This window comes from Nelumbo lutea, chromosome 3 (assembly GCF_056320005.1).
Source record: "Nelumbo lutea isolate HS-2025 chromosome 3, American lotus-T2T, whole genome shotgun sequence".
Lineage (NCBI taxonomy): Eukaryota > Viridiplantae > Streptophyta > Magnoliopsida > Proteales > Nelumbonaceae > Nelumbo > Nelumbo lutea.
Genome location: NC_142686.1, coordinates 104,754,538 through 105,042,895, shown reverse-complemented (window position 1 = coordinate 105,042,895; position 288,358 = coordinate 104,754,538). Strand labels below are relative to the sequence as shown.

The 288,358-nt window shown below is 38.4% G+C and overlaps 4 protein-coding genes and 1 long non-coding RNA gene across 8 annotated transcripts; 4 read left to right on the top strand and 1 right to left on the bottom strand.

The window, feature by feature from the left end:
- Window positions 1-1,620: 1,620 nt before the first annotated feature.
- Window positions 1,621-13,586, bottom strand: LOC148867346 (kinase family with ARM repeat domain-containing protein). 2 transcript variants are annotated; one of them, XR_016109084.1, is made up of 12 exons: window positions 13,355-13,586; window positions 13,125-13,214; window positions 8,016-8,068; window positions 7,741-7,816; window positions 7,174-7,235; window positions 7,004-7,082; window positions 6,833-6,892; window positions 5,052-6,710; window positions 4,008-4,874; window positions 2,435-3,564; window positions 2,252-2,340; window positions 1,621-2,057 (listed from the first exon to the last, which is right to left on the bottom strand). XR_016109084.1 is itself a non-coding variant. In XM_088974829.1 (11 exons), exons 1-10 carry the CDS (start codon window positions 13,400-13,402, stop codon window positions 2,446-2,448), a joined length of 4,113 nt encoding a protein of 1,370 aa, XP_088830955.1. In that variant the 5' UTR covers window positions 13,403-13,586; the 3' UTR covers window positions 2,133-2,340; window positions 2,435-2,445. The 2 variants fall into 2 exon arrangements, 1 of the variants encoding a protein (XP_088830955.1); XM_088974829.1 differs by lacking the exon at window positions 1,621-2,057 and having other exon boundaries at window positions 2,133-2,340.
- A 31,177-nt stretch (window positions 13,587-44,763) lies between these two features.
- LOC148867345 (uncharacterized) lies at window positions 44,764-45,204 on the top strand. The gene has a single exon (XM_088976478.1). The coding sequence runs from the start codon at window positions 44,764-44,766 to the stop codon at window positions 45,202-45,204; it is 441 nt and encodes a 146-aa protein (XP_088832604.1).
- Window positions 45,205-57,502: 12,298 nt separating this feature from the next.
- Window positions 57,503-66,015, top strand: LOC148867344 (putative indole-3-pyruvate monooxygenase YUCCA10). Its single transcript, XM_088981274.1, has 4 exons — window positions 57,503-58,283; window positions 58,394-58,627; window positions 59,520-59,642; window positions 65,487-66,015. Exons 1-4 carry the CDS (start codon window positions 57,672-57,674, stop codon window positions 65,646-65,648), a joined length of 1,131 nt encoding a protein of 376 aa, XP_088837400.1. The 5' UTR covers window positions 57,503-57,671; the 3' UTR covers window positions 65,649-66,015.
- A 13,874-nt stretch (window positions 66,016-79,889) lies between these two features.
- On the top strand, window positions 79,890-267,231 carry LOC148867342 (coiled-coil domain-containing protein SCD2-like). 3 transcript variants are annotated; one of them, XM_088976730.1, is made up of 17 exons: window positions 79,890-80,803; window positions 81,372-81,973; window positions 82,711-82,786; window positions 93,219-93,260; window positions 93,562-93,624; window positions 127,862-127,911; window positions 127,997-128,024; window positions 181,182-181,256; window positions 181,373-181,483; window positions 181,573-181,633; window positions 197,495-197,608; window positions 197,766-197,887; window positions 199,329-199,404; window positions 206,058-206,099; window positions 264,107-264,147; window positions 266,200-266,326; window positions 266,803-267,231. In XM_088976730.1, exons 1-17 carry the CDS (start codon window positions 80,489-80,491, stop codon window positions 266,922-266,924), a joined length of 2,067 nt encoding a protein of 688 aa, XP_088832856.1. In that variant the 5' UTR covers window positions 79,890-80,488; the 3' UTR covers window positions 266,925-267,231. The 3 variants fall into 3 exon arrangements, with proteins under 3 accessions (XP_088832856.1, XP_088832855.1, XP_088832857.1); XM_088976729.1 differs by having other exon boundaries at window positions 206,052-206,099; XM_088976731.1 differs by lacking the exon at window positions 206,058-206,099.
- Window positions 97,221-98,306, top strand: LOC148867343 (uncharacterized). Its single transcript, XR_016109648.1, has 2 exons — window positions 97,221-97,413; window positions 97,501-98,306. It is a non-coding gene; the product is annotated as an uncharacterized LOC148867343 (long non-coding RNA).
- Window positions 267,232-288,358: the final 21,127 nt, after the last annotated feature.

Genomic DNA, 288,358 nt, shown 5'->3' with positions numbered 1-288,358 from the left:
TACATTTGAATTCTGGCAAGGCTACGTTAATGGAAATGGAATCCGAAGCATGATTTTGCAAAGAGAATTCGAATAACCCCACAGGTGCGACACGTGGCAATCAATTGCTCATTTGGTGATTAACGAGCCCTATCGGGCTGCCCAGAGCACATTTCCACGTCTGGTAGTATGGTACTATGGTACTTCCCTAACCGTTAATAAGGTAAATGCCAGAGAATAGTATACTGCCTTGGGCTTCAGGAGAAGAGAATCCATCTGATGAAAGTCTGGCCCACTAAAGAGGATAACCCGACCGACTGATTAGTGAATCCGGAACCTCGTATAATCAGAGTAACGGAGGACGGAGCTATCCTGTTTCAATCATTTAAGGTGGTACAGAAGCGCAAGATAAGAACTCACTCAAGATCTTGATTAGTGACAGTTGTGGAGCAGTTGGAAGCCAACGGCGGAAAACTATCCTGCGCAAGTCACGGAGGAAGGTATGCTTGCTTCTTCCTTCAATCAAAATACTAACGGAAGCAGCACCGCACTCATCATGGTCAATATAAAATGTCTAATGCTGAGGGTCCACAAAGGATGCGAAGATGGGAAAATCAGATTATTGATTGGTCATAGGTTTGGCCATTAGCAAGCAAATGACAACTCACATGAATGATGTTGGCCATGAACCAACAATTACAGAGAAGTCCGGCCCCGTTCTTCCTGTACCTGGAGCATGTAAACCGCTGTTGGTTGTCCGTCCTGCCAAAATTAACAAATTAGGGATGGATCCGAGACCACGAGTCTAGCAAAGTTAAATAGCTCAGTCCTCAGTCCTCAGTCCTGGAAAAAAAAATAGGCTCGAATTCAGGAGTTCAAATCAGCCCCGATTTCCCACGTCTTATAGCACATCACTGCTGTGTATTGGGAACATCTCTCAATGATAAATATGAGAAATAATGAGGCATCATCGGGAGATATTCTCAATACACGGCAGGGATGTGCTGTGGGACATTGTGGAAAACTATCTTGTGGGGGGCTGATTTCAACTCCGAATTCAGGCTCCAGCTCAAATTTGGCTTGACTCAGGCTCATATGTTTAGGCTCTGCTCGGTTTGGCTTTAGCTTGAGAATAAGTCAAGCCTCAAATAAAAAAAAAAAAAAAAAAAACATACATATTAAAAATTTTATATTTAGACCAAGCTAAATCAAGCCTTTCAAACTAGATTCATATTCACCCTTCTTTCCAATACATATGGTTTTGAAGAAAAGACAGAATCTGCTGGTCATTAACTGTGACTTAACAATTGTTTCTACACCATCAAGCTGCCTTCCTTGTCTTTCTCTTTCACCCCTTTTCTCATATAATTTAAGGTTCAGGAATCAAGATCCATTTGCAGTGTAAATTCAGTCTGAGTCTCCTCACATTTAGAAAAACAAGAAATAGTTTATTTGGTGAGATGTTTCTTAGGTAGGCAGTTCTTGATAAAGGCATAAAGCACAAATAGCAAAGGATAGTCGGGATTAAGGCCAAGTTGAATCGAGCTGATGCTTCTAAAACAGATCCATAAATGGCAATGATGTTTTAATCCTTATTATCTGTATTTAAAATCATGTGTCAATGCAATTTATAGACAAATATTTGTCCTTAGAAGAACTATTATCATCCAAAATAATATCAGGTTGCTTTACTAATGCACATTTTGGCATCTTTTGGGTTGTGTATAAAACAGTATGGCTTCCACTTTGATCTACAGTGCATCAGATAGGGACATCAAGCTACATATGAAGTTAGCTAGCTAACAAGAAAGTTTCTGGAATTGACTGCTGGATGCAGGATTTATGAACTCATTTCTATGGAGCATATGCAGACAAGATCAAAGTCACACCACAGCAGAAAATAGAACCTCTAAACAAATAATAGGTTGATGAGGGCAAGATTATTCAGAAAGTTGATTCGACAATGCATTCAATTAATTTCCCCGATCACCCTTTGCAGACTGTGAGTACATTGCAGTAAGAATAATTCACTGCTCACATAATATGTTCAGGCCTCCATCTGTTTCTTATCCCTGTGACTGTAGTAAGACAACATCAATGGAGACAATGCACAATTATAACAGAGAAATAGAGAATAAACAATACACAAGAAATTCTCAAGAAACAATGCCAAATTGAGCACCTTAATAATGCTATGTTGATACATGGATTATACAAGAGACGGGCCCAGTTAATGCGGCCATGTGTACAACAGATAAGAAGACAAACTCACCTCAATATGAGGATAATATAACCTCAGATGAGATCTTGGAAAACAAGGACTGAACAAGCTTATATGTAGTAAATTGGCGATTTATAATCCTGTGCACAACAGCAAATTTCTGAAATTTCAGTATAACGATGTTTTAAATAAGCACAAGAGTACATGCTTTTTGAGCCTCGGAAAGTAACTAACATTTTATTGTCTCAGAAGCAACGAGGAAGGTGCTGCAACTCCAGAACAACAACTGAAGCAGCATTGGCAACACTGGGCATGGTTGAGTTTTTAATATCGGAAACGATGGCTTTAATCTTTGTAATCTCAGATGTTGCTATTGACAATATCATTGCATGGCCCATGTAGAACCTACATGAGTAACCAAGAGCATGCAATACGCGACGCAAGAGTAAGCCAGATGAAACACGTCTCCAAGACTCCAGGATCCCAATAACCTTGGGAAGGTTTGTCAAAAGACCATTAGTCCCCTCCCTTGGAGCTGCCTTGAGCAATAAAATCACACACTCAGATGCCAAATCTGCAACCTGTGCATTAGGGGATCCAATCAATTCCAGCAGTACACCAACACTATTGCCAAAGTCGGTGATATCATTTATGGAATGCTGCAAATCAACTGCACTGCTCACATCAAGGGAAATATCACCACCTAATAGAGCTGGTTCCTTTGAATATATGAAGTCCTTTTTGCTGCACACAGCTCGTATAAGGAAAGCCCTACATAGACCAAGAGTAGGTTCAAGAAAATCTTCCATTTCCTTTGCATTCACAAACTCCAGGAGGTTGCCAATCCTCCTAACAACTCTTAGTTGAGAGAGTATCTTAGTTTCCATTTCTGGGGCAGACGTGAGAGCCAAACAGAGATTAACATCATTAACATTTGCATTGGACAGATCACCAAGAAGAAATTCAAAGCACTTTGAGACCGCTTTCAGATGTAGGATATCCGGAATTTTTATGTAATCAAACTCAATTTGCATCAGAAGGAGCTTCTGTGCATACATGGGAATTGGATCTTCGTCCTCCATAAAGCTAGTGTACAATGGGATAAAATAGGCAGAAGAAATAGACTTTAAGTCCTCTCTTCTTTGCTTATTTTCTGATGGTTCATTCAAGACAATGACCATCACATCAAAGAATATCTTCAGGCAAAGAAATCTAGCATCTCCATCTTTGTTTCCTTTATACAACACAGCCAGACTAGGAAGAATTTGAGTGGTGAAAATTTTGGGGTCCTCAAGAACAATGGAGGGCTCCTCTGTGATGGACTCAAGAATTCGCAGAAGTGTTATTTGGAAATCATCTCTGCCCTGCAATTTGACAAGATAATAAATGTATCAGTAATCCAGAGGATCCATAAAGAAGATGATTTATGTAACTGACGTCGGGTTAGAGTTTGGGTTCATAGGAAGTAGTTCTAGTCTTCTAGAAGTTACTATAAAAAAATTAAAGATAGAACAAATCAACAAAAGCAAATCTATTAATACAGGCAAGTCTTCACAAGGTTTTTTACCTAAATTTTTTTCATTGAAGTTAATATTTGAGCAAGTCTATTTTTCAGTTACCAGCATTACCTATTCAGGTTACGAGTCAATTTCAAACTCCTAAAAATACTGACAGCATATTAAAACACATTGCCAATTATTCTACAATTAGAAACAAAGGGGCAATTTTATTGGTGAATTATAGGGCCTGCAAGAGAAAAACAAACACAGAGGGAGAGAAATCGTAAATTGAAAGCTCAACTCATAACCTGAAAAGGTGACTCAATAAGCTTGATGAGGTTCGCCAATTGCTCCAGCACCTGGTGGCTGATGATTTTGCTTTTAAAGCATGAGCGTCCAAGCAGGTGGAGCACCACAGGAAACAAATGAACATTGATTTTAGTGGCTCGACTGTTCAGAGCAGCAACCTGCCCATGACGTCTCCCACTCATCATTTGCTGAATATCTCCAGTTATACTCTCCAGTAGACCAGGCACAACAGAGGACACAACATGCACAAAGGCCCCCATGCACTGCTGCAAATAGCTGTCCTTCTCTTTCACCAACCTATCAATTGCAGAGAGAAACTTCACATTGCAGAAGAAATGAGGAAGCCACCTCCGTCCATTCTTACAGAGGAGAGCCACAAAAATAAGTGTCTTCCCACGAAGGACTTCACTTCCCTGCTCAACTAGTGATAAAAGACTCGGCACTAGATTCTTCTCTTCCACTAAGGACAGAAGGTGCCGGCCAATGCTTGTGAACATATGACTTCCAATCATGGCCATGTTTAGAAGGTTCAAGTTGATCTGCTGCTCCCGTTGACCACCTTTGACAAAAGCAGATGCAGCATCCTTAAATGAAAGTTTCTCCATGACTGATTGAATGCTAGGGGGGTTGAAAAGAACCAGCCGAACCAAACAAGATCCTGCAGTTAGCCTTGTATTCTCCTGTTTCCCAGGGGCCTTGAATATATAGCAGAGGTTACCAATCACATCCTGGCTGGTAAACCGAGCTGCCCAATCCCCACCTTGACTGCAAATGTTTTCAATTGTTCTCAAAGCATAAAGCTGAGTTACATCATCCTCTCCTTTCCGTAAAATGGATGACACCAGAGAAATTACTGGACTTGGAACCTACAGAGGGGGAAGAAAACATATGTATGAATAATGGATTTAATTTTGAGAACAAGAAATAGGTAGAAAACAAAGGTTAACAAAATCAAAGATTTTTAGTGGGTAAAATAGAACTTCCAAGATGAAAAATTGGAAATATTAAGAGGGGGGCAGAGAGAGAGAGAGAGAGAAGCAAACCTGCCACCCAGATGCAGATCGGCTATCCTTTGATGGAGATTCTGGAGGATTACTATCCTTGGCTTGATCATTTAGAGTGGATATATAGAACAACAACTCACCCAAAGCAGCCATAGAAAACCTCCTCACTTTTTCCTGTTTGTCTCTAAGTCCATCTGTTAATGCCCCCAAAATACCAGAACTCGCTATATCATCTCCAATGAAGGTTGAATGTCGAATCAACAACCCAATAGCTGAAGCAAGCTGAACACGCAGAGTAGAAGCCTTTGATAGCCGTAGCATTTTGACAAGGACCATCATAATTGGCCCATTGGTTAAGACATTTGCAGCATCAGCATTCCCACTTAACATTTCAAGATATCTAATCGTGTTCTGCTTCTCTCCAACAGGGATGTTGCCATTCAGAATGGATATTATACGAGTGTTGAGTACATCAAGTTGCTCTTTGGACAATTTCACAAAATCAGATGCTATTAGTGCATCAAAGGGAAGTGATAAAGTTGCCTCTGAAGCTTTATCACCTCTTCTGCTGGGCATTACAGGTCTGACTGAGAGATCTGATGGATGCCAAAGCACCTGTGAAAGGTTATTGGATGGTCTTGAGGAATCAGAATCAGTTGCATTCCCTGAAACTGCTTTAACCCTTTGAGCCTTTCTTTGGGGACCACCACCAGGCGGAGTAGCAACTACTTCAATGTGTTCTGAACCAGATTCCTGCTCAAGTGTTTTTGGGTCATCAGAGACAGCCACATTGATCTCTGGAGAGATATCCATGTGGACTGTACTATGATCAGTCTCTTCCACTTTGCCATTGTCCTTATCTATACTTGGAAGTTTCTCAACATGAGTAGGAGTAGAATTTTCACATCCATCTGTTTCGTCCTGTGTTTCATCCTCAGTGTTCTCATTAAAATCAAGCTCCATGTCATTGTTCTCAATTTTAACTTCAGCATCATTTTCAGTACTATTGGGCAAGGGCCTCCGATAGTTTTCTTTCTCATTTTCTTTCTGCAGGTTTGATTTTGCTATCCTTGAGAGCCTTAGAAGATTCACACCCCTTGTGGCACTTGAAGCATCTTTCTGCTTCTCCTCAGTAACTCTGCTAGAAGGCCTAGTTTGAGTTTTTCGGCCCACAAAAACATTCTTAACTGGTGTCTCAAAACCTCTTGCCCCTGAAATAGAATTCTCATCCTGTTTAGGAACTCCCTTTGAATCATTTTCACGATATTTGGGGGGTGTCTTATGTTGGAGGGGCTTATCACCATTGCGCTCTGAAAGACAGTTCCTAGCAGAAAGTTCTATCATGTTTGTGAAAGCAGGCTGAGGAGGTAGAAGCACAGGAGTGAACTTTGTTCTCCAAAAACTATGGCCATAAAGCTCAGGCCACTGTATCCTTTCAGCAGGATCTTTTACCAGAAGACAGTTTATCAGATTGACAAAAGAGTGGCTTGGGTTACCAGGAAGAGGTGGAGCCGGATCAGAGAGGATAGATTTTACTAACTGTGTAAACTCCTTCGCCACGAAGGGAGGCCTCCCTGAGTAACACTCATAAAGCACACAACCAAGGGCCCACAAATCAGAAGCATAAGAATGAACTGCTCCATCTTGAAACAACTCAGGTGCCATATAACAGGGTGTTCCACGTTTTGCCTGTGGCAGCTGAAGAAAGGAAGAAAAAGAGAGGGGTGAGGGAATTACAGTAATTTCAGAACTAGGAATAGCTGTGATAAATAAGTTAGCACAAGGGTCAGGTGAGGTATATAGTAGTTAGAGGAACCAACCAGAGAAGAAGGAGTTTTAGATATATCACTCAATTTTCTTGCCAATCCAAAATCACAGAGCTGCAATAACCAGAATGACCGAGAACTATAAATTTACAGGCAAGCATAACGGAAACTATCAATTTTCAACAATGTAACAAGCTAAAGGATGAAGAAAGAGAAACCAACTACCTTGGTCCGCCCATTCTCGTCCAAAAGGATGTTTGACGGTTTTAGGTCACAGTAAATAATTCCTTTTGAATGCAAAAACCTGAACAGCGGTAGTCATTGCCAAACATCAACTTAAAAGAGGTAAACTCTTAAGTAAATCATGAATATGAATGTCAATAAGCATTTCTTACTGTAAAGCCCTGACAAGATCACAAGCAAGTTCATGTATTGAATCTTCAGGAAGTTGACTATCCTGCAACCAAAACAAATTCCACTTTCCAATTATAAAAGTGTATGGTTTAAACTCTACAGTTACTTTATATAACTGGAACCCATTTTCTGTGGTTTACTCCAATTCAAGCAAAAACTATTTATATAATATAAATAAATAGAAAGGCTAAATAGAAGCTTTGTAAAAACCTGTGTCCCAGCACCCATACACAAGTGACTGGTATCTTTCTCATGTTGAAATAGCAGAGATTTATAAACTGCCTTCATGCTAGATTAAAGGAGAAATTATTAATAAAAAGCAAAAAGTTTCAGGAAAAACCCGCAAAGATATTGCAACGTTCTCCTTATGAGTCATTACCCTGTAAGCTTCACAAATCTAAGTTCTATCCAATTTGTAGCATGTTTCCTATCTTTTGTGTCTAGCTTTATACCAAAATCCCTTGGGAAAATGGAGAACAATAGTGTGCTTATAATATTTAATACCAATGAAAATTTTATCTATAATCTAGATATGTACAGAAAGATACCTGGCGTAACAAAGTCATGAGATCTCCACCAACACAATATTCCAAGACCAACCATAGGTGAGCAGAAGTCTCATACCTAATAGTTACACTTAAAAACTAGTAAGGAACAATTCAATTGAAATTTAATACAAATACAGTTCATGAACAAGTTAACCATATTAAAATGCTCATCTAACTAGGGCATTTTAATTGGTTCAGAGACACTTGGATTGAAAAGGATGGATTATGCATTTTAAGCAATCAAAATTATAGGCCACTGTCAAAAAGTAGCTTACCATGAATAGAACCTTAGTACATTTGGGTGATCTAAAGAATGAAGAATCCGAACCTGCATGAACAGACATATACTGACTTAAGGTGCATAGTAGATACAACTAGAAAAGTAACTAATCATTTCATTAAATCTGATAGATGTGTAGATCCTGATGCAACCAGACTTTTCCAAACAGCAAACTAGCAAGATTAAGAAGAATTCACTAAAAAGCAATAGAAGAATATGCAAAAACAGATAAATGAGATACTCTATAGCAATTGATTATAGAGAGAATAAGAAAGCATGCAATGCTTTATTGCTCAAGAATAGAGAGATGAAATGATGAATGGCTATTTACAAGACCTGCTGACACTCTTATATAGACCAATAAGAATCAAAAAAATGAAAAAAATAATAATAATAACAACAACTTCCTGCTTATATTAGATCTAAGGCCTTGTATTCAGACTTGAAAAATGTAGCAACTTCCTTCTCAAATTGGGCCACATTTATAAGCCCCAAATTCCTCTAAAACAAACTTGGTAGAAAAACCAAAAACTACTAAAAATAGCAAGTCATGATTTTACTATAAAAATCAATTATGGGAATTACTGTAAATAGTTGAATACTAAATAATGTCTAAATTATTAAAAATGGTAATTTCATATTTACTAAGAACACTAAATTTCTAAAGCATAGAAACTTTACTATATGGCTTCAAATAGAATGGATTGGTGAAACAGGATTCATATAGCTGACCCCATATAGTTGGGATAATGATTAATGATGAAGATGAAACTTAACTATATTCCCAGATGGCCATCAAACAAGAAAATAAACTTGAAAATTCAATAATATTAAAATTTAAGTCACCCAGAAATTACGAAACAAAATGAAATTGGTTCAAAAATATGAAATCAATTGACAGTAGTATTTTGAATTTTTTTAATAAAACTACCGTTTCCAATAAAAAAAATGAAATCTCTTGATTTCTTCTTCCTTAGTTTCTTCCCTTGCTTCCATGTTTGCATGGGATCCATTTTCAAAGTGATCTATTGGCATCTGAAGAGATAATAGGACCATATTATGTATGCCATTTTAAAAAAGAGTACTATTTACTCTCCTAGAAGGCATCTAGTTACAAGTCCTATAGGATTTTAACAAATTGAAAAAACTATACCACCAAACTAGGTATTCTAAAGATGGGGTGGTTGAAATAGGAGCATATCTGAATTTTTTCAAGACACTTTTCTTTCTCCTAGAGTGTTTTAAAAGTGAGAGGCGCAAGAAAAGCACAAGGGCCTTCTAACACCCAAGCACAAGGCACAAGACAAGGTGCAAATTAAAAATAAAAAATACAGAAACCTGAATCTCAGAAGGAATTAAATGTTTCTAAAACTTATTAGCTCAAAACAAAATTCATAACATAACATATAAACCAAATTCAAAGTTACATGTTTGCATTACTTCAAGTAGATAGTGTAATGTTGGATATCTTGCATTCCTAATCCTAAGAGGTCACAACCTTTTTTTGATCAGTTAAGAAGTCAGGACCTTTACAAAGGAGGAGTGCTAATATGCCTAGAATTCATTCTATTTTAGGGTTAATCAAAGATCAGGTGTATTTGGCGATTTAAAAGCAGGCAAGGCGCATTTTAGGTTAGCACATGCCTTTAGAAAATTTGCGCATTTTTTTCTGTTTTTTATGCGTAGCGGCTTGTTGCAAACCCAAACAAATCCATATTGAGGCCTTAAATTCTTAATCCCTATAAAAAAATTATAACTTTAAGCGTCTTTTAATTTGCTAATGTTGCTCATTCATTCATCCTAATAAAATATATTTTTAAAAGGCAATTAAAGTTATAAAAATATTTTTTGCCAGATTTCTGCTCACCAAAGCTTTGAAAACCCCATATTTGCTAATGGTGCTCATCATTCATCCTAATTAAAGACGTTTTTAAAAGGCAAACAAAGTTATAAAATCTTTTTATAGGGATTAAGAATTTAAGACCCTGATATGGATTTGCCTCAAGGGGCTTGGTACAAAGGCAGCTCATAAAATCAGCAATGCATAATGTTTAACATCACATTAGCTATTTGAAGTAACTCAATTGGGGAAAAAATAAGGAATTGAGAGTTGTACATGCTTGAATATGTTTTATATGTTATGCTTGATTTTATTTTTAAATTTTCATTTTAAATATATTTTACATGTTATGTTTATGTAGTTTAATTTGGCATAGTAGGTTTTTTTCAAAAACATTTATTTTAAATTTTAATTTTTAATTAATTCATGTTTAACATTTTTAATTTTTTGCATTGTTTTTTGAATTCTTTGGCTTTTTTTTATTTTATTTTTAAATTTTCATTTTAAATATATTTTACATGTTATGTTTATGTATTTTAATTTGGCATAGTAGGTTTTTTTCAAAAACATTTATTTTAAATTTTAATTTTTAATTAATTCATGTTTAACATTTTTAATTTTTTGCATTGTTTTTTGAATTCTTTGGCTTTTTTTTTTATTTTTTTTTCGCCCTTGCTTCAAAAAGGCACACACCTCAGGTGCAAAATGCTCCTGTGCTTTTAAAACTGTTGAGATATTGGGCCAGACAGCTCCCTATTTGTCCAATTATTTCTTTATTTTTTATAATTATGGGCTTTAGTTATAATGGGCCTCAGGCCCCTTTTGTTATGTTTATTTCCTTGGTTTCTCTTATTCTTATTAACAGCCACCTTACTAGCGGCATTTATGTTATCTTCTTTTTAATTATGATAGGTCGAATAAAATATAGAAAGTGGCTCGGAGAAAGCCACAATCTCTTCTTCCAAAACCTTCTTTCTTTCTTCTTCTCTCTTCTCCCTTCTTCTTCTACCTTACTGTTTCGTATCTGTTTTTTACCTTTTTTTTCTTGATTAGACACTGTTTTACATCATTAACTGTCAACTAAAACAATGGGTGTATTGTGTTTGCTTCTCCAGCGGGAATTTTACTATCTAAAATCCTACATGTAACAAATAGGGATTCAACCATTCAAAAGGTCTTTTTTCTTTTTATTTTTTGTTTCTCTAAAATGTTAAAAGACCATCACCAATAAACGTAATTTAGAAGTAAAACACATAATATTTTAAAAAATAAACTTACAAAAAACGTGCACCAAGGCCAAGGCACAGGACAACCCAAACATGCACCTTGATGCACTAGTCATGCATCTTTTCAAAGGAGCTTCATCTAGGTTCAAGTAAGGCACACTCTTTAAACTATCTTGCAGTACATAAAATGTTTGATCATTAGAAAGAGAAAAAAGCCAATGGAGGTATAGAGAACAAAGCAGGAAGTATTTAGAAAGTAAGCACCCACAGAAGTAGGAATTATGGTTGGTCTAGCAACTAAGAGGCACTAGTTGGGCCCAACCCTATTGATCACTCCTTACAGCTGGGAGATTGCATTTGAGTCCAGTTTATGCACCAACAAGGAAGAAAGAGATAAGTCTCACTAGTCATGAGCTGTATGTATGAAAATTGGAAATAAGTTACCTTAAACTACAAGGACTGAACAAAAAAGGCATGCAGTATAATTATAGACTATTTTGGATGAGATTTTTGGAAGAAAAATGATGTATACCCCTTTTGTCATGTCTTGGCAATTTTAAATGGGAGAACCAACCAAGTATTCTAATTTATAAGTTGGTAGCATGTAAGATATATGTCTACTAAACCCTTTCTTTATGGAATAAGTGGTATCTGTCAATCATCTACTTTTTTGCCGAGAGTTGGGAAGTATATATTACTCCATTTAGTAGGCTCTTCATGGATCATTCCTAGAATCATATTTTAACATGATCAAATACAATTAATTAGGACTTTTGATGTTTGGGGACAAGGCACGCATTCCATCAGTTGACCATGCTCGAAGATTGTTCAAATTACATCAAACTCACTGATTTCACTGCTGCTTGGTTTGCAGCATTTTTGGCAAGAGACTCCCAAGACACATATACAGTCCACTTCTTTAGGTGTTAATCATGTTGGTACAGGCTTTTGTATATTGGTAACTTTCCACTTTCCATCTATGCATATATTTTCTCATTACTTGACAAAAAGGAATAAAAATGAACTATAGTTACATAGTTACATCAGTGGATGTGATTCCCCAATCATAGCCTAGAAGGCATACATTTAGAGTTACCCCTCTTTAACAAGGGTTGAAATGTAAAGGAGACAATAACTTGTGATGTTACAGTATTGCAGGTTACTCTGTCACAGTTTATAGATTCATATTTCTAAGAAGACATAGTCCACCGATATATATGTTTTAGTGTACCATGATTAAATGCCTTTGATATTGTGGCTGAAGCCACTCAAATGCTGAGGTGATTTATTTCATTATTAGACTGAGGAAGTATCATAATAAACTAAAAAAGAAAGCAGTAACCACGACTCATGGTAAAGAGGATTTTTCTCTCAACGTATGAATTTTGTCCTTGAGTACAGAGTGAGAATGGTGAATAAATAAGATGTGTACTTTCATTTGTTCCCACTTGGTGCTTCATTGTTCAGAAATCGTAAAGCAAAAGGCTTGCACAATCCAATGAGAGAAGGGCATCAGAATTCATACCCAATGATGAACAATTAACATAATTACCGTAGGAACAAATCAATACATACAATTAGCATATCTTCTGGTCTTTTATTCTTGTTAAACAAGTCACATCCTATCCAAAAATGACAAAAAACACAATCAAGATGACAAAATTATCCAATCTTTTAATAAAAGCTAAGCAGATCGCTGGAGGAGATGAAGATCCAACAGAACTTCCTAGAATATTCATAACCGGAAATTGTAAAGAATCTATAATAGCCCCAAAACCTGCAAAAAAAGGTAGTGGCAGTAATAACCTATGGATGGAAGCCCTTAAATCTATCATTGTATATTGTCCTAAAATTAGCCAGGTTTAACAACAGAACTACAAATTCCAGCATCCATTTTAGTTCCTCGTTAATTGCACCAAAACTCAACACAGCGGGAGAAAATACATAATTGAATGAAGCGAGAAAGTTTGGTTATGCTTGAAACCCATTATTTAGACTTTGAGGGGACCAACCATGTTTGAAAAGGGATGCGACTTACTTCTTGAAGAACCTTGCTCTTTTGTGACTTATCGACGCTTTTGATAGCAAAATACTCGATCGTCTTCTTCTTCCTTCCTTTGTAAACGGTCTACATCAAAAGCACCAATAAGAAAGAAAAACAAGTTACACAGAAAACTGAGAATGAGAAGTCGATTTGTTAACTGGTTCGACTGAATCCATGAAAAACAAAAAAGCAAACCCTAAATGTACTGCATTTTTACTTCTTACCGAGCATTTGCCCCGGCCAATAGCTTCATAGATGTGGTACTGATTCATATTTGCAGTGCCGGATCTCCCTTTAGGGTCTGATTACTGGGCTGTGCAACTGTCTGTGTGTATGAATGTGTATTACTGAGAGCAGATCGGATAGAATGAAAGAATGAATGTAGTGGAGAGAGAGAGAGAGAGAGAGAGAATTGGGGTTTTGGGAAAGGCGGGAAAAATGGAAAAATTGAAACACAAATAACTCGTCTGAAAAAATAATAATAATAGCCGAAAAAAACGTGGATACTTACAAAATACAAAAATATGCTTCATTTCACGGTAGATAACGCAATCACGTGGCCAATCAGGTATTATTTATCAAAAATATGATATCCTAAAAACATTTGATCAATTAATTGGAATTAAAAATGTAGTAGCCAATCAGGTATTATTTATCAAAATTGATGAATGAATTTTAATTAATCAAAACTCTTTTTATATCATATCTTTTCCGTATTATAGATTTTGCGTTTGCTTTGATGCCGGATGCGGGGAAAGGTATGGTACCTGAAAAATTTTAACCAATCAGAAATTCAAAACCCACGTGAATTTGTATGAAATTATGAATACCAGTTACAGTTTATTGGTTACCGCTTACCATATGCATGGTAAGGAAAGGAATAGAAATGTAGGAAAACCTTTACAAGCCTTGTATAGGTTTCCCCAAGTTTCCCTTCCTTTCCCTACTTTTTCCTTCAAACCAAACATAGCCTTAGAGGTAAAGCCACAATTTTAAATTTTCTTTTTTTTTTTCATGAAGTCTGTATTATTATTATTTTTTTTTTGCTACAGAAACCAGTCCCAATAGTAATTGCATGGATAATTTGGACATTTTAATACCGCTTTTTAGATGATTCTAACAGAGGGTCCACTTGCAACTATGTCAAAAGGTACAGGGGAGGTTATTGCAATTACCAAACTTCAGGGAAGATTTTAGCAATGATCTATAACTTCAAGGGAGGTTTTAGCAATTTACACTTTTTATTTTACCATTGGCTAATGTAATAGCACATGTGCAAATAAGTATTAACTAGATATGATATATATGATATTTGGATTTAACTTCTATGAACAAGGCCAGTATCATTTGTATAGCACAAATTTTCAATATCATTGCACAAAATCATTCATGAGTAGAAGTAATAAAAAATCAAGTATCATAGACAACTACAATGCCTAAATAGTAATCACACATGCTCATAAAATGGTATGAGCCACAAAATTACCCATATGATGAATGAAGGGGATCACCACCTTGATCAAAGCCGCCCAAAAAAAATAGATTTATATAACATGCAATAACACGATGAATATGCCAATGAAACAAGGGGATGTTTGGTTCCGTGGGCATTTATTGAAAAAACGTTATCACATCAGCATCACATGGGCGCTTGTGTTTACTAAGCATGAAACCACTTTTTGGTTTCACTATATATCAAATCTATATCTATCTATACTATTATAAAAAATATGAATGAAGGCGTGGAACTTTTCTTAACCAAAAATGCCCACAATTGTTATTTAGTCTATCTCTAATTATGAAGGTTGAAAAATGTAATTTCAATTAATGTTGTTCTCATTTAATCCCCCTCTCATTAATTCTTATATTTAAGGTATTAATTCACATTATTTCTTATTAAATTCTATATTTAAGTTATTTTTTCACTAATAAATGCTACTAATTAGATCTATGTCCAAAGCTTTTAACAATATAAACCCATATATTTTAGAACTTACTCAAAAAATAAAATCATTCTTTGTCAAGTGTTGACTAAGCAATTTAACCATCCAAATCAAATTGGTTAACTCATAAAGTCATAGCTAGATAATAAAACTTTAAAATATAAATAATATAAAAATTTACAAAAATATATAAAAAATATACACATTTATGACATTTTTATTTATCAAATTAAAAAATAAGTGAAATAAATAACAATTATATTTATTGGTGGTGAAAATGAAATACATAATCTAAAATAACCAAAAATAAAATTATTTTCCTGTTTAGCGGAGATCAATAGTTTGATTTTTTGGTCAAATTTGCCAATCTTTAATTTCATAATTAAATAATAAAAATTAATAAAATATAAAAACACATAATTTTTACAAAAAAAAAAACATTTAGGCACATGTATAATATCATATATTTATCATATTAAACAAAAAATAAGTGTACATAACATAACTATTTTTACACACATAGAAATAGAAAAATTATAGAAAAATAAATAAATACATCTACTATAATTCCATATTTGCACTGCTATTATAAATATGAATAAAATTGTTGAACTTTCTTTTGACTAAAATACTCATTTTTTGAATTTAATCCATATTTAATTGTGAGATTTAAAATGTAGTGTGAATTACAATTTTCACTTCATTCAATTCCCTCTCTTTAAAGCTTGCATTTTTTAATAAATGAACAAAAAAATACACTGAAAAGATAAAACATTACAAAAAGAAAAAATCCAACCAACTAGGTAGGTTGTCAATGATACCCAAAAAATTTGCAACTCAATATGAGGTGCTTACATAATCATATTTGGATATTCCAATCTGTATCAGATTAATAATGAAAAACAAAAAATAAAAAATACACAAATTTTATATAAAATTTTGGATACATTATTATTATCGTTATCATCATCTATAACTCCCACGTGCATACTTACTAGTAAACACTAAAAATCATAAATTCTTGGATTTATATGCACGAGACATTTGGGGAACGTTAAATTATTGTTTCTCCCAATGCCTAAGCATTTATTGAAATGGAATGCTTATGTGGTATACTTTTTGGGTGTTAATTTGAGCTGAAAAGTAAAAAACATTTAAATTTATGCTCAACCACACAATAAAAGCAAGAAACATTTAAAGCAAAATTGTTAAAACAAATGTTTAAAGCAATAAACACCCAAGGATAAATGCTTACAAAACCAACATATACTATGGCTACATTCAGCATTCATTGTTTGAAAGACTTGTCTCCTTTTTGTAGTTAAAAGCTTAGTGTTTGTATGGGCATTTTAACTGCTAAAAAGGAGATAACTCATTAAAATAGGGAATGCCAATTGTAGCCTAAATGAAGAGCTATCACTTGTGGTAATGGACGACATCCAATTCCTAGATGAAGAACTATCACTTGTGGTAATCAAATCTGATGAAGAACTACCTTTCCCTACTTTTTATCTTTCAAATCAAATACATTTTTAAACAACCATTATGAGAATGCCCTTGTTCGGGGTGGAATACAATTACTTTATGTGTTTTTTCCACCAAGCACTACTTACTGCTTAAAGGCTATCTAAGTGGATCCAATCTCATAAAGCAAAAAATCATTGTGTAAATGCCTCCCAAATGGGTGCATAGGCTTTATACTTTGAAGTTTGATCTTAAAAGTAAGGATAAATTACAGATAGGTGCCCTATACTTTGGGGTAATGATAGCCAAGTATAATTAACTTTTAATTGCAACACTTGAGTACCTTGAACTCTCAAAATTAGACAATTGGGGTCCATTGGTTAGTATTCCATCAACTAAACATTACATAATACCACAAATACACTTCTCATGTATTTCTATCATTCTCAGGTAACCGAACGTCTCCCCATGATGACATTCTCACATGGATAGCAAATGACATATTCAAATTTTCCAACGACGTCATTCTCTCGTGATGATTTTACTCCATATAATGATCTCAAAAAATATACGAAAAGGGTATTTTTTACATCATGTAATGTTTAATTGATGGAATACTAATGAATGGACCCGAATGTCTAATTTTTTAGAGTTCAAGGTACTCAAGTGTTGCAATTGAAAGTTCAAGGTACCTATCTATCACAACCCCAAAGTATAGGGTACCTATCTGTAATTTACCATAAAAGTAAATTGCCCTTGTATATATTGCTATGTTTTTACATCATTGAACTCTCACCAAGTGATCAAAACAATTTATTTATTTATTTATTTATTTTTTTCTACTAAATTTTGTTACGATCAAAAGTGAGAGCTTTTCCAAATTAAGGTGTCATTTTGTACCATTTAAATCTGATGCTTGAAAACCAAAAAGGCTCTTATCATTTCATTTTGGTAATGTTTAATTTGGTGTTCTGTTTGATTTTCTAAATGCATAGTGCATTGTTCTAATTCTGAATGCTAAATCTTGAAAAGTGAACATTTTACTATCTTCACCTTTATGGTAAAATTTGAATTATTATTATGAGACATTTAATGTTAATTAAAATTAAAATAATAAGATGATAGTAGTAGTAGTAGTAGTAGTATTTTAGTGTTTTATTTAATAATAAAATTTTAATAAAACAGTAAATATTAATACTACTACTACTACTACTACTACTACTAATATATTACTAGTAATTAATATTTCAATAATATTTAAATACTTATTATTTTTTACTATTTTAATATTAATTAATGATATTATTTTTATTAGTGATATGTTATTAATATTTCACTATTAATCCATATTTATTAGTATTTTTTAGTAGTATCTTATTACTATTTTCACATTTTATTTTGATATTTTTCTATTCTTAATATTTGATTATATTAAAACTTTTTTATTAATATTCCATTATCTATCTATCTATCCATCTCTCTCTATATATATAGCAAGACAGTCCACGCCACAATACCTCTCCTTGCTCCAAACCCCCTTCCTAATTTCTTTTTTTTTTTTGAATTTTTTGCTTTTTTAATTTCATATTTACCCATTAAACCAATAAGGAAATAACATAGGCTTAACTATTTATAACAATCATAAAGAAAGAGTTATTTGCTTATCTAATGTTTAGCCAAATGGCACCACTTTCCCACACTTTCTCTTAAATTGTCTCTAATTCCTATTTATCTCCTAAATTATATATAATTCCTATTTATCTCTTAAACTATCTCCAATTTAGTAGAGATTCCCCCACAATCCACCTCTAATCCCTATTTATCCTCCCCCCACTTTTTATCTCCATACATCTAAAGAAAGTTTCAATTAAAAATTTTCAGAATTATGTAAATATTATAACGAAATTATATACTAACTTTTAAAATATTTATTCAAATAATAAAATTTAATTTTAAAAAATTTAATAATATTCATATTATAAATAATTCTATAGTTTACAAAATTCATCATGAGACTATGTAGTAACAATATAAATTATAGTTTTACAAATGATCCAATTTAAATATTTTTCAAATAATAAAAATTTAACATTAAAAGTAAAACATTATTTAAATATTTCAATAACTAAATATCTTAAATAACAAAACATTAAAAATAGATAAATAATTTTATAACAAAATATTTTTATTAGGCAATAACATTAGAACAAATAAAATTCAAATAATGAAAAATTTTAAATATTTTACATATTATTTAATATTTAACATGACTAAATTTTAAATAGTCAAAATAACTAAATTATGTAATAAATTAAAAAACTTAAAAGTTGAAAAATAATTATAATAGATTTCATAATATTAATATTAATAAGAATTTATATTTTACAAAATTAATAATGAGATGTAATAATAGTACTAATTATAATTTTATCGATTATGAAATTCAAAAAATAATTAAAATTTTAAAATTTTAAATAACAATATTATTTAAATAAATAAATAATTTTGTAAATAACTAAGTTCACTTATATCAATTGATAATTGTAGAAAATAACTTTCAAAAAATAATATTTATTAGTAATAATTTTACAACAATAGTTTATATTCATTATATATATAATATTGTAAATAACTAATTTCAGTAATTATTTATTGTATTTTTTGATAAATATGTTTTCAATAATTATTTATAAATCTAAAATTGTTTTTCTATTTAACAGTAAATTGTCAATAATTATTGTAGAACAACTATTATTTAAATTTTGAAATTTAATTTATCGTATTTATTATATTTTTGTTATAAATTTAATTTTAGTTATTATGTATTTTTTATAATTTATTAATTAATATTTATTAGTGATTAAACTATTATTTGAGATTACATTATTTATTGATTAATTTAATATATTTTTAGTATTTATTATATTTTTGTAATTATTATATTTTTACTAGATATCTATTGTATTTTCATTATAAACTTATTTTTAATAATTGTGTATTTTTGCTATAAATTTTCAATAATTTTTGAAGATTAAACTATTGTTATTTATTAGATATTAGTCTATTAATTTAGCTCAAATTAGAAGTGTTCAAGGATTGGTTCAGTTCGGTTGTAGGCTCTTTCGCCAACCTTATTGACCTAGTTAGGTCGGGAGTTTGTCATCTGAAATAATTGGCCATTAGTGAAAATCCTTCAACTCAAGTTGTATCAACATGGCATGGGTCCCTGCTAGTATATATATAGCAAGACGGTCTATGTCACCATGCCTCTCCTTGCTCAATTACCCCCACCATGCATTCTCATTGACTATCTCTCATCTTCCCTTCCCACCACTCATATTAAGCCAACTCAGCACCATCTTCTTTTCCTAATTAGCTAGCTCAATATATTTTACCTAAAAGCTCTCTCACCACAACTCACGTTTCTCACTCTCTCTACCCAATTAACTACTCTCCTCAATTAGCTCAACTCAACTAACTCCCCCCCCCCCTCTCTCTCTCTCTCTCTCTCTCTCCCCCCCCCCCCCCCTCAGAGCATTCCTCTCCTATTAATTTTAACTCTCCCAAAGTCCTAATTCCTAAAAAACCTCTTCTTATTCATAAAATATTGCCCATAACCAACTTTCCTTATACTCTTAACTAATCCTCGCTTCCTTACTTCTAACTAAGACACCTCTCTTTTATATATATATATATATATGATGTGGTTTATTGGGTCAGGTATGGTTTGGTTTTCATTAATTCGACATAGTTACAACCCATTTACTTTGAATGGTATATTACGTATTGTTTATAATTAAAAATTTTATTTTATTTTATTATAACTCATACCAAAATAAATTAATTATTTTTATGATTAATTAAAAAATCCCAAACAATACTACTATTTTTAATAATTAATAATTTTCGTTTTAGTAATATTTTTGGGATTAGGTACTAATATTGTCGACAATTTACTAATAGCTTACCAAAATTAATTAATTATTTTCAGGATTAATTAAAAAATACCAAAATTCACTTAAAATCAATTAATTTCCAAAATTTAATACCAACATGTATTATTGTTTTTAATAAGTAATATTAGTTATATATTAATAATTCATGATTAATTAATTAGTGACATTTTACCAACAAATCAATTAATTACCAATAATAATTAAATGCTTTATTAATATCAAAATTAAAAAATTTAATAATTGTTTCATGAATAATTAAATTGATTATTAAATTACCATTAGTAATAGTACTCTATCTATATTATTAGCAATATTTTTATAAATTAATAATTATAAAATTTATTAATTCATAATTGAAAATTATTAACTAAAATTATAAATTTATTAATATTTTTTAAAATATTAATTGTAAAAATTAAAATTAACTATTTTTATGAGTAATTAAAAATACCACAAAATATTACAATTCTTATTAATTAATATTACTATTCTTAGTAATTAATATTACTATTAGTAACTATAACTTAAAATGAGTGCTATTAATTACTAGGGTGACCTTGCAATGCATAAGTTTTGCTCAAAGAATTTGAGGCAAAAGGAGCTAGGGGTGTACCTTGGGTTGGGTGGGCCTAACTAGAGCTTGACCCAATTCAACCCAAGCTTTTACACAAGTTGGGCTTGAGTTTTTGAACTTCAAGCTAGGTTTTGGGCCAAAAAACTTAAGGCTAACCTAAACTCAAGTTGGGTTTGGGTTGAAGCTTCAGGTAGTTTAAACTAACCCAACCCAATTTTATCAATATGTTCTACCTGGAAATTGTGCTATAAAGCTCAATATGCCCAAGCCCAAGTCTAGCCCAAGATGTTAATCTCGGGTTGGACCTAAGTTGGTAAACTAGGACCTAGGTTAGTAAATTATCAATAATTATTGTCATTCTATTTTTGTTATATATTAGCAAATTGTCATTAATTATTGAAAATTACTAAATAAATAATTAATGTTTTAAAATTTAAATAATGATCTTATTTAAATAACTAAATAATATTTTAAATAACTAATTTCATTTATATGAAATAATAGTTATAGAAAATAACTTTGAAAATTAATATTTATTAATAATAGTTTTAAAATATTAATCTATATTTATTATATATACTTATCTATACTAAAATAGATATTTATATTATTTTAAGTAACATATATTATTTTTTTGTGATAAATATATTGTTAATAATTATTTATAAATTTATTTTTGTTTTGTTATTTAATAAAAAAATTCAATAATTTTTTGTATTTAAACTACTGTTATTTAACCTTTTAAATTTAATTTATTGTACTTATTGCATTTATTGTATATTTGTTAAAATTTATTAGAGATTAAACTATTTATTTACTAATTAAATATATTTTTAGTATTTTATTATATTTTTATTAGTTATTTATTGTATTTTCATTATCAATATATTTTTAATAGTTGTGTATTTTTGCTATAAATTTTCAATAATTATTGGAGATTGAACTATTGTTATTTATTAGAGATTATACTATTGATTTAGTTGAAATTAGGAGTGTTTGGGTTGGTTCGGCTCGATTATAGGCCATTTGAACAACCAAATCGACCTGGTCAAGTTGGGGAGTTGGTCACCCGAAACCAACTATTCGTTAGTGAAAATCAGCTAACTCGGGTTGTATCGGTTTGGGTCAATTTTTGGTTTGGTCGATCTGTTCTAAAGATTGAAACTAAAAAAACTAAATTTAAAATTTTTAAAAATTATAATGGCATTTAAAAAAATTAAATTTATGATATAAAATATTTTAAACTAAGAAATATGGGAATTTTCCCACATTCTTGTATTAAAAAAATCATTAAAAATGTAAATATATATATATATGGTTTGGTCATTTGATTTTGGTCAACTTCTAATTGGCCAAAGCGAAATTGATCAAACATGGTCGGGTTGGGAAATTGTTGAACCAAAGCTGACTAGAAATATTAGAAAAGTGACCAACTTGGGTCGAGTTGGTCGGTTTGGCCGGTTTCATTAGTTTGATGATCAACCCTAGCTGGAATTAATTGTTGTTATTTTTGTATTGTAAAAAAAATTAGTAAGAGTAGTATATATATATATAATATTAATTATTTAAAAAGATAAAAATACAAAACAATTGCATACTCTTATGTATTTCTATTGTTTAGCATTTGTTTAACAAATCCCCTACATTGCACGGGTCCCCACTAGCAAACCATCTAAAAACAAAAACCTAATTAAATTAATTAGAGAAATTAATTTGGGTAGTTTAATTAATTCGTGAAATATTTTGATATTTCCAATAATTACTAGTATCATTAAATAGTATATAGTAAATACCAACACCTAACTATAATTTTTCTTAATTTTGGCAAATTGTAAACTTTAATTACTAAAAGATACTTGATATTATTAGTAATTTTTTAGCAATAATAAGTAGTTATTGATATTTTCAATAATTTTGGTCATTTATTAATATTTAATGATATTGTCATATAATAATTATTTTTTCCAATGGAAAATTAATTTCGATAAATATAAAATTCTTATTTATATTTTTAGTAATTTTGATATTTACTGTAATCTTTTAGCAATTATTGGAACTATGCTTATGGGTTTGGGGGATGACCCCTCGGGTAGGAATGCAATGGCCGGGGTCAGGGTAGGGATCATACTCCCCATCCCAACCTTGGGTTTTAAATTAGTCACTGTCTTGATCCCGATCGTTGTTGGGAAAAAATTAAACTACATCCTTGATCTTTGACGAAGATGGATTCCCCATCGGAGACCTGAATCCTTGATTTTTTTAATTAAAAGTTTGCTTTCATAATGGTATTTATTTAAAATAAATGAAAAAATAAAATGCAAATGACATTTTAAATAAATTTTGATATATATATATATATTTATATAATATATAATTTTATAAATACCATAAATAATACTATATATTTAATAGAATATATATACACATATTTCATATATATAATTAGGGTTGGGTGGGGTATGGACTTCACTCCCTGTCCCCAATCAGGTATTCCTATTATCTCATTGAGCCATCTCCATACTGTCCTCGCCAACATAGTCTTCATCCACATCCCCGCCTGGTTGGGGAGGTCAGGTACTTGATGGGAATGAGAAAAATTGCCATCTTTACTCTTGGATTATGTAGTCCATAGAATAATAAGTTTTAAGCCATTGACCCACTAGTATAAAGATATAACGATAAATTTATCTTGACAATATAAATGACCCATGTCAACAAGATTGGACATAGGAGGGTATCGATGATAATTCTACTGTATTGCCTGGTCTTAAAAGCAAACTACTTTTCATACTTTACACATCTAACCAAACCAAAAGAACAGCAGCTTAAGCCCTAATTATTTAACTGCCAAAATCTGAGTTCATGACATCTGAATCCAAAATAATGGAAGTCTATATATAACATACTGATGACAACCTTATTTGCATTGCGTAAAAACACCAACAAGGCATCATCACGATGTCTTGATATGTTGCCTGGTGGTGGCTATAGAATAATGATGTCTTGATATGTTGCCTGGTGGTGGCTATAGAATAATATATCATAGTTTTCAAAACCAGAGTGGATCGGATGGTATGGTCGGATCAGAAAAATTGGGAATTGGTCATTTGATCGGTTTCGTTTTCCTCAAAACCATTTTTTTTCTTAAAACCATTGATTTTGGTCAATAAATACTGAATCGACCGTTTTTCAAATTTTTATCTTTTAGGACCGTTTTGACTGTTTTTTAAATTTTTATCTTTTTATTTTTTTTGTCAGAATGAATCGACCATTCAAATCAAACGATAAGACCATTTGAACCGGTAACCGGACCCCTAACCGGTTCAATTTTAAAAACCATGGAATATATTGCTTGCTCTTATTTATCCAACTTTTGTAACACTTTTCTCGGTTTTATGCCTCATCTACCAGTCTTTCCGATTCCGACCGAGAAAAATAAGTCGAGCACTGAAACCTTTCCTTTGGAGCTACTCCGGAGGTCCGGAGAGACCCACATCTCTTGGCTCTAGTGAAGTAATATTTTTAATTAAAAATTCGGTTACATCAAAAGGGGACATGCAATGATTATCAGTAGTCTTTAATATTTATTTTTATCGGGGGAAAAAAGAAAAAAAAAGAGAAAATTAATGCTTTAGTTGAGATCAATGATCTGTGAGTTATTTTGCCCTCCAAAGCTACGACAAAAAACTCAATAATTTTATCCTAATCTGTATTTTTTGGCGTGGAACTCCTTGGCCCCCCACATTTACTGTCCATGAGCCACATAAGATGTGATGACAAGTCATGAATTAGCCAGACACGGATATATTAGTTGAGTGCAAGGATTAAAATATTAATATTCATATCGATACGATTGATATTTTCTGAAATTTCAAATTTTTAAATTTTATGAGTATTAATATATGCAAGCATATCTGTATGGACCAATATGGATACGATACATTAGATATCGATATTTTTATCCTTATTCCTGTGTTTAATGTTTTCTTTTGTATACGTGGAAAAAAAGATTCGGATCTGTTATTCATGAACTGTTCTCACATCTTTGCTCATGAGATACTGTGATTATATATTGGAAGTATCTCTCTTGTCATTCATGGGGAGATGCTTTAAGGCCCCGGTAAGTTATTTATCCGGATAAATGTAGTTTATCTGGGTAAATTTTTTTCTAAGAAACACTTATTTAGGTAAGTGCATTTATTCATGTTCTTTTATTTCTCAAGATGATAACCATTTTAGTCATAAAAATTTATTATTAAAAATGACGTTTGTATCCTATTCAAATATTGGCAACTTTCCTCCTATGTGGGAAAGTTATTTATCCACCTAAGAGATGGGTATTCAGAAAATAAGATTTTCCTGGTTTCTACATAAATCTAAAAAAAAAGAACATGAAAATCTTAGCCAATAGGAACCAAAATCCCATTAACCAATTTTTTCCCCTTTCAAAATCCGAAAAAAGAATACATCCTAATGTTATGTGGGAACTATTTGTAGGCAAGAAATGAGAAATGAGAAAAAATGATCCTATCAAGAGTGGACATCTTTTTTATTCTTCTTTTAATGGACATGAAGAAGAGAATTCATTTTACACATCATACTTCGAAACAGTAAATTATAATGAACTCCTTAAATCACAACATAGATCATTGGATCATGTTCACTTATGAGCTGGGAGGGGCCCATCAAATGGTGGGTTCCATTCACTACGTTCTTGGCAGTGTTAGTTCGCGATGGGTGGTAGAAGCTGAGGCTGCATGTTCTCCTTCTGAGCAGTCTTATTGCAAAGTTTTTTGGATTTTTCTTTTTCTGATTTTTTAATGGATTCTGGTCTGAATGGCGCTGTAGAGCATTCAATTTTTTTTTTTTTTTTTTTTTTCAGTGTGCACCATTATAGCATTATAGCAGTAAACGCTAAGATTAGAGTCTGTCGATGGTTTGGGTCAAGCCGACATACCTAAACCAGTGTGACCCAATTAGACTGGGCTGGGGCCTACATCTTGAGGTATGATTATCGGTATCGCTGTGGCTACTTACATATGAGAAAGGTATCTAATGTTTAATATATATTTTTCATGATTAGCCTGTAATAGTTACGTTTCATATATAAAATATGTTTGGTTTGGTTTGGTTGGAAATAAGAGAGAAATAAAAAATTAAGACCCTAAGGAACAGATATAATATATTTTAGAAGATAGAGAAAAATTTGGAACTAAAAGTCTGTCAGTAATAATTGGTTCTGACCCCAGAAACTCGATTCACAAAGGGGCTTGTTGTAGGAGGGGTGCAAATCGGGCGATTTGGGTCGGGTTTATTATCAATCTAGGTCTGACCCTAAAATTTAGGTTTAAGGTTCATATTTAGATCGAACCTGAAGTTAAGTCTGATTTTTTTTTTTAATTTGAACTTAACTTGTATTGTAATTTGATGCATTCTGGTTAGTTAATGAATTCATTCTAAAATTATATATATATATATATATGTATTTATACAAATATATATATATTTATTTGTTACACATATGTATGTATAAATGTATACAGTTGGGCCTGCCTCAGGCTATCTTAAGGCTAGGCCCAAGCTCAGCCCAAAAAATAAAAAAAGCTCAACTTTTAGGATTCGAGACCAGTCTGAGGATCAAAAATCCAAGCCTGGGTCAAAACGGCCCGTATACCTAAAATAATAACTTTTGAGAGAATAATCTCTCTTAAGACTGTCACGTGACAAAAACGAGTCAGATCAACTTGTATACATGAAAATACAAAAATAGTAAAAAATTGCAGAAAATGCAAAAAATACTAAAAAATTGCAGAAATTTTAGAACAATACAAAAAAATCAGAAAATTACGAAAAATGCAAAAAATATTAAAAATTGCAAAAAATTCAGAACTTTTGTAAAAAAATCAGAAAATATAAAAAATAACAAAAAATTGCAAAAATGCATTAAAACACCATAAAATGCAAAAATTATGCGTTAAAGCACCAAAAATTGTAGAAAATACCAGAAAATTTCAGAAAATATAGAAAAATACTAGAAAATTGCAAAAAATGCAGAGAATACAAAAAAATACAGAAAGTAGCAAAGTACTTAGAAGTACTTTTGTAAAAGTGCTTTAGTATAAAAATACTTTTATAAAAGTGCTTTTGTATAAAAATACTTTTGTAAAAGTGGTTTTATGCTTTCATAAAAGTATTTTCATAAAAGTGCTTTTGTGTAAAAGTGATTTCATAAAAGTACTTTTATAAAAGTACTTTTATGCATTCATAAAAGTGTTTTCGTGAAGTACTTTCTTAAAGTGTTTTCGTGTAAAAGTACTTTTATAGTGCTTTCGTAAAAGTCTTTTTCATAAAATTACTTTATAAAATTGTTTAAGTAGAAGTGCTTTTGTATAAAATTGCATGTGAATATGAAAGTTAACAAAATCTATTTTATTTCATTTTTAATCTCAAAATGAAATGTGGCATGGTGGTTTGGAATTCTAATGATATATAGACGTGTTAGGAGGTCTGAGTTTGTGTCACTTCAACTGTTGTTTTCTGAGATTTGGCGAGTATAGATGGAATTGACTTTGACCCAATCCATCTTGACCCATGTGACCCAACCCACCCTGACCCTATTCTACTGACCCTAATGGGTTACTCGACCCATATTGACCCGCCAATAGATTAGATGGGTATGGGTGGATTGGATGAATCAAATGGGTTGGGGTCAAGATTATCATCCCTAATGACACCTATAATACATATTATATATAATATTTAATTTAAAATTAAATAGCAACATGTGTGAGAGATGAGGGGAGAAGGAGGTTTGTAGGAGTTTTGCGGACTCGTCACTTCCCCTCTTTCCTCTTTCTAATATGGATATGGATGTCCATCCACATGCCACAGCAATTTGAATCTTATAAAGGTCTTTCTGCTATAAACCATTTGTCATATTGATGCATGATGCATATGATGGGGTTGAGACCCACCCTACTATTTGATAAGATTCTCACCCTAAAAATTATTGGGCAATGGTCAATTTTATCATATAATCACATATAAGGGATCAATCTTTTTGTAACCTAGGTAGTAGTTATAACTTTATAATTGTTGTAATGGCCATCGGAAAGCAATCGATTGGCTAAGTTTATAAACAATCCTGATCACATTGATATCGATTATTGGTTTAGTGTTTAATAATCAATCTACTTCCTAAAAATGAGAATCTTTTTCCGTGTTTTTTTTTGATGAAGAAAATAATGTTTTTTTAATTTTATAAATATAATACCCATATATTTATAACATTATATATACACATGATTTACACGTTCTCTTCCACTAGTGCATGAAAAAATTAAAACAATTGTTTTCTTCAAAACATGTAAAGATGTCTCCCAACAAGCTAAGTGTTGATGGTCTTTTTATGATTTCATGTGTGTGTTTGTGTTACAGAATCCACTCCACATAGAAGTACTCCCCACGTCATATTCCTCATATTGCTTTCCAATCCTTTCATAATTTTGTGTTTTCTTTGAATTTTAAAATATATAAATTTAAATGTGCTACTATTTAAGTTGGTTCACCTACAACCGAAGGTATAACAGTGGAGACTTGGGATTAAATCTTGCCTGCACCTAGGTTAGAATGGGCTATCCCTTATTGTGTAGCCCCTTCCTTTGGAGCAAAAAAAAAAAAAAAAAAGCAACTTCACCTACAACCAATCCAGTTAAGAAACCAAATGTAACATAGGATCTTTTCAACTCTTCTAGTATATATAATATTAATACATGCAAATATGAAATTAAGTTGTATTGCGTTGGTCAAAGCCTCAATCCTAACCCAATCTAAAGTTAGATCAGATTCATGCTTTACCTAATTCTAACCCAATCAACCTAACCCTGGTTTTCAGGCTCTTTTCAGGTTAACCCAACCCAAGTTGCAGCCTCTCCGTCTCTAGATCACATGAGCACCCCCTGGGCATGCTCTGTGGGGTCCCCACATGTGCATCTCAGCTCTCTCATACTTGTCATTGCAGCTGTTATCAATGCACAATTTGGAGCATGGTGGAAGAGAACAAGGCAAGTAAAAATAAAAATGCAAAAGTATAAAAAAGGACATATATCTTACCCATTTATAAAAACAGAAATGGATGAGCATACATCGTCCAACACCTTGATTTTACATTTCCAATTCTACCCCTTTCTGATTTCATATTTTCAATCCTATCTCATCTTAAAATGCTGATTTTATATTTCCAATTCTACCCCTTTTTCGACTTCATATTTTCAATCCTACCCCTCTTAAAATGCCTGAATTATATATATATATATATATATATATATATATATATATATATATATATAATATCTGTATCTGTACCATTTATAAAAATAAGGATGGTGTCAATGTTCCGTCAAAAAGCCTGATTTTTTACTTTCTATTTTTACTCTTTATTATTTTTTTTGTTTTTCCAATTTTATTTAATTAATAGTTAACACTTGTAATTGGATGATCTCTGTATCTCATCATTTGTAAAAATGAAGATGGTGACAATGTTTTGTCAAAAAGCCTAATTTTCATTTTCCATTTTTACCCTTTATCATGTTTTTTATTTTAATGCTTGATTTTCACTTTCCATTTTTACCCTTTGTTATGTTTTTATGTTTCAATTTTATTTAATTAACGGTTAACACTTGTAATTGGATAAAACAAATAAAATAACAATAAGACTACTGTGGAATTTATTTCTCGCCTTATTTGATCTTCTCCCGAAGCACCTACTTAATTAATGAACCTCTTCATTGATTAGAGCCAATACGTGTCAAGTATCGGATGGGTTGCCCAAACCACGAATTTGAATTGAAGGGAAGAATAGATTTTTTCAACCTCTCTCTTTTCATCAGGGAACAATAAGATGATTAAATGAAGCTTTTTTTTTCTCACTATTTTTTTTCAATTGTCTCTCTTAACGTAATAAGTTGTATTGGATCAGAAAATGCTCTTAGGTTCATTATGCGTCTGTTTGGAACCGTTGTTGTTGCTCTAGAAAGCGGTGCCACATCAGCGCCATGTAGGAAAAATGGTGCTACGGGAAACAGCCATATGTTTGGAACCATTTTTCCATAGAAAATGGTGCTCCAAGCCACGCCATGGAAATTGGGAAGGCATGGCTAGGAGCAATGCCAAATTTGGCATTTCTTAGAGTTGCAGCTTGTTGCAGCCAACAGGGCAGTGCTATGGTAGTGGATAATGGGTAGAAGTGCAGAAAACTTTTTCTAGAGCATTTGTACCAAACAGAAAAAGTTGTTGTTGCTCAAGGAAATGTTCTACCTGGCAGCAACGATTCCAAACAAAAAAAGGCACCGTGCTGCAACTATAGCATCGATGCCAAACATTTACTATATTGATTCATTTTAGGTGTTTTTTCTTGATCATCATTGGACCAATCTGGTAATCTGACACCCTACCAACTTAATATCATAGGGATTGTACTTGGTAGGGCCATAGGGGTTTGGAATGCATTTTGTTGGTAGGAGATCCTGATTCTTCTATATAAATCGAATGGATGTTCGATTTGAATCTGAATATAAATGAATCAGGATTAACCTATATCCTAATGCTAAGAATTAGATATGCAAATAACAGCCCACCATTGATTAGCAGAACGACAGGAGGCAAAAGGTCAAATGTCATCATTCACAGATGAAGCGAAGACATAAATCCAAAAACCCCAAATCTCTCCTTTAAACCCTTCTCTGCATAGTGTATATTTTATCCACTCCTACTTTATAGTAGTAAGGAGGAAGCAGAAATGGAATTTCTCTTATCCTACGCACCTTTTTCCTCAAAATGAAGAAAACAATATAAACTACAGAAGAAATAAAGAAATATGCAAAAAAAAATTACAAAAATATAGAAAATCATAAAAATTTCTATACCATACTAAAAAATGAGAATGTTGTCTGTACCATTTATAAAAGTGAGGATGGTGACAATGTTTCATGAAAAAGCATGATTTTTACTTTCCATTTTTACCCTTTTTAGCTATCTAATTTTATTTAATTAATGGTTAACATTTGTAATTGGATAAAATGAATAAAATAATAATAGTTTTTTATTTTTCCAATTTTATTTAGTTAATAGTTCATGCTTTTAACAAATAACATAATAATAAAACCCCTATGGAACCTACTCCTCTCTCTCCCCTTAGGCATTATTTGATCTTCTCCTCAATAGGGCTACAATCATCGAATTCTGATTGTATGTAGCAAAATCCGCATCCGATCCGAATATTAAGAAACTACATTCAAATTTGATCCAAAATTTGATTGGACTTAGAGACTTGGATTCGAATTTGAATCCTAACAAACTCATATCAGATTCGAATTTAATCTGACTCCACTTTAAATTCTCTAAAATACCAGTAAAATTAAAATTATTTATTTTTCAACTTTTATATATAGTAAATTAATATAAATACAACATACTAAATTTATTGTATATAAATTCATTTATAATATAAAATTTAAAATATATTTTTATAAATTTTAATATAATTATATAGAATTTATATATTAAAATTAATAAATATTATAATATAATCATATTCAAATTTTAATCAAATCATATTGGGTCAAATCAAAATCCAATTTGATTATTAATTGGATGTAGATTGTAACATCCGAATTTGATCCGATTACATAAATACGTGATCTAAATCCAAGATAATCAGATTGGATGTTGAATTGGGCCTCGGATTTTCATGTATCATTGACAGGCTTACTCACGCCAGGCCTACCTGATGAACCTCTTCATTGATTAGAGCCAACATGTGTCAAGTATCTGATGGTTTGCCCAAAACCCACGAATTCAAATTGAATGGAGAAATGGATTTTTTTCTACATCTCTATTTTCATCATTGAACAATCAATTAGATGATTAAATGAAACCATTTTTGGTTTTCTCCCTACTTTTTCAGGTATTTTTTCCCATTTCCCCACTATTTCGATTGTCTACGTTAACATAATAAGTTGTATTGGATCGGGAAATGCTTTCAAGTTCATTTTATTGATTTGTTTTAGGATGTTTTTTTCTCGATGATCTTCAAGCCAGTCCAATAATCTAACACCCTACCAACGTAATACCGTAGGGGTTTTGTACTTGGTAGGGTCGTAGGGGTTTGGAATGTGTTTTGTTGGCAAGAGATCTAGACTCTTCTACAAAAATTGGATGGATGTTCAATTCAAATCCGAATAAAAACAAATCAAGATCAACCTATATCCAAGCACTAGCCGTTAGATATGTAAATAACAGTCTCACCATTGATGAGCAGGATGTCATGAGGCAAAAAGCCAAATATCATCATTCACACATGAAGCGAAGAAATAAATTCTAAAACCCCAGTTCTCTTCTTTAAACCCCTCTCTGTATAGTGTATATGTTATCCATTCCCCTTACTTCACAATAGGAAGGAGGAAATAGAAATGATGTCTCTTTATCCTATGCACCTTTCTCCTCAAAATAAAGAAAACAATATAAATTACAAAAAAAAAAAACAAAGAAATACACAAAAGCATTTACAAAAAAATAGAAAATCATAAAAATTTCTATACCATGCTAAAAAAATGAGAATGTGAAATACACAAACAATTTACAAAAAATATAGAAAATCATAAAAATTTCTATACCATGCTAAAAAAATGAGAATGTGAAATACACAAACAATTTACAAAAAATATAGAAAATCATAAAAATTTCTATACCATGTATATCTTATCTTGTATACTAAAAAATGAGAATGTTGCAATTGGTTTGGTCAAAACACCCTGGTTTTACTTTCTAACTTTACCCTCAACTTTCTATTTTTTCCATTATATATATTGTCACCACAAAATAATTATGAAAAAAATAAAATGAAGAAAACAATATAAATTACAAAAAACAAAGAAATACATAAAAAATTTACAAAAAATATAGAAAATCATAGAAACTATCACACTGAAAAATGAGAATGGTGCAATTGGTTTGGTCAAAACACTCTAATTTTACTTTCCAACTTTACCCTCAAATTTCTATTTTTCCCATTATATATGTTATTACAAAATAATTATGAAAAAACACATAAAATGAAGAAAATAAAATAAATTATAAAAAACAAAGAAATACATAGAAAATTTACAAAAAATAGAAAATCATAAAAATTGAAGAAAATAACATAGATTACAAATCTATACCCAATATATAAAAGCATAGTCAAATATCAACATCAATATCAAATACTCCATGCATCGCACGAGCCATTCCACTAGTATAATAAAAAAAGGCAGATAGATGAAAACACGTTTAGATTTAGAATTTTTTTATAGCATATCTCTAAACACATTAACTTGTAGATTGGATTTAAGATTAAAAGATATGGGCAACCAATGTTTGCAAATGTTGATATTATATGATGATGTTGCACAACCAGGAAGCTCACTTGTATCTGATGACTTGGACTTTGATTTGGATATTTTCTGGTCAGGGCCGAGCTGAAAGGTGGTCGAGCTGAAATATTCTTTAAGAAGGAGAACTAGTGTGCCCGGGTTGTCTTAACTCATGGAGGGCACTCTGATGCTTAAATAAGAGAGTGTTTGAGAGTTCTTTGGGAAATTGAGAGAGCTTGAGAGTGTGTGATCAAGTGTACATTTTCAAGTAGAAACGAGTGCCTCTTATAGGCACTAGTGGTCAAATCCCTCTTGTAACGGGCATGAGCTTCTCGTGGAACCGTTTCCTTTTTATTGGGCGCATTGTTGGTTGACTTGAAGATGATGGATACTCTAGCTACTTTGGTGAAAGAAAGAGGAAGAAGCTCACTAGAAGTTATTTAGTGCTATGCAAACGTGAAAAAGTGAATACCCTCTATATCACATAAACAACGAGCTACAACAGGGAGGTAAATGCTATGGAAGATTCCTCCATTGAGCTATGGCACAAGAGACTTAACCACATGAGTGAGAAGAGTCTTGAGACCCTTGCGATGCATGAAGTTTTTCCTATTGCCAAAGATATGCATCTAAAATCCTTTTTTGACTGTTTGGTGGGAAAACAACATAAATTCTATTTCTAAAGGTTTACCTTGCATCGAAGTCAAAATATTCTTGACCTTGTTCCTGTTGACGTGTGTTCTATAAGGTGTGGGTTTACACCCTAAAATCCAAAGACCAAATGTTGACTATTTTTAAGCTTTTCATGCTATTGCTAAAAGAGAAACTAGCAAGAAATTGAGCTAGAGAAGACCATTTCAAAGACACCCTGGCAGAATAAAGTAGTAGAAAGGATGAATCACACATTGTTGAAAGGATAAGGTGCATGCTTTCTCATTCCAAATTTCCTAGCTCTTGGGGAAGCTATGAAGATTGTAGTGGACTTAATCAGCCTTTCGCCCTTTGTTCCACTAAAAGGTGATGTTCTAGAGCAAGTTTGGAAAGGGAAGGATGTATCATACACACTTCTATGAGTCTTTAGCAGAAGGGTTTTTTTTTTCACATCTCTAAGGATGAAAGGCCCAAGCTTGATAGCAAAGCAAAACAATGCATCTTCATAGATATGGGTATGAAGAGTTTGGTCATAGGTTGCAGGATCCTTTAGATAAGAAAATCATCAGAAGAAAGGATATGGTATTCTTTAAAGGACAAACTATTGAATACCTTGAGAAGAAAAAGAAGCCTAGGTCTGTATAAGAAAATTATGTGAGTCGAACTCCAAGTCCTCTACCAATGGTGTATTTTGAAAAAGGGGGAGAAGCACAACAGAAGTAAGGAATCTCGCAAACAAAACAACTGAAGTGATAATTCAATGCAAGCCGAATCCCCAAGGCAGTAATCATATGAACTTGCTAGTAACCAACAACTGAGGAGATCTATAAGGCCAAGACAACATTCTAGAATGTACCCTCCTAACGAATGCCTACTAGTCATTGATGAAGATGAGCCAGAAAGTTTTGAAGATGCTATGTCTCATAAGAACAATGTGGAATGATTAAATGCAAAGTGAGATGAGAAAAACCATACATATGAATTCATTAAGTTTCCTGAAGACAAGAGGGCACTCAAGAATATGTAGGGGATTAGAGTGAAGGCTGAAGGTAGTGATGCAAAGCCCAAATACAAGGCTCGACTAGTGGTAAAGGGCTTTAGCCAAAAGAAAAGGGTTAACTTCCAAGAGACTTCTTCACTAGTTGTAAAGATGTCTTCCATTCGGGTGGTTCTTACTATGGTTGCAAGCATGAATAAAGAAGTTGAACAACTCGATGTGAAAATAACATTCTTTCTTGGTGATTTGGAAAGGAAATATATATGAAGCAAGTCAAGGGCAAAGAAAATCTGGTATGCATGTTGAAAAAAATATTTATGGAGTAAGCAAGAGCAAGCTCCAAGGCAATGGTACAAGATATTTGAGTCTTTCATGATAGACCATAGATACAAAAAATCTATTTTGATCACTATGTGTTGGAAAGATACTTTTTTTATGGTTATTTCATCATCCTTCTTCTATATGTCGATGATATGTAGATCATTGGCCAAGATGCTAAAAAGATTGAAAAGCTGAAGAAGGTGCTGAGCAAATATTTTGTTATCAAGGATTTGGGATCAACTAAACAAATTCTAGGAATGAGGATTCTCCAGATAGGAAAAATAGAAAGTTCTGGTTGTTTTAGGAAAAGTATATTGAAATGGTACTAAAAAGGTTCTACATGAGCAAAGCTAAGCCAGCTAGCATTCTACTAGCATGTCATTTTAGATTAAGCTCTTTGTAATGTCCTACAACCGATAAAGAAAAAGGAAAAATGAAGTGTATGCCTTATGCATCAACCATGGGAAGTTTGATGTATGCAATGGTATGCACAAGGCTTGGCCTCACTCATGCCATTGAAGTTGTAAGAAGATTTCTCTAAAATCATGGAAAAGGGACTAGGCCACAGTGAGATACCTACAAGATCCATATCGGTGACACAATGAGATACCTCAGAGGCTCAAAGAAACCTTTAAAGCATGTTTGAGTTTTAAAAATGGAAAGTTTGTGTTGGATGGCTACCTTCTTAGGGGGAGTAATTTCATGGCAATTTAAGCTTCAGAAGTGTGTTGCTTTGTCCACCAATGAAGCAAATTTCATAGCTATTATAGAGGCAACCGAAGAGTTGATGTGGATGAAGAGACTCCTACAAGAATTAGGGTTGAAGTAGGGAAATTATATTTTTTACTCAAATAATGAGAGTGCCATTAACATTGACATTAGATATCATAGGATTTGTGATGCCCTATAAATAAAGCAATTGCAACTTAGGCTATGTTTGGTTGCAATGCAAATAAATTTGCACTGATGCAAAACCATGGTAGTGCAAATGATCTAAGTGAAAATTCTGACCTATTTTTGTTTCAAATTTTAGCTTATTTTGTTTGATTGTAGTACAAATGAAGTAAATCAAGACATGAAACAGAATAAAGTAAAATCCCAAACAAAATTAAACAAGAATTTGCATTTTTTTTTTACATTTGCACTCCCATGCATTTGTACTAGTGGAAATAAATTTGCACTGCAACCAAACACAACCTTAACAAAATCCATACCAATTGCCTTAGGTTGATGGAGTATGAAAGGCCTAAAAAATGACTAAGTTTGGGATTGGAAGAATGAGCAAATAATAGGGGATGAATGAATTGATGTCTGGATGAATCCCCCATGTCTTGCTTGCTTGATTATTTATAGAATCCAAGAGGCAAGTTGCATCCATGGCTGCCAAGAGTTGGGATACTCTTAGTCCCAACTGTTGGCGGCGAAGCAGATCCCACATTTCTCTCTCCTAACCACACTTTTCCTAAGGGCCACATGTTTGTTAGAGCACATTCTTGAGGCCCTACTATGGGAAAGTGGCATGTGTTAGTATGGTTACCATGTACAACCGGTCATGGTTTTCTTGGAACAATGGTCACACATTTTTCATTCTCAGAAAAATCCATAAGGCTCCATTTGGAAACAATGCAAATGGAGTGTAAATCCTGGTTTAGGGTAAATTTGCACTCTGGTTCACTTTTGTCAGTGTTTGGCAACATTACATTTATGCATTGACAAATGACAAACCCATGCATATTTACATTAACAATAAGATGTAAAAGTATATCAATAAAAAGAAAGTAAATTTGCATTCAAGTAGACTTTTGATAAAAAAGCATGTGCTTTATTTGAATTCACGTTTGCATCCATTACAACTAAAAGTCTTTGGTAAGAAGGTAAATTTGTCAGTGCAAAACTAGCCCAATTTTGTAATTTATATGAAGCATTTTACAATCTACATATTTGCATTCACACTTATTTGCATCATTTCCAAACACAGCCTAAATGCTGAAATTTTGCAAGATGGAACATGTTGAGGTCTTTGGGTTTCTAACCCTTGCAAAGTCATTGGGTTTTGATTTTGTTTCAGCCTTTCGGTTGCAAGGTCTAATGCTCATGACGTCAATAAGATGGAAGATCCACTTTGCGCTATGTTTGTGAATTCCTACATTGCAAGAGCTTCTTTGTAAATCGCACGTATTAATATCTCCTTACCTTGTGAGGCCATATTTGGTTCGATAAAGTTTGAATTCTTTTAGTCTTGTGAGGTCCTGCTTTGTTGATATTGTTATGAAGCCTTGGACTCGCTTTCCTATGCACCTTCAGTTGTGAACTTACTTCTTAATCCTTGAATGTATATCCATTATCTCACAAATTCAACCATTTCATTTGCTCAATCTAAATGGTTGAACTGTTGACCAAAAAATTAGAAGGTAAAGCAGTTTGGTTTATGGATTAATTTAGGCCGTGTTTGGGAATGATGCAAATAAGTGTGAATGTAAATATGTAGAGTATAAAACGGTTCATATAAATTGTAAAATTGGGTTAGTTTTGCACTGACAAATTTACCTTCTTACCAAACAGAATTTTAGTTGTAATGGATGCAAACATGAATTTCAATAAAGTATATGTTTTTTTATTTTTTTTCTTTTTTTTTTATCAAAAACCCACTTGAATGCAAATTTACTTCTTTTTTATTGATGTACTTTTACATTTTATTATCAATGTAAATATGCATTGATCTGTCATTTGCCAATGCATAAATGTAATGTTGCCAAATTTATCCTGAATCGGGGTTTACACTCCATTTGCATTGTCTCCAAATACAGCGTTAAGAAAAACGGTTTGTGATTTTAAGAATCACTTAAGTTAGGATTTATGAAAATTAGTGTGGTATCAATTAAAAGGGCTTTGTATTGTAAAGAATTTAGTTTTGCACAATAGGTTCTCCTCCAAGCAAAAACTCTACACACTCTGGAAGCATGATCTATTTGTGCACATTCAATGTCGGAGCCAAGTTATAGTTTGGGAGTCTTTGGCCCACCTAACTTTCTTCTTTCTTTTAATATTTTCCCCTCTCTTGCAGGTCCCACCCTTTGTTTCCTTTCTTTTACTTTCTTCTCCCTCCATCCCTTCCTCCCTCCCTCTATTTCCAATTATTTTTCAAAGGCTTTTGTGGAAATAAGTTTCCTAAGCCAGTTGATCATTTATATAATCAGTGTTATTTGAAAATTCCTTCTTTTTATTGGCTCTTTTATTTGATTTTGGATCTCTCTCTCTCACTTGGAAAAAGTTTCAGTTGCATGAAGTTTCTATTTCTTTCTTTGAAAAACATGTTTTCTCTTTATAGGCTTTTCATTGTTAGATTTTGTTTTCTCCTATTCTAGGACTCAAATTATTATGTCCAATCACTGCTTGCAGACCAAGTATTACTCAACTTTCTATTCTAATTTTATTTTCTTTAGAACAACAATAATGTGTCTGTTATTCTCAAAGCAACCCTTAAGTGATGAAGTTTCGTAGGGTCGCACATGTTCAGAAGCTCTTTAGGGTTTGATTTCGTTTCAGCCTTGCGAGGTTGCAAGGTCTAGCACCCTCACGAGGTCAACAAGATGGTAGATCCGCTTTATGCTAGGTTCATGAATTCTTGCCTCGTAAAGCATTCTTTGTGACTAGGGGGTCAATGGACCGGTTTTGGGTTGAAATCCGTTCAAATTAAAATCCATTTGGAAGGACCAATAAGATCTATTGAATTTGGATGAACTGGATGGACCGATATGAAATATTGGATTGGATCTGATCCGTTCATAAGGAATTTATATTGGATTGAACCAATATCTGGTCCATTCGTAGAAGATAAGAATATAGGTGACAATGGATCAGATTTGAGTTGAAACCAATCTAAATTAATAGGAATTTGAACAAATTGGACAGTCTCTGAATCAGTCCAAAATGGTCTAAAATATTCACTGGACTGAATTGGACCAGATCTATTTGTAATGGATTCACATTGGATTGGATCAGGTCTATTTGTAATGAACCAGATTTTAGGCGAGGTTTTATCTCTCCTAGTGCCACGACGTCATCATATTCGGTCAGACGATGCTTGATCTCTTTCAGCCTCATGAGGTCTTGCTCTGTTGATATCGTTGCAAAGACTTGGTCTCGCTTTTATAATTGGTCTTGCTTGTGCGCTTTTAGCTATGAATTTATTTCTTAATCATTGAATGCATACCCACCATCTCACAAACTCAACCATTTTACTTGCTCAACCCGAACAGTTGAATTGCTGACCTGAAAATTGGAAAATTGGAAGAATTCAAATCAGCTCCCACAAGATTGTCCCTCACAAAGTCCCACTATATATTCTCGCCATTCATTAGGAACATGCCCCAATAATGATATCATCATTTCCGATATTATCATCGGGAGATTTTCTTGATACAGAGCGGAGATGTACTATGAGACGTTATAGGAGGCTGTTTTGATCTCAAATTGGAATGTAAAGTGGTCTAATTTAAAAAATATATATATTTATAATTTTAAGAATCATTTAAATTTGGATTTGTGGAACTTGTTGGACCTAACTTCTCGGTTTAGAACTCATTCAAACAATTAATTCTTTGAAGCTGAATTGTATTATTTCAAAAACAATACTTTTTGACTCAAAACTCATTATTCAAATAGTGGTTATTTGCATGATGGGATCTCTTGCATGCAAAAACTTCACACACATACACTTTGATAGCTTGGGCATTTAACTATACACATCCATGGCTACACCCTTTGTTTCCTTTCTTTTATTTCCTTTCCCCTCCCTCCCCCTTTCGATTTTTAGATTTTTTTTCCCTTTAGGCTTTTGTGGAAATAAGTTTCTTAAGTTGGTAGATCATTTATATGATTGGCATAGTTTGAAAATTATTTCTTTTTATGGTTTTTTCATTTGATTTTGGGTCTATCTCTTACTTAGAATAAGTTTCAAGTGCATGAAGTTGCTATTTCTTTTTTGAACAACCTGAGTTCTATTTAAGGGCTTTTCGTTGTTAAATTTTTTTCGGGTCATGGCTGAGCTAGTTCTGAGATACATGTGGCCGCCCAGTCATTGCCCGACCATGTCGGCATAGCTAGGCTAAGATACGCTATTATTGTGGCCCCCCTATGTTATCATTTCAGCTATATCAGCTACACGTCACACGGATGAGCACAACTACAGATAAAGAAGAGTAAGGAAGACGACTTCGCTGGGGAATGAGACTCCATCCCGAATACTTCGATAGCTAACCTCAACCCAACAACCCCGGAAGCCCAACCCGACCAAGACATGGATATTCGACTATAAAAAGGTGGTTCATGCTCAAGGTAAGGGATCCAACTTTTGACAACCGTAATGCTACTTAGATCGGACTAGCATCCTCATAGCTCGGCCTGACCACCTACCACCTCCTACTGACTTGAGCATTGGAGTATTTACCTGGGGATAACTCCTCGGGCCTCTGACATCTCCTCTCTTGATCGTAGGTCTTGAAGCGCGGCCTCATTGTTGTAACTCGGCCCCACCCTGCCAGCAAGGACTATTTGGTTTCTCTCCTCAGTTCATGCACAACCTCAAGTTGAGCAGCATCAAATAGGCGCCATTTGTGAGAAACGCACAAAAGCCATTCCCGAAAATCCTACATTCCTCATCGCGCAATCAAAAAAGCGATCAAGATGACCAAGAACCAGCCCAAATGATCAACAGGCCGATCCCCATCTTGTGAGTCTCAGCATTGCATCCCTCTGCACCAAGAAATTCCATAGCCTCCAACCGTGGTTGATCCGGTGCAGTTCCAAGCAATGCAAAAAAAGGTCGACAAGATCTTTGAAATGATGTAGAACCTAGGACCCGTGCCATCGTCCCCAGCAAGACCGTCCCCCCTCATGCCTTGACGCATACGAAGGATGATCCTCGCCTCAAGGACCCCAAAGTGCATCATTCGAACAAGGGTGTAGCGCAGTTCAACCAAGAAAAGCATGACACAACAAGAAGGTCGGCCCCCTCCACCCCCTCTCATAGTAGGACGGGTGATGAATGCCACCTCATTCGGTCTCCGTTGTCGAGTCCAGCTCCGTGAAAGACCGCACGCGCACCCCAAGAACGAAAGGGTAACGTACACCATCGTCCCGGACCATAGGGATAATGAGATTCGAGAACTTCGACAGTGCTAGGAAGAGCTAGAGTGCAGCCAAGGCCAAAGAAGCATGATGCCGGTTATAGATCAGCTCGCACAACCAGTTGTGTCCATTGCCAAGGAACCACCTTTCACCCAGGAGATTGTGGATGAGGTACCTCCCACCGGATGGCAGGCACCTCAGCTTGACAAGTACGATGGAAACACTGATCCCGCCGACCACATCGAGGCACTAAAGGCTCAGTTAATGTTGCACGGATCTTCTAAGGGCCTGATGTGCAAAGCCCTAGTGGCCACCATTACAGGTCCAACCCTAATCGGGTATTTCTCTCTACCTCCACGCTCATAAGCATCGTGGGAGCAGTTGGAAACTTAGTTCCGTGCATAGTTCATAGCCAGTCAAAACCATTGGAAGACCTCGGCTAGCCTCATGCATGTATGATAGAGGAAAAACGAATCTCTCAGGGACTACCTGGCGAGATTCAACAAAAAGGCACTACAGGTCAGAAACTTGAACTAGTTTATGGCTGTCACCGCTATTCAACACGGCCTCCGCCCATCCCCATTCAACTTCTTCGTCTCCAAGAACCCTTTGCAAACCCTGATTGTGCTGATGAGCCATGCGTAGAAGTACATCAATGCAGAAGAAGCGCAAACACAACTACGAGACGAGAAAGAGAGGCCCGACAATAAGAGGAGAGATACTGAGGAGCGGAAGTCAGAAAGATTAGACCTGGACCATAAGAGGCAAGACTTCTGACCCGATCATAGACACGGACACCCCCGCCGACCTATCGGAACTTCATGCTGCTCAACATGCCGCGGTCTAAAGTCCTGATGCAAATCTGTGATCGTAATTACATTCGTTGGCTTAAGAAGATGAAAACGCAAAGCAACAAAAGGAACCGCAACAAGTATTTTGAGTTCCATAGATATCATGGCCACGACACGGAGAACTACTTCGACCTGCGCAACCACATTGAAGACCTAATCAGGCGCGGATACCTTGGCAGGCTCGTCGACAAAAGGGAGAAGCCGACACAGGAGGAACAACATGCAGAGAATGCTCAACCACCGCCCTGAGCCCCCTGCTGGTGTGATCCATGTCATATCAGGAGGAATCACCGCAAGAGAGGGGAGTAGCTCGGGGTGCAAGAAGTATGCATGACTGTGTGAGATCGACAACCGGGGGCACAAGAAGAAGCGCGACCAATCTATCACATTCATCGACGATGACCTCTAGGGGGTTCAGACCCCACATGACGATGCCTTGGTAATCACAGCCGATGATGCCAACTTCGAGATACGACGGATTTTGGTTGATATAGGCAGCTCTGCCAATGTAATCTTCGAGGAGGCATCTGAGAAGCTCAGCATTGACAAAGAGTGCCTCACCCCTGTCAACACTCCCTTGATGGGATTCTTTGGGGAGTCCCTCCTGCCCACAGGGAGAATAAACCTTCCCCTACTGATCGGAGATGGTGACATTACTACGACGACCAAGGTGGGCTTCATCGTGGTTAGTTGCCCTTCTTCATACAACATCATCCTCGGTAGGCTAACCCTTAATGCTCTGCAGGCTACGACCTCCACATTCCACCTCGCCTTGAAGTTCCCCATTGAATATGGCATAGGGGTAGCACGTGGAGACCAAAGAACTGTGCGGCAGTGCTACTTGCTCTCTTGCAAAGGACCAAGCCCGGCCGCGGAAACATTAATGGCAGAAGCTTATGATCTAAGGGACGAGGTGAGAGCACAACATGGCCAACCTGTCGAAGACCTCATCTAAGTGCCGCTCAACGAAGAAGATCCTGAGAGGACAGTCCAGGTTATCTCTCTCCAAGATGATCGCCTCGGGAAGAGATTGTGTAGCTACTGAGGGACCATGCTGTTGTGTTCGCCTGGTCGGCGGCGGATATGTTGGAGATCGACCCCAAAGTCACCACACATCGCCTGAACGCCGACCCCGCTACTGACCTGTCAAGCAGAAGAAAAGGAGCTTCACAACAGAACGGTGGCAAGTGATCGCAGACGAAGTGCAAAAGTTGATCGACATCGGCATCATTCGGGAAGTCAAATACCCCGATTGGTTGGCCAATGTGGTAATGGTGAAGAAAGCCAATGGGAAGTGGAGGGTATGCATCGACTTCACCGACCTAAACGAAGCCTGCCCCAAAGATAGGTTTCCTCTACCAAGGATCGACCAACTCGTTGATGCAATGACAAGCCATGAACTCCTGAGCTTTATGGATGCCTTTTCGAGGTACAACCAGATCCGATTGCACCCCGATAACCAGAAGAAAACAACTTTTGCCACTGACAACGGCTTATATTGCTACAAGGTGATGCCCTTTGGCCTCAAGAACACCAACGCCACTTACCAACGGATGGTGAATGAAGTGTTCAAGATCAGCTCGACTAAAATGTGGAAGCATACGTCGACAACATGCTAGTGAAGAGCAAAAAGGCCGAGCACCACCTTGCCAACATAAAAGAAGTCTTCAATACCCTTAAGAAGTATAGGATGAAGCTGAATCCAACCAAAATGCTTTTTCAGGGTCGGATCAGGTAAATTCCTAGGGTTCATGGTGACACAGGGGGATTGAGGCAAATCTAGAGAAAATCCAGTCCATCCTCAACATGCAATCACCTCAAATTCACAAAGATGTGCAACGACTCACCGGTAGAGTAGTCACCCTTAGCAGGTTCATGTTCAAATCCGCGGACCGGTGTCTACCCTTCTTTAAAGCCCTTAAGTGACTGAAGGACTTCTAGTGGAAAGAGGAATGCAAACGGTCCTTTCAAGAACTAAAGCATTACCTGAGCTCACCACCTCTCCTCACCAAGCCGAGCCCAAGGGACAAGCTATTGCTCTACCTCTTGGTCGGGGATGATGTCGTCAGCTCGGTGCTGGTTAAGGAGGAAAAGTAGGTATAGAGGCCGATCTACTACACCAGCAAAGTCCTCAGTGGTGCGGAAACCCGATACTCCAACTTGGAAAAAATGACTCAGGCTCAGGTTACCTCAGCCAAAAAGCTCAAGCCATATTTTTAGGCCCATAGTATTCGAGTGCTCACCGATCAACCACTCAAACAAGTCCTCCAAAGGCCAGAAGCATTTGATCGCTTGATCTAATGGAGCATAGAGCTAAGTGAATTCAACATCGAATACATGCCCCAGCCCACGATCAAAACTCAATCCCTTGGTGACTTCATTGCCGAATGCACATTCACCGCCGAGGATCTTGCACTGCCTTCGCAAGTATGGACCCTTTATGTGGATGGTTCATCAAATCAGCAAGGCAAGGGGACTGGCCTCATTCTCCTTAGCCCAGATGACACGATGTTAGAGCATGTTCTCAGTTTTGAGTTTAAAGCATCCAACAACAAGGCTAAGTATGAGGCCTTGATCGCCAGACTACGACTCGCCCTAGACCCAAGAGCTTGGAGAATAGAAGCCTTCAGTGATTCTCAGATGGTAGTCAACCAAATCCAAGGACAATTTGAGACACAAATGCCCACAATGGCAAGTAATCTACAGAAGGTGCAAGAGCTCATCCACCAACTTGTGTACTTCAAAATCCAACAAATCCCTCAAGCCAAGAACATATGAGCTGATGCGCTATCCAAGTTAGCAGGCTCTCCAAAAATCGACCTCGACAAGACAACACGGTTGGACACACTGGCCCAACTGAGCATTGCACCAACAACTCTCTCCATCCTTCCGATACAACACGGTCCATCCTGGATGGACCCCATCGCACAGTATCTCCGAGAAGGTACACTTCCAGAAGATCGAGCAGAAGCGAAGAGACTCCAGCATAGATCAGCTCGGTATTGCCTTATCCAAGGTCAACTCTACCTCCTTTCACACACTCTCCCCTACTTGAAATGCCTCTCCCCATCCAAGGCAGACTACATCCTTAGGAAGATCCATGAAGGTATCTGCGGAGACCATCCGAGCGCACGCACCCTTGCACACAAGGCTCTCCAACAAGGTTATTTCTGGCCGACGATGAAGCTAGATGCATCCCAGTTAGTTTGGAAATGTGACAGTTGTCAACGACACTCCAATCTCCATCATCATCCTGCAGTCCCCCTGAAGCCGATTACCAGCGCATGGTCGTTTGCACAGTGGGGGATGGACATCCTTAACCCCTTCCCCACTGCGGTTGCTCAGAAAAAGTTCCTCCTGGTGGTGGTGGATTATTTCACCAAATGGGTGGAAGTTGAAGCTCTGGCATGCATTACTGTGCATAAGGCCTCGAACTTTTTCTAGCAAAGTATTGTCTACCGATTCGGTATTCCACGCATCCTCATCATAGACAACGGGACATAGTTCACCGATTGAAAGTTCAAGGCCCTCTACTCCGACCTAAAGATCGATCATCGGACCTCCGCCATACACCGACCCTAGAGCAATGGGCAAACCGAGATAACCAACTGAATCTTATTGCACAACCTAAAGACTCGGTTAGACCAGGCCAAGGAGAGGTGGGTCGAAGAACTGCTGAACATAATTTGGGCATATAGGACTACTCTGCGGATAGCCATTGGAGAGATACCCTTCAGCTTGACCAACGGAGTTGAAGCAATGGTACCTGTAGAGATTGGCTCTCCACCCTTCAGCTTGACCTACGGAGAGACACCCTTCTTGGTTCGGGCACCTACAGGCTCGAAGACCTTGATGGCTGACCAATATTGATGAGTTGGATCACAAGAAACCTTTGGATGCACTATGAATGATTTGAGGGTAATGAAGAGCACCTTGTTCAAGCAAAGTGTTGATTGCCCAACACACTACATGCATGCACACCACACACAGCACACACACACCACTACACGACCGAGCTACGCGATCACACTACAAAACCAAGCTACACGATCGCACATCTCATGTGTAGCTCAGTATAACTCACTGACTCGACTGACCTCTGAACGGCCCGAGCCCACAACGGATAGCTCGACAGCGTATTGCCGACCAACTTGACTCGGATGCCCACGGCCTGAGCCTAAAGCGGAGAAGAATGCCCCCGCCCATCAAGGCTTGAGGACGGCCTTTAAACTCCGCACACCTAACAACTAACTGTTGGTCAGAGCTACCCGAGCAACGATTGAGCATCCCAAAGATGAGAGCATGAAATATACTCCCGCTTTGCTAGTCGGAGGCTAAAGATCTTGGCCAAGGCAAGGCCAAGGAACCCCCCCAGAAAAAAGAGAAAAAAAATGATTGCACACAAGTTTAGAACCAAAAGGAGAAAGGAACCTTCAGTAGTTTAATCCATAGAAGGGAGATTAGCGGCCTCATCACCACCATCTTCATCATCATCACCGCCTCTGCCCTCCTCATCAACGAGTTCATCTGAGGTCGGGAGCGTTTCGTCATCGTAGGCCTCCCAAGTCTGCGCAATACCAGTTAGCTTAGGATAGTGGCACAGTGCTCTTCGTCAGAAGATGTTGAACCCAGCCTCGAAGGAAGCTTAAGCATATTGATCCATGTCTTGCCGAAGCTCCACCGATCCCTTGTACCACGACACTGCCTCCTCGGCGGCTCTTGATTCAGTCATTCCCTCTCCGCCTTCAGTTCGGTAATCTCGTGCTCCAGTGCAGCGGATCGCTCCCCGGCCACCTGAAGCTCGTCTAGTTGGGCCTTCACCTACAAGTGCTTGGAATGTTCCTTCTCAAACCATCGCCGCAACTCACGAAGTTGATCAACCATGGCAATGCCTGAGCATGCATTTTGCGGATACAAGGAGCATTGTTAGTACGAGGAAATGTGCTTGAAACAACGAAGGCAGGTACGAACTTACCTGAGCCGCAGCCTAAATAAGTAAGCACTCTAAGGTGCTTCTCCCAGTATTCCCAGCCTCTTCGGTGATGTAGGCCGTCATCATCCCGCGAAGCAGCTGCTCGGGAACCCCGGGGGTCTCTAGCCCGTCCCGGCTATGGACTGTCCAGTGCAGCACATGAATATTAGAGCTTTACTCCCTGCCTCAACTTGCAAAGTGAAGGCATCCTTGCAAGCTTCCCTAGGATCCATGACCACAATGTCCTCATTGTCATTCCCCAACCGCCGAGCTCTTTTTTGGTGACGAGACGCCCTCTCATAAGACCTCGAAGGAGGAACTACCTTGGGATGGACCTGCTGTGGTGTGCTTGCCCGGTTCTACCTCTGGCGATTCTCCTTCATCCGACGTACAATTTCCTCCTCACTTGCCATTTCTACACCTGTACCGCGGAAGCACGACAGTAAGTAGAAGATCAAAGAAGCAAAGAATGTACGAGAAAACAAAGCAATGAAAAGGATGGACCAGCCACCCTACGCATCAGCCTGTCGAGCATTAACATCTCCGGGCATGTATATGCAACTACGTCTATCTCATGAATCATGCTCAGAGCTGACCTCTCCTCCCAAGTAAGAACAGACCATTGAGGTTGGGGCACTCTCGTTCTCGGCTTTTGTAGTGTATCCGGGAAGGGGAGCTCCCCGGAACAGTACACAAAGAAGTAATTTTCATTCCAGTGCTTCACAGAAGAGGGGCCCTGATCAGCGCTCTGATGTTCTTCCTAGTCGAGAAGTAGTAGTAGCCCTGCTAGTGATGTTTGAGTTGAAGAAGGAAGCTCACCATACCCAGGGCTAGCTCGATATCACGAATGGCGCAGTAGGACAGAAGGCCGACCAAAAACCTAAATGAATTCGATATCAGCTGCACCAACAATACTCGGTACCATGCAAGTACGTCGGCAACCTCAGCCCGACCTCCAAACTATTCTCATACATGCAAATCTCGTCGGGCCGAGCATTGGTTTCCATATCACCATGCTGTGGGCACCTCATTCAGAATTCCTTGGGGATGTCGTACATAGGTCGGATCTGAGCCATGTCCTCGAGGGTCAAGACACAGGGTGTGGTCCCAAACTGATGACCAGCCCGCAAGGGAAGCTCGGCTTCCACCCTAGAGGGTCAAGACATAGGAACGCAAATCGATGTCAAATCAATGGTGAGGATCAAGCACCGCCGTAACAAAGCTCAAGAAGACCAATCGATGCGACTATTACTGCATGCACAAAGCCATAGGAACCGAAGCGGTGACCTTGACAAGCAACGGCCAGGGCATTAATTGCCCCAGTCCACCTTGTAGCAACGGTCCAACCATCAACACAGATGCTTGAGGTTTGCCTAGGCCCATTAGGTCAACCAGTTTCTTTGGATTCTTTGGGATGCCCAATAGCAAATACCGACCAAAGGTGGCCTCGCTGTGCCCCAACCGAGCACCCCACCCTTCAACTTCAAAACTGGGGGAGTGATGTTCGGATTCCAAAATTTCAAGTACAACTTCCTAAGCCGAAGAGAAGAGACCCCAACTTCGAAGCTCGGCACACCATGGTCAAGCACCATAATAGCTCGACACCTACGAGGCCCCCAACTTCAAAGCTCAGCATACCATAGCTGAGCATCACAATAGCTCGGCACTTGCGAGGCCCCCAACTCCGAAGCTTGGCATACCATGGCCAAGCATCATAATTGCCTCAGCTCTGTATATCGACACCTTAGAGGTCCTTGACTTTGTAGCTTGGCGCACTGTGGCAGAGCATCACAACGACCTCAACTCCAAAGCTCGGCCTCCCACTGGTAGCAGAAAGTCCATCCTTGGCACCCGGTCGAGCTAAGACCTGATTTCGGAGCTTGGCACATCATGGCCAAGCATTACAATGGCCTCAACACCGGAGCTCAACTTCCACTAGGAACCAGAGAGCCGTTCCTTGGCCCCACCAAGAAGATGGACCTCGAAGCTCAGTTCAACACCTCGGCGCTCTGCTGAGCTATGCAACCATGCAACACTTCGGGCCAAGCATTCCCCCTCCTCGACTCCAGAATTGGGGGAGTGGTGTTCGGATTCCAAAGTCAAAGTTCTTGGAGTTCTGTAGCCGACGATGGAATGATTCGTTAGTCATGTTCCATATTGCTCAGATCCCAAGATTACGGCAGGTGCCGAGGAACACCAAAGGGACCAGACACTCAACCAGACTTCAACTTGGAAGTTCCTTAGCCGAGGAACGAATTAGGACTACTTCATTCATCGGCTTCAGAATTGGGGGAGTGGTATTCGGGTCATGGCTAAGCTAAGCTATTATTATGGCCTCCCATCTTATCCTTTCAGCCACGTCAGCTACATGTCACACGGATGAGCACAACTACAGATAAAGAGGAGTAAGGAAGACGAATTCGTTGGGGATTGGGACTCCATCCCGAATACCTCGGCGGATAACCTCATTCTGACAACCCTGGAAGCCTAATCCGATCAGGACATGGATTTTTGGCTATAAAAAGGTACTGCATGCTCAAGGTAAGGGATCCAACTTTTGACACTCATACTGCTACTTAGCTCAGACCAGCATCCTCATAGATCGGCCCGACTATCTACCACCTCCTACTTACTTGAGCGTCAGAGTACTGACCCTGGGATAACTTCGCGGGCCTCTGGCATCTCCTCTCTTGATCGCAGGTCTTGAAGCATGGCCTCGTCCTTGTAACTCAGCCCCGCCCTGCCAGCAAGGACTATCTGATTACTCTCCTCAGTTCGTTTATCACCTCGGATTGAGCAGGATCAAGTTTTAATTCCTCTTATTCCAGGACTCCAATTATGTTCAATCAATGCTTGTAGATTAAGTATTACTCAATCCATAGGCCTATCCATAGCTTGTGCTGGAATTTAATTAATTATATATTATGGGTGAGGTGAGGACCTAGATCACCACTTTACCAAATAGCGTAAGCTGTTAAGGTGAGGTTCCTGAATATGTTTTTATTCTCTAACATGCCCCCTCATGCAAAAGTCCATTAGGCTTGATGAATGGATAAGCACAGGACAAAATTATAATGGGGGTAATGACTAAAGAGGGGTCAAGCAAGATCTAATACCATATAAGAAACTTCAAACCTAAAAGCTTAATTGTTAGGTGAGGTCCTTGTAGATTTTTATTCTCCAACAAAAATCAGATAAACTTAAAGACAAATTTCCCATGGTACTACATAGACATGCTTGGGTTATAAGGCCAATCACTTAGAGAATTGGTGAGTTGGATCCCTTATTCAATAACTACTTTTTTTCTTCTGTACTATTTCCATTTTGTTTCATACATGGAGAGCTTTGACTCTCTTCCTCTTCTCTCTCTATATCGTGATTGTCTTCCTTTCAAATTAAAAACAGGAATTGAAAATGAGATGTGTTATATAAACAATAAACTCTTGTAATAAAATTGTATGCTAAGATAATTCAACCACTGTGCCAAGATTTCTATTTTCATTACCAAAAAGAAAAAACAGAAAACAAATTCATGTTCCTCATTCATACCCAAGCTATTTTTCCATTTTTTTTTCGATTCAAAAGCTTTTCATTTTTCTCTTTTTCTAAAAAAGAAAAAAGCCTTATTCTCAAGAAGAATAGCAAGGGTGATAAAACCCTTTATTGGGTCTTGATGATCTTCGACCACTTTCAGATTGATATTCACTATTCTTTTTCTTTTTTCTTTTTTTTTTCTACAGTCACCCATTCTTGATTAGAATCATTCTTGTCCGTTGATAGAATCGACTTTCATTTTTCCTTCATTTATTAAATTCCTTGCATTAATTGGCACATTAATGGATGAATTCATTTGACTGTGTTTGGTTGCAGTGCAATTTTATTTGCATTTATACAAATGAATGGGAGAGCAAATTAATGAAAATAATGCAATTTCTTTGGGTTTTACTTTATTTAGTTTTAAAGATTACGTGCTAAGAAATTATTAACAATATGATATTTTGACTTAATGACCTATATGGAATTCATGGTGACTTATATATAGATAAAACCAATCAACATCATGAAAATAATAACAAATAGAGTGGTTATTTAATTTATCATTTGAGGAGGATGTTTGATTAACGAGAGCTCTTTCAATATAATGTCATTTTGGTAGCATAGATTTTTCCTCACAATTATTGAATGTTGAGAAGCAAGGTGCCAAGTTGATAACATAAATTGCGGATTGAAGTCATGAAAATAGTGATAATTTAATTTATCAAATTCATCGGGGGCTGTTTGATTAACACGATCTCTTTCAATATCATGCCTTTGTGGTAGGATAGAATTTTCAACAAAATTGATGCCAATTGATTGATTGCTTGGTAAGGTCTTTAATTAATTGTAGCGGAGAATTTTCAATATCATTCCCACTTTTTATATGTGCATGTATTTGTATATATATACAGGAAGGTTTTTGGGCTATAGCCCCTATTGAGTAGACACGTGGCTTTTTTAAATTTAGATACATGGCATTTTTTTGAGAAATTGTCGTTAAAACTCACAACCCACTACCACCATTAAGACAAGTGGCTTTTTCATTTTCTAGAAAGCTAGACATATGCCAATTTCTGAGAAATTCCTACTAATGCCCACAACCCACTATCACGCTATAACCCCCTACCATTCAAACACATGGCATTCTCATTTTTTTGGAAAGTTAAACACGTGGCATTTTCTAATAAGTTGTTGCTAAAGCCCACAACCCACTGCCACCATTTTCAATTCATTCCTAAAAAATGCAAAAAATGCAATACTGGTTATCCACAACCACTTTCAATCCATATTCTAGTAATTATTGAAAACTATTTTTTGAAATAAATATTTCTTGAAATTTTAATAATTATTTAAAATATTAATAAATATAAATTTAACATTATTGATTCCATAATGTAAATTTAACATCAATGATTCCCCGTACTTAGTACTGGGTCATTCACTAGTATATATTAAAGGAAGGTCTTTAGGCTACAACCCCCCACCATTCAGACAAGTGGCCTTTTCATTTACTGGAAAGCTAAACACATGACAATTTCTAAGAAATTCCTACTAAAGCCCATAACCCACTAACAGGCTACAACCCCCCACCATTTAGATATGTGGCCTTCTCATTTTTCTAGAAAGCTTGTGACATTTTCTGAGAAGCTGCTGCTAAAGCCCACAACCCGCTACAAGTATTTAGACATGTGGCATTTTATTAATTCAAGAAATAGGATTAAAAAAGTGGGTAGTTTCACCCCTAAACATTCTCAATAGACAATTATTTATCAGCTTAACACATGTTTATCCATAGTCTATTAAATACAAATAGTGGGACCAGTTAAAAGATTACCATAAGCACACCTTTGTTTTTTAATATTTTTTTTCAAATTGAAAATACTTTATTAATTACAAATTTGATTTAACTTTTAAAAATAAATACTCAAAATATATCTATTAGATAAATAATAAATACTAAATAAAGTGGGTTATTGTTTACCGATAAGATTTCATTTAATATCTTAAATCAAATTAAAAAAATATATAAATTAATAATAGATTTCAAATAAAATACGTCATAATAGATTATAAATTTCAAAGATGTTAAACTCATATTAATTTTTTAATTTAATTTTTAATAATTAAATAGTAAACTTCAAACTAAATTATACACATGTTTAGTTACCCCTTATTAAAAACGGAGGTCATTCTCTATTAGTGTAGATGAAAAGATGAATATAGAGAAAGCTTCTAAAACGATCAAAACCGTCCACCAAACTGACCTGGCATACCACATATATCTCCAAGTTGACCTTTACATATAAATGGACAATGTTACTGTTATTGCACGACAAGTAACCAGAAATCTCATAACTCGGTCTTGCCCCGTGTAAAAAGAAAAAGAATGAAGGGAAAAACACAAGCTGTCAAATGTGGCTATATCAGCCTACTCATTCTTCTTCTTCTTCCCAATATAATGGCAGCGGTGGTGGTGGAGCTGAGTCCAAGTGATCAAAGTCAGAAATGAAGGAGGTCACAGTGATTATAGCAGGAGTCGGACCATCGGGACTGGCCACCTCCACCTGTCTAAACATCCTCTCGATCCCCAACATTGTGTTGGAGAGGGAAGATTGCTTTGCTTCCTTGTGGATGAAGAAGACTTACGATCGCCTCCACCTCCACCTAGCCAAGCAATACTGTGAGCTTCCACACATGCCATTCCCCACTGTTGGGAAATGGGGTCACTGTAACTTTGGAGGAGAAGATCTGAGGCGCGTCTGAAGACACTGTCTTTAGAACGTTATTTGCCTCCACTCAGTTTCACTGAATTTGTTGTTGGGTTATAGAAAAATCCGTTCTCAAGATACAACAGAGCCTTGGGCGAGAATCTGCAATCAGCAAAGTTGAAGAATCTTCGAAGAAACCTTCTGTGAGACTGTAGCAGACCGGATTGAGAGAGAGAGAGAGAAAGTGGATTTTGAAAATGTGTGTTTTTAAAGTTTGATTCATGCTCCTTAAATAGTTTATGAAGAGGTATGAAGAAAATGTGGGTGTTGGTTCAGAAAAAGCACCTTGAACAATCACAATTTCAAACATTGTGACTGTTTAAAAAGTAGTTAACAATTAATGATTGTTAACTTTGAATTGTGCCTCTTGACCACACCCGATCGAATCATGACCGTTGATCTAATCAACGGTGATCAACGGTCAACATTGCACCAAAACCAAAGCCGCCCTTCGCGAGCCACGTGGGTGCGTGCGAAGTGCAAGTGCCTCATTGCACTGCACACACGCGCACACTCGTGTGCGCGCGTGTTGCGCGGTATCAAACCCCCATACTCTCCTCTACTATTTCTAAGGAGTGTAAATCGACTCTTATTAAAATACTTAAACAAAGCTTATAATTTTCCAATGTGAGACAAGTTCAAAACAGAGTTTTGTAAGAGAAAAGCTAATTTTCAATCTAGTGTGCAGTTGCAATTTCTTATGTAATTGACCAATGAAGCCCATTGGATTTAATCTCTTATGAGATTAAAATCCAACAATCCCCCACATTGATTTAATCTCTTATGAGATTAAAGTCATCTATAAATGTTATGAAGTATCTTTTACCTCATCTAGTTAATACACCATTGAGTTCACAGATGTCAGAATGAATTGGTTCTAGAAGTTGAGAATTTCTCTCTAAACACTAGGAAAATGTTTCTTAACCATTTTAGATTTTACACATACCTCACATTTTTCAGTTGTTTCATTACTATAAGCAATTATACCAAGTTTGCTCATGTTCTTTATGGATTTAAAATCCAAGTGTACTAATCTATCATGCCATAAAGATAAATAATCAACAATATAAGTAGAAACTTTTCCTTCATTAATACTTAATTTGAACATATCATTACAACCATATCCCTTTCCAACAAACATCCCATTCTTTGATAGGATTAGTTTGTCAGATTCAAAGACAACTTTGAATCTCCTCTTACAGACAAGAATTACTGAGACTAAGTTCTTTCTAATGTCAGGGACATAGAGAACATTCAAGAGAGTCAGTGTCTTTGCAGAGGTAAAGTTCAACTCTACGTTGTCTCTTCCATCAACTTTGACACATGTTTGGTTTTCCATCTGTACATCTTGGCCATCAGTCACTACTTCATATGTCTTGAACAAGGACTTGTCTTGCAAACATGGACTGTGGCGCCTGAATCAAACCACCATCCAGAAGACGATTCTACCATGTTGACTTCAGTAATCATGGCCACTAGATTATCTTCTACCATTTTTGTAGACTTGGTTTCGCCTTTCCAATGTTGGCAAACTCAGGCATAATGCCCATTTTTTCCACAAACATAGCAGGATCATTCTTCTTTACTTGTAATGCATGGTTAGTCTTCTTCGATCCGTTTTCCACAAAATTGACCTTAGAGTTCAGCATACCGGCTAGGGTCTTATTCCTACTGTCTCTAATCCGAGAGTCTTCTTCAATACGAAGGTGTTGCTGAATTTTCCAATGTAAGTTCTTCAGCCTTGTGCAGAAGGTTCTTCCTGTAATCCTTCCAAGAAGATGGAAGTTTGGCAATGATTGCTCCCATTTGGAAAGATTCAGGAAGGATGATGTCAAGGGATCGAATTTTGTTGATTATCACCTGTAGTTCATGAACTTGCTCCACTATGGGTTTATGGTCGTTCATGGTGAAAAAGTATTTTGCAATAAGATACTTATTTGTACTTGTTTCTTGCACCTTGTATTTGAATTTCAGGGCCGTCTAGATTTCTTTTGGAAATGTAAGTTCCTTGTAGAAATTGTAGAGCCGGTCTGATAAGGCATTCAATATGTGTCATCGGCACAAAAGTGAGTCATCTTCTCGTTTTGCTCTTTCCTTCTTTAGTTTTTTTGAGTCTTTTTCAGTGGGTTCAGGAAATGATTGCAGATTCGGGTTCAACAGATAGTATAGTTTTAATGTGGTAAAAAAGAAGATCATCTTGTCTTGTCATCGGCTGAAGTTTGCTCCATCGAACTGGTCTAGTCGAACAAGATCTTGGTTCATCATCTTGATCAAAGTCATGCTTGCTTCCGCCTCCATTGCAGAATAACGTTCTAAAATTGTTGGGAAATGGGGTTACTGTAACTTTGGAGGAGAAACTCTGAGGCGCGCCTGAAGACACTGTCTTTATAACGTTATTTACCCCCACTCAGTTTCACTGAGTTTGTTGCTGGGTTACAGGCAAATCCGTTCCTATGATACAACAGAGCCTTGGGCGAGAATTTGCAACTAGCAAAGTTGAAGAACCTCCGAAGAAACCTTCTGTGAGACTGTAGCAGACCGGGGAGAGAGAGAGAGAGAGAGAGAGAGTGAAATTTGAAAATGTGTGTTTTTAAAGTTTGATTCATGCTCCTTAAATAGTTTATGAAGAGGTATGAAGAAAAGGTGGGTGCTGGTTCAAAGAAGGCATCTTGAACAGTCACAATTTCAAACATTGTGACTGTTTAATAAGTAGTTAACAGTTAATAACTGTTAATTTTGAATTGTGCCTCTTGATCACATCCGATCGAATCGTGACCGTTGATCTCATCAATGGTGATCAACGGTCTGCATTGTACCAAAATCAAGTGTGCAGGTGCAATTTTTTATGTAATTGACCAATCAAACCCATTGGATTTAATCTCTTATGATTCCCCGTACTTAGTACTGGGTCATTCGCTAGTATATATTAAAGGAAGGTCTTTAGGCTATATCCCCCCACCATTTAGACAAGTGGCTTTTTCATTTCCTGGAAAGCTAAACATGTGGCAATTTTTGAGAAATTCTTATTAAATCCCATAACCCATTACAAGGCTACAACCCCCCACCATTCAAATATGTGGATTTCTCATTTTTCTAGAAAGCTTGTGGCATTTTCTGAGAAGTTGATGCTAAAGCCCACAACCCACTACAAGCATTTAGACATGTGGCATTCTATTAATTCAAGAAATAGGATTAAACAAGTGGGTAGTTTCACCGCTAAACATTCTCAATAGACAATTATTTATGAGCTTAACACATGTTTATCCATAGTCTATTAAATACAAATAGTGGGACCAGTTAAAAGATTACCATAAGCACACCTTTGTTTTTAAATGATTTTTTTTCAAATAAAAAATACTTTATTAATTACGAAATTGATTTAACTTTTAGGAATAAACCTAATTTAACTTTTAAAAATAAATAAATCAAAATAGATCTATTAGATAAATAGTAAATACTAAATAAAGTGGGTTATTGTTTATCAATAAGATTTCATTTAATATCTTAAATCAAATTAAAAATATATATATTAATAATAGATTTCAAATAAAATACGTCGAAGTAGATTATAAATTTAAAAGATGTTAAACCCATATTAAATTTTTAATTTAATTTTTAATAATTAAATAATAAACTTCAAACTAAATTATACACGTTTAGTTACCCTAAATACGGGGTGATTGTCTAGTAGTGTAGATGAAAAGATGAATTTAGAGAAAGCTTCTGAAAAGATCAAAACCGTCCACCAGACTGACCTGGCATACCACATATATCTCCAAGTTGATCTTTACATATAAATGGACAACGTTACTGTTATTGCACGGCAAGTAACCAGAAATCTCATAACTCGGTCAGGAAAAAACACAAGCTGTCAAATGTGGCTATATCAGCCTAGTCATTCTTATTCTTCTTCCCAATATAACGGCAGCGGTGGTGGTGGAGCTGAGCCCAAGTGATCAGAGTCAGAAATGAAGGACGTCGCAGTGATTGTAGCAGGAGCCGGACCGTCGGGCCTGGCCACCTCCGCCTGTTTGAACGTCCTCTCGATCCCCAACATTGTGTTGGAGAGGGAAGACTGCTTTGCTTCCTTGTGGAAGAAGAAGACTTACGATCGCCTCCACCTCCACCTGGCCAAGCAATACTGTGAGCTTCCACACATGCCATTCCCCACCACCTTGCCCACCTTTCCGTCCAGGAAGGAGTTCATCCAATACTTGGACGACTACGCGTCTCGTTTCAAGGTGAATCCAATTTACCATCGATCCGTCGAGTCGGCCACATTCGACGAATTCACCAAGAAATGGCACGTCAAAGTGAGAAACACGGGCTCTGGCGAGGTGGAGGATTACGTCGCTAGGTTCCTAGTCGTCGCCACCGGCGAGACCAGCGACGCCTATGTGCCGGAGATTGAAGGCCTGGGTACCTTCAGAGGAGAGATTTTGCACTCCACCCAATACAAATCTGGGGCGAAATACAAAGGCAAGAGTGTTTTGGTAGTTGGGTGCGGCAACTCTGGTATGGAAATCGCTTTTGATCTAGCCAGTTCTGGTGCCAACACCTCCATTGTCGTTCGAAACCCGGTAAGTCGTCAGAGATCTAGATAATCACCACCTGATCTACAACCACCCCATGAATGATGGATTCAGAATTCTTCTTTTGATAAAATCCGATTACCATTTGTCTTGACTAGGTTCACATTCTCTCAAGGGGTATGGTGTACCTGGGCTTGATCTTGCTGAAGTATCTCCCCTACTTCGCCGTGGATTCATTGGTCGTCATGCTGAGCAGATTGGTGTACGGTGATTTGAGCAAGTACGGGATCACCAGGCCGGAGGAGGGTCCGTTCTCCCGGAAAGTGAAGTACGGCAAGTATCCAATCATCGACGTCGGAACCGCCAAGAAGATCAAGTCCGGCGAGATTCGGGTAATTCGAGTACTACTGTTCACACTTGGTTCCCTTTTGACGGGATAAACAAGCATCCATCCGTACGTCTTTTTGTTTTATTTGCCTGTCTGTTGCATGGCAAGGCGAAGCAGCCGACCGACATGCTTTAGAGCTCTCGAGTTAGACGGTAGATTTAAGTTAAAGCAATCGAGTCAGGACTTAGACTCAGGAGCGGAATTTCTTTCCTTCCAGATGAAAACTTTAATAATCTGGCCTAGCTCTCTGCCCAGTTCTGTCCTTAGGCTGCAAGGATTGATCGAAACTGGCCACAAAAAGCCAGGCTGAGCCATTCAGTCTGTGAGTCTTAATATTCCTCGAAGCTCACACACTTTTCATCGTCGTTCCCTCTGTCTCTGTATGGCTCTCTCTCTCTCTCCTTTCTTCTTTTTGTGCAAGTCAGAGGGTTTTCAGCTGCAAAAGCAAAATGTGTTTTTTTGTTGAATCACTTCCCGTGTCTTCCGTTATCATTTGGTAGGGCAACTTTTGTGTTTATTAGAGTCAATTCTAAGCTACGTGCTTTTCAACTTTTTCATATAAGCTCACTCAATGGATGGATTTGGAGTTGGGGGCCCAGAAGACCCAAAGCCCAATGGGTCTGCAGAAAAAGGATGGATTTGAAGCCATGACTTTTGGCCATCCTTCGTCTATGCCCATTGACTTGTGAATTGGATTTGACTGCTCCGATGGAGAGACTAACAGTCTAACACTCTAACAGCATGTACTTGTTTGATTTTGGGCCAATTTATTTACGTAGGAGATAGGGCCCACTAGAGGGTGGCCCAAGCCCGGGGAAAGTGAGGCCCAATATGTGTCTTTCGTTTTCCTTTTTCCGACTGATTGAATTCCATCCTCTCATCTCATGATGTAACAGGTTTTGCCTTCAATAGCAAGCATGAAGGGTGACGAGATGGTCTTCATTAATGAAAGGTCATACCAGTTCGACGCCATAGTGTTCGCCACAGGGTTTAAAAGATCTACAAACAAATGGCTCAAGGTACGTAACTGGACCCCATCTCATGCTTACTTATCATGTCGGAATGTCTCAAATTCTCAATGTCCTGAAACTATAGCACCTTCGATGATGTTTCGAAAAACACGTGGTAATCATTATGGTGGCGTTTGGCAACTCTTTTGGGATAAAAATTATTTTTCGAAAAAATACAGACAGGCTTAATACAGATTTCTAAATTTCATTGCAGATCTATAAACATTCAAAATGTCAAATACTCCCACTCTATGTATCAATGTTTATCCGTGAATTAGCATCAATTCCGAGCTGATATCTACTCCAATTATACTTTGGGCCTAAAAGTTCTGACCCTGGGTTGAACCGTCATTCTCCTTAGATTTTTCAACCGTCTAATACATGCATTGATCTTTTGGGGTCTTGTTTTTTAAGACCAAGATTGGGGTCTTATTTTTTAAGACCAAGATTTTTTTCAAGGGTCTTGATCTACTGGCAACTGAAGAGGTTATTTTCAGTGCGAAAAGAAAAGTTTCATTTCAAATTTCCTGAAGGCAGCAGGAAACCCATGCCAAAGGCAGCTATGTGAAGATGGGTTTGGGGTTGAGATACCAATTCCAATTCTAAAGTCAACAGCCTCTTTAGTACGTTTACACTTGAAACGGCCTGGGATCTTTCAGGTTGGGCTCTAAAAACATGGAATTGGAGACAGAATTCTACTAATTTTCGATTTCACTCTGCTAGGAAAGTGGATCTGGAAAGTCCAAATCCACCCTCAATTCCAAATCCTCATAGTCATAGATAGGGGTGTCCACAGTTTGGTTAATCTAACCATGGACACTTTTTGCAAATCAAGTTGGTTCTATCGGTTTTTCAATTTTTCTAAACTGAAACTGAATTGGTACCATCAGTTAATCAATCCATCGGTTTCGGTTTTTGACTGATTCAGTTCTTCGGTTTTTTGGTTTTTTATATTCATAATATGTATTATATATATATATGTATAATATTATATTATAAATAATAAATAATAAATGATATATAATATATTATAAATATTACAAAAGTATATATATGTAAAAATAAATTATTATAAATATAATATATGTATATATCTTATATAATATATATATATAAATATATATATATATTTATATATAATATATAGAAAATATGTGACATATATTTAAAATATATATATAATATACATATAAATATAAATATCGATCAGTTCGATTAACTGTTGTTTTTTTATGAATAACTAAAAACCGAACCAACCTTTCAGTTTTTCAAAAATACTAAACCAAAACTAAATTGATCATTTTAATTAATCTCATTTTTCAATTCAATTTTCTCGGTTCATTTCGATTCAATTTTTCTATTTTTCATGGACACCATTAATCATAATCATAGAGGCTCAGCGGTAAATAACCGATAGGGAGATGTTCCCGATATAAACTGAAATCACTATTGGCATGCTTCTGGAATCTGTGTTGGTAGTTGATTCGAACACAATAGATAACAGGAATTGGAATTTCCTACCAATAAGACACATGCAACACCCTACCAGTTTGATCTGACATCTCACGGCTATCATAACCTGTCATGCATGAGATGAATGGTATCAAATGACGCTGGAACATATTTTATTGACAGGTGATCGAGACTCAGATAACAGTGAAACACATGCCTCTGATTGGCTTGGTACACGTTTTCTGATTGGCTTGCCAATTAGTGAACACACATGGTCCACAGTAGCCATATTCGCCTTGTATGGGCAATGTCATTTATTTCTGGAATTCCGTGGCAGAAATGGAGTGAAATTCTAGATTCCCTGTCCTTCAAGCTCCATTAATAACTGTACCAAAGTCGTCCCATGTGAAGAGCTTCCCCTTCCCATTCTTGGCGCGCCATGTGAAACACTCTAATCTAGTCGAAGAAAATAAATACCCACAAGCCCAATGTAGATTTCTGATTTTTAGTAGAGGTCACAAATTCCCATTTTATATATCAATGCTCATCCGTGAAGTAGCATCAATTTTGAGTTGGCATCTACCTTAACTGTATTTCAAGCCTATAAATTCTGACCCTGGGCTGATCGATCATTCTCCCAAATAATTTTATTTTTTCACAAAATAGAACCCACCTTATCCCATATAATATCATGACCAACTATTAAATAGTTAGAATCTGGATTTCCTCCTCACATCATGGTCTTCACACCCAAGGTTTAAAGTATTGGTACGTATCGGCCTGTATCGGCTGATACGTATCATTCTGGGACCCTTCTAATATACCCCTACAATGGATGTATCGGGGGTCTGACCGGTTCAGGGGATGGAGGAGCTCTAAACCGACCCCCCTGAACCAGTTAAAAAAAAAGTAAAAAAAATGTATTGATTCATCTAATATGCCTCTACCGACGTATTAAACGCATCAATATTTTGAATCTTGTTCACACCCATCTCACAGACTCCCCATTTGCAGCTGTGCATTGAAAAATTCTTAATGAAAGAGAATAGTATGGGAGAGATTCCTTATGTGCGATTGTAAAATGCTGTGGGTGTGAAGAAGAAATCCAAATCCAAAAAGTTATATAATTATATGATGACGGGCATAAGGGTATAAACTATTAAAAACTTAGAAATAAAGTAGGATTAAGGGGGCTCTACAACCTGAATTGTTTTTATTGTTGTCGATTCCAAAACCAAATCAAAATCATCTAGTTTAAAAACGGATTGTTTCTCAAAACAAAAACATGTTTTTAATTGCGTGTTTGTTTTCTATTTTCAAAGTTGAAATCAAATACATGATTATTCAACTTCGTGTTCCATAAATCACAAAATTTCTATACTAAAAATTTTGTTTTTGTTTTAAAAACCAATATTCTATTGATTATTATTTTTTAAAATATTTTTCTTTTAAAAACAAAAACAGAATTCAAGAACATATTTTTATTTTTTTCTTACATAGTAATTTCAAAACCAAATAAAAACAACAACATTCATCTTGTAAAACGCCTACTAAATGGCTAAATTCATTTCATAAGGTGTTGATGTTTGGAGTAAAAACCTAATGTGATGAATGATTTTAGATTGCCGTTCTTAAGTGGGGGCCATAGAATTCCCGGCAATCAAGAACTCTGCACATACCTTCTAATCATTCAGTCCCACATTAAGAATATCTGTTCATAAATTTAATATATAGTTACTCGGTGGTATTATTATATTGTTTTTTACGAAAAACAAAAGAGCAGAAAGTAACCTTCTGCCTTGTTTAGTGTTAACTTCTGCTCTTTCCTCGAAGGATCTTAGGAGTCAGGTTGGTAGAGAATAGGCCCCACAAAGACCAGAATCCATGTTACTACGGTAAGTCATAAGAATATCTGAAACAGAGATGTACTGCATTTGCCATTTATTGCTATTGCTGGAAGGAGGAATTCCCACTTCTTCTGGGAAGGATCCGAGGGTTTTTTTTTTATTATTATTAATTTCTTTGGACTTCGAGTACGTGTAGGCCCATTTAATTAAGAAGAAGTTTGGTGTTGTGTTCCCATTTTGATTCCTGCTAAGTATCACCCAGTAGAAGGACGCGTAGGCCCATGTAATTAAGAAGATGTTTGGTATCATAGAGTGTTGTCTTCCCACTTCTCATTTTCATTCCTGCTAAGTATCATGTAGCAGAATACGTGTACACCCACATATTTGGTACTAGTAGTGTCTTCCCGTTTCGATCAAACCGGATTTTCTGTTCAATATTCTCTACTCACATTCTAGTTGGCGTGAATTGCAGCAACACATACTCATCTTTAGGGCCCTTTAGGTGCATTTTTCTACACAGTTTTTGGACTGTTTATAAGCTGTGAAGACTGATTTTCGGTTTATTTTTATTTGATAAAAAATGAAACGTTGAAAAAAATGCAAAAAACTCATTTTGGACTGACTTCAGGAAGCTTTAAATGAAGTTTTTTGTATTTTTTGCATTTTAATCTCGCACCGAAAGATGTGGAAGGATGCACATCTGCCAAATGTGCTTTGGGCTGCTCAGATCTTCATGTAAAAACTCAATGTGTCTTTTGTATATTAGAGCTATCAAAAGATCTTTCCAAAAAGACATGCCAAACAGTCCCTAAATTATGATATGTATGGCTGTAATTCACTTTAGGTAGAAAAAATGAATAGGAAATCTGGGTTCCATTTTGATTCTTGCTAAGTATGTCTATAGAACACAGGCCCATCTAATTAATAGCGTACTGTTGTATTTCCATCTTTATTCTTGCCAAGGCTGTGTTTGATTGCAATGTAAATAAATTTGCATTGATGCAAAACTGTGGCAGTGCAAATGAATTGAGTGTAGATTCTAACTTATTTTGTTTTCAAATTTTAGTTTATTTTGTTTGATTACAATACAAATGAAGTAAATTAAGACATGAAGCAGAATAAAGAAAAATCCAAATCAAAATTAAACAAGAATTTGCATTCCCATGCATTTGTACTAGTACAAATATATTAACACTGCAACCAAACACAGAAGTATCATATAGTAGAAGGACGCCTACACCCATCTAATCAGGAAGATGTTTGGCACTAGTAGTTAGACAATTTAGACTTGGGAAAAAGTTGACCCAACCTGCAAACCCGACCCAATTCAACCCAAAAAATCAGGGTTAGGGTCTCATATTTAGCTACCCGAATGTAAGAATGACCCGACCTGACCCAATCTGAAAAAAATCGGGTTGGGATGGGTTTGATCATGGATCAACCCACTGACCTGATTATCAAGTCTAATTGGGACTATTTATGCATTATTAGAAGTTTCCACTCTTTAATTTTTTTTATATTTGGTCTTTACTCTTTAAATTATTAAATATTCAAGTTTTTTTTATTTTATATTTGGAATTTTAAGATTAATTCCTTTAATTTTTGGTATTTTTAATGTAGTTTTTTTTTATTTTTTTTAACTTCAGTTATTTTTTGGGATGACCTGAATTGACAAACTGGTCAAACCTAACCCATGCCTTTAGGGTTAGGGTCTAGATTTTGATAACCCGACCGAAATCAACCCGAAGTATCTTGACTCAACTCGAACCCGACCCACCAACCCAATTGCCAGGTCTACCAGTAGTGTTCCCATTTTGATTTTTGCTAAGTATCGCCTAGCAGGACACGTAGGCCCATCTAACTAGGAAGATGTTTGTCAATGTAGTGTTGTGTTTCCATTTTGATTCTTGCTAAGTATCATATGGGTGATTTGATGTTAGCGTCCAAACGTATCTTGCTAGATAGATTTTGCCTCTGACATGTAGATGTATTGGAAGAAACATCAAAACATAATGCTCTTCGGAGATGTTTGGGATTGATACTGATTCCTCTTATGACATTTTTCAAAAATCAATGATTTCTCAGAAATCAGAGAATTTGCTTGTTTGATACCATTGTCATTATGCCAATTGATTTCTTAGAAATCGGTTATGAATTTATTTGATAGTGATTATAGTGAATTTTATGTTTATGAAACCATTTCCCTTATTTATATCAGATGCCACAATATCAAAGAATAATTTGAATCACCTGAAAAGAGGAATCATCATTGTCTCTTTTTAACCTGATTTTAATAATTGATTTTTGACTAATTTGTCAATTTCTCAAAAACCGACCAACAAAACAGCAAAATAATCGGCAATTTTGGAATTGCTAATGTGGTGCCAATTTTTAAAGAATCAGCATCGATCCCAAACACTACCTTAGTCATATGCTTCAATCACCATGGCTAAGGGAATGTTTGTCGATGTGTGTGATTTTATTTTCAAAAACAAAATAATTGCCATATCAGATAAATTATATTGTTTTTAACTCATTATGTTTTACTGTTAAGGACGATTACCTCCTCAACGAAGATGGGCTTCCGAAACCAAGCTTTCCTAACCATTGGAAAGGAAGAAAGGGTCTCTATTGTGCTGGACTAGCAAGGAGAGGATTGTATGGAGCTGCCATAGATGCCCAAAATATAGCTAATGATATAAAATCCCTCTTATAAATACCAACTCTGATGATGCTTAAGTAAAGAAAATAAGACAGTGGTGCTGTTTGTGCTGGGAGAATATATATGAAATGTGTTATTGAATAGGGTTGTCCAGGTATAACCAATTAGTTTGTGCCTGACGAGCCATTTCAAAAGAGCTAACCTTTGGTTTTGAGGCTATTTGATTAAATAAATGCATTGAGTTAGATCGATATATATATCTGAGATACTTAAAAGCTTAAATGTTAAATCCGAATCTCTGATCCAATGTGATGGAACCATTCTTTTAATTGAACAAAATCTTGGTGTATCTATTTTGGAACCGTTATGTAATGTGGTTTTGAGGATGAATATGCAGATTCTTTTATCCTTTTGTGTGGTACATTCTCCCTGAGTGAAAAGTGAGAAGTGAGAAGTGAGAATTGAGAACACGGGGTCTAATATGGACAAACCAGTCTAAGGGTCTCTGTTTGGTTTATGGTTGAAATGGAATTGGAATGATTTATTCTTCTTACTTATTTGGTTTAGACTGAAATTAAAATTGGAATCAGAATTGGTTGTAACGGATTATTATTCTTGGGGAAAGGGAGGAAATGGCCCTTCTTTTTAATGGAAAAATGTAATTCTATCAGGAATGGAAATGAGATTCAGATTTTGTCATTGAGTCCGAATCTGGTAACCACAAAATTCTACGGCCACACATTAAGAATGTTGTAACTTATAGAGAGATATTCCCTCCGATGTGCGGCTGTAGTGTCTTATGGCTAGGATATAGCCAATGTTTTATGGTCAGCAGATCGGACCATGGACACATATATGGGTGGGTTGAACATCGGCCTTGTTAAAATACTGGTTACGTGGACATCACTGGCCCATGCTAGTTTTGGGCTTTCAGGCCTAAAATTTCCAGCCTAGTAGGCCACTGCACCATTGGCCCATGTACAAAGCCTATTCGAGAATTCATGGAGGGAGAGAGAGAGAGAGAGAGAGTAAAATCGCTATTTGGTTCATCTTTTGTGATTTATTTAGCACCAACGACTAAATTATCAGTGTCGAGTATCGTATCGAACAAATTGGATGTAGATATGGATACACTTTGAAAACGTATGGATATGAACGAAAAATATGAAAACTTTTAGATACACTAGCTAGGGAAACACACGTAAATTTTATAAATACATTAATAATACTAAATTTAAGGTCAAATACCCATTAATAATGGATAAATCTATAAGAAATATATATTTAATGGTGTGTATAAAAAAATACATTATAATTAATATAGTTGAATGCATAGATATCATACAATGCATTAATTAAGAGTCTAAGATGGACCTATTATATTTATCCTATTATTATATCAATTATTTTCTATTTTATTACTTTTAATTTTTAACATTAACAAAAAAAGTTAACCAAATATTAAATTCTCAAATATAAATTAATTTATCATTTAATAGTTTCTAAAAATATGTAATTTTAAAATAAAATATATCAAATCTAGTAAAATTCTAAGATATATATCATTTTCAAATTCATGATTTTTAATTATTAAAATAGTTATTTTCTTATTAAATTTTTTATTTCTATATTTTTTGAAATTAAAAATCTTTTTTTCATATAAATGTAAATTAGTGGATTTGATAGATTTAATATTTTTGAATAGTTTTTAAACAATTTTTTTTATTTTTTGTAAATAATAAATATATTGTTATTTAATGTAAATTAAAATATTAATTAATAATTATAAAATGTATAAAATTACAACATATCTATCATGCACAAATTTATAAATAAATACTAAGATAATTATTCTATTATTAATATTTTATCTATATAATTTTTTTGAGATTAAAATTATATTTTGACATAAATATAGAATTGATGGATTATTTATTCGATTTGTTTATAAAATGATGATTTTAGATATTATTTCTTTTAAATTTTAGTTAGAGTTGTTAAATATAAATATTGATTATTTGTTTGGATGGATGCAAAAGTTAATAAAAATCATTTTATTTCATTAAATTTTATAAGACATGAGATGGCTTAGTATTTGAAGGTGTGTAAAGAAATTCAGTGGCATGCCTGTGTTAGGTGATTTGGATTCGAATAGGGGGGAGAATAAAAAATTGTTTTATTACAAAAGAGTAGTGATAGATTTTAATAGAGAAAATATATGTGAGGGCTAAAAGAGTTTCAAGATATTAATAGGGAATAAGGGGTATAATGGGGGAAGGGGAGAAGGGAGATATTATAGGATCTCACAAAAATTGATTTGGATTCGAATCAAATAACGATGTCGGATATCTGAATCTGAACCGATCCAATTTATTTTAAAAAATTAATAAATTATTAAAAAAAGGAAATATAATAGTCTAAATAACAAAAAACAAAAAATAAAAAATATTTTTTTTCAATTATTTTTGTCATATCTATACATGTTTTTCATAAAAAATAAATAATATATAATCGGATCGGATTAGAGAAATTTGAGACATAAGAGGGTTTTTATGAGGAGACATGTTTGTACATTAAGATTTATTAGATTTTAAGATAGGACATTAAGATAGTTAATTTAGAAGTTTTACTTTTATTTGGTGAATTCTTTGTTTTTAATATTTCACACATGCACACATAAAATATAAACATGAAAGAGAGGAGGTGATCGAGGGTTACTCTCACCACATAGATCACATGTACCTTCTCTTCTCTTTTTCACACACTTGCATATTTATTTTTAAATTAAATCATTAAAAATATAACTAGTCAAAATTAAAAAAACCCTCATGAATCTTCATTGTCTCTCATAAAACCTATATTTACAACATTCCCCTCCCTATTAAATATGTCATTTCCACCTCTATTGATCCCTCTTGGCTTTTAATAAAATTGGGGCATAAATTAGAGGGAGAATGACCGTGAATTGATGCCAAATTCATCCTGACCGTGAATTGATGCCAAATTCACAGGCAGGATGTGGTTTATAGGGGGAGAGGGCTAATAGTAGGGGGGGTGCTGGAATTCAGAATTCTGCATCGTGTGTATCCGTACTTGTCTGTAAATTAGATGGATTTGGTTAGGATAACGCCAACTCTAATATAAACCATAGCTTGGATCCAAAGTTCCAAATTAATGTCAAAATTCAAAATTACCCAACACATGGGGTGAAACAATCTTCTTCGTTTTGAAAAGAGTGCAAATGCAGATATGTGTGGTTCACGTAAATGCAAAATTTAAGCGGGTTATATCAGCCATTTACAATACTGTCATTTGGTTGGAAGGGAGCAAACTAATGCTACAAGTTTGTTGGCATTTGGGAGAATTATTACCTTACAAACCTAAGGCAGGTCCCCAATGAGTTCAAATCAGCCCCCCAGAAGACAACTTCCCTGCCGTGTATTGGGAATATCTCCTGATGATGATATCAGCATTCCAGATATTATCATTGGGAGATGTTCCCAATACAAGGCGGGGATGTGGTGTGGGACATTGTGAGAGGCAGTCTTGTGGGTGGCTGATTCGGTATCGTCCCCAATATCAAGTTTTGGACTTTTTTAATTGTTTCTCTCTTTTGTTCTTCCCTCTTCCAGGTTCCACCCTGATTGTGATTTGTGAAATAGATTTTGCTATAATGCCTCGTTCATTTTTTGGTAAGTCACTTACCCAGGTAAATGCATTTATCTAGGTAATTGTTTCCTAGGAAAGACTTATTCGGGCAAGTGCATTTACCCATGATTTTTTATTTTCCATGTAAATAAGACAATGACCATCTTAGTCATAAAATTTCCATTATTAAAAGGGCATTTTTGTCCCATCCAAGTATTGACAACTTTCCCCTAAATGGGAAAGTTAATTTACCCACCTAGGAGATGGGTATTACTTATTTGGCTAAGTGATACCCAGGAAAATAAAATTTTACTAATCCCCACATAAATCTGAAAAATGAACATGTATTTTTTGATAAATGGGAATCAAAATCCCTTTGACCAACTTTCCTCCTTTCAAAATCCAAAAAAATTTACGCCCCCTAAAATTAAAGCCCTTGGTTTTGAGGCTATTTGATTGTGCTTGTGAATTGGTTATAGATGCTGCTCATTCAAATCAAATTTTTAGTCCTCCAAGCTCATCAATGGAAGAGGAAAACTGGAAAAGGCCATTAAATTACTACATATTATGACAAGCTCACACGCAAAAGCGATGATGCTGCTATGTTCAAACAAGGCCTTGAATTCCCCCCACAGTCTTCAAACACCACTACTGCTACTAACGATCTTGTTTCTCCCATCTTCGTCTTCCATTAGCAAGTTCATTAGGGTATCTAATCTCGGAAAAGCTGCAGATCTCTAAAGACAATCACAACTCAAAAACATTCAAAACAAACTAAAGAAGAAGCCAAGCTTTGAAAATCATCCAGGGATTCTGATAATCTAGGCAGAGATGGATGCAAGTATGATGCAGGGCACGTTTCGAGGACCAATAGTTGTCGTTCTTCTGGTGAGGGAAAAACGGTTTGAACCTTCTGATCGACTAAGTTTTATAACATTGTTCCGCATTTCCGTGGGTGTATTTCATAGTCTAGTTTGATTTGGTTGAAGAAGATCTCAGTTACGGTTTGAAAAATTATTAGGTCAACCAAAACCATTTTCATATGGAAATTAAATTAGATCAAATAATTTTAGGGAAAATTCCTGATTAGTATCTTCTACTTTGGGCCTAGTGTTATTTTGGTCCCCGAACTTTAAATGCGACAATTCAGTACCCTAACTTTTAAAATGTGTCAATCTAGTACATGTCGTTTAGACTTGTTCATGGGCCGTGTAGCCCGATAATCCAGCCCATTATTTTTTGGGCTTGGACAAAACCTCAAGCCCACGGATTCCGACTCGGGCTTTCTCAAATAAGCCCAACCTGGGTCTGAGCCCGAGCTCGGCCCGATACTATTACATATAATAAAAAAGCATTTATGTTATATATAATAAATATATATATATATTATTTATTTATTAAATTATTAATAAATATTAATTTGCTATTAGGAAATACAAATTAGTTTATTAATTTATTAAATGATTACTAAATTAATATAATATTAGTTTATAAAAGTACATTGAAAATAAGACATTTTGTGTATAGGTCGGGCGTCAGGCTCGAGCTCAGGCTTTGGGCTTTATATAAGGCCGGGCTCAGGCTCAAGATCTAGGCCCGATGGTTAGGCCGGGCTCGGGCCTACACATTTTCTGTTGATAAAGAGGCAAAACCTGGCCCGAGCCTGGCTCGGCCCGGCCCATGAACAGGTCGTTTTCCATTAACCAATTGCTAACCAGCCTTTAAGTGGTATTTGAAAAAAGGCACAAATGCCCTTCGAGTGTAATCTAATTTTCTTTATCAACCATTAAAACATTGACAAAAAATGAATGGTCTCAAATCTTTGCATCTTCTATTCAAGAAAGTTGGGGTCACCAGATTTGCCAATGAGATATGACCCCAACTTTCTTAAATAGAAGAGACAATGATTTTGTATTGTTCATTTTTTGTCAACATTTACATGGTTGATAAAAAAATTAAAAGACACTCAAAGGGCATTTATGTCTTTTTCAAATGCCACTTAATTGTTGGTTAACAATAGGTACTAGATTGGCACATTATGAAAGTTTGAGAACTGAATTGTTGCATTTTAAAGTTCGGGGACCAAAGTGGCACTAGGCCCTACGTACAGGGTACTAATTGGGAATTTTCTTATAATTTATAATGATTTGGTCCAATTTCTAGTATAGTTTGGGCCATTCTATTTGGCTTAACCCAATTAGAAAGCCCAAATAGCATGCATTGCCTACATAAGTAACAAATATAATTCAAATATCAAATTGAAATATTAGCAAGTACCCACCTACTATTAGTATATAAATTGTATTCACACTTTCTCAAATATAGAGAATTCCTTGGACATCAAATTATGAGTTAAAATTTGAAACAAACAACAATGTATAATGTTAAATGAATACATACATACATATGTATGTATTTTATATATTATATACACTAATAATAAATATATTATTAATAATTTTGTTTACATTTTGTATTTTTATTTATAAAACTAAACCAACCTAGAAAATTATGATTTGAGAAATTCTTAGACCAAGCAAAAATATTTTAAGACTAGATTAAACCAAAGTGACAAATTCGATTTAGTTTGATGTGATTTTAACGGTCTAGACCATATAGTGAATACCTCTACTAATTTGCTTAAGGGCTTTGTAGATCCATTGACATTGACCAAGGTTCAAAGTATTGAAAGTGCAAGGTGTATTAGAAAGACAATTTTAAGAGACGTATCAAGATACGCTTTGGATACACATAGATACTGAGATATGTATAAATATGTTAGGAAATTCAAATATATCCTAAAAAATATATTACTAACAATAATTATAACTTTTAAATGATTGTAAATAAGTTATTTAAATGTAAAAATCCATATTTACAATCATTTAATTATAAATAATTGCAATTAATAACTATTAAAAATGATGGAACAAATAAAATGTGAGAAAACAAAAAAACTAAAATATGAATGTGTATACATCAATTTTCAAATAACCAATATAAATATTATGCGTGTACATCAATTTTATATTAATATTTATTAGTATATAAATTTTAATAATTAATTCTAGCATTTATTAATAAATATCCATTAATAAAAGATAAAATTTACTTAAAAATAATAATGCATATGACCATAATAAACAAATGGGTGTGGCTTAGTGGTGACTTTCGGTTGTTAAAACCTAGTGACTAAGATTTGAACCTTGCCATTGTTTAAAGTCTGTAGTTTTTATTAGTGATGGCAATTTCTACCCTACCTGGTGGGTACCCGCCTCAACCCTCCCTGATGGGATGGTTTTTCTTTTTGCTTGAATGATGGATTTTGGGGCAAGGATGGGTTTTAGGATTTTACAACCCGTACAAGTACGGGTAGGTCCAATATTAAGCTAAATCTGACCCTCTCGGCCTGCTTATTGTTGGAAAGCATGAAAACGTTTTGTTGCAAGTGTTGAATTTAATAATATTCTGCATTTTATGTGAAGGATAATTGATAGTTTATGTATTTTCTACATGTCTTAATTAAATAATTGGAAATTTTGTTGTTTATTTGTGTTATTTTACTTATTTATTTTTTATATATGACAAGAAATAATAGGAAATTAGATATGGGTTCTAAAACCAACCCACCCTTACCCTTGAATGTGGGGAGGTTTTTGCATTTTTCATGTGCGGGTAGGATTTGGATTCTCAAAATCTAACCCGCTACAAGTTTTGGGGCGGGTATGGGTTAGGAGATTTAAGGAGGCGGGTAGGGTCTAGAATTTACAAAACCCTCCCCGAACCCGCCCTGTTTCCATCCCTAGTTTTTGTATTAACAAAACGAAATTAATGAGATAAGATCATTAATTAGCAGAATTAATGATAGAATATCATTAATTAGTGGAATTAATAAGAGAATTTGAATTAGGCGTTAAAATTCAAATTTAAATTTAAAATATGAATAATTGACTAATTAATGAAAGAAAAGTTAGAATTAAATATAGAAGTAATTAAAAATATTAATGAACGAAGGGCACCCGAAAAAAATCAAGTTTATCAGACTGAAACATACAAAAAGAAATGGAACATATGATTTCTACACATTTCGCGTATCAGGCTCTTGTCAGAACAATATATATCAGCCGGTACGGCCCGATATACTGTAAAATTTTGAACCTTGGCTTATACAAATATATAGAAAGGACAAAATGGCCCCATAAATTAAGGAGAGAGTAGTTTAAGGATCTATAATTGTTTAACAAACACATAATTGTCAAATGCGATTTTTTTTTTTAAGTTGATTGACGGAATACTAACCAAAAGGACAAAGCATTGGTAGGGGTGGAACTTGGGTGGGCCCAACCCAAGTCAGATCTGACCCAACACCCGAGATTTTGCTCTAGCTTGATCAAGTTCAACCCAGGCCCATTTGAAAAAATACAATATCATTTCCCATTATATATACATGTATATATGTATAAAATATGTATATATGCATTTATCAAAGAAACTTATCTGCATTTTACTTTTAAGTTGGGATTTAAAATCCAAGTAAGAGATAATTGTATAAAAATACAATTATAAAATCTTTTAAACCCAGCCAACCTGTTCGTGCCCAGCTCAACCTAGCTGGGACTTGAGCCCAACCCAAATTGTGTTAGGTTAAGTTTAGGTTTAGTTTGAGTTGATAAAGTCAGGTTGGGCCAGGCCCAAGTCCGATTTTATATCTTAGGGCTGAATTGACCCTCAATCTGACCCAATTTGCTCAAGTTGCAACCCTTAAGTATTGGAATGCGAAAGTTCAGGGGATATTTATTGTAAATGAAAGTTCATGAAGCTAAGGCTCAGTTTAGACTTTGGTTTGAGTATAAATACAAATATGTACAGTACAAATGCATACAAAATAATATGAAATACGAGGTTTTGCACTTTACATATTTGCATTTATGCTCCCTCCAAAGTGAGCCCAAGTATCATTACCCCAAATTATGGATGGTAACCTGTAATTTACCCTTTTACAAAAAAAAAAAAATCTGTAATTTACCCCTCCAAAAAAGTAAAGGTATAAGAGGCCTCGTCATTGCATGTGACATCCCTTTATTTTCCAGTCCTTTCTCCGCACTCCATTCACTGGTCCCCTTCATCTTTCTTCTTGCATGGGTAACATAATACATATTTGAGGAGAAGTAAGGATACACACGATGCAGAATTCTGAATTCCAGCCCCCCTATTATTAGTCCTCTCCCCTCTTATAAACTACATCCTGCCCGTAAATTTGGCATCAATTCACGGTCAGGATGCATTCCCTCTGTACTTTGAGGCTATAAAATTCTGATATGGGCTGATTGGTCATTTTCCCCATATTTGATTTTTCTTCTGCATGCCAGATTGACACCACTCATGCACATCTCAGCGTGCATCGGAAACATCTCCCGTACTTGTCAAGAGAGAGATGTTTCTCAATACATCGTTGGGATGGGTTGTAGGGCTTTGATGTGAATTCTCATAAATGAGATGGTATTGCAGCCCAAATCTAAGTTATTAGGGAAATTGTCTAAAACTTACCATCAGTTTTTAAGAATTCTCTTAAACTCCCATAACTTTTCAAAACATCCAAAACACCCCATGTCAGTGGGATAACAATAACTTGATTAACGACCTTGCTAATTTACTATTTTACCCTTTCTTATGTTTGACCCATTTTACAATATCCCAAATGATAAAAGTTTTCAAAAAAATCAAACAAAAATTATCCATTGCACCCAACTAATATTGCAAGAAATTTTCAAAAAATATTTCAGAGAATTAGATAAAAGATTACAAAAATATTTTTGCATAAATTTGCAAAGCCTCGCTGGGGATTTACATTCTATATTCAAGTTGCAAAAATTTACAATACATATTTACATAAGCTTCTGATCATAATCTCCGTTCCTTCACAACTTCAAATGAGATACAGGAGTAAGTGAAGCAAGAAGGGTTAAACTATGTTGGGCATTAGCATCTGCTGTGTTGATATCTGCATGCCTGTCCAAAACCTTTCAAAATCATCAACGTAAGAAGTACGCAGTAGTTACGCTCATGGACTGTCAAAGCCTTTTGGAACCACCTCTCTAGTTTTTCGATTCTTCAGTGAATTGGCGGTTGTCATCAGATGGGATTAGAAATGGAAATAGGTTATTTGTCATTTGCTTTTTCTCAAATGAAGAAGATGGTAGACTGGTAGAGTGGTATTGGGCTTCTCCAATTTTCCGCTTTCTTTATGTTCACTGGGTCCGATGGAATCAGCTTAGCTTATTGGTTGTGGCTTGTGATTTTGGATTTCATTTTCGTTTTATCGCGTAAAAATTCTGTTCATTTTAGCGAGAGAAGATATAGGAGCATAAATTGCAACCTCCAGCATATACCCTGGTAGATATTCAATACCTTTTTACAAAGGGCTCAACTCACACGAGCAGATTCAATTTAAGAGCCAAGTGGGAAATGAAGAATTAGAGAATAAGAAGGGATGAAATGTTGTGGTCCCAACCACCGCTGAATGAGTCTACTTACGGCAAGAAATCAATGTGTCTCATCTGGCTTCATCTGCGACTTCACAACCTCAAACGATGTAGAATCGAGTCCTTAAAATTTATATTGGCAAATCTTAATGACTTCAAGGAGTAAGCAAGAATATCCATTCCATGAGCCCACAACGTCTTGTTTGCTTTTCCTTTGGGTACAATCTCCTCAATGGCCACTTTGAACTCCCCTCTCTTTCCCTGTTCCCCTTCAGCAGTCCCTCTTTCACTTCCCTGGCCAAGACCAACAGCTCTCTGAGCAAAGTCACCGTTGAGGTGCGGCCACAGACAGAGATGTGAAGCCAAAGTGCCAGGATCCAGTTGTTCTCGGGTAGAGTGTAGAAGCTCACAAAAAAGATGAAAAAAATGCACCTCTTTAATGTTGCGTATCGTATGGTCGCCAGTGGTGGGTAACTTGAGAGGAGATAGTTGGTGCGGCGTCTACTTTTTGAAGATCAATGTGCGAAGAGAAAGAGAGAGACTTGCGACGACCGGAAGATCTGAGAAAGAGAGATAGATCGACACAGAAAGAGATTTCAGGAGAATCTAATCCTAAAAGACCCTTTTTCCCTAACTCGTTAGGGGTAGTTTGGTATTATCAACGCTGGTGTGGACAGTTATATCGATGAATATTAAGGTAAAAGGTGAGTTTTAGAAAATAAAAACTTATTGACATGAAGAGTTTTGGATGTTTTGAGAAGTTAGTTGATTTTAAGAAAATTATTAAGAAGTCATGTGAGTTTTAGATAATTTTCCAATTTTAAAATAAATGAAATTATGAAAAGGGAAAATTCCCGATAGGTATCTTGTACTTTAGGATGAATACCAATTTAGTACATGGACTTTAAATGCGACAATCTAGCACCTAAACTTTCAAAATGCAACAATCTAGTACCTATCGTTAATGGACCGTCAATTATGTATATCACGTGGCCTCATGTGCGATTTAAGACTTTTAAAAATGTCAAAATTATCCTTAAAAATATTGTTCATCATCTTCTTCCTCAAGAAAACCTTTTTTGCATAAAATGATTGACAGTCCTCTAAACTCCTTTGTCATTTTAGTCTCCTGACATAGCTGATTTCTTAACCTCCTCCCGACATGCCTACCTTGATTGCCAACCCTTCTCTTTGCCAATGCCAATCCATCTCAAGTGTGTTGCCTACCTTGATTCATATCACAGTAAAGTGCCTCCTTGGTTTAGTGGGCCCCAACGACTTCAACTCTAAGTCAAGGACTGAACATGTCACCAGAGCCTATTCCAATCTCCCCTCCATCACCACTATTATCACAGTTCACAGGTGACCCCATTTCCATAGATGAGTGAACAAAACAATAAGTGAATGAACGAGAGGACATGAGATGAAACCAACTTGATAAGTTGATGAAGCAGAACCGACTTGGTTTTTGAACTCCTAAAATACCCACTCTCCCACCATTAACACCACCTGAGATGAAGAAGGTAATCATAGTCAGAGAAGAAATGAACGCTGGTATCGAAATTGCATTCGGAACTCCCCCATTATCTCCACTTCCGCACAACACCAAAGATCAAATGGTTTATTTGATTTTGATCGATTGCTAGCTAATTGTTAATGTTTTAAACTTTAGTTAGGTGCAATGTTCGTTTGTAATTGCATTTAAAAAATTCAGGTTGGGATTGATTCATTGATTTTTTTTTTGTTAGATTGATTGAATCAATGGTTTTGGTTGATTTTTAACATATTCCGGTTTTGGAGTATGTTCAAACCGGTTGATGCCCAGGTCTTGGTTAACATATTCTCTCTCATGTTTCAGCTACTCTGATCCAGCATTGTAAATCTGCCACCGGCAATGATGTTGATGAAGATGGAGAGTGCAACAAGGTCATTGGCGCTTATGCTGGTTTGAACTCCTCCAAGAGTGAAATCAGGAACTTAGCTTCGATTTCTAGTAGCCTATTGCCTGCATTCAAAGTTGAGATGACACGAAGATGGAGGTTGCACATTTTCTCTTCACTTGTTTTTTAAAGCCAAGGTTCATATTCTGGCCAAGTTTCCAAAGTCTCAAATCTTCGTCATGGCTCTCGATATATCTTAGATTCTCAGCTCTCTTTCTTCCGTTCGAACATTTGTTTCCAAGTTTGAATCCCTTACCTTGCCTCTCAATCTGCTCATGTGAGTCATGTCAAGAGTCTCAAGACCCAAGTAAAAGAAAAATAAACTTGTTCTATTTTTTCTCTTATTATTTACTTTATCCAGTTCCTAACAAACTTTAGATGGATGAATTAAAGATCAATCAACGAATGGTTAATAAAGAAAATTAGATGACATTTGAAGGGTATTTGTGTCTTTTCACATAGATTGTTGTATTTTAAAAGTTTGGGTACTGGATTGTCGCATTTCAGGGGACTAAGTTGGCACTCGACATAAAATACAGGGTAACTATCAGTAATTTTCCCTTATAAAAAATAGAGTAAATTACAAATACCCCTGCCCTATACTTTGACCGTGAAACAAAAATCCCAAACCTTCCGTTAAATTCCGCCGTAACAATATTTTTAATCCCCGTATTACCTTTATAATAACTATTCAAATAATTGAAAGAAAAATACTATTCATCTTCCCAACCTCACGATACACGAACAACAACGACAGTAACTATTGCAGCGGCAGCGGATTTCCGTTTAAGTCCTCCACCCACTGCACTTCTTTCCTGTTGTTGAAAACTAGTCAATTCAAATCCATTCCTCTTCTCCACTCCGAGAATATGCCATGTCCCTTCACATCCACCGTCGTATATGGCTGTAACTTCGTTCCATCATAGCTTCTGTATGTCTGATAATCTGCCAAACCCCCAATACCATCTAAATCCTTCGTTGGAAATACTGACACACAACCCATGTTCAGGTCATTCCTCTTGACAACTGGCACTGGTTGCTTCCATACCCTGCAGGATGGTGCTGAATAATCACCGAATGTTGCTGGATATTTTGCCAAAAACATAGCAAAATCTGATTGCGACGAAAACCCAGTCTGTATTCTGCTCCCATCCCAGAAACCATGACTCCTCGCTGGAAAATCTTCCAATCCAGAATAATTGCTATGATCAAGCTTTATTGAAACTGCAGCTCCATCAACCGCATGATTGGAAGTAGACTTCAAGTTGAATGAACTGCTGCCTAGTTTGGACGATGCCCCATTTTCATTGTTCTCTGGAGAACTTGAATTTCGCTTTGAAGCAGGAGTTGGATGGCTCAGTATCTCCGAGAATATTCCATGTCCCACAACAGGGAAGCAGGAACGAACGTTGTGGGTGGATGCTCTCTGGATGAACGTTGTGGGTGGATGTTCACCACAGCAGGGAAGAAGTGCGTGGGGATGAAGTGACTAGTTCAACCTAGAAAACCCAGAAGCAGAAGCAGGAATGGCGGTAGCTATTGCAGCTATTGATCTGTAATTTTGGAGCAGTTAGTACGGGGTTGGCATCGGACCCAACTCAAGCGGCCTCCGGTGTTGATGTTCACCCAGAAATCTTGTTTTGGTGTGCCTAGTCCGATTTCTCTCCATCTGCAAAGAAAACAAACAGAGGAAATTGGAAAGAAGAAATGAGAGGAGAGAAAGAAGAGATATATGGGGAGAGAGAGAGGGAAGGCTTCAATGGAAGTCTATCGTCGCTGCTGTTCGTACATCATGAGATCGGAGAAGATAAACAGTATTTTCTTTCCAGTTGTTAGAATAGTTATTACAAGAATAGTATAGAAATTAAAAAATATTATAATAATGGACTTCAACGGAAAGCTCACAGACCCCTAGTACAGAGGTATTTGTAATTTACCCTAAAAATATAATAGACAATTTGAATACTTTTACCCATAATATAACCCCGCATCTTTAAGGTTTGATTGGCCCGTGCTGAGCACGGCCCCCCTCCGCTAGTCAACCCCTAATTATTATATTTGTATTTTAGTTCGTTTCAATTTCTTCCCTCCCATTTTCATGAGTCATGACCCACTCCCTCGCTCTCTGTTCCTACTGTGCATTAAAAACCGGCAAAACTAGCGGAGGGAATACCAACCCAACCCACAACAACGAGTATTCAGAAGAGGAATCAGCGAGGATTTCTGATCTGTTTCGTAGCTCTTCTCCTCCATTTTTAGCTTCAATGGAATTCAATCGAACTTTGCATCTGATTTTGGACAAAAAATCCGATTTCTCATTCATTGTAGATCAAGAAATGAATATGCATTTGATTATCTCTCTTCGCATTTATGATTATAAATCACAGGCATTGCGAGTCTCATTTCAGTTTGGTCTTCATCGAACCAGATTCTGATGATTCAGCAGAGATCGAGTGCTGTTTGAGCTCAAGCTAGAAGAGCCTTCATTTCAACTTTCTATCGATCTATAATGCAACAGAGCAAGATTAGGTCGCGTATCTCGAGAAATAAATATGTATTCGATTACTTCTCTCCGCATTTATGATTATAAATCACAGGCATTGCGATTTGCGAGCCTCATTTCAGTTTGGTCTTCGTCGAATCAGATTCTGATTCAGCAGAGATCGAGCTCTGTTTAAGCTTAAGCTAGAAGAGCCTTCATTTCAACCTTCTTTCATTAATCTGCAATGCAACAGAGCAAGATTAGGTCGCGTTTCGGCAGAATTCAGTTCATTGCTTTTTAAAGGATCGAGTAGGGATTTTGTTTATTAGCTTTTATTCGGCGATGGATAGGGCGAGATCAAAGAGTCCAGTGTATGATAGGCAGAGGAGTGTCGCAAACGCGTCGGGGGGGCCGGCATCTCCCATGCTGTCCCCCTTGCATCACCATGCTCGGTTGGGAGCGGCCAGCCTGTCGACCTCCAGGAGGACGCAGAACTATGCAGCCAAAGCCGCTGCTCAGAGGCTTGCGCAGGTTATGGCACATCAATCAAAAGACAAGGAGGAGGACGACGACCTCTCTCTTGAATATAATTCTTTGGGTGCCACAGGGGGCATTGGTCTTGCACCCGGACGGCCAATGAGATCTCGTTCTACCGCGGTAATTGGCTTACCAATGATATCACTCACTGTTTCTTTCTTCTTATTAGACTATTTCATTGGACTGCTGTGTTATTCAGGAAGCATGGCTATGGCCGCCTGAAACAGTACAATAACAGAACATAAAATTGAAGCTTAAACAACTAGAATTACATGCTAGACGCATTAACACACTATGGGAGACCAGGCATTGTTGCTTGAGAATTGATGTTGACAACATATATCGACTCACTTCTGAAGGATTTGTAACTGTGAATATGGAATTGTTGAAATGCATTTACAATTGAAACCTCATTTTCTTACAGTGAGAAATGAGAATGGTGGGCATTACTTACATGGTAGCGGTGGCCACATTTCTTACTGTTGGTTGTGGCTTGCGACCCAGGAAACGGAATTAAGAAATCATTAACTGTTTATTGATATTTCTGTTTTGTGGCATTTCAAGATTATAAATTGTTGAAACTGCAGTTGTTCTGTTGTTTGAAGTGGCTAAGAATTTTTTTTACCAAAAAAAAGTTGCTAAGAAATAAGTCTTACTGGAAATTTTGTATTTTTTTTTTTTCTATTAGTTAGGTCGTAACGCTCCCGAACAGCCTCCATTTGATCGTTATACATCAGCTGGTCGATCATCTCTGGCACTCAACTCTGTAGAACAACCTTCATTTGCACGTTCTTCGTCATCAGCTGCTCGGCCATCTTTACCGTTCACTCCCGCAGAACAGCCTCGTTCTACATCAGTTGATCGATCATCTCTGGCACTCAACCATGTAGAACAACCTTCATTTGCACGTTCTTCGTCAGCTGCTCGGCCATCTTTATCCTTCACTCCCGCAGAACAGCCTCCATCTGATCGTTCTACGTCAGCTTGTCGTTCATCTTTAGTGCTCAACTCTGTAGAACAACCTTCATCTGCACTTTCTACGTCAGCTGGCCGGTCGTCTTTACCATTCAATTCTGTAGAACAGTCTCCATCTCCACATTCTACCTCATCTGTCCGGTCACCTTTACCTTTAAGTCCTGTAGAACAGCCTCTATCTGCTCGTTCTTCTCCAACTGGACGACTATCTCTAGCAATCAAGACGGTTGGCAAGATACCTTCTAGTGTTCCAATATCATTAAAGCCACTTTCTTCCATGCCTCCATCAGAGACTCCTAACCGAAGGGATAAAAGGTATCACTTAGTTTCAAGCTTGAACTTCATTCTGATGAATTCTGTATGATTTGTTTTTTGGGCTAGAATCAGCAAGTTTATTTTCAACCACCATTTGGATGTTATATTATATTTGTTCTTTTTTTTTTTGGTTCTCAAGCATATCTGCAAATTTCATTCCGTAATAGTGCGAGCAGAATATTTAAACAAACCAAATCACGTGAAACACCTTTAATAGTCTAATGCTGCGTTTGGCATTCTTATTTTAAGGATTTATCTCCTTTTAGCATTGAAAACTCAGTGTTCATAAGTTCATAAGAGTATTTTAACTGCAAAAAGAATAAGTCAATAAGGAATGTCAAATGCAGCCCAAATCATATTCTTATCGCAACCATTTGGGATCAGTTACAAAAATCCTGCTCAGTTCCACTCTAATCTAGGGCGATAAATTTGCACCGCAGCTTACAATTGCACCATGGTAAGTGGAGGCTTGGTCCATCTGATCACTGGTAACCCATGTATGATTAATATACGGAAAATATTATAAAGTATATGTTAGGTTGCCATTATGAATAGAGTGCATAAATGGTTGCCATAAAGCCAGCAACTCATTGTGTGAGACTTCTTATAAGTACACACTAGGATACTGAGCTAGATATTTTAATTCACAATCAGGTAGAGGTTATCAAATTTCCAAATTGGGTTTTTGAACCTCTTAAAAGGCATTTTTTATCTGATCTTATTTTTGTAATATGCAGATTGTCAGTAGATACAGGGAACATGAGCATACGAGAAACTGGAATTCATCGTTCCACTTCAGCTCTTCAAGATGAGGTATTTATATAAAGACGTAAACTTTATGCTTAGGGGCACAATGTTCTGAAAATTGTAATTGTATCGTAAGTTGTAGAGAAAACTGAATAGAATTGAGTAAATAATCGTATGTAAATGGTAAAATTATTTATATTTTTTTCTCAAAATGATTATTTATGTTTTACAAATTTATTAAGAAATTAAATATAATATACTAAAATAGGGGTGGCCACTAGACCTGCTCATGGGTCGGGTAGCCCGATGGCCCGGCCTGGCCCGACTCGCACCCGGTTGGGCTCGATCATGTTATTAGGTCCGTGGGCCCGACCTTGGGCCTAACACAGTAAGCCCGACTGTGTTTCGGGCCAGGCTCGGGATTTGTTAAAAAAGCCCGACCCGAGCTCGGCCCGACCCGACTTAGCACTATATATTTTATAAAATATATAATATGTATTTTATATATTATATAAAATATATAAATAATATAATATTTATTAAAATATATATTTATAATTTAATATATATATATATTTTATTATTTTCTTTATAATTTCTCTCTCTCTCTCTCTCTCTCTCTCTCTCTATTCAGTCGCTTCAGTAGTAGTAATAATAACAATATGGGCTAAATTTTGGGCTTGGGCCTAGGCCCGGGCTTTGGGCTTTTTATGAGGGCCGGGCTTGGGCCCAAGTTGTCGGCCCGATGGTCGGGCCGGGCTCGGACTCGGGCCTTAGAAAAATCTGTTAATATAGAGTAAAAGCTCGGCCTGAGTTCGGCCCGGCCCGGCCCATGAACAGGTCTAGTGGCCACGAGCCAAGATTTTCACAAGCTATTTGAGCTCGGATTGTGAAAAGCTTGATTTGGCTCAGTCTAAACCGAGCTTTGAGCCAAGCTCGAGCCTAATATATAGGCTTGTTTGCTAATTGAGCCAAGCTCGAGTCCAATAAAGCTCGGGAGACCAATTGAGATTTTACATATATATATATATATATATATATATATGTATGTATGTATGTATATATGTATACATAGATACATACATACATATATAATATTATACATATAAAAATAATAAATATAAAAATATTATATATAATATTTTTGTAGAGAAGTAGAGTAATATCTAATGCTGTTATTTTATTTATTGTGGTCCCCACTATTGCTGTTAGTTAGTTCTTTTTATATTTGTTGTTAGGCTGCTGTTAGCAATGTTGTTAGGCTATTGTTAGCAATGTTAGTTTATTAGTTATTTGCTTATGTAAGCAGTAGGGGCTTTAATGTAATTGCTATCTTATTTTTGATGTTATTATAAATAGATGAGTGGGGCGGCAACTAAGGCCTATCACTCCTTTCTTTCATCTTTCTCTTCTCTCTTCTTTCTTCTTCTTCTTCTTCTTCTTCTTCTTCTTCTTCTTCTTCTTCTTCTCTTCTCTAGTATTTTTTATTCTTAATCTGCATCAAGAATTGGACTAATTACAGTATGGATTTGTGTACTTGGTATTAGAGAAAGATTTAGGGCTTCTCATGAGTGTCTAATCTAGCCAACCACATGAGAATTGCCTAGGGCTGGAAGTTTAGAAAGAACTGTTCATCGACTGATTCTTGGAGGTTACTAGAAGGTTTTAGCACTTGTGCAAAGGCTTGGAAAGTGTTTTTGGTAATTAGGAAGAATTAGAGAAGGTTAAAAGGATCAAGGTTAGGGTTCAGGCCAAGATTGGAGGTGGCGATCAGAGTTTTTCGGGTAGGTTTTTATCTTTTCTTGAGACCGACATCAGTCAAAGATAGGTTGGACTTATCTAGAAGGAGCGACTGAGCTTCCCTTATTTTCTTAGAGTTTTTCTAGGGTTTGTTCTTAACCCTACGACCAGACTTGACTGTGAAACTATTTGGAAGGTGCGACTGAGAATTGTTTTTTGTTCTCACAAAGATTTCTCCAAGTTTTCCTTAACCCTACAATCAGACCTAATCTTTATCACTTTTTGGGTGATCCCTAAATTTGTTTCAGCATTCCAGATTGTTTTCTAAGTGAATTCTAGACTTGTTTCAGCTTCCAAACCTGTTTTTTGGGGAATCCCTTTGCTGAGAACTAGTTTGTCTTGATAAACCTATTACAGAAATGGCAGGAGCTGAGTTTAAGACTCAAGGGGAAGGGGTTTTGGGGGCTGAAAACGTAGGAGAAAATAATTTTTAGATCACTACTATTAAATTTGATGGTCATAACTACTTGGAATGGGCTCAGTCAGCCATGATGGCGATTGGGGGCAGAGGGAGGTTAGGTTATGTGAATGGAGATGTAAAAACACCAGCCAAGGTAGACACTTCATATGCCAAATGGGTTCAAGAGAACTATTTGGTCATGACTTGGTTGTGTAACTCTATGCAACCTCATATTAGCCACAATTATTTGTGGGTAAAAATAACTAAGGAAATTTGGGAAGTGATGAAGGAAACCTACTATCAGTCTCTCAATGTTGCTAGGGCCTAGGAACTGAAATGTGAAGTAAATAATCTCAAACAAGGGGAGAAGCCGGTTTTAGTTTACTTTTCCACTTTGAAATCCTTATGGCATGAATCATCTAGAAACTATTGAATGGGAAAGTCAGGAGGATGCACAAACCTATAAAAAACAAGTTGAGACCAATAGGGTTTTTGAATTCCTAGCTGGTCTGAATTCAGAGTATGATATTGTGAAACATCGCAAGGGAGAGTGTGACCTTATCTCAGGCCTATTCTTTAGTGCATGGTGAGGAAAGTAGGATTAATGTTATGTTGCAGTTTTAGCCTATGGAATCAGCCCTGACAACCGTAAAACCGAAATTTGGGGGTGACAAGGAAAGGGACACAAAGAAGGAGGATAAGAATGACCTAGTTTGTGACCACTGTAAGAAGCCAAAGCACACCAAGGACACTTGTTGGAAATTATATCCTCATTTAATGCCGACAAAGATCAGAAATAAAAGGGGGAATGCCAATGTGGCTATTACTACTAATGGTGCCTCCTTTTCCAACATAAGAGCCACAACCCTAAACAATTTATTTGTTGTCTGGGCTGCTCTGACTCAATCAGAAAGTGAACTTGGTACTTTAGCTCTGTTATCTTAGTCACCAATTACTTCTGCTACTCCTACTTCGGCATTTGCTCATTCAGGTATACGGGCATCAGCATATCATGTTTCAGGCCCAAGTAATAATGGACCTTGTTGGGTCATAGATTCAGGTGCATCTAACCATATAACGGGCTTGCCTTCTTTGTTTACTACTTATTTCTTATCCTCTAGCAGAGAGAGTATCCATTATTGATGGATCTCTTGTTCCCATCTCTAGAAAGGGAAACATGAGATTATCGGATGCCATCTCCTTATCCTTAGTTTTGCATATTCCTAAACTTAGTACTAACCTATTGTTAGTAAGTAGCATCACTAAAAATCAAAATTGTTCAGTGACTTTTTTCTTTGATCGATGTGTTTTTCTGGATCTGGAGACAAGGAAGGTGATTGGGATTGGCCGCGAGACGAATGGAATCTAACTGATTGGAGGGTCTTTACATAGGGAAAATAAAGAAGTTGGATGGTCTTTTGTTTCTTAGTTTGTGAGTCAGATTATGCTTTGGCATAATTGGTTGGGTTATTTGTCTTTTAAGTCTTTAAGGAGTTTGTTTGAGTTAGTCCAGATGTCTAGTTTAAAATGTGAAAGTTATGGACTTGCAAAACATTATAGAACAACCTATTCTTTGAGCAATAAAATAAGTACTATTCCTTTTGAAATTGTGCATATTAATGTTTGGGGACCATATCATGTCACTACTAGGGGGGTACTGATACTTTCTATTGTTTGTTGATGACTACATTCGTTTTTCATGGATTTATCTTGTGCACTCTCGAGATGAGGTCCCTACTCTGACTCGAAACTTCCACCAAATGGTCTTAATCCAGTTCGAAGTCAAAATCAAGGTTTTTAGATCAGATAATGCCCAAGAATATTTTGCAAAACCCTTGATCTCATACTTCCTTAACCATGGGGTTATTCATCAGAGCACTTGTCCCCCCACACCTCAGCAAAATGGAGTTGTTGAGAGAAAGAATAGGCATATATTGGAGGTATCTAGAAGCATTATGCCAAACTCCAATGTTCCTATACGTTTATGGGGGGATGCTATCCATACAGCTGTGTACCTCATCAATAGGGTTCCTTCTCAGGTCTTAGACATGAAAATTCCATTCAGCCTCTTATATCCCGATAAAGACTTGTTCACTATTCCCCTTAAAACCTTTGGATGTACTTGTTTTGTTTAGATTCTTGGACCTCATTGTTCTACATTTGACCTTAAAGCTTCCAAATACATATTTCTTGGGTATGCACAAAATCAAAAGGGCTATTGCTACTATGAACCTAGTTCTGGGAAACAGTTTGTTTCTATGGATGTGACTTTCTTTGAGGACGTTCCCTACTATCATAGAGTTTCTTCTGAGGGGGAGAGTAGTAAGATGGGTTTACCCACATCATAAATTCCTTTACCTTAGTAATCCAGGCCAGCTCTAGCTTCCTCAGCGGCTCCAGATCTAGGTACCAAAGCTCCCTCACATCCCACTACAGATGAGATACCTCTCATCATTGATCCTAATGAGATGCCTCCCATTACTGAGCCTTCACCTCTTTTGGATGATCTTGATCTTCCAATTTCTATCCGAAAAGGGAAACACCGTTGCACTTCATCTACAACATATTGCATTTCTCAGTATCTGACTTATGACCATTTGTCTCCATCCTATAAGTCCTTTTTGGCATCTATGTCTACCACTCCCATTCCTAGAACAGTGCAAGAAGCCTTGTCAATACCATAGTGGAAGGATGCCATGAAGGTAGAAATGGATGCTCTTCTCAAAAATAATACATGAGAATTGGTTGATTAGCTAAAAGGGAAGAAACTGATTGGGTGTAGATGGGTGTTTACAGTAAAACATAATGCTGATGGTTCTATTGAGAGGTATAAGGCCAGATTAGTTGCAAAAGGGTTTACACGGACTTATGGCATAGACTACTTGGAGACTTTTGCAGCGATATCCAAGATGAACACTATCAGAGTGTTATTATCGATTGCAGCAAATTTCTCATGGCCATTGTTACAAATGGATGTTAAAAATGCCTTCCTCAATGATGATCTGCAAGAGGAGGTATACATGGATTTACCTCCCGGATTCTATAGTATAGAAGCAGGGAAGAAGGTTTGCCAATTGAATAAAGCCTTATATGGACTGAAACAGTCACCAAGATAATGGTTTGACAGGTTTAGACTAGCTGTTGGAAAATTCATCTATGCCCAAGCCCAATCAGATCGCACTCTTTTCATTAAGAAGACAGGCTCCTCCTTGACTCTACTTGTTGTGTATGTGGACGATATTGTGGTGACAAGGATTTATACCCATGAGATTGACTCTCTTAAACAACTGCTTCACAAAGAATTTATAGTCAAAGACTTGGGAGAACTACATTATTTATTGGGCATTGAAGTAGCTCAGTCCAAACATGGAATTTTTGTCTCTCAAAGGAAGTATGTTCTTGATCTTCAGGAGGAAACTGGAAAGCTAGGTGTTAAACCAACTTGAAGGTGGGGAGCCCCTTGAAGGCAAGGCTATGTTTTAGAGGTTGGTAGGGAAATTGATTTATCTATGCCTCACCTGACTAAACATTTCTTATGCAGTCAATGTAGTTAGCGAGTACATGATTCTCCCACAACCACTCATCTTATTGTAGTTGAGAGGATCCTTGCTTACCTGAAGAGATGTTTAGGCAGAGCCATACTCTTCAAAAATAATGGTCACATGAAGATAGAAGTCTACACAAATGCTGATTGGGCGGGTGTGTTGATGACAGGAGGTATACTTCTGGGTATTGTGCCTTTGTCGGAGGCAACCTTGTCTCTTGGAGGAGTAAGAAACAAAATGTTGTTGCATGTTATGGTGCTGAAGTAGAATACCGATCTATGGCACATGGTGTGGCTGAAGTATTATGGTTGAGGTCCTTGTTTGAGGAACTGGGAATTGCTTTTGAGAAACCCTTGATGCTATATTGTGATAATCGGGCTGCTATTAACATTGCCCACAATCCAGTACAACATGACAAAACTAAACATATTGAAGTGGATCAATACTTTATTAGAGAGAGAGTTGCCTCTCAAGAAGTGTGTCTTCTATATATTGCCTCCGATATGTAGCTTGCTGATCTCTTCACCAAGGTAGTTACAAAAGTTAAGTTGGAAACAAATTTATGCAAACTGGGAATGATAAATATCTATTCCCATCTTGAGGGGGAGTGTAGAGATGTAGAGCAATAGCTAGTGCTGTTATTTTATTTATTGTGGTCCCTACTACTGCGGTTAGTTAGTTCTTTTTATATTTGTCGTTAGGCTACTGTTAGTAATGTTGTTAGGCTGCTGGTAGCAATGTTAGTTTATTAGTTATTTGCTTATGTAAGCAACATGGGCTTTAATGTAATTGCCATCTTATTTTTTATGTTATTATAAATAGATGAGTGCGGCCACAGCTAAAGGCCTATCACTCCTTTCTCTCATCTTTCTCTTCTCTTCTCTAGTATTTTTTTTTTCTTCTTAATCTACATCAAGAATTGGACTGATTACAGTCTGAATTTGTCTACTATTTTTATTATATATATATAACAATAACTAATTTTTATAAGTCAAATACAAAATACTTTTTTTATATGTATATTTTTTTTATAAAACATTTGGCTCAGTCAAGCTTGAGCCAAGCTCAAACTTACGAGTTTTTGACTCGAGCCAAATTGAAGCTCAAGCCTCTAGCTCGAATCGAGCTCGAGATTGAGCCTGATAGTTTATTGGCGAACCGAGCTCGAATAGCAAATATTTGGCTCGACTCGACTCGAATCCACCCCTAGTCTTAAATAAAATAAATAAATCATTTTTTTAGTAAGGGTTTTGAAACAAGACTCCCATAAAACTAAATATAAGCATAAATGTTAACGAAGTAGAGAACTAATTCTTAATTGAATTTATTATAATCATAGTAGTTGTAAATTTGACTTGTATAAGTCCAAAAATAAAGTAGAAAAAGAAAGAAAGATGGATGAATATGAAGAGAGAAGAAGAAGAAGAAGCCAAGAAAGGAAGAGAAGGGAAGAAAGAAGAGAGTCAACCGAACCTCTCTCCTATCCTCTATAATGATCTTTTATTATTTCTAATTGTAATGTAAATACAATTACATGAATTCCCTTAGTAGGGTGGCCAACACTAAAAACAATAAGAATAAAAGAACGAAGAAGCATGACTAAGGCCCACTAATCACAAATGGGTTGTGAGCTATGCTAATTGCAGCTTGGTTATCACAGGCTTCATAGTACAACATCAAGGGCTTATCATATGAATGCCTTTATAACTGACTTGGGTATAGGCTGAAAGGAATAGAGGCTACGAAGGAATAATATGAGGGTGATGACAAGTTATGAGAAAGGTGTTTGGAGATACGGTGTACTGTACATTTTTTCTTGCCTTTTCTTATGCTATAGGTAAGTCTAGGTTTGGAAGGGAAGGTGTTGAAGCAGGTGGTAAAGGATTTGTCCTCTCTTTAGGAGTTAAGAGTGCTTGAGGCTTAACTATAGATAGGGAACAACTTGTTCATGCCTTATCCTTTGCCTTTGGTACCACTTTCAAACAATAGGATGAGTAGTGAAAATTGGAGGGGGAAGAGGAGGAGGAGGAGGAGGAGAAGAAGCAAGAATGGGATGATTGGGACATGAAGAAGACTGTCAATAGGACAGAAGAAGCTACAGATGTTGGTTGGCCGGAGATGGCAGAGGCAGTGGTGAAGCATACAACTCAATAGAATGCTCTCCCTTAGGGGAATGACCATAAAAAAGAAGTGACGTAGCAAATGTGACATCTATAGAAACAAAATGGGTGCCAGTAGTGAGATCAAAACAACAATAACCATTTTGTGCCATTGTGTGGAGGCAGACCTTAAGAAAATACACTTTCGAGCCTTGGGTTCAAATTATGTCTCTGAGAGCTGGGAATATAGACATAACAAGTGCAACCAAAAATACACAGGAATAGGAAATGCATCACCCTTAGGGAACTGAACAACAAAGTGGGATTTGAACCCCAAGACTTGAGAAGACATGCAATTAATAAGATAAGTAGTTGTCATGACTATGTCACCCCAAAATCTCATTGGAACATGGGGGCAAAAAGGATACTGCTCCATTTTGATGCGGGAGTACGATGCACAACTCCAAATCTCTAATGTTGTTTGATTGGAACAACAACACTAAATCTCTAGAGTTGTTTGGGATTTGAACCCCAAAGACATGCAGTTTTTCTCAGCCACACCATTTTGTACTGGAGTACAGTGCACAACCCCAAATCTCTAAAATATGAATTAAGGTCCTTCTCAAAATATTCTCTAGTGTTGTTTGATTGGAACATTTTGATGCGGGTATTGAACTAAGGAAGCACAAATTCATGGAATTTCTTCGCAAGCTTAGGTACTTCAGCACGAGATAACATAAGGTAAAGTTAGGTATAACAAGAAAAGTCATCAATAAACAAAACAATGTATTTATAACCACCCATGCAAGGTAAATGGTATAGCCCCTGCACATTAGAGTGAACAATATGAAAATGAACCGTAAATCTTTTATTGCTTGTAGGATAAGAATTACTACAATGCTTTGACAACTCACATGACTCATAATGTAGACTTGACAACTTAGTCTCTTTAATCAAAGCTAGAAACAAAAAGACTTAATGAAGAAAAAGAAAAATGACCCAAACAATAATGACATAACATAATACGATTGACTGACTCTGACACATTTGAACCAAAAGCTGATCTCTAAGGTGATACTTGACTTTGTTCAAGCATATCCGTCAGGTATATCTCATTCGCTTCATGGGCACTCTCAATCACCTTCCAAGATTTCATGTCTTGAAAAACACAGTAAGAAGGCAAAAATGTTACACATTTTTGTCAAATTATTAATTGAAAGCAAGTTAGTGTTACGCTTAGGAATATGAAGAACTGAAGATAAGGTGAGAGTATTTGAGGCTTTGATGTTTTCCTTGCCAACGATAGGAGCAAGAGAGATCTTGTCTCGGCTAAATAAAAGCTGCTAAGTAGAAAATAAATGAGACACACTAGTTATATGGTTAAAGGCACCTGAATCAATTATCCAAGGGATCTTACGATTACTTAAGATAGAAGCATGATTCACAGTGGCACAAATACTTGAATGAGCATAAGCAGAAGAGGAACCATTTCATGAGGAAGTAGTAGTAGATTCTAAGTGATTGATGAGTTAACCATACTTCTCATACTTTGCTCTTGAGTTGCAAACTGTTCCCCCACTAATTTCTCATCATTGAACCTTTCCTAACTTCAAAAGAGGTGGCTACATTGGCATTGCCACCTTTCCCACTCCCATTCTTCTTACCATTATTATTGTTCTTGAATCTATGAGGTATAAGCTTTGGATGTAGCTTCCAGTAGGTATCCTTCATGTGCTTAGGTTTTTTGCAATACTCACACACTACATCTTTCTTCTTAGTGGTAGCCCTTGGTTTTATTCCAACATCGACAAAGTGATTAGTTGAGACTTCTACAATCTGTACATGTATCCTACTTTCCTTACTACTAACCATGGCTTAAGCTTGGGATAAGGTCACTTCATCCTTCCTTTGCTAGAATGTTTTGTTTGACAATATCATACTTAGGGTTGAGTCTATTAAGAATCTCAAAAACTCGATTCTTCTCCACTAACTTCCTACGAGTCTCAACATCCTTAGTACATCCCCACACAACAGTCTCCATTAGGTTAATCTCTTGCTAGAGAGATTTCAGCATAGAGAAGTAAACAACTAGAGGCTTCTCTCCTTGTTTTAGATTATTCACATCATTCTTTAGCTTGTAAGCCCTAGCAACATTCAACTTCTGGGAATAAGTCTCTATGACACTATGATATCTCGCACCTCCTTTGTAGTATCCATCCACAAATATAGATAATGTTGGATGATATGAGGTTGCATGGAATTTACTAACCCTCCTACAATTATATAGTTTTCTTGCATCCACCTCCATTTTCTTCTACTACAGACATGGATCTTAATTGATTGAATCATAAGATTTATGAATCAAATCATAAGATTTTTAGAGAAAAGGATTCAAACATAAGATTCAAGTTGAAACCCTTGGGATTTATGATTCAAATCGTGAATTGTACTGTTAAGATTTTGACAATATTGAGGGTGACATAAAAAACGTAAATTTATAATTGTTTCCTATTGTAAAATGGTCAATAGACGATATAAATTGAGATTCTTTGCTATCTTTTGCATCTACTTGTTTTGTGTTAAAAGTATAAATTATAGTTCTAGAAGATAGGTTGTTATTGTTGTGGTATAATTCTTATATGTTCACATTGCAGATTGATATGCTACAGGAAGAAAATGAGAGTATACTTGAAAAGGTACAGCTCCAGCACATATCTTTCTTCATTTGCTAAGTTAAAAATTCCAAACTTTGTTTCACGTGTATCACACTATGTCATTTTAGAAATGATATAATGCTTAAGAGTAGAGCAAACCAGTTTGGTATCCCATCTGTTACCGGTTATAGATCTCAATTAACATAAGGTAGTACCAACAGGTTTAATAGCAAATCATAGCTTTCCAGTTGAGCAACTTATGTTTCTGCTATTTCTTCCAAAAAAAAAAAACATATGTTTCTGTTGTTGCATTACACTTGATTTTAAAATATGCCACTTGCAGCTCCGACTTGCAATGGAAAGGTATGAGGAAGCAGAGGCTAGAGCTAGACTGCTTGAGAAACAGGTAACATTTTTCATTGCTCAATCAACTGAAAGGCTTAGAATCCATAAAATAAAAAAAGACATGAAGTGCTGATGAAGCCATATAGATACATAATGTCTACTTATTATGTGTATTTATTAAATACGAGGACTATGTCCAATTTGTCCATTAGCATTTTGACCTTATTTCTTATTCTACTACAACATATGCTTTTCTCCTCTAGGTCTGCACCCAACTTTAAAGTATCTTTTCGTAACGAGGAACATTTTTTAATAAAAAAAACTAAAGGGGTACAATAGACACACCTTTTAGATGGAGGCAAGGGTACAAAATAGAATCAAAAGAGGTGAATGAATAATATAATAAAAGCACAAAAAAAGGTGGGTAGAAGAATGAAACTCACCACCCAAAGGAGCATATCCCCATCATAACTCATCCTTCCCAATACCATCCTTGGCTAGCAAATTTGCTAAGGAGAATGCTAATCTCAGGATCTCTTTTTGATAATAAAAGAATAAAATGAAAATTTATTCATCATAAAAGAGAAATATTACAAAACATAATCTATAGGTGATGAGATATCACCCAAAAGAGAAATAAAACAACATATAAAAAAAAAACATGCAAAAAACATCATCAGTTCCCCACTATTAGCTTTCCTCATAAAATGATTTGGTGCCCTACTCCCCCAAGAGTCTTTTTTTTTTGTGTGTGTGCGTGTGGGCCTGCTTGGGGAAAATATACACATGTTATTGCATCCAAAGGAGGAATATTGGCAGATTATACATTTCTCATCATGTCTGCATCTTGTGCCTCTAGGATGGAGAGTGAGTTGAGCACCTCATTCTTCATTGCCCAGAAACAAGAAGGATTTGGCATAATTTTCTTATTCTAGTTGGTTTCAGTTGGGTGACCCCTGAGCATATTATTGACTTCATCTAGCAGTGGCATGGAAGACACCTTGACAGGAGAAGGAAAACTTATTGGCATACTGTGGTTCATGTGGGGTGTGTGGAGGAGAGAAATAAACACATATTTGATAATAAGGCTAGATCCTATGAAGATCTGATTACCCATCACTCACATGTGCAATTCTTGGGTTTCAACCTCTACTGATTTTTTACTTGTCCTTGAGAAATCTTTGAAGCAACCTATTTGGGATTTTATCCTCTTCCCCAAAGACCCTAGTCTTCCCTTGGGTTCTCCTAGTGAGAGAAGAGATGGGGATGAGATAAAATTTTGATGGGAGCTCCTTGGGTAACACAGTGAAGCAGGCATAGGTGGTGCAATTTGGGGGAAGGACAAAGTTGAAAGAGTGTGAGAGGAAGAGAGAAAAAGAAGGGAAGGAAGAAGAAGAAAGGTTACGGGGGAAGAGGGTGTGTTATTGCTCACACCTAAAACATTTCATTTTATATTGACAATATTTACATTTATGTTCCTATATGGGCACCCAAAATACAAATAAAATAAAATGACAACAATGCCCCCAAGCCAAATACATATTCTCAACATTCCCCCTCAAGCTAAGCATAGACATTTATCATACCCAACTTGCTTAGATTTCTGTAAAATAAAATCAACAATTTGGTCTTTTGACTTTTCTCTTATGAAGTGTTTGTCAACCTCATTATGCTTTGTGTGATCAATGATCATGTTGAACAGGGTTATGGGCAATGTTTATAACAACTTGATTATCACAATATAGTCCCACTGGGGCTTTAGCTTGGATCTCAATCTCTAATAACAAGCTCTTCAACCATAGCAATTCTGGTACACCCTGAGCTATGGTTCCATATTCAGCTTCAGCACTAGATCGGGCAACAAGGTGGATCTTCTATCATCCACAATGCCTGACCAATCAGCATTGGTATAAGCCTTGACCTTGAGATGTCCTTGGTTGGAGTACAACATTCCTTCTGGACACCCCTTTAGGTTGGCAAGAGTCCTGTTGACAGCCTGCATATGTAAAGTTCTGGGACTGTGCATATACTGACTCACCATGCTTACAACATAGGATATATTAGGTCAAGTTAGGTGTAGGTAAAGAAGCCGATCAACAAGTCTCTGATAAACACCATTGTCTAGAAGAATATTTCCATCATCAACACTTAGCTCATGATTGGAGTCAATAGGAGTTTCAATTGGTTTGCACCCTGGTTTACCAACCTCGTGAAGGAGATCAAGGACATACTTCCTCTATGAAATGAATATCCCTCCTTTTGGCCTTGCCACTTCGATTCTAAGAAAGTACTTGAGATTCCCAAGATATTTGATAGGCTGATTATTCAAGGGGATTCAAAAATAGTTGTGGGTTGGCTGAAAAGGGGGGAAGAAGTAATTAGGAGATATGCAAACCAAATGGCTGATGGTTTAACTAATCAAGGAATTCTGAGACAATCCATGTTCTAGGTTGTTTTGTAGATAGTGGGATAGTTTTTCCTTGGGCTTCTTGTTTTTGCCCACAACTTCTTGTTGTATATGTTCCTTTTAATCTAATGAATCAATTCTTGTGTTGCTGATTAAAAAAAAAAAAGATCTTTGATCTCAAATCAAGAAATGAGTTTAGTTGGTTTATCCCAAAGTGATCATCTCAGTGATAACAATATCATCAATATACATTATCAATAAAGTTACTAGGCCATTAACCCTTCTTGTGAACAAAGTATGGTATGCCTATGATTGTGTGAACCTAATTTTAAGAACAACTTTCTTGGATTTATCAAACCAAGATCTAGGTGATTGTTTAAGCCCATAAAGAGATTTTTTTAGATGGCAAACCTTCCCCTCACTGTTAGAGAAGCTTACCCTGGGGGTAGATCCATATATACACATCCTCTTGAAGTTCTCTATTTAGGAAAACCTTCTACACATCCATATGGTATAGAGATCATTAATAATGAGTAGCAAGAGTTGATAATGTAAAGAAACAGAGAGGGATGGGAGAGAAGATTGGTTCTGAAAGCAGAAAGGGATGTCTCAGATTGGGGTATTATGTTGTGTGGATTAAAGAAAAAAATATTGGTAAGTTCAGGAGTTACAATCTTCCCCTTTGACAGAAGACATGCCATCCTGGTAGTCGAAGGAAAAACAATAGATTTTGATAGCTTCGAGACTGAGTTGGGAGTTATCTGGGTGCGAAGGTTGTCTGTTTCATGCAATGGCAAGAAGCTCCACAACGGGTTCTTTATTATCAGGTTGTTTGGGCTTCCTTTCAATCTTTGGGAGACGACAAGATTGGAGAAGGTTGCGAAGGCGATTGGAGGTGTCTTCATCGCTTGTGACATCTCAAAGCTCTGCTTTGCATCGGTTATGGTTGCTGGAGTGAAGCTGGAGGAAGTTCCTCGAGCACTTGAAGTTTTCTTGAATGGGATTTGGACGAATGTGTGGGTTGCGACGGAACACGAAGTGGCGCTATGGGGGGAAGGTTGAGAAGTGGACCGGAAGATGAAGCTGACGTGGCTGGACAGAGATCACATGGAAGCAAAGAATTGGAAGAAGGTTTGTTGGCAGAAGTTTCCATCTTGGACGAAAAAAGGTCAGGGATGAAAAGGGATTTTAACTGCTTTTTGGAAAAAGCAAATAATTTATTTGGCCTTGGAGGGGTGGAGAGTATGCTCGAGATGTGAAAGGTTATAGAAAATTTGAATCCAATTGTTAGAGTAGATCCAAATGGCTTAGGAGATAAAGGTTGATGAAGAGAGCGGGTTGGGTATCAGGGGCATTGGCTCCGAACTAGGTGGAACTCAGAGGGAGATTAGCAACTCATCGGATTTTCCCAACAAATTTGCTTATAAAGGGGATGCTCGAGAGGTAAGGGTTTTAAAAACATTGAGCTCAACAGCACTCTCTCGACTGTAGTTCAGGGACCATGCCTGAATGATTCCTCTCACTCTTTAGGCAGGTCGGGAGATGATCAAATCTTCAAGGCTACCGTACGCAAGGGCAAGAAGGAAAACCGCTTCAGGAATAGGATTGTTGGTTTGAGACGGTCCTTAGGGCCCATCAAGCCAATGCTGAAAAGAAACAGAGCAACAAAGAGGATTGCGGTGGAGGCTAGAAAAGGAAAGGAAAAAAGGTGGATTTGTTTAATAGATAGGTTTGGCAGAAGTGGAAAAAAAGAGGATTTTACGTGGCCCCAAAAAGTTGCTTGAAAACGATACATCTATTGGGTTTGACAATGATGGTTAGACGTACCATGGTTTGTAGGGAGTCTGATGGGAGTTGTGTTTCCCCAGATTTAAGGGGATTAACCAAGACACTACTTGAGTGTAGCGGTGATTCGGGAAGTCTTGTTTTGCTACAATTGGATAGCATGATTTCCTTTGAATTAGGGAGGATGGAAGGGGGTGGAAAAGACTCCGGAAATAATAGGATGGAAGGGGGTGTTGAGATGGAAACTGAGGGCGAGGTTGTGGGAAAGGAAATCTCTTGCGGTGATGAGTTCATTGGAGGACAGGTAGAAAGGTAAGTCGAAAAAGGTTTGGATGGAGAAGGTTGCATTATGAAGAGGTTGAGGTTGAAAGGATGTGTGTAGATTTGGGTCGAAGGGTTAACCATGAAGAGGAGGAAGAGCAGCATAATGGGATAATCAACAAGAAGCTGTGCAATTCGAGATCTCACGACATTGTTCATGTGACAAAGATCTTTTCAAGGCTAAAAATTGGCCTGGCAGGGACAAGACCTACAAAAAAAATTTAAATGGGTATATAGAATAAAAAGATGGAGAGGCAAAGGAACTTCTGCCATTGACCATAGGGGGTGACTGCGTCAGTTCAGGCACTGGATTATCCGGTCCAGATACCTTTATGTTGGAGAAACATCAAGAAGTCAAGAGGAGTGGTTAGCAGTGAAGCTACAGAATCTTGTCGACAGAGAAGTTACGATCGGGAAAAGCTTGGGACTATTGTTCTTGGGTGGTGAAGGATCTGCTAGGAAAGCATTTGAGGAATTTGAAAGAAGAAAAAAGGAAGAGAAAGATAAAAACAAAGCTCAGTCGCACGTAGAAGGGAATGGGATGAGGATTTCTCAAACTAAGAAGATGAATTCACTGATGAAGATTGATGCAGGCTTTAGGCCCTTTTCTTTGGTTTTGTTATGGGTCTATGTTTGTTGGGTGAATGTGCATCGATTATGGTTGTAAGTTGTGATTGTATTGGCTTTTTGGGGATGACTTTCTTGCTTATGGTATCACCTTCTGCCATACTTCTTTTTTCTTTTTAATGAATTTTCTTTTTAACCTTAAAAAAAATGTATAGTGACGACTCCCTGCCCTAGGTAGTTTTGTGGAGAGCTGTCTTTTGATTTTTACATCATCGCATGTACCTCTTTTTACATAAATACATACAAGTTTTTTCTCCAAAAAAATGCTAATCTCAGGATCCATTATAACTAGATATTCTCCCTTGAAGCCAGAGGCCTTGTCTCCCTAACAATATGGTTAAGTATTCAGAGACCACCTTATATAACTACTTCTTAGTTTCTTAGCATAACTTCACCTTTAGTCTCTTTGAAGCATAAGGAAAATATCAACCCAAATCCCATAGTAAGACAGGGGTCTTGGCTTTAATTGAATATTTTAAGTCAATCAGGTTGGAGTAGACAGTAATAGTACCCTCTCTCTTTTTCAATGAAAATAGGAAATTTTATTAAAGAGGAAAAGCATTCCTGCAAACATCAGTACAAAGCCATAGGTACATAACGAGAAGAGGTTAATCGTACAAATAAATAAATCAACCTGCTAGCTCAACTTAGTTGATATACACCGAAAGAGTCATTTATGCTAGTGGGTTGACAAAACAAAAAAAATTAAACCCCGAAAAGGCCTTATGAGTGCTTGCCCTCATGAATATGGTTCTTTCCATTCTTCCTATTACTGCCTCCATCTGTGAGTTCCTTGCATTCAAAACTATTTCATTCCGCCCTTTCCACAACAACCATTAGATGACAAGTGGCACCAAGTTCTACAAGATAGCCCCTTTCTTACTAACGACCTTGCACCTCCAAGCTAAAATGAGAGATTCCACATCTATGGGCAAAAATCAATGTTCAGAGAATTGGGGTGGGCATAAAACTGGAGAAGGGGGTCAGAGGTTCAACCGAGGTTGAACAATGATGATGTGGCATATACATATATATATTATAGGTCATATAAATACTATATAATATATTTTATAAATTTTAATATACTTAAATATGGTGTACGGATGGCAAGTTCCTTATTTAATACAAATAACCAGGGCTCAAGTCTCTTAATTTCAGATATTCAAATCGTGAATTGGCCGGTCTGATTTGCTAACCACTGGGAAAAATAGTACTTAAACCAAACAACTTTGAAAAGTGCATCCAGGTACAGAAAGAGAAATTGCAATGCATCATCAGATGATGCACTCTTTCCTCAATATTTTTTTATTAGTAAACAGAGTAAATTTCATTAGGTACGAAGAAAGAAATTACAACACAGAATTAAGAACAAATTTAGAAACAAGAAAAACCACTTATTTGTAGGTAAAATTTAACCCAAATCTGCCCAAAAAATTGATCCCTATGCACCCCTTGTTTTGCCAAAGTATCTACCAGTCCATTTGCTGTTCTCTTAACCTAGTTGAAACTTGCCTCAAGGTCCTTTGCTAAACTCTTGATTTCTCTTATTAGGTGTCTGAACTTCCACACACCTGGGCTGCTTTCATCCATCCAAGAAATTACTAATTTGGAGTCACCTTCTATTTCCAGATTCTTAAACCCCTGCTGCTTTGCAAATTTAAGACCTTGATGTAAGGCTGTTACTTCTGCTCTTACAGAATCCCCTACTCTAATAGGGGATTCTTAAACCTGCTCAGAACAAGGTTACCACTTTTCCTGCACCATCCCTGAACACGCCTCCGATTACTGATAGTCTTGGATTTCTGATAGAGCTTCCATCAAATTTACACTTTAATCTGATAGAGCTTCCATCAGCACTGAAGACCAACTAGCATACATCTTTACAAAACGGCTAAACCATTCCAGACACCAAGGTCTCTGTGACAAGTTAGGCATGATTGATATCTATGCCCCAACTTGAGGGGGAGTGTTGATAGGTGTACTATATGTTCTGTACGCAGGTTTAGTGCCCATAGGGGCATTTTTGTAATTTTATAGACCTTTTGTGTTGTACGGCCAGTATAGTATAAATACAAATGCTTCACTCGACTGAAGCAGTTCTTTTGAGGCCTTAATCAGTAGCCTCTTCTTTCTTCTTCTTCTTCTTCTTCCTTCTTTCCTTTCTTCTTCTCCTGCTCAACATGGTATCAGAGCAGGACCGTCCAGGCCTGGAAAATAACCAGCTGAGGTCTCTCTCCATTGCTGCGTAGAATCTATAGTCTTGATGCTCGAAGACAAGGAAGAGGAAGCTTTCTCTAGTGCTGTGATTAGTCTCTACTGCCGAGTAGGGTTCTGCTACAAGAAAGTTGATTCTTCAACTTCCTAGCACAAAAAAAGGTTCTGCTACAAGTTTTTTCTTCTTCATCCTTCAGTCCAAGGTGCTGGTAACTGGAGTTGCTCGGCTAAGAAGCCTGTAGAAAACCATTTATGGTAGAGCAATTCGCCAGATGGATGCTCCTCCCACCACCTCTTTTGCATCCACATCAGGTAATCCTGCCACAACTTTCCATGTTGCTTCTCATGACCTTGACTCTCCATGGATCATTGATTCTGGAGCGTCAAAACACATGATTGGTATGTCCTCTTACTTTCAAACTTCTCACCCTCTTTCTGGGAGAGATAAAGTGAGACTAGTTGATGGATCATACACTTTCATAGCTGGTCAAGGAACTCTCTCTTCCCCTCGGCCTTACTCTTTCTAATGTTCTTCATGTTCCAAAATTCCCTATGAATTTGTTTTCAGTCAGAAGTGTTACAAATTTCTTAAACTGTTCTGTGACTTTTTTCCCTTCCTATTGTGTGATTCGGGATCTGGCCTTGGGGAGGACGATTGGTAGGGAATGTATGGTTGATGGACTCTATATGCTGGAGAATACGCCTGGCCTTCATGTTACATAGTCTATGAGTCAGTTCAAAAAGAGTAAAATGTATTTGTGGCATTGTCGTCTGGGTCATTTGTCTTTTGTGTCATTGAAAGTTGTTTTCCCAGAAATGTGTAAGTTAGTGTCTGTTTCTAATTTTTTTTGTCAAACGTGTCAGTTAAGCAAGCATTGTAGAACTCAATTTCCTCAAATAAATAGTAAATCTGAGTTTCCTTTTCACATTGTGCATTCTGATGTGTGGGGCTCTGTTACTTTACCTTCTGAGAGTGGCTACAAGTACTTCATCACCTTCATTGACGATTATTCTAGATACACTTGGGTATATCCAATGCGAACCCGTGAGGAAGTACAAAAAATTATCCAAGATTTTCAACGGATGGTCTTCATCCAATTTCAGACCGAAATTCAAATATTTCAATCAGACAATGCAAAAGAGTTTTTTCATAGTGACCTCACGGAGTTCTTTGCTTCACATGGCTCACTTCACCGGAGCTCTTATGCCCGCACGTCACAACAAAATGGTGTGGCTGAAAGGAAGAACTGACACCTTATTGAAGTGGCACGGGGTTTACTACTCCACATGAATGTTCCCAAACGATTTTGGCTTGAGGCCGTCCTTTGTTCTACATACCTCATTAACCGAATGCCCTCTCGTTGGTTAGAGTACAAAGCCCCACATCAGCTTCTCTTTCCCAAGGCCCCTCTTCTTTCTATTCCTCCTCGTGTTTTTGGTTGTCGGTGCTTTGTCCAAAACCTATCTCCCACCCGGGGGAAATTGGACTCTCGTGCTATTCCATGCATATTTCTTGGCTACTCATTCTCTCATAAAGGGTATCGTTGCTTTGATCCTGTTTCTCGGAAATTCTATGTCTCCATGGATGTTACCTTCTTTGAAGATTAGCCATTCTTTCCTGTTTCTCCACAGGGGGAGTGTAGGCATGAGGAGAAACCGGTTCAACTTCCTCCTCTTCCTACTCCTTCTCCTTCTCCCCCTTCTCATTCTGATCCTCCTCCTTTCCGTGTTTTTTCTCGTCGTTGTAAAGGCCAACCAGGTTCAAGAGTTGTGGAGAATTCAGAAGACGTACCTCAAGTGCCATCAAATTCCTTGCGGGAAGATCATACTCACTCAGGTAACTTGACTCCCAACCCCCCTGTTGCTAATGATCTTGACATTTCCATTGCCCACAGGAAAGGTGTTAGGTCGTGCACCACTAAACACCCCATTTCCAACTTTGTTTCCTATGAGAACATCTCACCTTCATTTCGTGCTTTTCTTACCTCCATTGATAGTATCTCTATTCCCAAGAATGTGGCAGAAGCTCTCTCAGTACCAGAATGGACAAAGGCCATGAAGGAAGAAATTGATGCCCTTCATAAGAATGGAACGTGGGAACTTGTTGATCTCCCTAAGGGAAAGGATCCAGTTGGATGTAAATGGGTATTCATTGTTAAGCATGGGGTTGATGGAACCGTGGAAAGGTATAAAGCCGGTTTAGTGGCAAAGGGCTTTACTCAAGTATATGGAGTTGATTATGCAGAAACCCTTGCTCTGTTGCCAAAATGAACTCTATTAGAGTCATTTTCTCTCTTGCTGTCAATCTGAATTGGGATCTACATCAGCTCGACATCAAGAATGCCTTCTTGAATGGTGACCTTGAAGAGGAAGTTTATATGGTTTGTTTCTACTGTTGCTACAGTAGTCCGAACCAGTAAGGAGAAGAAGAAAGAGAAGGAGAAGAAGAAGAAGATAAAAGAACTGTCGAACCTGATAGCTAAGTCCTTCTTAATAGTGATTAGGCTCTAATTAAATGTACAAGGACTAAACTGCCCCTACTTAAGTATGGGACAAAGAACCTCTAATAAGACTGTCACATAAGCTCATAACTTAACCAAGGTGAGTTGACTAATCTACCCTTATTCGGCTAACTCTAGCACTCCCCCTCAAGCTGGAGAATATATGTCATATAATCCCAACTTATTACATATATAGTTCACTCTCCCTGAGCTTAAGGTTTTTGTAAACAAATCTGCCCACTGATCACCTAAGCCTACATGTTTTGTGCTTATCTCTCCAATAAGAACCTTCTCCCTCACAAAGTGGCAATTAATCTCTATGTGCTTTGTTCTCTCATGAAAAACATGGTTGGATGAGATATGGAGCGCAGCTTGATTGTCACAGTACAATTTCATAGGTTTATCCATGTGGAACCCAATTTCTTGTAGGAGATTCCTCAACCACACTAATTCACATGTAGTGTGTGCCATGGCTCTGTACTTGGCTTCAACACTACTTCTAGCCACAACCGTCTGCTTTTTACTCTTCCATGTCACAAGATTTTTTCCAAGAAATGTGCAATAACCTGTAGTGGATCTTCTATCAGACACAGAGCCCGCCCAATCTGCATCCGTGTACCCAACTACTTCAAGTTTTCCTCCTGGTTTATACAATAGCTCAGGGCCCGGAGCTCCCTTCAAATATCTTACAATTCTAAGAACTGCATCCCAGTGAGATAGACGAGGGTTCTGCATAAATTGGCTCACCACACTGACTGCAAAGGAGATGTCTGGTCTCGTGATAGTCAAATAGTTCAGCTTCCCCACTAGTCGTCTATACCTTCCAGGATCATCAAATATTTCCCCTGTATCACTACTCAACTTAACATTTGGTTCCATAGGAGTCTCGGTTGGTTTTGCACCTAGCAATCCTGTTTCGTCCAATAGGTTGAGAACATATTTTCTTTGGCATAGGTTTACACCTTGTCTTGATCTAGCAACTTCTATACCTAAGAAATACTTCAATGTCCTAAGGTCTTTTGTTTGAAAATGATTTTGCAAAAAGACCTTTAGTTTGTCGATCCCCAATTTGTCACTGCCAGTTATGACAATATCATCCACATAGACCACTAATAAAATCTTCCCAGCTTCTGAGTCATAGCTGAACACTAAATGATCAACCCGGCATTGTTTCATTCCAAAATTCTTCACCACTTCACTAAACTTCCCCAACCAAGCACGAGGCGATTGTTTCAACCCATAAATTGCCTTTTTCAGTTTGCGCACCTTACCAGCCTCCTCCTGAGCAACAAACCCAGGTGGTTGCTCCATATATACCTCCTCTATAAGGTCACCATGAAGGAAGGCATTTTTTATGTCAAGTTGAAATAGGGGCCAATCATACATAACTGCCATGGAAATTAACACACGAACAGAGCTAATCTTAGCCACTGGAGAGAAGGTCTCCATATAGTCCATTCCATACAACTATGAATAACCTTTAGCAACAAGTCTGGCTTTCAGACGCTCTACACTACCATCTGGCAAGTATTTAACGGTATACACCCATTTACAACTCACAACATGCTTACCAGGAGGAAGAGTAGTGAGCTCCCACGTGTGAGTATGCTGAAGAGCAGAGAGTTCCTCCTCCATTGCCTGCCTCCACCCAGGTGAACTAAGAGCCTCTTGGACATTGTTAGGTATGGAAATAGATGACAATAGTAAAACAAACTGGCGATGTGAGGTGGAAAGGTGAGATATTGAAACAAAATTGGAAATGTGATGGAGAGTAGAACTACGTTTACCTTTCCGTAAGGCAATGGGTAGATCAAGTCCTGAGGGTTCAGCAACAGGAGCAACGACAGGATCCGTAGACAAGGTAGAAGCTGGAGGAGGGACCGGTGTCGTTCGACGTGTATACACTTGCCGAATTGGTGGTCGTTCAGTAGGGATCTGCACTGGATGAAGTGACGAGTCAACTCCAACAGGAACACCCGAAACGGGATCACTGACCGAAAGAGGAATGGGAAGTAAAGGTGGAGACAAAGATGCTTCAGTTCCTGAGAAGAAGGGAACAGACTCAAAAAAGGTGATATCAGGACAGGCATAGCACTTCCGAGTAATGAGATTGTAACACTTGTACCCTTTTTGAGTCCGAGAGTAGCCAAGAAAGACACTTAATGGAGCGTGCATTCAACTTGTCTATTCCAGGACTCAGATTGTGAACAAAGCACACACAACCAAAGATATGAGGTGTTAATGGAAAGGGAGACAAGGTGGGGAACAAGATAGAAAAGGGAGACCGACCATGAAGAATAAAGGAGGGCATCCGGTTAATGAGGAAACACGCAGCAAGTACAGCATCACTCCAAAACCGTTTAGGAACACTCATATGATGAAGAATAGACAGAGCCGTTTCAAGGAGATGACGGTTCTTCCGTTCAGCCACCCTATTTTGTTGAGGAGTGGATGCACATGAAGTTTGATGAATGATGCCATGTTGTTCTAAATACTATTGAAAGGAAGTAAGAAAATATTCACGACCATTATCTGAACGAAGAACTTTGATTGGAACACCAAATTGTGTATGTATTTCAGCATGGAATTTTTGAAAAGTGGAAAATAATTCACTCATTTCTTTCATTAAATAAATCCATGTCATTCTTAAACAATCATCAATAAAAGTGACAAAATACTTGTAACCATTATAAGACTCTATTTTGATCGGGCCCTAAACATCTGAATGAACCAAAGCAAAATGACTCAACATACGACTTTCAGCTCTAGGATTGAAGGAAACACGACGATGTTTCCCTAACTGACACGACTCACATTGTAACACTGACAAATGACTCAAAGACGAAACTAGTATCTTGAGTGCCTTGAGAGAAGGATGTCCCAGTCGACAATGCCACTGTAGAGGAGTGAGTGAAGTTTGAAGTGCAACTAACGATCCACCACCATCAAGATAATACAATCCACCAGCTTCATGCCCCCCACCAATCTTCTTCCCCATCCTGAGATCTTGAAAAACACAAGAGGAAGGGAAAAAAGTAATAGAATAGTTAAGTGTCTTGGTTAATTTACTAACAAACATAAGATTGAATGGAAACTTAGGGACAGATAGAACAGATGATAAAGAAAGAGAAGCCATGTCAACATTGCCAACACCACAGATGGGAGGGGAGGAACCATTGGCAGGGGTAACAGTTTGAGATGTGAAAGTTTCAGAGAGATAAGAGAACACACCTAGAGTCCCAGTCATGTGATCAGAGGCTCCTGAGTTAATAATCCAATGAGAGGTTTTAGATGACAGGCAAGCTATACCTGAGTGGGCAAGAGTAGCAGTAGTGTGCTGTGAAGTGGACTGAAGGAACCGCTCATACTCATCACGCGGTACACTCACCATCTCCTATCCAGAAACAGATGTAGATGTGGAAGGAATTAGGTTTGCCTATTGATTATCACTGACATCAACCCCACCAGCAACAACATGATTGGCCCATTTAGAGGGAGGGCGGCCATGGAGATCATAACAGAAATTTACCAAATGTCCTTCCCTGCCACAGTGGGTATACTTCCTTGTAGAGTTGCCTTTTTCTTTGCCACGGCCTCCTTCTGAGTCACGACCACCACCATGGCCAAATATGGAACCACCACGACTTCCTCGGGAGGCATGTCCTCCCCCTTTCGTACCACGTCCACCTCCTCTAGCTGTCACAAAAGTTGATCTATCAGACTGTGTGAGATTCTCTGTCTGTCCCAAAGAAATCCTACGAAGCCGAGCAAACACTTCCTCAAGTGTAGGAAGGGTAGAGCCTCCCAATATTTGGGCCCTAACTGGTTCATACTCTGATTTCAACCCCACTAAGAACCTTGTGACATCTAGTTGTTCCCTCTGTTGTTGCTGAACCTTAACATCTGGAGTGAGAGGATGATAGACATTGAGTTCATTTCTGAGGTTCTTCGTACTGGCATAGGACTCTTCTAGGGTTTTATTTCCTTGTCGTAGACCAAAGTACTTCTGATAGAACTGATATACCCTTGTAGTATTATCTTGCCCAGAATACAACTTCTTGGCATGTTCCCATATGTCCCTAGCTGTATCTAAGAACATGATACAGCTTCTCCTGCTCAACAATTCTATCACAATCCCATATTCTCTATCCCTTAAACCCCATCTAAAGCTGAAATCCCAATTTAAATTGGAAGTAGAAAAGCTCAAGAAGCAAGCAATGGGTTTAGTTGACAAATCAGGACTGTAATAAGTCCAATTCTTGATGCAAATTCAATGAGAAAAAATACCAAAGAAGAAGAAGAAAGAGAGAAGAGAAGAGAGAAGAGAAAGATGAGAGAAAGAGTGTTGGCTTTAGTACATCAGCACCTTGGAAGCTCAAATTTATCTACAGAGAAATTGACATACTTGAAAGGAGGTTCAACTCTCAGTTTGGTTGGGTCAAAAGGACTGCAAATGGGTTGGTGGATACCCTAGAAAAACAGGGGGCAAATAGATCTACCTTGTACTGGGTAGAACTGTAACTATTTGTATGTATTTGTAGATTGGGTTAATATATTACTGCAACCTATAACTATTGTAATTCAATTTTTCTCTATTATTAATAAATGTCTTTTTTGCTGATAAAATAAGTGTTGGCTTTAGTTGCTACCCCACTCAGATATTTATAATAACATAAAAATATAAGATAGCAATTACATCAATGCCCCTACTGCTTACATAAGCAAACAACTAACAAAAGTAACATTGCTAACAACAGCCTAACAACAAGTATAAAGTAGGAAAAGTTAAGAAGAAAGCGTTTTGTCGAAAACTTAGGTGTGTTACTGTTCACCCTGAAGAATGCCTTTTCTTAACATTTGCAAAAAATTACAAATGGGCCCTTGAATAGGCACCCAAATATAAAAAGCATGAAAGGACATAAATGCCCTTACACTCTCAACACTCCCCCTCAGGTTGAGAATAGATATTTGTCATGCCTAGCTTGTTCAAATTGTTGTCAATCTTTGATTTAGAGACACCTTTAGTAAGATAATCGACCAATTGATCTTTAGACCTCACAAAAGGTAAACAAATCTCCACTGGAAACTCTTTCTCTAATGAAATGTCGATCAACCTCTATATGCTTTGTACGATCATGTTGAACAGGATTGTGGGCTATATTTATGGCTGTTTGATTGTTACAATATAATATCATTGGAGTATCAATTTACACTCCCATTTCTATCAAGAAGTTCTTCAGCCATAACAATTCGGAAACTCCATGAGCCATAGCTCTATACTTTACCTCTGCACTAGATCGAGCCACAATTAATTGTTTCTTACTTCTCCAAGATACAACATTACCACCCATCAAGGTACAATAGCCAAAAAGTAGGCTGCCTATCATCAATAGAACCTGCCCAGCCAACACCAGAATAAGCCTCTACCTTGAAATTCCCATGATTATAATACAACATCCCTTTTCTTGGAAATCCTTTTAAATAGGCAAGTATTCTATTCACTGTTTGCATATGAGATAATCTAGGCTTATGCATTTATTGGCTAACCACACTCACAGTATATGATATATCTGGTCTAGTCAAACACAAGTAGAGAAGGTGACCTACAAGTCTTTGATACACAACTTTGTCAAGAAGGACATCTCCATCGTCAACTCCCAATTTATGATTGGGATCAATTGGAATTTCAGCTGGTTTCCAATCCAATTACCCTACTTCCTGAAGTAGATCAAGGACATATTTCCTCCGAAAAATATAAATGCCCTTCTTTGACCTTGCGACCTCAATCCCTAGGAAATATCAAATATTTTGAAAATCTTTAATTTCAAATTCAGTAGCAAGAAAAGACTTTAGTTCAACAATTCTAGAGATATCATCCCCTGTGATAACAATGTCATCAACATATATTATGAACATAGTCACTTTTCCATTTGCTCTCTTGATAAACAAGGTATGGTCAGCTTGAGATTGAGAAAAACTAATTTTTAAAATAGCTTTTTTGAATCTGTCAAATCAAGCTCTGGGGGACTGTTTAAGGCCATAAAGGGATTTTTTCAAATGACAAATCTTTCCTTCACTCCCAGGGATGTTCACTCCAAGAGGAAGTTCCATGTAAACTTCTTCTTGAAAGTAGCCATTAAGGAAGGCATTCTTAACACATCCATTTGATACAAGGGCCAAGAATAATGGGCAACAAGAGACACGATAATTCAAATTGAATTCATCTTGGCTACTGGAGCAAAGGTTTCCTGATAATCAATGCCATAAGATTGAGTGTACCCTTTTGCCACAAGCTGAGCTTTATACCTTTCAATTGAGCCATCAACTTTATGCTTCACTATGTAAACCCACTTGCATCCAACAAGAACTTTGCCTATTGGAAGAGAAACAATTTCCCATGTTTGATTTTTCTCAAGCGCCTCCATTTCCTAGTTCATAGCATCCTTCCAATGAGGGAACTACACTGCCTTAGTAACACTGTGAGGGATAAAACAAAAGCAATGGAAGAGATATATGCACAATAAGAGGGAGATAAGGTATCATAAGAGACATAATTTGAGATAGGATATTTAGCACATGTTCTTTTTTGCTTTATGAACTGCAATAGGAAGGTTAAGGTCAGAAACCACACTAGGAGGCTCAGTAACAGGTTCACCGCAAGTATAAAAAGCAAGAAGAGGTTCAGAATCCAGATTACTTGAGTCCGAGGAGTCGGATTGTAATGGACATTCAATCTCTGGACTCATCCTCCTTTTCCGTCTAATGAACTATTGGTGCCAAGACCAAGGAATAGGAGGAGGCAGAGGAGTATTACTACCACCATGAGGAAGAAAAGGAGAAGGAGAAGGATCGACAATACCAATTACAACTAGAGCAGGAATCAACATACAAAAAGGAGTCCTTCTCCACCTGAAGAGAAGGACGGGAAGAGGAAAAGAAGGGAGTAGACTCAAAGAATGTGACATCTTTGGACACCTACCTTTTTCCAAAGTGAGGATCATAATGGTACCCCTTTTGGACAGAAGAATATCCCAAGAAGACACACTTAATAGACTTTGGATCAAATTTCAACCTAGAAGGACTTATGTCATGGATGAATTAGACACACCCAAAGACCTTAGGAGGAAGATGGAAGGTATTCTCATCAAGAAAAAGAAGCTAATGAGGAGACTAGAGATGAAGGGTCTACGAAGGAAGTCTGTTAATAAGATATATAGCTGTTTGTGCAACATCCCCCCAAAACCAAGTTGGGACATGCATATGGAATAACAATCCCCTGGCAACTTCAACCACGTGTATGTTTTTCCTCTCTGATACCCCATTTTGTTGGGTGTATGAGAACATGAACTTTGGTGAATTGCTCATTTCTCTTCAAGTGTTTCTCAAAGTATTCCTTGGCATTGCCAGATCTAATAATTTTAATCTTCTTTTCAAATTATCTCCACCATATTAAAAAAGCCTTTTATAATTAAAGGAACTTTATCTCAACTCTTCATCAAATACAGTTAGGTATACCGCAAGTAGTCATCAACAAAGAAAATGAAATATTTATAACCACCCATACGTGGAATAGAATAAGGTCCCCAAACATCAGTATGTATTAATTGGAAAGCGGCATTACTTCTCTTGTTACTTGCAAAATATGTGGTTCTACATTGCTTTGATAGTTGACAGACTTCACATTGTAGACCAGAACTAGACAATGAATCAAATAGATTAGGAAACAAAAACTTAAATGAACCAAAAGACACATGCTAAGACGGTGATGCCACAATTTCAATTGACTTAGTTTTTCATATTATAGGACTCAGATTGACACATTAACCCAAACTTTGGAGACTAATCAAGAAGATAAACTCCATCGGCTTCATGTCCATTGCCAATCGTCTTTCCCGTACTCAGATCCTACAAGACACAATAAGATGGAAAGAAGGTTACAGAACAATTATGAGACTTTGTAAGTGAGCTAACAAATAAGAGATTTCTATGCAGTTGTGGGACATGGAGAACTGATTTCAGATTGGTAAGTTTAACTTCACCCAAACCCGAGATTGGGGTCTGAGATCCATTAGCAACAGTTGTCTTACCTTTCCCTAAAAAAAGTTTTCACATGGTAAAGTAGGAAGGCATACCAGTCATATGATCACTGGCTCCTATGTAACTATCCAAGAGCCAGAGGATGAGGCATGACACGCAAGTGCAGTACTTGATTTTGCAAAGGCACTAGAAGGTGTATGTGAATTAGTAGATGTAGGCAACTCACTCTTTTCAAGATGGAGCAAGATGCCTCTCAATTTTTCCATTACATCAGAGGTGTCATGAGTAGATGCCTAAGCAGAAGAATTTCCCTCAAGCATGTGAGTTTGAGAATCATGACTACCTATAGCAACATGAGCATTTACCTTCTTTCCGGTTTTAAACTTCTCAGGATTTAGGTGGGGATTTAGTTTCCAGCACCTATCCTTGGTGTGCCTTGGCTTCTTGCAATATTCACAAACTATCTCTTCAGGTTTACCAGAACTTTGTTTGGGTTTTGTAGACACAAGAGTTGTGTGTTCACTGACAGGAACTTGCATCATGGCAATCCTCCTACTCTCCCTTCAAGGCTGCATAGAGCATACAATCCATGACATAACCAACAAATTATCTTGCTCCCATTTGGAATAATTTGGATCTTCAGGCTTCGGCTTAGCTTCCTTACCGGTAATAAAACCAAGCTTACCTCTTCCTTTGATTGTAAGCTTAGCTGATTGAGACCATTCAAGAAAATTTGTTCCATCAAGTTTTACAGTAGTAATTTGCCTTCCAGCACTGTCATTACTTCCTGGGAGGACATAGGTAGGTATGCACACATCCTCGTGTGAGTCCATTGATCACCACCCCTCTAAAAACAAATTTCTCACCAACACTACAATCTCCCAACATTAGCTGAACACCCAAACACCTTTCCTTGATGGTTAAACACAGGCTACAACAATAAAACAAGAGAAAAGGTGTTGATGGCAAAATAGGGGAAGAAAAAAATTCCCAAAAAAGTTTTAGGGCTCCAAAAAACTGAGACTGCTTCCTATAATCTCAGAAATTTACCACAGTTAAAACACAAGTGGATTTAATAGCAACCAGCCCACCATGTGAGCATGCAAGCCCTAAACTCTAAATTTGTATTTTTCACCAATTTTCATCTAAAAAATCTAAGAAAAATGTAAAAGAGCTTTAAACCTCCATGATATATATCAAAACTCCTATAAAAACGAGGCACATCAATGAGTGTCAAAACTGCAAATAGACGTTGCCGACCATACGGGCTACTGACATCAACTGACGACGTTCTGATGTCAATAGGATTGTTTGTGAGTCACGACCAGCGACTGATGCTCTCCTTGATCTTCCGATGTTCTGATACCAAGTTAAAGTACAAGAAAGGGTTTTGTCGAAGAGGAGGAAGAAGAAAGAGTTTTGTCGAAGAAGAAGAGGAGGAAGAAGAAGAAAGGGTTTTGTCGAAAACTTAGGTGTGTTATTGTTCACCTTGAAGAATGCCTTTTCTTAACATTTGAAAAAAATTACAAATGGGCACTTGAATAGGTGCCCAAATACAGAAAGCATAAAAGGAGATAAATGCCCTTACACTCTTAACAGAAACTAACTAACAACAGTAGTGGGGACCAGAATAAATAAAATAATAGGAAAATAAAAACACTAATTATTTCTCTACATCTCTACACTCCCCCTCAAGTCGGGAATACGTATTTATCATTCCCAACTTGTGTAAATCTGTTTCTAGCTTGGTCCTTGTAACTGCCTTGGTGAAGAGATCAATAAGTTGCATATTAGATGCAATATATGGAAGACACACTTCTTGAGAGGGAACTCTCTCTGATAAAGTGTCGATCCACCTCAATATGTTTAGTTTTTTCATCTAGTATTGGATTGTAGGCAATGTTAATAGCAGTCTGATTATCACAACTTAGCATTAGGGGTTTCTCATAAGTAATTCCCAATTTCTCAAACAAGGACTTCAACCATAATACTTTAGCCACACCATGTGCCATAGATCTATATTCTACTTCAACACTGGAACGTGCGACAACATTTTGTTTCTTACTCCTCCAAGAGACAAGGTTGCCTCCTACAAAGGCATAATACCTAGGAGTAGACCTCTTGTCATCAATACACCCAGCCCAATCAGAATCTGTGTCGACTTTTATCTTCATGTGACTATTATTTTTGAAGAGTATGCCTTTGCTTGGACATCTCTTTAAGTTGGCAAGGATCCTTTCAACTTTAAGAAGGTGAGAAGTTTTGGGGTAATGCATGTACTAGCTAACTACACTAATCGCTTAAGAAATGTTTGGTCGGGTGAGGCTAAAGCAAAGCAGTTTCCCAGCTAACCTTTGAAACATAACCTTGTCTTCAAGGGGCTCTCCACCTTCGGTTCTTATCTTGTGGTTTTGTTCAATGGGTGTGTCAGTAGGTTTTACTTTGAGAGACAAAAACATGCTTCCTTTGAGAGACAAAAATCCCATGTTTTGACCGGGCTACTTCAAGACCCAAGAAATAATGTAGTTCTCCCAAGTCTTTGACTTCAAATTCTTGGTGAAGCAATTGTTTAGAGAGTCAATCTCATGAGTATCACTCCTTGTGACCACAAGATCATCCACATAAACAACAAGTAGAGCCAAGGAGGAGTTTGTTTTCTTAATTATAAGAGTGTGATCTGATTGGGCTTGGACATAGCCAAATTTTCCAAGAGCTAGTCTAAATCTCTCAAACCACGCCCTTGGTGATTGTTTCAGTCCATATAAGGCTTTATTCAATCAACAGACCTTTTTCCCTGCTTCTATACTATAGAATCTAGGAGGGTAACTCCATGTACACCTCTCCTTGCAAATCACCATTGAGGAAGGCATTTTTGACATCCATTTGGCACAGTGGCCATGAAAAATTTGCTGCAATAGACAATAAAATTCTGATAATGTTCATCTTGGTTATCGGTGCAAAAGTCTCCAAGTAGTCTATGCCATAAGTCTGTGTAAACCCCTTCGCAACTAATCTGGTCTTATACCTCTCAATAGAGCCATCAACATTATGTTTCACACTTTCACTATAAACACTGATTTACACCCAATCAGTTTCTTCCCTTTTGGCTGATCAATTAACTCCTAGTATTGTTTTTGAGAAGGGCATCCATTTCTACTTTCATGGCATCCTTTTACTCAGGTATTGACAAGGCTTCTTGCACTGTCTTAGGAATGGGAATAGCAGAGATAGATGCCAAAAAGGACTTATAGGATGGAGACAAATGATCATAAGTCAAAAATTGAGAAATACAAAGTGTTGTAGATGAAGTACAATGGTGTTTCCCTTTGCAGACAACAATTGGAAGATCAAGATCATCCAAAGGAGGAGAAGGCTCAGTAATGGGAGGCATCTCATTAGGCCCAGTGGTGGGAGGTATCTCATCAATAGTAGGATGTGAGGGAGCTGTGGTACTTGGATCTAGAGCCACAGAGGAAACTGGAGTTTGCTTGGATTGTTGAGGACCGAAATCAACTTGTCTCCACTACCTGTGAAACACCCTCAACTCCCTACACTTATGACAACCCTCCTCATTACACTCCCCTTCAAAGATTGGGATAGGTAAAGGAATTTTTTATGTAGGTGAACCCATCTCACTACTCTCCTCAAAGAAGGTGACATCCATAGAAACAAACCGTTTCCCAAAAGTAGGTTCATAGCAGCAATGTCCATCTTGATTTTGTACATACCCAAGAAGTATGCATTTGGAAGCTTTAGGGTCAAACTTAGAACGATGAGGCCCAAGAATCTGAACAAATCAAGTACATTGGAAGGTTTTAAGGGGAATTGTGAACAAGTCCTTATCGATATATAAGAGGTGAATGGAATTTTATATCTAGGACCCGTGAAGGAACTTAGTTGATGGGATACATGGCTGTATGAATAGCATCCCCCCAGAAATGTATAGGAACATTGGAGTTTAGCATAATGCTTCTAACTACCTCCAATATATGCCTATTACTCCTCTTAGCAACTCCATTTTGCTGAGGTGTATGGGGACAAGTGCTTTGATGAATGACCCCATGGTCAAGGAAATATGAGGCCAAGGGTTTTGCAAAATACTCTTTGGCATTATCTAATTTGAAAACTTTGATTTTGACTTTGAATTGTGTCAAAACCATTTGATGGAAGTTCCAAGTTAGAATAGGGACCTCAACTCGAGAGTGCATAAGATAAACCCATGAAAAATGAGTATAGTCATCAACAAACAACAGAAAGTATTGGTATCCCCCCATAACAGTGATATGATATGGTCCCTAAACATCAATATGCACAACTTTAAAAGGAATAATACTCTTTTTCTTGCTCAAAGAATTGGTTGTTCTGCAATGCTTTACAAGTTCACAACTTTCACATTTTAAACTAGGCATTTGGACTGACTCAAACAAATTGGGAAACAAATTACTTAAAGATCTAAAAGACATATGACCCAATCAATTATGCCAAAGCATAACCTGACTCACAGACTGAGAAACAAGAGACCTTTCAACTTCCTTATCTTCCCTATGCAGACACCCTCCAATCAGGTATACTCTATTTGTTTCACGGCTAATCCCAATCACCTTCCTTGTCTCCATATCTTGAAAAATACATCGATCAGGGAAAAAGGTCATTGAACAATCTCGATTTTTAGTGATGCTACTAACTTACAATAGATTAGTACCAAGTTTAGGAACATGCAAAATTGAGGACAAGGAGATGGCATCCAATAGTCTAATGTTTCCCTTCCCAGAGATGGGAACAAGGGATCCATCAGCAATGGATACTCTATCTCTGCCAGAGGATAAACAATAAGTAGCAAATAGAGAAGAAAAGCTTATCATGTGGTCAAGTGCACTTGAATCTATGACCCAACAAGGTGATTGTTACCTGGGCCTGAAACATGATATGCTGATGCCCGTATACTTGAATGAGCAAATGCCGAAGTTGGTGGAGCAGATGTAACTGGTGGCTGAGATGAAGGGACTGAAGTACCAACTTCACTTCCTAACTGAGTCAGAGCAGCTCGGGCAACAACTAAAGTATCTAGGGATGTGGCTCTTGTGCTGGAAGAGGATACACCACCAGTAGTGATAGCCACATTAGCATTCCCCTTTTTGTTTTTGAGCTTTGCTGGCATTAAATGTGGTTATAACTTCCAACAAGTGTCCTTGGCATGCTTTGACTTTTTACAATGGTCACAAACTAGATCCTTATCCTCCTTCTTTATGTCCCTTTCTTTGTCACCCCCAAATTTTGGTTTCATGGCTGCTAGGGCTGATTCTATAGGCTGAAACTGCAACCTAACCTTTCTCCTAGTTTCCTCAATGTACACTAGATAATAGGCCTGAGATGAGGTCACTCTTTCCCTTGTGAGCAGTTGTTGTCTCACAATATCATACTCTGAATTTAGGCCAGCTAGTAATTCAAAAGCCCTATTGGTCTCAACCTGTTTTCTATAGGTTTTTGCATCCTTTTGACTTTCTCACTCAGTGGTTTCCAGATGATTAATTTCATGCCATAAAGATTTCAGAGTGGAGAAATAAACTAAAACTGGCTTCTCCCCTTGCTTGAGGTTATTTACTTCACATTTCAACTAATAGGCCCTAGCAACATTGAGTGGCTGAGAGTAGGCCTCCTTCATCACTTCCCAAATCTGCTTAGTTGTTTTTGCCCACAAGTAATTGCGGCTAATATGAGGCTGCATAGAGTTACACAGCCAAGTCATGACCAAATAGTTCTCTTGAACCCATTTGGCATATGAAGGGTCTTCCTTGGCTGGTTTTTTTACATCTCCATTCACATAACCTTACTTCCCTCTGCCCCCAATTGCCATCATGGTTGACTAAGCCCATTCTAAGTAATTAGAACCATCAAATTTAACAGTAGTAATCTGAAAATTGTTTTCTGCCATGTTTCCATCCCCCAATACACCTTCTCCTTGAGTCTTAAACTCAGCTCCTGCCATTTCTGTAGTAGGTTTATTAGGAGAAACCAGTTCTCAGCAAAGGGATCCCAAAGAAAACCGTTCTCACGCAGAAAAAAAAAAGGTTTGGAAGCTGAAAACAGTCTAAAAATCACTTAGAAAACAGCGTGGAATGCTGAAACTGATTTAGGAGTCACCCAAAAGGTGTTAACAGTCAGGTCTGATTGTAGGGTTAAGAAAAAACCTAGAGAAAACTTTGAGAGAATAGAAACAATTCTCAGCCGCAGCTTCTAAATAGGTCTAATCTATCTCTGATTGGTGTTGATCTCAAGGAAGATAGAAACTTATCCAGAAAAAACCTGATTGCCACTTCCAATCTCAGTCTGAACCCTAATCTTTATCTTTCTTGTTCTTCTCTGATTCTTCCTGATTACCAAATACTCTCCAAGCCTCTATAATCTATTGGACAACTGATAAACCCTTCTAGTAACCTCCAAGAATCAGCCGATGGACAGATCTTTCTAAGCTTCCAACCCTAGGAAGTTCTCATGTGGTCGGCTGGATTAGACACACATGAGAAACCCTAGATTGGCTCTGATACCAAGTAGGCAAATCAGGGCTGTAATCAGTCCAATTGTTGATGCAAATTCAATGAGAAAAAATACCAGAAAAGAAGAAAGAAAGAAGAGAGGAGAGAAGAGAAGAGAGAGGAAAAAGATGAGAGAAAGAGTGTTGGCTTTAGTTGCTGCCTCCACTCAGCTATTTATAATAACATCAAAATATAAGACGGCAATTACATTAATGCCCCTACTGCTTATATAAGCAAATAACTAACAAAACTAACATTGCGAACAGCAGCCTAACAACAAATATAAAGTAGGAACTGACTAACTGCAGCGGTGGGGACCACAATAAATAAAATAACAGAACTAATTATTGCTCTACATCTCTACAGGTTTATTTTGAAGACTAGGAAGTGAATAGAGCAAAGGGAATTGGGATTTTAAGGGGGTATCACCTAACCAGATATCTTCCCAAAGAAGGTCTTTACTACCATTTCTACATCCAAAATCGTGAAATTTAAGAAAATAGGCAGTACCTCATGAATGGCTTTCTGAGGTGAAGAAGCTGAAGTGTGAGGCAAGACCTTTGCATCCCATCCATTGCCCGAAGCACCATAATGCTTACTATGACTTTGTGCCACCAACTCTCCTTCTCTTGAGGCGATTGCCACAACCATTTCCCAAGTAAAGCAGTGTTCTTAAGTAGCAAGTTTCCTAAGCCTAATCCCCCTTTGGCGCTTTGGTCTACACACCATCTCCCACTTCACCAAATGGTCATTCCTTTCCTTCCCTGGTTTCCAAAGGAAATCTCTCATGATTTTCACATACTTTCTTGCTAATTTGGTTGGAATACGAAAGATGGAGAGAAAATAGGTTGGAAGGTTTGCTAGTATCGATTTAATCAAAGTAATCCTTCCCCCAATGAAATATAATTTCTCTTCCAAACTGCAAGCTTCTTTTCGAATTTCTCCAAGACAGGATTCCAAAAAGAAATACAGATTTTGGATTTCTACCTAGGGCTAATCCTAAATAAACTAAAGGCCAATGATCTAGTTGACATCCCAAGCATTCAGCTAGTGCTTCTAACTCTTCTTGTAAGTTTACCCCAGCCAAAAAAAACTCTTCCTTAAGTTTATTCTCAATTTGGAGCAACACTCAAAACCAGAGATGACCTCTTTTAAATTTCTCCACCAATTCTCAATTCCTTCCTCACAGAAAATGATAAATATTATCCACAAAAATTGTGTCATAGTCACTTCTTGCCTCCCCACTCTCCAACCCCTTAGGAGATTACTTTCATATGCTTTTGAGATCATTCTACTTAGCACATCAGCCACTATATGAAGAGAATAGGAGAGAGGGGGTCCCCTTGCCTTAGATCCCTCTTTACTGCAAAGGAATCTCTTGAAACTCCATTAATCAGAATAGAATAGTGACAAGAATGGATGCATCCTCTATTCCATTTCTGCCACCTAACTCTGAAGCCCATTTTCTCCAAAATCTTCCAAGGTAAATTCTAGTTCACAAAACCATAAGCCTTTTCTAGGTCTAGTTTGCAAATTATACATTTTTCCCCTCTATTCCTCTTATCCTTTACACATTCATTTGCAATCAGAATTTGATCTATTATTTGTCTCCCCTAGACAAAAGCTCCTTGACTTTTTGAAATCACAAGTGGAACACCTTGCTCAGTTTCCTAGAAAGGACCTTTGCTAGGATTTTATAAAGGCTTCCCACCAAGCTTATTGGGCTATAATTCTTTGGGTGTAAAGCTTCTTTCTTCTTTGGAATTACTCCAATAAATGTGGCATTAGCACTTAGATTTACTTCACTTTTAACCCAAAATTCATTGAAGACTTCCAATAAATCTTCTTTGATTATCTCTGAGCATTTTTGGTAGAAAGCCATAGTGAAACCATCTGGTCTTGGAGCTTTTGAATTATCAATTAAGAGCACTACTTCTTTTATGTTGGGTATATGTTGGTCTCCACAACTGCAATAGCACTAAAGGTGCTAAACCAATGCTACAGAGACAGCCGTGGCGAGTTCACGACTCGATGCAAATTTGCGATGAGCTCAAAGCCTACACAGGCTTGCGATGAGCTCAAAGCCTACACAAGCTTGCGATGAGCTTAAAAGCTACCCGGGATCTGCGATAAGCACAAAAGGCCATCCAAGACTTGTAGTGAGTATAAGACACCTCTTAGGACCCACGGTGAACGATAGGCGTCGACTTGCGGTAACATCACAAGTCAGATCTTGTCCTTTAACACGTTGCTACTAGGAAACCCGCAAGGGGACGTAGTCTACACGTGCTACGTGAGAATCCTTAAGAAAAAGAAAACTTTGTCTTTGGAGGATCTCGATAGACATGTGGTGAAACCCCAATGGGAAAGGTCTCCTTTCCTAATAGGAAAGGTCTCCTTTTAGATCCTTCTCCTTACAGTCTTGGGGTGCTATCTATATAAAGGGGAATAACTCTTCCCCACGGTAGGTAGAGATCACATAACCTTAATCTAGGGTTTCTTAGAAAGAGACTCTCCCTTCTCTCCTCTCTTCCCCTCTCTTCCCCACATTCTCTCTCTTTCCTGTCGCCTTCTTTGGACCTTCGGAGAATTGACCAACCACCAAGGTTCCATGGTGATTACACTAACCTAGCTTAGGAAAAGTATTTCTTTGGTCCTTCCGTAGATGCCTTTAAGATGATTTACAAAAACTGTCACAATGTCCTCTTGCCTTGTTAGCATTTCTCCCTCAAACCCTACTCTATGAATGAAGTCTTTCTTTCTTCTTCCATTTTCTAGAGTGAAAAAATATAGTGTTCCTATCACCCTCTAAAAGCCCTCTGCATTGTGATTTTTGTCTCCAAGAAATTTCCTCCTTCCTCAAGATCTTCCATCTCTCTTTTAAAACCCATCTTTCTTTCCTTTCATCTTCTAATAAGATTCTCAAGGATTCTTCATCTAACTCTTCTACCCTCTTAAGAATTCAGCTCTTCTTATCCTCCACCCTCCCAAAGTTTTATTCCACACTTTTATCCTCTCTCTGTCTCTTTAGCTTTTTGACAAATATCACTCCTTTTTCTCTCACAAAGATTCCACTTTCTTCCCACCACTCCTTAACTTTCACCCGAACTGGGGGTCTTCCAACCACATGTTTTCAAATCTAAAAGGGGTTAGTCCTCCTATGAGCCTCTCCTCCCCTAAACTTATAGGACAATGGTCTAAGGTTATTCTAGTTAGGGCTTTTGAAGCTAAACCTTCCCACATCTCTTCCCAATCCAATATGAATAAAAAACTATCCAATTTTGAGCAAACTGGATTATTTTGAAAATTGGACCAAGTGTAGTGTGCATACAGGAGAGGTAATTCCTTCAGCTCCAAAGCCTCCACCAAGTTACTGAACTTCGTCATACTTGTAGTTATTCCATGGCTCGGATTATTTGACTCATTTGAGAATCTAATAACCTTGAAATCCCCCTAGACACCATGGACCTTCCCAAAGGCTCCTAGTATCACTCAACTCTTCCCAAAAAAGGTTCCTTCCCCTAGGCACTGTTTCCTCAGCATTGCCACAAAGTTTACAGTGATTGAATATGTGTGTTGAATGCTGTATTCAAAGTAGAGAAGTGAAGAAGAAAACCACTGGTATGCTGGAAAGTGTCGAACTGTACTGTTCAGTCAACCAGCAATGATTTATATTTGAATGAAGTACAATGGTACAAGAGTTTACTGGAATTCCCCTGATTAGTGATGGGACACCTAGTTAACTTAAAACATTAAACATGCTTAGGCCCATTAACCCAGGCCCAATTACAGGATAATTTAACTTAAGTATGGGCTAATAAGACTCTTATCAGTCGAACACTCATACAAAGAGACTTCATTCTAACATTCTAACACTCCCCCTCAAGCTAAGCATGGATATCAATCATGTTTAGCTTGCCAAGTAGGTCTCTGAACTTTGTTGCTGTCAGTCCTTTAGTCAATACATCTGCAATTTGCATCTCAGATGGTGTATAGGGTACATAGTGTTCTCCTGAAACAATTCTCTCTTTGACAAAGTGTCGGTCAATTTCAATATGTTTTGTCCGGTCATGCTGCACAAGATTGTTGGCTATGTTGATAGCTGCTTTATTATCACAGTACAACCTGAGAGGGCCCTCAGCCTTAATACCAAGCTCGTTAAGAAGAGTTCTGAGCCATAAGAGTTCAGCAACCCCATGTGCCATAGCTCGGTATTCTGCTTCTACACTTGATCTAGCCACCACATTCTGCTTCTTACTGCGCCATGTGACCAGGTTCCCTCCTAAGAATGTACAATAACCTGAGGTTGATTTCTTGTCTCCAATAGAACCAGCCCAATTTGCATCAGTGTATGCTTCAATTTCAAGTTTATTGCTTTTCCTGAATAGGATTCCTTTCCCTGGGCAAGTCTTTAAGTACCTGAGAATGCTTTCCACTACTCTCATATGAGGGGTCTTTGGTGAGTGCATGAATTGACTGACAACATGCATTGCATAAGCAATGTCTGGCCGAGTAAGGGATAAGTATATCAGCTTTCCTACCAATTTTTGGTACCTCTCTTTATCACAATATTCCTCACCCATTGATTCTTGTAGTCCGTGGTTCGGTTCTATTGGGGTGTCTGCTGGCCTGCATCCCATCATGCCTGTTTCCTGTAGGAGATTTGTTAGCGTAGGGGTATTTCTGTCTTTATACCTAGATTAATGTTGCTGATCTGTAATGTTGTGTTGGAACAAGTGCTCTTAACTTAAGCAAGGGCACATAGGTCTTTTTAGTTATGTTTAATAATATAAATACTTCCTGGCCGACTGGGAGATGTTGTTAAGTTGGCTCTTCCAGTTCGAACCAGAATTCTCTCTTCTCTCTCTCTCTCTCTCTCTCTCTCTTTCACCTTTCTTCTTCTACATAACTGATCTCAGACAGGCAGAACTCTAAAGCAAACCCGAATTCTAACATGGTATCAGAGCGACTTGAATCTGCCTAGTTTTCTGCTTGCCTAGGTTTCTATTCTCTGCGCACCCTATCTAGGGTTTTTCTTTTTTTTTTTTCTGTGTTCGATTGGAGCTAAGGGAAAGGGCTGAAAAGGAGTGATCGCCCTCTTCCCTTGGAGGTTTCTATGCCTCCAGTCAGGTTGTATGTGGTCGGTTGTTGTGATTTCTGAGATTGCCCTCTCCTAGTAGAGGAACAATAGAGGGCCAAACTGTGTGTGCAGTGGCTGTCGTGTGTGGCTGTTGTGTGTGCAGTGGCTATCGTGTATGGACTGATTTCCTGCTCATATGGTTGTTACTAAAGTGATAAGGTGAGAGATTTCAGTGCATGATATCTGTTACGGATTAAATTGGAACTGTGTTTCAGACCATATGCTAGGGTTTCGGACAGTAATGTGCTAGGGTTTATGCTGGTTTCTTTGTGCATTTTGAAGGAAGAGATATGATCATATAGTGGTGAGATTTTAGGTAGTTGTAGGAGTAGGGTTTGTGGTGTAAAGAGCACACTTTTCAGCAACAACAAGTGCTGAAATCAGTGTGACAAGTGTGATATAGGGTTTGTGGTGTAAAGAGCACGCATTCTAGCAACAATAAGTGTTGCAATCAGTGTGACAAGTGTGACCTAGTGCAGATCTCAGTGATAATAGAATTCAGCAAGTGTGCAGAATTGGTGATAACATAATGGGAGATAATAATGATTATAAACCTAGTGTGATGGTGCCTACAAACTACCTGAATGTTCAGATGACCTCCATTAAATTAAATGGAGAGAATTATGTGCCTTGGGCTAAATCCGTTGAAGTCTTTCTGAAGGCAAAGAAGAAGGTAAAACACATTAGAGAGGAGAAACCCTCCTCTAACTCTCACGAGTATGAAGACTGGGAGCAAGAGGATGCTCAGATCATCACATGGTTGTGGAACAATATGGAACCTTGGATTAGTGTGAACTTCATGTTTCTTGATACTGCCAAAGATGTGTGGGACCATGCGAAGAAATTGTATTCGGGGCAGATCTTGGCACGCAAGTGGATGCCATCCTGAATTCTTTGCCCTCTTCCTTCAATGCGTTCACAATGAACTACAACATGAATAAGCTGAATGCCAGCGTCCAGGAACTCAACAATATGTTGCAGAGGGCTGGGGATCTACTTAAGAAGGATGAGCCTGTGGTTATGCTTGCTGAAGCTAACAAATCGGGCAAGAAAAAGAGAAAGGCAAAGAAGCCCCAGAAGAAAGCTACCAAACCTAAGAAGTAGAAGAAGAACAAGGCATCTGATGTCTGTCACTTCTGCAAGCAGACCGGCCACTGGAAGAGGAACTGTCCTGCCTATCTGGAATCTAAGAAAGGTAATGTCGAAACTTGTGTCATAGAAACTAATATGTTAGTTACTTCTGTGTCTTGGTGTGTTGACTCCGGAGCTTCAACTCATGCGTGTAACTCACTTCTTCATTCCTCATTCCTCACTTCTTCATTCCTCGGGTAATTGACTGTGTCTGGGAGTCAACTTGCATCTCCTTTCTCCTTACTTCTTCATTCCTCACTAGGTAGTAGACATGGTGAATCTCGGGTAATTCATCTCTCCCTAGAATCTGTGACCTTATACCTTCACATATTGGGTCTAGTCCAGCCAGAAACTTGAAGGCCCTGCTCTCCTCAATATGCTTGTCATGCCTCTCCTTATCCCTGGCATTTTCCCAGTCCAAAATCAAGTGATGGTCAAGCTCTTCCTAGAGGCCTTCCAGTGTTGCAAAGTATGTTGCTATGGACATGTCTCCTTGCCTTAGGGCTGCAATGTCCTGGTTCAGCCTGTAGATTCTAGCATTGTTCTTTTTCTGGCCGTATGTCTTGGATACTTTCCCCCAAATCTTAGCAGCTGTAGGGAAATGATGAACAGTTCTGGCCACCCGAGGAGTCATGGAGGCCAGCAACCAAGACATGACTGTGGCATTTTCCTTGCACCACACGGTGTATTCAGGACTGCCAACATCTGGTTCTTTCTTGTGTCCATCCAAATAGCCAGTGAGTTCACGAGAGGTAATGAACAGCCTTGCTGAGATGGACCACTCTCTGAAGTTATATTCATCCAACAATACGTTAGTGATTTGCAAACTGTGCAGATTAGGGTTTTCCAGGTTGGGTGACCTTGCAGCAGGTCTGATATCCCTGGAGGAAACTTCTCCGGATAGCGAAGACATGCTGACTTCAGTCTTAACTGGTCAAAGAGTTCAGTGCTGGGCAATCTAGAGCTGACAGCCCCCTAGGTAACTTCACTTAAGCTGAAGGAGCTCGGGTACAGCAGTGGTGAGGGGTTTCGGACTGATAACCAACCTGAACTTGGAGCTGTTTACCACTTTGCTGTGCTGGTTTTGCTGGGGCTTCGAAGCTGCTGTTGTAGGGAATCTCTCCCCCTTTCGGCTAGGGCTAGGACTGCAGAAATCAGTCCTCAACTAGGTCTGTCCTATACAGACCTCACTTAGTAGCCAAATAGCTACTATCTTGCTGAAGAAGAAGCTAGTAGGACATCCACTTCTGGGCCTTACCTCCCTTGAGCCCTACAACCAAGGGAAACCCTAGGTTCGAATCTACCTTGTTCTCTTACAACCCTGTTTTTTTCAGCAACCCAGAGAAGAAGAAGAAATGAGAAAAGAGCAGCAAAAGAAGAGATAGTAGAAGCTGGTGTGCCGGCTGAAACCCTAGGTTCAAATCAGCTCTGATACCATGCATGCTGAATGCTGTATTCAAAGTAGAGAAGTGAAGAAGAAAACCACTGGTATGCTGGAAAATGTTGAACTGTACTGTTCAGTCGACCGGCAATGATTTATATTTGAATGAAGTACAATGGTACAAGAGTTTACTGGAATTCCCCTGATTAGTGATGGGACACCCAGTTAACTTAAAACATTAAACAGGCTTAGGCCCATTAACCCAGGCCCAGTTACAGGACAATTTAAGTATGGGCTAATAAGACTCTTATCAGCCGAACACTCACACAAAGAGGCTTCATTCTAACATTCTAACAGGCTACGATCATCCCTCTCTGCTGCAGATTGTTGATTTCAAGAATTTTGTCCAAAATAACAGTCTACAAAAAGAAGATAGCGTTAGATGGAGCTGCAGCTGACCAGATCCAACACAACGCCTTAGGAGTGGCCCCCCAGGCCAATTAGCTTGTTGAAAAATGATTTGACTGAGAATGCACGATTTATGGTTGCTGCCCATCTAATCTGATCTGCAATATGTGGTCTGATTTGGATCTGTGAATGCACCATTGCTGGTTGCTGCTGATAGGAACCTTGGACTGCCTCAGTAAGCCAATAGTTTTCAGCTGAATCATACTTGCATTGAATGATTCTCCTCCAAAGATCGTCCCTCTGAGTATTGTACCTCCAAAGCCATTTTCCCAAGAGGGCTTTATTCATTTCCTGGAGAGGCTTTAGACTTACCCCCCTCTTACTTTTGGTTTGCAAACCTGCTGCCATGCCACAAGATAGAACTTCTTTTCATCATTCATCCAATCCCAAAGAAAGTCCCTTCTTGCCTCCTCAAGAGAGTTAATTACTGAGATTGGAGCTGAAAATAAGGAGAAATAGTATGTTGGCAGATTCAGTAAAACACTTTGGATTAAAGTAACTTTACCCCCTTTTGATAAGTAAAGCCTTTTCCAACCTGCAAGCTTGTGGTTGAACCTTTCAATGATGGATTCCACATCTCCTTTGACTTATAATTAACTCCCAACGGCAGGCCCAGAAATTTTGAAGGTAATGATCTCCACCTGCAACCAAGAACAGCCACCAACTCTTGGATATTAACCACATCACGTACTGGAATTATCTCTGTCTTCAAATTTATTTTCACTCCCAAGGCAACTTCAAAACAGATCATTAGGCATCTCAAAAACAGTTGATCTTCAGTTCTTGCTCTTGAAAAAATAATAGAATCATCTGCAAATTGTAGGAGGGAGATAAAGGGGTTGTCGTCACTCACCTTGAATCCTTCAATGTAACCTCCTCCTTCTGCCTTCTTAACCAGTCCATTTAGAGCTTCCACAATTATTATAAATAGAAACGGAGAAAGAGGATCTCCCTCCCCCAAACCCCTCTTTCCTCTGAAGAAGTCTTTTGGCTGGTCATTTATCGTAATAGGAAACCAGGCAGTTGAGATACATATCCTAATCCAGGACCTCCATTTCGGGCCAAAGCCCATATGTCTCAACAAGTACTCAAGGAAATCCCACTGGACATGATCGTAAGCCTTCTCTTAATCCAGTTTACATTTGATTCCCAGTGTCCTTGGCCAAATTCTGGAGTCCATGCATTTGTTTACTATGAGCACCCCATTCTAAATTTGACATCCATCCACAAATGCCCCTTGGGAGGGGGAAATTAAAGAGCCCAACACTTCCCTCAATCTGTTTGCAAGCACTTTGAATATTATTTCGAATATACTTCCATGTTTCTATGCAAATTACATAACCATCTATGGGCTTAAAACATTAAATGACTATGACTAGTGAGCAAGGAAGTTTGGCACTAAAAGGTGGTTTTGATTCAAACTTTACTTGTACATGCTATTTCTGTTGTGAATCCCTACATTTTAGGGTGATAAGATAGTAAAAGTAAATGATTTCTGTGCTCAACATGTGCATTAGAAAATTAAGAATTGGGTTTATGAGAATTTACATATGTATCTTTGAAGCATGAATTAGCTTCAGCTATCTGGTGTATCTCAGATGATGTCTTGACGACTTCCAGTTACAGATTGCCTTCTGCATTATAAATGAGAACACTTCTCCAATTTTGGCAGTAATGGATTCTTCATGTGTGAAAGTAGTTTTTCTTTACTTTTCATTTGCTTTTCTATCTATAAGAGATTATCTTGATATAGGTTGCTACCATTGGAGAAGGTGTATCATTAGAGGCCCGTCTCTTAAGCAGGCAAGGATTAAAGTTCAGATTCATGTCAGTTCTGTCTTTATATGCTTATACATCTATAACTCTTTTTGGTTTGTTTACTATTCAGGAAGGAGGCAGCACTGCAACAAAGGGAGGTACATACAATTGCTTGTCCCATGCCAATCTCCATGCAGGATAATTAAAAGTGCATCTTAATACACACATACATATAACACATGCGCATACTTGTATAGTTCAGAGTCAATAACATGATCAATTATAATCTTATATCTACTTCCAACTTTTTCTTTTTTGATCAGAACTCAGAACGAAATTTATTAAAATTATGAGAAAACAGAACAACAAGAAGTTGTGGAATAAACAAATATACTCGACAGTGTCAAAATCCCCCACAGAAATACAATTGAGCCCAAAGCGTAGATTTTTTTGAGAAAGTACCCCTTGCTTAGCTACACCATCCGCCAGGCTGTTAGCAAACCTTCTTACCCAATTAACTTGAATGGACTTGTCCTTAGAAAGCCAATAGAACCGTCTGAGATCATTCCTTAGATGCCAAGACACTCCTTCCCCCTTCTTTAGCCAATCCATAACTATTTTGGAGTCACCTTCAATAATTGACCTTTCAGAACCCAATTCTTTGGCTTTCCCAACTCCAAAAACTGCTGCCGAGAATTCTGCTGTGGCTACATCACCTTGCTCAGTTGGACCTGAGAAAAAGGCATGTATGTTTCCTTCCTCATCTCTAATTACCCCTCCAATTCCGGATGGGCCTGGATTGCCCACACAACTCCCATCAAATTTCAGCTTCATCCAGCCAATAGGTGGGGATGACCATTCCACTGTTACCAGTTATCTTCTAGAAGAGGAGTCAGCAATAGCCCCCCAATACCTGAAAAATCAACCTTAAAATCAGAGAAGAGATTCAAGGTCTTGACCCATTATGCCACTCTTAGAGTTATGATCTCTATTAAGGCTTCCTTACACCTCTCCTTATCCTGGAAAGTTCTTGAGATTATTTCCCAGACTGTCCAACCACTGCTGCCCTAGTACATTTCCGCATCAACCTGCCCCTCCTTTTTGTACAATTGCAAACAGAAGGGCTAAACAACCCTTCCAAGCTATCAAGAGGTGAAGCAAACCAATCCCAAATACCTGGAACCAAAATGTGAAGCAAACCAATCCCAAATAAAGCCAACAAAGGGACAAGATATTAAGAGATGAAACATAGTCTCACCATTTAACTTGTATAAGCAGCACCAATTAGGGGACAAGTACCAGTTTGGCCTCTTCCTTTGAAGTAAATCACAAGTGTTAATACATCCATGAAACACTTCCCAGCAGAAAGCACTGACTCTAGGAGGAATGGGAGCACACTAAATTTCCTTAACAGGGAAGGAAAGAGAAGGGGAAAGTGAGGAGGCAATAAGAGAGGTAAACAAAGACTTAGAGGTGAAAAGTCTGGCCAACTATCCAAGCCAACTTCCCCTAGGACCAGAAAATTAAGCAAGGTAAGTAAAGCAGACACAAAGGGAACCTCAGACTCTTTAAGATTTCTGGTGAAGCCCAAATTCCAGTTCAACCCAGAAAGAGAAGAAGGAGAGTAGAGAAACGCAGACATTGGTCTACCTTTGGGATTGAAAAGAGTATAAAGGGACAGAAAAATCTCCATCAAAAGTGACTCACCAATCCAAATATCTTAATGAAACCTTATTTTCTAGCCCGAGACCAAGTCATACTTGATGTAGCTGAGGAAAACAGGAAGGATATCATGAATGGATTTCATTCTGACATTTCTAATTCCCAGCCCCCCTTCTACCTTCAATTTGAAGGGATGAGAGATCCATCGTATGGACGCCCAAAGATTGCGGAATAAGGGGGCGAATTTCAAATTTTTTTTCTCTCCTTCAACTGGGAATCGCATTCCCTATTTAGAAAATCATATTTTCAAGGATCATTCTTGAACCATAAACTGAACCAGATCTGAACCAAAAAGGAGTAGGAGAGGATTATGCCTGATACGGAGAAATAGTATCCCCCAACGAAGGTGTTCACGCCCAAGAAAGGATCCAAAGACTGCTCCCACTAAAGATGGTGCAGTGCAGGATGGAGCGGAATCAGCAGTGTTCTTCTCCAAGAACTCTGTCCTTCGCAAGAATCAGTAGGATGGCACGTGAGCACAGCTTCCTATCAATTCTTTCTCAAAGATCTGATGTCAAGATCGAATCTTGACTTCTCCCACAACTAGAGATCGAATTGGCAAACAGGGCGGCAAGAACAGGGAGGCGGCAAGAAAGAATTCTGCAGGGATGCTTAATTCTTCCTTCTTTTGATTTCAACACTAAAGAAGATCTGAATGAATCATCCTCAAGGCTGTCGCACCCTCCTTCTTTTGTTAACCTTAAAGATCAGCTCCTAATCCAATCAGGAGCTGCTTATCCAAATCATATTTGGATCAGCCTTTTCTTTAGGTGATAAGGATAAACCCTTATCTTATCTGAAGATTAGATCAGCTTTCTCCTAATCTCATTAGGAGGTTTCTAGTTCTGAATCACATTCAGATCTGGACTCTCTGAGTGGATAGGGTTAAGACCCTATCCTATTAGCTAATCCATCTCAGAATTCGCCCCATAATTAACTAATTAAATAGCCCAGTTTGAAATGGGCTTTAGGCCCATTAAGCTTATGTGCTCACTTAACCTTCCTAACTGCTGCCCAGTTGGGCTTCCTTGCATGGCGTGGAACCCAAGCATTGATCTACACATCAGCCACATGGGTTCGGCCCAGCCTTTGTTACAAGGCCTGGTCGAATACACTATTATGGACAGTGCACCCCCTGAAACCCATCAAATAGGCTCTATGGGCCCAACACTTACCCTAAGTGGTCCCTGGGCCAAGCCACCTTGTAACACCCAGGGACTGTGGGCAGATGCAATCAGGTATTATCCTCAATGGTCTTACACTTAACCTCTCAGCCCATAATGATCATACACTGCCCGACAAGAGAGGACCTCTCCCTCGGTTGCAAGGAATAGTGTTGCACTCTCTGCTTATATGGATCCCAGGAATTAAAACCTTCTTGCAAACATTTTAGAAACCATAATATATATACTTTTATATCTCATATAAAATATATTTTGCAAAACAAATCTCAACGATTGAAATTGGCTGCCGGCAGTCTTGGTTTCCATCAGTGAGAGTGCATCCCCGATCATTACCTTTGTCCGACAAAGGGGCTGATCTTGTCACTATGATCATCCACTCAAATGAATTCTCAAACTGTCCCAACATACCCAGGTTTTGACCCCCGCTAAGGATCTCACTGATTGGTATATCAAAGACAGCCCAATCCAACACCTAGTGCAGTATCATAATCGAGTCTAGGGGTCGGGTGTAACTTTCCAGTTTTGTCCATCAATCTCCAAGGTCCAGGGCAATACTGGAAATCTGGTCCAGTTCATAGATTCAATTAATCCTACATTGTATGTGCCTAGGGTCTCACCCTGGCAGCTGAGACAGGCCACCCCAATCGACTTGGTGGCACCACAGTGTCAGCCTTGTCAGGATAGGTCTCCCCAGACCGACCCACTGGCTGTGAACATTCTAAACTAACACGAGTCTCGTTAAGTGTCCAGTTTAAGGGTATTACGTAGAAACATACCAAGGGAACATGAATCAAATATGCACTTTTATTCATTTACAATAAACTCATAAAGCACATCATTCCGATTGAAGCTAAGGGCATACAAAACTGTCTAACACAATTTCACCACCTTCTCCCACCTAATCAAGTGATATTTCTTCCCCTTCACAGGTTCCTACAAAAAGTCTCTCATAATCTTTTCTATCTTTCTCACAGCAACTTGGGGCATCTTGAAGATCGACATATAATATACAGGAAGGATTGCTAAGGTGGATTTGATCAAGGTTATTCTACCTCCCAAAGAAATGTAATTCTTTTTCCACCTAGCTAATCTCTTCCCAAACCTTTCTACCACTGGGACCCAAAAGCTGAGTGATCTAGGATTGTCACCTAGAGGTAATCCTAAGTATTTAAGTGGTCAATCCCTTTTCTTGCAACCCAAAGAGTTTGCCATGTCCTTCAAATCACCTTCCTCAACATTTATGCCATTTGGAAAAATGAAGAGATGGATTGCTCCAAAGAATTAAATTGGTTGCTTCATGGTTACAACAAAATTTAGGAGGAGAAAGGATAGGATGGAATGGGCACTAACAAATGTTTATGGTCCAAATTTGTATAGGGAAAGGGAGGAGCTTTGGCAAGAACTTGCAGCAGCTATGTGGGAGGGTCTGTGGATTTTGGGTGGTGAAGTGATTTTAATGTGATTAGATTTGTCTCTGAAACAAACAAACCCAACCATAGGATCACCTCAAGCATGAGGAAATTCAACCACTTTGTGGACTCCTTTGAGTTAAGAGAGTTGCCAATTCTACAAGCTAATTTCACTTGGTCTAACTTTCAAGAAGAGCCCCTTAGCTGTAACTTGGATAGGTTCCTTTTCTTTTCAGATTGGGAGGAATTTTGGAGAGGGCTGGCTGTAAGAGCTCTACCTAGACCTACGTCAGATCATTGCCCAATTAGACTGTCACAAGAATGATTGGGAGGTCCGTGCCCATTTAGATTTGAAAATATGTGGCATCTCCACCCAGAATTTAAAAGGGAAGTAAAAGATTGGTTGGATGAGGACCAAGTAGCTTTTAGATGGAAAGGTTACAAATTCTATAAGAATCTATAAAAGCTGAAAGCTAGGATTAAAGATTTGAGTAAAGAGGAATTTGGTAGAGTTAAAGAAAAAAAAGGAGACCATTAAAAGGTTTCAATATTTAGACCTAGTAGAAGCTTGTGGAAGTATGAGGGCAGTAGAGAGGGAGGTTAAAAGTTGAACTAAAGGAAATCCTTAGAAGAGATGAAACAAGCTAGAGACAGAAATCAAGATGCAAATGGATGAAAGAAGGGGATGGTAATACAAGATTTTTTCATAACTTGGCAAGTTGAAGGAAAAGAAAGAATATGATAAAAAGTCTAGATTGGAATAGAGAAGTGTTGACTAGTGAAGCGGACATTGCACAATCCCTAGTTGAGCATGTTAAATCCATCTTTGATAGCCCTAGTAGTTTGAGAGAGCCTCTAGTCGATTTTTAATGGCAGATGGGTGACAGAGATTTGACGGAGTCCTTGGAGAGACCTTTTGAGAGTCAGGAGATAAAAGCAGCCCTTTTCTCTATGGATAGGTCAAAAACCTCGGGTCCATATGGCTTTATAATGGCCTTTTATCAAGATTGTTGGGACATTTTTAAGGGTGGACTTGCTGGAGGTATTCTCAAAATTCTTTGAAAAAGGGAAAATTGATTCGGGTGCAATTATGACTTTTTTAGCTTTGATTCCTAAGAAGTTTGGTGCACGCCATCCTAAGGATTTTAGACCCATCAGCTTGATTGGGAGCATGTATAAGTTAATTTCTAAAGTTCTTGCCTTGAGGTTAATAAAGTACTCCCATCTATAATATCACTAAATCAAGGGGCTTTTGTATTAGGGAGACAAATCATCAACCAAATCCTTATTGCTATTGAGTGTGTGGATTACAGGAAAAGAAAAGGTGAAAAGGTCTTGAATTGTAAACTTGATCTAGAAAAGGCCTACGACTTGGCAGATTGGGACTTCTTGCTGGATGTTTTAAAAAGTAGAGGTTTTGGAGAGAGGTGGTGTAAGTGGACTAAAGACTGTATGACTACTTGCCACTATTCCATACTGGTTAATGGTGTAGCTAGAGATTTTTTTCATGCAAAGAGATGTCTCAAACAAGGAGACCCTTTGTCCCCCTTCCTTTTTACTCTTGTAGCGGATTTTTTGAGTGTGTTGATAACTAGGGCTGACTCAAAATTTAATCAAAGGTTGGAGAATTGGGAGGCATCAAGTGATAGTCATACACTTACAATTTGCAGATATCATTCTTTTTTGTGAAGGGGAACCAAAGGAAATTGAGAATTTGAAGCTTTTAGTGACACACTTTGAGAAGGTTTCTACTTTGAAAGTTAATTGGAATAAGAGATATGTAGAAGGATTAAACCAACAAGAAGAAGAGGTGATACCTTGAAAGAATGGTAGGATCCATCTAATGGACGCCATAAAGATTGTGGAATGGGTGGGTAAATTTCAAAAATTTCCAGTTGGGAATCGTATTCCTTATATTTAGAATACAATATTCAAGGATCCTACTTGTACCACAATCGAAACAGATCTGAACCAAAAGGGAAGGGAGGAATTATACCTGATCCAGAGAAGCAGTATCTCTCAACGTTGGTGTTCACGCCCAAAGAGGACACAAAGATCCGCTCCTGCTGAAGATGACACAGCTGTATGTGGAACGGAACCAGCAAGGTGCATCCTACACACTGAATCCTTCGCAAGAATCCACTGGAAACTCTGAGCACCAAATCTTTTCGGTCTTTTCTGCAAAACTGATGTCAAGAACCAATTTCTTGATTTCTTTCTTCTTCAAAGATCGAATCTTGTAAGAAAGAAAGGCGGCGGCTGGAGAACTCCTAAAGTGAAGATGGCTGAATTGCTTCTCTTCTCTCTGGAGTGTGTATGAGATCCAATCTCAATTCGCAGGATGTTTTCTTGCACAAAACCCTAGGTTCGAAATTTGATTATGATCTGTTAGGGTTTCTCCTCTTTTCTTCTTGATTAAGAAACCTCCTGATTAGGAGTTATCCCAATTCAAATCAGTATTTGGATAGGGGATGATCTCAATCCTATCTGCAGATTAAGTTAGTTTACTCCTAATCTTATCAGGAGGTTACTAGATTCAAATCTGATTTGAATTTGGTCTCCCAGAGTGGATAGGGTTAAAGGCCCAATCCTTTTGCTAACTTTAATCCCACATCTGCCCCATACATGGGTGATCATATCAGCCCAACTCGAAATGGGCTTTTGACCCATTAAGTGTTCAGTGCTTAACTAATTTCCAATATGCTGCCCAGTTGGGCCTCTTTGTATGGCTTGGGACCTAAGCATTGATCTACACACCAGCCACATGGGTTCGACCCAGCCTTTATTACAAGGCCCAGCCGAATTCACTGAAAAGCTCAGTGAACCCCTGAGCCCATCGCATTGACCTTATGGACCCAACACTTACATTAAGTGGTCCCTGGGCCAAGCCATCATTATAAAAACCCAGGGACTGTGGGCAGGTGCAAGATTAGCCCCTCAGGTACTATCCTAATTGGCCTTACACTTAGCCTCTTAGCCCTTAATGATCAAGCACTGCCCGACAAGAGATGACCTCTCCTTCAGCTGCAAGGAACAGTGCCGCACTCTCTACTCACATGGATCCTGGGAATTAAAACCATTTGCAAACATTTCAAAACCGTATGTATATATATCATATATAAATTTTGCAAAACAAAGATCCAACGATTGAAATCAACTGTCGACAGTTTGGTTTCCTTCAGAGAGAGTGCATTCCCGATCATTACCTTTGTCCGACAAAGGGGCTGATCCTGTCACTATGACCACCCACTCAGATGAATTTTCAGACTGCCCCAACATGCCCAGGTTTTGACCCCCGCTAAGGATCTCACTGATTGACATATCAAATGTTTGCTGAAATAGGGCTGTCGAATGAGAGAAGAAGAGGAGAAGAAGAAAAAGATATGAGATGGGCGGCAGAATAATCCTCAGCGAGCCCTAATCTACTATATATAAGGACATTACATAATGTTACATGAATAGATAAGAATGCCCCTGATTGGTGATGGGACACCTAGTCAAAATAAACACTAAATAAGATTAGGCCCAGTAACTAAGGCCCAATAACAAATGACTTAAGACCCAACAAAGATAAACATACAAATTAAGACAGTCGAACCAACACTCCCCCTCAAGCTAAGCATGGATGTCAACCATGTTTAGCTTGCCAAGTAAGTCCACAAATTTCACTATAGCTAGCCCTTTAGTCAGAACATCTGCAATCTGCATCTCGGAGGGAGTATAAGGAATGCAAAGTTCTCCTGAGACAATTCTTTCTCTAACAAGGTGATGGTCTATCTCAATATGTTTCGTTCTATCATGTTGCACTGGGTTATTTGCAATGTTGATGGCAGCCTTGTTGTCACAGTACAACCTGAGAGGACACTCAATTTTTATTCCAAGTTCACCAAGCAGGATCTTAAGCCATAAAAGTTCAGCAACACCATGAGCCATGGCTTGGTATTCGGCCTCTGCACTAGATCTAGCAACCACATTCTGTTTTTTACTCCTCCATGTAACTAAATTTCCTCCAACAAAGGTGTAGTACCCAAAAGTAGACTTCCTGTCCCCAACAGAACCAGCCCAATCTGCATCAGTACATCCTTCAACTTCAATTTTACTATTTTTTCTGAACATAATCCCTTTCCCTGGGCAAGACTTCAAATATCTGAGGATCCTTTCCACAGATTTCATGTGAGGAATTTTAGGAGTGTGCATGAACTGACTGACAACATGTACATCATAAGCAATGTCAGGGCAAGTGTGGGACAGGTAAATCAACTTCCCCACCAGCTTTTGGTATCTTTCCTTATCAAGGTAGTCCTCTCCTACTGACTCCTGTAGACCATGATTCTGTTCTATTGGAGTATCTGCTGGCCTACACCCCATCATGCTTGTCTCTTGAAGAAGATCAATGATGTATTTCCGCTGACATATATAGATGCCCTCTTTGGACTTTGCAACTTCAATCCCAAGAAAGTATCTTAGTTGGCCCAGGTCTTTGATCTCAAATTCAGCAACCAAAAACTCCTTTAGTCTTTTAATCTCTTCCTGATCATCCCATGTAATTACCATATCATCCACATAGAAAATAAGTGTCGTAAGTTTGCCATTTCCCTTCCTTATGAATAGGGTATGATCTGCCCCACTTTGAGTGTAACCCCCTTTCTTCATGACCCTACATAGCTTCTCAAACCAAGCTCGAGGGGACTGCTTAAGGCCGTATAGGGCCTTTTTTAGTCTACATACCTTCTTGCCAAAACCATAACCTGGTGGAGGATCCATGAACACCTCTTCATGCAGGTCGCCATTCAAGAAAGCATTCTTCACGTCCAACTGATGTAGCTCCCATGAGAAATTTGCAGCTAATGATAATAGAACTCGGATTGTGTTGAGTTTTGCCATCGGAGCAAAAGTTTCTTTGTAGTCAATCCCTTCTTTTTGAGTAAACCCTTTTGCTACCAGTCTAGCCTTGTACCTCTCAATGGACCCGTACTCCCTATGCTTCACAGTGAACACCCACTTGCATCAAACTGTGCCTTTCCCTTCTGGTAGATCCACTAATTCCCAAGTCCTTGCTTTCATTAAGGCCTTCATTTCTTCATCCATAACCTCTTTCCATTTTGGGTCAGATACTGCCTCAGAATACCTGGTAAGAACATGCACAGAAGAGAGAGCAGACACAAAAGAACAATAGCGAGGACACAAATGTGAGTAAGACACAAAATCAGCAATGGGGTGTCTGATAGTACAAGAACGAGTAGACTTACGAAGGGCAATAGGAAGATCCAAGTCAGAGGAACTGATAGGATTACCTTGAGTTTCTGAGACAGGTTGATCCGAGTCCAATTGATTGCTGCCATGAGTTAGAGGACCCTTCTTCCTTCTGTTGTAGGTGATTCTGATATCTCTTTGCAGCCTGCTGGAGTCTTCAGTAATATTTGCAACATCACTAGTAGTAGCTGATACAATGGGAGCTTCACTAGATTCACCCGGGATACCACAACTAGGTGGATCAGGAGGAGAAGATGGAAGGCCTGAGGTTGAGAGAGATATAAAGAATGGGGAAACAAAAGAATCCTCTTCCATCCCACTATTCTCCCCCTGAAGAGGATTCTGGGAAGAATGAAAATAGGATTGAGACTCAAAGAATACCATATCCTTTGTGACATATTTTTTCTTGGTGATTGGATCGTAACACTTGTATCCCTTCTGAGTAGGAGAGTACCCCAAAAAGATTCCCTTTGTAGCCCTAGGATCCAATTTGGTCTTCTTTGGATCCTTGACATGTATAAAGCATACACAACCAAAGACTCTCGGTGGAAGAGAAAAGTTAGAAAGATGAGGGCAAAGAACAGAGAAAGGAGTTTTCATCCCCAATACCTTGGATGGCATTCGATTTATCAGATATGATGCAGTAAGGATTGCTTGAGACCAATAGGTTTTTAGAACTTTGTGCTGAAATAGTAAGGCTCGAGCAGTCTCCAATAGGTGCCTATTCTTGTGCTCAGCAACCCCATTCTGTTGGGGGGTACTAGCACAGGATGACTGATGAATCATTCCAGCATCCTCCATAAACAGATTCAAGGACCTTTCAAAGTATTCTGCAGCATTATCTGACCTGAATTGTTTGACCTTCGTACCAAATTGTGTTTCAATCATTTTGCAAAATGTCATGGTTACCCGCGACACTTCTTCTCGTGCTTTTAATAAGTAAATCCATGTACATCGAGAATAGTGATCAATAAAACTGATAAAGTATCGAAAGCCATCAACAGAAATAATAGGAGAGGGGCCCCAAACATTAGATTGGACTAAGTCAAAAGAAGCTCGAATTTCATTACTCGAAGTTGAATAAACAGTTTTACATTGCTTTGATAGTTGACAGACTTCACAAACTAACTCTTGACTTGAAACACCTTTGAATAATTCTGGAAACAACACTTCCAAAGATGAAAAAGGTAAATGACCTCGCCTAGCATGCCATAGATGTAACCTAGCTGTTGACTCACATTGGACTGACTACAAGTAGCAGATGTTTGCAAGGCCGAACTGATGTATGCATCAAGGTAGTAGAGACCTCCACACTCATGACCGCTCCCAATCGTTCTCTTCGTCAATCTGTCCTGAAAGACACAATGAGTAGGGAAAAAGGTTATGCTACAATTCAAATTTTTGGTAAGCTTTGAAACAGATAAGAGATTTGAAGAAAGATTGGGAACATGCAAGACAAATTTGAGTGAGAGGTCCTTACTTAGGTCAACCACTCCTTTCCCAGAGATGGTAGAGAGAGAACCATCAGCAGCCTTCATTTTATCTTGACCAGACATTAAATGATAGGAAGAAAATAGAGAAGACATGTGTGTCATGTGGTCAGTTGCACCAGAATGAATAATCCAAGAGGCAGGATCAATAGTACTAGTTGCACTAAAGGCAAAGACAATACCTGATCTGGCAAGGGAGGAGGATGGAAGAGAGTTGGTCCTTAGACGGGCTAGGGCCCGGCTAAGTACCTCTACCTCATCGGCAGTAAAACCCAAGGACCCGGTTTGGGGGGAATTAGTAGTCTGTCCCATGGAAGAGGAAGTAACTGTAGATGAGTGTTTTGAACCATCATCACTTTGACCTGTAGCCAGATTCACACTTGCAGATTGACCCTTCAGATGCTTCTTATCTTTCCTCAATGCAGTTGGCTTAAGATGTGGATGGAAAACCCAACAAGTCTCTTTCAGATGCCTTTCCCCTCCACAGTGGGTGCACTTCAGATGTCTCTTGTCAGAGTGCCTGTTTCCCCTTTGATTTGTAGAGATTAGGGCCGAATGCTCCACAAACTGTTCAGCTAGTTTCATTTGAGTATCAACCTGCATCTCTTTTCTTCTCACCTCTTCATTCCTCACAAGGTAGTAAACATGATGTAAGTCTGGCATTTCATCCCTTCCTAGAATTTGGGACCTTATGCTCTCATATATAGGATCTAAGCCAGCCAGAAACTTAAATGCTCTACCCTCTTCAATTAGTTTGTCATGCTTTTCCTTGTCTCCAATACTCTCCCAATCAATAATAAGGTGGTGATCTAACTCTTCCCATAGTCCTTCTAGTGTAGCAAAATATGTTGCAACACTCATATCTCCCTGCCTCAAGGCAGCAATGTCTTGATTCAGTCTGTAAATTCTGGCATTATTCTTTTTCTGCCCATAGGTTTTAGAAACTTTTTCCCATATCTTGGCAGCCGTGGAGAAATGTTGAACAGTCCTAGCTACTCTTGGAGTCATTGAGGCAAGTAGCCAGGACATAACTGTAGCATTCTCCTTCCGCCAAGCTGCATATTCAGCACTCCCCACTTCTGGTTCCTTCTTCTGCCCGTCCAAGTAACCAGTGAGTTCCCGGGATGTGATGAAAAGCAAGGCCGAGACAGACCATTCCCTGAAGTTGTAGTCATCCAACAACACACTTGTGATCTGTAGACTATGTAGATTTGGATTCTCCATATTAGGAGACCTCCCACAAGCCCTAACATCTCTAGAAGACACTTCCCCGGATATGGAAGACATTTTCGCTTACTCGTAAATGTCAAAATAGTAAACGCAATATATAGTGAACTGTTTCACACTTACGGAACTTGCTGCACTGTAAACTCAGTCCTGAGAACCCGACACAGAGCTGAAACACCGAGTACTACACTGCACACTGTGCCCTAATGACTGCTGTCACAGATTATACTCTGTTGTGCTACCTTCCGCTGTGTTCTAATCACTGCTGCCGCAGCCTGCAACTTGCTGTGTTGGCTTCTACTGTGTGCTAAGCACTGCTATCGCATGTTATAACCTCACCCACGAACAGTTCTAGGACTGCTAAGATTAGTCCTTCCGCCTAGATTTGTTCTATACAGATCTATCTTAGCCAAATGGCTACAGTTTGCTGTACTGCGTCTATTAGGGCATCAGCCTCTGGGTCTACCTCCCCTTGGGCCCTACAACCAAGGGAAACCCTAGATGTAGGTCTAGCTGTGTTCTACGACCAACCCTAGGGTTTCTTTGCAGCAACCAAAAAAAAAGAAAGATGAGAGAGTTAACTGCGAGTAGAGGAAGAGGCAGCTGCTGTAACAAGTCGAAAGATTAATGCTTTGATACCATGTTTGCTGAAATAGGGTTGTCGAATGAGAGAAGAAGATGAGAAGAAGAAAAAGATATGAGATGGGTGGCAGAATAATCCTCAGCCAGCCCTAATCTACTATATATAAGGACATTACATAATGTTACATGAATAGACAAGAATGCCCCTGATTAGTGATGGGACACCTAGTCAAAATAAACACTAAATAAGATTAGGCCCAGTAACTAAGGCCCAATAACAAATGACTTAAGACCCAACAAAGATAAACATACAAATTAAGACAGTCGAACCAACATCAAAGACAGCCCGATCCGACACCTAGTGAAGTGTCATAAGCGAGTCTAGGGGTCAGGTGTAACTTTCCAGTTTTGCCCATCTGTTCCCAAGGTCCAGGGCAATACTGGAAATCTGGTCCGGTTCAAGGATTCGAGTAATCCCATACTGCATGTGCCTTGGGTCTTACCCTAGTGGCCGAGACAGGCCATCCCAACACTTGGTGGCACACCAGTATCAGCCTTGGCAGGATAAATCTCCCCAGACTTATCCAATGGCTATGAACATTTAAAACTAACATGAGTCTCAATAAGTGTCCAGTTTTAGGGTCTTACACAGAATTATACCAAACAACATGAATCAAACATGCACTTTATTTATTTACACTAAATATCGAAAGTATGTCAAATCGGACTGAAGCTAAGGGCATACAAAACTGTCTAACATACCTGTGGCTCTCTAGGTTGTGGGGTAAGTGGCTACCCTATGGTTTATTTGGGCTTGCCTTTAGGGGAAATCTTATATTAGAGAGTTTCTGGCACCCAATTTTGGAAAGATTCACAAAGAAACTAGCAAGATGGAAGAGAAATTACATCTCACTAGGGGTAGAATCACTCTAATCAAGTCTACTTTGGCCAGCCTACCAATTTATTTCTTGTCCACTTTCAAGCTTCTTATGAAGATAGCAAGTCAAATTGAAAAGTTGATGAGGGATTTCCTTTAGGAACCGGGTGACTCAAAAAAGGATCACCTAGTGAAGTGGGACATTGTCACTAAGAGGTGAGAGGACAGGGGCTTAGGCATTGGTAATATTAGATTAAGGAACCTAGCCTTGTTAGGAAAGTGGCTATGGAGATTTCCCTTAGAACATGATAGTTTGTGGCATAAGGTGGTGATAAGCATTCATGGTATGGTAGCAAATGGATGCGATGTTGGTGTCAACCCCAGGGCCTCTCACCACTCCCCTTGGAAAGCAATCGTTGGATTCCCTACCTTCTGTTCAACCTTTTATAAGGTATGATGCTTGCTTAGGTGACAAAATTCTGTTTTGGGAGGACACTTGGGTTGGGAGTGCTCCTCTTAAGGAAAGTTTCCCCGGTTATGTACTCTCTTTCATTAAACAAATTGAAGGTCATTTCCTCTATTCATGTGAATGAGGGTTCTTGGGATTTGGGACTAAGGATAGGGGTGAGGGACTCAGAGGTGGCCTCTGTAGATGAGCTGTTCTCTTTTGGGTGCCGCCTTCCTTGGGCAATCTTGCCCAGATACTAGAATTTGGTCAGAGCCCCCCTCAGGGTTTTTCTCTTGCTTTTCATTTTTCAATGCCTTACTTAGTTCTGATGTTGTGCCTACCCCTTTCCCTACAAAACAATTTTGGGCTACTCCTGTTCCACCAAAGGTTTTAGGGATTTCTGCTGGGAAGTGGTTCTCCAAAAGGTCGATACTTTGGATTTACTTCAAAGAAAATGGAAAGGCTGGTGCCTTTCCCCTCATGTTTGTTGCCTTTGCTAGATGGAGAGACAATGGCTCATCTATTTATTTCTTGTCCTTTTACTTCTTGTATTTGGGATTGGTTCTCCTCTCTCTTCAGTTGCAAGTGGCCTTCTTAATCTGTACATAACCTTTTCGACTCTAGATTCTTCCAATTGCCAAAGAAGAAAGGAAGGGTGATGTGGAAAACAACAAGAATAGCTGTATTATGGTCAGTGTAGGAGTATAGAAATAATAGGACTTTCCAAGGACTGGAAAGAACCAAGGAAACACTTACAGAGGGCATCACTACCAGGACCATACATTGGCTGAAAGCTTTGGAGCTTTTTAAAGACTTCTTTTTCACTGACTTCACTAGAGGATGGAGTGTCATAGCTGGTTCCTCATCTTTCTCCCCATCAGTTCAGAAAAGTTGGACCCTGCCACCTTGTTCTAGAGTGAAACTAAATTTTGACAGAAGCTCTATAGGCAACTCGGGCCCCTCGGGAATAGGGGGTGTTTTCAGAGGTGAGGGAGGTAGAGTGCTGGCCCTGTATTCAGGCCCTATAGGGGTGGGAGACTCCCTCAGAGCAGAAGATTTTGCTTTACTCCAAGGTCTCAGATTGGCAAAGCATTGCGGATTGCAACAGTTAGAAGTTCTCCAAACTGGTAATAGGCTGGCTGCAATCTAGAAGCTTGGGCACGTGGCTTTTCAGACATCAGCTAAGGGAAACCTCAAGCTTAGCAAGGGAGATTGGGGTGAGATTTATTTGGGCAAGAAGATCAGCAAATGGTATGCCTGATGCTTTAGCAAAGCAAGGAGTCAATAGGCAAGAGTTGTTTTGGGCCTGTTTATGAGACAGTTTGTATCAAGGGTGTTGGATTGAAGTCTCTTTATGTATGAGTGTTCGGCTGATAAGAGTTCTTATTAGCCTATACTTAAGTTCAAGTTATCCTGTACTGGTCCTGTGTTAATGGGCCTAAGCCTGTTTAATGTTTTAAGTTGTCTGGGTGTCCCATCACTAATCAGGGGCATTCTAGTAACTCCTTGTATCATTGTACTACATTCTAATATAAATAACAGTATTGTCGACTGGGCTATTCAGTTCAACATTCACAGTATTTCAGAGGTCTTCTTCTCTTCTCTACTACTTCGAATATAGCTCCTAAGCTCACATGGTATCGGAGCATTAACTTCTCCCTGGTTTCAGCCGGCGCACTCTCTCTTCTCTTGCTGTCTTTTCATCTTCTTTCTTCTTTTCTGGTTTGCTGCAGTGAAAACCTAGGGTTGTAAGAGAACAAAGCAAGTTCGAACCTAGGGTTTCCCTTGGTTGTAGGGCTCAAGGGAAGTAAGATCCAGAAGTAGATGTCCTACTAGGTTATTTCCAGCAAATAGTAGCTATTTGGCTACTAAGAGAGGTCTGTATAGGACAGACCTAGTTGAGGACTGATTTCAGCAGTCCTAGCACTAGCCGAAAGGGGGAGAGCTTCTTCTACAGTTGCAGCTTCAAAGCTCCAGCAAGACATGCACAGCACAGTGGTAAAGTGCCCTAATTTCAGGTCGGTTATCAGCCCAGAACCTCTCACTTGCTGCTTTACCCGAACTGCTTCAGCTCAAGTGAAGTCTACCTAGCGAGCTATCAGCACCTGTTTGTCCAGCACTGTGAACACTTCGGCCAGATCTAAACAGAGCCATCTACTCTAAGACTGAAGTCAGGATGTCCTCACTATCCGGAGAAGTTTCTTCTAGAGATAACAGACCTGCTGCAAGGTTCTCAAACCTAGAAAACCCTAATCTGCACAGCTTGCAGATTACAAGTGTGCTGCTGGATGAGTATAACTTCAGAGAGTGGTCCATCTCAGCAAGGCTTTTCATTACTTCCCGTGATCTCACAGGCTATTTAGATGGGGACAAGAAGGAACTTGAAGTCGGCAGTCCTGAGCATGCCGTGTGGCGCAAGGAAAATGCCACAGTCATGTCTTGGTTGTTGGCCTCCATGACTCCTCGGGTTGCCAGAACTGTTCATCATTTCCCTACAACTGCTAAGATTTGGGAAAAGGTATCTAAGACCTACGGCCAGAAGAAGAACAATGCTAGAATCTACAGATTGAACCAAGACATTGTAGCTTTAAGGCAAGGAGATATGACGGTTGCAGCATACTTTGCAACTCTGAAAGGCCTTTGGGAAAAGCTTGATCATCACTTGATATTGGATTCGGAAAATGCCAAGGACAAGGAGAGACATGATAAGCAAATTGAAGAGAGCAGAGCCTTCAAGTTCCTGGCTGGCCTAGACCCAGTGTATGAGGGTATAAGGTCACAAATTCTAGGGAGAGATGAATTACTGGAGCTACACCATGTTTATTACCTGGTGAGAAATGAAGAAGTCAGGAGAAAGGAGATGCAAGTTGATTCTCAGACACAGTCAACTGAACTATCTGGAGAACATTCAGCCCTAGTCTCCACTAAGGGAAACAGATATCCAGACAAGGAGTCCCTCAAGTGCACCCATTGTGGTGGTGAGAAACATACAAAAGAAAAATGTTCGGTCCTGTATCCTCATCTGAAGCCAGTTGCATTGAGAAAGGACAAGAGACAACATAAGGGTCATACGACAAGTGGGAATCTTGCCACCAACAACAATAGTGGTGACAACTCACAAAGTACTCCTCTGGAGCTGGTACTTTGGGCTTCACAGCTAGTGAGGTAGAGGTTCGTAGCCGGGCATTAGCCCGTCTAAAAAACAATTCTTTTGCTTCCACCTCTCTTGCCATATCAGGTACAGTCTTTGCCTTTAGTGCAACTAGCTCCATTGATTCCACTTCCTGGGTGATTGATTCTGGACCAACTGACCATATGACACATATGTCCTCCTTATTCTCTTCATATCATTTGTTGTTTGGCCAAGATAAGATTAGAGTGGCTGATGGGTCTTTCTCCACCATCTCTGGAAAGGTGGTGGTTGACCTAAGTAAGGACCTCTCTCTTAAATCAGTTCTACATGTTCCTAGTCTTACCTCTAATCTTTTGTCTGTTTCTAAGCTTACAAAAAATTTGAACTGCAGTATAACTTTTTTCCCTACTCATTGTGTCTTCCAAGACTGATTGACGAGGAGAAATGATTGGGAGTGGTCATGAGTATGGAGGCCTCTACTATTTTGATGCAGACATCGGCTCAGCCCTACAAGCTTCTGCTGCTATTAGTCCGGAAAGTGTGGAGTCAATAGCTAGGCTGCACCTGTGGCATGCTAGGCTAGGTCATGTGTCTTTCTCTTCATTAGCAATGTTGTTTCCCGAATTGTTTAAGGGCATTCCAAGTTAGAGTTTAATTTGTAATGTGTGTCAAATGTCAAAACAATGTAGAACAATGTATCCATCTTCCAGTAATTAAATTCGATCTTCTTTTGATTTGGTTCATTCTGATGTTAGGCACCTTCACCCATTGTTTCCATTGATGGCTTCCGTTACTTTATCAGTTTTATTGACCATTATTCTCGGTGCACATGAATTTATCTGTTAAAAGGATGAGATGAAGTACCATGGATAACTATGGCTTTTTGCAAGATGATTGAAACACAATTTGATAAGAAGATTAAGCAATTTTGGTCAAACAATGCTGCTGAATACTTTGAAAATTCCCTGAACTCATTCATGGAAGATGCTGGCATGTTACACCAATCATCATGTGCTAATACCCCTTCAGCAAGATGGAGTTGTTGAGTGCAAGAACAAACATCTATTGGAGACAGCTCAAGCCCTACTATTCCAGCACAAAGTGCCCAAGCAATATTGGTCTCAAACTGTACTCACTGCATCATACCTGATAAATCGGATGCCATCTAAGTTATTGGGTATGAAGACCCCTTTCTCTGTTTTGTGTCCCACTCTTCTAGAATTTCCTCTTCCCCCACAGGTTTTTGGCTATATATGTTTCATACATGTGAAGGATCCAAAGAAAACCAAGCTGGATCCCAAGGCTACAAAGGGAATATTTTTGGGGTACTCTCCTACACAAAAGGGGTACAAGTGTTATGATCCTGCCTCCAAGAAAAAGTATGTCACCAGAGATGTAGTATTTTTTGAGTCTCAACCCCATTTCCAGTCTTCTCAGAATCCTCTTCAGGGGAAGACTAGTGGATTGGAAGAGGATTCTCATTCTCCCTCCTTTTTTGTTCCCCTATCTGACTCAGGTCTTCCATCAGCTTCCACTACTCCTAGCTATGACATTCCGGGTCAACCTAGTAAGGCTCCAAATGTGCTAGTAAGGCTCCAAATCAAGCACATATTTCCTCTAACACAAATTAATGCCATGCTTAGATCTTGCTACCTCTATGCCCAAAACGTATTTCAACTTGCCAAGGTCCTTTGTTTGAAAGTGTTCCTGTAGGAATGCCTTCATTCTGTCAATGCCCATTTTATCATTCCCAGTCACAACGATATCATCCACATACACCACTAATATTATTTTGCCTGCCGACGAGTCAAAATTGAAGAAAGAGTGATCAACTTGGCACTGTTTCATACCAAACTTCTTGACCACCTCACTGAACCTGCCAAACCATGCTTGAGGGGGCTGTTTAAGTCCATAAATAGCCTTCTTAAGTCTGCATACCTTACCATCCTCCCCCTGAGCAATAAACCCTGGTAGTTGCTCCATGTAGACCTCCTCGAGCAAATCACCATGCAAAAAGGCATTTTTGATATCTAGCTGATGGAGAGGCGAATCATACATAGCTGCAAGGGAGATGACGACACGAACTGACCCTATCTTAGCAACCGGGGAGAATGTCTCTGTGTAGTCAGTGCCATAGGTTTGGGAGTACCCTTTGGCCACCAGCCGCGCCTTCAGGCACTCAACACAACCATTTGGCAAGTACTTAACACTATACACCCACTTACAACCGACAGCCTGCTTCCCAGGAGGAAGAGCAGTGAGATCCCAAGTGTGATTATGATGCAGAGAAGAGAGCTCTTCTTCCATAGCACGGCACCACTCTGGAGAGGTAAGGGCTTCCTAGACATCCTTAGGAACAACCACGGAGGATAACAAAGAGATGAACTGGCAATGGGAGGCAGAGAGGTGGGTAAGTGAAACAAAATTGGAAATAGGGTGAAGGGTGCAAGTATGTTTACCTTTCCGAAAGGCAATATGAAGATCTAGGTCGGAGGCTGGTGTCGGAGCTAGAGCTGGATCTGTCGACGGTGATGAAGCTGGAGAAGCTGCAGCTGGTACACGCGGGCGATGTGTATAGACGTGACGGATGGGTGGATGGTCAACCGACGGTGGCACCGGAGGCAAGGACGTAGGCATGACTGGAACCAAACGAGGTGGATCAGTCACAGGAAGAGGAAGAGGAAGAGGAGGTGGTGATGTGGAGGAAGCAGCAACACCGGACCCCACGAAGAACGGAATAGACTCGAAGAATGTAACATCAGCACATACCAAGGAACGACAAGAACTAGGATGATAACACTTGTACCCATTCTGAGTTCGGGAATAGCCAAGGAAGATACACTTCAGGGAACGTGCATCTAACTTGTCAGTCCCGGGGCCCAGATTATGAACGAAGCAGACAGACCCAAATACCCGAGGAGAAAGTGGAAACTGAGACATGTTGGGGAATAAGACACTAAAAGGAGAACGACCATCAAGGATAAACGTGGGCATCCGATTAATTAAGAAACAAGAGGTGAGTGTTGCATCGCTCCAAAAGATTTTGGGAACATTCATGTGGTGCATGAGGGAGCGTGCCGTTTCTACAAGATGGCGGTTCTTTCTCTCAGCAACCCCATTTTGTTGCAGAGTGTAGGTACATGAAGTTTGGTGTATAATGCCATGTTGGTCCAAGTATTCTTGAAAAGATGAAGACAAGTATTCATGACCATTATCAGAATGGAAAATTTTGATGCGAACGTCAAATTGATTGTGGATCTCAGCATAAAATTTCTGGAAGATGGCAAATAATTCACTTCTTTCTTTCATTAAATAGAGCCACATCATTCTTGAACAGTCATCAACAAAAATAACAAAATATCGGTATCCATTATATGACATCACTTTATAAGGACCCCAAACATCTAAATGAATTAAAGAAAAAAGACTCGACACACGGTTATCGACCCTAGAACGAAAGGGAACACGATGGTGTTTCCCAAATTGTCATGACTCACAATCTAAAACAGAAAGTTGACTCAATGAAGGGACTAAGGACTGCAACCCTTTCAGCGAAGGATGACCAAATCTACAATGCCATTGGAGAGGAGAAATGGATGACTGAAGGGCCGTTGACGTTCGTCCACCACCATCAAGATAATATAGTCCACCAGCTTCATGCCCTCCACAAATCTTCATCCTTGTCTTGAGATCCTGAAAAACACACATAGAAGGGTAAAATGTGATGGAGCACTTAAGGGACTTGGTCAGCTTACTAACAGACGTAAGATTAAATGGAAGCTTAGGTACATATAAAACAGAGGATAGGGATACAGGGTCTAGGTCAACATTACCAACACCACAGATAGATGATGTGGAGCCATTAGCAAGGGTAACTGATTGTGATGTTGAGCAATGAGTGAGAGGTGAAAACACACCTGGAGTTCCCGTCATGTGATCGGAGGCTCCGGAGTCAATAATCCAGGGGTTGGGTGTGGATGCCAAACAAGCCATACCTGAGTGTGCAAAGGAAGCTGTATTCTGCTGCGACTTGGATTGAACAAACCTCTCATACTCATCCCGAGGAACACTCACCATCTCCTTGCCTGGACCATCTGAGGATGTAGAAGGCATTGGGTCAGCTGACCGGTTCTCCTGTCTAGAGCTAAAACTGGTTCACTAGTCATGGCATGGTTGGCCCACGTCGAGGGAGGACCATGTAAGTCATAGCAGTAGTTAATGGTATGTCCATCCAAACCACGAGTACACTTCCGTGGACCCGAGCCACGTCCTCTACCACGAGCTCCCCCTGAATCTCTGCCTCCAGTATGACCACCACCACGGATATGTGTAGATCCACCACTACCACTCCTGCCAGGCTGGGCTCCTTGAGCCCCACTTCTGCCACCTCAACCTCTCGACACTGCAAATGTTGATTTATTAGAGACATTAGAATCCATAGATCCAATGGAAGCCCTCCGAAGACGAGCAAACACCTCCTCTAAAGATGGAAGAGCAGATCCCCCTAGTATCTGGGCTCGAACTGGTTCATACTTAGACTTCAGCCCCACCAGAAACCGTGTCACATCAAGCTGCTCTTGTTGTTGCTGTTGAACTTTAACATCAGAAGTGAGAGGATGATAGACATTTAACTTATTACGAATATTCCTCACACTGGCATAGTACTCCTCAAGGCTCTGATTTCCTTGTTGCAGATTGAAGTATTCCTGATGCAATTAATATACCCTAGTGGTATTATCCTGACCTGAATACAATTTCTTAGCATGATCCCACACCTCTTTGGCTGTGTCAAGAAACATGAAGTTCACACTGATTTTGGGTTCCATATTGTTCCACAACCATGTAATGATCTGTGCATCTTCCTATTCCAGTCTTCATACTCCCGAGAATTAGCAGGGGGTTTCTCCTCTCTTTAATGCTTCACTTTCTTTTTTGCCTTCAGAAAAACCTCTATAGACTTGGCCCAAGGGACATAATTCTCTCCATTCAGTTTAATGGAGGTGATTTGGACATTCAGGTAGTTAGTAGATATCATGACACTAGGTTTACTATCACTGTTATCTGCCATTGCCGAACTCCCTTATCACTGAATTCTGAGCACTGACTTATGAGCACTACACACAGACACTTCACCGAAATCTGTACATTGATTTCAACAGTAATAAATACTGAGAACTGCAACACCACAAACCCTACTCACCGAAATCTGCACACTGATTTCAGCAGTATTAAATGCTGAAAACTGCAACACCACAACCCCTACTCACCGAAGTCTACACACTGATTTCAGCGATATCAAATGCTGAAAACCACACTTGTAACACCACAAACCCTAATCCACATCTACAGGAAGTTTCACCATTAAGTAGACAATATTGCCCTTCGAATCACACACAAACTAGAATAAACCCTCGCATACTGCAATTTGAAAACCTATCATGCGAACTGTACTACACCTGTCATGTATTCCATAACAGATAATATGCATAAAAAAAACTTTACCTCATCGCCTGAAGGCCAACCACACGAAGGGTTGAGACACCATTGCACCACATGTACCAGCCCTAACTAGGGCTTAGAAACCACAACAACAAATCACCAATGACACAATCGGAGGCATAGGAACGTCCTAGGGAAGAGGGCGATCACTCCTTTTCCGCCCTTTTCCCAGTCTCCAACTCACAGCTAAGAACCCAAGAGAAACCCTAATTCGAATTCGCAAAAGATAGAATTCTAGCAAGTCTGATTTATTGAACCTAGCTCTGATACCATGTTGAAGTTTGACCTACCCTAGAATTCTGTCTTGTTCATTGACTGTAAAGTAAACAACAAGAAGTAGGAGAGGAAAGAAGAAGAGAGAAAAGAGAGGAAAGAGAGAAAGGCCGGTTCGAATTAGAGAAAAAGATATCCCTAGATTCGGCCAGACCTGTTATTATATTATTAAATTATTGGAAAAGACTTAAGTGCCCTTCTTTAAGTAAGAGGCACTCGAACTAACATAACAGTACACATCAACATTCTCAACAAGTACGAAGGACCAAAATACCCCTTCACTAACACCACTAACAATATCCATGCTTAGCTTGAGGGGGAGTGTTGGATTGAAGTCTCTTTATGTATGAGTGTTCAGCTGATAAGAGTTCTTCTTAGCCTATACTTAAGTTTAAGTTATCCTGTACTGGGCCTGTGTTAATGGACCTAAGCCTGTTTAATGTTTTAAGTTGTCTGGGTGTCCCATCACTAATCAGGGGCATTCCAGTAACTCCTTGTATCATTGTACTACATTCTAATATAAATAACAGTATTGTCGACTGGGCTATTCAGTTCGACATTCACAGTATTTCAGAGGTCTTCTTCTCTTCTCTACTACTTCGAATACAACTCCTAAGCTCACAAAGGGGTTCTCCATCCGGCCCTTGGATGGTAGCCATATGTAATTTTTATCCATTATTAATGTAAGTTATCGTTTCTCATAAAAAATGCAATAATCTTTTGTTCCAATTAACCTTCAAATTGGAGACCCTCTCAAAAAGATTCACCACCAGCTTCAAATTTTCTTCATCAGTAATTAATGTGGTTTTGCTCAAAGCTACCTCCATGAGAGAGAAAGAATCACAAAATTTCACTATTTTAGAAAATAGAGAAGACAAAGAAAACCTCAAATCCAGAAGATAGAAAAGTTACAACGAAACTCTAATTGACTCTTACACCCTCTCTTGTGGATGTAGGTTACTAAGGCCACTACACTAAACCTGTGTCTCTCTCAGTTTTTTTTGTCTTTAATTTTATGGTTAGTGTGCTATGGTATTCTAGTTCTCATTATAGCTCTACAATATTTTGAGAAAGAAATGAAATGGGGAATGTGATCCTTGAGTTTGTGATGGCATATGACCTTGCAATAGAAAAACATACTTTAATAAGAGAGATGGGCATTTAGTGGCCTTCAAAAGTGGATCAAAAAGATGATGACAATTATACATCCATCATTAGTTTCACAGGTTTCTATTAATTCCAATATGCAATTTTTAATAAGAACAAATTGAAAATATACCAAACTTACCAAGGAAAGAATCTAATTTGATACTGTTATGTAGGAGAGAAGAATGAAAGAAGAGAGAAAAGAGAGAATAAGAGAGAAGAGAGAACTGAGAGCTCAAAGATACTGTTGGCAGCACAGCTTTTTAAAATATATACTAGGGCGACAACAACTAAAATAAAAAGGAGCAAAAGTACACTAGTACCCCTGCAGTACTATACATAGGAAAAAATAACAGCTGTTAACACTCCCCCTCAAGTTGGGACATAGATGTCAATCATGCCCAACTTGTCACATAAATCATGATGTCTTGAGTGGTGTAGTCCTTTTGTAAAGATGTCTGCAAGTTGATTCTCAGAATAGAGTTAGCAGCAATGTTTATGGTTGCTTTGTTATCACAGAATAGAGTCATAGGTCTGCCCACTGGAAAACCCAACTCAACAGATTCTTTATCCACATAGATTCAGCCACTCCATGAGTCATTGCTCGATATTCAACTACAACACTTGATCTAGCCACCACACTTTGCTTTTTGCTTTTCCAGGTAACTAGATTTCCTCCTATGAAGGTGCAATAGCCACTAGTTGACTTTCTATCATTTATGAATCCTGCCCAATCTGCATTAGTATACACTTCAACTTTCAAATGTCCATGCCTTTGAAACAACAAGCCAGCACCTGGAAACCTTTTAAGGTATCGGAGGATTCTTTCTACTGCTTCAAGATGAGTGGTCATAGGGGCATGCATAAACTGGCTAAGGACACCAACTGCATAAGCATTGTCTGGGCGGGTCATAGAAAGATATAACAATCTCCCTATAAGTCTCTGAAACTGTTTCACATCCTTGATAGGTTCACCTTGATGTATGGAACTGTTTGGGATTAGATGCAAAACAGAAACTAAACAAACAAGAGAGGAAGAGAAGAGAGGGAGAGAGCTAGCGGCAATGAGTGTTAGAGAGTGAGAGTTTTGAACTTAACCTCACTCTAACACTCTAAACATTTTATTAAGGTGTTAATCTTTGATAAATTATAGAGAGGCCCTTGAGTGGGCAGAAAAATACAAAAAATAGAACATTACAGAGTATGGGCCCAAAATAAGGCCCATAACAAACAGAAACATAACATAACATGAAATGACAGTCTATGGGCCATTCGGCCCATCTCCTCTACACTCCCCCTCAAGCTGAGCATAGATATTAATCATGCCCAACTTTCCAGTGTCATGTTGAAGCCCTGCCTTGGAAATGCCCTTGGTGAGATAATCTGCCAATTGTCCTTCAGAAGTAATGAATGAAAGACACACTTCACCGGAGGAGACTCTTTCTCGAATAAAGTGTCGATCAACCTCAATATGTTTGGTTCGATCATCATGTTGTACCGGGTTGTGAGCAATGTTGATGGCAGCCTGATTATCACAGTACAACATCATGGGTTTGTCATGATCAATCCCAAGCTCTTCCATTAAGGACCTTAGCCACAACAATTCCGAGACTCCATGTGCCATGGCTCTATACTATGCTTCTGCAGAGGATCAGGCTACAACAGATTGTTTCTTACTCCTCCGAGAGTCAACATTTCCAGCCACCAGATACCTTGAAGTAGATCTCCTATCATCAATATTTCCATCCCAATCAGCATCAGTATAGGCTTCAAGTTTCAGATGACCATGCTTGGTAAATAGAATTCCTTTTCTTGGAGAGCCTTTCAGATAGCACAAAATCCATTCTGCTGCTGCCATATGAGTATCTCTAGGAGCATGCATGAATTGGCTAATGCAACTGACAGCATACGCAATATCTGGCCTAGTCATGCACAGATACAGAAGCTTCCCAAGAAGTCTTTGAAAGACCCCTTTGTCTTCCAACAAAGTTCCATCTGAAGCTGAAAGTTTGTGACTCATATCAATGGGAGTTGCAGCTAGTCTTGCACCCAGTTTTCTAGTTTTAGACAACAAATCAAGGACATATTTCCTTTGGGAAATAAGAATCTCATCCTTGGATCTGGCAACTTCTATGCCAAGGAAGTATCTCGACTCCCCCAGATCCTTAATCTCAAATTCTGTATGGAGGAAAGACTTAAGGGCCAGAATGCCTGAGGCATCATCACCAGTCACTATAATGTCATCAACATACACAATGAGATACACTGCCAGAGATCCACTTTTCTTCACAAACAGAGTATGATCGGACTGCGTCTGAACATAGTGGAATTTAACAAGTGCAGCTCTAAATCTCTCAAACCACGCTCTAGGAGATTGTTTGAGACCATAAAGTGATTTCTTCAATTTATATACCTTTCCTTGCATATCTTTCCCATACATTCCTAGAAGAAGACACATGTAGACCTCCTCATCTAAGACACCATTCAGAAATGCAATATTTACATCTAACTGATAGAGAGGCCAATCAAAGTGAATTGCCAGTGATAAAAAAACCCTCATAGATGTCATTTTGGCAACAGGGGCAAAAGTCTCCAAGTAGTCAATCCCATATGTCTGTGTGTAGCCTTTTGCAACAAGTTTGGCCTTGTACATCTCAATAGTTCCATCAGCCCTGTATTTAATGGTAAAAACCCACTTGCACCCAACTGGATCCTTCTTTTCAGGCAAATCCACCACCTCCCAAGTACCATTTGCATGTAGAGCATCCATTTCAGTCTTCATGGCATCTCTCCATTCTGGAATCCCAAGAGATTCTGAGACAGACCTAGGAATGGGGTTAGAAGCAACAGAAGAGAGATAGGCAAAGTATGAAGGAGAAAGTAGGTCATAAGAAAGGTGTTTGGAAATGCAGTGTGCAGTACACTTCCACTTCCCTTTCCTAACAGCAATGGGGACATCAAGGTTTGGGAATGATGATTACAAAGGAGTAGAAGCAGTACCTATTATCTCATCTGTGATTGGGAATGTATGAGCCTCATCTGTTATAAGGGAAACTACTTGCTCATTCCTGGATCTCTGCTTTTGATACACTTTGGGATTATGGATAGGACGAGGAGGTAAAGAAATAGGGGCACTAGGACAAGAGGTATGAAGTGATTGATCCTCCTTTGATTCATTTGGTGAGGATACATGCTTGTCAAAAGGCTCTACTGGGACAGGAAGAGGAAGAGCAAAAACTTGTGACAGACTCTTCCCCTGTGGACAATGTCTTTTTTGAGAGGAACCATAAAAAGGAGAAAGTTCATCAAAAGTAACATCCATAGAGACAAGTCGGGTGTCAGTCTTTGGATCAAAACAACAATAACCCTATTGTATGGGGGAGTAACCAAGGAAGATGCATTTGTGGGCTTTCGGTTCAAACTTATGTCTCTGCACACTTGGAATGTGAACATAGCAGGTACAGCCAAACACACGAAGAGGAATTGGGAAGAGATCCTTGTCTGGATGAAGAAGACAAAAGGGGGATTTAAACCCTAAAACCCTAGATGGCATACGGTTTATGAGATAGGTAGCAGTAAGTACAGCATCACCCCAAAGTCTTGTGGAAACATATGAGGCAAACAAAAGGCTCCTTGCAACTTCAACAATATGTTCATTTTTCCTCTCAGCAACTCCATTTTGTTCAAGGGTTCTAACATAGGAGCTTTGATGAATCACCCCCATGTCAGAGAGACACAAGGATAAACTCTTCTCAAAATACTCTTTTGCATTATCAGATCTAAAAACCTTAATTCTGGTATCAAATTGAGTTAAAACAAGCTAATGAAATTGCCTCACAAGTCTTGGGACTTCATCCCGGTATTTCATTAAGTATATCCAAGTGAATCTAGAAAAGTCATCAATAAACATGATAAAATATCTGTAACCCCTGATAGAGGATAAGTGGTAAGGCCCCCACACATCAAAGTGCACAATATGAAAAGGAAAAGAGGATCTTTTATTGCTCACAGGGTAATTTTTTCTACAATGCTTTGACAACTGACAGGACTCACAATTGAGACTGGACACATTGACTCCCTTAAACAGTTTGAGAAACAAATGACTTAAAGCAGAAAAAGGTAAATGACCCAACCGACAATGACTCAAGATAATTTGACTGACAGACTCTAGAAAAGTAGAACCAAAAGCAACATTCTTGGGATGATCAAAGCATTGGCTAGGGGTGTCGAGCAAGTATATTCCATTCGCTTCATGGCCACTCCAATCACCTTCTGAGACTTCAGGTCTTGAAACACACAATTCAATGACTTCGTCACGCTACTTACAGATAATAAATTGGTATTTGATTTAGGCACATGAAGAGTGGAAGATAAGAGTAAGGAGTTTATAGCCTTGACAGTTCCCTTGCCAGAAATAGGGGTAAGAGAACCATCAACTAAGGTGATTTTGTCACGACCAGGAAGTAAATCATAACAAACAAAGTGGAAGGTTGGTCATGTGATCAGAAGCACCTGAGTCTATGATCCAAGGGGTTTTGAGATTACCTGAGGTGGATGCATGGTTAGCAGAAGCCTTTATACCTGAGTGAGTAAATGTTGTGGTGTCTGGACTTCCAGAAGGGTTGGATGATGAAGTGACACCTTTAAGCTGGCTGATCATCTTTCCAAACTTCTCATATTCAGCTTTCATAGCTGCCAATTGTGCACTGGTAGACTCAAACTCTGTATCTGTGCTTGTGGCTGCATGTGCACTTCTTGTCTTTCTACTATCATTCTTCTTCTGAAATCTGATAGGAACAAGACTGTGATGCAATTTCCAACACTTATCATTTGTGTGTTTCGGCTTCTTACAATATTCACACACCACCTCCTTCTTTCCTGTGCCACTGTGAGCTTCTGTAGCCCCTTTGGGTTTAATTCAAATATTTGCAAAATGATCATTGATACTGACTTCTTAAACCTGCACTTGCCTCCTACTTTCTTCACTGCTGACCAAAGCGTATGCTTGTGACAATGAAACATCTTCCTTGGACAAGATGTTTTGCTTTGTAATGTCATATTCAGAGTTCAGTCCCGTCAAGAACTCAAAGACCCTATTCCTTTCAACCAATTCCTGTATGTTTCAGCATCCTTGAGGGTATCCCATGTCACAGCCTCTATCAAATCAGTCTCTTGTCATAGAGATTTTAGGGTTGAGAAGTATGCTGCAAGTGACTTCTCCCCCTACCTTAGATTCTTCACATCACTTCTCAGTTTGTAGGCTCTGGCAACATTCAACTTCTGGGAGTAAGTTTCTGCAACACTATCCCGGATTTCTTTAGCTGAGTTCATCCACAGATAATGTTGGTTAATCTGTGGCTGCATTGAGTTCACAAGCCACCTAATCACTGTGTAATTCTCCTGCACCCATTTCTCATAAGAGGGATCCTCTTCGGGGGGAGTTTTCTTGCTCCCAAAGATAAACCCCCACTTTCCTCTACTGCAAATATGAATTTTTACGGATTGTGACCAGGCCAAATAATTGGTTCCATCTAGTTTAACTGTAGTTACAGCCAACAAGGAATCAGTTGTAGTTCCTGAATTATGTCCATATTCAACAGTGCTCTTGTTCTCAATTTCTGAGAAGTCCACTATGTAACAGTTTCAATTAGGGTTTCGACAAGCCTTCCAAAAGTGACCTGATTTCAAAGAACTCAGATTGAGTTGAAACAATAGCAAAACAGCAACACACAAACTCAGTTTAGATCTGACAGCCGTGAGAACCAAGTTCAGTGGCAGCACTTTCAAGGAGAAGAAACCCTGATTCAGCCTTCAAGGAACAATCAACAGGCCTCCAAACAATATGTATTCTTGGTTCCCAACAATAGTTTTCCAAAATACAGTCCACAGTACCTAAGAGGATTTTTTACAAACACTATGTATGCAACAGTCAGCACTTCACTGTTAACCCAGTAGAAATCACTTCAAGAACATTCCGTCTAGGTCCAAGAAGTAGCTGAACTAAAGTAGAGGCTTGTACCACTAGTTTAGATCAGTTTTCAGCAGTTTTTGGAAGTCCAATAACAGCCAAACCACACTTCCAGAATAACCCAGAAATTTCTGAGTAGAATCAGTCCAGCAATAGTGGGCCGAATGGAGGTGTGCTTTGAATGCTTTAACAGTCCTCCCAAATAACAAAATAACTCAGCAAAGAACTGAGAAAACAACTTACAGTATCTCTGGTTTGAACTTCAAGCCAGGCCAAACACTTTGCTCTCTGAGCTAGCTTCGAAATCCCCTTTTTCTGATTTCAAATCAGGCTGAAAAACTTGCTCTCTAATTCTTCCTGGTCACCGAACCCTTCTCCAAGTGTATAGAAACTTGGGCACCCTCCAATGACCTCCAAGAACTAGGAGAATGACTGTAAACATTCAGCCCTAGAACCTCCTCATGCAGTTGGCTGAACTAGGACCACATGAGGGACACGCCAAGCAATGACCCACTCTGATACCAAGTTGAAAACGGTTCACTTGTTGTATGGAACTATATGAAATTATATGCAAAACAGACACTAAACAAACAAGAGAGGAAGAGAAGAGAGAGAGAGCTGGCGGCAATGAGTGTTAGAGAGTGAGAGTTTTGAACTTAACCTCACTCTAACACTCTAAACATTTTATTAAGGTGCTAATCTTTGATAAATTACAGAGAGGCCCTTGAGTGGGCAGAAAAATACTAAAAAAGAACATTACAGAGTATGGGCCCAGAATAAGGCCCATAACAAAGAGAAACATAACATAACATGAAATGACAGTTTATGGGCCATTCAGCCTATCTCCTCTACAGTTGTTTCTTGGAGAAGCAAGAAACAATCGGTTGTTGCTCAGTCTTCAGCTGAAGCAAAATACAGGGCCATGGCACATGAAGTTTCTGAACTATTTTGGATAAAATCATTGATGGAGGAACTTGGGGTTGAACATGACAATCCAATGATGTTGTACTGTGATAATCAGGCTGCCATCAACATTGCTCACAACCTAGTGCAACATGATAGAACTAAGCATATTCAAGTTGATCTACACTTCATTAGAGAAAGGGTCTCTTCGGGTGAAGTATGTCTTCCTTTCATCATCTGAACGACAATTGGCAGATTTTCTCATCAAAGGCATTCCCAAGGCAAAACTTCAGCATGATACTAGCAAGCTTGGCATGATTGACATCTATGCTCTGCTTGAGGGGGAGTGTAGATCATATGGGTCGAATGGCCCATAGGCTTTTTATTCTTTCTTACTGTTTATGTTTTTTTCTGTAATGGGCCTTATTCCGGGCCCATCCTTTCTATGTTATGTTCTTTGTAATTTCTTGCCCAACTAAGGGCCTCCTTGTAATTATTCAAATTTATCTTAATAAAATAGTGTTAGGGTGTTGAGAGAGAGTAATGTTCGAAACTCTCACTCTCAAAACCCTCATTGTCGAACTCTCAAGGTCTGTTTTCTTCAAAGAACTGAGAGCTCAAAGATACTGCTGGCGGCACAGCTTTTTAATATATATACTAGGACGACAACAACTAAAATAAAAAAGGAGCAAAAGTACAATAGTACCCCTGTGGTACTATACATAGGAAAAAATAACAGTTGTTAACAGATACCATACAGAAAACAATCTTTTGAAGCTCCAAAAGTTTATATGAAAAACTGAAAACAAGAAACATCTTTTAAGTACTAATCTAAGCAACCCAAAATATTAGAAAGCAACTTAAAATCCTGAGCACAAAATTTCATTTGGTATGTAATTGAACCATAGGAGCAAGTTTTTTTTCTTTTATTTTGATTAATAACTGCAAATTCATTAGAACTAAGAAATATGTGTTACTAGGATTGGGAGATAAACTCTCTTATCCCCCCCCCCCAAATTATCTTTTTACGGTTGTGCCTTGAAAATATTTTCTCTTCCCACCCCTTGCTTTGCCAATACATCAGCAAAGCAGTTTGCATTTCTCTTGACCCATTGTATTCTTACTTCCATATCTTTGGTCAACCAATTAAACTTTCTCTTTTCACTGTTGTAGTGCCACAACTTAACTTCTTTACACATTAACAATCCCACTACCATCTTTGAATCACCTTCAATAATTAGTTTTCTGATATTCAGCAGTCTTGCCCTTTGTACTCCTATCATAGCCATAACCTTTGCCCTGAGAACAATGCTCTACTCTTCTCCTCTTTGTCTCTGAACACCCCACCAATTCCTGACAAAGCAGGATTCCCTATACTGCTACTATCGAAGTTAAGTTTGATGAATCTTGCATCTGGTGGAGACCACCAGTTCCTATGTAGAGTATCTGCTGTGATAGAAGAGAACGGTTCCAAGGATTTAGCCAATGTATAGTTCTAATATTGACATATTCAATTAAAGCCTCTCTATTTCTTTCCTTCCTTGAGAAAATTCTTGAGTTTCTTTTCTCCCAAGCCATCCACAATATAGATGCCCTTCCACATCTCCACATGATTCTTCCCATCTTGTTTGGCCATTCAAATGTTGTAGGGGCAAAGACGCTAGGAACATCAACCGGTGGATTCCACTAGCACCCAAATAAAGAAAGGAACGGTTCCCACAAATAAACAACAAAAGGGCAGGGAATCAGTAAGTTGTAGCATGTTTCACCATTAGCCTTACACAGAACACACCAACTGGGAGATAAACACCAATTTGGTCTCTTTTTTGGGCAAGTCATTGGTATTGATCCTCTTATTAACAACTTCCCAACAAAAAGCTACAATTCTGGGTGGGACAGGCTTGCACCAATATCTCTTTAGCAAGGAAAGAGCTAAAAGAGGTAGTGGAGGGTTCAGTAAGGGCTTTGAAGAATGAGGCACAAGAAAATAGGCCTGAAGAAGAACAGGTCCAAATATGACTGTAGAGGAGATGGGCCGAATGGCCCATAGACTGTCACTTCATGTTATGTTATGTTTCTCTCTGTTATGGGCCTTATTTTGGGCCCATACTCCGTAGTATTCTGTTTTTTTTTTGTATTTTTCTGCCCACTCAAGGGCCTCTCTGTAATTTATCAAAGATTAACTTAATAAAAGAGTATTAGAGTGTTAGAGGGAGGTTAAGTTCGAAATCCTCATCCTCTAACTCTCCTTGCCGCAGTTCTCTCTCTCTCTCTCTCTTCTTCTCTAATCTTCTCTTGTTAGTTTTTATGGTTTTCTAGCACAGTCCCATACTTCTAGGACTGTTTTTCAACTATGATCATCTGGATTAATAGGATCCAGGAAGACTTCTTCCAAGGACCAAGGTGTGAAGTAGGTTAAGCATACAAGGCATGTCAGAATCCCTTATTCACTTTCTAAAATCCAAATCCCAACTGAAGCCATTATTAGAGTTTGAAGGACCCAAGAAGTTAGAGATAGGAAGATTATGTTTAGAAGATAGAAGAAAAACAACCTTATGAAATAAATGGACTGATTAAAATAGTGCAAAAATGTGATAGAGAACAGCAGAAAAGAGAAGCAAGAAGAGAGAAGAGGAAGAAGAAGGTGGCGGCAAATAGGGTTCTAAGGATGATTTCGAATGTAATCCTTTCTTATTTCGAATGTAATCCTTTCTTACACCCTAATTCCTTTTCATTAAACTTAATTTACAGTAATTACAGAGAGGCCCTTAACTGGGCGAATAATCTTAAGCAAACATAACATAAGTAAGGCCTGTTTTGAGGCCCATTAACATCATAGAACATAAACAAAAAGGATAAAAAACAGTCTATGGGTCATTCGGCCCATTCTCTCTACACTCCCCCTCAAGCTGAGCATAGATGTCAATCATGCCAAGCTTGCCAGTATCATGCTGAAGTTTAGCCTTGGGGATTCCCTTGGTAAGGATGTCAGCTAGTTTTTCTTCAGAAGAAATAAACGGCAGACAAACTTCTCCAGAAGCCATTCTTTCTCGGATAAAATGTCTATCAACTTCAATATGTTTAGGCCTATCATATTGCACCGGATTGTGAGCAATGTTGATGGCAGCCTGATTATCACAATATAACATTAATGGCTTATCATACTCAACACCCAATTCCTCCATCAAGGATCGAAGCCAAAGTAACTCAGAAACTCCATGAGCCATGGCTCTGTACTCGGCCTCAGCTGAAGATCTGGCAACAACTGATTGTTTCTTGCTTCTCCAAGAAACAATATTACCTGCCACCATGCCACAGTACCCAGAAGTTGACCTCCTATTATCAGTGTTTCCAGACCAATCAACATCTTTGTAAGCCTCCAGTTTCATATGACCATGCTTAGCAATTAGAATTCCCTTTCCAGGAGAACGTTTTAAATAACACAATTTGTTTTGCTGCTGCCATATGAGTGTCCCTGGGGGCATGCTTAAACTGACTAATGCAGTTGACAGCGTATGCAATATCTGGACGAGTCATGCAAAGATAGAGCAGTTTCCTAAGTAACCTCTGGAAGACTCCCTTATCCTTCAACAGTTCTCCATCTGAGACAAAGTTTGTAACCTGAATCAATAGGAGTAGCCACTGGTTTTGCACCCATCTTGCCTGTTTCACTGAGCAAATCAAGCACATACTTTTGTTGAAAAATAAAAATCCCATCCTTAGACTGAGCTACTTTTATGCCAAGGAAGTACCTCAATTCCCCCAGATCTTTGATCTCAAACTCTGTATGAAGAAAAGAAAATATCATTAATCCTTGTCACATTAGTACCAGTCACAACTATATCATCAACATAAACAATAAGATATACCACTAGTCATTTGTTTCCTAATATGTTTAAGGGGGTGTCTTTATTGAGTCTTCACTGTGAGTCTTGTGAACTTGCAAAGCATTGTAGATAGTCTTATTCAATAAGAAATAAAAGATCCATTTCTCCTTTTCAAATTGTGCACTCTGATGTGTGGGGGCCATATCATTTGCCTACTATGGGGGGTTACAAGTACTTTATCCTTTTTATTGATGATTATTCTCGTTACATTTGGATTTATCTCATGAGATCTCGGGATGAAGTACCGACTATTGTGCAAAAATTTCATGAAGTTATCCTTACCCACTTTAACACCCAGATCAAAATATTTCGTTCTGATAATGCTGAGTATTTTGAGAAGAACCTCTCATCCTACCTTGAAACTTTTGAGGTTATTCATCAAAGATCTTGTTCCTACACTCCACAGCAGAATGGAGTGGTGAGAAGGAAGAACTATCATGTGGTTGAGGTTGCTAGATACCTCCTTTTTGCATCCCATGTTCCTATTAAATTTTGGGGAGATGTTGTCCTTACTGCTACATTTTTGATTAACCATATGCCTTCCCGGGTTTTGGGCTTCAAAACCCCCTTTACCCTTCTCTTTCTGGATGAGGACCTTTTCTCTCTTCCTCTTCGTGTTTTTGGGTTCACCTGTTATGTACATGTTCATAGCCATCAAAGGCACAAATTTGAACCTAAGGCACATAAGTGTGTTTTTCTAGGATATGCCTCTCCACACAGAAGGGACATTGCTATTTTGATTCATTCAGTGGCACCCGCTTTGTCTCTCGGGATGTCACATTTGCTGAGTCTACTCCTTTCTTTAGTATTCCTCTTGAGGAGGAGCAATCTAAGGAGCCCTTTGCTATGTTTCCAGTAGTTCCTCTTCCTTTTCCTTTTAAGTCATCAGCTGAGATGTCCTCTTCTCCCACTGTGACCACCTCATCAAGTATTCCTGCTCCTCCTCCACCTCATCCTCCTATAATTCCCTCACATCCTGTTCTCCCAAGGTGGTACCAAATACACAGATTCAGACATGGGCTAGTTGTTTCCACTCCTACAAAAGAGCCTCTTGCTCCTACCATCATTACTAAGGTAACAAGTTATCCTTCCTCTGACCCATCAACTTCCTTCCCAGACCTTGATCTTCCTATTGCTTTTTGCAAAGGCAATCGGAAGTGTACAACCCATTGTATCTCTAAACACCTGTCCTATAGCCTTCTATCCCCTACATGTTACTCTTTTCTTGCTTCGGTTTCTTCCCATGTGATACCCAGGTTTGTACCAGAAGCCCTATCTAAACCTGAATGGAGGGATGCTATGATGGCTGAATTGGATGCTTTGCATGAGAACCATACCCGGGATATTGTGGATTTTCTAGAAGGGAAGGAACCAATGGGTTGTAAATGGGTATTTACCATTAAATATCATTCTAATGGCTCTATTGAGAGATTTAAGGCCAAATTGGTTGTTAAAGGATACACTAAGATGTATTTGCGTATGGTATTGACTATCTTGAAACTTTTGCTCCTGTGGCCAAGATGACCTCAGTTAGGTTTTGTTGTCCCTAGCTGCAACTTTTGATTGGCCTCTCCACTACTTTGATGTTAAAAATGCCTTCTTGAATGGTGATATACATGAAGAGGTCTATATGTCTTTGCCTCCGGGAGTGTATGGAAAGGAAATGCAAGGAAGGTGTAAACTGCAGAAATCCATTTATGGTCTCAAACAGTCCCCTTGGGCCTGGTTTGAGAGATTGTGGTCATAGGTAATGACACCCAGGAGGTCAATAAACTGAAAAAGTTTCTTAACTCTGAATTTGAGATCAAGGATTTAGGAGACCTCAGGTATTTCTTGGGGATTGAAGTTGCTAGATCTAAGGATGGTATCAAGACCTGTTCGTGGGCCAGACTGGCCTGGGCTCGGGTTGGGATTTTACTCTTTATAAACAGGATTTTGTTAGGCCCGAGCCTGGCCTGACCAACAAGCCTACAACTTGGGCCCAAGCCTGGCCCTAATAAAAAGCTCAAAGCCTAGGCCCGAGCCCGAAACCCGACCTAACAGAAAGATGGCTTCTTTCCCTTTTATCAAAGATTGCATTGTGCTTTCTTTTATGTTTTAAAGCACTCATTTTAAAGCACCGTTTTACATTCTTAAATCATAAAATCTATTCAAATGAACATAATCCATTTTAATTCCTACAAAGAATCCATTTTAATTTCATTTTTTTCTTACAATCAAGTGAATAAAAAACCTTCTTTAAAGTTGTTTAATATGTTCCCCATTGTTTGGTTGTTTCTATACAACCAAGGCAAACTTGAAATAAAACACATGATAATCCATTTTAACTCCTACAAAGAATCCATTTTAATTTCATTTTTTTCTTACAATCACGTGAATCAACAACCTTCTTTAAGGTTGTTTAATATGTTCCCTATTGTTTGATTGTTTCTATACAACCAAGGCAAACCTGAAAATAAAACACATGAGACAAATTCATATTCCTACAAATAGCATAACATACTGAAACTAAATTCATATTCCTCCAAAATCATAAAAAAATCTAAATAAGACAAACAAAATCCATAAAACATGTTCTCTATCCATGCTTGAATTTACCAACAAGATGGAATATTCCAATTCTCAAGTTCCAAGCCATCCTAAAAAAGAAAATAAAAGACCACTTCATTGCCCATGTCAAACAAAACATGTTTTAGCCATCTCCATTCATTCTTGAATTCACCAACAAGATTGAACATTCCAACTTCCAAGTTCCAAGCCAACCTACAAAAGAAAATAAGAGACAAATTCATTACCCATATCACATATGTAATTTGTTATCATGTCAAATGGCAAATAAATAACTGGAAGATATGTTATTATAATACCTAAAACATATTTTTGAGCAAGAGCAAGAGAAGGGAAGAGAAGAGAGGAGAGAAGAGAGGGAGAGAGGAGAGGAGAGCCGAGAGGACTGAAAGCCCCTTCTAAACTTAGGGGGCGAAAGAATGATATATTATTATTTATACTAGTACAGTCGAACAATATAAACAGAGGAGAAATTACAACAGTACCCTTATGGTACTAAATCTGAATACATAAACAACTGACAACACTCCCCCTCAAGTTGGAGCATAGATATCAATCATGCCCAACTTGTCACAAAGATCATAATGTCTGGAAAGGTTTAAACCCTTTGTAAAGATGTCTGCAAGCTGGTTCTCAGAAGTGACATAGGGGGTACACACTTCGCCTGTGATAACTTTCTCTCTGATAAAATGCTTGTCAACTTCGATGTAATTTGTTCTATCATGTAGCACCGGATTGGCAGCAATGCTTATAGCTGCTTTGTTATAAAAAAATAGAGTTATAGGTTTAGTCACTAGGAAACCCAACTCCCCCAACAAATTCTTTATCCACATGCCTTCAGCAACCCTGTGGGCCATAGCACGATATTCAGCTTCAGCACTGGATCTAGCTACCACATTTTGCTTTTTACTCCTCCATGTAACAAGGTTCCCTCCTATAAAGGTGCAGTAGCCACTGGTAGACTTTCTACCACTTTGGGATCCAGCCCAATCTGCATCTATATAAACTTCAACTTTCAAATGTTCGTGCTTTTGAAACAACAAACCAATACCCGGATACTTCTTCAGATATCGGAGGATTCTCTCTGCTGCTTCAAGATGAGAAGGCCTAGGAGCATGCATGAATTGACTGAGGACACCAACAGCATATGCAATGTCTGGGCGAGTCATAGAGAGGTATAACAATCTCCCTACAAGCCTCTGAAACTGTTTCACATCCTTGAGCAATTCACCACAGTTGTCACCTAATTTATGGTTGGGGTCAATGGGAGAGTCAACTGGCTTCACCCCCATCTTTCCAGGGTGGAGGGTCAGGGAGAGAGGGAAGCTGAACCAGTTTCTCCTCATGTCTACACTCCCCCTGAGGAGAAACAAGATAGAAAGGCTCATCTTCAAAGAAAGAAACATCCATGGAGACATAGAATTTATGAGAAACAGGATCAAAAACACGATATCCCTTTTGAGTGAAGGAGTAACCAAGAAATATGCAAGGTATAGCACGAGAATCCAATTTCCCACGGGTGGGAGACAGATTTTGGACAAAACACCGGCAACCAAAGACATGAGGAGGAATAGAAAGAAGGGGAGCCTTAGGAGAGAGAAGTTGATGTAGGGCTTTGTACTCTAATCGACGAGAGGGCATACGGTTTATAAGGTAAGTGGAATAAAGAACAGCTTCAAGCCAAAACCGTTTGGGAACATTCATATGAAGTAGTAAACCTCGAGCCACTTCAAGGAGATGTCGGTTCTTCCATTCGGCCACACCATTTTGTTGTGGTGTGTGGGCACAAGAGCTACGGTGAAGGGAACCATGCGAAGCAAAAAATTCCGTGAGGTCACTATGAAAAAATTCTTTTGCATTATCTGATTGGAAAATTTGGATTTCAGTTTGAAATTGAGTGAAGACCATCCGCTGAAAATCTTGAATGATTTGTGGTACTTCTTCCCTGGTTCGCATCGGGTATACCCAAGTAAATCTAGAATAATCATCAATGAGGGTAATGAAATACTTATAACCACTCTCAGATGGTTAAGTAACAGGGCCCCACACATCAGAATGAACAATGTGAAATGGAGATTCAGATTTACTATTTCTTTGAAGAAAATGAGTTCTACAATGCTTACTCAACTGACACGTTTGACAAGAAAAATCAGAAACAGATATTGACTTAAACAGTTCTGGGAATACAACTTTCAAAGACTCAAAAGACAAATCACCAAGATGACAATGCCTTAAATAGACTTTTTTCTTACAGGACTGACTCATATACTCTGTAACATGAAGACCGGCCTTATTCTCCAGCATGTAAAGTCCATCTGCCATACGACCCCTACCAATTGTCCTCCCCGAGGCTAGATCCTGAATCACACAATGAGAAGGGAAAAAAGTCACTGAGCAATTCAATGAATTGGTAACACTACTAACAGAAAACAAATTAATGGGAAAATTTGGAACATGAAGAACATCAGAAAGGGTAAGGCCAAGAGGAAGAGAGAGAGTTCCTTGACTAGCTATGGAAGAGTATGATCCATCGGCCAGTCTCACCTTGTCTCTTCCAGAAAGAGGGTAATAGGTTTGAAAGTAAGAGGACGTACCAGTCATATGTTTTGATGCTCCAGAATCAATGATCCATGGAGAATCAGGGGTGTGAGAAGCAACATGGAAAGCAGTGGCAGGGTTACCTGATGTAGATGCAAATGAGGTTGAGGGAGGAGTATCCATCTGACGAATTGCTCTACCATAGAGCTCTAAATGGTCACGGAAGGAATTCATAATGTCCTCCCTCGGGTCAGGTCCAGTGAGATGTGTCTGAGTCACAGTAGAAATGGGGGGTTAATGCTCCCGAGTAGCCATGTTGGCCATGTGATGTTTTTTTGTACTTTGCTGTCCGTACTTCTTATTCACCTCTAAACCTTGCTTCTTAGTCAGATCTTGAGCCCATTTTGGTTTCCCATGAAGATCCCAACATGTATCTTTGGTGTGTCGGGGTTTCTGGCAATGAGTGCACCACAATTTTTCCTTATCTTCATTTTTTTTTCTGGAGATCTCCTTTCCGGTAAAAAGATCCCACACCAGTAGATACACCCCTTTTGCAACTAACACAACAGCATCCCCACCAGGGCTTTTCATCAAATTTCTCCTGCTTTCTTCAGATTGTACAAGAGCATAGACTTCCTGAACAGAAGGGAGGTCCTTAGAGCTAAGAATCTGAACCCTGATAGATTCATACATAGGATTCAGACCATGTAAGAATGCAAACACCCTTTGTTGAGAGACAAGCTGTTTGTACTTCTTAGCATCCTCATCACACTTCCAATCCACACTCTGGTAGTGATCCAACTCCTTTCAGGCAGATGTTAAGTCAGAGTAATAGATCGATAAACACCTCTCCCCTGTCTGCAAGTAGAAGATGCTCCCTGCAGTTGATAAATTTTGGCATAGTGTCGCAATTCTGAATATGTAGACTTTGCTTGTTCCCAGATTTCATTCGCAATTTCAGCCCACATGAAATTCTTCCTGATTTGAGGTTGCATGGAAACCAAGAGCCAGGACATAACAATACTGTTCTCCTGATCCCATCTATCATATTCAGCACTCCCGAAGGATGGTTTTTTTATCCTCCCATTAATATAGCCTATCTTCCCCCTTGTAGTGATGTATAACTTGATCCCTCTTGACCACTCTAGGTAATTTAAACCATCAAGAGGGACAACAGCCATAGGAAAGGATAGGTCACCCCCACCCATTCCCTTCAACATTGAGGAAACTCCAGATGTGGCTGAATCTTCACTAATGATTTCGGATTTAAGAAAAAAAACAGCAACCAAAGGGGTACTTCCGTACAAGGCTATTATAGAAACAGGTCCTTCTGACCTACGGTTTCACTGGGAGCAAAGACTGAACACTGCTGTTGCAGTACTGGAACAAGTCTATATAACCTACGGTCTTGTAGGAATCCAAAAAACAACACTGCAGTTGCAGTACATAACCAGGTCTGTATGGCCTACAATTGTACAGAGGTCATATGACCCCCCAACAGAATGGAAAATACAAGGTGAAGTTCACCACACCCCTAATCGGCAGGCCTAGTAGCCGAACAGTCAATGACTGAGATCAATACAACATCTGCTTTAGGGCATCAACAGTCCATCAAAGGGGTAAAGAAATACAAAAAAATTGTCGAATACAGCTGCTTTGTTAAAGAAATACAGTCCATCAATAGCCCATCAATCGGCTTTCAGTCAATCAATAAACAGTCAATCCGTAGGGCAGCCGAACAGTAAATGAACAGTACCTCTTTTAACTTCTGATGATAGCCTCTCTGTAAACCAGAACTCCCTCTACGAATCTCAGATGATAGCCTCTCTAAGTCGAACAGACAATGAATACAACTTCTGGGCTGGAAGATGAAAAGTCTCTATAACTTTTGGGTCGAACTGAATACAACTGATTAGCAGTTCGATGGATACAGCTCTGGGTGATGAAGAAACTATCTGCTCGACATTGAACAACAGGTTTGCTTGACACCACCCTTCAGGCCTGGACGACTTGCTCTGATACCATTTTGAGCTAGTGCAAGAGAAGAAGAGAAGAGAAGAGAGGAGAGAAGAGAGGGAGAGAGGAGAGGAGAGCCGAGAGGACTGAAAGCCCCTTCTGAACTTAGGGGGCGAAAGAATGATATATTATTATTTATACTAGTACGGTCGAACAATATAAACGGAGGAGAAATTACAACAGTACCCTTATGGTATTAAACTTGAATACATAAACAACTGACAACACATATCATCAAGTTCAGCATCTTCATTATCATCATCACTACTAGTTGATCCTTCATCCTCTTCTAACAAACTTGAAGATCCTGAAGAAGCCCCTAACAAGCTTGATCCCCTTGCATACAATTGGAAAAACTATTAGAAAAAATTCAATGAAGTGTCAAATCATATATTTTAATAAACAATAAATAAAAAAGTTACGTAATACAAAGCTTTGTGCACGGAGCCAATCTTCAAGACAAACCAAAGCTTGAAATATCTTGGATTTAAGTGAACTTCTCCAAGGATTGATCACCTTCTTTCCAATGCTAAATGCAGATTCAGATGCAAATGTAGAAATTGGAATAGCCAAAATATCTCGAAACATTGATGCCAACTCAGGATACCTAAGTGAATTCTTACTCCAATACTCCAAAACATCAACATCTGCCTTGATATCAAGGTTTTGTTCCTCCAAGTAAAGGTCCAACTGAAATTTTCACTTTGAATCTTTCTTTTTGAATTCAAAAATTGCTCATAATCCTCAAATTTATCACCATCATCATTTCTCTCACTCATGTCAAACTAACTAGAAGATCCAATAAAGGAGGTCGAGGAAAAATTTTCTTTATATTCATCAAACAAAACATGGAGAGTTCTAATTATAACGTTAACATGCTCCTCGGCTTCATTACCATAAAGTTTATTAAAACAATACTCCACTAACCTAATGTTGCAACGAGGATCCAACACAGCAGCACAAGACAAAATCATACTATATTCAACCCAATATTTATCAAATTTCTCCTTCATATTTCTAACCTTGTCAATCATAAAATTCTGAGATTCCTTACTCATTGCCATTAAATGTCTATGAATCATCCACACTCTTTTGAAGTAAATGTTTGAAGTAGGGTACTTAGTGGTAGAAAACATGCAAGTAACATCATAAAAAACCTTTAAGAATTTGTGAAGCTTATCCACCTTTCCCCATTCTTCTTCTGAAAGCATAAACATTTTGAAAGTATTATCCCTTTGCCCCAATGTTGTAAGGCCTACTTATAATAGATGGCATGTTCAAGCATCAAATAAATTGAATTCCATCTCACACACATCTAACATCAATCTTCTAGTTGTGTTTAAGTGAACATTTTTCAGCAAGTTAATAAAACCTATGCTTCCGAGCAACTGATTTCTTTATATTTTTCACACCGTCATGAATCTTAGAAACAACATCATCGACAATGTCCAAACTAGCTTGCACAATAAGATTCAAAATATGGCTACAACAATGAACTTTGGAAAAATCACCACCACACACCAAAGATTTATGTATTGAAGATACCAAATTTCAAAGAGTTAGCCATCACATCATTGTAACTAACATTATCTAATGTGATACTTAAAATTTTCTGATCAATACTCCATTCACTTAAGCACATAACCACCTCATCTGCTAAAGATAGTCCATCAAAAGGAGGTGCCAAAGCTTTAAAGCAAATAATGATTTTTTGTAACTTCCAATTGTTGTCAATCCAATGAGTAGTTGTACACATGAATTCACCATACCTACTCACATTTTTTAAATTCAGGATTTATAGATTGAATAAATAATCTAAAACTAGGTTCTTCAATGGTAGTAAAAGGGTGTTTTCCACATACAAGAAAAACTGATAATGCTCTACGAGATTCTTGTTGATCAAACTTGTAGTTTTTAAAAGAAGTACTCCCATCAGTGTTTGATTGAGTAGTTATTTTGTGCTGTTTAATATCCTTGTTAGAATTCAGGTCTGCCTTAGAGTTTGGCCTGACTGAGTTCAGTTATGTAGAAGAAGAGAGAATGATAGAGAAAGAGAGAAAGAGAGAAAGAGAGAAGAGAGAATTCAGGTTCGAACTGAAAGAGTCAACATGTCCTCTCCCATTCGGCCAGTAAGAATTTATATTAATATTAAAACATAACTGAAAAGACCTATGTGCCCTTACTTAAGTTAAGAGCACATATTTCAACACAACATTACAGATCAGCAACATCAATCAAGGTATAAAGACAGAAATACCCCTACGCTAACACTCCCCCTCAAGCTGGGAGTATATATTACATATGTAGTCCACTCTTCCCCGACTCAAACCTTTTGTAAATAAGTCAGCCCATTGATTTCCTGTATTAACATGTGTAATGTCTAGCTCTCCATTCAGCACCTTCTCCCTCACAAAGTGACAGTCAACCTCAATATGCTTGGTTCTTTCATGAAACACTGGATTCGAGGAGATATGAACTGTAGCCTGATTATCACAGTAGAGCTTCATTGGAGTGTTAATGTTGTACCCTACTTCCTGTAGAAGGTTCCTTAGCCACACTAACTCACAAACGGTATGCGCCATAGCCCTATATTCTGCCTCTGCACTGCTTCTTGCCACAACCGTCTGTTTCTTACTTTTCCATGTCACCAGGTTACCTCCTAGAAACGTGCAATAGCCTGTAGTAGACCGTCTATCAGACATAGAACCGGCCCAATCAGCATCGGAATACCCTTCTATTTCAAGTTTTCCCCCACTCTTGTATATCAGACCACGACCCGGGGCCTCTTTTAGATACTTCACAATTCTCAAAACCGCATTCCAGTGAGGAGTCTGAGGATTTTGCATGAACTGGCTTACCACACTAACTGCAAATGAGATGTCTGGTCTGGTAATGGTTAGGTAGTTCAGTTTACCCACAAGTTGTCGGTATCTGCCAGGGTCTTCAAACACTTCACCCATATCACCGCTTAGCTTGGTATTTGTGTCCATGGGTGTTTCAGCTGGTTTGGCACCCAACAAGCTTGTTTTGTTCAGCAAATCAAGCACATACTTCCTTTGGCACAGATTAATCCCATACTTGGATCTCGCTACCTCTATCCCCAAGAAGTATTTTAGTTTACCCAGATCCTTTGTCTGAAAGTGATCCTGCAGATAAGTCTTCAGCCTATCAATACCAATGTTATCATTCTTTACCATCTCATTGAACCTACCAAACCATGCTCGAGGAGACTGTTTAAGCCCATATATAGCCTTCCTTAGTCGGCACACCTTACCATCCTCCCCCTGAGCAACAAACCCTGGAGGTTGCTCCATGTAGACCTCCTCGAGTAAGTCACCATGCAAAAAGGCATTCTTGATATCAAGCTGATATAGTGGCCACTCATACATGGCTGCAAGAGAGATCACAACACGAACTGACCCGATCTTAGCAACCGGTGAGAAAGTCTTTGTGTAGTCAATGCCATAGGTTTGGGAGTACCCTTTTGCAACTAATCGCGCTTTCAGGCGTTCAACACTACCATCAGGCAGGTACTTAACCATATAAACCCATTTACAACCAACAGCTTGCTTCCTAAGAGGAAGAGCAGCGGGGTCCCAAGTAAGATTCTGATGAAGGGCTGAGAGTTCTTCTTCCATGGCACGACACCACCCTGGAGAGGCAAGGGCTTCCTGGACATCTTTAGGAACAATAACTGATGATAACAAGGTAACAAACTGGCGATGGGAAGTGGAAAGGTAAGTAAGAGAAACATAATTTGAAATGGGATGAAGGGTGCAAGTACGTTTACCTTTCCACAAAGCAATGGGTAGATCAATCTCAGATGCCAAGTGGGGCTCTGGTGCCGGATCCGTCGACGGAGATGTAGCTGGAGGAGTAGTAGCCGATGCACGTGGGCGATGTGTATACACATGACGAATAGGTGGGCGTTCAACAGGTGGTGGCACCGGAGGCAAGGATTTGGTCACAACTAGAACAAACTGAGAATTGACAACGGGAAGTGGAAGGGGAGGAGGTGATGAGAAGGAAAAAGCATCACTAGACCCCAAAAAGAACGGAGTAGATTCAAAGAAACTGACATCAGCATACACAAAGGACCGTCGAGAACCAGGATGGTAACACCTATACCCTTTCTGGGTCCAAGAATAGCCAAGGAAGATGCACTTGAGAGAACGGGCATCAAACTTGTCGTTCCTAGGACCCAGATGATGGACAAAACAGACACACCCAAAAACTCTCGGCGTAAGAGGGAACAGAGACAAAGAGGGAAACAAGACCTGAAACGGAGACTGACCATCAAAGATGAACGTGGGCATCCGATTAATCAGAAAACAAGAGGTAAGCACTGCATCACTCCAAAAAGGTTTGGGAACATGCATGTGATGCATTAGGGATCTTGCTGTTTCAAGGAGATGGCGATTCTTTCTCTCAGCCACCCCGTTTTGTTGTGGGGTGTAGGTACGAGGTCTGATGTATAATGCCGTGTTGGTCCAGGTATTCCTGAAATGATGAGGATAAATATTCGCGGCCATTATCAGAACGAAAAACTTTGATATGGGTACCAAATTGGTTACGAATTTCAGCATAAAATTTTTGGAAAATGGTAAACAATTCACTTCTTTCTTTCATTAAATAGAGCCACGTCATCCTTGAAAAATCATCCACAAAAATGACAAAATATCTATATCCATTATATGACGTTACATTATAAGGACCCCAAACATCTGAATGAACTAAAGAAAAAGGACTCGATACACGGTTATCAACCCTAGAACTAAAGGGAACACGATGGTGTTTCCCAAACTGACACGACTCACAATCCAAAACAGAAAGCTGACTGAAGGACGGAACCAAGGACTTCAAGACTTTGAGCGATGGATGACCAAATCGGCAGTGCCACTGGAGAGGAGAAAGAGATGACTGGAGAGCTGTTGAAGTTCTACCACCACCACCACCGTCAAGATAGTACAGTCCACCTGCTTCATGTCCTCCAGCAATCTTCATCCCCATCTTGAGATCCTGAAAGACACACATAGAAGGATAAAAGGTAATGGAGCAGTTAAGTGATTTGGTCAGGTTACTAACAGACATAAGGTTAAAAGGCAATTTAGGGACATACAGAACTGATGAGAGGGATACAGGATCTAGGTCAACATTACCAACACCACAAATTGAGGATGTGGAACCATTAGCAAGGGTGACAGATTGTGATGTTGAGCAATGAGACAAGGAGGAAAACGCACCTGGAGTTCCAGTCATGTGATCGGAGGTTCCAGAGTCAATGATCCAGGGATTGGGTGTAGATGCCAGACAAGCCATACCTGAGTGAGCAAAAGTTGTCGTGTTCTGTTGTGATTGGATAAACCTCTCATATTCATCACGGGGAACACTCACCATCTCCTTCATGGGACCATCTGTGGATGTAGGAGGCAACTGGTCAGATGAATGATTCTCCTGTTTAAAGCTGGAACTTGAGTCACCGATCGTGGCATGATTTGCCCAGGTTGAGGGATGACCATGTAAATCATAACAATAGTTGATGGTATGTCCATCCATACCACAATGAGTGCACTTCCTCGGGCCTGAGCTACGTCCTCTACCATGGGCTCCCCCTGAATCTCTACTCCCAGTACGACCACCACCATGATTATAAGTAGACCCACCATTACCACTTCGGCCATATGCAGAACCACTACCAACACCACGGCCAGACTGAGCTCCCCGAGCTCCACCTCTACCACCACGGCCTCTCGATGCAGCAAAGGCCGATCCATCTGAGATATTAGAGTTCTCAGTAGATCCGATAGAAATCCTCCGAAGTCGAGCAAATACCTCTTCCAGGGACGGAAGAGCTGATCCCCCTAATATCTGAGCCCGTACTGGTTCATATTTAGACTTTAGTCCCACCAAAAATCTAGTCACATCAAGCTGCTCTCTCTGTTGTTGCTGAATCTTGGCATCAAAAGTGAGAGGATGATAGACATTCAACTCATTACGTATGTTCCTCATGTTGGCATAGTACTCCTCAAGACTCTGATTGCCCTATTGCAGATTAAAGTACTCTTGATAAAGCTGATAAACTCTGGTTGTATTGTCCTGCCCCGAATACAATTTTTTTGCATGGTCCCACACGTCTTTGGCAGTATCAAGGAACATGAAGTTCACACTAATCCTGGGTTCCATACTGTTCCACAACCATGTGATGATCTGAGCGTCCTCTTGTTCCCAATCTTCATACTCGTGAGAGTTAGAGGAAGGTTTCTCCTCTCTTATATGTTTTACCTTCTTCTTTGCCTTTAAAAGACTTCAACGGATTTAGCCCAAGGCACATAATTCTCTCCATTTAACTTAATGGAGGTCATCTGAACATTCAGGTAGTCTGTAGGCACCATCACACTAGGTTTATAATCATTACTGTCTCTCATTATGTTATCACCAATGCTGCACACTTGCTGAATTCTATTATCACTAAGATCTGCACACTACACACCACTAGGTCACACCTGTCACACTGATTGCAGCACTAATTGTTGCTGGAATGTGTGCTCTTTACACCACAAACCCTGCTCCTACAACTACCTGAAATCTCACCACTATATGATCATATCTCTTCCTTCAACATGCGCAAAGAAACTAGCATAAACCCTAGCACTGACTGGCCGAAACACTAGCAAATGATCTGAAACACACCTCCTATTTAATCCATAAACCAGAACTGAAATCTCTTACCTTATCGCTGAAGTAACACCCATGCGAGCAGGAGAGCAGTCCACACACAACAGTCACACACAGTTCGGCCCTCTATTCCTCTACTAAGAGAGGGCGATCTCGGAAATCACAGCAACCGACCACATACGACCTGATTGGAGGCATAAAGACCCCCAAGGGAAGAGGGCGATCACTCCTTTTCAGCCCTTTCCCTTATCTCCAATCGAACACAGAAAAAAAAAGGAAAACCCTAGATAGGGTGCGTAGAGAATGAACCCTAGGCAAGCAGAAATCTAGGCAGATTTAACCTGCTCTGATACCATGTTAGAATTCAGATCTGCCTTAGAGTTTGGCCTGACTGAGTTCAGTTATGTAGAAGAAGAGATAATGATAGAGAAAGAGAGAAAGAGAGAAAGAGAGAAGAGAGAATTCTGGTTCGAATTGAAAGAGTCAACATGTCCTCTCCCATTCGGCCAGTAAGAATTTATATTAATATTAAAACATAACTGAAAAGACCTATGTGCCGTTACTTAAGAGAACATATTTCAACACAACATTACAGATCAGCAACATCAATCAAGGTATAAAGACAGAAATACCCCTACGCTAACAATCCTGAATTGTACGTCTAGGGCAACGTTGTAAATGACACTTTAAATGAGTAGTTCCCTTACTTGACTTACCTTGTAAGAATTTCTAACAGTGCTTACATCGTGCCTTCTCCGAATTAATCTTTTCCATTTCTTCCCACACCTTAGATGTCAATCTTTTCTTATTGGAAGTTTGGTCAAACTCTTGATAGTCATCATCTACTATATCTACTACAACCGCACTTTCACTTGCCATTGACATGCTAATTATTAAATATGAGATAACCTACATAATGCATTCCAATTTTATCAATAAGACAAGCATATATTAAATAAAAAACTAAAAGAAAAACAGAGTCAATTTTATCTACTAAGAAATAGATGGGACCAAATCCGCAACATATCTATGAGAAAAAGTGAAAAAATAGGAAAAAAGAAAAGGCAAAAAAATATATCCATTTTTATGTATTAGATCAATCATGGAATAGTTAACTAACTCAAATGGTATATAGACCAATTTTCTATAAAGAAATATTAGATAAATTAATTATTTTATTTACATTAAAAAATAATATAAATTATGAATTCAATATAAAGCTGGACCCTCTATGCTAGGCATTCGGATCCAACTCCAATTTTATAGTTACATTATTTATATTTACCCTATCCAAATTTGGATCCCAACCATTTGTAGAAAAAAAATAAAAAGGAAAACCAATTGTAGCATTACCAAAGCCAAATACAGTGTTTTTTCTTTAGGAATTAGGATAATCAAATCTAGAGATCGAGCAGGTTGTTCTTATGACCAAAGCCAAATAAAAAGGAAACCAAATACAACATTACCAAAGCCAATAATCAGTAGTTTCAGCACTGTTGAAGAACAAACTAAGCCAATAAATATGTGTAGTGAATCCCTAATGCATCAGGTTGTTTTTATGATTCCCTAACAAATCCCTAATAGTATAATATTACCACAATGCATTAGGTTGTCTGAACTTGCCTGAAACCAGTATTTCAATAATTTACAGAATAAACAAATGGGCAAACAATAGCATACAGGCAAACAAAAGCACATAGACTAATAGCAACGGGCAAACAATAATTTCGCAATACAACAAAATGGAAAAGAGAAAGGACTCACCGCCGGTGACTGTGTTTAATGGTGCCTGAGTTCGTGTCTGATAAAGCTGAGTTGAGATTTTGAGAGAGAAAAGGAGAAGTGAGTTCGTGTCAGAGAAAGAGAGAGAGGACTCACGGTCGGTGCTTGTGTTCGCCGCCTCGCCAGTGCTTAAGTTTGAGTTTGAGATTCCGAGATAGAAGGAGAAGTGAGAAGAGGAACAAGAGAGAGAGAGAGAGAGAGAGAACTCTCACCGCCAGTTTGTTGGAGTTCATTGGTTGCACCGGTGAGAGTATTCGCCGGTTCTATTTGCTTGAGAGTGTGAGGTTGTGGTTGTGAAAACTAAGGTTTGGCTAAGACTAAGAGAAAGAGATGAGTGAGAAGAGAGGGGTTAGGATATTTAGGGTTTTTGGTTTAACCTAAAGGTCGAGCTGGACTATTTTGACAAATCCCAAGCCCGACCCGAAATAAATTCAAGCCGGGCTTTTAGGCCCGAGGTCAAGCCCATGGGCTCAAATCTGTATTCAAGCCCGTCCGGGGGCCGAGCTGGCCCGTCGGGCTACCCGGCCCATGAACAGGTCTAATGGTATCTTCATTTCTCAACGCAAGTATGTTCTTGACCTCCTTCAGAGACAGGTAAACTTGGTGCTAAAACGGCCTCCACCCCTATAGATCCCAATCATAAGCTTTCTACTATTGATGGTGAACTTTTATCTGATGAGGGAGTGTTTCAGAGACTGCTTGGCAAGTTGTTATATCTCTTCATGACTCAGACAGATATTTCCTACGTAGTGAGTGAGTGTTATTAGTCAGTTTATGCATTCTCCCAGAGATACACATTTAGTTGCTGCAGAAAGAGTTTTGTGTTACTTGAAAGGTACTCTAGGGAAAGGTATTCTATTTGCCAAACATGGACACATGAAGCTGGAGGCATACACTGATGCTGATTGGGGTGGATGTATTGATGTTAGGAGATCCACCTCGGGATATTGTGCTTTGGTGGCAACATTGTTGCAATGGCACATGGTGTGTCAGAATTATTGTGGCTGTGATCACTTTTAAAAGAATTGGGAGTTGACTATGAAAAGCCAATGATGCTCTACTGTGATAACCAGGTAGCTATCAACATTGCACATAATCCTGTTCAACATGGCAGAACTAAGCACCTTGAGGTTGATAGACATTTTATACAGGAAAGAGTTTCCTCAAGAGAAGTTGCCATTTATTGCCTCAGTAGAATAGTTGGCTGATGTTTTGACCAAGGGAGTTCCAAAAGGGAAGCTGACACACTATATAAGCATGCTGGGCATGATTGACATCTATGCTCAACTTGAGGGGGAGTATAGAGAGACTGGGCCGAAAGGGCGCTAGTATCTATTCTTTTATTCTTGTAGCGTGTTATTTATTTGTTTGTTAATGGGCCTGTTATTTCTTTTTTATAAGCTTACTTTAAGTTCCTGTTTAGCTGGCTGCCCACTTAAGGGCATACTTGTAACTAGCTTAATGAATGAAGATTAACAAAAGAATTAGAGAGGGGAGAGAGGAGATTATCAAACTCTTCTTCTTCTTCCTCTTCTTTTCTCCATCTTCTTCCTTTGTACTGCTGTCCTCTACTTTTCTCTCTCTAATTTAATCAAGTTAATATCAGTTTTGGAGGACTGATTCACTTCTGTTCCAACTGATTGGTTATCTTTAACACCCCTCTTATTTCTTCACCCAAGGCTTTCCAATCTTTAACTCTTCCTTTTGTAGATAACACCAGCCCTTCTTTCCAGTACTCTTCAGAGGCATTAATCCACAGTTTTGATTGTTGCAGGTTCAAAGGCAGATGTAACTCCCTTCTGGGATCAGCCTGCTCACCCACCTTCTCTTCATACTGTGAGGCCTTTGATACTCTTTGTCCTTTTATTTCTCGAGGACTTCACTTCAGTTGCTTTTGCCAAAGCCACTTGCCTGGTATCTGAGAACTGCTTGTAATCTTATATTGCCTTCCCAACTGCTGTCCAACCTGATGCTTGTTTGCCCTCTGGGAAGCAGGTGTACTGCTTAAGTCCTTCCCCATAGTGCTCGTAAACTCCAACAAAGTGACCTTTCCTATTCTGTTTCGTTTCTGCAAAGTATTTCCTCCCATCTCCACATGAGAGATTTTCCAACCTTGTTTGAAATCTGCAAGAATAAATGAAGTTTTTTGTAGTTCTACTATCTCCAGCGCTGCGTCCTTTCTCGTCCACACCTCTTCCAAAACAAAGATTTTTGCCTTCGTTTTCACAACTTTCTTCCATCTTCTTGCTGGTACGAAAGGTTCTTCCATCTTCAGCGCTTATAGGAACTTATATATCAATGGTTCTCTTCTCCATAAGCTTTTTTTTTTATCAGTACCTCTTCTCCATAAGCTTATCATAGGAGCCAGTTAAGGTCTAAGAAACTAATATCAACCATTTTCATTTGAAAAGAATGCCTAAAAGATAATTCTAAGAACAACAAAGTACACTACATGCAATCACTAACCATGCAATGGAACTTCTAAACTTGTTGTTTGACACTAAAAGATTTGCATAAAAAGAAGCTTATGATACACAGAATCTATGAAAACACTATTTTAGATTTCTAAGAAGCCTTTTGATACATTTTTTATGTTAAAAAAGGTTGAATAGGTTGATGATAATGAATTCAGATTGCATCAAATTCAAACCAATTGTTTCCTAATTTCTGTTTCTATTGAATTATCCTAAAAATTCTGTTCAATCCTTGGAACTGATATATAGCTTTTGTTACAGGCTGCTTTGAAAACAGCAGCACAAACTCATGATGTTCGAAGTGAAGAGATTACATCCCTTCGTTTAGAAGCTGAGGTATTGAGAACTTGTCTCTTGGTTTAAATTGTTCATTTTCTTCTCATCCAATGTTTAATTTGTCATCAGTATATGGCTACAAACCTAGATTGACAGGTTCCTACTTTTTGAGTTAGAGTGCAAGGGATGAGGCAACATCTGCAATGGAACAGCTCCATGAAGCTGAATGTGAAATTAAATCCCTTCGAACAATGACACAGAGAATGATACTGACTCAAGAAGAGATGGTTTGTGTTAAGTTATTAGGATATATTGGTTAATTGATTCCTTTTTTCCTTTTGTTTATGCACTATGTATTTTTATGTTCTTATATCAGGAGGAGGTTGTTCTTAAAAGGTGCTGGCTTGCCCGGTATTGGAACTTATGTGTTCGACATGGTAATCTGATTTTATTTATGTATCTTTTCAACATTAGTTTCTCTTCTTTTCTCTCGTTTCTTCCTCTAAACTATAGTTAATACTTGTTGCACCAGTGTGTTAATTGCAACTGTAATGCATTCTAGGAAGTTGATTTATACACTTGGTATGTGTTTCTTTCTTGGGTAGGTTCAGCATACACTGTATAACCTTAGGAACACTGTTAAAGTTGTTATATTGTTGATATGTTTAAACAATCAATGGGCATGGTATTGTAAGATGTGGAACTACTAGTGATTAATCTATCACTAGTAATTAAGTGTTTATCAACAGCCTTTTCTATTATTTAACATGGTATTCTAAGATGTGAAATTACCTTTTACATTTGGTATGACCAAGGCCTTGCGGAGGACGAGATCATAGCATTTGTATCCCTTTTAAGAGCAAGAGCAACCGAGGAAAACACATGATGGCATGAAGGTCAAGTTTGTCATGGTTGGGACCCAATTTATGATTAAATCACACACAACCAAAGTACCAAACACCCGAGGAGGAAGGGAGAAGGGAGAAACAGAAGGAAACAAGATAGAGAAAGGAGATAAACGATTGAGAACTAAGGAAGACATTCAGTTTATGAGGAAGCAGGAAAAGAGAACTGCATCACTCAAATAAGTTTTAGGAATGAACATTTGAATCAACAAGCCATGAGTAGTTTTAGTCACACGATGATTCTTCGCTCCACTACCCCTTTCTGCTGGGGGTGTGTGAGTAAGACGATTGATGTATAATACCATCAAAACCGAAGTAAGATTGAAACTCATCATGAAAATATTCCTTAGCATTATCTGATTGAAACACCTTGATTCATACACCAAATTGATTTCTTATCTCAGCATGAAAAGATGAAATATAGAGAACAATTTTAAACGTTCCTTTATTAAGTAAACCCATGTCATTCTTTAGTAATCATCAATAAATGTTACAAAATATTTGAACCCATTATAAGAAGACACACGACTTGGACCCCAAACATTGACTGAACCAAAGCAAAAGGACTTAAGACTCTCTTGTCTTCTCTAGGAACAAAAGATACTCTATGATGTTCAGTGAGTTGGCAAAACTCACACTCCAACTGTGTGGCAAACTTTATGGTAGGAACCAACGACTTCAAAACACGCAAAGAAGGATAGCTAAGATGACATTGCCATTTATGTGGGGTAAGGGAAGTATGGAGAGCCTTCTGTGGACCATGATCTTCCAAATAGTACAGTCCTCCCACTTCACGATTGCTACCAATCGTCTTCCCCGTCTTGAGATCCTAAAACACACAATAAGAAGAATGGAAAGTAACTAAGCAATGAAAAACTTGCGTAAGTTTACTAACAGATAAGAGACTAATGGGAAACTTAGGTACAATTGAAAAACAGTCCTAGAAGTATGGGACTGTGCAAGAAAACCAGAAAAAACTAACAAGAGAAGATTAGAGAAGGAAAGAGAGAGAGAGAGAGCTGCGGCAAGGAGAGTTAGAGGATGAGGAGTTCGAACTAATCCTCCCTCTAACACTCTAATACTCTTTTATTAAGTTAATCTTTAAGTAATTACAAAAATGGTCCTTAGTTGGACAAGAAATTACAAAAAAAAGGAACATAGAAGAGTATGGGCTCAGAATAAGGCCCATTACAGAGAAGAGCATAAAGATAATATAAAGCAACAGCCTATGGGCCATTCGGCCCATCTTCTCTACACTCCCCCTCAAGATGAGCATAGATGTTAATCATGCCCAGCTTGCCAGCGTCATGCTGAAGCCTTGCCTTGGGAAGACCTTTGGTGAGGAAATTTGCCAATTGTCCTTCAGAGGTAATCAATGGAAGACACACTTCACCTGAAGAGACTCTTTCTCGAATAAAGTGTCTATCAACCTCAATATGTTTAGTTCTATCATGTTGTACGGGGTTGTGGGCAATGTTGATGGCAGCCTGATTATCACAATACAACATCATTGGCTTGTCATAATCAATCTCGAGTTCTTCCATCAATGACCTTAGCCACAACAGTTCAGAGACTCCATGTGCCATGGCCATGTATTCTGCTTCTGCTGAGGATCGGGCCACAACCGATTGTTTCTTGCTCCGCCAAGAGACAACATTACCAGCCAGCAGACTGCAATACCCTGAAGTGGATCTTTTGTCATCAATATTTCCAGCCCAGTCGGCATCAGTATAGGCTTCAAGTTTCAGATGTCCATGCTTGGTAAACAAAATCCCTTTTCTCGAAGAGCCTTTCAAATAACACAGAACTCGTTCTGCAACTGCCATATGAGTATCTCTAGGTGCATGCATGTACTGACTAATACAGCTAACAGCATATGCAATATCTGGCCGAGTCATACACAGGTACAGAAGCTTCCCAAGAAGTCTCTGAAAAACCCCTTTGTCTTCCAACAATGTCCCTTCTAAAGCAGACAGTTTGTGACTCGTATCAATAGGAGTTGTAGCTGGTCTAGCACCCATCTTCCCAGCTTCAGAGACCAAGTCAAGGACATACTTCATTTGGGAGATAAGAATCTCATTCTTGGATCTAGCAACTTCTATGCCAAGGAAGTATCTTAATTCCCCCAGATCCTTAATCTCAAATTCTATACGAAGGAAAGACTTAAGAACACAAATTCCTGAGGCATCATTACCAGTCACAACAAAGTGTAAGCTAAGGTCAAATCAAGAGACACATTACTAGTACCAGTAATGGAGGAAGAAGAGCCATTAGCCAAAGTAACAGTCTAGGGTGTGGAGGGTGGAGACATAGAAACAAACAAGTTTGAGGAGCTGATCATATGGTCTGAAGCTCCAGAGTCAGTCACCTAGGAAGAAGACTTAGATCTGGAGGCAAGGCAAGTTGTACTTAATTTCACAAGGGTGGAAGTGGTAATACAAGAAAAAGTAGACTGGCGAAGCCTCTCATACTCCTCTCATGTGATGGAGACAGTCTCTTTGTCATTTCCATTACTGAGAGCAGATATGTCCTTAGTGATGCTGTGAGTACTAAGATCATCTCCTATAATAGCAAGGTTAGCTCAAGTAGATGGGGGGCCATATAAGTCATAGCAGAAGTTAACTACGTGACCTTTACTATAATGTAAACATTAATGAATAGATCCACGTCCACCACCACCCTTAGCACCACCCCACCATGGCCACCTCTATGCCCACGACCAAAACCTCTTGTAGCACTTCCACTGACTCCTAACTCGGCCTGCAAAACCTGCTCTAGAAGCTACTAAGGCTGATCTCTCTGAGGTAGGAACATGGTCATTATGAGGAGTTGAAGCTCTCCTTATCGGGGGGGGGGGGGGGGAACTTTAGATAAGGAGGGGAAATCACTGCTGCCCAAAATTTTAGCCATCACCAGTCCAAACTCAAACATCAAACTTGATAGAAATATTGCTACATCAAGATGCTCCCTCTGTTCTTGTTGCACCTTGAAGTCAGTGGACTGGGACTGATAGACAATAAGTTCATTTCTCAGGTTCTTCAGTGAAACATAATACTCTTCAACACTTTTATTCCCTTGCTGGAGAGACAAAAAATCTTGGTAAAACTAATTTATTCTTGTGACATAATTTTGCCCAAAGTATAATTGCTTAGCATGGTCCCAAATCTCGTTAATTGTATCAAGGAACATAGGATTCACACTGATGTGGTTTTCCATGCTATTCCATGAGGTCATGATCTGGGCATTCTCTTGTAGCCATTCATTTTATCCTTTTGATCCATTCTTCAACGAGCCTTCTACTTCAACTTACATCTTCTAATAAAAGGCACCTCAACTGACTTAGCCCATGGTGAAGGGATAGGAAATCCATCACAAGGACGCCCAAGATTGCGGAATAAAGGGGGCAAATTTCAAAAATTTTTTCTTTCTCTTCAACTGGGAATCGAATTCCCTATTTAGAAAATCATATTTTCAAGGATCATTCTTGAACCATAAACTAAACCAGATCTGAACCAAAAGGAGGAAAGAGAGATAATACCTGATACAGAGAAATAATATCTCTCAATGGAGGTGTTCATGCCCAAGGTAGAAACCAAAAACTGCTCCCACTGAAGATGGCACAGTGCAGGGTGGAGCAGAATTAGCAGTGTCCTTCCTAAGAACTTGATTCTTCGCAAGAATCACCTGGACGGCTTGTGAATACAACTCCTACCAATCTTTTCTGCAAAAGATTGGAATCAAGATCCAATCTTGATTTCTCCCAAGCAATGGAGATCGAACTGCTATAGGCGGCGGCTGTAGGAAGGAGGCGGCTAGAGAGAATTTGCAGGGTGCAGAATTCTCTCCTCTGTGATCTCAGCTCTGAAGACAAGACTTGAGTTTGTTGGATGTTGTTTTTTTTTAAAGGCTGCCGCCCCCTTCTTCCTTTTATAGACTTAAAGGGATCAGCTCCTAATCCCATTAGGAGTTGCTAACTCAAATCATATTTGGATTAGAAGTCCCTTTAAGATAAGGGATAATCCTTATCTTACCTGTAGATTAGATCAGCCAGCTCCTAATCTAATTAGGAAGTTTCCAAATCTAAATCTCATTTAGATCTTGGACTCTCTGAGTGGATAGGGTGTGGGCCCAATCCTATCAGCTGATCTTATCTCAGAATTCGCCCCTTAAAGACTAATCAAATTAGCCCAGTTTGAAATGGGCTTAAGGCCCATTTAGGGTTATGTATTCATCAAGCCTTCCAAACTGCTGCCCAGTTGGGCTTCCTTGTATGGCGTGGGACCCAAACATTGATCTACACATCAGCCACATGGGTTCAGCCCAGCCTTTGTTACAAGGCCTGGCCAAATACACCGTTATGGACAGTGCACCCCCTGAAACCCACCAAATGGGCTCTATGGGCCCAACACTTACCCTAAGTGGTCCATGGGCCAAGCCACCTTGTAACACCCAGGGACTGTGGGCAGATGCAAGATTAGCCCATCGGGTATTATCCTCAATGGCCTTACACTTAACCTCTCAGCCCATAATGATCATACACTACCCGACAAGAGAGGACCTCTCCCTCGGCTGCAAGGAACAGTGTTGCACTCTCTCAAATATGGATCCCGGGAATTAAAACCTTTTGCAAATCATTTCGAAACCATAATTTATATACTTTTATATCTCATATAAAATTTATTTTGCAAAACAAATCTCAACGATTGAAATCGGCTGCCGGCAGTCTTGGTTTCCATTAGTGAGAGTGCATCCCCGATCATTACCTTTGTCCGACAAAGGGGCTGATCCTGTTACTATGATCACCCACTCAGATGAATTCTCAGGCTGTCCCAACATACCCAGGTTTTGACCCTCGCTAAGGATCTCACTGATTGGTACATCAAAGACAGCCCAATCCGACACCTAGTGCAGAATCATAATCGAGTCTAGGGGTTGGGTGTAACTTTCCAGTTTTGCCCATCAATCTCCAAGGTCCAGGGCAATACTGAAATTCTGGTCCAGTTCAAAGATTCAATTAATCCCACACTGTGCGTGCCTAGGGTCTCACCCTGGTAGCTGAGACAAGCCACCCCAACCGACTTGGTGGCACCACAGTGTCAGTCTTGTCAGGATAGGTCTCCCTAGACCAACCCACTGGCTGTGAACATTCTAAACTAACACGAGTCTCATTAAGTGTCCAGTTTAAGGGTATTACGTAGAAACATACCAAGGGAACATGAATCAAATATGCACTTATATTCATTTACAATAAACTCATAAAGTACATCATTTTGATTGAAGCTAAAGGCATACAAAACTGTCTAACACATGGTATATAGTTGGTACCATTGAGTTTTACTGTTGTCAACTATAAATTTATTAGGTCTGGTTACACCACCACGGCAGGTTTAGGGTGACCACTTGATGAGGCCATGAAAAATCATCACTACACTTTTCTTGAACACAAAGGAGCTTCACATACTTACCAACAGTCTATTTATACACCACAAACTATCACTCACTTCACCACATTGAAGACTAAACACAACTGCACCTACAACATCTATAAATCTGCTCCTCTTCGAACTGTTGAGTAGAGGAAGCTTAGCAAACCATCACCAACTCACAAACAGCCACAATTTGAGGCATAAAGAGACGAAGCATACCAAGGATAGATGCTGGAAACTAAATCCCCACCTGAAACCTGAGAAGTTTAAAACTGGAAAAAAAGTAAATGCTCATGTTGCTACTACAAGTCTGCAAGTCATGATTCTCAGAATCACATGCTTGAGGGAAATCCTTCTACTCTGGCATCTACTCATGACACTTCTGATGTGATGGAAAAATTGAGAGGCATCTTACTCCACCTTGAAAAGAGCAGTTGCCTACATCTACTGGTTCAAATGCTTCTTCTAGTGCCTTTGCAAAATCAGGTACTGCACTTGCATGTCATGCCCCTCCCTCTAGCTCTTTGATAATTGACACAAGAGCCAGTGATCATGTGACTGGTATGCCTTCCTACTTTACCACATAGACTTTTTCCAGGGAAAGGTAAGATTACCATTGCCGATGGATCCCAGACACCGATATCGGGTTTGGGTGAAGTTAAACTTATGAATAACCTTTCTCTGAACTCTATACTCCATTGCATAGAAATCTTTTATCTATTAGTTCTCTTATAAAGTCTCATAATTGCTCTAAACCTTCTTTCCATCTCATTGTGTCTTTCAAGACTTGAGTACATGGAAGTGACAGTGGACATGAAACCGATGGAGTTTATCTTCTTGATCAGCCTCTAATGTTAGGGTTGATTTGTCAGTCCAAGTCTTGTCATGATGAGAAACCATGTATTATTGAAATTGTGGCATCACCGTCTTGAGCATGTGCCTTTTGGTTCCTTGAAGTTTTTGTTTCCTAGTTTGTTTGAGTCCTTGTCTAGTTTTGTTCTGCAATGTGAAGTCTATCAACTATCAAAGCAATGTAGAACCACCTTTTTTGCAAGTAACAAAAGAAGTAATTGTAGTTTGATAGAGAAGAGAGAAGAGAGAAAAGAGAAGAATGTATTCTGAATACTAAATTTGGCAGAGCCTAAGTTAGTATTTATACTTAGGGCGACAGCTCATAAGAAATACAAGAGGAAAGGGCAGAAATGCCCCTACTAGGCCACAAGCCGCTACACATTACAACACTTCCCCTCAAGTTGGAGCATACATGTTAATCATGCCCAACTTGTCACAAAGTTCATTATGCCATAGATAGTGAATACCCTTTGTAAGAACATTTGCTAGTTGTTCCTTGGAACTGATGTAAGGAGTACAAACTTCCCCCTTTTCAAGTTTCTCCCTTATGTAGTGATTATCAACTTCAATATGCTTGGTTCTGTCATGAAGAACTGGATTGGTAGCAATATTAATGGCTGCCTTGTTGTCACAGTAGAGAGACATTGGGCCATCAACAGAGAGACCCAACTCTCCAATCAAATTCTTTACCAATAGTACCTCAGCAACACCATGCACCATGGCTCTATACTTGGCCTCAGCACTAGATCTGGCCACAACACTTTGTTTTTTGCTTCTCCACGTATCCAAGTTTCCACCAACAAAGGTACAATATCCACTAATGGATTTCCTGTCATCAACTACCCCATCCCAATCTGCATCTATGTAGACTTCCACTTTCATATGATCATGTTTCTTGAAAAGTAACCTAGTTCCTGGATACTTCTTCAAATACTTGAGAACCCTCTCATCTTCCTCTAAATGAGAGGATGTTGGTGCATGCATAAACTGACTAAGTACACCAACAGCCTAAGCTATATCTGGCCAAGTCATTGATAGGTAGAGAAGTCTTCCTACCAGCCTTTGAAATTTCTTGACATCTGTCATGGGTTCTCCAATACAATCACCAAGCCGATGGTTTTCCTTAATAGGAGAATCTACAGGCTTTGCTCATAACTTTCCTGTGTTCTGCAAGAGGTCTAGGACATACTTCCTTTGGGAAATGAAGATGCCCTTTTTTGAGTGAGCTACCTGAATAGCAAGGAAATAATGTAGCTGTCCTAGATCTTTTACCTCAAATTGCACAGCAAGGGATTCTTTGACCTTTTTAATTAGAGCCCCAATTCCCTGTAATCACAATGTCATCAACATAGACAATTAATATCACACATTCTTCTAGTTTCTCTTGACAAATAGAGTGTGGTTAGATTGGCACTGCTTGAACCCAATTTGTTGAAGGGCCAAGTGAAATCTACTGAACCAGGCCCTTGGGGATTGTCTCAAACCATATAAAGATTTTTTTAGTTTGCAGACTTTCCCTTCACACCCTTGTGCTACAAAACCAGGAGGCTGAATCATGTACACTTCTTCTTCCAGATCCCCATTTAAGAATGCATTTTTGATGTCCAGTTGCGGAGCTCCCAATCAAAGTTAACAGCCAAGGATAGTATAATCCGAATAGTGTTCATTTTAGCAATTGGGGCAAAAGTCTCAGTGTAGTCAACCCTGTACACCTGAGTATGACCTTTTGCAACTAACATGGCTTTATACCTCTCAACTAACACATCTAGTTTATGCTTTACTGTGAATACCCACTTGCATCCCACTAGCTCTTTGCCTTCAGGAAGATTCACCAACTCCCATGTGTTGTTTTTATGAAGAGCACTAATTTTTTCCTTCATTGCCTCTGTCCATTCAGGTATAGATAAGGATTCTACAACATTTTTGGGAATGGAGACACAATCAATTACAGTCAAAAAGGCACAAAATGAGGGAGCAATGTTTTCGTAGGACAAGAACTGAGTAATAGGATTATTAGTAGTACATGATCGAACCCCTTTTCTATGAGCAATTAGGACATCAAGATCATTAGTAGAGTCATCAATAGCAATAGGTTTAATAATATCAAAAGAAACAAGGGTACCTAGATTTTTCTTCAAGAAGTCCGATGGTGTTGGATGTATAGTCTCAATTTGCTCCACAGCCTTTGAGTCAAGCTGTCCCTTACAGTGCCTCAAGAAGACACGAAATGGAGAGGAGTCAAGAATAGAGGGAAGAGGAATTTGAGGAGTTGGAGCTTGCCTCTCCTCCTTCACACTATTCTCCTCTTGAGGAGAGGCTTGGAAGAAGGGTTTAGATTCAAAGAATGACACATCCATCGACAAAAAGTACTTATACGTGACCGGATTGAAGCATTTGTAACCTTTCTAGGAAGAGGGATAACCTAAGAAAACACATGAAACAGATTTGGGATCCAATTTACCCCGACTGGGAGAAAGATCATGAACAAAACACTTACACCCAAACACACATAGGGGAATGGAAAATAAAGGGGATTGAGGAAAAAGAAGTTGATGTGGGGCCTTGTATTGCAGGAGGCGCGATGGCATGCGATTAATAACATAAGCTGCAGCCATCACATCATCAACCCAAATCCGTTTGTGAACATGTATGTAAAGCATCATACTACAGGTAACTTCGAGGAGATGGCGGTTCTTCCTTTCAGCAACGCCATTCTGTTGTGGTGTTATGGCACATGAGCTTTTATGAAGAGATCCATGAGAGGAGAAAAACTCAGCTAAGTCATGATGGAAATACTCCTTCACATTATCCGATTGGAAGATTTGGACTTCAATATGAAATTGAGTGAAAACCATGCGAGGGAAATCTTGCACAATCTTGGGTACCTCTTCTCTCGAATGCATGGGATATAGCCAAGTGTATCTCGAATAGTCATCAATAAAACTGATAAAGTAATTGTATCCACCCTCAGTAGGTATGTTTACAGGGCCCCAAACATCAGAAAAGACAACATGGAAAAGCAAAGTAGATCTTTTATTATTTGATGGAAAAGTTATTCTACAATGCTTGCTCAACTGACACGTTTGACAATGTAAACTAGTAATAGACACTGACTTGAACAATTCAAGAAACACAGCTTTCAAAGACTCAAAGGTCGAATGACCAAGGCGATTATGCCATAACCATAGTTGATTGTTTTTTGACTGACTCATAGGCTGGCTCATAAGACTCACAGAGGTTGATGCCGTAGGACCAGCTTTATTCTCCAAGACGTAGAGGCCATCAACCATACTTCCTTTACCAATCGTCCTCCCCGAGGTTAAATCCTAGAAAACACAAGAATGGGGAAAAAAGTTACACAACAATTTAAGGACTAAGTAATACTGCTTATAGAAAACAAACTAATAGGAAGCTTAGGAACATGAAGGGTATTGGATAAGACAAGGCCATCAGGAAGGGATACAGATCCCTGACCAACAATGGTGGATAGAGACCCATAAGCAAGTCTCACTTTATCCCTTCTAGAGAGAAGAGTGTAGGTCTGAAAAGGATTGGACTTACTAGTCATATGGTTTGATGCCCCTGAGTCAATGACCCAAGGTGACTGGGGAGCAGAGGTACACACATGAAATGCAAAAGCACCTTTACCTGATGTAGAAGCGAATGAGATAGAAGGGGTAAGAACCGATCTATCTATTTGCCTAAGTGTCCTACCATACAATTCCAAATGATCTCTAAAGGAGTTGATGATGTCTTCCTTGGGATCGGAACCACTAGGATGTTCTTGGGGAAACATAGTAGTCTGATTATTTTGCTGATAGTCTTGTGTGGCCAGATTTGCAGAAGTAAATTTCTTCTAAAGAAGCTTCTTTGAAATGTCTTGATTTTTGGTTGCCCACTTGGGCTTCCCCACTAACTCCCAACAGGTTTCTCGAGTGTGTCTAGGCTTCTAGCAGTTAGTACACCATAATTTGTCTTTATCTTCACCTTTCCTTGGCTCTCCCTTTTTCATTCTTGTGTTACCCCCTCTTGCAGCTAGGGCAACAGGTTGCTCCCCCTCAGAAACATTCATGAGATTTTTTCTGCTCTCTTCAGATTGGACTAGAGCATATACTTCCTCAACTGAAGGAAGTTCACTACTTCACAAAATCTGCACCCGGAGAGGCTCATAAGCCAGATTCAGCCCATGCAAGAAAGCAAAAACCCACTGTTGGGAGACAAGTTTTTTATAATGCTGTGCATCTCCATCATTCCTCCAATCAATGGTCTGATAATAGTCCAGTTCCTTCCAGGCAGATGTAAGGGCTGAGTAGTATGTAGATAGGCTATGGTTCCCTTGCTTACATGTAGATAATTCTGCTTGAAGTTGATAAATCTTGGCGAAGTGCCTCTGTTCAGAATAGGTTGCCTTGGCTTGTTCCCAAATTTCACAAGCTGTGTCAGCCCATATGAAAATTTTCCTTGCATGAGGTAACATGGAGCCTAACAGCCATGACATAACCATGCTGTTTTCTTGATCCCATCGATCATGTTCAGCAGTACCAGACTTTGGTTCTTTTATTTTTCCACTTATATTACCAGCCTTCCCCCTAGTTGTAACATAAAGTTTGATGTCTTTGGACCATTCCAGATAGTTCAGACCATCAAAGGGGGTAATAGACATAGAGAAATTCATGCCATCCATCCCCCCATTTAAGTTTCCTTGTTGGGAAGTAATACTAGAGGTTGCTGAATCCTCAATAGCCATTTTTACAGAATATCTACTGCTTTTTTTTCAAAAACTGAATCTGATATAGAGGGTTTTTTGTCTGAAAAAAAAGGAGCCTCCAAAGAATGTTTAACAGTACTGTAGGTGATAACTCTTAGTTGAAACACCTCGGTTTACAGGAGGAGACTACCAGTCCCTAAATCCTCAAAACTGTGACATTCACAGTGGTCAAATGTTTACGTATGAATGTAACAGTGCATACCTATCTTCCACGACCCACAGCACATATAAAAACCCTCAGAAAATCAAGTTTTGGTGCATTCGGCTGCCACCACAAATCCAGAAAGACACCTTACTGCGTTCGGTTGCCACCACAGATCTAGAAAGATCTCTTACTGCATTCGGTTACCGCCACAGATCTGGAGAGATCTTTTACTGCATTCGGCTGGCACCACACCCTTCTCCTTGGTACAACAACCGAGAGAGAAGAAAGAAAAAATCAGGGGCTGAAGGTTGCACCCAGAAGAAGAAACCATGATATGAGAAAAAACAAATTTCCAGAAAAGGAAAGAAACCACGATCCGAGATGAGAAGCTTGTGCCCAGATCAGAGATGCTCTGATACCATGTAGTTCGACAGAGGAGAGAAGAGAGAAAAGAGAAGAATGTATTCTGATACTAAAGCTGGCGGCGCCTAAGTTAGTATTTATACTTAGGGCGACAACTCATAGGAAATACAAGAGGAAAGGGTAGAAATGCCCCTGCTAGGCCACAGGCCGCTACACATTACAAGAGTGATGTTGCTTTTCATTTAATACATACTGATGTTTGGGGACCTTATTTTATTCCGTGTATGGGTGGCTGTAAATATTTCATTCTCTTTGTTGATGACTATTCGCAGTATACTTGGTTGTATTTGATGAATAGCCAAGGTGAAGTTCCTTCCATCATGAAAGGCTTCTTCAGTATGGTGGAAACACGGTTTTAGAAGAAGATCAAGATTATTAGATCTGACAATGCCAAGGAGTACTTTGAGAAGCACTTACAATCCTTCCTTGAAGAAAAAGGAGTGATTCACCAGAGTTCTTTCCCTCATACTCCGCAACAAAATGGGGTGTTGGAGAGGAAAACATGCACGTGATTGAAGTTGCCAAAGGCTTGCTATTCCAAATGCATGTTCCAACTTGGTTTTGGGGGCATGCTGCTCAAAGCTGTATATCTTATTAACAGACTTCCCTCGCAGAACCTACACCTCCAGTCTCCTCATCAGCTTCTTTTTCCTTATGAGGATACATTCCATCTTCCTCCCAAGGTTTTTGGGTGTGTCTGCTTTGTCCATGACATGAGTCCTTGTAGGCTGAAATTTGGTCGAAAGTCTATCAAGTGTCTTCTTGGGGTATTCTTCAGTCCAAAAGGGGTATCATTGTTATGACCCTTATTCTGGAAAACGGTATATGCCCAAAGATGTCACATTCTTTGAGTCTACTCCCTTCTTCTTCATCTCTCGTCCTTCTAGAAAACGGTATCGTCTACTTTTTGTATGTCAATTCCTACAGCTGATGTTGTCAATCCTTCTTCTCCTCCTCCTCTCTGTGGTGGCAGTAGTCATCCTGTTTTGCCTCCTCCTATTCCTTGATCTTGGCATCAGTGATTCGCCAGACAAAAAAAGAGGATGACTCCAGAGATTGAATGTCCATTACAATCTGATATTTCAAACTATGTCTCTTATGATACTTTATCACCCTCTTATTGTGCCTATATCTCTTCTATTGCTTCTGTTTTTATCCCTCACAATGTTATTGAGGTAGTGTAGTTCCCTCATTGGAAGGATGCTATGAACTAGGAAATGGAGGCATTCAAAAAAAAAAAAAACAAACATGGAAAATTGTTTCTCTTCTAGAAGGAAAAGTTCCTATTGGATGCAAATGGGTTTACATAGTGAAGCATAAAGCCGATGGCTCAATTGAAAGGTATAAAGCTCGACTTGTAGCAAAAGGGTACACATAGTCTTACGACATTGATTACTAGGTAACATTTGCTCTAGTAGCCAAGATGAATTCAATCTGAGTTATCATGTCTCTTGCTGCCCACTATTCTTGGCCCTTGTATCAAATGGATGTTAAGAACGCCTTCCTTAATGGAGGCCTTTAGGAAGAAGTTTACATGGAACTTCCTCCAGGAGTGAACATCCCTAGGAGTGAAGGAAAGGTTTTCCGTTTGAAGAAATCCCTTTATGGCCCTAAACAATCCCCTAGAGCTTGATTTGATAGATTCAGGAAAGTTGTCTTAAAAATTGGCTTCTCACAATCACAAGCTGACCATAACCTGTTTATTAGGAGAGAAAATGAAAAAATAACTATGTTGATAGTATATGTCCATGATATTGTTATCACAGGGGATGATATCTCTGGGATTGTTGAACTAAAGTCTTTCCTTGCTACTGAATTCGAAATTAAGGATCTTGGAAATCTCTGGTATTTCCTAGGGATTGAGGTCGCAAGGTCAAAGAGGGGCATTTATATTTCTTAGAGGAAATATGTCCTTGATTTGCTTCAAGAGGTAGGAAAATTAGATTGTAAACTGGTCGAAACTCCAATTGATCCCAATCATAAGTTGGAAGTTGATGATGGAGATGTCCTTCCTAACAAATGTGTGTATCAAAGACTTGTTGGTCGCCTTCTCTACTTGTTTCTGACTAGACCAGATATATCATATGCTGTAAGTGCGGTCAATCAATACATGCGCAAACCTAGATCATCTCATATGCAAGAAGTGAATAGAATACTTGCCTATTTGAAGGGATGTCCAAGAAAGGGGATGTTCTATTCTAATCATGGACATCTGAAGGTAGAGGCCTATTCTGATGTTGACTGGGTAGGTTCTATTGATGATAGACGATCTACTTGTGGCTATTGTACCTTGGTGGGTGGTAATGTTGTATCTTGGAGAAGCAAGAAGCAATCAATTGCGGCTCAATCTAGTGCAAAGACAGAGTATAGAGCTATGGTACATGGTGTCTCGGAATTGTTGTGGCTAAAGAACTTGTTGACAGAAATGGGAGTGCATATTGATACTCCAATGATATTATATTGTGACAATCAAGCTGCCATAAACATAAATCCTGTACAACATGATCGTACAAAACATATAGAGGTTGATCAGCATTTCATTAGAGAAAGAGTTGCCAGTAGAGAGATTTGTCTACCTTATGTGAGGTCTGAAAACTAGTTGGCTAATTGTCTTACTAAAGGTGTTCCCAAATCAAAGCTTGACAACAATTTGAACAAGCTGGCATGATAAATATCTATACTTAGCTTAAGGGGGAGTGTTAAGAGTGTGAGGGCATTTCTGTCCTTTTATGAATATTTGTATTTAGGTGCTTATTCAAGGACACCTTTGTAATTTTGCTTGTGAAGTAAAATGAAAAGTCGCTTGGTGTGAACAGTAACACACCAAGCATTCTCGACACTTCCTTCCTCTTCTTCTTCCCTTTTCTTTTCAACATCTCTAAACCTTCCAACTTCTTTCCAAAAACAAGTTATATTGTTGTTTTAGTAATTAGTAATTTGAAGGGCCATTTAATAACTGCTGAACTGGATGAACCGAATTGCCTCTTGATTTGTGATGTAGTAGATAGCTATATAGTGAAATATTTAGGGGTAAAGTAGTATAATTGGCATGCTATTCAGAAATGATGGAGATCACACTCTATTTAGTTGCTTACTCGAATACAAATAGATAACCAATTCAATTTGCCCAATTCAGCCATTTTCAAACAGCCCATCAGTCTAACAATGCTCCTTGAACATTTAATGGCTAACCTTCTGATAATCACCATGATATGTTCCTCATGAAGCAAGAAACCCAAGAAAACATCAGGTATTAAAATAAGAAAATATTTTAGAAGGTTTTACATATATTAGTAGATTTAAGAAGACATACAATATCGCCCTTCATAGAGATGAATGGCAAAATTGCATCAGTCTAGCCTACCCCAAATGGTTGAGAGATGGCTTTGTTGAGTTGAGTAGATCTAGATTTTTTATAGATGAGCAGGTCTATCTTGGAAAATATTCAATTTATATAGATAAAATTAGTAAGAAAATAGTGTTTTGAACATAAAACCTTAACTCCCTCATTTCTTCCTTTCATCTCCATGAAACTGTTAAAACTAATTTCTCATCTTTACATGAGTCCTGTTTCCTGTTTTAAAGGAAGATATCGAGACAATTCACCTTCCTGAAGTTACCAGAATTCTGCTCTCTCCTAACATTATGGTGGAATTAGTTAATCACCATACTGTGCTCTTCTATATATCTCATAGAGTCATATATCAAACATTTTTATTTTTTATTTAGATGTTTCCTATGTGAACTCCTTTTGATGTTTAACAAGTTTCCTTTGGTAGGCATCCATGCAGAAATTGCTGGAGCAAAACATGAATATTGGTCTTCCTTAGCCCCACTTCCTCTTGAAGTTGTGTTGTCTGCTGGACAGAAAGCTAAAGAGGAAAATCCAACAGGTTAAATATCAATTATTAGTAGATAACTTAAAGTTTTTTCACTCAATGTTTCAAACTCAGGTTAGATATTGTAATTTCAATGTTGGAGGTTGAATGATTTTGCTTATGATATACTTTTTAATGACTTGGTTATTTTTTTCAATTTACTTATGTGCAGAGAAAACAGATGCAGAGGAAAGGGATAAAATTCCTCGTGGCCTAAGTGACCTTTCTGGAGATGGGAACATTGAGAGCATGCTTTTAGTTGAAAAAGGAATGCGTGAACTAGCTTCACTAAAGGTTTTAATCATATCCTTATATTTAATGTTTATAGTTTGTCAGTCTATATATCTTTTAATGCTTTTGATTTTTTGTTGAATGCTTTACTCCTAAGGCTGCATTTGGAAAGAGTGCAGAAAGTGAATCCACTGATGTGAATGCAAAATTTGTTCAAGTTGATGGATGTAAACCTGGTTCATTTTTGTGCTGATAAATTTACAGTGTCTTGTTTTCTTGTGATGGATGCAAACATGAATCTCAAGGTTGGAACCAACCTATTTTATATTGACCAACTTTAGGCTCAGTTTGGAAGGAGTACAAATGCCAACATGTACAGTGCAAATACATACAAAATAATACAAATATAATGTTTTGCCATCTACATATTTGCATTTGTACTCCTTCCAAACTGGGCCTTAAATGCAAAATTTTCTTCCATTTTTTACAAGCAAACTTTGCTCCCATTTTGAATGCAAAAAACGGTTTACTTTCATTTTTCAGAACAAAAATGCATTCTTACCAAACACCTGCAAAACCAAACCAGATTCCAAATTCACTTCAGTTCTGCATTTGCACTCTTTACTAGATGCAGACTAAGATTCAACACATACGGTATCTTGGTTTTGATGTAACATGTAACAGCAGTAAGCTTTCTATGTTATCTTCATGGTACAATTTTTTTCACCAAGGTAGTGATATTAGGTAATAGATGCTTCTTTGGTTGACAAGCTAGGGCTTTTTTTGATGGAGACCTTACAAATGACTTTTCACAACATTGGCATCGCTGTCATCTTGCACTAGCTTGAGGTGGGCGAGTGAGAAGACTACATCATATTTAAATAGAACACTAGATGAATATTTTTATGTCATTTCATATTTTCAACGACTAATAAATGCTACTTTTGTCTCTATATTGGTCATCAAACATGAATAATGTGTTATTGCAAAAAATAATGATCACCTACTCTCTTTTAATTTTCCCCTATTTTTAACTTAACATGGAGCATAGGAGCAACAAATAAATTTATAATCAAAGAGGTTTCAATATATTCACAACGCAGCTTCTGGTACTCAGCTCAACCTTGGTCCCAACTATTTGGGGTTGGCTACAGAAATCTGTTCTGCCATTGTGCTCTGTCAAGGGACAAAAAGGTGGCTGCAGGTTATTTTCCCAAAGTTGATATTAGATCAATTTATTTTTGGGTCAGATTCTGTGTGAGTTGGTATTTAAATTTCTGAACCCACCTCTGAATTATTACATCTCTGTCAAAATTGATCATGACTATGCTAAACTTCTGACACTACCTGACTAGGAACTTCATAGATTGGAGAATACAATTGCAAGAAGCCACAAACCTGACAAATGTGAAAAACATGCAGCAGTATATGCATATATTGATTTTGTTTCCTATGAATTATTCACTTTCAGTAAGCAGGAGTTAACTTTGAAATCTTTTTTAAGGTGGAGGATGCTGTACTGCTTGCAATGGCACAAAATCGACACCCACATTTTCTGAAGTTTGATAATCATGTCTCAGGTCTGAGATACAAATTTATTATTTCAATATTTTCCAATTTGCATTGAAAATGATTTTTGTGAGATAATGTGTTGCTTGATATCTCGAATTCATGATAGAATATCTACTTTACAATCTATGACAATGCAACATGTTTGGATCATGATACAGGAAACTTTTGGGCTGAGAGCATTTAGATATAGATTTCTTTTTCTTTTTTTATTAGTGTTTTTAAATAAAGCTTAGACCATTTAGATATCACATGTTGGTAGTTTGTTTAGCATGTTCACTTGAATTTAGAAGAAAGAAGCAATCTGATGAGAACTATGTGCAGTTGTATCATATGCAGAAAATCTTGGGAATATTAACTATGTGCAGTTGTATCATATGCAGAAAACTGCAATCCAAATCCAACCCAAAATCTGATTGGTTTTGATGATCTCAGATCAGATTCATATTTAATTCAGCTCCACTTCATTTTTTAAAATAAAGGAAAATTTTGAAAAGTTAATTACTTTTTAACTCGTATATATGATAAATTAATATAAAATAAAGGTTTGAATTTATTATATATAGAATATAAGATAATTATATAAATTCCGTTGACAGCCCTAATGGATGTAGAGAACTGGGAAACTAGCCGTAGGGCTAATTTTGTACTTTTTCTTCTCCCTTGTTGTATAACTATTCTTTATTCTCTTTCTTTTGTATATTAAGGACAGATTTGTCCTTTTACCTTTTAATATAAATATAACTTTTAGGGTGTCAACTGACACAAGGTGTCACACCCACCATTCGGCTGTGTTCTCTCTCTTTCTCTCTCTCTTTGATTTTCGATCTGACTCTGACATGGTATCAGAGCAGGTCACGATCTGATCTGCAAGTAACTTCTTCTTCACCCCTTTCTTATCTGTTATCTAGAGTACTCCCTAACAGTATTTGGGAGGCTCTTGAGTGTCCTTGAATCCTTTTTCTAAGGCTGCATTCAATCAGAACTCGACAGACTCTGTTTCTGGACTGCTGTGCCATCAGATTTCTCTTTTGGTTTGGATCTCCCTCTAGAAGCATTGGATCAGACTGAAACTTTAGATCTAGTTGGTTTGAATTGGATTTGATTTAAAAGGGTTTTTAGCCACTTCAGAGTTCGTCAGACCCTTACAGTTTCCTTTTTTGAACATCGACTGAGAGGTACTTCTTTGTTCTACTGTTTTGAACTCTTCTTTTTGTGGTTTTTCTTGCTCTTGTGATTCAATGGTATCAGAAAGGATGGAAATTCTCCCCATTAAGTTTAATGGTACGAACTATATTCAATTTCCAATTTCATGTGGAGGCGAAAGGTCTCTGGGGATATCTGGATGGATCAATAGTTAAACCTGATTATTCGGACATCAAGGATCTTAATCAGTGGAGAATTGATAATGCAAAAATTGCATCATGGATCTTAGGATCCGTTGAAACTGACATTGCAATTCCTATGAGAGGATATAGGACTGCTTATGAGATGTATGAGTATTGCGAGAAAGTATATCAACAATCAAACACCTCAAGACAGTACCAGATAGAGGTTGACATCTCCTATTACCAAGGAGAAAGAAAGTTCCAAGAGTTCTATGCTGGGTTTATTAAACTTTGTACCAAATATGAGCTTTTTTACATGGGAAATGATCCTTCAAAATGTTGTGTGAAGTATATGAAGGAACATTTTAATAGAAGAAAGACTAAGCACTTCCTAATGCATCTCAGACCTGAATTCAAAGTTGTTAGATCTAATATCCTTAATCGATGAACACTTCCTGACTTGGGTATTATTCTTGGGGAAATTCTAAGGGCTGAAACTAGATTTGCCACACAGACTTCTTTGGATGGAAGAAAGGAGTCCAACATTGATATTGTCTTTCTAGCAACAAAACCAAAAGGGAAGAGGGACTTCTCTAAAATACAGTGCTATGAATGTAAGGAGTTCGGGCATGTTGTTTCTCATTGCAAGAAAAAGAATACATGCACCTACTATAAGAAGGTAGGCCATATTATCACTGAATGCCCCACTCGGCCTCAGAAAAGCAATGGATCAAATCAGAAGAAAGGACAAGGTTTATCAGACAGGTGTAGATGGATCAGATACATCATCCTCCATTACTTCTGTGGCTGGCCAAAATGACACTTCAGGTAGCATATCTGAATAACAAATTCGACAGCTCATGTCCTCTGTCATCTCTTCAGCCTTCTCTGCTATGGACCAGTCTGGTAAGTCTCCTACCTATTGTCCCTTATCGAACCATCTATGGTACATTGACTCAGGAGCTTCTAACCATATGACAAGGGCCACTCTTGGTCAGTGTCCTTGTGAATAAACCCTAGTTGATTCTAGGTCAAAGTAAAGAAGAAGGAAAAAGAAAGAAAAGAGAAAGGAGAAGAATGTTTGGCCAGACTAGAAGAGAGAATGTAAAAAAATCACTCTCCTAGCCGACCCACTTGGATTTTATTCATAAAACTTGGAGTTACAAGAAAGACAGTTTTGTCCCTCATATAAGATGGGACACATAACTTAAACTCAGATACAATACACCTTTCACTTTCAAGAAGATAAACCAGAATGACCAAAATACCCCTGACTCGAGCACTCTAACAGTCCTAAACCCCATCTCCCCAATAAACACATTGTTACTGCTAATGGTGAGAAATTAGGTACACTTGGATGTGATGATTTGTATTTATCTACTTCTTAAGTCATCTCCATTTCATTTGTCCAAAACCTTATTTGTACCTAAGCTTACCACCACCAATTTAATTTCTGTTGGCCAACTTGTAGAGGAAGGTAAAATGTCTCATTTACTTCTGATGGCTGTTTGATACAGGACCGACAAACTGGGGCAGTGAAGGGGAAGGAGTGTAGACTCGGAAGACTCTTTCCTCTAAAATTTGAGAAGAATAAAATTGTGCCTGATTCTACTTCATGTTTGGTTTCTACTACTTCTAGTTTTGAATCTATTAATTGTAATAAATATTAGTAGTTATGGCATAAATGCCTGGGCCATCCTTTCTGTAAGAAACTTGATCAATTGTTTTCTTCTGGTAGTTTACCTATTTCTAATGTTTCTCTTAAGAATGTGAATAAAGATTATATTACTTGTGGCTTATGTAAGAGCCATATTTTGCCTTTTCCTTTTCATTCTGAACATGCAATAGTCCCTTTTTATTTAATACATAGTGATGTTTGGTCGTCTCCAGTTGTCTCAGGATGGGTTTTAAATATTTTATAACCTTTATTGATGACTGCACTTGTTTCACTTGGGCTTATTTTCTTCGAAAGAAATCTTAAGTGTACACTGTATTTAAGCACTTTCACACCTATGCTACCACTCAATTTGATGCCCAAATTTGTGTGCTACGATCGGATTCAAGGGGAGAGTATATTGATGGGGATTTCCAAAACTATTTAAAACTACATGGAATTCAAACCCAAAAGTCCTATCCAGGCACCCCCACAACAAAATGGGGTTGCAAAAAGGAAAAATAGGCATATCTTGAGTGTAGTCAGAACCCTTCTACAGGATTCCCACGTACCCTCTTGGTTTTGGGTGGAGGCGGCCAGTACTGCTGTGTATCTCATAAATCATCTTTCATCATCAGTTTTGAATAACTCCTCTCCATTTCAATCCCTCTTTCACAAATCCCCAAACCTATCCATGCTCAAAGTGTTTGGATGTGCTTGTTTTGTCCATGAATGCACAAAGTTAACTACACAAGCAGCTTTGTGTGCCTTTATGGGGTACAGTTTTGAACATAAAGGGTATCTTTGCCATGACCCTTTGGTTCGTCATCTTGAAAGTGTGTCGTTTTCAGAACATATTGTGAAATTCCCAACTCCTTCTATTTCCTTGTTGCATAGTTTTGATTCTACAGGTACCTCAGATACTCCATTGTCACCTCCGCAACAACTTTAGACCTACTTCAGGAAGAAACGGCCTTCTTCAGTCTCGATCCCCCCCACTGCTCCGCCTCCAGTTGTTGTTCCAGTCACTCCAGCTTCCTCAGTAAGTGTTCAAGACCTTCCTTCTGAACCCTTTCCTCCTACTTTATGTCGTTCCTCTAGAATTTCTCGTCCACCTAACCATTATGGTTATTCACCAGACCATAGCTCCTTTTCTACCATTTTATCTACCACAGACATTCTCAGATCTTATTAATAGGTTGTAGCAAAACCACACTAGAAAGATGCAATGAATTCTGAGATTCGAGCTCTTCATGAGAATGACACCTAGGACCTAGTCAAAGCTCCACCTAAGATATCTCTCATAGGAAGTCAATGGGTCTATTCTGTGAAACTAAAATCTGATGGAAGCCTAGACAGATACAAAGCTAGGCATGTTGCACAGGGCTACAAATAGGAATATGGGATAGACTATGGGGAGACCTTTTCTCCTGTAGCTAAGATGACCACTGTATGACTTTTGATGGTTGTGTCTGTAGTCAAACAATGGACAATTCATTAGATGGATGTCAAGAATTCTTTTCTCCATGAGGAGTTGAAAGAGAGAGTCTACATGAAGCCTCCTCCAGGATATTGTACAAAGTCGCAGCTTGTTTGTTGTCTGAAGAAGTCACTTTATGGCCTGAAACAAGCTCCTAGGGCCTAGTTTGAGAAATTCAGATTTGTCATCATTGATGCTGGCTTTATCCAGAGTTCTTTTGATTACTCCTTGTTCACCCTAAGGCGGAAGCAGGGAGTAACGATGTTACTCCTTTATGTTGATGATATACTCATTACAGGGGATGACAGAGAATGAATTGATAAGCTACAACAGTTACTCAGTGAGTCCTTTAAGATGAAGGACTTGGGGCCTTTGACATACTTCTTAGGCCTTGAAGTGAGCAGAAATTCTCGAGGCTACTTTGTCAATCAACAGAAGTATGTGGCTGATCTTGTTAAATTGGAAAATCTTAGTGATTCTAAGTTTGTGGACACCTCACTAGAACTGAATCTGAAACTTAGCAAATATTATGGCTTTCCTCTTGAAGATCCTACCCTTTATCATCAACTAGTGGGCAGCTTGATGTATCTCACCATGACTCGTCCAGATATATCTTATGCAATTTAGATAGTAAGCCAGTTTGTGTCTTCCCCAAGACAACCTCATTTATCTTATGCTGATTGGGCTGGATGCCTTGACACCTGATGATCCACTATTGCCTGGTGTGTTTTCTTAGGCAATTTTCTTATCTCATGGAAGTGCAAGAAGCAAGCTACTGTATCCAAGTCTTCCATTGAAGCTGAATACAGGGCTATGTCTTCCATGTGTAGTGAAATCATATGGCTTCGAGCTCTTCTATTTGAAATACTTAATGAGCCAGCATCACATGTCCCTCTGTATGCAAACAATATCAGTGAATTTAAAATTGCTTCTAACCCGTCTTCCACGAGCGCACCAAACACATAGAAGTTGATTGCCATTTCATCCACGATCTTCTTCTTGGGGGTACCATATCTCTTCCTCATGTCTCCTCTGGGCTCCAACTAGCAGACTTGTTGACTAAAGCAATGACTCAAGCTCAACATCTATTTCTTATGCACAAACTGATGCTTATTCCTAGGCATCAGTTTGAGGGGGAGTGTAGAGAACTGGGAAACTAGCCATAGGGCTAATTTTGTACTTTTTCTTTTCCCTTGTTGTATAATTATTCTTTATTCTCTTTCTTTTGTATACTAAGGACAGATTTGTCCTTTTACCTTTTCATATAAATATAACTTTTAGGGTGTCGACTGACACAAGGTGTCACACCCACCATTCGGCTATGTTCTCTCTCTCTTTCCCTTTCTTTGATTTTCAATTTGACTCTAACAATGGAATGGTTTCTCTTCAAGTCAGCATGCTTGTTTTTCCTTCTATTAGTTAAGTCAGGATGACACAAGATGATTCATGGAAAGTATAAATTATAGAAACACCAAAATTAAGTAGGACCAATGTATTATGTTTGAAGTCATCCATATTTTTGTTTTCTGAGAGTATACGATACTACCTTCGTTTTTTGGAATGGGAACTTTGATTCTAAAGTTTCATATTTTGAATAATTTTAGAACCAAGTCTGTCCATTATTATATATCATAGGTCTGAATAGAACGGAATGGTGAAACAGGATTCATGTAGCAGACCTCATATTGGGACAAAGCTTATATAATGATGACTATGACTAAATTTGTCCATATTGAATAGTTTGATATCACTCAGCTTTAAGCTTTTAATCAACATGAATAGTAGATCCTTGAGAGGATTTTTTTTTCTATGTAGCTTCAGATCTATTTTTACTCTACTCGAAAAAGCATTCTCGTATTAATTACAATTAAGCATACAATTTAAAGAAATTGGATGAATAAAACACTTTTGAATTTGTTATCCAGGTTTTTACCTACCTGAAATTTAATTATCTTTTTTAGATTTATATGTTCACGCTCTTTTAGGTGAAATAGTATCAGGTTGCCATAATTACTGTGATAAAATCATTCCTTGGATAACAAAAGAAGATTGTGGCTATAAACATACTGTCGTTAATATGTTAGAGAAGATTATGATTTGAATTTATTATGACCTTTCATGGTAGACACAATAAATGGTTTCACTACTAGTTCATTCAATATCTATTTGGATACGTAATAATTCTGTTTATCATAGATGCAGATCACTTGAAGATTCAAGATGAAGGTCAGATAGAAGCATTTGGTATGTTGATCCACTAAACAATTTCATAATGTTCAAGTGATTTATTCTTTGACTATCTCATATAATATATAAATCTAAAACCATTCACCCAAATTGCATTTTTTGAAGCTTTAGATTGAATGAAAAAAATAGGTCAAACCACATCTTGGTCAATAGCATATGGCCTTTGAGCTCAAGATAGCACCAACTACTTTACTCCAAACAGTAATTGAAGGCCTCTACTTTTGAGGGAGAAGTTTGGATGAATTTCATTGTGAGGGAAGGCTTCTTTAATTCACTTTTATGGATAGAACATGACCCATTAACCCTAGTTCACTTCAACCTGGAAACTTCCCTTTTTGAGGTTTATTTTCTAACTAGATATATTTTCCATTCAATTCCTACCTAAAATAGGGGTTACAAGAGAGGGTGAAAGAATGGAAGTGATACATGCTTCTTGTAAAGAAACATGTTTTCAATGGAAATAAGCTTACAAAGAAAAAGTTAATCTAGAATAACACTTCTCCAAAATAGCATTTTGTAGAGGAGATGGGCCGAATGGCCCATAGACTGTCACTTCATGTTATGTCATGTTTCTCTCTGTTAGGGGCCTTATTCTGGGGCCATACTCTGTAGTGTTCTTTTTTTTGTATTTTTTTGCCCGCTCAAGGGCCTCTCTGTAATTTATCAAAGATTAACTTAATAAAAGAGTATTAGAGTGTTAGAGGGAGGTTAAGTTCAAACTCCTCATCCTCTAACTCTCCTTGCCGCAGTTCTCTCTCTCTCTCTCTCTTCTTCTCTAATATTCTCTAATCTTCTCTTGTTAGTTTTTTCTGGTTTTCTAGCACAGTCTCATACTTCTAGGACTGTTTTTCAACTTGGTATCATAGCGTGAATTAAAGAAGTTTGGCACAGATTTACACCTTGTTTTGACCTGGCAACTTCTATTCCCAAGAAATACTTTAATGTTCCAAGATCTTTTGTTTGGAAATGATTTTGTAGAAATACCTTTAGTTTGCCAATCCTCAATTTATCACTGCCAGTAATGACAATATCATCCACATAGACCACTAATAGGATCTTCCTAGCTTCTGAGTCATAGCTGAACACTGAGTGATCAACTTGGCATTGCTTCATTCCAAAACTCTTCACCACTTCACTGAACTTCCAGAACCAAGCACGCGACGATTGTTTCAACCCATAAATTGCCTTCTTCAATCTACATACCTTACCATCCTCCCCCTGAGCAACAAACCCAGGTGGTTGCTCCATATATACCTCCTCCACAAGATCACCATAGAGGAAGGCATTCTTTATATCAAGCTGAAACAGAGGCCAATCATACATAACTGCCAAGGAAATTAGTGCACGAACAGAACCAGTCTTAGCCACCGGAGAGAATGACTCCATGTAGTCCACTCCATACAACTATGAGTAACCTTTAGCAACAAGTCTTGCCTTCAGACGCTCCACACTACCATCTGGAAAGTATTTCACAGTATACACCCATTTACAACCCACAACATGCTTACCAAGTGGGAGAGTAGTAAGTTCCCACGTTTGAGTATGTTGAAGAGCAGAAAGTTCCTCCTCCATTGCCCGCCGCCACCAAGGTGAACTAAGAGCTTTTTGAACATTGTTAGGTATGGAAATAGAGGACAAAAGTGAAACAAAATGGCGATGTGAGGTAGAAAGATGAGATAATGAAACAAAATTGGAAATGGGATGGAGGGTAGAACTGTGTTTACCTTTCCGTAAGGCAATGGGTAGGTCAAGGTCTGAAGGTTCAACAATAGGAGCCATGAGAGGATCGCAGATGAGGTAGAAGCTGGAGGAGGGGCCGGTGTCATTCGATGTGTATACACTTGCCGGATTGGTGGTGATCTGCACTGGATGAGGTGATGAGTCTACTCCAACAACAACATCTGGAACCGGATCACTAACAGGAAGAGGAAGAGGAAGTACTGGTGGAGATGAAGGTGCTTCAAGACTTGAGAAGAAGGGACAGACTCAAAAAAGGTGACATCAGGGCAGACATAGCACTTCCGGGTAATGGGATTATAACACTTGTACCCTTTTTGAGTCCTTGAGTAGCCAAGGAAGACACATTTAATTGAGCGTGCATCTAGCTTGTCTATTCCTGCACTCAGATTGTGGACAAAGCACACATAACCAAAGACACGAGGAGTTAATGGGAAAGGAGATAAAGTGGGAAACAAGATAGAGAAGGGGGACTGACCATGAAGGATGAAAGAGGGCATCCGGTTAATGAGAAAACATGCAGTGAGTACAGCATCACTCCAAAACCATTTAGGAACATTCATGTGATGAAGAATAGACCGAGCAGTTTCAAGAAACTGACGGTTCTTTTGTTCAGCTACCCCATTTTGTTGAGGGGTGAATGCACATGAGGTCTGATGAATAATGCCATGCTGTTCTAAATACTGTTGAAATGAAGTAAGAAAGTATTCACGACCATTATCTGAATGGAGAATTTTGATTGGAACACCAAATTGTGTGCGTATTTCAGCATGGAATTTTTGAAAAATGGAAAACAATTCACTTCTTTCTTTCATTAAGTAAATCCATGTCATTCTTGAACAATCATCAATAAAGAAGACAAAATACTTGTACCCATTATAAGACTATTTTGATTGGATCCCAAACATCTGAATGAACCAAAGAAAAAGGACTCAACATACGACTCTCAACTCTTGGACTGAAGAACACACGATGATGTTTCCCAAACTGACATGACTCACATTGCAAAACTGACAAATGACTCAATGACGGTACCAAAATCTTGAGAGCCTTGAGAGATGAATGTCCCAGTCGGCAATGCCATTGTAGAGGAGTAAGTGAAGTCTGAAGAGCAATTGAAGATCCACCACCGTCAAGATAATACAATCCACCAGCTTCATGCCCCCCACCAATCTTCTTCCCCGTCTTGAGATCCTGAAAAACACAAGTGGAAGGAAAGAAGGTAACAAAACAGTTAAGAGCTTTGGTTATTTTACTAACAGTCATAAGATTGAATGGAAACTTAGGTACATATAAAACAGATGATAAGGGCACAGAAGCCATGTCAACATTACCCACACCACAAATGGGAGATGAGGACCCATTGGCAAGTGTAACAGTTTGTGATGTGGAGGCTTCAGAAAGAGAAGAGAACACACCTGGAGTCCCGGTCATATGATCTAAAGCTCCAGAGTCAATAATTCAGGGAGGGGTTTTAGATGACATGCAAGCAATACCTGATTGGGCGAGTGTGGCAGTGGTATGCTGTGTCGTAGTTTGAAGGAACCGTTCATACTCATCACGTGGTACACTCACCATCTCCCTCCCAGAAGTAGATGTAGATGTGGGAGGAGTTCAGTCTGCCAGTTTACTGTCACCGATATCAACCTCACCTGCTACAACATGATTAGCCCATTTAGAGGGAGGGCCATGTAAGTCATAACAGAAATTCACTGTGTGTCCTTCCCTACCACAATGAGTACACATCCTTGTAGAGTTATTCTTCCCTCTGCCACGGCCTCCCCCTGAGTCACGACCACCCCGACCAATCATGGAACTGCCACGGCCTCCTCGGGGAGCATGACCTCCCCCTCTTGTACTATGTCCACCTCCTCTAACTGTCACAAGTGTTGTTCTATCAGACTGTGTGGAGTTCTCTGTCTGTCCCAAAGAAATTCTACGAAGCCTTGAGAATACTTCTTCAAGTGTAGGAAGAGATGAGCCCCCTAATATTTGGGCTCTAACTGGTTCACACTCCGACTTCAACCCCACTAAAAATCTTGTAACATCTAGTTGTTCCCTTTGTTGTTGTTGAACTTTAATATCTGGAGTGAGAGGATGATAGACATTGAGTTCATTCCTTATATTCTTCATGTAGGCATATTATTCTTCTAGTGTTTTGGTTCCTTGTTGTAAATTAAAGTACTCCTGATAAAGCTGGTATACTCTTGTTGTGTTATCTTGTCCAGAATATAACTTCTTAGCATGCTCCCATATATCCTTAGTCGTATCAAGGAACATGAAGTTGGCACTAATTTTGGGCTCCATACTATTCCACAGCCAAGTCATGATTTGAGCATCTTCTTGTTCCCAATCATCAAACCCTGGAGAGTCAGCCAGTGGCTTCTCATCTTTTACATGCTTCACTTTCCTCTTTGCCTTGAGAAAAACTTCCACAGATTTAGCCTATGGAACGTAGTTTTCCACATTTAGTTTAATTGAGGTCATCTGTACCCCTAGGTAGTCGGGGGAAACCACCACACTAGGTTTCTGATCATTGTACCCATCTCCTATTGCTGCCATTGTACTCTTTCACAGTTGCCTCTAACCTGACTTCTCAGCTACAAGCTGACTAATGTTATTCACAGTTTGATATTTCAGCACCTATTGCAGCCCCTAAACACAGCAGTGAGAGCCCACGCCTTGTTCTTATTCACACTACTGCTGTCTTCACAAACCCACGAACCACATAAGCATCAATTTAGCACTCACTAATCACATGTAGGCCCTCTTACAACCACTCAATAGAAGTTGTGCACCACAAGCTCCATAACACAATCAAATCTGCTACACCCAGTTCAGACTTGTTTAACACATTTAAGAGGGCATTACACAACCACAAAGAACTCGGCTAGGTCACTGCATTACATCTTACAACACTCGGCCACCTGCAGCAGCCCTAACCCACTCAACCACTTACAGCAGCCCCTACACCATTCGGCTACTGTACACAGCCCGTTCTAGGGCAACAATGAACCTAGTTCTCTAGGTTCTAATCAGTACTAACTGATTCTTGGAGGGTTTCTACCCAGAAATACCAGCAACACAAAAGGACTAGATAACCAACCTTCCTTTGAGAGTATCAACCAACCATTCACTGCTGAAATCACTTTCCTTGATGAAGAAGACTGTGCGTAGCAGAGAGAAACGAACTATGATGTCTCAGACCTAGGGCGAACCAGTTCTCTCCATTAACTAACTAGAAACGAAGAAGAAGGTGTCACGAACACAGCTGAGATGCTTTACAAACTGAAGCAGGTCAGGAACCTCGCTCTGATACCATGTTTCGAATGCAGCTACAGTAACCCGAACTAGGAGAGAAGGAAGAAGAAGATGAAGAAGAAGAAAACAGAAAGAGATAATAGGAGGGTTTAGTCAAAATTGATTCGTACTCTGTTCATTCGCCCCCCTAATGTTTATTAGGTTCTAATAACCTTTATAAAGACTAAACTGCCCTTACTTAAGTGTGGCCAGAGTATCTCTAATAAAACTGCCACATAAGCAAGGTACTTAACAAACATGAGATGACTAAACTACCCCTGTTCGGCTCACTTTAACAATTGCAATACAACATTAAAGGCATTTCATACTTAACACCTAACTCTTCAAGTGGAGATCTCAGCCACACCATGAGCCATAGATCTATACTCCACTTTAGCACCTGAACATGCAATAACATTCTATTTCTTATTCCATGAGACAAGGTTCCCTCCAACAAAAGCATAATACCCTAATGTGGACCTCTTATCATCAACACATCTGGCCTAGCCAACATTAATGTATGCCTTTATATTCATATGACCATCATTCTTAAAATGTATACCATGACCTGGACACCTTCAAGTAGGCAAGGATCCTCTCTACTACAAGGTGGGTGATTCTAGGAGTATGCATGTATTGACTGATGTTGTATTTATTATTTTAGGTGTTGCAAGAGTAAAGAGAACAAGAATAACCTTAGAGGTGTCCAGAATAATAAACCCCACCTCAAAGAGTCTCGTATATGTAGAAGAACTACTGAAGGGTAGTTTTGCAATTCTATTGTACTTTGTTTTTCTTTCTTGTACTGTAATAGGCGTGTACTTTAGTGTACAGCTCTTTTATTTTCTTTGAAAGGACAATCTTGTCCATTTACATAAGATTAATATAAATATATCTTTTCTGGGTTGGTTCGATCATATTGATCAACCCTAACAGATCTGAACCTCTGTCTCTATCCTTGCTCTTTCACTTTCTCACGAGCTGACGGTATCAGAGTAGGCTGCTCTCTGATCCTTTTCTCCTCCTTTTTGATGAGTGTGACAACTTTAGTCACTACCGATTGAATCTGGATTGTTTCGATCTATCCAGAGATTTGTTCTTTGTGTTCTGCACATCCGAGAGAGATTTCATTAGATCTCTCTCGTACGACATCAGTTTGCAGTAAGAATTGAAAGGAAGTGTCTCCTATGCCCTCTCAACATATTCTGAAACATTCATCGAGATCTGAGAAGTTTTGAGAGAGATCTATACATCTCTTCTGGGTGGCTGCACCCAGACTTTCCTTTTCTGGACTGTGTTTCAAGTTTTTTCCATTTGTTGAAACTTGGACAATTTCTAGTGACTGTAAGAGGCTTCTATTATCAGTTTCTTTGATTCTCACAGCTTGATTACTTCTTTATTGCTTGATTCGATCGGTCTTTACTTGTTTCCTTTTCGTTATGGCTCTGGAAAAGAATGAATTTATTTCTGTTAAGTTTGATGGGAGCAACTATGCTCTCTGGAAATTTCATTTTCAATACTTGTTGAAGGGAAAGGCTTGTGGGGTTACATTGATGGTTCCACTTCCATGCCTGACGCCAGTGATGTTAAAGGGCTGAAACAGTGGAGAACCGATAATGGTCAGGTTATCTCATGGATACTTGGGTCTATCTCAATGGATGTCAGTATTCCGATGAGAAATCTCAAGTCTGCCCATGACATGTTCGAATACCTAGAAAAGGTATATCAGCAATCGAATATGTCTAGGCAATATCAGATCGAAATTGATATCTTCTCCTATGTTCAAGGGGAGAAGCGGATTTGGGAATGCTATGCAGGATTTGTAAATCTTTGGACTGAATACGAACTGGCTCACTTTGGGGATCTGTCTACAGATTATTGTGTGAAGACTATGAAGAAGCATCTCATTAAGAGAAAGACTATGAACTTTTTGATGCACCTTAGGCCTGACTATGAAACTCTATGTTCTAGCATTCTCAGTAGAGAACCAATGCCTGACCTCGATGCAATCCTTGGAGAGTTGTTACGGGAGGAAACTCGTCTTCTTACCTTATCTGCACTAGATTAGAAGAAGGAACATAGGATTGATACTATTTTTTAGCCACCAAACAGGAGGGTAAGAAAGACTTCTCAAAGTTGGAATGTTATGAATGCAAAGAATTTGGTAGAAAAACTTTTGTACCTACTGCAAAAAACAAGGACACATTACTGTGGAATATCCGACTAAGCCTCCCAAGAAAGGACAACATAAGGCTTATCAGGCCTCAACAGAATCTGTTTCTATGGATGTTGCCACCTCATCATCAGCCCACAAACCAGATGCCCAGGGAAATCTGACTGAAGAATAGATCCATAAGCTCATGTCTTCAACTATTTCTTCTGCTTGTTCTGCTTTTGGACTAGCTAGTAAGTCTGCTTTTTTGTGTTCATCTCCTTGTCACATGTGGATTATTGATTCCGAGGCCCCAAGTCACATGACTAGGGCCTCCTTCGATCAGTCTCCTAAACCTAGAACCTTTGACAACCATATTATTACTGCTAATGGTGATTCTTTACTTGTATATGGTTGTAATGATTTGTTCTTATCCACCACTAAGACCAAACCCTTACATCTTCCCAAAACTTTCTTTGTGCCTAAATTGACTACTAGTTTAATATCTGCTAGGCAACTTGTTGATGATGGTAATTGTTAAGATGTGCCGAATAGGGGTAGTTTAGTCTTCTTCTGTTTATTAAGTAACTTGCTTATGTGGCAGTGTTATTAGAGTTACTCTGCCCCACACTTAAGTAAGGGCATTTCTGTCTTTGTAAACATTGTTACAATCTAATATAGATTAAGGGGGTCGACTGGATGGGTTAACCATCAGAATTTCGACAGACCCTTCTTCTCCTTCTTCTTCTTCTTCTTCTTCTTCTCCTCTTCCTGTTCGGACTACTGTAGTAGCAGTCGAAACATGGTATCAGAGCTTTTCTCCTGACCTAAGTCAGTTGGTAAAGCACCTCAGCATTGTTCGTGACTCTTCACTTTCGTTTCTGGTTAGCCGATGGAGAGAACTGGTTCGCCCTAGGTCAGAAACATTACAGCTTGTCTCTCTGCTGCGCATAACCTTCTTCAACAAGGAAAGTGACTTCAGCAGTGAATGGTTGATTGATATTCTCAAAGGAAGGTCGGTTCTCTCTTCTTCTTCTAGTGTTACTTATATTTCTGGGTAGAAACCCTACAAGAAGCTGTTGTACTGAGTAGAACCTAGAGAACTAGGTTCATTGTTGCCCTAGGAAGGGTTGTGTGTGCAGTAGCCGAATGGTGTAGGGCTGCTGTAAGTTGTTGAATGGTGTTAGGGCTGCTGTAAGTGGTTGAGTGGTGTAAGGTAGAATGCAGTGACCTTGCCAAACTCCTTGTGGTTGTGTAATGCCCTCTTAAGTGTGTTAAACAAGTCTGAACTGGGTGCAGCAGATTTGGCTGTGTTGTGGTGCTTGAGTAGTTGTAAGAGGGCCTCTACTTGTGATTAGTGAATGGTAAACTGATGCTTATGTGGGACGTAAGTGTGTGAAGTCAGCAGTAGTGTGAATAAGAACAAGTGTGTGAAGTCAGCAGTGGCGTTTAGAGGCTGCAATAGGTGCTGAAATATCAAACTGTGAACAACATCAATCAGCTTGTAGCTAAGAAGTAAAGTTAGAGACAACTGTGAAAGAGTACAATGGCAGCAATAGGAGATGGTTTCAATGATCAGAAACCTAGTGTAGTAATTTCCTCCGACTACCTAGGGGTACAAATGACCTCAATTAAGCTAAATGGGGAGAACTATGTTCCATGGGCTAAATCAGTGGAAGTTTTTCTCAAGGCAAACAAGAAAGTAAAGCATGTTAGAGATGAGAAGCCACTGGTTGACTCTTCAGGGTTTGATGATTGGGAACAAGAAGATGCTCAAATCATGACTTGGCTGTGGAATAGTATGGAACCCAAAATCAGTGCCAACTTCATGTTCCTTGATACGGATAAGGATATATGGGAGCATGCTAAGAAGCTATATTCTGGACAAGATAACACAACAAGAGTATATCAGCTGTATCAGGAGTACTTTGATTTACAACAAGGAACCAAAACACTAGAAGAGTACTATGCCTGCATGAAGAATATAAGGAATGAACTCAATGTCTATCATCCCCTTACTCCAGATATTCAAGTTCAGCAACAACAAAGGGAGCAGCTAGATGTTACAAGATTTTTAGTGGGGCTGAAGTCGGAATATGAACCAGTTAGAGCTCAAATATTGGGGGGCTCTACTCTTCCTACACTTGAGGAAGTATTCTCAAGACTTCGTAGAATCTCTTTGGGCCAGACAGAGGACCCCACACAGTATGATAGATCAGCACTTGTGACAGCTAGAGGTGGTGGACATAGTACAAGAGGGGGAGGTCATTCCAGAGGGGGCCGTGGCAATTCCATGATTGGTCGGGGTGGCCGTGACTCAGGGGGAGACCGTGGCAGAGGAAAAACTAACTCTACAAGGAAGTGTACTCATTGTGGTAGGGATGGACACATAGTGAATTTCTGTTATGACCTACATGGCCCTCACTCTAAATGGGCTAATCATGCTGTAGCAGGCGAGGTTGCTATTAGTGACAATAAACTGGCAGACCTAACACCTCCCACATCTACATCTACTTCTGGGAGGGAGATGGTGAGTGTTCCGCATGATGAGTATGAACGGTTTCTTCAAACTACTTCACAGCATACCACATATGCCCAATCAGGTATCGCTTGCATGTCATCTAAAACTCCTTCCTGGATTATTGACTCTGGAGCCTCATATCATATGACCGGGACTCCAGGTGTGTTCTCTTCTCTTTCTAGAACCTCCACATCACAAACTGTTACACTTGCCAATGGGTCCTCATCTCCCATCTGTGGTGTTGGTAATGTTGACTTGGCTTCTATCCCCTTATCATTTGTTTTATACGTACCTAAGTTTCCATTCAATCTTATGTCTGTTAGTAAAATAACCCAAGCTCTTAACTGTTCTGTTACCTTTTTTCCTTTCACTTGTGTTTTTCAGGATCTCAAGACGGGGAAGAAGATTGGTGGGGGGCATGAAGCTGGTGGATTGTATTACCTTGACGGCGATGGATCTTCAATTGCACTTCAGACTTCCCTTACTCCTCTACAATGGCATTGCCGACTGGGACATCCATCTCTCAAGGTTCTCAAGATGTTGGCTCCATCATTGAGTCAGTTGTCAATTTTACAATGTGAGTCATGTCAGTTTGGTAAACACCGCCGTGTGTCCTTCAGTCCAAGAGTTGAGAGTTGTATGTTTCATTCAGATGTTTGGGGTCCAATCAAAATAGAGTCTTATAATGGGTACAAGTATTTTGTCTCCTTTATTGATGATTGTTCAAGAATGACATGGATTTACTTAATGAAAGAAAGAAGTGAATTATTTTCCATTTTTCAAAAATTCCATGCTGAAATACGCACACAATTTGGTGTTCCAATCAAAATTCTCCGTTCAGATAATGGTCGTGAATACTTTCTTACTGCATTTCAACAGTATTTAGAATAGCATGGCATTATTCATCAGACCTCGTGTGCTTTCACCCCTCAACAAAATGGGGTGGCTGAATAGAAGAATTGTCATCTTCTTGAAATTGCTCGGTCTATGCTTCACCACATGCATGTTCCTAAACGGTTTTGGAGTGATGCTGTACTCACTGCATGTTTTCTCATTAATCGGATGCCCTCTTTTATTCTTCATGGTCAGTCCCCCTTCTCCATCTTGTTTCCCACTTTATCTCCGTTTCCATTAACTCCTCGTGTCTTTGGTTGTGTGTGCTTTGTTCATAATATGAGTCCTGGAATAGACAAGTTAGATGCACGCTCAATTAAATGTGTCTTCCTTGGCTACTCTCGGACTCAAAAAGGGTACAAGTGTTATAATCCCATTGCCCGAAAGTGCTATGTCTGCCCTGATGTCACCTTTTTTGAGTCTGTCCCCTTCTTCCCCAGTCATGAAGCACCCTTCTCCTCACCCTTACCTCCTCTTCCTCTTCCTGTCATTGATTTAGTTCCAGAGGCTGTTGTTGGAGTAGACTCATCTCCTCATCTAGTGCAGGTCACCACTGAACGACCACCGATTCGACAAGTGTATACACGTCGAACGACACCGGCCCCTCCTCCTCCTTCTACCTCATCTACAGATCCTCTCATGGCTCCTATTGCTGAACCTTCAAATCTTGACCTACCATTGCCTTACGGAAAGGTAAACGTAGTTCTACACTCCATCCCATTTCCAATTTTGTTTCATTATCTCGTCTTTCTGCCTCACATTGCTAGTTTGTTTCATCTTGTCTTCTATTTCCCTACCTAACAATGTTCAAGAAGCTCTTAGTTCACTTGGATGGCGGCGGGCAATGGAGGAGGAACTTTCTGCTCTTCAACATACTCAAACGTGGGACCCACCTAGGAAGCATGTTGTGGGCTGTAAATGGGTGTATACTGTGAAATACTTGCCAGATGGTAGTATGGAGCATCTGAAGGCCAGACTTGTTGCTAAAGGTTACTCACAGGTGTATGGTGTGGACTACATGGAGACATTCTCTCCGGTGGCTAAAATTGGTTCCGTTCGTGTCCTAATTTCCTTGGCAGTTATGTATGATTGGCCTCTCCTTCAACTTGACATAAAGAATGCCTTCCTCCATGGTGATCTAGTGGAGGAGGTATATATGGAGCAACCACCTGGGTTTGTTGCTCAGGGGGAGGGTGGTAAGGTGTGCAGGCTGAAGAAAGCAATTTATGGGTTGAAGCAATCTCCATGTGCTTGGTTTGGGAAGTTTAGCGAAGTGGTAAAGAGTTTTGGAATGAAGCAATGCCAGGTTGATCACTCAGTGTTCAGCTATGACTCAAAAGCTGGGAAGATTTTATTAGTGATCTATGTGGATGATATTGTCATCACTGGTAGTGATAAATTGGGGATTGGCAAACTAAAGGTATTTCTGCAAAATCATTTTCAAACAAAGGACCTTGGAACATTAAAGTATTTCTTGGGAATAGAGGTTGCCAGGTCAAAACAAGGGTAAATCTGTGCCAAAGGAAATATGTCCTTGATCTATTGGAAGAAATAGGACTGTTAGGTGCAAAACCGGCTGAGACACCTATGGAACCAAATGTTAAGTTGAGCAGTGATACAGGAGAAGTATTTGAAGATCCTGGAAGGTATAGACGATTAGTGGGAAAGCTGAACTATCTGACTATCACGAGACCCGACATCTCCTTTGCAGTCAGTGTGGTGAGCCAATTCATGCAGAACCCTCGTATACCTTACTGGGATGCAGTCCTTAGAATTGTGAGGTATCTGAAAGGAGCTCCAGGCCGTGGGCTATTGTATAAACCAGGAGGAAAACTTGAAGTAGTTGGGTATACAGATGCAGACTGGGCAGGCTCAGTGAGTGACAAAAGATCTACTACAGGCTATTACACATTTCTAGGATGAAATCTTGTGACATGGAAGAGTAAAAAGCAGACAGTTGTAGCCAGAAGCAGTGCTGAAGCCGAATATAGGGCCATGGCTCACACTACCTGTGAATTAGTGTGGCTGAGGAATCTCCTACAAGAAATTGGGTTTCACATGGATAAACCTATGAAATTGTACTGTGACAACCAAGCTGCACTACATATCTCATCCAATTCTATCTTTCATGAGAGAAGAAAGCACATAGAGGTTGGTTGCCACTTTGTGAGAGAGAAGGTTCTTGCCAGAGAGATAAATACAGAACATGTGGACTCCAATGACCAGTGGGCAGATTTGTTTACAAAAGCTCTAAGCTCAGGGAAAGTGAACTATCTATGTAACAAGCTGGGATTATATGACATATATTCTCCAGCTTGAGGGGGAGTGTTAAGATGTGCTGAATAGGGGTAGTTTAGTCTTCTTCTGTTTATTAAGTAACTTGCTTATGTGGCAGTTTTATTAGAGTTACTCTGCCCCACACTTAAGTAAGGGCATTTCTGTCTTTGTAAACATTATTAGAATCTAATATAGATTAAGGGGGTCGACTGGATGGGTTAACCATCAGAATTTCGACAGACCCTTCTTCTTCTTCTCTTCTTCTTCTTCTTCTTCTTCTTCTTCTTCTTCTTCTTCTTCTTCTTCTTCTTCTTCTCCTCTTCCTGTTCGGACTACTGTAGCAGCAGTCGAAACAGTAATAATGTCCTATTTACTCGTGATGGTTGTTTTATTCAGGACCAGCACTTTAGGAAGCTAAAGGGGAAGGGGCGTAGGCTTGGGAGGTTGTTTGCTCTGGATTTCGAGACTAAGAAATCTTTACCGGATTCTTGTTTGCTATCTGTTACACTTAGTTCTTCTATTTCTTCATGTAATAATGTGTGGCATTTATGGCATAGACGTTTAGGTCACACTCATCCTTAAAATTTGGATTATTTATTTTCCTCTAGTTGTTTGCCTTTGAATACTTCTTCAGTAAAAAATATTGATAAATCTTGTTTAACTTGTTGTTATAGTAAAATCCATGTTTTACCTTTTCCTTCTTCTATTGAACTTGCATCTACACCTTTTTATCTCATTCATAGTGATGTGTGGTCATCTCCAGGTATTTCACGCTTGGGTTATAAGTACTTTGTGTTATTCATTGATGACTGTACTCATTACACATGGGTTTACTTTCTTCGAAAGAAATCAGAAGTTTTCTCCATGTTTAAGAACTTTCATGCCATGGTAATAACCTAGTTTAAATGCACCATAAATATTTTGATGTCAGATTCAGGGGGAGAGTATTATGATGGTGAGGATGGTGAGTTTCAAAGCTATCTGAAACAACATGGCATTCAGTCCCAGAGATCTTGTCCTGGTACTCCTCAACAGAATGGAGTATTGGAGCACAAAAACTGTCACATTGCTAATATGGTGAGATCCTTGATACAAGACTCTCATGCTCCCCTTACCTTCTGGGTGGAGGTGACCCGCATTGTTGTTCATCTCATCAATAGTCTTCCTACACCTATTCTTGAAAATTCTTCTCCCCATCAGTCCTTATTTCATCGTCCACCAAACCTATCCATACTTCGTGTCTTGGAATGTGTTTGCTTTGTCCATCTCCCTCCCCATGAACGCACAAAGCTAGCAGCTCAATCAGCTATGTGTGATTTCACGGAATATAGTACTTAGCACAAGGGGTTTCTCTGTTATGATCCCAAACTCCGTCGGTTGCTCATTTCTCACAATGTCATCTTTCTTGAGAATCTTTCATTCTTTGAGCATATTTGCAAATTACCTGCACCATCCATTTCTGTTCTGCATGACTTTGGATCTATAGGTGATTCTCCTTCTCTTTAGCCTCTTCAGACGTATTTCAACAAGCATCCAATTCAGCCATTGCCTATGCCTCCTCCACCTCAAGCAACAGTGATTGGTCATTCCTCTCCATCCACCACTACTGTAAGTGCAGATTCTCCTCCTGAGGATTTACCTTCATCTATTACTTTGCGTCGGTCATCTCGTATTTCTTGTCCACCTAATCGCTATGGCTTCTTTTTGAGTCATAGCTCCTTCTCAGCTACTTTGTCATCCACAGATATTCCTAAGTCTTATATCCAGGCTGTAGCAGTTGAGCATTAAAGAAGCTATGGATCAGAGGTTTAGGCTTTATTGGAGAACGATACATGGGATCTTGTCTCTCCTCCCCCAAATGCCTCCATAATTGGTAGCCGGTGGGTTTACACCATAAAACTCAAATTTGATTGTATTCTGGACAGATATAAGGCCCGTTTGGTTGCTCAAGGCCACAAGCTAGAGTATGGAATTGACTATGATGAAGCTTTTGCACCTGTGGCCAAAATGACAACAATTCGTTTGCTACTAGCCATTACTGCTCTTAAACAGTGGACAGTTCACCAGATGGACATTAAGAATGCCTTCCTCCATAGAGAGTTATAGGAGACAGTTTATATGAAACCACCTCCCAGCTACTGTGACAATCCTCAGTTGGTGTGTAAACTGAAAAAATCTCTATATGGTCTTAAACAAGCTCTACGAGCTTGGTTTGATCGCTTCTGTACAGTAGTGTTGGAAGTTGGTTTTTAGTAGAGTGCTTCAAACTACTCTCTCTTCACTCTCAAGTGGGATCAGGGATTGACTCTTCTTTTGGTCTATGTGGATGACATCCTTATTACTAGAGATGATATGGATGGTATTAATGTGGTTACCCGACCTGGAGGGAGGGACAGATTGGGGAATGGAGTTTGGAGTCGCCACCTAAATTTTTCAAATTGGGAATTTAGTAAAATTCGGGATTTTTCAAGAAAAACATTTTATTTTCTTGGTGACTCATTGCCCAATGGGGATGAGATTCTTAGGGTCCGGGGACCAAGGTACGGTGTGGGAAGGTGTTAGGCACCCCAACACGCCCGGTTGAACCGGCTACTTCACCAATGTTCTAAGGATGATTTAATAATTTTTTGGGCTATCCATGCTTGGTTGATAAAATAACAACTTAAAGTTGCAGTTTAACAACCAACACTACAAATTAAACTAAGGAAAAAAGAAGCAACGGCAATAGAAAATGGATAAGCAATTAACTAAAGAAGCAAGACATAACAACTAAAAGTTTCAATCTAAAAAGGTAAGTGCTAGACGGTATGTTGACATGAAAAGGGGTTGGAACTCAATGTGTATTTACGTGAAGGCAATATAAACTAAATGCAAGAGCTGAGATGTGTAAGATTTGAATGAAAGTTATGAACGTTTGAAATGCATAACCAGCTAAGAAGAAAGTAGAGTGAAAACTAATTTAATCTATGATCTAATAAAAAGAACCAATTTACCTAAGAATGAGAATGTTAGAGATGTTTGACTTAGATGAGTGTCATGAATTAATCAATATCCTAGAAATGAGATGCTAAATTCTAGAATTCAAGTGGGTCCTACTAGGACATGTGATTGCACTATGCAGGATGGCTAAAAGAAACATACGACATCTAAAATTCTTTTATTTGAAAGTTAACTGCATTCTTAGATAAGATGTTAATGACAAGAGCATAAAAATTGTAATGTGAAGTACAAAAGAAGAAGAAGAAGAAAACTGAGAGAAATAACTGAAATAACCCAAGAAGATGGTCTAACCCGATGAATGCTAGCACTATTCATTAATTCTAATACTAATGGCTGATATGTGAAATGCATATCTTCTTATCACTTCAATGCATGCCTATAAATTAATGCATAAATTTAATTTAAAAAAATATAATAAAACGTTGAGAAAAACTAAAACAAGTCTGAAATGTACCCCTATTAACTAATGCATGATCAATCCTAAAAATTCTAACTACGGTAACATGCGAGATGAAGTAAAAAAGAGGCAATGTAGCAGGACTAGATGGATCGATTACTAAGCAAAAAAACAAGGAAAAGATAATGCTAATTCTAAAAAACAATATTTTATCTTTAGTATGGTTGGTATAATAAATAAAAACAAGAAAAGAAAACTACAAAGTTAAAGGGTAAAAAGAAAAGGAAGACAGTCCTAAATAAAATTAGTAAAGGATAGTCAATTAAAAAGGATAGGGACGTGAACATGCCTATGTTCTGGTTGTCGCCTCTACAAAATACCTCTTGAGAAATTCGACTCCCTGAAACCCCTTAGATTGAAGATGAATTTACCATCATTTAGGAGGTCAAATACGTTGGATATGTAGCCCAAGATGTGTAGAAACATGCTGGATGACTGTAATTTTCTGTAACATGACCTTTGCTTCAAGAAGGCTTCATACTTCTTCTCTTGAATTGAGGCACGACCCAAGGGTGTTCTTTGGCTTCAAACTGATATGGAGGGACTATAGGGATGCTAGAGAGTGAGTGGGGAGGCTTTGGGACGTGGGTAATGGCTGTGGGAGTTGAGCTCTCTCCCTAAGCTAGCTTGTGTCTTGGTTAGATTGTGTGTCTAGGATGTGATAAAGGGGTGGTATTTATAGATTTTTTGAGAGGGGAATGGAGGGCTGAGATGGGTGATAAGGGAGATCAATGGCTGATGTTTAAATGGTTTTTGGAGGGAGATTGATTGAGAGAATGGGCTGTCAAGACATCTTTGTGAGAGACTCTCTCAATCAATCAAGACAAAGAGTGAAAGATTTCACCAATTTACCTAACTTGGACACTCCAAGTTTAGGTGATTGGCTTGATTGATTGGAGGCTATAGCTGGTCAAATCTTAGATTTTTAAGATGCTTCTAGAGTCTGAGGGGAGGTTTGGGTCGTGTAATGTCCTAGGTTCGAAGTTATTGTGAAGAGGATTCTAAACGGAGGGCCCGGGTCGAGTCTAGCTTCGGGTCTCAAGATGGAGGGGCTAACGGTGTCGAAGTTGGACGATCATGGTACCGTTGGACTCGGAATTTCGAGCTCTATCCATCTATAAGGTTGGATTTCAGATTTTATGGGGTTAGGATTTAGGATCAGAGATGATGTCGATCGGACGATCGGAATCGGTTTTGGTTTCGAGTCTAGGGATGAAGGGGCAAGCGGTGTCGGGTTCTGGTGATCTTGGTGTTGCTGGATTTGGATTTTTGGGCTCTACATACCTATGGTCTCAGATTTTGGATTTGATATTAAATGGGGATTAGGATCAAAATGACTCCGATTGGATGATCGGAATCGGTTTCGGTTTCGGGTCTTAAGATGATAGGGTAAACGGTATTGGACTTGGGTGATCTTGGTGTTGTTGGATTCGGATTTTTGGGCTCTACATACCTATGGTCTCAGATTTTGGATTTGCTGTGAAATGAGGATTATGATTAAAATGACTCTAATCAGACGATCAAAATCGGTTTTGGCTTCGGGTCTCAGGATGAAGGGGTAAACGATGTCAGACTTGGGTGATCTTGGGGTCGTTGGATTTGGATTTTTCGCTCTACGTACCTATGGTCTCGGATTTTGGATTTGATGTGAAATGAGGATTAGGATTAAAATGATTCTGATTAGACGATCGGAATCGGTTTCGGCTTCGGGTATCAGGATGAAGGGGTAAACGGTGTTGGATTTGGGTGATCTTGGCATCATTGGGTTTGGGTTTCTAGGCTCTACGTACCTATGGTCTTGGATCCTCGAGAACCCAACTTTTGTAAAATTCCAAAAATACCCCCAGGTCGACTGTGAGGTTAGATGAAGCATGCTTGAAGCTTGAAGTGCTGCAGAAAGACTGAAGAACGCAAAAATGGGGTGTCTACAATTAACAAACTAAAATTCTTCTTGGTAACTCCTTCAAAATGAAAGATCTTGGGCCAATAACATACTTTCTTGGACTCAAAATTCAAAGATGACATTGGGGTTACTTTGTCAACCAACAGAAATATGCTTCTGATTTGGTGTCTCTTGCTCGCTTGGCTGACTCTAAACATGTTGATACACCTCTGGAGCTTAATTGTAAGTTGAGTAAAGATGAGGGTGATATTCTTCCTAATGCTACCCTATATAGACAACTTGTAGGTAGTCTTATCTACCTAACCATGACTAGACATGACATTTCCTATGTGGTTCAGATTGTGAGTTAGTTTGTTTCTTCTCCATGTCAGCCTCACTATTTGGTAGTTCTCCAAATTATTCGTTATGTACAGAGTACACTATCACATGGCTTATTTTTCTCATCCTCTTCATCCACACAGCTCCAAGCTTATGCAGATGCTGACTGGGCAGGTTTTCTTGACACTCGTCACTCTACTACTAGTTGGTATATATTCCTTGGTGATTCTCTGATTTCTTGGAAATGCAAGAAACAACAAACGGTTTCCAAGTCATCTACTGAAGCCGAGTATAGGGCCATGTCTTCAGTATACAATGAAATAATCTGGCTTAAGGCACTTCTTCATGACATGAATATTAACCACTCATCTGCTATTCCTCTGTTTGCTGACAACATGAGTGCAATCAAGATTGCAACTAATCCTGTACTTCATGAGCGCGCTAAACATATTGAGGTGGATTGTCACTTCATTCGTGACCTTCTCCATGTGGGTCACATCTCTCTCCCACATGTTTCATCGGGTCTACAGCTTGCGGATCTCTTGATCAAATCCATGACCAAAGCCCGACATAATTTCCTTGTTGACAAACTGATGTTTATACCCCAGCATCAGTTTAAGGGGGAGTGTAGAAGAACTACTGAAGGTTAGTTTTGTAATTCTACTATACTTTGTTTTTCTTTCTTGTACTGTAATAAGCGTGTACTTTAGTGTACAGTTCTTTTATTTTCTTTGTAAGGACAATCTTGTCCATTTATATAAGATTAATATAAATATATCTTTTCCAGGTTGGTTCGATCAGATTGATCAACCCTAACAGATCTGAACCTCTGTCTCTTTCCTTGCTCTTTCACTTTCTCACGAGCTAATAGTATATATTAAAAGAAATGTACAATTACAAGAATGCCCATATAGGGGAGAAAAAAGAATAAAGAATACAAGTAATGAATTTACAACAGGGGCTATACTAATAAGATATATAAAGTGTGGAATTCTTTATTGAAATCTAGAGGGGCCAAGGTGGGTGGTGTGGTAGCTGCCTTCTTAATGGATTGGAATGCATGCTCAGCTTGCTCATCCCAATCAAAGACCTGCTTCTTCAACAACCTAGTGAGGGGTGCAGCCAAAATGTCATAACCAAATATGAAGTGCCTATAATAACCAGTTAACCCTAGGAACCCTCTAAGGAACCTCTGGGAAGTGGGTTTGGGCCAGTTAACCATGCTGGAAACCTTGTTGGGGTCAGTGTAAACCTTGCCACTGGATATTATGTGCCCGAGGTAGTTGACCTAGGTCTGCCCAGAGGAGCACTTAATGGGCTTGGCAAACAAAAGGTGTTGTCTTAGCATACCCAGGGTACAATGCAAATGTTCCATGTGTGAGACCCATGTTAGGCTGTATATAAGTATGTCATCAAAGAAGACAAGTATAAAGCGACACAAGAATGGTATGAAGACTTCATTCATGAGTCATTGGAAGGTGGAGGGTGCGTTGGTTAAACCAAACGACATTACCACAAACTCATAGTGTCCATCTGATGTCTAAAATGCAGTCTTAGTGATGTCATCTAGGTGGACCCAGATCTGATGATACTCGGACGTAAGATCTAGTTTAGAGAAGAAGAGAGCCTGGCCCAATTCATTAAGTAACTCCTCTACCAAGGGAATGGGGTACTAGTCCTTCACAATGATGTTATTGAGGGCCTGGTAATCAACACAAAACCCCTATATGCTGTCCTTTTCTTAACTAATAGGACAAGCAATGAAAAGGGGTTGTTACTGGGCCAAATTCTTATCCAAGTGTGAAAGAATGGTAGGATCCATCTAATGGAGGCCATGAAGGGTGCGGAATGGGTGGGCGAATTTCAAAAATTTTCCTACCTTCTCCCAACTGGGAATCATATTCCATCAATTTAGAATACAATATTCAAGGATTCTACTTGAACCATAATCGAACCAGATCTGAACCAAAAGAAATAGGAAGGATTATACCTGATCCGGAGAAACAGTATCTCCCAAAGTTGTTGTTCACGCCCAAAGAAGACACCAAGATCCGCTCCTGCTGAAGATGACACGGCTGTGGATGGAACCCACTGGAAACTCTGAACACCGAATCCTTTTCAGTCTTTTCTGCAAGACTGATGTCAAGAATAGATTTCTTGACTTCTTTATTCTGCAAAGATCGAACCTTGCAACATGGGTTGGCGGCGGCTGGAGGAGAACTCCTGGGACGAAGATGGCTGAATAGCTTTTCTTCTCTCTGGAGTTTTGTGAGATCTAATCTCTGTACGCAGAAAGCTTTCTTCCTCACTGTAAAACCCTTGGTTTGAAATTTGATATTTTCGAATTGGTTTTCTCCTCCTTTCTTCTTGATTAAGAAAGCCTCCTAATTAGGAGTTATCCCAATCCAAATCAATATTCAGATAGGGGATTATTTTAATCGTATCTGCAAATTAAGTTAGTTTACTCCTGATCTTATCAGGAGGTTACCAAATTCAAATCTGATTTGAATTTGGTCTCCCAGAGTGGATAAGGTCAAAAGCCCAATCCTTTTACTAAAATTAATCTCAGATTCGCTCCATAGATGGGTGATCATATCAGCCCAGCTCGTAATGGGCTTTTGACCCATTAAGTGTTCAATGTTTAACTAGTTTCCAATCTGCTGCCCAGTTGGGCTTCTTTGTATGGCGTGAGACCCAAGCATTGATCTACACGCCAGCCACATGGGTTCGGCCCAGCCGAATTCATTGAAAAGCTCAGTGACCCCTTGAGCCCATCACATGGACCCTATGGGCCCAACACTTACATTAAGTGGTCCCTGGGCCAAGCCATCTTATAAAAACCCAGGAACTATGGACAGGTGCAAGATTAGCCCATCAGGTATTATCCTAAATGGTCTTACACTTAACCTCTCAGCCCTTAATGATTAAGCACTGCCCGACAAGAGAGGACCTCTCCCTCGGCTGCAAGGAACAGTGCCGCACTCCCTACTCACATGGACCCCGGGAATTAAAACCATTTGCAAACCTTTTGAAACCGTACATATACATTTATATATATTAATTTTGCAAAACAAAATTCCAACGATTGAAATCAACTGCCGGCAGTTTGGTTTCCCTCAAAGAGAGTGCATTCCCGATCATTACCATTGTCCGACAAAGGGGCTGATCCTATCACTATGATCACTCACTCAGATGAATTCTCAGACTGCCCCAACATGCCTAGGTTTTGACCCCTGCTAAGGATCTCACTGATTGATATATCAAAGACAGCCCGATCCGACACCCAGTGAAGTGTCATAGTCGAGTCTAGGGGTCAGGTGTAACTTTCCAGTTTTGCCCATCTGTCTCCAAGGTCTAGGGCAATACTGAAAATCTGCTCCGGTTCAAGGATTCAAGTAATCCCATATTGCATGTGCCTTGGGTCTTACCCTGGTGGCCGAGACAAGCCATCCCAACATTTGGTGGCACACCAGTATCAGCCTTGGCAGGATAAATCTCCCCAGACTTATCCAATGGCTGTGAACATTTTAAACTAACACGAGTCTCTATAAGTTTCCAGTTTTAGGGTCTTACATAGAAATATACCAAACAACATGAATCAAACATGCACTTTATTTATTTACACTAAATGTCAAAAGTACATCAAATTGGATTGCAGCTAAGGGCATACAAAACTGTCTAACAAAGAGTTCCTTGACCATCTTATCTACCTCTACCCACTGGTAATGTGGATACCTATACGGTCTTACATTTGCTGGTGGGGCCCCTGGGTGAAGGACGATTCAGTGATCCATCTATCTAGTTAGGGGTAATGTGGAGGGTTCCAAAAACACATCCGAGTAATCACTCAACAATATCTAGAGTTGGTTCTGTTGTTCTGAGGTTTGGACTCCTAAATCTTTAGTGGACAACATCAATTCAAAAGGCATAGGGCCCATGCTCATTAACAAGGGAGAGTCTGAATGTTGGCAACTCTTAAGAATAACTTGGGGAGCTTTTGCAGTGTTCTTGGTTGGTCTAGTTCCCTTTAATGAACAGGGAGCTCCATTATGTTGGAAGTCCATCATTAGCTCAGCCCAATTACACATCACCAAGCCTAGTTGTTGGAGCCATTCAATACCCAACACTATGTCTACTCCTGAGAATTCAATGGTATTATAGATCCATTGTAAATATGTGGCCATGAATTTTAAGCCCAATGGTTTTGCACTTTCCTTCACATCTGATCCCATGGACATTATCCATGTTAACAACAAAGGGTGTAATTGGTTCAGTTGTAAATAGCACCTACAATAATCTGAATTAAAAGAAAAATAAAAAGGAGATTGGAGAGAGAGAAGTGATGGAGGAAGAAGATGGAAGAAAATGAAGTAGAAGAAGAGAGAGTAGTTCAAAACCTCTCTTCAGCCCCCAATGATCTCTTTTATTTTGTTGTAAAAATAAGGACAATTACATGAGTTCCCTTAGAGAGCTTCTGACATAGACCTGGGAATTGGGTTAGAAGCAACAGAAGAAAGGTAGCCAAAATATGGAGAGAGCAAACTATAAGAAAGGTGTTTGGAAATGCAATGTTCAGTACACTTCCTTTTTCCTTTCCTAATAGCATTAGGGATATCGAGGTCTGGAAAGGATGACTCCAAAGGGGTTGTATCAGTACCTGTTGTCTCTTCTCTGACTGGAAGTGCAGGAGGCTCATGTGGTGTAAGGGAAACAATCTGCTCACTTCTGGTTCTTTGCCGTTGGTACAACCTGGGATTAAAAAGAGGACAAGGAGGTAAAGGAGGAGGGATAGGAACACTGGAATGAGAATGAAATGACTGATCCTCCCTTGACTCATTTGAAGGAGGAAGAGTCTCAATAAAAGACTCAGCTAGGATAGGAAGGGGTAGAGCAAACAACTGTGACAAACTCTCCCCCTTTGGACAATGCCTCACCTGAGAAGAATCATAAAATGAAGAGAGCTCATCAAAGGTGACATCCATTGAGACATACCGAGTTCCAGTTTTCGGATCAAAACAACAATAACCCTTTTGTGTGGGGGAATAACCAAGGAAGATACATTTGTGGGCTTTTGGTTCAAATTTGTGTCTCTAGACACTTTGGATATGTACATAACAAGTGCAGACAAAGACACGGAGTGGAATAGGAAAAACGTCCTTTCCCGGATGAAAAAGACTGAAGGGAGACATAAACCCAAAACCCTGGATGGCATACGGTTGATTAGGTAGGTTGTAGTGAGAACAACATCACCCCAAAATTTTGTAGGGACATGTGAGGCAAATAGGAGATACTTCTTGCAACTTCAACAATATGTCGATTTTTTCTTTCAGCAACTCCATTCTGTTATGGGGTCCTAACACAGGAGCTTTGGTGAATAACCACCAAATCAGTGAGATAGCAGGTCAGGTTTTTCTCAAAATATTCTTTTACATTGTCAGATCTGAAAATTTTAATTTTGGTATCAAACTGGGTTAGAACAAATTCATGCAATTGCCTCACAAGTCTGGGAACTTCATCACAGGACTTCATAAAAAATATCCAAGTGAACCATGAAAAATCATCAATAAGCAAGATAAAATATTTGTAGCCACCCATAAACAGACTAATTCCCTTAAACAGTTCTAGGAATAAATGACTTAATGTAGAAAAAGAAAGAAGACCCAAACGAAAATGGCATAACATGACTCGACTGATGGACTCTGTAGATGTAGACCCAAAAGCAACTTTTCTAGGTTGTCCATGGCTCTGTCCAGGAGTGTCTAACAGATATATTTCATTCGCCTCATGGCCACTCCCAATCACTTTTTGAGACTCCAGATCTGGAAAAACACAGTAGGAAGGAAAGAATGTTACACAACAGTTCAAGGACTTAGGCTACTTACAAATAATAAATTTGTATTTAGCTTGGGTACATGAAGAGCAGAAAGAAGTACCAAGGAATCTATAGCCTTGATGGTTCCCTTGCCGGAGATAGGGGCAAGAGAGCCATCGGCTAGGGTGATTTTGTCATGGCCAAGAAGTAAATCATAAGAAACAAACAAAGTGGAATGGCAGGTCATATGATCAGAAGCACCAAAATCAATAATCCAAGGGATCCTACGATTACCTGAAATAGTTGCATGATTGGCAGAAGCCCATATACCTGAATGAGCAAATGCAGAAGATGTTGAATTTCCTGGAGGGTTGGAAGAAGAGGCTACACCCTCTAGGTGACTGATCATCCTCCCAAACTTCTCATACTCTGCCTTCATAGCTGCTAACTGCTCACTAGCAGTCATCTCTTCAGTTAGGCATCTGTCACTATTTGGACCAGCAACAATATTGTCACTCCCTGCCTTCATATTATCAGACTTCTTTTGAAACCAAAGAGGAAGAAGCTCAGGATGCAATTTCCAACATTTGTCTTTAGTCTATTTTGGTTTCTTACAGTACTCATAAATAATTTCTTTCTTCCTTGAGCTACTTGGAGTCCCTGTAACTCACTTGGATTTCACTCCCATATTAGCAAAGTGATCATTTAGACCAGCCCCTTGAACCTGGACAAGTCTCCTGCTTTCTTCACTACTTACCATGGCATAGGCTTGAGACAGTGAAACACTATCCTTAGATAAGATATTTTGCTTTGTGATGTCATATTCCGGATTCCACCCTGTCAAAAACTCAAACACCCTATTTCTCTCAACAAGTTTCCTATAGGTCTCAGCATCATTAGTGGTATCCCAGGCTACAACTTCTATCAAATCAAATTCTTGCCATAGAGACTTCAGTATTGAGAAATAAACAGCTAAAGGTTTCTCAAATTCTTACCATGGCATAGGCTCAAAGTGGGGCAGGTCATACCTTGTTCATAAGGAAACAAAATAGCAAACTTACAACACTCATTGTCTATGTGGATGGTATGGTGATTACTGGGGATGATCTGGAAGAGATAAAAAGATTAAAGGAGTTCTTGGATTCTGAGTTTGAGATCAAAGACTTGGGCCATCTGAGATACTTTCTTGGGATTGAAGTTGCTAGGTCAAAAGAGGGCATCTATATATGTCAATGGAAGTATGTCCTTGACCTCCTAGAAGAGATAGGTATGATGGGGTGTAGGCCAGCAGATACTCAAATAGAACAAAACCATGGTCTATAGGAATCAGTAGGAGAAGACTACCTTGATAAAGAGAGATACCAAAAGCTGGTAGGGAAGTTGATATATTTGTCTCTCACTCGACCAGATATTGCTTATGTTGTACATGTTGTCAGCCAGTTCATGCACTCTCCAAAGATCTCTCACAAGAGAGAAGTGGAAAGGATTCTTAAGTACTTGAAGACTTGCCCAGGAAAAGGAATTCTGTTCAGAAAACACAATAAAATTGAAATTGAAACATATACTGATGCGGATTGGGCCGGTTCTGTTGGGGATAGGAAGTCAACTTCTGGGTATTGCACGTTTGTTGGAGGAAATCTAGTTACATGGCGGAGTAAAAAGCAAAATGTGGTTGCTAGATCAAGTGCAGAGGCTGAATATCGAGATATGGCTCATGGTGTTGCTGAACTTCTGTGGCTTAGGACCCTTCTTAGTGAGCTCGGGATAAAGATCAAGTGCCCTCTCAGGTTGTACTATGACAACAAGGCTGCCATCAACATTGCAAATAACCCAATGCAACATGATAGGATGAAACATATTGAAATTGACCAACACTTCGTTAGAGAAAGAATAGTCTCAGGGGAACTCTGCATTCCTTATACTCCTTCCGAGATGCAGATTGCAGATGTGCTAACAAAAGGGCTAGCTTCAACGAAATTCTTGGACTTATTTAGCAAGCTAAACATGACCGACATCCATGCTTAGCTTGAGGGGGAGTGTTGGTTCGGCTGATTTAATGTATATGTTAGTCATTGCTGGGTCTTAAGTCATTAGTTATTGGGCCTAAACTTGTTTAATGTTTTATTTGCCTAGGTGTCCCATCATTAGTCAAGGGCATTCTGGTCCATTCATGTAACACTATGTGATAAACATGTATATAAGATAGTAGGGTTGGCTGAACGTTTTAGAGCCGCCATTCTCAAACTTTCTCCTCTTCTTCTTCTCTTCTTCTTCTTCTTCGGCTGTTGTGTTCCAGCAAACACAACATAATGCTTCTTGCAACTTCTAGGATGTGCCTATTTTTCCTATCAGCTACCCCATTCTGTTGAGGTGTATGGAGACAAGTGCTCCAATGAATAACTCAATTCTCAAGGAGATAAAAGGATAAGGGTTTTGCAAAATACTCCTTCGCATTATCAGATATAAGATTTTTTATTTTAATCCCAAAATGAGTCAGGACCATTTGATGAAAAGCATGGGTCAAAGTGGGAACCTCATCTCAAGAGCGTATAAGGCAAACCCATGAAAACCGAGAGTAGTCATCAACAAACAAAAGAAAATATTTGTACCCTCCCATAGCAGTAATATGATAGGGCCCCTAAACATTAGTATGCACAATTTCAAAAGGAATAATGTTTCTTTTATTATTTTGTGAATAAGTTGATCTACAATGCCTTTCCAATTCACAACTCTCACACTTTAAATTAGACACTTGGACTAATTCAAACAAAGTAGGAAATAAACTCTTTAAAGACCCAAAAGATAAATGACCCAACTGATTATGCCTGAGCATAATCTGATTCACAGGCTGTGACACAAAAGATTCCCTAACTTCTTTATTCTTCCCAGGTGGATATTCAAGTAAGTAGATTTCATTCGTCTTATAGCCAATCCCAATCACTTTGTCGCCAGATCTTGGAAAACACAATGATCAGGGAAAAAAGGTCACTGAACAGTTTTGATGTTTAGTGATACTACTGACTGAAAGTAGACTAGTACTTAGCTTAGGAACATGTAGAACTGAGGTTAAAGAAATAGCACCAGAGACTTTGATGTCCCCCTTGCCAGCTAGTGTTACTTGGGGTTGAGGCAGGATAGACAATGGCACGTGTACCTGATTGAGCAAAAGCTGAAGTGGGAGGAACAAAATTAGAATGAGACTGTTCAGAGATGCCCACTTCACTCTCCAGCTAATTCAAAGCAATTCTTACCATAGCCAATGCATCTAGAGAATTGGATCCGGTGTTGGGTGTGGATAGAGCTCCTGTAGTTACAGTTGTATTGACATTCCCTTCTTATGCTTAAGTCTTTCTAGAATCAGTTGAGGATGAGGGTTCCAACAAGTTTCCTTAGTATGTTTTGGCTTCTTACAGTAATCACAAAACACATCCCTCTTTCTTTCACTTTTCACTTCCTTCTACTTATCACCTCCAGGCTTTGGATTTATGGCTGCTAAAGCTGATTCCATAGATGGAATCTGTAGCATAACCTTCCTCCTACTTTCCTCACTATTTACCAGTGTAGGCCTGAGATAAAGAGACTATCTCTAGTGAGTAGTTGTTGTCTCACAATGTCATAGTCAGAATTTAAACCAACCAAGAATTCAAACACGTTGTTTTTCTCAACCAGTTTCCTAACATCTTTCTAACTCACCTAGTCAATTGTTTCAAGATGATCAATCTCATGCCATAATGATTTTAGGGTGGATAAATAAATTGACATAGGTTTCTCCCCATGTTTAAGATTATTCACCTCATTTTTTAGTTCATAGGCTCTAGCACCACTGAGGGGATGATAATAAGTTTCTTTCATATTGTCCCAAATCTCCTTAGATGTCTTTGCCCATAGATAGTTTCTACTTATATGGGGCTGCATGGAATTGCATAACCAAGTCATAACCAAATAATTTTCCTAGACCCATTTAGCAAGAGAAGAATTCTCCTGTGCTGGTTTCTGTGCCTCCCATCTCATACCCCAGCCTTCCCCTTCCTCTAATGGCCATCATAGCCGATTGGACCCATTCCAAATAGTTTGTTCCATCAAACTTTGTTGTAGTAATCTGAAATGAATTGCTGTCAATAGCATTTCCAGCTCCCACAAGTCCATACAATTTAAACTCATTTCCAGTAATTTCCATGCTAGAATGTTCAATGAAGAGTCACAGAATGGAAGAAACAACACTGTTCAACTTCCTTTTCCAAAAAAAAAACTTCAAGTGTTGTCCAGCAGCACCCAGAACAAACCCCTCCATGAACCCAAGAAGTGAAACTGAAGTGAAAAACTATCAACCACTCAGCCCAAAAGCACAGTCCAAATAAAAACCTTAAATTCATCTCTAGAGAAGTTAGAAAAATTGACAGTCGATCCTCCCAGAGGATCCCAAAAGACTTCAGAAGTCTGTCAGTCCAAAAAGAGGAGTGAAAACTACCCAGAAAGAGCCGAGTGCCACTCTCAATCACTAATTTAATCCCTAAATAAGAAACTGGCCTATTTTCTCTGATTCTTCCTGATCACTGGGCAACTCTCCATGATTTCTACACCTTGGGCACCTCCTGCAATCTCTAATGACCTCCAAGAACCAAGCGATTCAAGCTAAACTTCCAGCCCTATAAAACTCTCATGTAGTCAGCTGGATTACTCCTACATGAGAGCCCTAATCAGTCTTAAACCTACTCTGATACTAAGTTGTCTAAAGCCGTTGAGATCCAAACCTGTTTTAGCAAGAAGAATTCAGAAAAAGAAGAAAGAAAAGAACAGAGATGGAAAAGAAGAGAAGAAGAGAGCAAAGAAGAAAGAATAGAAGAAAAGGGGTGCAGAAATCTAATCTGATCTGCCGCCCTAGGTGTTATTTATATTAGATACAAAATAAAAGAGGTACAATGACAAGAATACCCCTATCGCTAGAAACAACATTAAAACACATGCTAACAGCAATATATCATCAAGAAATAATAAAGTGTGGGACCACAAGTTGATCAACCATTTTCTCTATATATTCCTTGGCATTGTCAAAACGATAATCTCTTCTCCAACTATGTCTCCACCATACTAAAGAAGTTTTTTACAATTGATGGTACTTCATCCTAGCTCGTCATCAAATACAACCAAGTATACTATGATTAGTCATCAATAAAAAGAATGAAATATTTGTAGCCACCCATACAAGGAATAAAATAAGGTTCCCAAACATCTATATGTATTAAATGGAAAGCAATATTACTTCTTTTGTTACTTGCAAAATATGTGGTTCCACATTGCTTTGATAGTTGAAAAACTTCACACTATAGACTAAAACTAGACAAAGACTGAAACAAACTAGGAAACAAAAACTTCAGTGAACCAAAAGACATGTCCAAGATGGTGATGCCATAATTTCAATTGGAGACCGGCACATTATGTGTTTCTCATCATGACAGGACTTAAACTGACATATTAACCCTAACTTTGGAGATTGATCAAGAAGATAAGCACCATCGGCTTCATGTCCACTGCCAATCGTCTTCCCTAAGACACAATGAGATGTTGGTGGGTGTCGAATCCAACAAAAGATAAATAGTCTTGCTCCAATTAAATAATTTGTAGATAGTGATGAGCAATGTCGTCTCCACAGGGATTGAGTGGATTTATTTCCAAGTAATCAAAGTAGGGGGGTTGTGCAGATAAGGAAAATAAGATGAAATAAAGAAAATAACAGGAAATAACAGAAAGCAAGAGATCAAATCGATGGGAGGTAGCTTCCAGTTGAAGGGACAAGTTCGGCTTTGATTCTTATCATTGATCCTCGATGCAAGGATAAATCCATATGTTACGAATAAATTGGTTATGGCCATTAACAAGCTCTAACAGCCAGCCTCTACTCATATTATTCGACAACCAAAAAAAGCTCTTTGATTGCTTCTCTCATTAATAGACAGTCCTAAACAAGCTCTTAGGATTTAATCTATTAATAGCTTTAAGAGGGGAGAGACCCTATTCTAGTCAGCGATCTCACAAGCTCGGACCGTTTAAACCAGATCATATATTTCCCTAACATAGATTGAAAATTCTTTTGCAATCAATTTATGTTAGTTGCCACCCTGATTAAACCTACCAATCATATACGAAATTGGAGGTTCAATCGGCCATAGATTGTTCTCATTGAATGAGCAAGGGGCCCTTCTTGCTTAATCAATAAAAATAATCTTAACAGGAAATCGCAGAAAACATATGAATACCCATAAACAATGAACTGAAATAAAAATCAATTAGATCTCACAATGTTATAGAATCAAAGCTTCCCTAACTCTTCAACTAGAAATAAAAACCTTACAGACACTTATAATGAAATCGCAGCTTTCAGATGAGAGGTGGTGAACTCTGCTTCTTTCTCCTTGGTTGCTCATTGCTCTCTTTGAAGGCTGAAGCTCTCTTGGAGGATTTGACGGCCCTAGGTGCTAGTCTGCCCCCATTTTTATAGCTTTAGGAAGGAGTTGTCTCTTGCTCCTCTAAGGAGTTCTTTCTCCTTTGGGAGATCAGTTCTCTAATAGATAATGCTTAGATTAGATCTTGTCTATCCTTATCTCTTAACTGGTAATCCTAATCTTCTTTTATCTTTCTAAAAATACAACATAAAATTTAATCTGAAAGGACTCTTTGATGTTTCTTATTCTTGCATTCGTATTGGGCTTCCTTAACGAATTGGGCCGCTGCAAGGCTTCTCTGCGAACTAGGCTTCAGCTGCAAACTGGGCTTCTCTACAAATTTGTTCATACTTCGAGCCCAATTTTGACCTCGATGCAGTCCGAATCTGTCAAAACTCAAAACATGAAATTTGTAGAGTTTTTCCTTATCTTTCCAATGAATCTTGAATATTCTCAATCGGAGTCCGGATGAGAGAGTTATGCCCAAATTATATCGCGGTGCCGAAACTGTGTAAAATTACCCGATTAGCCTTGTTTTTCCCATAACACCTTGTTTCGTGCCCTAAATTGAAATACAAGAATAGTAAGTCCAATTAGGTGCTAATTAAGTATAAAAAACTGAATATTGAGGGATAAAAATATGATAATTTTTATTCTCATCAGATGTAAAGAAGGTTACAGAACAATTATGAGACTTGACAAGGGAACTAATAGACAGAAGATTTCTGATGTGGACAAAAAGACAAATTACATGCAGTACCTCAAGTATACAGTAATAAGCACAGGAAATACCAAGCTGAAAACAACAAAATAAGTTGAATTTTTAGGGATTTCAGACCTGAACCTGAAGTAAAACTCTTCCTGGAACAGTTCCGCTATAGTAACAATGCAGAAATGGAGGGATTGGAAGGTGCCAAAATGGGTCGACTCCTCAAAACCCAAGTTCCCAATGCTTGAAAACCTTGGATGGGGCTGAGCTACATCTCAAACAAGAGAGAAAGAACCAAAAGACCCCTCTTGAAACAACCCCCTTCTCTTTTATAAGACCCACTGGCTTGCTGGACAAGCTAGTTAAAATAGTTACACATAAGCCCCTAGAATGTTTCCCTCTCACAAGCAACTCCTTAAGAACAAAACTGTTGAGCAAGAGCAAGAGCAAGTGAGAGACAAGAGGAGAGAAGAGAGGGAGAGAGGAGAGGAGAGCCGAGAGGACTGAAAGCCCCTATTGAACTTAGGGGGGCGAAAGAATGATCTATTATTATTTATACTAGTACAGCCGAACAATGTAATCAAAGAAGAAATTACAACAGTACCCTTATGGTACTAAACCTGAATACATAAAAAACTGACAACACCCCCCCCCTCAAATTGGAGCATAGATATCAATCATGCCCAACTTGTCACAAAAATCATGATGTCTAGAAAGGTTTAAACCTTTGTAAAGATGTCTGCAAGCTGGTTCTCAGAAATGACATAGGGGGTACACACTTCGCCTGTGATAACTTTCTCTCTGATACAATGCTTGTCAACACTAGAAGTTCAGGACTGTTATCAGTCTTGAACCCTAATGAATATCAAGATCGAAGATGAGAAGGAAGAAAGAGGAGAGAAGAGTAAGAGGGAGGAGAAGCAGTAGAACACAAGGGTTGAAAGGAGGAGCAGAAGCTTAATGTTCTGCCGCCGCCACTTAAATTAATATTTATAGGTTATGCTCATTACATGGAAAGGACAGATCTGCCCTTAGTCTTTACATAACAAATAGAGTAAAACAAAGACTGAAATAAATAACAACTGAAACAACTAAATGACCAATAGCTAACCCTAGGCAGACTAGAACATCTTCTACCCTACGAATACAGTGGGATCGTAGCTATGGGGCCCACATCAGTGTTCTCTACACTCCCCCTCAAGTTGGTAATAAATGTTTATCATTCCCAACTTGGATAGATCTGCCTCTAGCTTCTTCCGTGATACAGCTTTAGTGAGGATATCTGCCAGTTGCATATTGGAGGTGATGTATGGGAGACATACTTCTTGTGATGAGACCCTCTCTCGTACAAAGTGTCGATCAACTTCTATATGTTTAGTCCTGTCATCCTGCACTGGGTTGTGTGCTATATTAATAGCCGCTTGATTATCACAATACAACATCAGGGGCTTCTCATACTCAACACCCAACTCCTCAAGTAGTAATCTCAGCCAAAGAATTTCAGCCACTCCATTAGCCATTGACCTGTACTCAGCTTCAGCACTGGATCGAGAGACAACACTTTGTTTCTTACTCCGCCAAGAAACCAGGTTACCTCCCACAAGAGCACAATATCCAGAGGTAGACCTTCTGTCATCAACACTCCCAACCCAATCGGCACCCGTATAGACTTCCACCTTCATGTGGTCATTGTTCTTGAACAATATACCTCTACCCGGGCATCTCTTCAAGTATGCTACTATTCTTTCTGCTGCTAGAAGTGCGTGGTTCTAGGAGAATGCATCTACTACTGATAACACTAACTGCATAATTGATGTCTGGTCGGGTAAGGCATAGATATAGGAGCTTTCCCACTAACCACTGGAACATAACTTTGTCTTCAAGCAGCTCCCCACTCTCTGCATTAATCCTGTGGTTCTGTTCAATGGGTGTATATGTAGGTTTGACACCTAGCTTTCCAGTTTCAGCCAAGAGATCTAACACATATTTCCTCTAAGAGACAAAGATCCCCTGCTTAGATCTAGCAACCTCAATACCCAAAAAATACCGTAGTGTACCCAGATCTTTCACCTCAAACTCTTGATGAAGGAGTTGTTTGAGGGACTCAATCTCATTGTCGTTTCCTGTGACTACAATATCATCAACATAAATTGCAAGTAGTGTCAGTGACGACTCCACCCTCTTGATGAACAGTGTATGATCTGACTGGGCATGTACATAAACGAGCTTCCCAAGGGCTAGTCTGAATCTGTCGAACCAAGCTCTAGGTGACTGCTTCAAACCATACAATGCCTTATTGAGGCGACAAACTTTCTTACCTGCCTCTGTATCAAAGAATCCAGGAGGCAACTGCATGTAGACCTCTTCCTGCAAGTCCCCATTCAGGAAAGCATTCTTAACATCCATTTGGTACAAAGGCCAAGTGTAGCTTGCTGCAAGAGATAATAGAACCCGAATGGTGGTCATCTTGGCTACCGGGGCAAATGTCTCCAAGTAATCTATACCATAAGTTTGAGTGAACCCTTTTGCAACTAGCCGAGCTTTGTACCTCTCAATGGAACCATCCGCATTATGCTTCATAGTAAATACCCACCTGCATCCAACTGGTTTCTTTCCCTTGGGCAAGTCAACTAGCTCCCAGGTATTATTTTTCAATAGGGCATCCATTTCAACTTGCATTGCACCTCTCCACTCCGGGACTGATAGGGCTTCTTGCACTGTTCTCAGAATAGGGACATCAGCAACAGAGGTGAGATAGGACCTGTAGGAGGGAGATAGGCGATCATAGGACAAAAATTCGGAGATGCAATGGGCTGTAGATGTGGTGCAATGCCGTTTTCCTTTACGGAGGGCAATGGGAAGGTCAAGGTCATCTACAGAGGGTGAGGTAGCAACAATGGAAGGAGTCTCTGTGGGCCCTAGGACTGTAATATCTGGACTTGGAGCCGCAGAAGAGATTGTAGCTGGCTGGGACTGCTGATGACTAGGATCAATCTACCTGCATCGCCTGTGATAGACTCTCAACTCCCGATCCCTTTGACCACCCTCGCTACTACAGCCCTCATCATCAACTGGAATAGGTAAGGGAACAACCCCAAAGGTATTAACCCTGTCCTCACTGCACTCCTCCTCCCCCTGAAGAAAAAGACCCAAATCTCCATGCTCACTACTCTCCCCCTGAGGAGAGACCCGAGAATAGCAGGGTGTCTCCTCAAAGAAAGTGACATCCATGGATACAAACTTCTTCCCTGAGACAGGATCATAACAACAATAACCCTTTTGAGTTTGTGCATAACCAAGAAAGATGCATTTGGAGGCCTTGGGTTGAAACTTGGAGTGATTGGGACCAAGAAGCTGAACAAAACAAGTACAACCAAATGTCTTGAGGGGAATAGTGAACAACTCCTCATTGGGGTATAGAAGGGAAAAAGGAGGTTTCATATCAAGAACCCGAGAAGGAATCCGATTAATAAGATATACCGCCGTAAGGATAGCATCACCCTAGAAGCGAATAGGGACGTTGGAGGTAAACATAATACTTCTAGCCACCTCCAAGATGTGCCTATTCTTCCTCTCTGCAACCCTATTCTGCTAAGGTGTATAAGGACACGTGCTCTGGTGGATAACCCCATGATTAAGGAGGTACGATGCCAATGGCTTAGCAAAGTATTCCTTTGCATTATCAGATATAAGCACTTTTATCCTGGCATCAAATTGTGTTAGGATCATTTGGTGGAAATTTTGGGTCAGGACAGGCACCTCATCTCGTGATCGCATAAGATAAACCCATGAAAACCGGGTGTGGTCATCAACAAATAGCAAAAAATACTTGTACCCCCCCATAGAAGGAATGTGATATGGCCCCCAAACATCAATATGCACAATATCAAAAGAACTATTACTCCTTTTATTACTCAATGAATAAGAGTTTCTACAATGTTTAGCCAACTCACAACTTTCACACATCAACTGAGGTGACTCAACAGACTCAAACAAAGTAGGAAACAGACTCTTCAAGGACCGAAAAGATAAATGACCTAATCGGTTATGCCACAACATAACCGGACTCACAGCTTGAGAAACAAGTAACTTCTTATCCACTGACTCTTCCCGACGAGAACTCTCCCCGAGCAGATAGATCCCATTCGTCTCACAGCCAGTCCCAATCACCTTCTTCGTCTCCATGTCCTGAAAAACACATCGGTCAGGAAAGAAAGTTACTGAGCAGTTCAAATGTTTGGTAATGCTACTGACGTAAAGGAGGTTAGTATCCAGTTTAGGAACATGCAAGACAGAGGACAAGGATATAGTATCTGACAGTTTGATGTCACCCTTGCCAGAAATAGGGACAAGAGAGCCATCAGCTATAGATACTTTATCCCTATCAGAAGATAAGTGATAAGTAGTAAACAAAGAGGGCAAGCTAGTCATATGGTCAGATGCACCTGAATCTATTACCCAACACGGCTCAGTAGTACCTGGAGCAGAGGCATGGTAGGTTGAGGCTCGAGTACCTGAGTGTGCAAAGGCCGATGTAGCCAGAGCTGATGATGACTGCGGTAGCTGAGCTGAACTGCCAACTTCCTTCTCCAATTGTATTAGAGCTGCCCGAACTGCAACTAAGTTCTCTAATGGTGTGCCTTTCGTGCCAGATGAGGATGCTGAATCAGTAATCGTAGCCACATGAGCATTACTCCTTTTATTTCTCAAATTTGCTGGGACCAAATGTGGATGCAGCTTCCAACATGTTTCTTTTGTGTGTCTAGGTTTCTTGCAATGCTCACACACCACATCCCTTTTATCTTCCTTCTTTCTATCCCTCTCTGAATCACCCTCTGTTTTGGGTTTGACAGCTACCAAGGCAGGTGTAAGCGACTGAGGTTGCATCATGACTTTCCTCCTGGTCTCTTCACTGTGCACTAAGGAGTATGCCTGAGAGAGGGTCACACTATCTCTGGTCAAGATCTGCTGCCTCACAATATCATATTCTGAATTCAGTCCTGCCAGAAACTCAAACACTCTGTTTGTCTCAATGTGCTTTCTATGTATCTGAGCATCTTTGGGACTCTCCCACTCAAGAGTCTCTAAGTGATCAATCTCATGCCACAGGGACTGCAAGTTAGAGAAATAGACCGACACCGATTTCTCTCCTTGTTTAAGGGCATTCACCAAACATTTCAACTCATATGCTCTGGCAACATTAAGGGGTTGGGAGTAAGTCTCGTTCATCACATTCCATATCTCCTTGGCTGTCTTTGCCCATAAGTAATTTCAGCTGATATGGGGCTGCATTGAATTACAGATCCATGTCATAACCAAGTAGTTTTCTTGGACCCACTTGGTATACATAGGGTCTCCCTTGGAAGGTTCTGCTACATCTCCCAAGAGATACCCTACTTTGCCCCTTCCCCCAATAGCCATCATGGCTGATTGGGCCCATTCCAAATAGTTTGATCCATCAAACTTTACGGTTGTAATCTGAAAACCTGTCTCAGAACCACCACCATAACTGTTGTTCCCAAAACTGCCTTCTGCCTGATTCTTAAACTCCATTTCAGTCAAGAACCAGAAGTATCAAAGATTATGGCTACTACAGTCAAAACCAGCACTAGAACTTCCAACAACAGTCACAAAATCAGTAGAGAACCAATCTGTACTCATGATAGATGTGCATGAAATATATATAAGACTGATCTGAAATCAATTACCACACACAACAGCAACAGTCCGAACTGTTTTCACCCCTTCAAAAGTGTTCAAAACCCCAAAAGAAGACTGAAACACAGTTTGAAGAGCAATCTGATATGCTGAAGCCAATTTGAGGTTTTAATCAGTCCTAAGAGCCGTATGGATAAGGTTTGTATTAGGGTTAATATGAAACCCTAAAACTGATCATTGTTGAGGAGAATTCTAGGGTTTGCCTCAGGAATAAGATCACAAGTTTCGGCCTAATACTAGGGTTTGCCGTAGGGATAAGACAACCCTAGAGAATAGAGAGATAAAACCATAGATTAGTTCGGCCACCCTTACTGGATAGGTCCAACCTATCTTTTCTGATGTTACTTCTCTCAAAAAGTAAAAAACTTACAGTAGAATGCAGTTCGCTGCCTACCAAGGTTACCCAAACCCTAGCCTTCTCTGATTCTTCCTGATCACCAACTTCCTACAAATGTGACACTTCTTCAAACAGTTGCTAATCCTCTGGAGATCTCCAAGAACCAGTCAACGAACTCTGCTTTCTCAGCTTCCAGCCTTAGATGGTTCTCATGTAGTCGGCTGGACTAGACTCACATGAGAGAACTTGGCTCTGATACCAACTAGAAGTTCAGGACTGTTATCAGTCTTGAACCCTAATGAATCTCAGGATCGAAGATAAGAAGGAAGAAAGAGGAGAGAAGAGAAAGAGGGAGGAGAAGCAGTAGAACACAAGGGTTGGAAAGAGGAGCAGAAACTTAATGTTCTGCCGCCGCCACTTTAATTAATATTTATAGGTTATGCTCATTACATGGAAAGGACAGATCTGCCCTTAGTCTTTACATAACAAATAGAGTAAAACAAAGACTGAAATAAATAATAACTGAAACAACTAAATGACCAATAGCTAACCCTAGGCAGACTAGAACATCTTCTACCCTACGAACATAGTGGGACCGTAGCTGTGGGGCCGACATCAGTGTTCTCTACATCAACTTCGATGTGTTTTGTTCTATCATGTAGCACCGGATTGGCAGCAATGCTTATAGCTGCTTTGTTATCACAAAATAGAATTATAGGTTTGGTCACTAGGAAACCCAACTCCCCCAACAAATTCTTTAACCACATGCCTTCAGCAACCTCGTGGGCCAAAGCATGATATTTAGCTTCAGCACTGGATCTAGCTACCACATTTTGCTTTTTACTTCTCCATGTAACAAGGTTCCCTCCTATAAAGGTGCAATAGCCACTAGTAGACTTTCTGTCACTTTGGGATCCAGCCCAATCTGCATCTGTATAAACTTCAACTTTCAAATGTCCGTGCTTTTGAAACAACAAACCAGTACCCGGATACTTCTTCAAATATCGGAGGATTCTCTCTGCTGCTTCAAGATGAGAAGACCTAGGAGCATGCATGAATTGACTGAGGACACCAACAGCATATGCAATGTCTGGGCGAGTCATAGAAAGGTATAACAATCTCCCTACAAGCCTCTGAAACTGTTTCACATCCTTGAGTGATTCACCACAGTTGTCACCTAATTTATGGTTGGGGTCGATGGGAGAGTCAACTGGCTTCACCCCCATCTTTCCAGTGTCCTGAAGTAAATCTAGGACGTATTTCCTTTGAGAAATGAAGATATCCTTCTTTGATCGGGCAACTTCAATTCCAAAGAAGTATCTGGCAGGTCCTAGATCCTTCACTTCAAACTGAATTGCAACGAAAAGTTTCAATTTCTGAATTTCATCCTCCCAATCACCAGTAACAATTATGTCATCCACATAAACAATTAGAGCAGCAATTTTACCTTCTCCTTTTTTCACGAACAGTGTGTGATCTGATTGACATTGCCTGTTTCCTTTCTGCTGAACTGCCACATGGAATCTACTGAACCAAGCTCTTGGTGATTGTTTCAGCCCGTATAAGGACTTCTTCAACTTGCACACTTTCTGTTCATTGCCTTGGGCTAGAAACCCAGGAGGTTGAATCATGTACACTTCCTCTTCAAGGTCACCATTCAAGAATGCATTCTTGATGTCCAGTTGGTGTAAAACCCAATCCAGATTGGCTGCAAGAGAGAAAAGGACTCTAATAGAATTTATCTTGGCAATGGGGGCAAAAGTTTCAGCATAATCAACTCCATACACTTGACTAAATCCCTTTGCCACTAAGCGAGCTTTATACCTTTCCACTGTTCCATCAACCTTATGCTTGACTGTGAACACCCATTTACATCCAACTGGAACCTTTCCCTTAGGAAGATCAACAAGTTCCCATGTGCCATTTTTGTGCAGGGCATTAACTTCTTCCCTCATGGAATTTGTCCATTCAGGAACTGAAAGAGCTTCTGCCACATTCTTAGGGATAGGGACACTGTCAATAGAGGTAAGTAAGGCACGGAATGAGGGTGAAATGTTCTCATAGGAGACAAAGTTGGAAATGGGATGTTTTGTGGTGCACAATCTAACACCCTTCCTGTGAACAATAGGAAGGTCAAGATCATTAGCAGTAGAGGAATCATTTTCAATAGATTCAAGGACATCATTGGGAGCTAAAATACCTGAGTGAGTATGATCCTCCCTCGAGGAGTCTAGTGGCACTGGAGGTACAGCTTCCGGATTCTCTACAGCTCTTGGATTTGGCTGGCCTTTGCGACGATGAGAAAAAACACGAAAAGGTGGAGGGTCAGGGAGAGAGGGAAGTTGAACTAGTTTCTCCTCATGTCTACACTCCCCCTAAGGAGAAACAGGATAGAAAGACTCATCTTCAAAGAAAGAAACATCCATGGAGACATAGAATTTATGAGAAACAGGATCAAAAACACGGTAGCCCTTTTGAGTGAAGGAGTAACCAAGAAATATGCAAGGTATAGCACGAGAGTCCAATTTCCCATGGGTGGGAGACAGATTTTGGACAAAACACCGACAACCAAAGACACGAGGAGGAATAGAAAGAAGGGGAGCCTTAGGAAAGAGAAGTTGATGTGGGGCTTTGTACTCTAACCGACGAGAGGGCATACGGTTTATAAGGTAAGTGGAACAAAGAACAGCTTCAAGCCAAAAACATTTGGGAACATTCATATGAAGTAGTAAACCTCGAGCCACTTTAAGGAGATGTCGGTTCTTCCATTTAGCCACACCATTTTGTTGTGGTGTGCGGGCACAAGAGCTACGGTGAAGGGAACCATGCGAAGCAAAAAATTCCGTGAGGTCACTATGAAAAAATTCTTTTGCATTATCTGATTGGAAAATTTGGATTTCAGTTTGAAATTGAGTGAAGACCATCCGCTAGAAATCTTGAATGATTTGTGGTACTTCTTCCCTGGTTCGCATCGGGTATACCCACGTAAATCTAGAATAATCATCAATGAGGGTAATGAAATACTTGTAGCCACTCTCAGATGGTAAAGTAACAGGGCCCCACACATCAGAATGAACAATGTGAAATGGAGATTCAGATTTACTATGTCTTTGAAGAAAATGAGTTCTACAATGTTTACTCAACTGACACATTTGACAAGAAAAGTCAGAGACAGACATTGACTTAAACAGTTATGGGAATACAACTTTCAAAGACTCAAAAGACAAATGACCAAGACGACAATGCCATAAATAGACTTTTTTCTTACAGGACTGACTCATAGACTCTATAACATGAAGACCAGCCTTATTCTCCAGCATGTAAAGTCCATCAGCCATACGACCCCTACCAATCGTCCTCCCCGAGGCCAGGTCCTGAATCACACAATGAGAAGGGAAAAAAGTCACTGAGCAATTCAAGGAATTAGTAACACCACTAACAGAGAACAAATTAATGGGAAAGTTTGGAACATGAAGAACATCAGAGAGGGTAAGGCCAAGAGGAAGAGAGAGAGTTCCTTGACCAGCTATGGAAGAGTATGATCCATCGGCTAGTCTCACCTTGTCTCTTCCAGAAAGAGGGTGATAGGTTTGAAAGTAAGAGGACGTACCAGTCATATGTTTTGATGCTCCAGAATCAATGATCCATGGAGAGTCATGGGTGTGAGAAGCAACATGGAAAGCAGTGGCAGGGTTACCTGACGTAGATGCAAATGAGGTTGAGGGAGGAGTATCCATCTGATAAATTGCTCTACCATAGAGCTCTAAATGGTCACAGAAGGAATTCATAATGTCCTCCCTCGGGTCAGGTCCAGTGAGATGTGTCTGAGTCACAGTAGAAATGGTAGGCTGATGCTCCCGAGTAGCCATGTTGGCCATGTGATGTTTCTTTGTATTTTGCTGCTCGTACTTTTTATTCACCTCTGAACTTTGCTTCTTAGTCAGATCTTGAGCCCATTTTGGTTTCCCATGAAGATCTCAACAGGTATCTTTGGTGTGTCGGGGTTTCTGGCAATGAGTGCACCATAATTTTTCCTTATCTTCTGTTTTTTTCTGGAGATCTCCTTTCCGGGAAGAAGATCCTCCACCAGTAGATACACCCTCTTTTGCAACTAACACAACAACATCCCCACCAGGGCTGTTCATCAAATTTCTCCTGCTTTCTTCAGATTGTACAAGAGCATAGACTTCCTGAATAGAAGGGAGATCCTTAGAGCTGAGAATCTGAACTTTGATAGATTCATACATAGGATTCAGACCATGTAAGAATGCAAACACCCTTTGCTGGGAGACAATCTATTTGTACTTCTTAGCATCCTCATCACACTTCCAATCCACACTCTGGTAGTGATCCAACTCCTTCCAGGCAGATGTTAAGTCAGAGTAATAGACTGATAAACACCTCTCCCCCTGTCTACAAGTAGAAGATGCTACCTGCAGTTGATAAATTTTGGCATAGTGTCTCAATTCTGAATATGTAGACTTTGCTTGTTCCCAGATTTCATTCGTAGTTTCAGCCCACATGAAATTCTTCTTGATTTGAGGTTGCATGGAAACCAAGAGCCAGGACATAACAATACTGTTCTCCTGATTCCATCTATCATATTCAGCACTCCCGGAGGATGGTTCTTTTATCCTCCCATTAATGTAGCCTATCTTCCCTCTTGCAGTGATGTATAACTTGATCCCTCTTGACCACTCTAGGTAATTTAAACCATCAAGAGGGACAACAGCCATAGGAAATGATAGGTCACCCCCACCCATTCCATTCGGCATTGAGGAAACTCCAGATGAGGCTGAATCTTCACTACTCATGATTTCTGGTTTAAAAAACAGCAACCAAAGGAGTACTTCCATACACGGCTATTATAGAAACAGATCCTTCTGACCTACGGTTTCACTAGGAGAAAAGACTGAACACTGCTGTTGCAGTACTGGAACAGGTTTGTATAACCTACGGTCTTGTAGGAATCCAAGAAAATAACACTGCAGTTGCAGTACACAATCAGGTCTGTATGACCTACAGTTGTATAGAGGTCATATGACCCTCCAACAGAATAGAAAAAACAGGTGAAGTTCACCACACCCCTAATCGGCAGGTCTGGTAGCCGAACAGTCAATGACTGAGATCAATATAAAAATCTGGTTTAGGACATCAACAGTCCATCGAAGGGGTAAAGGAATACAAAAACAAAGTTGAATACAACTACTTTGTTAAAAAAAAAACTGTCCCTCAATAGTCCATCAATCGGCTGAACAGTCAATCAATAAACAGTCAATCCGTAGGGCAGCTGAACAGTAAATGAACAGTACCTCTTTTAACTTCAGATGATAGCCTCTCTGTAAACCAAAAAATACCCTCTACGAACCTCAGATGATAGCCTCTCTACAGTCGAATCAACAATGAATACCACTTCTAGGCTAGAAGATGAAAAGTCTCTACAACTTCTGGGTCGAACTGAATACAACTGATTAGCAGTTCGATGGATACAGCCCTGGGAGATGAAAAGACTATCTGATCGACATTGAACAACAGGTTTGCTTGACACCACCCTTCAGGCCTGGACGACTTGCTTTGATACCATGTTGAGCAAGAGCAAGAGCAAGTGAGAGACAAGAGGAGAGAAGAGAGGGAGAGAGGAGAGGAGAGCTGAGAGGACTGAAAGCCCCTATTGAACTTAGGGGGCGAAAGAATGATCTATTATTATTTATACTAGTACATCCAAACAATGTAATCAAAGAAGAAATTACAACAGTACCCTTATGGTACTAAACCTGAATACATAAACAACCGACAACAAAAACTAAGTTCAAATGAGCCCTCAAAAGATAACTTTTGCTACAAAAAGACCCAAGAGACCAAAACCCAACAGAAATGCACCCAACTGCCCCTGACCAAAAACCTAACTTATAAAATGACGAAAATACCCCTGGTCTCAAACTATCAACAAAGCTACCCAAAGACAACAATTTGGGACCCCACTACAAAAAAACATGCAAACCAGAATACATTCACACTTTTTCTTTTTTTTTGCCTCATCGATTTCTATGCAATTGTGGAACATGGAGTACAAAGTTCAGAGAAATGTTGTTGGTAAGTTTAACTTCACCCAAACCCTAGATTGGGGTCCGACATCGATCAGCAACGGTAATCTTACCTTTTCCCGAAAATAATCTATAAGTGGTGAAGTAAGAAGACATACTAGTCATATGATCATTGGCTCTTGTGCCAATTATCCAAGAGCCAAATTCAGAGGCAAGTTGGAGTAAGATGCCTCTCAGTTTTTCCATTGTCAACAAACCAAGAGCAAAATACAGAACTCTAGGGATGAAGAATGGATGACTCGACCCTATCCCAAGGGTCCTTTATATAGAAAGTAAAATTAAAGATATTACAGATAGGCCCTTGTTGGGCAACACAATTTAGAGAATTTGCAGAGAGGCCCATGCAAGGCTGAAGTGAAAATAATAATAAATAAGAGAAAACAATACAATAAGGACTACAATAAAATGGTACATTAGGGAGGTTCTTCACACTCCCCCTCAAATTGATGCAAAGGCATGAGCATCAGTTTGCTTACTAGAAATAAGTGTATGGATCTCGTCATGGCCTTTGTAAAGATGTCAGCAATACAATAAGGACTACAATAAAATGGTACATCAGGGAGTTTCTTCACACTCCTCCTCAAACTGATGCAAAGGCATGAGCATTAGTTTGCTTACTAGAAATAAGTGTCTGGATCTCATCATGGCCTTTGTGAAGATGTCAACAACTTGCATTTCAGAGGCAACATGAGGGAGAGAGATAGAGTTTGCAAGAAATAGGTCGCGGATAAAGTGGCGGTCCACCTCAATATGCTTTGTCCTTGTTAGAATGCTCGAGTCAGGGGTATTTTGGTCATTATGGTGTATCTTCTTGAAAGTGAAAGGTCTTTTGTATCTGAGTTTAAGTTATGTGTCCCATCTTCTATGAGGGACAAAATTGTCTTTCTTGTAACTCTAAGTTTTATGAATAAAATTCAAGTGGGTTGGCTAGGAGAGTGATTTTTTCACATTTCTCTCTTCTAGTCTGGCCGAACACTCTTCTTCTCTCCTTCTTCTTCTTTCTCTTTTCTTTTTTCTTTCTTCTTCTCTACTTTGACCTAGAATCAACTAGGGTTTATTCACATGGTATCAGAGCAATAAGGTCTCGTGTTTTCTTGTTGTTGTCTTCTTCCTAGGTTCGCCGCCAGCTTCATAGTAGGTTTCATCATCCTACAGCTGACCTGATTGAAGACTCGATAAAGGGCTGAAAAGGAGTTGCCGTTTTGAGGGCCTGGAGGTGAGAATGCCTCTGGCCAGTGCTGTGGTGGTCGTTGAAGTGATATACTAGACCCTCTATTCAGTGTACGAAAAGGGCTAGACGTATACAGGTATGGGCACTGCTGTCGTGTGTTCAGAAATGGACTGTGAATGCTAATTTTTGTGCTTCAAAAGTTGGTTGTTGTGGTGCTGAGTGAAACTGATACACATATCAGTCATGTTCCTTTGTTTTCTTGCTCGCACGTGTGCTGAAAGAAGAGTAGTAGACTATTGATGTCCACGACAGAAGTGGTGTGGTGATGGTTGTGTTGTGGTGGCTGACATATCTATGATTCTAAATGCTTAAAAGTGAACCCCTAGACCTTGTGTATAATCGGTTCTGCAGTATGAAGAACAAGTGTTCGATGAAATGACTGAGTAATTTCAGCCGTGGTGTGTTGATGGTAAACGGTTCTGCGGTGTGCAGTCCAAGTGTTTGATGTGTTGACTAAATGATTTCAGCTTTAGAGTGTAGTGTATTATGTGCAATTGAAGAAGGTGGAGTTGGTGGTATCATAAGTGAGATAAGTCTTGTGAAGAGTGTGAGATTGTGGTGCATATTCAAAGGTGAAATAATTGAAATGGCTTCATCTGTAGATGGGAATGACAACAAAACCGGCATCATGCTTTCTCCAGATTATCTAAGTGTTAAAATGACATCCATCAAGTTGAATGGTGAGAACTATGTACCATGGGAAAAATTTGTGGAGGTGTTCTTGAAGGCCAAGAGGAAAGTAAAACATGTGAGGGAGGAGAAACCTCCCTCTGATTCCCCTGGGTTCAATGATTGGGAACAAGATGATGCACAGATAATGGCATGGCTTTGGAATAGTATGGAACCAAAGGTTAGTGTGAACTTCATATTCCTAGATACAACCAAAGAGATCTGGGATCATGCTAAAAAGTTGTACTCTGGACAACACAACACAACTAGGGTATATCAGTTATACCAAGAGTACTTCAATTTGAAGCAAGGAAGTCAAAGCTTAGAAGAGTATTATGCAAGTTTGAGGAACATCCGCAATGAGCTAAATGTATATCACCCTCTAACATCAGATGTCCAGACCCAACAATAGCAACGTGAACAGCTTGATGTGACTAGGTTTCTTGTGGGCTTGAAGGTTGAGTATGAGCCTATCAGAGCACAGATATTGGGGGGATCAGCTCTCCCCTCACTTGAAGAAGTTTTTGCCCATCTTAAGAGGACATCCATTGAGCCAGTGGAACATTCTTCCTTCTCTGATAGATCTGGTTTGGTAGTGACTAAAGGGAGTGGCCGTGAAAGTAAAAGTGGTGGTGGCAGCAGTGGTCCTCCAAGCAACCGTGGTGGACACATGTTTAATCGAGCTAGTGGCCGGATTGGAGGCCGAGAGTCAGGGGGAGGCCATGGAAAAGGAAAGAGTAATGCTTAGAGAAAATGTACACATTGTGGCTTAGAGGGCCACACAATTAATTTCTGCTATGATTTGCATGGTCCACCCAACACTTGGGCTAACCATGCTACATCCAAGAATAATAGCACAATTACTGAAAGCCAACAAACTGCCCCAACCCCCTCCAAACCCGCTTGTGCTTCCGGGCAGGAAATGGTGAGTGTACCACGGGCAGTATATGAGCAGTTCCTTCAAACATCTCAGCAGAACGCAGCTACACTTGCCCATTCAGGTATGACTTGCTTAGCTTCCAAGACCTCACCCTGGATCATTGATTCCAGAGCCTTGGACCATATGTCTGGGACTCTTGATGTATTTTCTTCCCTTTCTCACTCCTCCACATCTCAGACAGTTACACTTGCTAATGGTTCTACATCTCCTATTTGTGGTGTTGGTGATGTTGATCTCCCCTCCATGTCTTTAGCATCTATTTTATATGTTCCTAAGTTCCCTTTTAACCTTATGTCTGTTAGCAGATTAACCAAGTCCCTTAATTGTTCTGTAACCTTCTATCCTTCTTCTTGTGTGTTTCAGGATCTCAAGACGGGTAAGAAGATTGGTGGAGGGCATGAACTTGGTGGTTTGTATTACCTTGATGGTGGTGGCCCCCCAGTGGCTTTTCAGTCGTCTCTTACTCCTCTCCAATGGCACTGCAGACTTGATCATCCCTCTCTCAAGGCTTTGAATCTGCTAGTTCCTTCCTTGAGTCATCTTTCATCATTAGATTGTGAGTCATGTCAGTTGGGAAAACATCATCGAGTCTCATTTAGTCCAAGAATTGATAGTCGTGTCTCAAGTCCTTTTGCTTTAGTTCATTCTGATGTATGGGGTCCAGTTAAAGTGGTGTCATACAATGGGTTTAAGTATTTTGTAATCTTTGTTGATGACTTTTCAATGATGACATGGATCTATCTTATGAAAGACCGTAGTGAATTGTTATCTATTTTTCAGAAATTTCATGCAGAAATACGCACTCAATTTGGTGTTCATATGAAAATACTTCGCTCCGATAATGCCAAAGAATACATCTCCTCACCATTTCAGCAATACCTAGAATATCATGGAATAATTCATCATACTTCTTGTGCCTACACCCCGCAACAAAACGGTGTAGCTGAACGGAAAAATAGACATTTTCTTGAAACTGCTCGGTCCTTGATGATCAATATGCATGTCCCAAAGCATTTTTGGAGTGATGTTGTTCTTACATCCTGTTTTTTGATAAATCGGATGCCCATGTCAATCCTTGGAAGTCAATCCCCTTTCTCTGTGTTGTTTCCCACTTTGTCTTCTTTTCCTCTCACCCCAAGAGTCTTTGGGTTGTGTTTGTTTTGTTCAACACTTGGGGCCTGGAGTAGACAAGATAGATCATCGAGCTACGAAGTGTATTTTTCTTGGCTACTCGAGGACTTAGAAAGGGTATAAGTGTTATAACCCAAAATTTCATAAATTGTTTGTGTGCTCTGATGTCACCTTCTTTGAATCAGTTCCATTTTTCTCAAGTGTCGGGGTCTCTTCTTCTCCCTCTGTGGTTCCTCTGTGGTTTCTCAGTTATATGGTGTGGACTATATGGATACATTCTCTACTGTGGCTAAAATTGGTTCAGTTCGGGTGTTGATCTCATTAGTTGCTATGTATGATTGGCCTCTTGTACAACTTGACATAAAAAATGCCTTCCTACATGGTGATCTTGTTGAGGAGGTGTATATGGAGCAACAACCACCAAGGTTTGTTGCTTAGGGGGAGGCTGCTAAGGTGTGCAGGCTCAAAAAGGCAATCTATGGACTGAAACAATCTCCACGTGCATGGTTTGGCAAGTTCAGTGAAGTGGTGAAGGCCTTTGGGATGAAACAGTGTCAGGTTGATCATTCTGTGTTCAGCTATAACTCAAAGGATGGGAAAATCTTGCTAGTCGTGTATGTGGATGATATTGTCATAACTGGAAGTGACAGCAATGGAATTGACAGGCTGAAAAAATTCTTACAGGACCACTTCAATACGAAAGATTTGGGGAAGATAAAGTATTTCCTAGGAATAGAGGTTGCGAGGTCAAAACAGGGGATCAACCTATGTTAGAGAAAATATGTTACTGATCTACTTGAAGAAACATGGTTGTTAGGTGCTAAACCAGCAGAGACTCCTATGGAACTTGTTAGTGGTGTTAGTGAAGGGGTATTTCGGTCCTTTGTACTTGTTGAGAATGTTGATGTGTACTGTTATGTTAGTTTGAGTGCCTCTTACTTAAAGAAGGGCACTTAAGTCTTTTCCAATAAGTTAATAATATAATCACAGGTCTGGCCAAATCTAGGGATATCTTTTTCTCTAATTCAAACTAGCCTTTCTCTCTTTCCTCTCATTTCTCTCTTCTTCTTTCCTCTCCTACTTCTTGTTGTTTACTTTACAGACAACGAACAAGACAGAATTCTAGGGCAGGTCAAACTTCAACATGGTATCAGAGCCAGGTTCAACAAATCAGACTTGCTAGAATTCTGTCTTCTGCGCATTCGAATTAGGGTTTCTCTTGGGTTCTTAGTTGTGAGTTGGAGACTGGGAAAAGGGCTGAAAAGGAGTGATCGCCCTCTTCCCTAGGAGGCTCCTATGCCTCCGATTGTGTCGTTGGTGATTGGTTGCTGTGGTTTCTAAGCCCTAGTTAGGGCTGGTACGTGTGGTGCAGTGGTGTCTCAGCCCTTCGTGTGGTTGGCCTTCAGGCGATGAGATTTCGGTGAAGTGTCTATGTGCAGTGTGCAGTGTGTAGTGTTCATAAGTCAGTGCTCAGAATTCAGTGATAAGGGAGTTCGGCAATGGCAGATAACAGTGATAGTAAACCTAGTGTCATGATATCTACTGACTACCTGAATGTCCAAATGACCTCCATTAAACTGGATGGAGAGAATTATGTCCCTTGGGCCAAGTCTGTAGAAGTTTTTTTGAAGGCGAAGAAGAAAGTGAAGCATATAAGAGAGGAGAAACCCCCCGCTAGTTCTCAAGAGTATGAAGACTAGGAACAGGAAGATGCACAGATCATTACAAGGTTGTGGAACAGTATGGAACCCAAAATCAGTGTGAACTTCATGTCTCTTCACACAGCCAAAGAGGTGTTGGATCATGCTAAGAAATTGTATTCAGGTCAGGATAATAATACCACTAGGGTATATCAACTGTATCAGGAATACTTCAATCCGCAACAGGGAAATCAGAGCCTTGAGGAGTACTATGCCAGTGTGATTAATATCCGCAATGAGTTAAATGTCTATCATCCTCACTTCTGATGTAAAAGTTCAACAGCAACAGCGAGAGCAGCCTGATGTGACACGGTTTCTGGTGGGGCTGAAGTCTGAGTATGAACCAGTACGAGCCCAGATACTAGGGGGATCTGCTCTTCCATCTTTAGAGGAGGTGTTTGCTCGTCTTTGGAGGGCTTCCATTGGATCTATGGATTCTAATGTCTCCGATAAATCAGCATGTGCAGTGTAGAGAGGTCAAGGTGGCAGAAGTGGGGCTCGAGGAGCCCAGCCTGGCAGGAGTGGTAGTGGTGGATCTACACATATCCGTGGTGGTGGTCGTACTGGAGGCAGAGATTCAGGGGGAGCTCATGGTAGAGGACGTGGCTCGGGTCCACGGAAGTGTACTCATTGTGGTTTGGATGGACATACCATTAACTACTACTATGACTTACATGGTCCTCCCTCGACGTGGGCCAACCATGCCATGACTAGTGACACCAGTTTCAGCTCTAAATAGGAGAACCGGTCAGCTGACCCGATGCCTTCTACTTCCTCAGATGGTCCAGGCAAGGAGATGATGAGTGTTCCTCGGGATGAGTATGAGAGGTTTGTTCAATCCAAGTTGCAGTAGAATACAGCTTCCTTTGCACACTCAGGTATGGCTTGTTTGGCATCCACACCCAACCCCTGGATTATTGACTCTAGAGCCTCCGATCACATGACGGGAACTCCAGGTGTGTTTTCATCTCTCACTCATTGCTCAACATCACAATCTGTTACCCTTGCTAATGGCTCCACATCATCTATCTGTGGTGTTGGTAATGTTGACCTAGACCCTATATCCCTATCCCCTATTTTATATGTACCTAAGCTTCCATTTAATCTTATGTCTATTAGTAAGCTGACCAAGTCCCTTAAGTGCTCCATCACATTTTACCCTTCTATGTGTGTTTTTTCAGGATCTCAAGACAGGGATGAAGATTGGTGGAGGGCATGAAGCCGGTGGACTGTATTATCTTGATGGTGGTGGACGAACGTCAACGGCCCTTCAGTCATCCATTTCTCCTCTCCAGTGGCATTGTAGATTTGGTCATCCTTCGCTGAAAGTGTTGCAGTCCTTAGTCCCTTCATTGAGTCAACTTTCTGTTTTAGATTGTGAGTCATGACAATTTGGGAAACACCATCGTGTTCCCTTTCGTTCTAGGGTCGATAACCATGTGTCGAGTCTTTTTTCTTTAATTCATTCAGATGTTTGGGGTCCTTATAAAGTGATGTCATATAATGGATACCAATATTTTGTTATTTTTGTTGATGACTGTTCAAGAATGACGTGGCTCTATTTAATGAAAGAAAGAAGTGAATTATTTGGCATCTTCCAGAAATTTTATGCTGAGATCCGCAATCAATTTGGCGTTCACATCAAAATTTTCCGTTCTGATAATGGTCGTGAATACTTGTCTTCATCTTTTCAAGAATACTTGGACCAACATGGCATTATACACCAAACTTCATGTACTTACACTCCGCAACAAAATGGGGTGGCTGAGAGAAAGAACCGCCATCTTGTAGAAACGACACGCTCCCTCATGCACCACATGAATGTTCCCAAAACCTTTTGGAGCGATGCAATGCTCACCTCTTATTTCTTAATTAATCGGATACCCACGTTTATCCTTGATGGTTGTTCTCCTTTTAGTGTCTTATTCCCCAACATGTCTCCGTTTCCGCTTCCTCTTCAGGTATTTGGGTGTGTCTGCTTCGTTCATAATCTGGGTCCCGGGACTGACAAGTTAGATGCACGTTCCCTGAAGTGTATCTTCCTTGGCTATTCCCGAACTCAGAAAGGGTACAAGTGTTATCATCCCAGTTCTCGTCGTTCCTTGGTATGTGCTGATGTTACATTCTTCGAGTCTACTCCATTCTTCGTGGGGCCCGGTGCTGCTGCTTCCTCATCACCACCTCCTCTTCCTCTTCCTATGGCTGATCCACCTCCTCTGGTTCCAGTCATGCCTACGTCCTTGCCTCCGGTGCCACCGTTGGTTGACCGTCCTCCCATCCGTCACGAGTATACACATCGCCCGCGTGCACCGGCTGCAGCTCCTCCAGCTTCATCACCATCGACAGATCCAGCTCCAGCTCCGACACCAGCCTCCGACCTAGATCTTCCTATTGCCTTCCAGAAAGGTAAACGTACTTGCACCCTTCACCCTATTTCCAATTTTGTTTCACTTACCCACCTCTCCGCCTCCCATCGCCAGTTCATCTCTTTGTTATCCTCTGTGGTTGTTCCTAAGGATGTCTAGGAAGCCCTTACCTCTCCAGAGTGGTGCCGTGCTATGGAAGAAGAGCTCTCTGCTCTACATCATAATCACACTTGGGATCTCACCGCTCTTCCTCCTAGGAAGCAGGTTGTCAGTTGTAAGTGGGTGTATAGTGTTAAGTACTTGCCAGATGGTCGTGTTGAGCGCCTGAAGGCGGGATTGGTTGCCAAAGGGTACTCCCAAACCTATGGCATTGACTACACAACGACATTCTCCCCGGTTACTAAGATAGGGTTAGTTCGTGTCATCATCTCCCTTCCAGCTATGTATGATTGGCCTCTCCATCAGCTAGATATCAAAAATGCCTTTTTGCATGGTGATTTGCTCAAGGAGGTCTACATGGAGCAACCACCAGGGTTTGTTGCTTAGGGGGAGGATGGTAAGGTATGCAGACTTAAGAAGGCTATTTATGGACTTAAACAGTCCCCTCGAGCATGGTTTGGTAGGTTCAGTGAGGTGGTCAAGAAGTTTGGTATGAAACAATGCCAAGTTGTTCACTCTGTCTTCAGTTTTGACTCTTCAGTAGGCAAAATAATATTGGTGGTGTATGTGGATGATATCGTTGTGACTGGGAATGATAAAATGGGCATTGACAAATTGAAGGCATTCCTACAGGAACACTTTCAGACAAAGGACCTTGGCAAGTTGAAATACTTTTTGGGCATAGAGATAGCAAGATCTAAGCATGGCATTAATTTGTGTCAGAGGAAATATGTGCTTGATTTACTAGAAGAAACAGGGTTGTTGGGTACTAAACCGGCTGAGACACCTATGGAAACAAATACGAGGCTGAGCAGTGATATAGGTGAAGTATTTGAAGACCTTGGCAGATACCGACGACTTGTAGGCAAACTAAACTATCTAACCATTACTCGGCCAGATATTTCATTTGCGGTTAGTGTGGTGAGTCAGTTCATGCAGAAACCTTTGGTCCCACGTTGGAATGCAGTGCTAAGGATTGTGAAGCATCTAAAAGGAGCTCCTAGTCATGGTTTGCTGTATAGGAGTGGTGGAAAACTGGTAGTAGAAGGATACACCGATGCTGATTGGGCAAGTTGTATGTCTAATAGACGATCCACCACAGGCTATTGCACCTTTTTGGGGGGTAACCTGGTAACGTGGAAAAGTAAGAAGCAAACAGTTGTGGCAAGATGTAGTGCAGAAGCAGAATATAGGGCCATGGCACATACTGCTTGTGAATTAGTGTGGCTAAGGAACCTTCTACAGGAGATAGGATATGACATCAGTACTCCAATGAAGCTCTATTGTGACAATCAGGCATTGGTTCGTATCTCTTCCAATCCGGTGTTTCATGAAAGAACCAAGCACATCGAAGTTGACTCTCATTTTGTGAGTGAGAAGGTGCTGAATGGGGTGATAGAAACTGCATATGTTAGTACGGGAAACCAGTGGGCAGACTTGTTTACAAAAGGTTTGAGTCGGGGGAGAGTGGACTACATATGTAACAAGCTGGGATTATATGATATATACTCACCAGCTTGAAGGGGAGTGTTAGCAGTGTTAGTGAAGGGGTATTTCGGTCTTTGTACTTGTTGAGAATGTTGATGTGTACTGTTATGTTAGTTCGAGTGCTTCTTACTTAAAGAAGGGCACTTAAGTCTTTTCCAATAAGTTAATAATATAATAACAGGTCTGGTAGAATCTAGGGAGATTATCTTTCTCTAATTCGAACCAGCCTTTCTCTCTTTCCTCTCTTTTCTCTCTTCTTCTTTCCTCTCCTACTTGCTGTTTACTTTACTTTACAGTCAACGAACAAGACATAATTCTAGGGCAGGTCAAACTTCAACAAGACCCTATGATAAAAATGAGAGACCCAACAAGTTGCCTATAGAGGGAAGCATTAGGAAGTAGGGATCCTTCTAATTTGGATGATTTGACATTCAGCTCCAAGGGAGTATCAACCTGTTTATCATCAGTGAAGTTGGCCAACTTAACAAGATCAGAGGCATACTTGTGTTGGCAGACAAAATAACCTTAGGAGCTCTGTTGAACTTCAAGTCCTAAGAAATAGTTAAGAGGGCCAAGATCTTTCATGTGAAAGGAACCGTGGAGAAGAGACTTAAGGTCCTGGATTCCTTCTATATCATCTCCAGTCAAACAGTATGTCATCCACATATAGTAAGAGAATGGTAAGGCCTTGGGGTCTTTCCAAACAAAGAGAGAGTAGTATAATGCACTTTGGCTATATCCGGTTTGCACGGCAACATCTCTGAATTTTTCAAACCAAGCTCGAGGGGCTTGCTTGATCCCATAGAGGGACTTCTTTAGCCGACAGACGAGGGAGGGATCATTACAGTACCCTAGAGGAGGTTTCATATGTACTGTTTCTTTTAGATGCCTATGTAAAAGGTATTTTTCACATCCAATTGAAAGATAGTCCAAGAGTGAGCAGCAGAGAGGGCTAAAAACACGGACTATAGCAATCTCTGGAGCAAAAGTCTCTTCGTAGTCAATGCCATACTCCTGCGTATAACCCTATGCCACAAGCCTAACTTTGTAATGGTCTAGAGTCCCATCAGATTTATCTTGATGGAATAGACCCACTTGCTTCCAATAATAGAGCCATTTGAAGGTGTTGGGACAAGGTCCCAGGTGTCATTCTCATGCAAGATTTGAATCTCTACATCCATGGCTTATTTCTAGTGAGGGCTGCTACTAGCCTACTAGTAAGAATGAGGAATATCTTTAGAGGTCAAAACAACAGAGAAGGAGCTATGGTTTGAAGGAAAACCATAGCGGTCAGGTGGTCTAGAGAGATGAGCAAGACGACATAAAGGTAAAGGAGGAATAATTAAGGAATCTAAAACCGGGGCATCACTTACAGGGTTGTCTGTGATAGGCGAGGGATCCGAACCAAGAGGAAGATGGGTCGTAGGCAGAGGAGCTGGACCACGAACCCACTTGCGAGAGAAGACGAGAAGATCCTTCTCAGCAATGGATGATGGAATATCCTGTGGTTCAAAATCATGCAAAACTAAAACAGTGGGTGCAGATAACTTGGCAATTCCTAAAAAAAAGGATATGCTCAAGAAAAATCACATTTCAAGAAATACGAATACGACATGCTGAGGGATCGTAACAAAGGAATCCCTTGTGGTTAGGGCTATACCCCACAAAAGCGCACATGACAAATTGAGCTGAAAGCTTTGAACATTCACGAGGAGAAAGATGAACAAAGCATAGACACCCAAAGACATGAAGATGGGAAAGATCTGGGAGGGATCCAAACATCTTTTGATGAGGAGAAATGTTAGCAAGCACAGAAAATGGAATACAATTGATCAGATATAATGCAGTACTAGCAGCCTCAACCCAAAATGTGGGAGGCGCATGTGATTCTTGTAGTAGAGTCCTTACAATGTTGAGAATGTGACCATTCTTTCTTTCTGCCACACCATTTTGCTGAGGAACGCCATGATGTTTCAGGTAAGCCAAAAACTCACCATCATTGTATTCTCCCCCTGAGTCTGAGTGTAATGTTTGCACATTCGCTTGGAAACGAACTCGAACCATGTTATGAAACAACCTAAAGTTGGAAAAACTTCAGATTTGTGTTTGAGAAAGTAGATCCAAGTGTACCTGGTAAAGTCATCAATGAATAGCACAAAATACGTGTATGCCATCTGAGAAACAACAAAAGAAGTTCAAACATCACTATGAATAATTTCAAAAGGCAAAGTAGCATGTTCAGCTCAGTGAGTGAATGGTAAAACATGACTCTTACTCAAACAACAAGAAACACAAGATGTATCAAAGGATTTCATAGAATGAATTTTAGTTTTAATAAAACTAGACTCAAATAAGTATATAAATTTTTCAGAATTTGGGTGGCCCAAGTGTTTATGCCACAAATCCCAGACATAGTTTCTCTGACTCAAAACAGGACTCAATGTAGAAGAGCTCAAATAAGTAGAGGATGATGCTGATGGAGATTTCTCAAACTCTAATGCAAACAAGCGGCCCATTCTACGCCCCTTCCCTTTCACCTCCCCAGTGCACTGGTCCTAAATCAAACAACCATTAAAAGAAAAGATTAGAACGTGACATTCATCAACTAATTGACCAACTGAAATAAGGCTGGTAATAAGTTTAGGAACAAGGAAAGTTTTAGCAAGGGACAAGGAATTTAAGAGGGAAAGTTTGATACACAAGCCATCACTTCCAATGATGTCAAGTTTCTCACCATTAGCAATGACTATATGTCTATGGTTGGTCTCAGACAGTCTATTTGAAGGTTTAGGATAGGCCCCAGTCATATGATTTGTAGCAATGGAATCAATTATACAAACGTGAGAGGGAGAAGAGCAATAGCCAGAGAACTCACCAGGTAAGCCGATAGCAGAAAAGGCAAATGAGATGGCAGAGGATACCGGTTGTTGTATCTCTTCCTTATTCATGGAAGCAGGGGATTCTCCCTTGACAATAGAGGTATCGGACACTGGTCCCTCAAACGCCCGGTAAGCTCGTGGTTGATTCTTCTTCATGGGTCCCTTGGGTGGGTGGATGAATTGGGCAATCTGGAATGATATGTCCATGTTTTTTTGCAATAGGTGCAGACATTCTTCTTTTTGCAATGAGAGGCTATATGTCTATATCCTTTACATTCATAGCATTGAGTTTTAGAAGGGTCTTTTCCACCAGATTTCTTATTCCCTCGTGCAAGAAAAGCAATACCAATCCCTAAATTAGGATGTTTCCCTTCTATTTTTGCAGTAGTTAGGAGTCTAGTTTCTTCCCTCAACAACTCTCCCATCACAAAGTCTAAGTCTGGAAGAGTTCCTCTATTCAAAATATTTGACCTGATCATTTCATACGAGTCTTAGCCTCATGAGAAACCGGTTAACTTTCCTATTTTCAATATGTTTCTGCAAACACTTGACACATTCAACGGGATCAGAAGGTTCAGTATGAACAAGTTCATATTCAGCCCAGAGATCAATAAAGCTCGAATAGTATTCTTGTATCTTTTTATCCCCCTGGAAATAGGCAAAGATTTCAGTATGACATGACTAGCAGATTATCTTGCTCCCATTTGGAATGATTTGGATCTTCAGGCTTTGGTTTAGCTTCCTTGCTGGTAATGAACTCAAGTTTACCTCTCCCACCAGTTGTAAGCTTAGCTAATTGGAACCATTCAAGGAAATTTGTTCCATCAAGTTTTGTGGTAGTAATTTGTCCTCTGGCATTATCATTACCTCCCAAGAGGACTTAGGTAGGCACACAGACATCTTTGTGTGAGTCCATCAATCACAACCCCTCAAAAACAATCTTTCTCACCAACACCAGTATCCCAACACCAGCTGAACACTCAAAATCCTTTCCCACAAGGTTGAACACGGGTTGCAGCGATAGAACAAGGGAAAAATAAATGTTGGCGGCAAAACAATGGAGGAAAAAAATTCTCAAGAATATTTTGAGGCTCCAAAAAATTGGGGACTACTTCCCATGATTCAAACAGAAGAGGTTTTAAAGGCAGCCAACCCACCATACAAGCATACAAGCCCTAATCTCCAGATCTGGAATTTTCACCTATTTTTATCTGGAAAATCCAAAAAAAAATCTCAAACAGCTTCAACCTACCATGTAACCTACACCAAAATTCCTTTAAAATCTAGGCACATCAACGTGCATCAGAAATACAAAGTGCTGCTTCCAAATGTATGGACTGCTGATGTCAACCGCCAGCGTGCTGATGTCAGCAGGTCCGTCTGTGAGTCACGACCAGCAGCAGATTATTTCCTTGATCTTTAAGGTGCTCTGATACCAAGTTACAAGATATTCTGTGATATAGAAGAAGAAGAAGAAGAAGAAGAAGAAGAAGAAGAAGAAGAAGAAGAAGACTAGGTGCCCTAATAGAAATATATAATAAAAGGACAAAAATGCCCTTACACAAAACTGAGGAGGGAGCAGGAAAATGACATGTTATTTTTTGGAACTTTAGCTTGATTGCCACATCTTATGTGTTCATTTCATTGCTTGAGGTTTCCTGATATGACAAATTTAGATAGATCTCTATTAAATATTGCTACATGGATCCTTCTGATCCTTTACTTTGATGAATGTTGAATTCAAAACAATGTTTGGTTTCAGAGTTGAGCCAGGAGGAGTCTGAAGATGTGATTTTCAAGCAGGTATCATTGTATTTCCTTGGAAAAGTTATTCTTGTTCATATTTCTTTACACAAAACTCATAGTAGAAGTTTTTTTTTTTTGTCTATTTTCTTTTGTTAAAGAAAGTGCATTTCATCAATTAACTGTAAATATTTCCTTTTTGGTTCTCATGTCCATGATTTGTGAACTTATTTGTTGTCACAAGTGATGTAAAACATAGCATCTAGTGTTTTAGTCCTCCGGTTAATTCCTGGTTTAGCAATTCTGTTATAGTAAAAGAATATTATACAAATTCCTGTCTTTCTTGTTCCTGATTGTTTATCAGTAATCTCACAGTTGTGCCATTAACCCTGTCAGAAACGAAATAAATTAGTAGATTCATTTTGATATAAATGATGAATAGTATGCACTAACATGACTGATTGTGAGCAGTAATAAGCCAATGGTTTACTAAGAGTACTGATTAGCTTCATGTCATGCTGTAGCCTGCTGTCTATGTAGATCAGCAAGTATGATCTGATTGTGAAGCCATAACGAAGAGGAATCTAAATATCTATTATACAAGGGGTGTTGATGGATCAGGTTTGGTCCTGGTCATACATATATAGATCCAGAACCTATTTTGTGTAGGAATTGAACCCTGAGCAGGTTGGGCTGAGTTTATGTCTAACCTATGCCCATACCCATTGCCCAACCATAGACCCTGGACCTTAGGCCAAGGTCCAGCCCAATCCATGGTCAAAGCCCAGTCTGGCCAGCCTGAGCTAAAGCCCTATCACAACTTGTGCTGGCCTCAAGCCTGGGTGGATTGGTAATGTTTGAAGCTCCTTTTGCTCATGTTTTGCACTTCTACCTTCATTTGTACTTAAAAAACACACACACACATTAGATATGTGTATGTCCATATGTGTAAGCCATCTTATACATAGCATAAAGATATTGTATTAGTGTTCATAATAGTGTAAATGCATAGTATAAACTTGTATAAATTACATATATACATTGGAGTTCATATGTTTTAGAAGGTTGGGTGGGCTTGAGCTACCTGAGGCTTCAACCCAAAGCAAACACAAATTTGGAGTAAAGCCTGAACTTCCAGGTCCAGGACTGCCTAGAACCTGAAAATCCAAGCCCAGCCCATGCAAAATCTTGGCAGGATTCGGTTTGTCCTGTAAAAATTGCAGCCCTGATTGTTATGTTAATTCTTATTTTTATCAGTTTTGGATCTGGATATTAGGCAGGTATTCCAAACCAGACCTGTGAATTGATTGGAACTAAACTAGTGTGGAAATTGAAAAAGACCAACAGTTGGAGATAAATTTGGAAAAGGAATTGTTTTTTCCCAACTTAGAACATTAATATTCATACACTAGAATATTGATTGACCACCTGCTAACAGGATCAGGGTTGGACCAGATTTTCTATCGGGTCTTGAGTAAATGGACCCAAGATTGACTGATTATGATTGAGTCTTATGTTTGTGGACCCAGACCCTGTTAATAGGGTTGGGTGTTCAGTTAATCAGCTAAAGAAGGAGCTCGAATGTCTACAAAGACCCTAGGAGATGAGGTTGAAAGAAGAAATGAAGAGTAAGCTCCTTTCTTTCAAGATCATTACAGGAAGAAACCTTGGAAGTAAGATGAAAACACAACTTTATACCTTCTCTGAAAACCTCATTTCATTTAGATGTTTTGATATTCTAGTTTACCCAAAACTTCAGGGATTTTAAATGACCCTTAGAAATTTATGGACCCATTCATAATTAAAGAGAAGCTTGAAATAAGAAGATATGCATGACTAAAATGTTATCATGGAAAAAGAAAATAAAAAATTATAAATTCTGTACAAAACTTGTAATTCAAAGAAGAGTTAATTAAATTGTACTCAAATTGCATAACCTTGAAAATTGTTCTATAGGAAATTGAATAAACTATTTGAATGTAACAAAGTCAGGGCATCTGAGCACTTGTAATTAAGTGACAGCAAATTGTTCTATAGGAAATTGAATAAACTATTTGAATGTAACAAAGTCAGGGCATCTGAGCACCTGTGTTTGATTTTATGCCTTTGCAGGCTTGGCTTACATATTTCTGGAGAAGAGCAAAAAATCATGGGCTGGAACAGGACATTGCAGATGAGCGTTTGCAATTCTGGATCAACCACAGTTCCCGGTCACCAACGTCACATGATGCTGTTGATGGTAATTTGCTAGTTCTTTAGTTGTGCTTGCCAAAACATAAATTATGAGTACCACAGATACTACCCAGATAGACACACACATCTGCACAAATATGAAGGGGGGATGAAAGAAGGGGGATTTCTTTGTCCATTGGAATTTCAGTGTACTGGAGAAGCAGATAATGGTGTTTGGATAACTGAATATATAGAGAACTAAACACATTGCTTGTCATATATAAGATGTTCATCTTCATCCACTGTAAACTGGAGTTGTCAGTGGTAAATTATCCACTGATGTTGAACTTTAAGGGTTGTAAAAGGTGACTGTGTTCATACGGGTTAAGTTGTGTAATCATGGATGGTGAAGAGTATTATCCACATGATATATGCTGGGATCATATACCGATTCTTTTTAATTGTGCATAGATAGAAACTTGATCAGTTGGCTTGACGATGTAAATTGTCCACTTGTTGATGTTTTTGTCTTCAATCTTACAGTTGAGAGAGGTATGGTGGAGCTCAGGAAATTAGGAATTGAGACCCAATTGTGGGAAGAGTCTCGTAAATGGATTGACCAAGATGTTGTCCATCCTAAAATGCAAATAGGGTCCGAGTTATGACACAACATACAGATGAGTGGATCTTCTCATTTTCATTATTATTATTTTTGGAATATCCTCTCCACTGCTAGTTATGTTAGTTATTGCATCTGTGCCTATGGCAGAGCTGATTTTTTTTTTTTTAATTCCTTTGTTATACCATACATAAACATTGTGTAAGTTCTCTCATCAATATATGTTTAAACATGCCTTACTGAAGTTGTTATGAGTGGTAATGGAAACTACTCTGTCAACCATGTATATGAAACTCAATATTTGATGAAGTTCTATTTAGCAGATAATCGAAATTAATCTCTCTTGAGGTCAAGCTGCTGTATTGCGGAATGCTCATGTCAGAGTTTGAAGGATATTAGTTATTCCTTTTGAATCTGTCATAGAGGTTGACATGGTTGGACTTTGGTGCTAAGAAAAACGAGTAGTAAATAATCTCTCTGTGAGTTATCTAGGGTGCAAATATATCTTTAGAATTGTTTTCTCTAACTCAGGAACTAAAATATGAGAACTCTCTCATTTTCCTAGCTCTTTATTACTCTTTCTTTACGTCTGTATTCTATGTTTTGTAGTTTATATCCTACGTAAAAGGATATTTTTTTGTTGCTTCTTTTGCGCAGACGAAATAGTGGCTCTGGGGATGGTTGTGGTCTGGCACCCATCTTACTCGCCACTGGTTGCATTTGGAGAGTATCACTATCATGATTCAGGTGGATCCACTTCAGGGAGCGTCTACACTCAAAATAATAGCAAAGATTAGATCATGGGCTGGGCCCAGGACCTGCCCGGCCCATTCAAACTCCAGGCCTAAAATATAAGCCCGGGCCAGGCTTTGTGCCTATTCCTTTAAATAACATTACATTTTATATTTATTATGTTTTATATCATATAACATATAATATATGTATACAATATATATTATAATTCTTATAAATATAAAATATTATATACACTACATTATATTGGGTGTCATTTTAGAATATTTAGATATATAATATATCAGATTATATAAAATAAAACAAATATTTATGTGTATGCATCATTATCTGAACCTTGTCCCAACTATATGAGGTTGTCTACATAAATGATAAATCTTGGTTTGCCCATTCCATTATGTTCGTCATATCCATTGTTGAAGTATGGGTGTTTAAATCATTTCTCATTACGTCCACCCAAGTCCTTTTTTCCATTTGCCCCTAATTCTTCTATCCCCTTCAACTTGTCATAGATTATTTTTCCTAAAGTGTGTTATTGATTGTCTTATCATGCATTTGATCAAACCACCTCAATTTATTTTCTCTCATTTTATCATCTATAGGAGTTACTTCTAGGTTCTTTCGTAAGATTTCATTTTCAGCTTTTAACTTGTTTAGTCTTATAACACACTCGTTCGTGGTACATGATATTAAATAACTAGATGAAAATATCTTTTTAAACCAGAAACTTAAGAATACATTTTTTATTTGGGCTCAATTTGGAAGGAGTACAAATATATAGAAAATAATACAAAATGCAAGGTTTTGCATTCTACATATTTGTATTTGTACTCCTTCCAAACTAAGCTTTAGGCTGTATTTGGTTATAGTACAATTTTATTTGCACTAGTACAAATGCATGGGAATGCAAATGAAAAAAATGCAAATTCTTGTTTAATTTTATTCTGCTTCATGTCTTAATTCACTTCATTTATACTGTAATCAAACAAAATAAGCTAAAATTTGCAACAAAAATAAGCCAGAATTTACACTCATCATTTGCACTGCCATAGTTTTGCATCAGTGCAAATTTATTTGCATTGCAACCAAAAACAGCCTTAAATTTTGAAAACGAAAAACACATATAATCAAGAACATATCTTTTATATTTTTATTAAAAAATCGGTTTATTTTCAAGCCAGCTAATTTTGTTTTGGTTTTTTTTTTTTTCCTTTTTGAAATGAGAATAAGAAAACAATTCAAATTAGAATACCTCCTCAAATGGTTATGTTCACGATATCGACTCAAAGACAAACCATAATCCTCCAAGAAAGCTGTAAATCCCACGTGCATCATGCCTATTAGTGTGTCAACATTATTGGGGGACAATCACTGGTGGATTCACTATCAGGTGATAAAATCGACGTGAGATTTGATTGGATAAAGTGTGTTAACAGAAATTGTTAGGTGAGAGAGAGATAAATGGACTGAATTTTACCCATAACAAGGAAGAAATGACTGGTTTCCTTCTTACAACTCTTCCCATATTCCTACCCACCAGACATTACAGCCGTACATTGGGAATTTCTTTTCTTGTCTTCATTGCAAGATTTTTGCATTGCACCGCTGTGATGTCCTGTGGGTAGGGATGTGAAAAGATTTTGTGGTAAGAGATAGGAGTGGAACTTTTCATATGAATAAGATGCTCTGGACATGAAGCTTATTGGAATAAGTATGATCATCTGTTTTCTCGCTTGATGAACTCCATTTTTAGAAAGAACGATCGATAAATACAGCCAGTTTTACATTAAAAAATCAAAGTTCGGGTTTATTCTCAATAAAACATACTAACATGTTTGATATGTAAAGCTATATATCGTTTTGGAAGCAATGGAACATGTTTTATTGGGAGTAAATCGGGACTCCAAAAATTGCCCAAATCTTTATATTTTTTATTTTGTACGTGGAATACATTTAAAGAGCACAATGTATTCTACTAAAAAACAGTGTTAAACTTGTAGCACAAAAAAAAAAAAAAAAAAGTCTTTTCATCATAACAGCCGATGTGGCTGAACTTAAAGCTTTCTCTTATTATAGTCGATTACAAAAGCTGAAGTTGGACTTTTAATATATACACCCTCGAAAGTTTTCCCTTTTTATCTATAAAAGGCATTAAATGATTCAATTCAGCCAGCCAAGTCTCTTGGAATTCAAAAAAAAAACGACTTCAGAAACCAATAACCTGTAATATAAAATGGGGGAAAATTTTATGATACCATAAGAGCTTTAACCCATTAAAGCACCCCCTTGAATTTTGATTAATACCACCTGATTGATCACTCCTATTATGATACCATTTGAATGGCTTCAAAGTTTTCCGATATCATATTTTAACTCAAAAAATGGGTTATCAAAAAGTGGTGATTGGGAGTGTTTTTTTTTTTTTTTTATTGGTGAAAGCTTGAGAAAAAGTTTTTTTTTTTCAAAAATGGTTGCATTGTTTGGGCAGTTAAAATATCAAGATATCACTGTTCATTAACCTAACAAACTTAGAATTTTTATTTCTTTTTTTATAGAACCAAAAGAAACTACACAAGACTGGGGGTAGCATTAGATAAAGCAATGCTTGCTCTCTCAAGAACCTGAGGAGGGGGAGTCTCAATATTTTCAAAAACTTTTTGATTTCTACTTTTTCACATGAACCACAAGATAAAGACAATTTTTTCCAAATTATTTTCATGATTATGAGTTGAAATCCTCTCCCACCACATCCTCAAAGTAACTTCATCATCATTTGGACCTTCGATACTAGGAGTAACCACCAGCCATTTTTGTTTTGCATAGTTGCACAAATTGAAAATATGAATACAATTTTCTAACTCACATTAAAACCCCTTTTTTTCTCAAAAGTTCCCTTGACTTGAGGGAAGTCTATCCATGAGTAGGAGAAAAAGAAAAACTTTTAGTTTTGGGGGGCATTTGACGTTCCAAACTTTTGAGTACCAATTAAAAGTACCTCCATACTTCTGTTCTCCATTGCTTTCGCAAGATAAGCCGATTTTATTCGGTTTTGTTCTAGAAAGCAAGAGCATTTTACCGTGGTTTAAATCTTTTAGTATGTGAAAGGTAGACGCTGATGAGGAGATGCTTAGTATGTTGTGTATGTCCATTGCGTTTATACAAAAGTGGAGTTGTATGTCCATTGTATGTTGCGATTATGTCCATTGCGTTTGGTATGGTGGTGATGTTTTACGTAGCCTGAACATCACCATACCAAACATCACCTAAATCAGAATCACTACTTCTTTTGGATTGAATCCAAATCTGAATTTTGTATTTGCAATCTTGCACATAAACTGAGGGAGGCAATATGCTATGCATAAAAACAGCAAAACAGTGAAAACAACAAAGTAATATAGTTCGATTTAAAGAAAGAACATGTTACAAATGAGGTTTACAGAAATATTCAACTTACAAAACGAAAAGTACACCGAAAGCACACTCACATTGGAAGCACAACTTAACAATTACACTCGACAATCCTCACAAGAACTTTCAGATGAAATACACTTAAAAAAGAAAATGCTCACAAACACTTAGAACAAGAAGACTAGAAAGAAAACACTCATAGACATAATTCTCAGCCGTGCCCTGGAATGAGAAGGTGATCCTTATTTATAGGTAGGAGAAAAGCTTCGAGAAATCTCTTTTCAAATTCGATCTTATCTTGGGGGCATCTTTAATTGAGACGCTTGATTTTTTTGCTTTTGTCTTTTTTAGACAGGGAGATGAGCTGGAGATGCTTCTTAATTATCTCTTTACTATGAGAAAATGCTCCTTTATTTTTGACTTTCTATGTGATGAATCTTACTGTTGAAGATAAGGTCAAACATTTTTAAAGTGGACAGATATCTATCAACAGTTAGATTCCTTCTTAATCGAAACCCTTAGTGAGTACTGAAAGACCGAACACTTTCGGTATCGATATCTTTAGAGATTCCTTTGCTTTTCTCTTTCATCTTTTCTGCAAACCAAAGGGACATCTCTTCGAGCTCAAATGGGATCCAAGTCATAAAACTTGCTTTTGATCTTTTCCAAATAGGACTCAAACAGTGTCTAAAAATCCTCGTCTTCTTCTACTGGCTTAAGAGCTAACGTGAGGTCGAACTTATCCCACCACTTAATTTCAATGATTCTATTAATGGATGGAGGCATCCACAAAACATCCAAATGATAACTCCATTTTAGGATCCAAGGAAGGTGATATGTTTTAAAGAATTCAAATTGTTTTATATGTTTGAACTCTAACTAGCTTCTTCCTTGCCCAAAATTTGAATACTTATCTAATAATTATTTTTTAGGAAAGATATCATTTGTTGCTCCCCATGTAGTCCACCAAACATAGGCTCAATCTAAATATGGGCCCTGAAACTATTTAGAGAACTAGATGAACCACGAATGTTTGAAGATAGAATTTTGAACAAAAAATACCTTATACCAAGCATCCTGATAATCCTAGTAATTGAACTTTCTAGATCTCCTGTCTATTGGCTTGGTGATAAATCCTGGTTTGTTGGAGTCACCCTAAGATGCCTTTGACATAAATTTAACTATTACTAGCTTTGAATAAGCTATTTTTGATTTACTAGGGTCCTTGTAGTAGTGCTAAATTCTAGCAAAACCCATATGAAGGAGAATTTCTTCATAGTACTTTTGGTCTTTATTCAGACCACACACTGTGAAATGATTACCATCAAGGCATTCTAAGGCGAGAAGTTGAAGAGCACCTTCTGGATTTATATGAGAGGATACCGCAACCACTTCTTCACGAGATATTGTTACCACGAACTCTGAAGATTTGGTTATGTACTAGTTGGAATTAGCCTCATCAATTGTCGTAGAGGGCTCCCTAATTAAGGGAGAAGCACTTGGGGACTGATAAGTCCTGAAAGAGCTTAATCCGAATTAATAAGTTCGAGGGATATATTGATTAGTCCTTCTTTAATGCCTTTGATTAGGACTTGGAGGGAGAACTTTTATCCTAGTGGCCATCTTTAATTAGATGTCTTTAGAGGAATTCCCTGGTCAAGAAGTCTATCAAAACATTATCAGATTCTTTAATATACTTTGTTTTAAACTTGAAAACTAATAAAATAGCTTGCCATCTGGAAAAATCTGCTTTGAAACCAAATTTTTAACGTCTTTTTCAAGAATTTCTTTTGCAAATTTACAATCAATTTGCAAAGTAAAATGTTGATTTATCAAATCTCCTTGAAATTTTGATATGCATAAAACAATGCTTAGTATCTCCTTTTTGACAATAGAATATTTTTTATGGGTTTCATTCCAGGTACCAGAGGTGAAACGGATGATTTCATCTTTTCATTCCTATGTTGCTTTAAGATTCCTCCATATCCAATTTCACTAGCATCGGTTTCTACGATCTTGGGGATCCCTAGATGAGGGATATTGAGACATGGAAGGGTTTTTTACCCCTTGCTTTATTCTTATCATTGTTTGAGTGAACTGATCATTCCACTTCGAAGGACTTTTCTTTAGTCTTTTTTGGAGCAGTTGTCGGTTTCTAGCTAGGTCTTTGTAATAGTCTACTACATAGTTAAGATTACCTAAAAATCTTTGGAGTTGGGTCCCATCCTTAATTTCATCGAAAACTTTGTCTGCAAATTCTATCACTTTCTAAATAGGGGTTATTTTCCCTTTGGATATTTGATATCCCAAAAATCTTACTTATGTTTGAAATAGTTTCATCTTCTTAGTTGATGCAGCTAAACCATTTTCTCTCATGATTTTTAGAAATATGTTCAAGTGTTTCCAATGGGATTTCAAATATGGAGAATATACTAATACATCATCTATATAGACTATGATGAATTGAGTATGAGGAATAAAAATATCATTCATAATTCTCTAGAATTCAGAGGGAGCATTCTTTTAATCTAAAGGGCATAACATTCCATTCATAGTGCCCAAAAGAAACTATGAAAGATGTTTTATATCTATCCTTTTCATTAATTTGGATTTGCTAATAACTTGATTTTAGGTCAAATTTGGAAAATATTTTTGCATCATATAACTTATTTATTAGGTCTTGCTTATTAGGGACGGGATATCTAATCCATCTCAAGGCTTTATTGAGTGATTTATAATTAATCACTAGCCTTGGTACCCATCTCTGTTGTGTTTTCCACATAGAATGTTGGGCAGCTCCAAGGGGACTTAGTCTAATTAGACCTTTTGCTATTAATTCTTGAATTTCTCTTTTGCAAATCTCTAATAATCTACTATTCATCTGAATTGGTCTGGTTTTAGTGGGAATTTTTGTTTCATTAAACTCTTCCTCATAAGGAAGGCTTACTACATGCCTTTTCCTATGCCATAATGCATTGGGAATCTCAGTGCATATTTCCTTTTCCAATTGGTCTGGTTTTAGTTGAGTTTTTGGATCTTCCAAGGATTTAACCAGTTTCTTTTCTTTTTCCAATTGGTCTGCAATTCAAAAATAAATTTGACTTTATTTTCCAAATATTCCCTTTAAGTATTTATAGTTGTTGTTTTTGGCTTTTGGTAGAACTTATAGGTGATGGTTATTTCACCTATAGTGGTAGTAATTCCTGCAAAATCTATTTAGCAAGGAAGAACTGATAATAGGAAGGGTGTTCCTAATATGACATCCTGCCTAAGGTTTTTTACCATAAGAAGCATGGTTTTCAAGCAGGTTCCTTGGTTACAGATATGGGCCACAAGGATTTTGTATTTAATCTCCAACTTCCTTCCATTAGTAGCATTTACTTGTTGGGAAGTTTTTTCAAAGTATTTGGAAGGCACAATTCCTTCCTCTGTGCAGTTTATATCTGCACCTGAATCAATTAAGGCTATAATTGAGAAACTAAAATCTTTAATTTTAATAGTTATTCTTGAGTACCATTTTTTGTATTTTACCTCTTCATTTAAATATACAAAGTCTTCATCCTCTCCCACAAATTCAGCGATGCGGGTTCTACACTTCCTATTTCTGAAGATCTGCTAGATCCCTCTTGGTGTATGGAATCTTTATAAGATTTTAATATCTCAATTCTTCCTTTCAAGGATTTAACATCGGTTTTGAGATTGTTGACCTCTTGCTTTAGGTCCATCAAAGTAGGGGGCTGAGAGGAAGTTCCTTGAGCTTTTTTGATGATTTCGTTGTATGATATTACTAGGGAGGACCCGTGCGATGCACGAGATATGTTAAGTTAAAGATAAATAATAGAAATATGTAAGAGTATACAATTGTTTATATAATAATTAATAGTCATCTATATTTTATATATTACTTTTAATAATTTTTTACAATACAAAAAATAACAATAATTAATTTTAGATATGGTTGTTTATCAAACTTAGGGATGACAAGTTCCCCCCCCATTTCCCCGATCCCCGTGGGGATCTACCCGGAATGGGACAGAGATGGAGAAATTTTCACCCCCATTGCAGAGACGGTTTAGGGATAGGGAGAGCACTCCTTGCCCCACATGGACCCTGACTAATATATATGTATATATATGCATATGTTTATATATGTATATATGCACACATACATATGTTAATATTTTTAAAAATATGGTTGAATATGTTTGAATTTTTTTTAATAGGGTTGTAAATTTTAATTATTTTATTTTTATTTTTTAAATAAAATTAAAAAACAAAAATATAATGGTTGACATTATAAAGAATCACAAGGAGTGGGGATCCCTGTGGAGACGGGGATGGGGATAATTTTGTCCCCATTAGTGTGGATGGGGACGAGGACGTGGATGTGGAGAGGCTCCTCATCCCTGCCCCACCTCATTGTCATTCCAAATCAAACTAATGAAATTGGCCAACCTGATTTCTAGTATTTCCATTCGGCTATGGTTCAATAATTTCCCAACCCAACTAAGTTTGATCGTTTTTGCTTTGCCCATTTGTAAACCGACTAAAATTGAACAACTCGACCATAGATATATATTAATATTTTTTTTAATATGGAGAAGTAGGAAATTTTCAATATTTCTTATGCTAAAATAGTTTATATCAAAATTTTATTTTTTAAAATAATGTCATTGTAATTTTTTTTAATTTAAACTTAATTTTTATGTTTAAATTTTTGAACCGACTGATCAAACAAAAAATTGGCCTAAACCGATATAACCCGAATGACCAACCCCCCAACCTGACCAGGTTGATTTGGTTGACTAAACAACCTACAAGTGAACTGAACCAACTCATGAACAATAGTTTAATCTCCATTAATTATTAAAAATCTATAGCAAAAATACACAATAAATTAAATTTAAAAAGCTAAATAACATTATATTAAACTCTAATAATTATTGATAATAACAAAAGAAAAATATATTTATACATAATTAGTGTAATATATTTATCACAAAAAACAATAAATAATTATTGAAATACAACAAATATTAATTTTAGTATAAATAAATATATAATAAATAAAGATTTTTTTAATTATTATTAACAAACAATATTTTTTTTAAAAGTTGCTTTCTGGAATTATTAATTGGTACAAATGAAATTAGTTATTTACAATATTATTTATTTATTGAAATAATATCATTATTTAAAATTTAAAATATCAATTACTTGTTGAATTTAATAATCCATAAAACTATAGTACTATTAATACATAATCTTGTTATTTTAACTATTTAAAATCTAGTTATGTTAAATATTTCATTGTTTAAAATATTTATTCGTAAACATCTAAAATAGATTATTAATTGATGTAAAATATATTATTAACTAAATATTTATAAGTTGTTCACTTATATCATCATAATTCCCTATAAAATGATTTAGTATATTTAATACTAAAGTGGTGACTGCATCTTGAATTGGTTGGCATTGACTTAAGACCATTTCTCCATCTTCATCTCTTTTTACCGAATTTATGATACAATCTTTTTCGGCTTGGGAAAGGTAATTGTTTTATCATCCTTTAAGTTGGCTTGTAAAGCATTCGGTCATTACGGTGGCAATTATCTTTTCTTCATTCTCAGCTAGTTTACTGGCGCTAGCATATAACATCATATGATGGATCATTTCATGAATTTGGTACTCAGTTTTATCATCTAAATTCCATTCATAAAATGTATTTCCATCATAACTTACTTAAGGTTTTGCAAGTTCCTCAAAAAGTATGTCTACTGGGGTGTGCCTGGGTAAAAAGGCTTTTTGCTTTTATATGAGAGCTTATTTAGATCCATTGATGGTGTATTTGATTTTGATTCTATCTCTAATTCTTCGTTTAATACATCTATAGAGTGAGTGTTAGATTTTTCTTCTTTTTTTAGTTTTTTAGAATATGTCTTTAAAGATTCTCCTTTTTCCCATTTGGAGTTCTGGAACGAAATCATTTTATTTGCTACATCTTTGTAGCTCATTTTGGACAAGTCTAACATAGCCTGTTTGATCCTCATATCTCGAGATCTGCCTCCTCTTCCAATCTCTCTCTTTCTTCCTCTCTTCCTCTTCTTCCCCATTTTTTCTCTTCTCTCCCTCCCGGTCCTCTTCCACTATTCCTCACCTTGATTGACGTTGCAACCTTTAGCAACGGTGGTGATTCTTATCACCACCAATCTCTCTCTCTCTCTCTCTCTTACTCTCTCTTCTTGTGCTAATTCTTCCGCCCAAGTCATTGTTCATCATCTTCCATTTGACAAGAACTGTGCGGCAGTAGCAAACTTTCTCTCCCCATTAGCTCTCTCTCTCTCTCTCCCCTCTCTCGCTTATTATTATTATTATTATTATTATTATTATTATTATTATTGTTGTTGTTGTTGTTGTTGTTGTTGTTGTTGTTGTTGTTGTTGTTGTTGTTGTTATTGTTATTATTATTGTTGTTGTTATTGTCATTATAATAATAAATGGCAAAAAGACTTATGCCTCCCTTCACTTTTCATCTTAAATACTTAAACCTCCCCTAGTTTTACAAAATGGACAAATATTTTCCTTTTGGGTGATATCACCAGACAAAGACCTTCCCACCATTTATAATCTGTTAAAATCCATCTACATGTCAACATGTGATTATGTATGGGTGAAAATTTTTTTAAAAACCATTTTTGCTCCTCCCATCATAACAACTATGAGTTCAAAAGCTTTAACCCTTTCATTGTCTCATCAAATCACCCAGTACACAAAGTCAAAAAATTCAATGACCATGTTTTTTCTCCCATTTCAAGGGAATAATTTTATTCAAAAGTGAAACACAATTCATTGAGGAAACAACCAAACCATGAGACAAACTCAAAAAGAATCACAAAAATGCTTTGCCACACAATAGGCAACAACATTTTCATTTCTCTTGCATAATATCTCAAAACATCCACAATGCATTAATACTCCTAATGACAATCTGATTATGACTGAGAAGGTAAAGACGAGCCTTCTTAAGTCCATTAGATTCTGTAACACAATTTTAATGGCAAAACCTCATAGATTCCACATCACCCAATAACATCTCTCCACCCCTGCTTTAATGAATGAATGATTAATTAGAAATTTAGCACCGCCCAAATAATCATGTAGACATACCCAATAAAAGTAGCATCACAGAATATATAAAACCTACTTGAAATGCCATATACAATCTTGAAAACTAATTGACTAAGGATGACATAGAAGATATTGTTGGGATTCACGTATGAGTGGTTGAAAAGAATCACACATTGGAAAGGAAAGAGATGTGCAAGAGATTTATATATAAGAGTAGTCCATAACCCAATAGCTTAAGCTTTTGGGTTGTATAGGGTTTATTTCTCTTGTGTGCAAGTTCTACGCATGTATACGTATATGAGCCTCCGATTTTGACGACTCCCTCAATTCATAACAAATATTGAAGAGATCTCTCGTTGAGCTAATAATTCCTACCAAATAGAAGTTTGAAATTGCGACACCTTGAAAAGTTAGACTTTATTGATATTGATAAAAGAAACATGTCATTTATTTAAGCTCTTTAGTATGTTTGTATTTATTTATGTACAAAAACATTTTTATTTATTTAATGTTATTGATATTGACAGTAGTGTTGTTGATGGTAAGGGTATGCTAGATTTTTTACCTTTTGAGTTAAATACTAGTGGGGTGCATGTGCGTTGCACGTGTATGTTTATCATATTATTGCTAAAAATATATATTTGAATTATAAAAAGTGATTTTCAAATTTCAATTATGAAAAATGATCCACAAAAATAATAATGACTTAATTCTCCATCAATTTATAAACCAACTTTAGCGTATAATCAAACAATTAAGATTATAAGCTAATCATCAGGGTGGGGACCAAGCTAAATTGAACCAAACAATTAATATTAAAGTTATGAAAGTTTACTCAATTTGATAAACTACTCATAATCTGACATGCTTTAGACGGTTAGATGAAAAACAAATGATTAAATATATAAATAACCCAATGAATGTATATAGCAAACAATCACCCAAAACAATTGACTTTAAAGCTCATCAACTACTAAAAACAATAAAGATTGGTGCAAAGAACAAGTACAAGTTCTAATTCTAAGGTTTACAAGGTGTTACCATCAATTGAATCTATTCTTAGAACCTTTGAACTAAATTGGCCTGAAATTGAAGAATTGCTAGAGCATCTTTTTGTTCTACCATGCACGTGTCAACAACTTGAAGTTTGTCATTGAATCAACATATCATAATCCTCAACCATGATATCTAACTCATGTTTTGAACAAAACACCATCCTCCTATCCCTCCTAAAAATATACAAAAATTAACAAAAATTGTTAAGAAATTGAAAACCCTTACTAACACCTTAAAAATGTTGTAAGAAAACCATTATTTTGTTTTCCAATAATTTGGTAATTTATAATCATGCTAATTCCAATAATTACTATTATTTAAAATAATTTTTAATAATTTTATTATTAGATATTACTGAAAATTATTTAAATTTTGTTATTGAAAACAATTATTGCTAATTGTTTTTATTCAAGAATTTCATAACTTCATAATTATGGTAATTTCAGAAATTTTCTTATTAAAAATGACAATTATTGATAATTAAATAATAATTACACTGATTGTAAAACAGAAATTATCATTATATTATTTTCAATTTCTTCTTTTTATCTATTTTCATTAAGGGTAATTATGAGAAAATCAATAATGATAACAAGGATGATTGAATAATAATAATTGCTATTAAAAAATAATAGTAATTACAATAATTTCAAATATGATAGTGACATAATAATAATAACAATTATAATTGTCCCATAGGCTCAGTTTGGAAGGAGTACAAATACAAATATATAGGGTGCAAAACCTTACATTTTGTATTACTTTGTATGTATTTATACTGTACATATTTGTATTTGCACTCCATCCAAGTTGAGCCATAGAAATTATTGATAATTCAAAAATAATAACAGTAATTTTTAAAATAACTTTTGTTAAAGTTAAATTTTTATTTAATAATTTGTTATTTTAGAAATTTGATAATTATGGAATTTTGAATAATTACAGTAATTTTGTTATTCAATAATTTGATAATTTTGAAATTATTGAGAGTTTCAAAATGATTAAGGTTATTAATAATCAAAATTATAAATAATTACTTTTAATAACGACTAATAAATTCATAATAACAACTACCGAAATTACCATCATTATGAAATTATCAAATTTTGAATAACAAAATAAATATCAATAATTATTATTGAATTATCAATAATTTTCAATAGTTTTTGTACTAATTCTAAAATCATTTTAAAAATTACTTTTCTTATTTTTTAACTATTAATACCCTCAATAATTTCAAATTATCAAATTATATCCTGACATTTCTTTCCCATCATAATCTCCATAGTACCACCTCCAAATACATCTATTTTTAATAAGTTTACGTGAAGTAGAAGTGGGTTCTCACTTCTTTTCATGTGGCTTTTGCAATGTAGAAGTAAATTGATAATATCATGTAGACTTTTGTTATACATATATTTGTGTTTTCGCGACACCTATCTCTATTATATGTAGGGGAAAAATAGAAGGCTGACAGTTTGGTCGTCAATACATTCAAAGATGTATTAAAAGGGGTAAAATTGGTAACAAAAATCAGGGAGGGGATAAAATTGCTAACAAAATAAGGGTGTTTAACCAAAGAAATTGATCATTCTCATTTTCTTTATAAATACTAGTGGAATGGCCCGTGTGATGCACATGGTATTTGATATTGATGGTGATGTATGACCATACTTTTATATCTTGGGCATAAATGAAAGTTTACATACTGTTCAAGTCCTAAGACAATTATATAATACATAAAAAAGACTATCCTCACAAAATGCCAAGATATAAATTTTATAATATGCATATAATTTTGGTTGCGAATACATTAGATTGAAACATTAATGCACCAAATCAATGATAAAATTACATTCAACAACATTATATACAAATATAGTTTATCCCAATGAAACACAAAATTTATGGAGAATAGGAGATGCCATTCCTAACTGATCTCTTGTTTTGTAATAACCTAAAACTTATGAAAATAATTACTATTAATGGTTAAAAGTAAACAAAGCTATTATGTTAATTTACACAAGTAACCACTAAATAGCAGAAGTCATTATCTAAGATGACTATTAAATGACTTACATTTAAGCCTAAAAGCATTTTCTTCTTACTTTTTAATTAAAAGGAGATAAAGAAATTAGTTGGAAGCAAAATTTATCAACCAACCACTAAAGTAACATGTATTCAAACACATTCTAGGCATGCTGAGCACCTCTGCACATTCATCCAAGAATAAAAGAATCGAATAATTCATATTGTGTTACAGTGTTGCATACAACTAAGGATATGAGTTGTAGGCCCTACTTAACAACCGCAGACATGATAACATACAGTTCTAGTGGCCAAATGCCCTTATAAGACATGGGCCTAATTGACAAACATGTCCAGGGCCCATGGAATAAAATTTCTATATTTTTTATTTTTCTGTAATTTATGGTTTTCTTTGTTTTTTGTAATTTTTGCTATTTTTCATCAATTTGTATGATTCTTTACATTTTTTTGTGTATTTCTTTGTTTTTGTAATTTATATTATTTTATTCACTTTCTAGGTTTTTATAATTATTTTGTAATTTTTACTTTTTCTTTAATTTATGTTATTTCTACATTTTATATCTTTATTTATATATTATGTCTTTTTTATAGTTATATTTTTCTAGAATTTATGTATTATGTGAAAAATTAATGGGTTGGGTTATGGTAGGTTTGGATTGAACCCAAAATGGGTCATTAGTGGGTTAATGGGTTAGGTGGGTTGGGTTCAAGCTCAACCCAAACCAAAATACCTAACACATCCAATTTCATTTTAGAAAAGACAATGTTTTTTTTTTTTTTTTGCCAACAATTATCATGCACCCTCATATAGAATTGGGATGTCAGAATAACCAAAAAACTAAGGGGTAGAATTAGTAGGAAAAATCAAGGTCTTTTGACCACACTAACTGAATCATTCTCATTTTTTATATATGGTAGTAGATATAAAATTTTATTTTATTCTACAATTTTTGTTCATTTTTCTATAATTTATTGTTTTTATTTCTTTTTTGTAATTTATTTGTTTCTTCAATTTTTATGATTTTCTGTATTTTTTTTGTAAATTTTCTCTTTGTTTCTTTGTTTTTTCTAATTTATATTATTTTCTTCATTTTGTGTTTTTCATAATGATTTTGCAATGACATATATATATATATATATATATATATATATATATATATATATAATGGGAAAAATAGAAAGTTGAGGGTAAAGTTGGAAAGTAAAATTAGGGTGTTTTGACCAAACCAATTGCAACATTCTCATTTTTTTAGTATGGTATAGAAATTTCTATGATTTTCTATATTTTTTGTAAATTGTCTATGTATTTCTTTGCTTTTTTGTAATTTATATTGTTTTCTTCATTTCATGTTCTTCATAATTATTTTGTAATGACCATATGTACAATGGGAAAAAAATAGAAAGTTGAGAGTAAAGTTGGAAAGTAAAATTAGGGTGTTTTGACCAAACCAATTGCAACATTCTCATTTTTTAGTGTGGTATAGAAATTTTTATGATTTTCTATATTTTTGTAAATTTTTTGTGTATTTCTTTGTAATTTATATTGTTTTCTTCATTTTGAGGAGAAAGGTGTGTAGGATAAGAGAGACGTCATTTTTGCTTCCTCCTTCCTACTGTAAAGTAGGGGGAATGGATAAGATATACGCTATGTAGTAGAGGTGTAAAGTGGGTCAACACGGCACGGTCTGTGGGTGGCCCACGCTAAAGACGAGCCGTGCTGCCCTCCCTGGTGGAAAATTTGGGGGTCAGCCCGACACGACCCACGGCCCAGGCCCAGGCGGGCCCGTGCCGTGCTATGTTGCGGGCCTAGGCTGGGCCATAGGGCGGGCCTTGGGCTTGGGCTGAACCAGGCTAAACTCACTGAATGGATTATGGTCATATCAAGATCAGGATTTAGGACAGGATACGAATAATAAATTAATAGCGAACTTACCATTACCCAAAGAATAAATAAATAAAAGTATAAAACAATTCAAATAGGAATTTAAGAATTTTATTTCATTTAAATTTGAATGAATGATGATACAAATTACAAAGCGTACAATTATACAAATATTGAAATTATGAAATATACAATGGTTGGATACTTCATAAACTTCATACTTGGATGAATGAAATATGAAAATGGAATAAATTAATAAAATATAAAAAATACAATATAGAATTATAGACTATATAGACTATATAGTTACAAATTGAAAATATAAAATTACATTAATAGAAATAAATTGAATAAAATTAAAACAAAATTTACAATAATTTGCAAAATAAAAAATTGTGGGTTATTTGTTAAAATTTACAATTTAAACAAAATTTACATATACATTATGATGAAAGCATTCACACACACTTTCATCATTTGCTTCAAGTGAAAAATGAAATATCCGGTGTATGTAGACTATAATAGTTTGTAGTATCATGCCCTCCTTTGTCTTGTAATTGTAAAATTGTAATTTATATTCTGCATCATGATTCATGACTGCATCTAGCCAACCCTAGTACAATGATAGTGCTATAGGTCCTGCACTAAAACAACTAAACAAGACTCAGATGGAAATGTAGTCTATAGACACCGGAGGGGTTAGTAGATCACGGATCACGTGCCATGGCGGTATTGGCGGCAAGAAATGTTCTCCAAGACTCTAACTTCTCCCAATATTTTTAAAATTTATTTTCCATTATTTCATAAATTCATTTAAATTGTGCGTTATTTCTTCTTCCTTCTCGTGTGTGAAAAAATGTCTAGTCAAATGGCCAGTACCACCCTTGCTATAACAAGCTAAAGTCTTTTCTACATTTTTGGCAAACTGCTCTTTTCCCCTTCCCCTCAACATCCTCTATTTTAAATATTCTCCAAATCGGGCTACTAAACTTGGGGTTTTGGGAAGAGTTGGTTTTTTTTTTTCAAATTCTAAAAAAATAAAATTAATTTAATTGGACATACCCCAAAATCCCAGATTGCCGGTTCAGAATCCCAACTTGATTTCAATGGTTAAAGCCTTTCAACGTGGCAACATCCAAAGCTCCAAGCCTCCCAAATTGCTAACTTGGAAAATCAGACAATCAGCCAATTAGATTATAAGACTATCAGAGTTCACTCAGATTGCAGAGAATGTATGAGAAACTGAAAGAGGAAAGATTGAAGAGATTAAGAAAATAACTTAATAGGAGAATTGTTGAATTGATGTGATGAGAATGGTGGAATTTAATTGTCCAAAATACCAAAAAAAACATGCTTTATTTAGTTGTTGTGAGGGATATGATAAGATCATTTCCTGATCCAATACAACTTATTACGTTAATGGAGACAATTGAAAAAAAAAACAAGGAGAAAACAAAAAAAAGCTTCATTTAATCATCTAATTGATTGTTCCATGATAAAAAGAGAGAGGCTGAAAAAATCCATTCCTCCCTTCAATTCAAATTCGTGGTTTGGGCATACCATCAGATACTTGACACGCGTTGGCTCTAATCAATGAAGAGGTTCATCAAGTAGACACTTTGAGAGAAGATTAGATAACGCGAGGAGTAGGTTCCACAACAGTCCTATTATTATTTTATTTGCTTTATCCAATTACAAGTGTTAACCATTAATTAAATAAAATTGAAAAAAAATATTACAAAGGGTGAAAATGGAAAGTGAAATTTAGGCTCTTTGACGAAACATTGTCACCATCCTCATTTTTATAAATGGTACAGAGATTGTCCAATTACAAGTTTTAACTGTTAATTAAATAAAATTGGAAATTAAAAAAAAAAACATAATAATATAAAGGGTAAAAACAGAAAGTGAAAATCAAGCTTTAAAATAAAAAACATGATAAAGGGTAAAAATGGAAAATAAAAAATCAGGCTTTTTGATGAAACATTGCCACCATCCTCTCATTTTTATAAATGATACAGAAATAAAATAAATAAATAAATGGTAATAGATAACGGTTATAGGGGAGGTCTTATCCATTTTGGAAAAAAAAAGGAAAGTCCCGATATCTAAGAGAAATACTAATGGAGGTCTAAGTCTTCTAAAATCTCTCTCTCTCTCTCTACATACATATATATATATATTAAAACAAGAAAGTCTGGAAAATTTCTCATTTTTCTGATTTTTTTAATTTTTTAATCCATGCCATTTTTTAAACTACCAATTAAAAACTCTACTTTCCCCAAAAAAATCTTCCTAAAATCTCTCTCTCTCTCTCTCTCTCTCTCTCTCTCTCTCTCTCTCTCTCTCTCTCTCTCTCTCTCTCTCTCGTTCCAATAAACTAAATAATCTAATATCGTAAAATTTCTCCTAAACAACCTCCCTCACTATCTCCAGTGTTCTCTTAAGTTATCTCTAATTTAATAGAGTTTCTCTTCTAAATTATCTCTAATTATTATTTATCTTCTCCCCCACTTTTTATCTACATCTATCTAAAGAAAGTTTCAATTAAAAAATTAAAAAATTACTTAGATATTCTAACAAAATTATATAATAACTTTAAAATATTTATTAAAAAGACAAAAAATAATTATAATTGATTTAATAATATTCATGTTATTAATAATTATATACTTTTACAAAACTTATTACAAAGTTATGTACAAACAATATAAATTATGATTTTTCTTGATTATTCAATCTAAATGTTATTCAAATATTGCAATAACTAAATATCTTAAATAAAAAATATTAAAATTAATATTTTAAATCAATTAATAATATATTTTAAATATTTAATGAATAACTTTCAATTATAATAAATAGATTAAGATTTTAAATATTTAGTTAAATAACTAAATATTTAACATAATTAAATTTTAAATTCTTAAAACAACAAAGTTATGTATTAATGGTACTATAATTTTATCGATTATTAAATTCAATAAGTAATTAATATTTTAAAATTTAAATAATGATTTTATTTCAATAAATAAATAATATTGTAAACAACTATACAAATTAATATTTCCAGAAAATAACTTTCAAAAAATTAATGTTTATTAATAATACTTTTAAAAACTTAATCTATATTTATATATACTAAAATTAAAATTCATTGTCTTTTAGTAATTATTTATTGTTTTCTGTGATAAATACATTTTCAATAATTATGTATAAATCTATTTTTGTTTTGTTATTTAATAGAAAATTTTCAATAACTATTAGAGTTTAAACTACTATTATTTAGCTTTTTTAAATTTTATTTATTGTGTATTTTTGCCATAAATTTTTAATAATTATTGGAGATTAAACTATTGTTCACGGGTTGGTTCAATTCAGTTGTAGGTTGTTTGGTTAACCAAATCGACTTGGTCAAATTGGGGAGTTGGTCACTTAGATGATATTGATTTAGGTCAATTTTTGTTGTTTTCGACTGGTTCAAAAGATTTAAACTTAAAAAATTAAATTTAAATTAAAAAATACAATAGCATTATTAAAAAATAAATTTATGATATAAAATATGTTAGCCTAAGAAATATTGGAATTTTCCACTTTCTTATATTAAAAAATATATATTTAAAATATAAAATGTTAATATATATATATATATATATATATATATATATATATATATATATATATATATATATTTATGGTCGGGTCGTTCAATTTTAGTTAGTTTACAAATGGCTAAAGTGAAACCGGTCCAACCCAATCGGGTTGGAAAATTGCTCAACTAAAGCCGATTGAAAATGATAGAAATCGGGTTGGTTAGTTTCATTAGTTTGATTAGGAATGGCAATGGGGCAAGGCTGGGATGAGGAGCCTCTCTCCATCCCCATCCCCGCTAATGGGGACAGATTTATCCCCAACCCCGTCTCCATGGTGATCCCCATTTCCTGTGATTCTTTATAATGTCAACCATTATAGTTTTTTATTTTATTTAAAAATAATAATTAAAATTTGTAATCTTATTAGAAAAGATTTAAACATATTCAACCATATTTTAAAAAATATTAATATATAGACATATGTGTACATATATATATATATATATATATATGAACGTATGCGCATATATACATATATGTTAGCAGGGATCCCATGGGACAGGGATCGGGGTTCCCACGGGGCAGGGAGTGCTCTCCCCGTCCCCACCAACAATGATGAAAATTTCTCCATTTCCGTCCCCACGGGGGAAAATCATCCCCATCACCACCTCATTCGGGGCGGATACCCACGGGGATTGAGGAAATGGGAAAAATTGCCATCCCCAAGTTTGATAAACAACCATATCTAAAATTAAGGATAAATTTCTTAAACTACCCTTATGGTTTTAGCTAATCGACTAAGTATATTCTTACTATTTGACTATTGTTTAACACCATTGTTACTACTTTTGACATTAGACTAACTTTACCCTCACCATTAGCATCCATTAATATTCCGTCATATGTGATGCATAATTTTTTTTAATCCAATTTTATCCTTCATCCCGCTCTCTTCTTCTTCTTCTTCTTCTTCTTCTTCCTTTTAGTAGCACTAAACCAAGCTAGCTCAGTCCTCCACCTCCGAATCCCCTCTCCCTCTCTTTCTCTCTGTGTACCTTAGACCTCCGTCTAAATTTGCATTTATTCAAAGCCAGATCCGCTCAAATTTGTGTCTGCTACTTCCTCTCCGTCCAGATCTGCGTTTGCTACTCCTACTTGGCTATATCCTCTCAGATGTGCATCTTCTACTCCCCTCTATCCAGATCTGCATCTGCTGCTACTTGGGGTAATCATTTCCTATTTCCTTCCATTTTGACCTACAAGCTTTTGCAGCAATGTTAACATCTACTTTAATTATCGTTTCTTGCCAAATTTTGTTATGAATGGTCATACTTCATTTTGGAAAGGACAAATTTCCCATCTATTTTCCATACTGCAACTCTCAGTGGCAATGTTTATGGTTATTCCATTGTATAGGCTTACACCGACAACATAAGAATATAGCAAGAAGCACATTAACAGATAAAGAAAATCTAAGGGAGTAGCGATAAGCTAATTATTTCTAACATGGTTAACCTAAAATAAAAACAAAGCGACTACCAAAGGGAGAAACCTTGAGTTTATAAATCGAAGGAGTAAGAGAAGAAACTTGGGAAACAGAGTTGTTGG

Coding starts and splice junctions, on each gene's coding strand:
- LOC148867346 (XM_088974829.1), bottom strand. CDS start 13,402: ATGAATCAGTACCACATCTATGAAGCTATTGGCCGGGGCAAATGCTCG. Junction 13,215..13,354: donor TTGGCCGGGGCAAATGCTCG/GTAAGAAGTAAA, acceptor CTTTTGATGTAG/ACCGTTTACAAAGGAAGGAA. Junction 3,565..4,007: donor TTATTGAGTCACCTTTTCAG/GTTATGAGTTGA, acceptor GTCAAATTGCAG/GGCAGAGATGATTTCCAAAT.
- LOC148867345 (XM_088976478.1), top strand. CDS start 44,764: ATGCCCCAGCCCACGATCAAAACTCAATCCCTTGGTGACTTCATTGCC.
- LOC148867344 (XM_088981274.1), top strand. CDS start 57,672: ATGAAGGACGTCGCAGTGATTGTAGCAGGAGCCGGACCGTCGGGCCTG. Junction 58,284..58,393: donor CCATTGTCGTTCGAAACCCG/GTAAGTCGTCAG, acceptor TGTCTTGACTAG/GTTCACATTCTCTCAAGGGG. Junction 59,643..65,486: donor CTACAAACAAATGGCTCAAG/GTACGTAACTGG, acceptor TTTACTGTTAAG/GACGATTACCTCCTCAACGA.
- LOC148867342 (XM_088976729.1), top strand. CDS start 80,489: ATGGATAGGGCGAGATCAAAGAGTCCAGTGTATGATAGGCAGAGGAGT. Junction 81,974..82,710: donor CCTAACCGAAGGGATAAAAG/GTATCACTTAGT, acceptor TGTAATATGCAG/ATTGTCAGTAGATACAGGGA. Junction 181,634..197,494: donor GAACTTATGTGTTCGACATG/GTAATCTGATTT, acceptor TTCCTTTGGTAG/GCATCCATGCAGAAATTGCT.